This window comes from Apteryx mantelli, chromosome 6 (genome assembly GCF_036417845.1).
Source record: "Apteryx mantelli isolate bAptMan1 chromosome 6, bAptMan1.hap1, whole genome shotgun sequence".
Taxonomy (NCBI): domain Eukaryota; kingdom Metazoa; phylum Chordata; class Aves; order Apterygiformes; family Apterygidae; genus Apteryx; species Apteryx mantelli.
In genome coordinates, this window is record NC_089983.1 from 16,621,068 (window position 1) to 16,866,420 (window position 245,353).

General features: G+C 38.5%; 3 protein-coding genes across 13 annotated transcripts in view; 2 read left to right on the forward strand and 1 right to left on the reverse strand.

The window, feature by feature from the left end:
- GTF3C3 (general transcription factor IIIC subunit 3) overlaps positions 1-16,964 on the forward strand; it is a 23,167-nt gene extending 6,203 nt beyond the window's left edge. Inside the window, exons 6-19 of one of the 6 annotated variants that reach the window (XM_067298912.1) lie at positions 87-252; positions 1,308-1,455; positions 3,250-3,322; positions 4,364-4,450; positions 5,555-5,658; positions 6,357-6,528; positions 6,996-7,198; positions 7,800-7,901; positions 8,827-8,962; positions 9,613-9,850; positions 10,220-10,410; positions 12,181-12,305; positions 15,040-15,192; positions 16,181-16,964. In XM_067298912.1, the coding sequence (XP_067155013.1) occupies positions 87-252; positions 1,308-1,455; positions 3,250-3,322; positions 4,364-4,450; positions 5,555-5,658; positions 6,357-6,528; positions 6,996-7,198; positions 7,800-7,901; positions 8,827-8,962; positions 9,613-9,850; positions 10,220-10,410; positions 12,181-12,305; positions 15,040-15,192; positions 16,181-16,303 (2,021 nt within the window). In that variant the 3' untranslated portion in view covers positions 16,304-16,964. Of the gene's footprint in view, positions 1-86; positions 253-1,307; positions 1,456-3,249; positions 3,323-4,363; positions 4,451-5,554; positions 5,659-6,356; positions 6,529-6,995; positions 7,199-7,799; positions 7,902-8,826; positions 8,963-9,612; positions 9,851-10,219; positions 10,411-12,180; positions 12,306-13,398; positions 14,120-15,002; positions 15,193-16,180 lie in introns of those variants that run through there. The other 5 variants (XM_067298914.1, XM_067298915.1, XM_067298913.1 and 2 more) reach the window with 5 other exon arrangements.
- A 2,651-nt stretch (positions 16,965-19,615) lies between these two features.
- Positions 19,616-43,714, reverse strand: CCDC150 (coiled-coil domain containing 150). Of its 6 annotated transcripts, XR_010884537.1 has the most exons (25): positions 43,608-43,693; positions 43,121-43,338; positions 42,847-43,025; positions 42,161-42,229; positions 41,789-41,905; positions 39,365-39,494; positions 37,680-37,723; positions 36,699-36,791; positions 35,843-35,950; positions 35,084-35,208; positions 34,702-34,879; positions 34,285-34,353; positions 33,656-33,748; positions 32,365-32,448; positions 29,065-29,234; positions 28,620-28,713; positions 27,775-27,944; positions 26,943-27,069; positions 26,208-26,402; positions 25,549-25,617; positions 25,306-25,467; positions 24,862-24,948; positions 23,683-23,802; positions 22,759-23,095; positions 19,616-22,465 (listed from the first exon to the last, which is right to left on the reverse strand). XR_010884537.1 is itself a non-coding variant. In XM_067298918.1 (24 exons), the coding sequence occupies exons 1-24, from the start codon at positions 43,676-43,678 to the stop codon at positions 22,976-22,978; spliced, it is 2,859 nt and encodes a 952-aa protein (XP_067155019.1). In that variant the 5' UTR covers positions 43,679-43,693; the 3' UTR covers positions 22,544-22,975. The 6 variants fall into 6 exon arrangements, 5 of the variants coding, with proteins under 5 accessions (XP_067155019.1, XP_013807611.2, XP_067155021.1 ...); XM_067298918.1 differs by lacking the exon at positions 19,616-22,465 and having other exon boundaries at positions 22,544-23,095; positions 33,656-33,715; XM_013952157.2 differs by lacking the exon at positions 19,616-22,465 and having other exon boundaries at positions 22,544-23,095.
- Positions 43,715-122,271: 78,557 nt separating this feature from the next.
- On the forward strand, positions 122,272-243,242 carry HECW2 (HECT, C2 and WW domain containing E3 ubiquitin protein ligase 2). The gene is made up of 28 exons (XM_013952299.2): positions 122,272-122,566; positions 158,454-158,561; positions 170,041-170,135; positions 174,280-174,355; positions 176,826-176,995; positions 179,488-179,630; positions 183,187-183,287; positions 184,800-186,143; positions 187,918-188,013; positions 192,730-192,880; positions 193,272-193,375; positions 196,882-197,006; positions 198,963-199,148; positions 204,432-204,566; positions 207,433-207,535; positions 209,846-209,942; positions 214,154-214,237; positions 217,399-217,508; positions 221,592-221,712; positions 222,468-222,581; positions 227,005-227,157; positions 229,274-229,372; positions 230,653-230,782; positions 231,340-231,486; positions 232,215-232,329; positions 233,200-233,285; positions 234,679-234,791; positions 240,556-243,242. Exons 1-28 carry the CDS (start codon positions 122,275-122,277, stop codon positions 240,665-240,667), a joined length of 4,710 nt encoding a protein of 1,569 aa, XP_013807753.1. The 5' UTR covers positions 122,272-122,274; the 3' UTR covers positions 240,668-243,242.
- Positions 243,243-245,353: the final 2,111 nt, after the last annotated feature.

The following is a 245,353-nucleotide window of genomic DNA, read 5'->3' on the forward strand; positions in this document are numbered from 1 at the left end:
GTTGGGTAGTCAGGCAGGTGGATACAGAATCCATTGCTGCCTTGTTCTAAACTAACCTGCTAATATGCTTTTCCTTGTTGTTACAGCTCTGAAGTATGATGCAACCAATGTGCGGTATCTGTGGGAGAGATCAAGCTTGTATGAACAGCTGGGGGAGCATAAGATGGCTATGGATGGCTACAGGCGTATCTTGAATCTCCTATCTCCCTCTGATGGAGAGCGCTTCATGCAGTTGGCTAGAGACATGGCAAAGTAAGTTGGACTTAAGAATAGCATGATTCAGTTTTCCAGAGTTTCTCAAAAACTGATGCTAATAAGCTTTGCAGTTGATTCAGGCCAGATATGCAGCTGAAATCAAAGACTGCAGCCTTTTTGCTGGGGGTGACCCACACAGATGCATAGTCATGCGCCCCCAACTATCGCAACTCTTCCAAAACCTTGTGGGAATTATCCAGGATTGATGCATTGTCTTGTATTCTCTTAGAGAATAAAATGTGAATACTGATTACTGAAGAAATACCCATTATGTAAAATTGTATATGACTGTAATACGTTATTTCTGTATAACGTTACTGAAGACCTGGAAACTTTTTGCCAACAGATCTGTTCTTCACTTGTTTGCAGAGCCATCTCTGCTTGCTTTGTAGAAAAGCTAAGTGTTTAACATGCTTGTATAATAGTGCAATTAAGCCACTTAATTTTCTGTTTGGCAGTTTGTATTTCAGATTGTGATTTGTTCATGGAGGAAATACAAATCTACCCCCTCCCCATTTCTTCTGGTAAAAGCAGATCAAGTCATAGAATCTTGCCTCAAACAGAGGAGGCTTATGCTTAAAGCGTGTAACTCTTATCGTAGTTTTTACTATCTCGTGCATAGTTTGTAGAAAGCTGTTTCAAGGCCAGCTGTTAAGTCTACTGATGTTCTTGCTTGTGAGATGCTGCAAAAAATGCAAAGTGTATTTTAACAATAGTGTTATTAGAGGTTTCTCTGAAACCAGGTTAATCCAATACACTGTTGAAACTTGGGGTGGAGAAGATGGTGGATATTGTAATGAAAACTTGGTAATGTGCCCACATGAAGAGGAAAAATAACGGTGGTAATTTGAAATGTATAAAATTATCACAAGTTGTGTTTAGAAAAAAAACCCTCTTTCTTGCTGTCTCTGTAATTTGTTGTCTTGAATAAAAACTTTCTAATAAGCAAAGAAAAATAAAAGCAAAGGAATATGAAAATCCTTTTGCTAGCATTCAAAGTACGAATTATTAGTTATTTCAAATAATAAGTATCTCCTGTCTATATTTTATAGGAGTTATTATGAAGCCAATGATGTTACCTCTGCTATTGAGATTATAGAAGAAGCTTTTACTAAACACCAGAGCCTCGTATCCATGGAGGATGTTAATATAGCAGCTGAACTATATATTTCTTCCAAACAGTATGACAAAGCACTGGCGGTATGAGAACTAACTGCATTTGGGTATAGTGTTCAGCACCTCTTTGCCCATCGAGATGAGCATTTTATATTCCTGTAGTGCTTAAATAGTTGTGTTTCTATAGCAACAGAGCTGATTGGATACAGAATACCTTCTACTAGTTTTGTAGTAATTAGCATTGAAATTAAAAGCTTGATTTAATAGACTGGGGATGTGTGCTGTGCTAGGTGGAAAGTTTTGGGGTCCTTTCTCTCCTCCTCAACCATTGCCATGATCTAAGTAGCCCGAGGAGACCTACAAGTTGGGTCTGTGTGTCTGTTGTACCACCAGCAAAGGGCATTTTCCGAGGTGAATGTTAAAAGAATGAGACTGAACAGTCTAGTGGTTCAAAACTAGATCCTTATGCTTTACCTGGCATACTTTTATTAAGACTAATAATTTAGGCTTTAAACATCAAGCACCCCTTCCAAAAAGACAGTATATCCTGAATCTAAGATATCAGGAATTAGAGAAGATTGCTTGTCTGTTCCCAGTTTCTTCTAGTGGTTAGTTGCCCTCACTTTTGAGGCAAGTTTCCCAGTTGATTTGGTCTAGCTTTGAGAGAAATGTATTCAGCATCTGACCATTATTATAACTTTCCCAGATAGATTAAAGAGACACTAATAGCTGGGACTTTCTCTTTGTGAAGGTTCTTATTTGCTGTTATTAAGGTACTTTTTTTTTTTTTTCCTCCTCTCTTTTTAAGATTTCTTTTAGATCTGGTTCTGTCAGTGTAAAGCAACTTTAGCCTGCAAACAATTCCTATAACTCTTCTCTGCACCTGTTCCTTTTTAAAAACCAAACAGCCAATTCTATGTGCACAGTACTCAGGTACTAGGTTTACCAATGCTGTACTTGGAGGTAAAACTGTCCCCACCATTTCTTCTTGGTGATTCTCCTCAGTTCTGTTCCTGTGATGGGGTTTCTTGCTCCTGGATAGTTGAGTCTCTATTTGAGCTGGTAAACAGAGCTGGTAATTACTTTATTTCAGTCATTTGGTTTATTCTTCTGAGTGTCACTTACTCTGAGTGTTTATTTATCACTCTGCTTTGGCAATAGCAATGATTTAAATACTTACTTTCTAATTCATGGACAAAAATACCAGACAGCGTTGAGTCTTAGACCAACAGTCCTTTACAGTGGTGCATTCTTCCTCCCCCTCCACGGGCAAATGCTTTTTGAGTCGTCTCTTTGATTTTTATTATTTTTTTATTTAATTTTATTTTGTATTAATTGCTCTATTGAATAGTACCGGTTTTAATGAGGTCATGGTGTATGACTAAGGCTGCTATAAAATATCTGACTGTAGACAGACCATACAGCTTCCTTGCAAAACTGTATTTGCCTAAGAAATTTACTGGAGTACTTGGAGCACTTTGGAAAGATCTGTGGAGAACATAACTGTTTACTGGTGCTTTGCTTGCCTTTTCCCCCTACTAAAAGGCATTCTAAGAAGCTAAAAAGGTTAAATACTTTCTCCAATTATGATGAAAATAACTGTTGTATAAGCTAAAGCGATGCTTGTTTGATCATCTAAGTAGTCCCAAAAAGTGGACAAAGACATGAGGTGGTCAGACTCCTGGGTAATGTTGTCAGCTAACCCCATGGGAAACAAACGCAGCTTTTTTTTTTCTAATGTCTTTTCTGAAACCCTGTCCAAAACAACTGCCATATGAGCTGGTTCCCCCATATATCCTTTTAAATCTTCAAAATGATCTAAGTTACTCTTCTGTGTGTGTGTTGTTTTTTTTTTTTCTCTCTCTCTCCCCTTTTAAGGTTATCACAGATTTTGCAGGAATTGTACTTGAAAAGAAAGTATCAGAAAAAGGTCCTACTGACAAGAAAAAAGGTAAATAGTTAACAAGTGGCTAGTAGGACCTTGCTGTTCATATAATATGTAATAGTCCTTCCTTTACTTTTTAGACTCTTGAGTGTTTTGATGCATGTTGACAAGCTTCTCTGTTTTGAAACTCTTCAGTGTTTTAATGAATTACGTGGCATGACATCAGCTTTCTATAAGATATTATCTGATGTCCAATTAGTCCTGGTGACTCATTAGGGACAAGGACTGCTCTCTAGACAACTGGAGGCCTTTTAAAGTTCTAAACATTCCACTGAGTGTTCACATCAGGCCAGTTATTTCTTCCAGCTAAATAGCTTTTGAAAAAAAAAAAATCCTATAAGCTTAGTGGCATCTATAGTCAAGAATATCAACCTTTGACCTGAGACTGATATTCTTCATAAGTTCTACTTCTGTTACTACAAATTTAAATGTTATGTATGCAAGTCTAGGGATATTAGCCTGTGTTTGACTTGCACAAAATAGGCTTTCTTAGAGAAATTTGCTTCATGAAAGTCATTGATCAGGTCTGAAAGTGTTTCTATTTGGGGTATAGAATGATCACAGAATGTCAACTTCTTACAGAGGCAGTCTCTTCTATGATTAAACCAGTCAGTTGTTTCAGCCAGTTTCAAGTCCAAACCCCATGTAGGTATAAGACAATTCTGTTGACTCTTTGCTTTAATGGAGCAGATGAACTATAAATGGACAGTGGACATGGTGTAAAAAGCTGACCTGATAGAGACTTTTAGGAGATTATTTATAAGGAGTAAAACTATTATGAATTTAGGAATTAAAGCACACAGTGTAACAAATTACCTGGGGTATGTCATTTATTAAGACAAGCTTTTTGTAACCCAGAAGCTTATTTTCCCCCTACTCGACACTGCTTTATAATTTTAAGTGCTTCCTGTTCTGCTGTCCTTCAAAAGAATGTCCACTTTTCAGTTTTTTACAACTGCAGGCTGCTAATCAGGTTATGGATTCAAAATCAAATAACTCTTTGCTTAGCTTGTGTTACTGAGAATAACCTGTTTCTGTTTAAAAAAGATACAGAAGCAGTGACTGAAGCTCAGGAAAACCAGGAGGCAGTAGTTGACTGTCAAGATCGTCCAGCTACTGAATCCAATGCTACAGGTAAGCAATCTAATTTTAGAATTTGATAAAAGTCTGTGAATGGACCATATACTCAGGAGGTAGGTTGCAATCACATAAAAATCAAGAACATTCTCTAAGAGCAGAGAAATGGGGATTGATCCAGAAAAGGTTCCTTGTGCGCTGTGTGCCTTACTCGGAACTTACTACTTCTAACCTTGGCCACCACTGAAGTCAAAAGCATCCTCCAAGGACTTAACCACTCTGCAATAAAAATTTTTCATTTTTCTAATGATTTGTAAAAACTTATCAGCAGTTGAATAGTTACTATCTGCTTGGCATTAAGACGTTCAGAGAATGAGAAATTAATTTGCGTATCGTGATCTGCAATAATTGGATGTCAATTTGGAAGGTAATAGTGAAGCTTTATGTTAGAAATCAAAGGATAATTGTTATAACCTGAAAAACCTGTGAATATCTGGGGGAAGAATCAAGGTGGAGCAAAACTTTAACAGGGTACTTATGGAGGTTTGGTGACTGAATATGCAGGAAATATGATGATGAAGTTTTGTTGTGTGACCTTTAATTTGGTAACATTGTCTTGGGTAGCCACTTTGTCTCATGTAGCATGGTTGTGTTAACACCTAGAAGGAATACAGTCAGGTGAGATGTTATATTCTGTAGTTATACGTACTTCACAATGTATAGAGCCAGATCCCTGATATATAGGACTTAGTTTAATGAGGACAAATAGCTTATTACAGGATATTTCCTTGAGAAAGTAAGGAGAAGAGGGTATAGGTGCATGAATTGCTAAAGGAAAGCTTTGTGAAACAAGCACCTCTTATGACGGAGGAGGAGGGCTCTGAGCACATCCTACAGGATCCTGCAGTTGAAAGCAATGCAAACTGACAGTGCTCGATATTTTGGGTGAGATGATTGGGGTCACAGAAAGTAGGAAGTTACTTCTTCCCTGATAGTTGAAGCAACAGAAGGGGAGAGGGAGTGCCTACACCAACATTTGCAGGAGTTGATGAGAATGGGATAACTTCTATGGAGCCAATATAGCCTGGAGAGGATGTGGAGCTCCATGAAGTCCTTGTTAAAGTCTGTGGGTTCAGGAAGAATTTTTTTTTTTCCTCACAGCTGTGGAGAAAGTTAGCTGCTGCATACCTGAGGGGGTTCCAATAGACATTACGGTCAAGCTGATGGTGTGTTTGGTTCACTTGAACATCCTAGAGCCACTCAATGTAAGTAGATACCAACACAGAAATTGAGGGAAGTTCTAATTAACAAGCAAATCGTTTTTCCTATCTTCAGGTGACTGAAGGTCTGACTGAGGTCTTTGAGAGGGCTGGGGAAGTTCTTGCTTCCTCCCCTCTCCCAAACGGAGACATAGTGAACCTCTTTTGTTAGCATACATTTCACAGTCATGATGGAGTGAGATTAGCTGTGGAGTTTCCAGCGGTAGAAATACTAATCCTTATAAATATTAACTAATCAGCTAGATAAATTACTCCTCCAGTGGAAGTATTAGGACAGTAAATCACAGCCTATGTGCTGCGACAGGCCCCGGACCACACTGCATATATCTATTCTTCTTCTTGAACGCTGAAGAACACATTTTCTTTGCTTTTAAGCCCTAAAGTTGCTAACTCTAAAAACTGCTATTTACAAAAATTATTTCTTGCACTCATCACTGATGGGCACTTTCACCCCCTGGATGTGAAAAGGATGCGAAATATGACTAACATAGCTTTTTCAGGAATTTTGAAACTCCAATCTCTATTTTTCACTTTTAAACTAACATTTTAGATAAAGGATGTGTAGTTCAGAATGCAAATAGAATAAAAATTGTAACTTCCAATAATCAGATCTTAAAGAAATGTTAGTTCTGTAACTGTGTGTGCATGGCCTTTTTTTTTTTTTTTTTTTTTTTTTTTTAAAGCCTCTTCTGACCACTCTGGTGGAACAAAATCCAGAAGAGATGGGCGACTTGTATCTGGATGTTGCAGAGGCATTTCTGGATGTTGGAGAATACAACTCAGCGCTGCCTCTCCTGAGTGCCCTTGTCTGTTCTGAACGATACAACTTGGCTGTTGTCTGGCTTCGGCACGCGGGTGAGAAGGAGCAGGACCGCTGAACGCGTGGCCTGAGAGATGATAACACAGTGCTGAGCATTCCCAGCTCCCGTTAGTTAAGATCACTGAAATGTTCAATGCAAATATCACACTCCCAAGTGTAGTCCGACAAATACTAATTCTCATTTGACATGACAACCCTGTCTTGGAGGGTTTTGTTGTCGTTCATGTAGACTGAAACTTACTTCAACTAAAAAATACTTGATTTTCATTTAAGTGAACAGCACTTATTCTGCATTCCATTCTGTGTCAACTGATACTGCTTTGTTTAAGCAACACTATAGCATCAGTGCGTATTTCTGAATACTATGAATTTGTTAATACATGTTTTGGGTGGCTTTTACTAGAAGACCATCTGAAACATTTATGATGCGGACTATTTTGCTAACTTTCTAATCTCCTATTTCTGCTGTTTAAGCATATTGTGCTGTGCATGGTATTTCTAGAGTGCTTGAAGGCTTTGGGACACATGGAGCGTGCTGCAGAGAGCTATGCCAAAGTTGTTGATCTTGCTCCATTGCATTTGGATGCAAGAATCTCACTTTCAACACTTCAGCAGCAGCTGGGTCGGCCTGAAAAAGCTCTGGAGGCTCTAGAACCAATGTATGATCCAGATACGCTGGCTCAGGATGCTAATGCGGCCCAGCAGGTGGGTAAGATGTTCTGCGCTTCAAATTAGGATATATTGTTCCGCTAAACTACGATGGTGGTAAAAGATGCCAACCGTATAGGACCAGAGACTGAGACTATAGCTTGGTGAGCCGTAGGAGCAGAGTGAAGGATTCGTTTCCGAGTGCCAGAGATGGTTCCTCAAGGCTCTTTCTCTCTGACCGTTCTGGCGGTATTTCTGCTTCCCACCTGATTACTTTGTGTGATGTGCAGCCTCTTGGCTACTGGGAACTGGTCTTGACACCAGTCACTTTACATCATGTTGATCAATAATTGCTACATACCAGCTACATGGTTTGGCTTCTACTGATTGATAGCATAGGAGAGGCTCCGTTATCCACTTCCTAGAAGCGCCTTCACTGTAGGTAAGAGCTATGCAGGGGCTCTCTGAAATTCAAGAGTATAAAACAATAACTACTGCAGGGAAGTTTGTGACAATCTCATATGCTGCTGCTAAGATTGTTACAACTTCCAAGAAATTTTTACAGCCTTATTTGTACTGTATTGAGTTAAAATTGTGTTTGTTTTATAAGTTTGCTTTTTGTGCCAGTGGTTAAATAACCATGTTTAATATTGCCTAGGAATTAAAGTTACTGCTCCACCGTTCAACACTGTTGTATTCCCAAGGTAAAATGTATGGTTACGTAGATACTTTACTTACGATGCTGGCAATGCTGTTGAAGGTAAGTTAATCTTTACAGCTACGCTTTAACATACTGGACAGCTATGAGTTGGTTTAAGATAAAAAACAAACTTGTCAAGAAAACTAGTGCTTTCAATATATAAATGTTTTCATAATTTTATTAGATAATAAACCTGCAGTGACCTTATTAATTCTAGGGGCCTGTAATATTGATATATATGCCTGTGGTGTTCAAAACGGAGCATTATTTTTGAGTATAATTTTTAATATAGCCATTTCAACTCCTTTTTTCCTGTTTCTTAATGCAGAATACTAAGCTGCTTCTCTACGTTTTTAGTAGTCAGCGTAGTGCTTTCTTAAAACTTATTTTTCTGTAAATAACGTATTTCAACAAATCTCTTTTAAATTAATTTTATTTAAAGTTGCTAGTTTTACCTTTTCTTGTTATAAGACAAGCAAAGAAGCATTAGCTTCTTCAGACAGTAAATACAGTGGTGCTGGTGGTTTTGTGTTAATTGGTTTGTGCCCTTTTTGTGGGAAGGGGACTATTTAGATCTCCAGTGTATCCATCTGGTTACAGGTGAAGATGGCCTCTGTTACACTGTTTGGGTAGCTGACTATCCACATATTTCTAAAACTAATATGGGCATGAAGGCATCATTCTTGTTATGTGTATATGCACATACTCTTGATTTGACAAGGAAGTTCCAATCCCAGGAAGTCTTTAAGTTTTTTTAGAGAGTTTATATCTTCCTTTAGCATAGCCCAGTTTGCACTGGAGCATGAAGCAATGGAGAGATAATACCCTTGTGGGAATATTGTCTCTCCTGTTTTTGCCTTGGTGTATTTCCAAGTTGCAGACTGTTTTGGAATGCAACATGAGCCAGATGGATTGGCTGTGAAGCTGTCTATGTTCTAGGATGTATTTGTGTAATCTGAAATGCTGCCCTTAAATTTGTTTCTAGGTAGCAATGAGCAGAGCTCAGGTGTGTTTGATATCTAGCTCCAAATCTGGAGAGAGACACCTCTATCTTATTAAGGTGTCAAGGGATAAAATTTCTGACAATGACGACCAAGAGACAGCAAATTGTGATGCCAAAGGTAACAAATGTTTATTAAAAACAAAGCAACAAGTTTAACTCCTTAGTTCTGAAAAACAAAACACAAACATTGCTATTTTGCATACTAAATCTATGCAGTTCATGTTAACGTTGCTTTATTTACAGGGCAAGGAAGGCAGCAAAAATTGAGAAAATATAACCTAAGGGAAATTTCCCCATTCAGGGAAAAACAATTAAAATTACAGAAAAACTTAAGCTGAAAAGGACCTTTGGAGATCATTTGGTCCAATATTCCCCTCAGAGCAAACATTATATATGCAACTCTATGGAATAGTAGAAATACATGTTTTAAGTGTTGTGACTTTGGTCCAAATTTGTTTGGACCAGGTTGCAATTCTTAAGCATCATTTGGTGTAGTAGGAGTATTTGTAGTATGTTTACAACTTGAACTGTGTGCATTTCTTGCCACTTCTTCCCAAGTTCTGATTGTTTTTTTTTTTTTTTTCTGGAATTTTACAAACTGCACTTAAACTGTTCTTTTAAAAACAAACAAAAAAACTTTATCTTACCTGTTAATGCTCATATATTTTTGAAGAGATCAGCTTGACATATGCACCTGTTTTGTTTTTTTTTTCCAAGAGTTTAGCTGCTTTGTTTTTAATTTTCTCAATTTACTGACTTTATTTTCAGCAATTTTTGCTGTTCTCACAAGTGTTCTGACAAAAGATGACTGGTGGAACCTCCTCCTGAAGGCTATATATTCCTTGTGTGACCTCTCCCGGTACAAGGAGGCAGAGCTACTTGTGGATTCCTCACTGGAATATTATTCATTTTATGACGATAGGCAAAAACGCAAGGAGCTGGAATACTTCGGGCTCTCTGCTGCAATTCTGGACAAGAACTTCAGAAAAGCTTACAATTATATCAGGTGGGGAGTTGAGAAAGTAGAACAATTTGTTCTGTAATTACTTCCACTGAGGCTGTAGTTCAGCTGCTGAAAATATTTCTAAAAGAACCAGACTAATGCTTTCCAGGTTTCCCTAAAGCAAATAAACCTATTGAAACTGAAAGGATTTTGTGGTAGCCTTTGATTCCCCAAAAATGTGTAATGCAGTGGGTTGTTTCATTTGGCCAGAACTATTTGTTCTGTCTTTCTCTCTAAACTTTGCCTCAGTCACGAATCTGCCGTTGGCACTTCGAATGTCTCTTCTAAGTTTCTCCAGACTGAAGTTCTATCGCAGATGTAACGTTTACTATGTAGTGTTTACTCATTTCTTGTATGTTTTCCATTCTGTAGAATAATGGTAATGGAAAATGTCAATAAACCGCAGCTCTGGAACATCTTCAATCAAGTCACTATGCAGTCTCAGGATGTCCGTCACCATCGCTTTTGTCTCCGATTAATGCTGAAAAATCCTGATAATCATGCACTCTGTGTCCTAAATGGGCATAATGCCTTTGTATCTGGCAGTTTCAAGCATGCTCTTGGTAATGTCATTAGAGAATGCTAAGTCTGGTAGTGTTTCTGTATTCCTTTCACGTCAACTTTCTCATGTTCTTAATTATCCTTAGTGATTTTTTTTCCCCCCCCTAGAGAAAAAACAGTTTTAATAAAATATCTTTTTTCATATGTCAGAAAATGGTAGGCAGCTTCATAGTGTTAATTTAGTGCTTTAATTACTTAGTACCCAAATCAAAGCACTGCTAGATAGTTTTGCTAATACAAATGAGGCAGACATATTCCAACTTTAACACACCTTTCTTGTAGTTTAAATTTTCTAACCAACTTTTAAAGATAATTGAAGGCTATTGGTAATTAAGTTGATCTGTTTCTTTCCTTTTTGTTCTTTAACAGCAAATACAGTCAGTTGGATACTTTAAGCAGACCTTTGAAATAAACCTCCTGCTTTTTAAAGTCCAGCCCTCCTGCTGCCACAACCGCTATGTGCTGGGGACAGTTGTGCTGCAGGGGATCTGCACTGTTGCCTTCCACGCCATCTGTGAACCATGGGAACTGTAGAAGACAGGCTTAGTTTCACGCACAGTGGTTATCTTGAGTACTGCCATCCTCAGGGGCTGGGCTGGATGGTGTTTAAAGGGGGCCTAATTTTGGAGAGCTGAGTTCTCTTGACCTGGCAGTATTCTGTTACAGGCTCTAAACCTGGACCCCCAAATGGCTTGTCCCTCTTGGAAATCAGGGGTGACTGCTTGGTTCTAAAGTGAGAATTTGTTATTGACTTCAAGGGGAATCCTGTTATCCTCAGTCTGATGGCTGATCATGACTGATCACTTGACATTTTAATGAAAAAGGCTCATTTTGTAATGTCAAGACTGTACAAATGCGTGTGCTGCTAGAACTAATTCTACTAATTTTTTTTAATAAAAAGCCAATAAGATGTTTTCTCTTCAAGCAACCTGGATGTGCTTATTCAGAAGCAGTGATCGTGATTCAAATAATACTCTGTAATTTTGGGAGGTTCAGAGCCCCATGAAGATCATACTGAAGAGCTTAGCTCCTTTTACTGTTTTGTCTCCAAATGAATAATCACTGAAAAGAAGCAATAACTAGCTGATATGCAGTCTGCTTCTTGAGTTAGTGATTAGTTTGGGGAGCTCTTAATTAAAAAACAAAACCAAAAAATGTGTCTACATATGCATGTTCCATAGCAGTCTAGTAGCAGCTACTACTTATTGCTGTACTATATAAAAGCTTTAGTCATGGACCAAGGGTCATATTGTCCTAGATTCTACATAGTGAGGGTATCTTTTGCTATACCACTTCCCTTTTCTTGCTTTTAAGTAATACTGATTTTTTTATCAACAAAGGGTTTATGGTTAAGTACTGCATAATTATTTTAGCTAGGGCAGAGAAAACTAACTGTATGCGGCTGGTGTAAACAGTGATAATTCAATCAAAATAATGAAACTGGACTTTCAAAACAGATATGTTTGTACGCAGCAGTAATTCTCAACAGCTCTAGGATGTAAATCCCAGCAAGGACTTTTTCCCTTCTGTGTCCAATTCTTTTCTGCTTACATTCTTATATCACAGCTTGTACTCTTGCTTCAGAATCCAGGGAGTGCTGAAAATATAAAATCCTTTTTCACTAATGTTTTTCCCCATGTATTTTGATGTAGTTATATTAAACTCTTTCTTTTCTTACTTCACACTTCCAATTTGAGTAATTGGGGTCCCCCCCCAAATTCTCAGGGATTGCTTTTCAAAACAAACATCCTGATTCAACTATTTGCTTTTAGGACAGTATGTGCAAGCCTTCCGTGCAAACCCAGATGAACCCCTGTACAGTCTTTGCATTGGCTTAACTTTCATCCACATGGCTTCTCAGAAGTATGTGTTGAAAAGACATGCTCTTCTAGTACAGGTAAGTTAATGTGGCTATTTTTACCTATAGTGTGTCCTGACTTTTGAGATTCATATCTTGCATAGACAGTTATGGCTACAACATTCTTAAATGGTTTAAATAACTTGTAGTAATTAATATGGCATTTCAAAAGAGGGAACTGAAGGAACATGAATACAAATGAGTGTAATTGTGAACAGTATTTATATGCATCAGGATCTCCTCTCCTTTATACTAAAAGTAGCTTGTTCTGCTGTGTTTGTAGAATGACACATTAGCAGCTACTAGCTGTTTGTGAAAATATTAGTAATTCCAGTCTTGATGGCTGTATCCTGGATTTTCCTCCCCTTCCCCCCCCCCCAAATGCTGTGTTATACTTGCTATTTCCTTTCTAGAAAGTGTTGTAGGGTAGAAACTATGCCACGTGTCCTGAGTGGCCATATCTCTCAAACAGCATAGTTTAAGTAAACTTCAGATTTCAAAGGCATTTTTTTTCTGTCTTCCTGTTCTCTTTCCCCTTTTTTGGGTGCCTCTGTATAGTTCTCACTGTAAAGATTTTGTAAACTCCGGTTCAAGCTACCCTCAGTTTTCAGCTTTCTTATATTCTCTCTCCACCCTCCTTTTTTTTTTTTTTTCCTTGTAAATCCACCAGTTCCAGCAATAAACCACAGGCTTATCATTCCTCAACAGGATTTTTGAAGTCATTTCCTCTACTCTCCATCAGTATTTTTAATTAACTTGAAATTTGTTTTAATTCCGGTGGCCACTGAGCTCCCAGTTGGCAGAATATGGTAGGGATCCTGAGCTCTCATGATTTCTGAAGTTGCTGAAAAATTGGAGCTTTCACTGATTTTTGACAGAAGAGCTGTAGGTCCTCAGCTACTCTAAAACAAGAAGAATTATGTCAGTATACAACTTTAAAGCATTTTGAGGTTGCAAGATTTGGCCTAATTTTAATATTTCTAGCCACTTCTTTCTCTAATAAGTCTGCCTTTCTTATCTGGGCTGCTATGTTCTCCTTTTATAATGTACTTGAAAAATGTCCTATTTATGTCACCCTCTGGTAATATGGTTCCTTGCCTTCTCTCTTCTCATTTCTTGTTCACTACACTAGGTATTTTTGTATCCTCTCCTGCTCCTGTTCTGGTTGCTTGATAGTTCAGCCACAATGACGTACTGGTGACCTAAGTTATGATGATTAGCTGTCTGTGCCTGAACTAATCCCTCATGTTGAAGGGGCTATCATCTTCTCCAATTATCAACATTGCCTCTGGAAGGAAAGGCCTCTATTTACAACAGAATTGGCACATTCCAAACAGATAGCAAAATGAAATGTAAATTACTGCGCAGGAGAGGGGGGAAAAGTGTTCTCAATTTTCCCTTCTGAATTAGTCTCTTCTGCCTTAATCTCTTAAGTTTCTTGCAGGGCTCCTTGAATGTAAAATAAAATGCTGAATTTTAATCTAAAATAACACCGTATGCCCCTTTTTTCGCCCATTGTTCTGTTCAGGAGGTAGCTCTGGTTTAAAGCCATTCACCTTTATGTCATCATGCAAACGCTGAATAATGAATAGTCCATAACGCCCCAAGCTGGTAGGCAGTGGCATCCTGCAGATGAGAAACAAAACGTGTCTTGCTTTACAGCATGTCAATGTGTAAGTGAGACCAGTTTGTTCCACTGGTGCCTGGACCTGTTATTTTTAAGCATTGCCCTGTCTTACACCTGCTGGAATAGAGGCCTGGTCCCTGTGGCCTTCTGCTTGTGTTGTGCACGTTGCAGGGTGCTGCATAGGAGGAGCAGGTACTCCAACTAATATTGGCAAGGAGACTGTATGCTCGGGATTCTGCTAGTCATATATTTTAAATATATGACCATATATTTTAATTTAAAATAAAAGCAAAACAACACTTGCAGGATGCTTCCCTTTAAATTTGTTACAAGTATAGCACTGGAATTGCTGGGTTCGAGCTCTCTTTCAAATTCTACTGAGGACTTAGCAGTGAAACATCTGCTGGCTTAAAGAAGTGAGATAGACTCTTGCCTGTTACTTAGGATTTATGAATTTTTTTGTGCTTTTATTTAATGATTTTATTCTTGGCCACTTTATAAAATGATCTGCTAGTAACATCTCTTGATAACTGGTGTTGGAGTAAATTTTTATATGGAGCACAAGATCAAGGAAGGAACGAACTTACATTCCAGAAATGATATTTCGAAGTATTCTTCATGAAGTTCGGCAAGAAATTGTAGAATTAAACCATTTTTTTGCTGTTATCCAAGGCAAAGAGTGAAGAAAGGGAATGAAGGGGTTTTTGTTGTTTTTTAAGGGGGGAATGATTAAGTTTTTTTTTTTTTTTTTTTTAATAAAATCTTGCTCTAGCTTTTCCGTTGGCTGTATGTTCTTTATTAAAATGGGCAGCTCTTCTGAACACAAGCTAGGCTTATGTGTGTGTGTGTGTGTGTGTGTATACGTGCACGCACATGCACGCACATGTCTGTCTGTCTATCTATTGTCATCAGTGGCATGAGACTGCCAGAGCAGGTTTTTCATGGTCTCAAAAATCAAATGTGGCATGGCAGCTGAATGACTGCTTGTTTTTTCTGCCTTTAACTTGCGTGTGTTTTGTGGGGAAGCAAGGACCAAAAGTTTAAAAAAAAAAAAAAAAAAAAAAAGATTGACACCTTTTTGCCAGTGTATTTTACTGTCATCTTTTCAGAGGGGGAACACTCACAATGTGCATGATGTGTGTACAGGGATTCTCCTTCCTTCACCGGTATTTGGACCTGCGGGGACCATGTCAAGAATCTTTCTATAACCTTGGCCGTGGCCTTCACCAGCTGGGATTACTGCACCTGGCAATCCACTATTACCAGAAAGTACTTGAACTTCCTCCTCTCATCGTAGAGGTACTGTTTCTTTATAAGTTATGTACAGAGAATAAAGTCAGGTCAGTGTTAGTGATTTTTCAACGATAGATAAAATGAGTACATAAAATCTATGTAGTTTAGATTTCCTCTAACTGACACAGAAATTCTCTGTGATTAAAAGCCCGAATCTGATTGTCACCTATCTTCATTTATGCATGTGGGAATTTCAAAGGATTATATATTTTGAAGGATTTAATATATGGTCGAAATAGAAACAAAAAAAGGTTGCTAAACAACTTCACCTGAATAAATATGTGAATTTAATATATAATACTATATATTAATAATAGTAAAATTAATAATATTTAGTATAGACTACATGCCATAAACTATAACTGGCTGTTTTTAAAATGCTATAAAGCTGCATGCTGGAGCATTATGAGCCAATAGTAGATTAAGAACTTGACTAAATGTGTCTGTGCCATGGTTTTTCTCTAAGAAATCTGTATCAGATGATCCTAATTGCTATGTAATACACATAAAAGTCTGGTTTGAGAGCAAATTTTTGCTTATTTTTGGCATGGATTGGTAGAAAAATTACAAAAGTATTTAGAAAATTGGAAGAGTTGGTAAAGTAAGAAAATGGCAGTTAGTCATTAACATGTGATGGGGAGTTCAGCGCAGCAATCTTTTTACCATGTAAAAGATATGCAGTAGTCACATTCTGACTATAGAAACATACATCGCATACAAACACACATTAAGATGTTACTTTCCTGTTTTATGAGTTGGCTACCTAATTTACAGCTACTGTTTTGGGTATGTAATTATATAATTTTTGGTGACTAACAAAAGGTGGAAACTCATTACAGAGGGAGGGCACAAGGAATACTACTTTTTTGTTTCTATGCAACTCAAAGCCTATGTAAACTATAAATAGATTACTTGATTCCAATTAAATCTACTCATGTTTCAGTTTTGTACTATCTTTGCAGAGAGATAACTTTTTTAACCATTATTCTTACAGGGTATAGAAACTGATCAGACAGACTTGCGAAGAGATACTGCCTTTAACTTGTCACTTATTTATCAGAGCAGTGGAAATATAAGAATGGCTCAAAAGATGTTGTATACTTATGCAGTTGTATGATGAGGGTTGTGACTGATGGAAAATGATAGTTTTAGCATTAACTCTCTTGCATTGTGCAGTGCTAGGGAGACTGGTTTTATGTACAGTTTTCTTCTACAAATGGTCAGAGACATGACTTCTGCTGTATGTAGTTGTAGGGACTTTTTTTCCTATTTCTGACATTTGAACTGTATCCCACATGGAACCAGGCTGCTCTGAGAACAGTGCTGACATACTTGAATTGAGTGGGTGCCTATTACTAGATCTGCCTTTCTCCTTTGATGCATTGCTCTGTAAGCTAATACTCAATCTTGTATATAGAATTAAACAGCAAAAACTGAAGCCCAGTGTTTTTAGGAAAGATTTACAGAGTGCAATATTACAACTAGCTACCAGTGATGTTGTTCAAGAAGCCATAAACACTGGTGGTGACTCCCTCCCTCCCCACTCATGTGAAGCATAAAATTGTTACTGTAATACAGAAGAAAGAAGTGGGCTCATGCTGATCTCTGAGAGGAGGGAGCACTCAGTATTTCAAGATCTTTAAAGTATTTATTTTATTCTAAGAGCTTATATTCCTAACAGCTGTTCTGTTTCAGGAAGGTTGATTGAGATATGTATTTTGCCCCTGTTTCAGTGAAATCAGTGTGACCTTGTCCTTCTTAACTGTTTAATAAAAATTCTGAGGTTAACAATGTTTGTTTACTCATTCTTGGCAAACAAGTACCCTACTGAATAGCTTATAGCAAAAATTATTATTAATAATGATACTATCATATAGCTTATTGTTAAACATACATTGGGAATGGTCTGAGTTTTTAACTATTTCTGGCAGTTGAACAGTAACATACAGTGATGGAAGCAGGCTGCTTCCAATGCAGCAGGAAAAGCCGGATGCAATACTTCATCACAGAGAAAAAAATGATTTAGCTATATGGATATATAGAAAAAGCCTTCTGTGCTACATAATATTTTATCAGCAAGATAATATGCTGAATAGAAACCATGCTGTTACTTCCCAAGCCTTGCTTTTACTTACAGTATCACAAATAACTATTGCTAACTTATTAATACCTTTTTTCCTGTGTACTATAATCATTGACTGCAATTGTGTGAAATTATTAAGTAATGAGTTGTGTAGCATGGTCGAGACTACTTTCAAAGTTGAGAATTTTATGTCAAATCAGTTGCTAAATAACAATGTTAAATATACAGCATGTCCACTTCAGTAGCAAAGTGCTAGGCCATAGTGAGAATGCAAAGGTAAGAGCCAAATACCAAGGACATTTCATTAACTCTGAAAAGTACAGCGTGTTTGCTATGAAACAGTATTTGTCAACACTGCCCAAATACAATTCCCATGCCAAGCTTGCAGAACTACAAAGTAAATAGCTGTTTTAGTTGTATTAGCCTGCAGTATTTGTATCTTCAGAAGAAGGGTGAGAATGCCTCCATCACCTTGGTTTCAGTTCTCATATCATCTGCTGCACCTCATAGTCCTTTGACTTGATAGTCAACTGTTTGCTGTGGGAACTGGAGCTGGCTTGTGTCATGCATACCGGTGTATACTGTCGCATCATCTTGGGGTTAAGAAGTCTCCTTTTCAGCCTTTCCTTGTTCATTTTTTGGCCTTTTCACATCTTGTAATCTCTGTGGTTTCCCTTCTTGCAGGATAAGCATCCTGTTCCTCACCATTAAGCCCCCTAAGAATTGTGCTGCTGAGCCTTGTCCAAGCTCTTCAGTAGCTCTGTGCTGCAAAGCATCGTGCATTGTAGTGTGACATTTCTGATACTCACTGCCAACTGAGAACAGGTCAGGAGGAAAGGGTAAGGGAGAGCCTGGCTGGAGCCCCTGGCTGCTTGTGGGTGTTTGTTTGTTTGTCTGTTTTTTAACTGGTTACTGTTACACCAACTAAAGCAAATCAAAGCTATTTCCCTGTAAAAACTGAGGAAGAGAAAGTCAAAGAGCCAGTATACAGCTTCCCTTTGCATTATTCTCTTTCTGGAACTGACTTTTAGAAATAGAGGTGACTTAGAGGAAGGGTCAAGGTTAGAGCTAAGAATTATCTTAAAAATTGGCCAACAGTAAGGCTATAGCATTACCATTAATTACTTCAGAATTCTAGCAGTATTAAGGATCAGAGATGAAGTAGTTTTTTGTTGCTTTCTATTTTTTAAAACTAGGAGGTAGGAGTCTTTAACATTTATGCAAAAAGAGGAGGGAGGGGGAAGCACTTTTTTTGTTTTTAGCTGTGTTCTAAATTGTTTTTTAAACACCAAATATTGGAAACTTGCGTTTAATTAAACCTAAGTATGGACTGGAAAATTCATACCTCTAGCAAATACTGTTCTGAATGCTGAATGATTTTGAGCATCTGGAAATATGGTACTACTCGCCTCAAAGACGTCTCAATGCAAACTGTCTTAAGGTAGCAAATTACCTGACGTTTCCTCAAGTGCTTGTTGGGGGGGGATATAAGCAAAGACAGAACCTATGTTTTCCTTTTAGCTATATCCAACTTGCATTCAAAGTTATAAGATAAGCAGGCTTTTCATTAGATTTCACATTTATGAAATATTACAAGACTTTAGCCCCCCAAAAAAGACACTGTAGGAATGTGATTCCCCCCCCCCCCCAAAAAAAAAATTTTTTTTAAACAGGCACAGCCTATGTGTATGACTTAGGAAAAGCAGAGCACAGGACACAAGATGTACACAGAAAACACCTATGCATATCTACACTTCTTTAAGTGTATACCCACAGCTGTACTGAACTTTACTGCCCAATACAGAATCTGGTAAGTTTTAAACAAACAAAACACCATATTTTACTTGCAATACGACTACAAAACTTATCCATATCTTTAATTTGGAATTCTTTTTCAAACAAGCTATAATAATATAAAACTTTGTGATCATGCAGTGCCCGTTTCATCATTTTACTTCATACAGCAGCTGGAGGATACACAGGACAGCATTCACAATACAAATATTTATTGGGATATGAGCCTCTGTGTGGGATTTATTATAGCATGCTCTATATTCAGAGTTGAGTTTACCTGGCTGTAGCTTGTTTAATGATGCTCATGGGAATGTAACACTGGGGGAGGGTGACCCCAACACTTTTCCCAAGAACAGACAGCAGGGCAGGAAAGACCTGAAATCTAGCTGTTATAATTCTGGCAGAGCTTTCATAAACCACTGAGGGTAAGATGGGAAGAATACTTAAATTGATGTCAGCCTCACCTATCATCTAATCTCTTAGCAATAGGGGAGTAGTTCCCCTGGCCTCACTAACAGAATTAGAAACATTTTCAGTCAGATACTATGTATATATTGTCAAATCACTTGGTTTAATCATAATTTTGTTAGCTATTTATAGCCAAGGAAATATTTTTTACATAAAACACTAACTTAAAGCATATTTAAAAGACTGCTCATAAAAGTATCTAGTGTCTTAAAACCTGAATCATAGATTTTTAATTGTGCTTACCTGATACCAGCATTGACAATTCTAGAAAGCTGGTCTCCACCCACATGCACTGAAGGCTATAGATTGACATTAATAAACCAAAATCATGCTGCATAGAAAATCTGCTTTTTTAATACACCAAATGTTACTATAATAGAATGTGTGACTAACAAACAGAGGTGTTGCAACTACTAAGTAGTTACTGGGGAACCACTAGCAGTGTAGACAGGCCTCAACTGTTGATCCTGCAGATGGCAGCAAAGTGATAAATCACTACAACTTTCTTGAAATTACAATGTTTAAAGAAAAGAATAACATGATCTTGTCTATTGTGTTAGACTTTGGGGGGGGACACACCATATAAAACTCATTCAAAACATCAAAGTTTTTGAAAAGAAATAGCTTGTTTTGTGGCTTTCAAAAGCATATGGGCTACTAATTCATACTGTTCCACAGAAAAGTCCTATTCTTAATCAGTATAATTCCATAATTTGGATAGTTATGGTTGTCTTTGCAATAAGTAACTCAAAGTTTTCTTCTTACTGCCAGGTCAGGGTTGAAGATGACTGCATGGCCCCAGCTCCCACTCCTGTAATTTGTTAGTACCCATAAGTAAGTCTGCCAAGAAAATGCATTTTCTGTAGGAAGCCATGGCCTGCCTTTAGAACTGAACACCACCCAATAGAAACACTAAATCCCAGAGTTTCCAGACTCCTTTGTTATCATGTAGTATAATTTACTGCAACAGGATAGACTATAGGGGAAACACCTACAGTTGTATTTTAGCCAATATCAGGCATGCATTTCTAAAGTCTCCAGACTTCTGCCGCTCACCCTGCTGTGGTTCACATTGCGGAGTAGGCTCTGAGCACACAGGCTGGTTTCCTTTCAGATGAAACCAAACTGGAAGACAGCTTCCAGAAGTGCTGTGGTTGCTAGTGAGCATTCGGTCGGCAAGATCAGAATAGAGTATATCCGAAGAAAAAAAACAATCCAAAACATGTAGCACATCTGGACCAGCTATTTCATGCTACACGTGACTCACTGTGCTGTGTCACTTGCTGATGCAGACATAGCCAACAGCTTAGGGCAGTGCTAAAGCTAAGAGGTACTGCCATGCAGTAATAAGTAACAATAAATTACACTATATCTTAACTTTTTCCACCCTAATCCTTAAACAAATATGTTTAAAAAAAGAAGCAACAGGCTGTATTGCATGTGGAGTAGAATGTCTCTATGTACATATAAAACCAAGGTTAATAACCACAGACATAAAATCAGACTTTGTATTTAAATATACAAAGCAACTGTAGATACATTGCCCTTCTGCCAGCAGGGGTTCCTAGAACAAGGGAGGAGTGAAGACCCATCCCAATATATCCACACACACACACATATACATACATGTATATGGTATGCTGGTAACAGCTCCTGCCAAGGGAAGCCAGAGGGGTGGTTGGTGCTGGCTCCCTGGCAACATGCAGTTCATACAAATGTCGTTGCAGTGTCTTGTCCTCTTGCATAGGCAAACATCACAGCTGCTTGTCCTGCTAGACAATCTACTTAAGCATCAATAAATATTCATTCATGATACTCGGTCATTAAAAAAAAAAAAAAAAAAGTGTTAAATGGCAAGTGCTATTCCAGAAGAGTTTTTCAGCTGTGACTCCTCTACAGTCTGAGTTAATACCACACAAAGCTAATTACGATTTTGACTGCTCTTTGCCTGAGGGCACAATGGAGGTAAAGATGCACAGGTTAAATTAAGCCAGCTAATCAGATTTAAGCAGGTGCTGCACACATGCTGGTTGATCTCTGAAGGAGCTGTCTCCACTGGGACTAACTCACAGTCACATTACATCAGCCTGCTTTTTTTAAGCAGCAACAAAAATTTAATGACGAGCAGGTAAATGAAAGCTGTGTGTTAGCTTTAATAGTCTGCTTAGCAGGCCCTTGTTCCTTAGCATGTCCATTTCCTTCAAGAAGGAGAGGTTCAGGTCTCTAAAAATTAGTCCAGACTACTGTCATATAATTTAGGACCAAATTTTTCTGGAGGAATGGAGTGACTTAATTCCAGTGTGTGTCAAGCTCCAGAGCAATGCAAGACTTCCCTCTGCACTACACAACCATTCTAAATAACGTGTATAGCTCCCACAGCAATAAATGGTACCACTGATCGCAGAGGAGCTGGCAAACAGCACTGTAAAGCAAATCAGAGTGCAACAACACCTGTACTAAAGTGAAGTTGTTTTGGAAGGTCCAGAAGGAAGAGTAAGCCATGAAGCTGAGCTGATCGGTAGTAGAACAAGAATGAAAACTGTGTTATAATCACCCTCAACTTATTATGACATATGTCATCTGCTTCAACGACTCCTTCCTTGGTGTTATATTCCACAGTGGGATAGGTTGAATAAATTCCACTAATTCTTATGAGTCTTATGTAGATAACAGGATGTGTGGTACAATGTCACAAACCTAATGCATTCCTTATATGCTCCTAAAATAGCCCAAGGCCTGTGTTCTCTCATGACCCAGACATCAGCTATCATTAGAACTACAATTAGAAGCAGCCAGTCCTGCCAGGTCCTCCCTGTCCTGGTCACGTCAGCATCCAGCCACAGACGTATGACTCTGTCTTCAGTAATTCACCTGATCCTCTGCAAACCAGTCTGAGATCTGTTTTGATAGCACCTGCCAAGGCTCACTCTAAAGCTGCTAAAAGAAAAGTGATGAACACAAAGACTTAGCAGTCAGCAGCATATAGTCTATAGGAATGATACATAAGAATAATTTCTTTGCTATAAATAGTGGTTTTGTTAATATCAGTCTTATGATACAAAGTATTCTAGTCACAAAAGACAATCATATCTCACATGCACAAAGAGATCCCTGTAATGTTGGACAGGTGAGAGGCATGAATTAATTCAAATCAGAGCATACAATATAAATCAGCATTCCTAGGTCCCCTATGCACAGGTGTCCTGTGAGCCAGCTGGTCAATGCACCTTTTATTTGCAAGGTCTTCTCAGTGATGCACAACTATTGCCGTTGAAGTAAGGTCCCCGATTCATACCCTGTTAAAAAGTCTTCTCCATCAGTGCACAGCTCCCTGTGGCTCAGGATGCTCCCAGTACCTGGACGCCAGCAGGGAGTCTCCAGTGGCAGGTGATGCTCTCCCTGGGCTGTGGCACCCCCAGGTGGCCTTGGGCTGGGAATCGCCTGTCAGGTGAGCTCACTTCCTGCCCAGGTCACCCGGGCCTTCCCGGTAGAGAGCCGGAGGAGCTGGGTCCTTGCCCTACCACCCAGGAAGGGTTGGGTGGGGAGCTCTGCTTGCTTTGTGTCCTGGGAAAAGATACAATGTTTCATGAAGTGGATCCACGGTTTGGAGGATCTTTGTGACTACCAAAGAAGAGATTAAAGTTTTAGCAGCTTAATATATGCATCTCCCTGAAAGGCTAATCAGACAGCTACGTGAGAACTGCCAGTTATGGGAAAGGCTGTGCAATCTACGCAAACAAGGTAAGTGCAGCTTTTAAAAGAACGTCTGTAAAAGTTTGGAGGAGGGGGAGGATAAATGATGAAACAGAGGAGGTGAATGCAGGGAGGAAAACATGCCAGCTATCAGCTTTCATACAAGTATTTGGGTAATGAGTTTCACCAAAACATGAAATGTACACTAGAACTTAGTTAAGTATAGAAACAGTCCTTTGAAGCTGTCTTGTACCCATAATATTCTTTGCTGGTTAAATATGTAGCTTGGCAAAAGATGAGGAAACAAACTAAATTGAAAAAGGAAGAGAGGTCTGCTTTTCCCACTGTGTAAGGAATTGTGAAAGAAGTTTAGCAAGCTGAATTCCTGACTACCAAATGCTTCCCTCAGCTAATTTGCTTTGTTCCCTCTTTGAAGCAGATGTGCTTGCTTCTTTTACCTCCCTTTTGAAGCTGCTCTCTTCAGGGTTCTTTGCCTGGTGTTTTTTCACAAGTTCTGGCTGCAGGCTGTCAAACTTAGATTTGAACCAGCGGTGAGCTTCCTCCAGGTTAACCGTGATCTAGGGAAGGCAGTGGTAATTAGAGCTGCAGAGCGAGTGGTTAACTTGGGCTGAGTTCCAGCTTTTGAGCCCTGCCCTGGAAGGGGGAGAACAGCACAGAGGGGTCTCCTCAAATTCTCCTCCTGTATGTGGGGGCAGGAGCTCCCCGTGATCTCCTCCTGCATTGCTGTGGGGAGGCGGTAACAGCTGGGTGTGCGCTACAGAGCTGTTTCTTACAGAGTAGTGAATCTTATTGGCAGTAGTCAACACAGGTCTCTTTAGACACAGCACAAAATACAGAGGCATTGCAGAGAGAGGGGGAAAAAAAGAAGGCTGAATACCACAAACTCCTTAGAAAGATGTGGGAAGACTAACAACTTTGCCTGAAGACTGACAAATGTTGTAGAGATGCATTTATATTGCTCTTGCTATTAAAGTCTTTTTCTAACAACTGATCAAGTACTTGGACTGATAAGCAGCATGTAAGACCTCAAGCTGGGGCACTTCTGTTACTTATTTCTTTACTTTATGCTTGTTAATACCGTATAAAAATATCTCAAAAATAGATTTTCATCCCAAACTACTATAGTAATGCATGTAAATTATAATAATTCGCATATTACTGTACAATAGTGCAAGGATGAGGTGATGAGGTGATGCCTGGACAAATGTGACCTCTTGGGTGGCAGGGGGAAATGTGTTCTGTATTAATGTCGCATAAAGAGCAACATAATAGCGGTTTGGGGGAAAATTACTTGGCCACAACTAAGTGGTTTTTTGTTTGTTTTTATTTTATTTGTTAAGATAGAAAGTCATTGATCCTGATAAAAACGGTAAGCTGAAGGGAGAAAAGCCTTTCTTACAAACTCCAATGAATTTAAATAAATCATGCAAGAGTGAAATTTAACTGAAAACAAAAAAAAGTATGGTAAATACTAGTTCGTTACTCTTGATTTGAAAAGATCAAGGATACACCTCACTCTTCACCAGAGAATTTAAGATTCAAAGGGTCACACAATGCATACCCTGAAATGGTACCTTGTTCCAGTGATTTATAATTCTCATGTTAAATAGTCTTACCTGTTCTGATTCTATGCTGGCTTCCTTCAGTTTCTGTTCTGTTTCTTCTTTACATTTCTTCAGATGTTTGACTGTTTCTTCCAATCTCTAGGTAGAAAAAGAAATGATATTAATTTCTCAATTATTTTTTCATGGCACAGAGACAAAAACTTGCAGTATTAACAGAATGACTTTCCCATTTTTTACTGTAAAATGCTTAAGAGTTTTATTGAGAAAGACATGGAAAATCATTTTCCAAGTGTCAGATATAGTGTTAATCCATAGTGAATGTAAGATAGGTTTGCTACTTGGGCTTTCTGGAGCAGATACAGTAAGACTTATAGGAGTATCTCTTGATATAAGATTCATGAAGTCTTTCTACCACCTGCTTCTAGAACCCCATAGATGTTGTATAAAATGCTTCCACTGGTTTCTCACCACATTTTCATAGTGTGATCATTTTACCTGACACTGGTTTTCCAGCTGCTGCCCTTGCCTTCGCTCCACTTCCAGCTGGGTCTCCAGCTGCCTGTTCTGTGTTTGCATTTCATGTTGGTTTTTCAATAACTCTTGCATCTCGCTCCGCAAACTTGTTAACTCTGTCACGAATTTTTGGATGTTCTGTGACTGAAGACAACACAAGAATGAAATTTCAACAACTTATTTCATCAGATCAGTCTTTTCAGGAAGATGGTCAAGAGAACATACCTGTTCATAATTCTTCTTCTGATATTGCTCTTTTATTGCTTCCATTTCCCTCAGTTCAGATTCAATCTCCTGGAAATTGTTGAAAGAAAAACCAAACTTCAGGAATTTTTCAGGATCATCTGCAGAAATAGGTCCCATGTAACAGTGTCCACCTACTGTCTCCTTATTTCCTGTCCTGCAGGACTGAAGTTAGGAGAACCAAGGCCCCAGTGGCAAAAGGGGAACAAGCAGGCAGCAGAGTTGCAAAGGACCCTAGATTCTCATTTGGGCTCAGGTACCAGTACTACCATACCTTCCATCAGTATGAAGGATGGAAAGGGAATAACCACCGCACAAAGCAACCTTTGGCCCAATCTCCAGTTAAACACACTGTATCCACAAAATGATAAAGTGGACAAAAGGCTAACCCAAAAGTAGAGTTGGGGGGAGGGGAGCAGGGGAGCTGCGACTCTGGCATCATATTTAATGTAGGAAGAAAAAACAGGAAAGGCCATGTGATAGCAGCTATAACTGCTATTGGTCTTCTGTTAAGCATCTGAGTCCAAAGTTAGTTTTGTTTGTTTTCCAGCCTAGCTCCACTACAAAGGTACAACAGTAGTCCTACTTAGGAAAAGGAGTTCAGGTAGGATGTCTGTCTCCACTGAAGAAGGTGCACAGACCTTTATCCTCTCTGCATTCTGAGCATTGCTAGCTTTAGAGGCCAGGCAATGTCTGACTTGAACTCTCTGGCTTTTTAGCTTTTCCTTGTAGCTAGCCAAAGACTTTTCCAGCTCTGTTACTTTCTGCCGTAGCTCCCTGTTAGCACGTGAAACTTCACCCAGTTTGGAGGATGCTTCTTCAAGGGCCTTCTTGAGCTAGGGGTCAGAGAAAAAGTGAGTTCACATTAACTGTAAAGATCAGTTCATTTCCTACACCATTAAAAAGGAGAATGCCAAAATGATTCTCTATGTCTGGATTATGCTATAGCACCTGGTGATCTGCTGGGGTTTGAGTAATATTAAGGTCAGGCTGAGCTTTATGATCCAGCCCCAAAAGCAAAGACTATTTCTGCCTTTCACACTAGTATTTTATCCCTGGAGGTTTCCATATAATGTCAGATTATCCTTTTGAAGTCACTGGAATGACTGATATCAATGCCTAGGTTTCATGTATGATGGGATAAACAGTGTTGGGGGGGATACAGTGGCACTTCCAAAGGACAGAGGGAACAGACATCACTATGTGCAGCCACCAAAACACCTGTCTAACCCAAGACAAAATTCTGTTTGCAAACAGGTGATGGACAACTCCAAAAGAGAGAACTATTTGTCATGAACTGCTTTTTTCAGTTTGAAAACTGGACACCTTTCTCTGGAAACCACCCACTGTAATCTCTTAATTCTATCCCTTTTCACCTCAGCAGATTCTCGCTGGGCAGCTTTTCTAGAAGCCTCTTGCTCAATGTGAAACTGCTTCTTTAAAGACTCCAAGCGTTCAGTGTACATCTTTTCCTCAGTCTGAGCTTTTTCCATTAGCTGTTTCCTTTTAATGGAAGAAGCAAAATCAGTCATTCACATGTACATTTAATGTGCTTTATTTTTTAAACACTAGAATAGGAAAGAAAATTCCATTATAAATATTTCTCTTGTCTTGGTTATACCCTTAGCAACACTAACACTTCAGGATTTGATTTTGTAAAAAAATACATACACTTCATATCTGCTCTATTTCCAAGGATGTTCCAAATGGCTAAACAAGGTAATCTTTTTGAACTTTAGGACTACCTACTTTACCTCAGAGAAATAGGTGTCTAAGCCTTTTTAAAGGATGAGGCGGTGATTCAGAATGCACCAATACTTACTGTTAACTACTTTTAAAGTTTTACTTACTGTTTTTTAGTTTGGGGCGGGGGGTTTAAACAGCTATCCTGTGGCCTCTTTGCTATACCTATTGTAGGCCACTTCAAAGTGGAAGTGATACCTGCTATCCTTACGGACAAGCTGTTTGCTGAAAAAGTGCCATAATAACCCTAAGTAAGCAGTTCTTCAGTATGGCAGAGGAGGCTGAAGAAGCCATTCCATGAACGGACAAAGCAGCTCATTTATGTAGCTCTGTGTAAGTCTATCTTTACCGTGCTGCTGGTTCAGGATGTGGTCAGTACTGATACTGATAGATGAGAAAAGCCATAAAGCTGTTAGTAAAAAGTTATGTTTCTCCTCAGCTTTAATATCTTGGATCTGTTCTTACCTGCAGGCTATCAGCTGTTGATGCTCAGTTTCTTTGCTTTTCAGGTCATACTGAGTCTGGATCAGCTTGTTCTGTAGGGTATTATTGGCCTGCAGGGCTTCTTCCAAACGAAGAGCAAGTTTCTTGTTCTCTGTTCTAGTAACTTCTAGTGCTTTACAAAGTGGTTCTACCTGGGCAGTAATGAGATCAGATTTAGGTTTACTCAAATGAAAAAGCATAGACGGGAACATTGTTCCCTTCCCAGTCGGTGTCAGCTTACTGGAAGTAAGAGCCTGTTCATCCACTGCCTGATGACAAACATCCTTTTAGGCACAGGCATCTAGATGGGATTCTCTAAAAAGCCAGTCCACAGACTGGCTTAGTCAGAAGGATCAGAATGTCTTTCACATAACCATGACTCTCTTGGAAAAAATGCCCTCTCCAATAGCGAGTGTGTTTGGGTTGTGAGATAATTATTTTTAAACTAAGTATTTTAGAGGAGGGAGGAAGAAAGCAACTCTCTGGCCCTTTTTCCCCCTCCATCCCCTCTTTCTCTCTCTCTTCTTTAAAGCTGCATACATTTCAGAAATCTCTGTCCCTGTCCAGCTGCAGACAGTAGAGCCTTTACCTGTACCAAGGAGTCTTATTTTAGAAAGATTTTTACTTGTTCTTTATCTTGATCTTTACTTGCCTCCTTCAACACTTGGAAAATGATTTTCCTGCTCCACAGCCTAAAGCTGACAGAATATTTTGCCTCCATTCATGTGACTGCATCACACCATGCTGTTTTTGAAAAAATAAAAGGTGACTGGCTCAACCCTGAAGATGCAGTCCTGCCTATTACTATGGCAAAATGCGGTCTCTACCTGGCTGCTGTGCTGGTTTCCCATGGCAAACACTCTGGCTTGGCAACGATCCAATTCTGTTTCTAACCTCTGTATTTTCTGTTGACTCTGGCTCCTGAAAATGGAAATAGGATAAACAAATAATGTATCATCTCTGTGCACCTCCCCTCTGATCTGGAGGCAATCTCATAGTTAGGTTCTGTTTTCACCGTACAATGCTTTGCCTGTTACTGAAGTTAAAATTAAGTTTATTCTTGCCTACTTGCCACAAGATGGATGGGACCTGACCAAGCAGAATATTTACAAGCACATTTCAATGTTGCAGGAAAGGACATAGGAATTTTTCAAACAAACTTGTCCTGAAGAGTTCACTAGCCAGAGCTGTGGGAAAGATGCCACTTCTCAACTATATCTGTCTTTACCACACTGTTAATCATACCACAGGAAGAACATCAGCTTCATTTACCTGTCTTTTCTGAGACTGCTGATTTCAGTGTCCTTGTGTCCCAGCTCTGTTTGTACCACCTCCAGAGCTGCCTGCATCTTGCTATGAGAAGCTAACACGTGCTCCAGCATGGCTGTCACCTTACTGTTATCATTCTTTGCTGCCTCCAGCTGGTGCTGCAAGTTAGCCATCTGAAGTACAAGAAAACAGGCAAAGGAGCAGGAAAATCAGTTATCTATTAGTTTGATCACAGGATTCTTTTGTAAGTAATTAACTTGCATGCTTGCAGCAGTGCCAAGAGTATGCAATGGTTTTTAACACAGAAATTGTTTCTTCCAAATACAGTCTTTGTCTTACCCCTATTTTAAGCCCAAAGTGAGTTTCATTAATAACTTCCAGTGTTTATGAACTCTCGGCACCATGGGAAGCACCACAGATGCATAAAGCTGAGGTTTTAGTCAAAAAAAAGTTGTCAGCACAACTTTTCATCTGTATCTCTTTCATACAAGAAACACTCAAAAGGTTCTGGTCCTCATTAATTTTCAGCTGTTTCTTCATTGTCAGCAACTATTTAATTGAAATGAACCATCTTTCTAACTTGCATTTCATGTTCTTCACTCACCACACTGAAGTCTCCTTTGTTAAGCCCAGCAGACCATACAGTTTTCAATAATCTTGGAGTGAGAATGTCTATTTTATTCTCCAGCCTTTCTTCCATGTTCTTAATAGCGTTTAACAGAATCTTCAGGCTGACCCTAAGACAATCTCCACGTTCAGAAGACTTTCTTGAATGTTCATCTGGTTCAAAATGAACCTGATGTAAAGGAGAGTGGAGAGCACAAGCACGTAAATCAAATTTCACAGTTTCTTCTTTTGAACCTGCAGCTGACCTAGGATTATGATCAGCAGACTTCTGCTGCCAGGGCCTTGCTGGGGATTTTTTTCTTCTTGGTGCCATTTCCACTACAAAACTAGTCCGTCCTTGGAGACAGTGAAGACGTGAGTACAAAAAAGGGAGAAAATAACAAAATACATTCCAAAATATCTATTAACCAGAGCAGAAGTAAAAGTCACAATAGCAGATGCTACATCTTATCCCTAAGTCTGCATTACATTAGGAAGATCTCTTGCCCCAAGTATAACATCTTAAGGCATCCTGTACAATGCATGGTTTTAAGCTCTCTTCCAGGATTTTCTCCACAGCAGTGCAATTTCTCTCTGTATTCCTTAGCAGTGAGACACGACGCTGAGCAGCTTTTCTTTAGAAGCCTGCGCTTCCCTCACTGTGATGTCAGCCAGCATCACAGCTCTGCAGCGCCAGCACGGCCCCCGGGTTCTGTGCATGGCTCTGTCCTGTCTCCGCTGCAAGACCTTCCTTTAGCTGCTCTCTCCATCTGCAGAGCAGCGGTACAGAGTACTGCGCAGTACTTTAACTTTCCCCAAATCTGAAAGCTCTCAGGTCATGAACTCCAATTGTCAATGCAATACCCAGTTTCCTTTGATTATCTAATGGATCAGCCTCTATGATGGAGAATTAAAGTGCAAGAGAAACTTTAAGTTTGCTTCTTAGAAACAGACAGCAGAAATAGGACCTTCTATTTTCCAGGCAAGTGTCCTAAACACAGTTATGTCCTGTATTTAATTTCTACAGCACAACATGCGGATTACTGATATATAATCATCAATTTGATGCTTAAACCTTCCTAGAAATTCTCCAACTCAATACATTACAAATACATTACAAGACTGCTATTCTAAGCTGTAAATTCAAGCAACTGTACCAAGATTTCCATTCACAAGCAAGAATAAACTCTCAACAGCATATGCTCTTCACAAACTTCCATTCCTTCTCAGATACCAAAGCAACCTCATGACAGAGAAGAGTCCATTTTGCCACATAAAACCTACAGGCTTGGTTTCACTGCCCAGGATAACACAATCCTTCCGTGTGCTCCTATCCATTAAGACTGAGTGAACTGATTGAATTAGAATAACTATCTGCCTCCAAGGAAGATAGCTAGTTGAGCTAAAAGTAATATCTGCAACTATTTGTTCTTACTGGAAACTAATAGTAAATCATGAGGACTATCCTTATAATCCCATAAGCTGTGTGCTTTCCGGCCTGAATACATGTGATTAACTTGCATGAAAACAGGTCTGATACCTGTTTTAGTTGAGCTTCCATCCTTCTCATGTTAATTTTGTTGGAATCAAATTCTGTATTCACCTGTAAACTAGGATGCTACAGCTAATATTAAATATGTGCTTTGTTCTTCAAGAAAGTGTGTTAAATCTGATTTCCAATGACTAAACATTAATTACAGTCAGAACTTCTTACCCCTCAGAATTATGTTCAAAGTCCTATTGTATCTGAGTATATTTGGTCTCTAGGGCTGCATTGTGCACTTGTGAAGTTGGCTATTATCTAAACGTGCATCTGTAAGAGACTGCAGCTCTTCCTCCAGCTGCTGCACTTTAGTCTTAAGAAAAGCAAAGATGGATGCAGCAGAAAATGGAAAAATGGAAATGGAACAGCATTAGCTTGACTGGAACACAGAAGCAGAGGTATGTGATGACTTCTCTTTGATCAGAGCAAACATATTTTATTTTTGCAAAGTCCCATAATAGCAGAAGCAGCAAGAGAATCATTTCTAACTTATCCTTGCATAGGAATAATTGTGCATTAGAATTAGTCACCTATCATCAGATATAGGGACATTACATAAACATATAGCTTTCTCACTCTTCTAATAATGACTATGCCCTCTATGCTGCTTTTTGAAAGAACCTCAGGAATCTTTGCATCACTGCCTCAAATTCTATGACGCATGTCACATTGAACGAAGTGAAAGCTTCACTTTCGGCACCTCATCTACTGTCCAGCTAACTTGTATGTAATTTTTCTTAAGCATGCTTTCAATTTATGCTTACCACCACGGCTTGCCTCCCTCCTTATTAATTTCTGTCTTCTATAAACCTTCCTTGTTTCCAATGTTTCAACCAAGTTTCTACCCATGTATTTGTTCTAAACTCCCCTGGTCCTTCTTAGCCATTAAACAACTTATTTATCAGAAATCCTAGAGATGCTATGTCAATAACATCTTGGCCTAATCTGTCACCCAAACATATAAGAAGTATGAGCAGGATCAAACATGATTTTGATATAAAACTATCTTAATGTATGTGCTTAACATTACACAACTAAATAAGAACTTCCCTCCAAATTTAATAGTGAAGAGCTAAGGTTAAACAATCTTATATTAGATGAACATGAAAAAGGAGTTCCCCCTTTAATTTGATGAACAAGATGCTGTGAGGTACCTGGAGTTTTCCTTTGTCATAGGCCAGTTTATTCTTGCTGTTAGTCAGCTCTGCTAGCACCTGTTGCACCTTCTGCTGGGCATGCTGAGGAAACAAGAGCACAAGTCACCATTTCCTAGGAAAAATAAGGCAAAAAGCAATGAAAAAGGGGTTCAGTGCCCTGTTTCTCCCTGATTTTTTTTTTTTTAACTTTCCTCTGCTGAGTTATAGCACCTTCCATAAGCTCTGATTTTTTGCTTCAGGTGGAAATTCTCAATTAAGTGAAACACTAAAAGGGGGAGGGAGGGTCTGAGACCAAAAAAACCAGAAGAGGTATAAATACTTCCAGGCCAACTTAGTCTCTAGGAAGAACCACTCAAATTAGTACAGATGGCCATAGAATGGCCACTGTCATAGAAGCATAGACAGCAGAAATGGAGAGATGAAAGATAAATCTTTGACAAGAGGAGCACAGTAGCAAAAAGAACTAGGAGAAGAATGAGAAAGCATTGACAAAAGCAAAATAAAATAGATAAGGATGACAGTAGTTAAGGAATACCAAAAAATTTAAAACAAGGCAACTCTAAGGTTCTGAATGCTATACTAATTCATATTCTTTAAGCAATGACTGCCAAAGGAGTTCTGAGTTAAAGAGCAAGCAAGATATACTTATGTTACAGACTAATTACTTTAGAAATGTAATCTTGATTAACAAATAATAAATATTCAGAATGTGTTTCAATTAATTCTTCTTTAGCGACCTTTTCTGCAATTAAGTGTTTCTTAAGATCTCCAACTTGTACAATTGGTCATTACATCTAGTACTCTTAAAAAGACAATGGTAAAAGCACTGCAGGCACTGCACTATCAAAATAGTGCTCGCAACTTTTCTGGAACCAGTCAAGTATACTGATGCAGGTGACTGAGTAGTGAAAAATAACTGAATGGGAACAATGTAAAAATGAGAATCTGGTCCCAAAGTGCAAATTGCCCACAGAGTAGAGAATAAAACAGTTATTAACTCCTTGCTGATGTATATAAACACTAGAAAATGGAATGGAGTCATAAGTCTTAAATGGCATATCTAAATCTCCAATACCTGAGGTTCAGTTAGTCTCAAATTCCACACAGTCACTAAATCTGAAAAACAGAGTAACTTTTGAGAAGTTATTTTATCCTTTTGTTTTTATTATTTCTTTCTTGATTCCCTAGTTTGATCTTCCACTTTCCATGCAATCCAGATTATTTCAGACTGCAGTTTGACACCTGGTACAATAACTTATTAGGTTATTTTTATTATAAAGTGGCTTACTTGCTGTTGTTCCAGTGCAGCCAAGCGATCCAATAGCCTCTTGTTTTCTTCTGCTAGTGTCTGCAAAGAGGATTTCATTGAAGCCATTTCTAGCTGTAAACAGAAAAATACAACTCTCATCATACCACTACAAGATTTTCACAGACACCTGACAAACCTGCAGGACTACATGTAGATTAGGTACAGCCTCTACTCTTTCAGAGAGCCTTTCCCCAATGGTGAAAGAAACTCCACAAATCAATCAGTCATGCTGACTTAAATTACCATACTAAGGAGTCTCTCATTTAAACCACAAATGCTACACTTCATTTTCCAGGCTATGTAAGGGAGTTACACAGGTAAAACAGCTGGAAGCAGCTGAAAATTATTTATTGAGTTTGCAATAGTAGCATGACAAACTTATTAATACAAACAGGGCTTCGCATAGGTAAGCAGCAGGGTTCCTGTCCCAAAAGACATACATATATAGACAAGAGATGTAGCAAACAGCAAAGTGAATACTATGACTATGATAATTAGAACACTATTTAGAACTAATTTAACTAAAAGAGAATAAGCAAAATGAAAGAAAAACTTATCGGAAGAGAGAATATTGAGTTTAAAGAACAGTCATATGTATTGCAAGATACCTTATTTTCTGTTTTTTCTACTTCCAGTTTGTTCCTTTCCTGTGTTATTTCATTTGCTGTTGTCTTTATCTGCAACAAGGAATTTGAAATAATTTTTAAGTCACCTGAAAAATTCTAGATTCATAGGAGTTCTACATATCTATAAAACTATTGATCAGAAGGTCACAAGTCAACTCTGAAATTCAGAAATAATATTTGCAGAGCTGTCCTGTCCTCTTTCCCTTTTAATGCTCTAGAACGGAGACATTACAGGTCAAAATACAGAAGCAGTAGGAAACAGGAGCGTGTGTCACTTTTTGCTATGGCAATAGCAATAGATCATCTTTCCTAAAGCAAAACTGGTATGAAAATAAGAATTTCAAAGTGGATCCTAAAGCTGCCCTCAAGAATATACCTTTAAAATCATGTTTTGTGTACCTCCTGTTTAAGATCTTCCTTTTCAACTAGCAGAGATCCCCTCTCTTGCAAAGCTGTCTGCAGTTCACCTCGCAGGCTAGCAATAGCACATTCCAGCAGCTTTCTCTGTGTGGCTGCTGCTTCCTCCTTGAGGCTCGCTTTCTGTCTGCATTTGCCATGCTCTGTGTGCAAGGCCTCCCTAAAGAAAGAAAAAAAAAAAAAAAAATAGCCAGGCTGGAACTCTAGCTTACTACAGGACATGGAGAACAGAAGATGGCCTCCATATTAAATACTAAACCTTCTGTGTTAATAAGTAACAAGTATTAGAGAAGCAGAATGCAAGGTGGCAAGCATGCAAGGGAAGATGGAGAAGACAGAGGTGGCAGATGAGAAAACTCCTCACAGCTCTTTCTGAAGCTGAGCCCTCTCGTGTTGCACACTCTGCAGCTCCCCAAGAATGTCGGCACAGGCAGCATCCAGAAGTGAGTCTTGTTCCTGCAGCTGCCGAGTCATCTTTTCTTGTTCTGACTAAAGGGGAAAAATTACCCAGGCAATTAACACCAACATCAGAACAATAGGGACAAGAGTATTTAACTGACAAAGCTGTTATCATCAGATTCCTGTGTTGTCCCTATAGTTCCACATGCTGCTTCTAAGATAGGTGTCAAAAAGCAGTGTTACCTTACTCAGACAGAGCTTTCTATATATTTTTTAAATCTCATTTAGGTCCTGATGGCTTCCACTTAGCTTCTTCATCTGCAGTCAGCATAATGCCCATTAATTCCTACTTGCCTCTTTCTTAGAGGTTCTTACAGGATATTTTTACAAATCATATATCACATCTAGATTCTTTCCCCTCCTCCTCCATAACACAGGCTTTTATTTGTGGTACTGAAATAATAGTCTTTGAACCACATTAAGTCTTATTTTTCTTTTTAGAAAACTTTTTGGAACTGGTAACTTAGCAAGTTTTAGAACTTATAACTTTAGAATGTTTTAGAACTCAGGCATTTTAGAACTTACACCACTATATGTGATATTTGTGTGTTGCTATATTTGCTATATTGCTATATTCCCATAGGTTATCAGTACTGTCTTGTCAGCTGCCTAATATCTAAATTGCAGACAACTTTCTTGGACTATTTACCAGTAGACTACATACCTTAAGGATGGCCTGATGATCTGAAATGAGTTTAACATTCTCCATGGCAACACTTTGAAGTGTGGTGCTGAGGTCTGAGCATTGCTGGCTTAAGTGGTCATTAAGGACCTGGTTAGATAGAGAAAGGAGGAAGATGACAAACATTTTCAGACTTTTTAGCATAGTAAGGTGTCAGATATCTTTGAAAATCTCTTGCAGATCTTGTTTTGCTCAACCATAGCAAAAGTCCAAAGAAAATGTGTTTAAGTGTGTGGTAAGTTACTGGGGGGGGGAATGCATGAGGGAGGCAAAATTTAACCTATCAGTCAAGAATAATCACTTATTAACTCTGAAGTCCAGAAAAAAGACAAGTCATGTTTCTAAATGAAGACAAAAATGGAAAAAGGATCCCTAATAACTTCATGTTGAGGTCAACCTTTTGTCCCAAAGGCATACGAAACTTTAGCTAACCAGCTGCTTTAGATTTATCTCATTAACAGAAATGCATTGATGTACAATCTAAAGGTGCAAAGGAATATAAAGGCACTACTTTAAGGATACATAGAAGTGGGAGCAGCAGTAGTTCTTCACATCTTGGCTGTCGAATAAAACACTTGTAACAAAGCTGATTTAAATTAACTACTGTGAATAAAACTTTCCAGCCTTAAGGTTAGGAAATCATGAATAGTTACCTGATTGAATTTCCTTCATTGGAAGTTGTTCATTAGCCCATATTACCTGAGGGCACTGAACATTACCTCCTGAGCTGTATTTGAGGCTTCTCAGCAAATGTGTGATCACTTCCCATTACAATCATTTGGTTTGCTATACATTATTTCCATTTTAAAAGCATATGAAGAGGAGCTGTTCTCATTACCTGTACTTTCTCTGCTGTTTCTTGCAGGGCAGTTATTTTAGACTGAAGCTGCAGGTTCTCCTTTTGTTGTCTGTTAAAGGACAGCTGTGCATTCTAAGGGGCAATAAAAAAAAACTTCCACTGATACAAATTTAAAATATTTTGTCATTCAGCCAGGAACTTCACACATGTCAAGTCTTTGTCTCATACTTACCTATTTCCTTTAAGCTACTGACACATGGCTCTGTGCTCTTGCAAGCACCAGACGTGGCTCCTGTAGTACAAGCCTCTTTCCAAAATATGCCTTGAAAGTAATAACCAAAGTACTATTGCTTGTTTTGCAGCTGCTTTAACTTTGCTTTGAAAGTTATGGTCAACTTTTTATCCCTTCTCAGCTCAAACTTATTTGCCTCCATTATAATTAATCTTGACATTTTTGAAGCTAAAAGGTCTCCCTGCCAGAAGTGCTAGAATTCCCAATTCAAGGAATCCTCTCCCAGCCTGCAAGATTGCACATCTAAGCCAAGCTTTTAGTTCATCTTCACTGAAACTTACTCTTTCAAAGACAATTTCTGGCAGCACACACAGTCCCTACAAAGGCTGTAAGCACACCTCTTTGCCCATTTAGTGCCTGGCTGAGTGAGGTCCTGATTTTCTATAGTGTTAATTTACTAATCCATCTATTTGTCTCCTTTCTATGTGATAACTGTGTTACTGCAACTGTGTTTTGAGGTCAGTTCTAGACTTTCCAGAGAAGGCATTCAGATCACTGTTTTGATATTTCAATAGAGTATAAGGGTTAATTTTTCCAAAAACAAGTAGGACAATCACAGGTTGGTAAAATAATTAAAAAAACACATTTACTGGTTAGTACCCTTGGTGGCATTTGTCCACATAAAAATTCTGCCTCTTAAATATGGTACATTTAAAAGATCCCAAATAGGCTGCTGTTTCTGATCTCTGTACAGCCACTTTCCTCACCAATAATTGTTTACAACTTACTTTTGCTTCTTCACCAAGCTGGGAAATGATACAGTTCCTGGAGTCTAAAAATAGAAAAGAATGTCAGAACACGCTTTGTTATCTGTTTGGTAATTTTAAAAGGTGACATTTTGATTTAATGTTTTAGTTTAGCTGAGTTATTGAATATGCCACAAACAGATAAGATTTCTACAAATGTCCTGTTCTTTAAAGCTTTTATTGATGGCTTTAATGTTTTAGAAAAAATTACTGTACAGCTATCATTTACTCTGTAAATGAAGTGTAACTTATTTCTCAATTTTACAGTTAAGCACACAATTATGCCACTCTTACACACACCACTTTTGTGATTGCTTGAGCAATTCAGATAACCCAAAGAGTGCAAGTTTCTTGTTCAGCTGTTTCTCTACTGTGTAAACAACTGATTTGTCCTGACTATACCCATAGCCTACATTTAACTTTAAGGTTTTGTGCACTGACAAATTATAGTAGTCAGATCCCTGCTTAAAACATTCAGATCTAAAAGTAGTATTTTTGCTGTATTCTGAATCAACCTGTCTATAATAGCTACCCTTATTCTGCTCTGTTGGATAAGATGCTGACAAAACGGAAGACGAGACAATTCAGTATAAGCAGGGTGGGGAGGGAAGTCTAGCCAAAATATTACAACATACAATGTATTATCTATGAAGATCAGTCAAAAGCTCTTTCAATTAAGAGAGGCAAAAATCCTTGATCAGTAGGATTATTTGATACGAAGTAAAGAGAATTTGTATGACTTATTTAAATTTGTCACTTGCACATGGATTTGTTTCCAAGAATTTTTCTGTCATCAAAGAATCTCTCACATTCAGCCAACTCTGCCACGGCATGACAAGATTCTCTCCTCTTGCCATTGCTTATTCAGAAATGCTGAATGCATTGGTGAACTGCAGGTTAATTACTGTTGGCATACCAGGGCACTTGTGGTTCATAGAAAAACAAACCCAAAATATGGAAACAGGAACAGTTCTCTAACAGGAGGAACTAAAAATCTGAAATAGGTCGTGAGGGAAGGATCACAGGAAGAACAATTACACTAGGATTTAAGGCAGGGTTACTGTAAACTATCATTTGGGAATAAGGAACAGATGTTAGGTTAGGAATGTTTACCTGCAATTTTTACAAATATTTTACAAATACATTGTAAATGCCATTTAACAACCTTATAAGCAGCTACTTTCACATCAATAGACTGGGAATCTAAATCAGATTATCTAGAAGCTTATCCAAAATGCTTGTTCCTATATATGATGTTTACTACAGCATGGTTGGTTTTTTTTTAATCACTTCAAAAGACTCTATGAGCAATGAGCGTTCTCCTTTCACATCAGTTCAGGAATCACATGTTATAATTGCTTGCTAGATTGTCTCCTCTGAAAACAATCTATGATGATGAAATCTATTAACATTACTGTTGTGTATTTGTTACCCTGATTACTACTGTGGCCAATTTCCTCTAAGTACAAAGAGTCTTCAGAAACTTCACATGCAAACTAAGAGAAGCCTTTAAAATTTCAGCACCTCTCAAGCTGCACTTCATCCCAGTTAACTGGTACACCTACCACAAGTCTGGAGGACCACAGTAATTCCAGTGATGTGCTTGTTTCACTGTGGAAGCAGTGAAAGCAGGGCTACAAAGATATGGTGAGAACTTGCTGTCATACCCAGTTCAGCTTTCAGTTGTGTGCACTGCTGCTCCAGATGCGCAGTTTTTTCCTTCTCTTCTTGCAGCCTCTCTCGGGCTAGCTGGACATCTTTACGCAACTCCTGGCAGTCCTGCTGCAATATCTGCACCTTCAATGATATCACAGATTATTCTTCAAGATGCAGAATTCAGTGAGGCAAACCTTAGGAAATTACAGAGCCTGAAACATTGACTCAACTGGAAAAGAAACAGCCTGATCAGCTTCTCTTCTCTCTCACCTTGCCCCAACTAAACTTTATGCAGAAGACTTTCATGGCAAATAATTAAATTTCCTTATGTTATGCAGTGTACATCTTCTCATAATCACCTTTACAAGACAGAATCAAACAAACAAGTTTGCATTATTCAAGATTACAGAAAAGATCAAGCCATAAAAGATGAAGGTGAATGTAACATGCAAGGCACTCTACAAGTCTGGCTCATGCTCTGTTTTCTGAAGGACTTCTTTTGTTTTGTTTCTACACTAATTATAAATAGATCATTGGGTTAGATATAGCAGTCAGAAAGCGATAGATGGATTAAACTGAGCCTTTGCTTCTCATAAATTCAACAACGCATCCATAATTTTTTCCATTTCTGCTGTAAAAGACCAGGAAAAGGATGAAAGGGATGTAGGAAAGAAAAATCTAGTAATTTCTAATACAACTTCACTGTAAATTTCAAAAATAGACAAAGAGACCTTGATGGTCAAAAAGATGGAAAAATTAATTATTCAAGTTTTGATACTTTGCTATTTGCTTTGTTACTTATCCTTACTATTCCTACTCTTGCTATGAATTCAGAAGTGATAGTGTGGCTTGCGTATGTGCACGCATGCAGAGAGGGGAGGAGTTTTTATATTTATTTGAAGTATGTATTTCTGCCATACTTCTCCTCTCATCCTCAAAAAAGCTACATAATACAAACGCAGCTGAGACAAAAATCTAGCTTTGTCATTACGGCAATTAATGGAGAAAACATTGTTACTCCCAGGACATTTAAGAACTCTGGAGACTACTCTGAGAAATCTTATTTTGTAACAGAGGGTTTTATCAGTACCTTCATAGTAAAGACAATTTAATATTAAACAAACAGATGTAGCATCATTTGCAATTACTCATAAGATAACAAAAGTATTAAGGCAGCAAAAGAATGTTAAACTCTGTATGATTTGTATCTTTTAGATAAGATTTATTTTTTTCTGCTACTAGAAGAGTGAGTCAATCTACAAAAATACAAAGATAAACCAGTCATTATCTTTCATCTTACTTGTAAAACTAATATCCATAAAACCACAGATACATATATAATCTTCCTGTTTTCATATCCCTCTGCAAACTGTTCATATTTCCTCACTCTGTCAGTTATTTTCAGAACTTTAAACCTACTTTATTTATGAAGAGACAGAACACATCCTTGGCACATTTGCAGAGGATACTAGAAGATGCAGAGGATAAGTAGCTGACACACTGAATGGCAGAGCTTTGATTCAGAAAGACCCCGATACACTTGACCAATAGGTCAACAGAAACCTTGTGAAGTTCAGTACGGAGACTTGTAAGTCTCTGCACCAGGGTGGAATGACCCCATGCATCAGTACGGCCTGGGAACGGACAGAGCGAGCAGCAGCCCTGTTGAACAGGACCTGGGGTTACGATGGACACCAGGTTGAACACAAGCCAGCAGGTGCTCTCACTGCAAATAAGGGAAACCACCTAATGGGCTATGTTAGCAGGAGTGTGGCCAACTTTATAGAAGTTATTTTCCCCCTTTGATGCCGGTGAGGAGGCACCTGGAACACTGTACCCAGTTTGTAGGTCCCTCAATTCAAGATGGAGAAAATGGAGAGGGGACAACAGAGGGCTACAAAGATAGCTGGGGTCTAGAAAATGTGACCTGTGAGAAGAGGCTGAGGGAGCTGGGCTTATTTAGTCTGGTGAAGAGGTTAAGGCAGGATCTAATTGCAGTAGGGTAGTTACAAAGATAATGAAATCAAACTCTTCTCAGTACTGTCAGATAATACAACAAGGGGCAAAGGCCCCAAATTTAGGCTTGGGAGGTTCATATTGGGCACTAGGAAAAATCTTTTTAAGTGGAACAATACTGAAGCACTGGAAAAAGTTACCTAAAGAGGCTCTGCTAGACAAATCCACCACTGACTCAATCTATTATTGATGATACTTCCTTCAAGCAGGAAGTTGGACTAGATGATCTTTTCTAACCAGTGTTTGTATGATTCAGTTTAAGGAGTTTGTTTTTGTTTTTTTCATATATACTGTATCACACTTGAGCAGTTGTGAAGTATTTTAACTGTTCTCTAAGCAGGACATACAAGTTCTTGCTTCTCCTCCCAGATGATAAAAGGAAAAAAGATACAAAAGAAGAATGAAAAAGTTTCTCAAACCTGCTTCCGTTCTGCTTCTACTGTTATTTCCATGTCCTGTACATGACGCATCATGCTTGCTTGGGATTCCTCCAAAGATTCCTGCAGACTGATCTCCTGGGACAGCTGTTCCGTTAGCTAAGGGGGGAAAAAAAAAAACAAAAAAAACCCCTCCTAATCCATGTCGAAATAAGTAGATTGAACAAATACTTTGAGATCATATATGAATGATGTTCTGTCTGGAATATTTAGTTATGAGCACAGCTGGCAGCCTCCTTTGGGTTGTGCACATTCCAGACTTGCACCTGGACTATTATTTAATGATATTCTTCAAAACTTTAAATAATACTTAGCAATTCAGCTTTCTGCTAAACTTTTTGCTCTTGTACTTACGTCCTGCAGCCTACAATTCATTTTCTGTTTTGTGTTCCTCAGCTCCTCAGCTGCAATTGGTACATCCATCTAAAGAAGATGAAGGGAACAAACATTTCTATCCTGTCCTATCGTGTTCATGACTCTCTCAAAAGCAATAGGTATTATAAAATGCAACACCCATCCTAAAACCTACCTAGAATTTGATTTCTATCTCCAGTCTGATGTTCTCTGTTCTGAAGCACTGAATAGAAGAGTGCAAGCACTAAGAAGCAACCAATTCTTTAATACAGTTAAGGAGATTAAGTGACATACTCCACGGAAGTTTTCTTTAAGAGAGATAATAGTAGAGGTGTAAGACTGAAATAGAGAAATTTAAGTTCCCAGAAAAACAGAAAAGCTATTGAAAACTCCACATGAAAACTAGGATGAACTTAAATCCTGAAGAAGGGAGAACTACAAATTTCAATATTCTTGATTTGTTGTGTAATTATTTCATTATTAGTGGAACCAGAGAATCTCATTCTCAAAATAAGTTTTCTCTTACAATCACTGATAACAAGCAGCATCATAAATGCTCATTTCCAACAGAGCATATCTTTCATTTATCTATCTCAGAGATCGTAGTACTTAAAGCACTACAGATAAGCCTGTTAATCCTGAAAACACAGTAAGATCACAATCTCTCTATATGCCAACTTTTGTACCTTGGTTGCAGTTCTAATCTCCAGAGCAGCACTTAGTCTTTGAACTTCTTCTTTTGCCTTTTCTTCAGCCTCTTTCATATCACTTAGCTGCTGGTGTAATTTCATTGCCTCTTGCTGTACAACCTTCATTTCCTGCAAATGCTCTTCCTGCACTGCATTCAGCCGCTGCTCCAACTGGGCTGCCAGACAGAAAAGGAAAAAAAAAATGTCATCAACAGAAGCAAACATATGAAGGCACAATAAACAATAAAGAGGTAAAATAATATTTCACTACCTGCATGCTTTGGATTCAGCTCTTTTTCTGTCTGCAGACGGAAGATGTTTAATTTCAGTGTCTGTACAACGCTCTCTAACCGACACATTCGATTCACCAGCGATTCACAGTTTTTCCACAGTGTATTTTCTCCCACAAATGCTACCCTGGCCTGCACAGGACTTATGGCTGGGTAGCTAGCGGGTGTCTCTAAGGTCTTTGAGTGGAAAAGATCAAGGCTGAAAAGGAGAGAAGATTGACCCACTACATATATGCACATATCGCATTACAGATGTGAATAGATTGGAAACCATACTTCATACTGCTGGAAGGTTTCCTGCCACCCCCGGTCACTGCAGCCTGTTCCCGCTGACTCTGTCAGTACCAGCTGTCTCGCAGAGGGAAGACCAAAGCACGGCAAGCAGGTGCAAAGCGGGACAAGATGAGGAGAAGTAAGGAAAGCCGGAGCTCTCCAGGAAGGAAAGGCTTTGCCCCGCTTTCTCCCCACCTCTGCCCGTTGACGCCGAGCGCCTCCAGGTCTCTCGCCAGCGCGCTGGCCTGCTCTTCCGCCACCCTCATCCTCTGGTGCAGCACGGCGAAGGCCTCGGGCGCCGTCGCCTTGACGCTCGTGGGGGAGACGGTTGGCCTGGCCATGGCGGCACCGGCCGCCGCTACCGCCCCGCGGGGCCCGCGCCGGCGCTGCCCGAGGCCCCCCTCGCGCGGCGGCGGCGGCGCCTCCCTGTCCCTGTCCCTGTCGTTGTCGTTGTTGTCCCTGCCCTCACAGCCCCCAGGGGCCGCGGGCGGCCCGGCCCGCCGTCATGCCGCTCCCTCCCCGCTTCAAACCCGCCCGCTCCCCGCGCGGCCGCCACCCCGCGCATGCGCGCCGAGCCGCGGCGAGATGGCCGTGGGCGACAGTCCAGAACCTGGAACAACGCGCCCTGCGGCGCATGCGCAGCAGGCCGGGCCCCGGGGGGGGCGCCAGAGCATGCTGGGGGTTGTAGTCCGCTCCCCCCCCCCCCCCCCGGCCGAGGAACGGCGGTTTCGGCGAAGCGGCGTGAGGTGGTGGTGCCCGCCGCGGGCTGCCCTGCCCGGCCCCGCGGGGCCGGGTGCCGCGTGGGTCGCTGGCGGTGAGCGGGCTCCTGGGAGTCACATGGGAGACTGCTTTTCTTCCTTCCTTCTCGCCTCGCACCTCCCTCCCTCTCCCGAGGAGCGGCGCTGCTTTGGCAGCCTCCTTCGCACCTTCCCCTCACAAAATGGCGGCGAGGCGGCGATGTGGCGTAGCTGGCACATGCTCTTGTCGCGGGCCGCCGGGGACTGCCCCGTACCTTGGCTGTAACTTAAATGCCTGTGAAGCGCTTCAGTGGAGCTGTGTGTGTTACATGTTGCTTTCTTCTGATATGGAATTTAGATAGCGCTCAAAATGAAGCATGTTTCTCTCTCACACACACACACAAATATTGTAACATTTGAAGGGTTTCAGAATCAATTTGCAGGGTATGTAGACCCAAAACTCCATGGAGAGGATGCTCTGCAGGACCACCCTAACCTGTAGGCAAATAGCTCTTTCTACACTTGGTCAATCTACTGCTTATCTAATGAACCATCATTGTTGGCCACATGTTCACTTTGGGCTGTAAGCAAGCACAGTGTTTTAAACTTAATGTGCATGCAATCAGTTACTACAGGTCAGCCATCTTACTGAGCTGTGTGGTCTCCACTAGCATCTGAGGTGCCAGTCTTTGAAAAAATATGCTATTTTTCTCCACTGCCTTTCATTTTTATGCAGAGAGGGAATCTGTCTTTGTAGTCTAATGGCTAAAACACATAGCTGTGGAATGGGTAAGGTGGTGTTTGAAACAGGCATCAAAGAGCAATGGTGCAAACATCAAGTATTAGATATTCTGGGGACTCAAGCAAAGATATTTAAGAGATCCATACTAGAAATTTAATTTTTTCTCCTTTTCATTTTTGGCAGCTCATCTGGCTCCTGAGGGGCATCTTTGTATGACCTAACTCTTCCCATGCATTGAACAGGGAATATGAGCACTTAATTCCCAGCTGAGGATTCTGCATAGGCTGCAAAACACTTAGGATCAGGTGTCACGTTCAGTGTTGCAACACCTAAGTACCTTTTGACAACCTATCGCTTGGGCTCATCTTTTTCTGAAGCTTCTAATATGTTGAGGTAATCTTATCTGTAATGCTTTTTGGGGGTAAAATGATTTGTGGGGCATGTTGAGATTCTATTATGAAATATATAACTGGAAGTGAAAAGTAGCTTTTGTTTTTTTAAATTTGAAGCCTATCTCTAGATGGCAGCAGGAGCAACTGTACTTATTGGAACAGTCTAAACATGGTGACTACACATTTTATAATTTGTGCAGCTGCAGCTGGTGGCTATCCATTGATACTGGAAAGATTGTAAAATAAAAAAAATTACTGGGGTGCCACATATATAGGATGTACATATATGAAGACTTCAATCCACATGTTTAAATGCAAAAAATTATTATTATGAATTTGGAATCTGAATCTTTAAAAGGTTTCTGCAGAATATTTAAGCAGAATTATCACAAGGACAAGTACAACACATGATTTTTGCTATGCTTATCATAATATAAGAGCAAGTATAGAGTTAAGATACCTGTATTTTATATGTCACTATTTCTGGTGCTGTTACTATGATTGCATTCTTTCCTTTCAAAATTCATAGGCTAGAGCACAGAAAATTCCTAGAGATTGATCCACCTGTTTTTGCTGCCAAAATGCTTTTTCATAAGTAAGGTGCTATAAATAAAGACTGACAAGCCTGTTTATTGACTTAGTACTGACACTGAAGTCTTTTGAACAAGAGAATACTACACATGGACATTTTATTCTATATTGATTTCAGAATTTCAGTATGGGACTTGTAGCAGCTATGTGAAGTATGAGCCAAGAAAAAAGAACACGCATACTCTAATAAGAACGTGAAAGAAAACCCAAAGAAGTCATCACTTTCAATAGTTCTTAAGTATACTGGGTTTAGATTAGATTCTCTTCCACTGAAATCAGGAGAGGTTATCCTGGGTAATTTATATCACAGTTCATCCTTACAAGTCTGAGAACAAAAAACAGTTAACTTCTTGCATGATTCTACATCTAGTAGTAGATGTTGAGGAAATGTACCTGGATTGAAATATGTAAGACAGAGTTAGATTTGGTTAAACAGACCTCACAAATGCTTTCTGCTGTGTGAGACCTCTTTATATTGTACTTCTGGTTGGATGCTAGCTTTGCACTCAAACAGCTACTATTTTTTTCAAGATGTCATTTGACTAGTAGGATGCTGAATGGAGACAGATACTAAATACTAACCTTCCACACATTTTTCTGTAAAAGTGGACTATATAGAAAAAAAGCTAGTAATTAACTCAGTTATTGTAATGGACATTTTACTTATATGAGTTGGAAACATGGAATGATTTAATGTAGGCTCTGTAAAATACTCAGCTGGTCAAGGTACACTGTCCTGAAAGTTGACTTAAAAAGAAATTCTGAATGATTTCAGTGGGAACAGAGTCAGATCAGAGCTCAAAGCTTTTGAAAATTCTCACTGTCATGGCTACAATCGAAACTTGGCATATTAGTCCATAAATACAGATGAGATCCAAAGTGGGCCAAAACAACAGTGGGACAAGACAGTCAACTTCACTTTCAGAGGATTGTCTCTCTGTGGTACTCATAAAAAGCACGCACAAACATAATCTAGGCTATAGTTGTACATTAATAACAGTACCTTTTGCTCCTATTTGCCTGGCACCTCCTGCTGAGTTTAAAGAGAGGCAGAAATTTATAACTGTAAACAAGAAGAGCTGATTGTCTATCAAAACTTACTCAAGTTTTGCATTCTGTTGCATTCTGTGGATGAATATAATTGATTTGATTTAAGGATCTTTTGGCATTACTGAGTTACTTTGGGGAAGAGTTGCAGTGCTTCTGAGCAAAAAGAAACAGAAGTGGGACTAGAGTAACACTGAACAGGGACCAACACTGCATTTTGTCAGTAATGTGTATGTAAGAAACAGATTCTCAGGTGTCATTGCTCCATTTGAGAATCTGCTCCAGGAGGCCCTTGCCTATGAGATATTGCCAGGAGGGTTGTGAAGTAATGTGGATGTGAAGGAACCTAAAGATCCTTAGGGGATAAAGGGATTAAAAATGATAAGTCACTCAAGCTCCTCATCTGAGAAAGAGATGCATAAATAATACTGAATATTAATAGTAACACTTTTTATTGTATAGTATCTCAGTAACAACTGGCTTTGTGCTTAGGCTGTTCTTTAGTCAGAAGATAGTGATAAAATGGCAATGCAGGAATGCCTTTAGCTGGGTCTTTATACAGTAGAAGAACATATATAGTAAGTGAGAACATAAAAAGAGCAACTGATATATAGGTCAAATGGAAACTATATTTCAGAGTTGCTTTCTTGAGCGTAGATAGGGTAACAGTATTTGACAGAAAGATACTTAATTCTGAAGGCACTGTATAAATTTTGTAACAAACAGCTAGATCAAACAATTTAGTTTGCACTAAAAGAAAGGATTGATTTGAGCTTATTATTCACATTTTTTATCTTTGTCTCAGAAGTTGCTGTATAGTTCATGAAGAGTAACTTCATATGAAAAATGTAGGAGTGAAAAGTATACATCAAGCTGTCTATTGTTCATGGTAAAATTTTCAAAAGAAAACTGTGATCAAAGACCTGAAAACTGAAATTAAACAACTTAATACACTTTTCTGTCCCAAATATCCTGCCCAACAGAGTTTCATGGTAGTCTTCAAAATGACCTGAAATGGTATTTTCTTTTATTTTTAATATCATTTATATGGCAAGAGGAATGGGACAGCCAAGTGCATTATGATGACAGACTACCTACTTTTTTTCTCCTAATCAGTATCATCTCCTGCACAGTTTGCCACCTACGTATATGTCTGGTGAGCTTGTCATTGCTGAACAAAGTTGCAAGCTAAAATGGGATAGAAGCATGTTTTAATTTGGGCCTAAAACCACAGGTGTACTTTTTGTCTCCAACAGAAATACCTGTGCTTTGTGTGACATACATCGGCTCACATATCTAAGGAAAACTTTTATGTAAATTATACAAAAATATCTCATAATTCATGTAATTATTTGATTGTTACAGCAGTTTTGTGGCTCCAGTCTTATTTTTGTATATGGTCTCCAATTGACTTTTCAATCTGTTTTCAACCTTTTCAAGGAATGGGACTTTCCCTGGGAAGTTTTTCCACATTCCAGTAGATTTCACTGTCTGAAGTGTGTTACGTTTTCTTTTCCTGTAATGATGTTTCCTTTAGTTATAGCCTTTTTATTGTTTTGATAATTCCTTTTGGTTTTACTTAGATTTGGCATATATTTGTAGATAATTAGATACTACACCTGTCATTATTTAATGAAGTTTTATTCCAGCATATGTAAAATACTTTCCCTTTTCATGGTTCTGTTGATCTTTCTGAATTCCTTCTACTGTTTGCAGTGTGAGGGATCCTAGGCCTGGAGTCTTTGTTCAAGGTGGAGTCGTAGCTGCCAGCACTCTCCAGTGCTTGTCTTTAGATTCTTTTATTTTCAGCTCACTCAATTGCTTGCCTGTCGAGAACTTTTTGGTATGAATTCACATCGGAGAGCAAATGCTAGTGCAAAAGCCTCTATTTCAGCTTCCTTGTATGGTATCAGAGAATGCTGCAGCAGTAGATGAACTTGCAGTTTTGAACTGATAAGTGGAACAGATCAAATCTGCTAAATTGGACCAGTTTGTCTGTTCAGGTTAGCATTCTGCAAGGAAGATACTTTGTATGAGTAAGAGCCTCAGCTCTTACAGTGTATTTTATCAGTTCTGCACTGCTTTAAGTCTGCTTTTCTAGACTGTTGCTTTGATTACTTTGTCCCCTTCCCTTAAATTACTATTTTTATTGCATCAGTTACAAGCTGTAGAACATATTAGTTGAAAGTTTCCTTCATGATTTGTCTTCACCCTGTCTAGTTGCTTTATCATTAGTGAGATACTGACTCCGGAGTTTCCTTGGCCTGTGCTGTCAGATTCCATCATGCTTTAATTTAATTCTGAAGCAAGTGTGTGTGTTTTGTTTTCCTATTGTTTCTTGCCCACATAGAAGGCAATCAACATAAATATGCTGAAAACACTGTCCTTTGGTCCCTCCTTACAACTCTCCTGCTCTGTTATGTCTGTAGAAGTTAGAGAGAATTCAGGTTATCAGTATGTTTCTACCACTGTGGTGATTTACTGGTAATACCTCTGTACTTCTTTGTACTGCTCAGTCTGTTTTCATCCATCTGTTCTTGGTAGTAAACTGTCAGATCTTTAGGAAAGGAGGAGACCAGCTTCTTAGCAGAGTACCACAAAAAAGATCATAAGGGTTACTAGCTGCTATAGAGTCTTACAGTATGTTATTAGATGTATTTTATAATATAACATTCTAAGTATTCTACATAAGGTACATTTTTCTTGTCATGCTGCTGGTATAGATTATCCTTACTTTGTATACCAGATAAAGAACAATGTTCTGTTTTTATCTCTCTACACTTACTTGCTTCTGATCTGCTATCCCTTTCCCCTCTTCCTCCAGTGCAGGTAGACAATAACAGAATCCTTAGATATCCAACTCAAGTGTTAAATCAGCACTGCTGACAGAAATTCATCTTCTCTGCAAGAATGGTATAAGAATCTTTGTGCAAACCAGTGAATATAACATTAATATTTCCTTGAAGATGCTATTGTTTTAACATAGTGATCAGCAAAAGACCCTGTTTTTTCCCTATGCTATTTATCTTGTCATTTTTACAGCCAGGCAACATGAATATGTAAGGCTGATGCTCTGATTTATTTCATATAGTGTAGAGCAAAAGGGAGAGTGGATTAGGTTCTCAGGGAGCAACTCAGGTGCCTAATCATAAAAGTGTAGTGCCAGTTTAGATACTGCAGGTTGTTCAAGACATTCTCATAGGGCTAACAGATGTCACACAAAACCTGGAGTCCCATGACCATCTGGAATGGCAAAGGGAAGCCAGCTGGGATACTTAAGGATATCTACAGTGGCACTAGACACCTCTCTGTAAGCGTCCAAATCCTATTCTTGATGTCCAACAGCTAATTTGCATGAGCCGTGAGGAAAATAAAGATGTCAGGTGATTTCCACTATTTCATTTCTCTTCCTTGGTATCTGGATCTTTTTCTTGTTATTAAGATAAATTGTATGAAAAAAGAGTTCAGATTGGTATGGTTAATTTTAATTTCTTCTATTTACTTTCCTGTCTGAAGGTAGTCTGTAATACCGTTAACGTATTTAGAATGACTGATGATGATGTCACAGGGAGGATTGAGTTCATGAGGACATAGGCGCTAGGACTAAATAAACTAAAAATATCAGATTTTGTATGAAGACAAATGTCTTTAATAAGAAACATGCAAGGGAATGAGTCTATATATATGTAGAAAATACATCTGTAATACATCTGTATCTAAATTGCTATTTAACTTAGTCTTCCCACTATTTTGATAGAAGGTTGCACTGAGATACTAGATACTTTTGTTTTCCAACCTCTTGTTTTCTCCTAGAATACTTTTCTTTTTTGTGCTATTGAGCCCAAACTAAAAGCTTTAAATCAAAACACTGTCTTGAACTTTAGATGTGTACAAATACATGAATGCAGAACTGATTCTGGTTCTTGCATGTACTTTTATCTTTACAGTAAACCTTTGCACCCCTTGATGAGAACACTGTCAGAGACATTTGAAATATAAATACAAATTTTGCAGCAGTATTCTATCTTTACTTTGTAGGCACATGAGAAGTTTCTGGTTAGAATGTTGCAAAAATGCGACTTTCATATTTCCCCTGTTTTGGTTTTCCTTTCAATGTCTTTCAATTTCAGTTATTAACAAATGGGCATGCTGGATAGGTCATGTGTAGTGTTCTGGCTATGAGAGTTCATAATATTCTTTAAAAAGCATAGGATGCAAAACTATTTGTCAGCCTTTTCCCCGCTACTTTGTGAACAGAATAAATAGCATTCTTCTCAAACCTCATCTTAATAAATATTCCAGTAGTGAATATTAATATTTCTAATGTGCGAATGTATATATAAGAAGTGTGGAGCTTCTTTTTCTTCTAAAATAATTGACATTTTATCTGTATTCTATTAATTCATTTGAAGAAGAGAGCCAATAAGATGGTAGTTTAAGTGTTATATTGATTTAAAATCAGAGCTCTCGCTTTTGGATATCAGGAAACAGATTATAGTGTACTAGACCATGAGACAGTCAATATCTGGAAAATATGTCAATTTGCTGCCCATCTCCTCTCTGAGAAGTCTGCAAAATACGGGATGACATCTACTGCTTTGGGAATAAGTGAAAACCCCATTATTTTAAATAAAGAATGTTTTCATAACACTCATTTACTTCTGCAAGTAATAATTAAACAGTGTAATATTTTAATATTTTTAACTTCTGTGTACAGTACTAAGAAATTTAGAAGGCCAAGAAATATAACAGCACTTCAATCTCATTCTTGTTTCACTCTGTGATACAGGAAAGCAGAATGAACTTCTGTTTTAATTAGTTCATATCAGCTTATTAACCCCATATCTTCAGGGACTTAACATGTTAAACCTAATGTGCCACTAGAAATTCTTTCCTTTTTACCCTTCAGAGATAAATACCCCTTTTTCAGGCACTGAAGTAAAAGAATACAGAATTTAGGTGAAATCAAAGTGTCATTGTACATGACAAGTTAATGCCCTGGCATATGTAGACATAAATTTGAACAGATTTAAAGATACACAGGTCCGTCTAAAAGACTCAAACATGATAGTTGTGCAATGACAGGAATGTTTGTCATTATTTGAATTGTCAGTCTTTGCCCCTCTTTCACTGAAATTAATTTTAAACAGCTTGTTAGTAGTGCTCTTACAAACAGTGACATTCCATATTTACATCTGCATATTTACATTTACACTCTCGAAAAGGTGTAAAACAATTGCATAACTTCTGTGAAGATGAGAGAAAAGTCTGAACTTTACCGAGTTCTGTCTTTTCTCATGTTTTAGGAGCTGACAGTGGAAAAGTTTGATTTTTTTATCTAAGGAAAATATTATATGAATATAAAAATATGTATAATGTTTTTATCCTTTTTGATATTATTACTTTCTGTATGTTCAGGAAGGAAAGTAGCTTCTGGCCACCTGCCTGAAAATATCCAATCCCAGTATGTTATATCACAAGTTTCAGTTGTTAAATTAATGTTGACACACTTAGTATTTTTTTCTTATTTTAAGTTTAAATTTAAAAGTTGAAAACACATAAATCCTATTTGTAAAATAGCATAAAATTCTGAATAAAGGTTTGCCTCTTGCCTTCATGCCTTATATGAAACATAAGCTTAGCATATCTTTGGTCCATTTGTACAGTGCTTGAGTCTCTAAGGGTAATATACTGACATGATAGAGGAGGTAAATGGCACCTTCGTACTCTTTTCAGTGTAGTACTGGAAGAATGACTCCTTCAGAACAACAAACAGTACAGGAGAACCCCATGAGATAGTACAGAATAAGATAACTAGCCTCAGATTTAAACCTGAGATACACGGACAACAAAGGCATCACACTTTCCATGAGGGATATATTACATTTTGATTATCATTTTATATTTGAGTTCAGGAATTGTTTATGCAGTCCTTTTAGAGAACATTTTCTTCTGGAACATAATTGAAAGCATATGTTTTTGTAAGGGAGTTTGCCTTACATTATAACCCTGCATTGTGCACTCTTTGCTTTTTGAGTGCTTGCTATTTTTGTGTGAATAACCAGAAACTGCTGCATAGCTTTGGAGAGACTGGCCCAAATCCTGGGAGCTGCCGACTGACATACACTTTAAACCAGACTGCATGTGCAAAAGAAGAATATAGCTTGCCTTTTTCACTTCAAACTACTGTGTACAGAATTTGTTCACCAGTGGGAAGAAAAGTGTCATTTATCTGATCTAAAGTTGTGGTTGTACAGTGGGGCCTAAACCACAGGACTGAGGTATTGAACCTGGATTTATGCCAGCAGCAGGAAAAAAAGGAGAGGAACATGATCTTCTACACTGTTAGCATCCCTCTTGCACTGGGATTCTTGTGTGACTAGTGGAGCACACTGCAGTGCAGTGCAGAACAGCCGTTCCACACCAGAGAATCTGGTGCATTATCTCTTAAGACAATTTGCATCAGTAACAGTTGTTAACGCAGCTAACACATTCAGTTATCTGGAGTAGCAGAGTTTAATTTATATTAAAAACCTAATACATTCAGCAAAACATCATGCTGCTTAATGTTTTGAACCTCCTGGGGTTAATTAATCTATTTAAAGATTATTCTAATAATAATTATTTTATTTTTCTATAGTGGCTGTCAATTTTGTTGATGTGTTTATGAAAAGGTGTTGGTCCATTTAAAAAGCTTAACTGCATTTGTGAACAATACAGGGTTTTCTGTATTTCCAATAGTGCCCTAAATACTGCTTCTTAAAATACTATTTCTCCCTTCAAACCTTAAATGCTGACAGATTTTCTTTTCTTAATTCTTTATATCAAACCACAGTTTATATCAAAGGATCATGGTTCTTGCTCAGAAAATGTATCAATGACTAAATACTATTTATTTAAAGACAACATTCAAGTTGTTCTGCTAATGTTCACCTTTGACAGCATGCTCACACCATAAGGAATTTGATGTTTTTCTCCTGATTCTTTGCCAGCACATATAGGCACCTTAGCACTGGAGACTTTAGAAGTGGCTGTTCTTGTGTTTGGTAGCCCAGTCAGCTGGGCAGTGTGTGTCTGTTATTTCTGCAAATATTAATCCTCATCCGTACTCTTTGAGAGCTCTCACAACAGTGTTAAGAATAGCCTCTGCCATCTTTCGGATGTTGATGTTCCTTTTACTTTCCCTTTATGCTTCCATTTTGCAAAGCTTATTTGAAGTACTATTTGTTTGCAGGGAATTCATGAGTTAATGAAGGGAAGCTCTCTGGGAACAGACTCCCAAAAGTGTTACTTCTCTTACATTCTTATTACTAAAATTAGTAGATTTTTGGTGGTTGGATAGGACTAGAAAACATCTTCTGAAGGAATCAGAGCACCGTTTTTATGAATAAAAGCAAGATCCCTATACAGGAGTCGCTTTCCGCATGTGGATTTTGGGGGTACAACTTTGTCCCTGTATCAGCCAAATCTTTTATGTAATTGTTCCAAAAGCTAACTTGTAATTGTGCCAGCTGAATGCTTATGGAAAAATTTGCGGTAGTATGGAACTCTGCACTGGCTTTGTCATACTGGAAGTAGAATATTGCTGTTAAATGAGTTGGTTTCTAGAAATTATAATCTGTGTCTAGAAGGAAGATTTAAATGATCTTATGCCAAAATGGAAGGCAGAAAGAAAGCCTTCCTTGCAGCTACTTTTGTACTCAAAGCTGGGATTGCCTATCTTGAATCAGATTTCCAATACATCATGAAATGGCATAGGAAATTCTAGTTTCTGCAGTGGTACTTTCATTTCCTTTAGTTACTGTTCACTGTAAAAGGTTTCCAGTCAGAGAGAATTATAGCATCATATGGCGTGTATGCTGGCAATCTTGGGGTTAGAGCCTCTTTGTATGTGTGTTGGACATTGTGAAATAGGATTCACATGATTATGGAAAGAATGTACAGTTGCGTTCAACAGACAGCATCACAGAGTTGGAATAGCTTTCAATATGAAAGTGATAGTCTGCAGGATGCGATGAACATAGATTTTTACCTGTTTGGTTGAATTTATGAAGTCTTACAAAATACTGGGTGAAAGAAGTCTTGGCTTTTACTGTGGTCTGTAACATTTACTAGCTGAGTTTGCTAGGACAGATTTTTCATCCCTTATCTTTTGATATAGCAGTTGTGGGACTAAGATAATCTGTAATCAGAATTCCTAAATTTGTACACCAGAAGTGTATAAACTGCTGTAATCTCACTGTGCATTTTCAAGGTAATCACTATTCCTTATAGAACTTGTGACCAAAGAGAGTGCTGTGATCATTTGCTCTGATCTTCTGCATAAAATCTGTCACAAATGATTTAGTCATAATTCATTCTACCTTAAGGGAGAAGGCTGGGGGAGGCCTGTATTACTAAACCCATGGTTCACAGACCCTCGTCATATCCTAAGCAAGAGATGATGACCTCATCATCTGTTAAGGAACTGCAGTTAGAAAAAGCAAAATAAAACCTCATACAAATACATTTTTTTTGTGTGCGAGTTAGCAGCTATGTGTCATTGACTTTGGCAGGGAAAGTCAGGAATTAGGTCACATTATTACCACTTTTCTAATGAATATTTTTAAATAAAATGGCACATATGGTAACATTTTAATGTAGTAGAACTTTTTTTTTTTTGCCTAAATGCTAAATATTTACTACTTGCCTCCCCACAAAAAAGAATACAACATGTTCTGTAGATTTTTTTCCCCAAAATACTATCTTGTCCTTGGATTTTTAAAAATACATAATGCAAATAGACTGTAGAAAGAACATAGCTTGATGCTCTAGAACGAAAACTAGAAATTGGTGGCCAGATGCTCATATAACGTCAAATATTTCATGCCAGTCTTTGCTGTTTGAGAATCTGATCTCAGAATTCTTGGGTTCCAGCTAAGGTGCAGTTTTGTTAATAACTCCAGATAAATCACTTAATATCTCCATTTGTCTTTTGATATACACCTAGCTAAGAATGTTTCTATCAGCCTCCTGCAGTGTCTTATCAGAGTATAGTAAGGCTATGTTTTTGTGGAAGTGATTGGAGAGTGTTTCTTGAACTACGCTATGTATGTAAAATAATAATGATAAAACAGTTAACACCAGGGCAGCAGTCATTTTTTTGTTGAGCTCCTCTGTTTAGATAGTGAATTTTTCATTAGTCTGTCAGATCAGGAAATATCATCTCCCACGATCAAAGGGTTTAATGGAGCACACACACAAAAATCATGGAAGCGGAATAGCCATCCTTTGCAACGCACCAGTATTATTCCATAAACTGCATGAACACCTAAATGCTGTAAATCTAATTTGAGGTGTAGTGCAGCTAGTAAATTTAGGTTAAAGTTGTTTTTAAGTATTATTCATCGTTCCCACATTACGCTTGCTACATTAAAAGATACTTACTGTTCCATGATATTTCACCGAACTGAGGACAGGGAGAAGTAGGATTCCAGAAATGGTTTATGGTTTTATTACAGTAGAACAAGCTATATCGCAACATTTATGAAAATATGGATTGCAGTGATGAGATTAAACCTATGAAAATGAAAAGCAAACAAAAACCTCACAACCCCCCCGATTAAACCCTTGAATTACAGTATTTTTCCAGTAAACAAAATCAGTATAGAATAATCCTTTTCTAGTAATAGTGACAGTGATATCTGTTGCTACATTGAAATGGTGATTGCAAAGGAATTAAGCCTCATGGATTAAAATACTGCAAATTATATTTTCATTTTTTTCAGGGAACTGAATAGATGCACTTAACTACCTTGGTAATAAACAAACAAATGAAAAAAACCCTACCATCTGTCTACAAAATTACAGTTTGACCATAGAATCTTAGTTGGAATTTAAAATTGAGCTTATACAATTTCACATAAAAACTTCATTTTTCATTAAATTCATTGTTGTCAAATTTTGTTTTAGGATTTTCACTGTAAAAAACTTTCTTGTGACATTTCTATCACCTCAAAAAATCTGCGGGGAAAAAAAACCCATGATCCACTTCAATCTAATACTGTACCTGTGTTTGGGTCCAATATCAAATAAATGGAATATATAATCCTACAGTCTTGAATGAAAAAAATACATCCTTTACTATGCAGTGACAAACTTTGTGTTCGAAATCTTGATATCGTCTCCAGTTCCTATGGGATTAATTCTGAAATTCTTATTTCTTATTCCAGTCTTAGCCCTTTTAGACTTGAAGTCATGCATGTGTTTGTTGTTTGTGAATTTAGTGCTGCACTTGGGTGTGATGTGAATGAACTTAGAAAGCATACAGCTAAAAGCAGAAGCAAAGTGTCCAGTGAGTAGAAAACAGTTAATGTTCTAGATTACAGCTGAGTCAAAGTAACAGTGAAGAAGAGATCTCATTCCCTTCTCCCTTGCTCTCCTTTGCTATCGTGCGATCACTTGTCCCCTATATCAGATCTTGTGCCAGTCTGATTGCTTGGTGAATCTATTCAACTTGCTATCGCAGCAATAAAATACTCACTTTTACCAGGTTGGTTTTCTGGTGTTTTACTGAACTGAATAGGTTTACCATGTGATTGGGTGATTGCCAGAGCAGATGCAAAGTAAGTGATGGGACTGCTTCAGGAGCAGTATTGGTACGGATCAGGACTGGACCTTTTTCATGGTGGTGAGAGGTTAATTTGGCTAAGCCTGTAACATGAAACTACCTTTTGTGGCTTTTACATCACTGCTATATTTTCATTCTAAAATCTAGAAATGTATAGCCCAAAAAATTATATATTCAAATCTCCTTATTTGGTTCAAAAATTTGCAAGTGTGTGGTGTGTTGTGTGAGCCCAGAAAATTGTATGTTCAGTTCTAGTCCTAGGTTCAAAGATTTGAGAAAATAGTGAGTCCTGGACACATTCCAATCAGGGACTGATAAATCTTTGCTTAATTGAGCCTCAACCATATGGTGCAGTTCAAAGGTCTAAGCAAAAATGTGCTGCTGCCTCATTTATGAGGCTTACATTAGTGTGCTTACAGTAGGAGAAACAATATTTCTTTTGCTGCTGCTTTCTGTTCTTGTGTCAACCTAGCAGAAACAAATAGACCTAATATTTGCAATAAGTACTAGCTTTGGAAAGTTCCTCCAAATCATGTGCTGTTTTAGGCAAATTAAGAGGTTTCACAAATATATGCTAATGATATTGTCCAAAATATACCAAGTTGTAATTATAATGATTTTTAAGTAGTTATATTACCTGGAATATTTTGTTTTCTCAGAATTTACACCTCCCATTCTATTTAATGTCATATGAGAACCTACCTGCCTTTGTAGAAGTAATTTTATAGCTTAGTATGAAAGTGGTAGCTTGATGCTTAAGTGGCATTCATTATTCATAGGAATATTATGTGGAGATGATGTTTTCTGTGGTAATATGTTGTAGCACTTTACTGAAATTACTCAGACACCTTTGATAATAGGGTAGTAAAATACCATGAATTAGCCATCAAGGCCAAACTAAGTAACATTTATTCTCTTTCTTCCTGCAGCATTCAGCTTTTTCACTAGGAAATTAATTCCACTCATCCTTAATATGATACATTAACTTAGAATAAAGTTTGCTATTCAAATCTGATTTGAACAGACTTTTCAGAATTTAGTTCTTTTTCTATTCACTGATAAAATCCAGCTACAAATATTCACCTTGCAGAATACTCACCTTGCAGTAATTTGGTCACATAAAAACCAGACTGCTTACATAGCCAAAGTCACGTGGTGAAAAGCCTCCACTATGTGTTGTCAAGTAATGACATCTCTGTCCACTGAACTGGAGTCCTTGAAAGTGAGATACATTTTTGCCTGTATAGACTGCACTTTGTCAGTGCAGGTTTATTCTTCATACAATGATGATAACACTGTATGTAGTTTTACTTTAAAAACCTCTAGTGATGAGTTATCCAACATATTCAGTCTTACTTCTTTGCTAGAAAATAGGAGATAGCATTTCATACAAGATACTAGGCAATGGAGAATTAGTCCCACAGGTTCCAAGTGTATGACCCCATCAGTCCCTCAGCAGGCAAAACCTCACTGTGGAAATCTGGGTAGATGTCACAGTAGAGCACCTGGGCTGTGTTGTTATGTCTGTCCTTTTAGTTTGTCATCATGTAAATCCAAGTTTTATAATATACTGTTTGGTACTTTGCTTCAGAGTTAAGAAAGTATGTTTTGATTTCAAATGAACATTGGAGAAATGGAGTGCAAATAAAGTCTCAAAAAGTTGCTTTACGAGACAGCTGTTTTAAAAACACAAAGCTAAGGTTTGAATTCACTGACCCAAAAAAAGAAAAAAAAAAGAGGGATATTGATGTGGCAAGAATGATATGTCCTGTGAATAGTACTGTAAAACAAGGAAGATAAAAGGCATTTTAGTTTTATTGTAAAGCAAAATATGCAAGGCAAAACACAAATGTAGAATACTGTGCTGCCTACCTCAACTCAGTAATGTTACTATAAAAACAAAATAACATTTGTCAGTGAAAAAACACTTGTAATAGGTTTCAGATACACCTGGAATTTTTGCCGTATGGTAACTCTGTATTCCTGCTCTGCAGTCATATACCCGCCAAAAATCTTGCATGGGATTTAAATGGTTCCCTAATACAGTGATGTGAGCTCAGTGGAAGCCTGACAGGTATTCCTGCTCCAAATATGCAAAGATAAGAGTGACTTTGATCTGTTCAAACTGCACTCCAAATATCCTTGCAATGATGTTATCTGTGTTTCAGAATATGTACAGCTGTAAATGTTTGTAGAGATTTATTTTCACCATTATCCTTCCCCCTATGTTGCAGTTTTTAGAGAGTATGTGCAGATTTACAGTGAACTGGAATTATTCTGAATGTTTTTTCTTATCTTTGAGTTTTAAATGTTTGTCTCAAGGATTGTTCTTCATGGCTCTGCTCTTCCAAGGCACCTGCAGGGCCTCAGCAGTAGACTGCAGTATAGGTTCTTATGCAGATTACACAAACATGAGTTACTGCATATTCAGCTGTGTACTTCATCACTCTTCTGCAGATGACACAGGCAGATAATGATTTGGGTTCTTATAAGGCTCAGCAGTTAGGTGTACTGTTGATCACTCTCAAGCTCTTATTTGGGCTTTATTTCCTATGTTCTGTACTGTATTTTTATTTACCTTGTAAACCCAAATATTTTTTGTTCTTTGTTAGCGTGAAGATTTTTAATATTGTTGCTTCACCTAATGTTCTTTGCTGCCATTATTTCTTCCTTGTATGTGATCATTCTGTCCTCCCAAGCAGTTTTTAAATTTTGAATGGCATTGTTTTTCACAGATATATTGCCATGTTTTTGGCTGTTGCTTAACTTGAAGTGTATGTTTAAATTCATCCCTGTTCAGCTAAGCAGTTATGTTTGTGTTTGAATTTAAGTGCATGCTTAATGTACAAGTGCTTTTCTGAATGTTAATATGCCTTACTGTGGCTTTGGTTTGGAGCACTTATTTTTATGTGTTGTTTAGCTGAGGTCCCCATTCTCAGTCATACTACTTTCTACATCACTATATCACCAGATCTAAGTGTTCAAAATCTACAAGCCTCAAAAATCCCCCCTCCTTTTTTTTGTAATACATAAAACAAATGTTGGAAATCTGAGTAAGAATTCTGATTTTTGTTTTCTAAAACATCATTATTATATGGCAGAAGAACATGTTGTGAAAGTTATTTGTAGAATACTTTATGTGAACTTTGTAGGAATGAAATCCACCTACAGGTCTCTATCTACTCTTCTGCTTGTTTTTCAGACATTTGATTTATGAATGGAAATATTGGTTCATGCACTGGAGCAGCATAACGAACTATTGTTCAATTAATATATATTAGGAATAGATAGGTTGCAACATTTTGATATGCTCAGATACCATAGACAATATTTAAAAAGAAAAAATGTTAGGTTTATATTCTCATGGCACATACGCTGCCCTTGTTATGAACTAATGGTTTGCCATTGCTATCTTTCCATGTAATGGCAAGGAAATAATGTTGGATGAAAATTAAAATTGAAATCATGTAACACCTTGCAGTAACAACAAGGTAAAAATATCAAAACACAAGTTCCTCCTTTTGCTTTGAGCCTAAATAGCAAGTGAGATTATACTCATGACTGTTAGGGTTTTGCAACTATATTTGTAACATTGCTGGATATGGTTATGGTGACACTCCCACACAGAAAAATATTTGAACACTGGCTTCTTTAAGGTCACCATCATTTGTATATTATGCAGTCAGTGAAGGAAAGTCTTCTCTCTATAAAGTTGGCATAAGAGTTGGGGAAGGTGAAGCGTTAGTAATTTTTCATCATTCTAAAATAAATTCTTAGCCAAAATAACAGTCTCAGTATTTGTACTTTGGACAACTCTGTGGATTCTTAAATACCAACTTACAATTTTTTATAAATGGTAGAGGATATAATGGGTAAGGAAGCTATTGTGGATGGAAATAATTTGAAGTGCCATTCAAAATGTATTTGAGGAAGGTTTAGCTGGATTAGGCATAGGGAAAATGCTTTTTTGTTGATTCTTCGGGCTTTCAGAACGGCTTTATTTTTCTAGCATTAATGTTTATTTGTTCTGTGCAGGATAAGTGTTTGACAGTTCTCTCTCACAGTTTGTGTTTAATGTTGAGTTTCCATTGCTGATCATGCCTGTTAGTGAAACATATATGCATGTTACCCTGTTTGACAAGAACATTGAAGCACAAGCATCTCCTTAAGAGAAGCTCCCACTTACAATGAGAAATAATATATTTCTGTCTCAGATGCAGGATCATTTTCCAGCTCTGCTAATTCCACGTTCAGTCGCATGTAAGATGCAAAAGGAATTAATGTCACTAGGGTAACCTGCTGCCTGGATGCCAAAGAAATTACTGTTTTCTTCAAATAATTTAAAGAAAGCTCATTGGTAGTGTAGCCTGCCCACTTAATGTCTGCTGTTTCTTTTGTTTCTAAATGCATTGATGTGATAATTTTTGCTGTTATGGGAAGGGGTAAGACTCCTAAAGAGATCGTTTGAGGATTTTACTCAAATTTTTGGCCAAGTGTGTAATTTAAATAATGGTTGTTGTCTAGCGAGGTGTAAACTAATGTAAGGGGCACCAGATAAATACTCTAGGATTTGATTCCTAGTGGTGTTAGTGATGTGGCAGTTCTGTGCAAGATCGTGAAAGTGTGCTTTACAGTGATATTTAAGTATGACTTTTGATGCAGTGTGTATGGATCTAATTCTATATTACTTGCCTAAGGGTACAGTTCTAAAATTAAATTTCTGCAATTACCAACAGAAACTGACAATTGCTTTTATCATTGTACCTTTAACCACAATTCAGTGATCTTTATGCATATTTCAGCATATCTGGAAACATTAGGAACTGTAGCAGATTTAATTTTTGTACACAAGAACTATTTAAATAATTTCATAAAATGTTCTTGGTTGGAGATTGCTTTAATATTTGTAATTAACATATAATTTTTTATTAGCAGTTTAAATATTTCTAAATCACTAAGCATACTTGGTTGTGTGCTTATTTCCTTTATATATTAATATTCCTCTAGGTCCGATCCCAGAAGGCCAGCTCAGGTAAATGCCATGGGAGATAGCCACGGGAGTTTTGCCAGATTAAAGTCTGCAGATTTGAGCTCTAACCAGATTAGCCCAGATGACCTGGTGCACTGGGTTTCTGTTGTGTACATCAGAAGGGTGGGGAGCTGCTGTGAAGCCCCTTCCTGCTTTGGCTGGATACATGCCTGCCCTGGCACCAGATAATACCGGATGGTGACCGCTCCCCAGGGCCGCAGGCAGCTGGAGCAGCAAACTCCAGGCACCTCTGCCCTTGCTGTGGCCTCCCCTCTCTCTGCTCAGATTGCAGGGGCATGTGGCCTTCGACGGCTGGACAATTCCACAGCCACTTAGGGACTGCTTTATACCACAGAAATCCCCAGCTGGGAAACTGCAGATGGTTTCCACTCTCATTATGTTTTTTGTGCAGCACAAAGGAAGCAGGACAGGCCACAGAATATGCCCTGCAGATTTTGGCACCTAGGGTGATTCTTTTAGTTTATACTTTCACCTACTGCACAGTAATCTGTCCAGAAGTCTTGTGAAACATTACGCTTCCATCCCATATGAATGTTCTTCCAATTGATCCCTTTAGCCTTTTTTTGTGTGGCTTTTTAATGGTCATGGCAAGAAAACTCTTGTTTTTGGTATTCAGCCTGGCTCACTGTCTTGCAGATAATTGAATTGCTGGGAAAATGTGAAATCTTTATATAATATAGAATTGCATTTCTTTTCTTTTAGCACTTAAAACTGTTGTATAGGCAAGTTACCATCTCACAGGGCATTGTTCTTCGTGCACCCTACTGCTCATCTCACAATGCTAGATGGTGACCTTCAGTCATGATTCACAGTTCATTCTTTGCGTACTCTGGATGATAACCTAAAGGAAGAGAAAGGAGATGGGAAGTACTGGAATATTGTTTTATTTTATTTATTTAACATTTGCTGGTTGTTTTATTTCACTTTTTCAGTACTTGTTTCTAAAAATAAGTATTTGTGTGGGAATAAACAAATACTGCTGGGTAACAGGCATGTTGCTTGTTAATATTAATGTCTGATGAATTATTTTAATTACATGTCCTCTTCTGATATGTCATCAAGGTTAGAACAGCTGAAAATCCTTTTTCTAGAGCGTGCATTCTTATGCCACTATGTTGTAGGTTTTCATCATATACGGTGCTGTAAGGACCACAATTAGAAATTTTGGATTAGTTTATTTTTATGGTAAAAGATTTTTACAGTTCACAACATTTTGCAATAATTTTTGTTTTCTTACTAAAACATTTTGGGGGATGACTGAAAATTGCTTTTTCTCCAATGAAATTTTTTCCCAAGAATAAGTAACAAAAGCATTCTTTGAAAGTTTTCATATTCTAGTTCTACTGTACCTATTTTTAGATGCTAATCTCAAGGTGAGAGTAGTATAATTTCTGTAACATTCATCCAGTAATATCTTTGCCACAGATACATTGTAACTTTAGTAACTTTAGCTGTAACTTAATGTAAAGATATGCAAAAAGATATTTCTCAGCCCAGAAATGTGCTGGCATGCACTGTGCATTGCGTGTCTCTGTTACAGAATGTTATCAGAGCCCTAACAGAAGATGTTAGGACTACCCACTTGGGCAAAACTGATTTTGTATGAGTGACTATCGGGTTGATTTCTTTCATACTAACTTTCCAGCAAAGGAGAATTGAGATTTATCCAGGTAGGGGAAAAAGAAAAAAAAAGCAATGGAGTGGGAAAGAGGAGAAAGGACAACTGTTTGCTTGAGAAGGGCAGGCCGTTTTTCACCATCTTTGAGTCTGTTGAAAGTTAACTATCCATCTCCTCAGGACCAGGCTCAAAAAAGTTAGCCTACTCCTTACTAGCATGGTGCCCGTAGCTAGTAAAGCACCTTACTCATTGAGCACGAAGATAGGAGAAGCAGCAGCTCCTCCATGAAGCATCTTCATAGGATGGTCCTGCAGCCCAACCCCATTCAGTTACAGCCAGAGTTACACCATCCCAGAGACACGGGAAGTGTTAAAAAAGAACTCATATCATGTGAATATATCAGAAATATAGAATATGGAAACTGGCAGGTATGTAATTACTGAAAAGCAGTAGTGCTGAATTTCTACAATTTTTTTAATGGTACTATTGTTGTGATTGCCACCTTTAATATTTGTGAGAAGTCAAGGGGCCTTTAAAGATTCACATGAACTAAAGTTTACTTCTAGCAAGCTCAGTGGAAATAGGATTTTTCTAAAATGGGCACAATAACATTCTCAAACTCCATTTTGAGGGAGAGAAGCATGAAAATCCAGTGTATGATTTATGTAGTTTTCTTTTTAATTTGACAGACGAAAAGTCTTAACTTAAAGACAGTCTGCACTCATGTCACACAGTCAAAGGGCTTTCCCAGTTTGCAGATCCACTGAGAATAATTCACTAGCTAACAGTTTTCATCTTCTCAGTTTCTGATTTTATGATTATAAACATGTCATGATAACCAAAACCAAAGCACAAATAATTATAAATGTGATGAAACTGTTGGCACTGCACATCTTTTTTTCTCTCTTCATCTTGTTTCAGGAAGTAAAATAGACATTATATTATCAATGCCAAGAGAAGGTACTGCTGAAGAGAGAGATGGATCTAAAAATGCCCAAATCACCACTAACCTAAATCATCCAAATCTGAGCCTTTAATGTAAATCTAAACAGAGTTATTACAGCGATACATCAGAATAGTGTTCTTTTAAGCACGAAGAGTACAAGGAACATTTGTTTAAGACTAATCATTTGTGCACTGAGCATGTTCAGACTGCGTTGGAAGTGCCAGTGCTCATGCAATTCATAGGAAATGTAACTGACCAACTTTTTGAACTGCAGATAGGTGGAAGAATTTTAATGACTTTCAGAGTGTGACCTACTTTGGGATACAGCCACATACGCTCATATTTAGAGCAGTTTGTCTAGTATCATACAGAAGAGCTGAATAACAAATTCCCTGGTTTTATTGAAGCCCATGACAAGACTGCCATGGGCCTCAACAGAGAAAGGATTCAAGCCCAGGGCTTTGAGAATATACTATAAGCTATACAAAATTTACTTTGTATTTTGAAATACATTAATGTAATATAGTTGCCAACTGGTCATTCCAAAGAAAGAGTTTCTAAATAAACCTATTTACTTACTTATACATTGATAGATACATATAATATAGAAAATATGTCCATAATACAGAATAGTTAGGACTGATGTGCTCTTTGCTTGTAGGAATATTTTGACTTCCTAAGACTCAGAAAAACAAAACAAAATGAAACAAAACAAAGTTTGAAGTGTTATTTTGTAATAATACCCAGGACCTCAATCATGTAATAGTGTCTAATGTGTCCATTTTCCTGTCACTGGCATTACTGTGTTTTTTGTAAACAGCTGTTGGGCCGTAGTTCTGCAGTGTGTTTCACGTCACTGGTCCTCTATGTGTATTTGACGTATTAATTTCATCTACATTTTCATAATCGCCTTTTCCTATAAAAACACTCTTGAATACATTGCGATGGACAAAGAACAGGTGAAACTGACTAGGCAGTAGGAAATGGCGGAACTGGGTGTACCAAACTGCTTCCAGATAGACAGGATAATGGAAACGCTAAGGAAATGGTAGCGATTGCCTCTGACTCACAACGACGGCACTGGCGTTAGTGCTAGTAACTGTAGGTGAATTGGAAAGAAATAGAAATCGGCTTTTCAGAGCGGCGCTTTCTCTTAGCTCCCTGTTGAAAGGCCGTGCGCCAGGACCCCCTGCCCGCAGACCTGCGGGGCGCGGTTTAGCACCGCGCTGGCGGGATTTACGTGACCGCGTGCGCGGCGGCAGCGCCGGGCTCGGGGGCCGCGCCGGGCTCGGGGCCGCGCCGCGCCGCCCGCTCCCGGGGCAGCCGGCGGCGCCGGGCCAGTCCAGGCCGGGCCGGGGCGGGGCTGCCCCCCAAGCCCTGCGGCGGCGGCGGCGCGGGAGCATCCCCGGCCGGGCCGACCCTGCCTCCGGCGGCGCCGCGCCGGGCAGCGGGAGGCGCCGCCTTTGTCCGCGGCCGCCGGCAGCCCGCCTCCCGCCTCCCGGCGCCGCCCGGGCCGCGGCCGGCGCGCCCCGCCCCGCCCCGCCCCGCCCCGCCATGCCGGCCCTGTGAGCGGGAGATGCCGGCGCTGCGGAGGAGGCGGGGGCGGAGGACGGCGCGGGGGCGGGGGGCCCAGCGCCGGCGCTGAGGCGGCGCGGGGGCGGGGGGCGGCGCGGCGCCCCCGCGCGGGGAGGCGCTCGCCCCGCCGTGGGCGCCCGGGGGCCGCCGCCGCCGCCGCCGCCGGCGGGAGCCGCCTGCCGCAAGGACGGGGTGACTCCGGCCGCCGCCCGGCTCCGCAGCGGCGCGGAGCCGCAGTGCGCGGCGCGGCGAGGTGAGGTGAGTGGGCGCCGCCGCGGTGCGGTGCGGTGCGGTGCGGCGCGGCGCGGCGCGGCAGGTGGGCGGCGCGGCGCGGCCGGGGCGCGGGGCCGCCGCTGCCGCCGCAGGTGCCCCCGGCTCGGCCCCGCTGGGCCTGGGGCCGGCGGGCGCCCGCGGGCCGGAGCTGCCGGCGCACCTGCGGCGGGGCGCGTCTCCGTCCCCCTCCCCGTGCCCCTCGCCCCGGCGCCTGGCCGCCCGCCGGGCCGGGCCGGGCCGGGCCGGGGCTCGCTCGGCTGCCGGCTGCGTAGCCCCGCGGGGTCTGGGTGGGTTGGGGTTGGTTTTAATCCCTTTTTGGCCGTTTAATTGCAGCTGATTTTCTGTTGATTGTAGCTAATGTTCTGCCCTGAGAATGCGTTCGCGCACTCTGTGTGCTGCATTTATATCCTCCACTTTTTTCCTCGCCATTTGGTATATTTATTTATTTATAAGGGTATTCTCCAGACTTCTTATTGCAGCGTCCGTGATGGGGGCGGAGGGGAAGGGCGATCATTACATGTCGTTTTCGAAACGGTGAATTTTAATGTTCATTTATATTTTTGTGTACAGAAATACAGAACAGTGTGTGGGGGGAGAAGGCTTATATTTGTGTTCTGACTGTTCTGTAGATTGTTTGCTAATATATTGTGGAGATTTTTTTTTTCTTAGCATGCTTGCTTTTCTCTAACCTTTTCTGTATACATATTAATACAAACCATAAGAGCCTTAAAAAAGAAAGAGTTCTTTTTTTAGGCTACATGGTGCCAAAAATATGGGGAGTGTATTTTATGTAGACAGTTACATAATTTAATGTCTCTTAGTTGCAGGATAGATATCAGAAGCATGTCGATTATATTTATAAAGAAAACACAAACATCCTTTTTTCTTTTTTGGGATGCTTTGTGAAGAAGTCTTCACATTACATTGCATTACACTGGAATATTTATAAGAGATTCAGTCCTCAATTCTTCATGTATCTGAAATCCCAGCACTGGACCTTACCTTGCTTCACTTCAACAATGTACAGAGCTGCTCTCTGTATGCTCTGAAACTTCTTTTGTAGTTTTTTTTTTTTTTTTTTAAGCAGCAATTATACTGTAAAAAAGTCAGACCATTAGAAATATTTCAGTAGAAATTATTCACAGAGCTAAGGTACAGAAAGAAATCTATGTCATGGATGGATGAAAAAAAACTTGGTCCTATATGTAGGTGACCATTTTCCCCAGTTCTTTGACTGCTTTGGAAAAATCTCCCGTATGGAGCAATCTGGTGTGTGAGCGCTGCATCTGCCCGTAAGGTATGATGTCATTATTAGCATATGAAAGGAACAAGCCTCATGCTTCCTTTCAATCACTGCTGTTGTTCAGGCTCTAAAGTTCCAAAAATACAGATGCTTTCCTATCAGCTGTAGATACCACAATGGATGTTAGATGCTGTTTTATGTGTGTGCCTGTATCTGTCAGTGTCTTACACTGGAATTTAAATATATCACCTTTAAAATGGACTCTGAGATTGCATGAAATTTCTATGGTTGGCTGGAAACCATTTTTTAAGTTATGCTTAATAATAGTTCAGCTTTTTATAATTGAAAAGCCTTCAGTTCATCTTCCTTTCTAAACAGCATTTTCGTGATGCCAAGGCAAACTTGTGGCATATCTTTCAGGCTTGCTGGCATTATGGAATTTGTTTTGGCTTGGAGCATTTGACTATCTCTTCAAAGACCTTCCTTAAAAACATACTTTGCTGTTTTGCTGTTTATTTTTAAAGTTGATTTATCCAAAGGACATTTTTACTTGTTTTACATTTCCAGTGCTTTTTCAGACCTGTTAAATTCACAAGGTTGTGCCATTAAGAAGCCCTGTGACATTACGGTGGCTGCTAGCCAGAACAATAGACTGTTTTGTCGGATTTTCTGAGAAGAAATGGAATAAATTTTGTTTTGCCCACTTTGTAAAACTAAATAGTGATGTCTAATTGAAAAAAATATACCTGCCTTTTTTTTTTTTCTTCTTCATGTTCCAATATTCTTTACACAGCAGCTAAAGCTCTGCTATGCTGCAAGATAAGAGGGCTTTCTAAGCATGGGACTGAATCCGCAGATTACTTTCTTGAATAATTAAATATTATTCCTTTTCTAATCCAACTCAGCATTTTTTTTTTTAAGAACTTCTGTCGGACAGAAATGGGATGTTTAGCTTACTACATTTACTTCATTGGCTAATATGTGAAATGTACTGACATTACTGATGTAAGGGAGATAAAGTATCAAAATAGCTATCTGTGTAACTTAATCATTGTAAATGAGTGCTTAAGCATGTGCTTAAAATTAAATGACATGTTCAAGCAGCTTGTTCCAAAGTATAGGCAATGCTGCCTTTCGTAGTATGGGATGCTCAGAGTAGCAAAGCCTAATTCTGTCGATGATCCTGGTGTCGTGCAAGGCGTGCTCATAGTCTTTGTCTTCACATTTTCCTTTGCTGATCTTTTGATAATACTATAAAGGGGGAGAGGCTGGAGTGAAGTTATTCGCTTACCAGCAGGAAGAATATTAATTTCATTGCCCAACAGATGGAACTAATAGTAAATAAAACCCATTGAATTGTCATATGATATTTCAGTATCTTAAAAAAAAAAAAGAAAAAAAAAAGAAAAAAGAAGGCCAGTCTACCAGTGAGTTGAATGTTTTATGTAGAAGTCTTCCTTCAACTTAAAAGGAAAGCAAACTCTTGCAAACTTTGGAGACTGTTATTTCATCGCACTTCTCAGGTAATGTCACTACACAAGGTGTTTATCGAATCATACCAGGGCCCTTGCAGGAAAAGAAGAATGTGATTAACTATTACTGTTGTAAGTTATTTTCCTATTCAAGTTTAGTATCTCAAAAATTTGCATTGAAATTGAAGTAAACCGTGTACAGAACATGTATAGTATAGACAGTGATACTGGACTCCTGTGATGTACCATGTACTTTCGTGGCAGCCTGTTTGTGACCTGTTTGACTACTGGTGATGTTGAGGACAAGGTTGAGTCCCTGTGCCTGTTTCTCTGAGTCTGTCAATAGAGTGACAGTGGGGACAAAGCTTTGTGTAGCGTGGACACGTTACAAGGGCACCGCTTCATGGGGTGATATTACTGACCGCTCTCCTTGTAGGTTGTCTGCCACTATCGGGTGAGGATAGCTTTTTGACATCTAGAGCATGCAGTGTAGTTGAATATGATCTAAGCTTGGCGACTGAAAGGTACTTAGACTATTAATTTCCATTTTATAGAAACTGTATTTTAGACAGAGTTAGGCCCTACCTTTTTGTGTTTATGTAAGGCAAGTAGGATCCTATGATCCTAAAATACTGTAGTACTTGTAAGAAAAGTTCAACTAACGTTTTCAAAGTATTTGCCTTAGAAACATGACTGATATTATGTAACAAGAAAAAAAGTAGGCATCAGTGCTTGAGACCTGTATCTTGTCTTAAAAATGACTGCTTACTTGGTGAAAGTAGCCCAGTAGATGCATGCTCTTTTCTGAGCATCTTGACAAAACTTCTGAGTAGTTGTGTTAAAAAGACTGCGGTCACACCGTGAGTTCTCATCAGAAACCCTGGACTGTTAATTCAAGATGTCATCATTCACGTTGTAAGTGTACATGTTTCAGTCATCCGTCCAAGACCTAGGAATCCCGTTATTTGCTTTGCTCATGTTGATGTTAGGCTTCCAAGTTCTGCTGACAGGATGTAGGAGTTTAGATTTCAGGGCAAATAACGAGTTATGACCTTCCTATCTTTGTCTTATTTGTGAAAAGCTGTTGATTCTTCTTATGGCACTCACCCTGTTGTACTGAGGAGAATATTGAAGTGACTAAGTTTAATTGTGAATTAGATTTAGACAGTGTGATGACTGCTATCCTGATTCTTCGTGCTAATATCTTATGTCATGTTACATTTGCACAGCTTTGTGGCACAACTGTACTTTTTATGCTTGGAGAGGAATGGTATGCTAATACAATTTTTGTTTAATGGACAGTGATTCTTGTAATTTGTTTTGTAAATATCTCCCAAAATATGCAGTTTTGAAAAAGTAGAAAGTAATTACTTTTAAAGGATGATTTTGAGAGATTAAAACATAACTTTGAAAGAGATTCTTTTCTTAGAAGTATAGAGGTTTAAACCCTTCTACCTGGCACAACTGCAGCATGTGGGTGTTCTGGAGAAGCAATAATAATAATTGAAATGAATTTGAAATTGAGATGTTAATCCAGCATTATTTATCCAAAAGACCCAATCAGAACAGTTAAGCCGGAGTTGACAGTTGAAACAGTGCACTATTTGTCCCTTAGGTTGCTAAGGGAGTACCAAAAAGCGTTTGGGTAGTCTGAGCTCCTTGCTTTTAGGGGGTAGGGTGGGGGTCACTGTGGCGTAATTAATAGTTTGTTTCTTTGCTCTTTATATTACCATTGGAAATTATCTGAAGAAACTGTTGAAAATAAAGAACAGAGTGTGTTGAAATACAAAAAAGAAAAAAAAAATCAACTATACTGTTAAGCTGGTATTTCGCAGTGCCAGAGTACAAGAAATCATGAGATGAGTAGACAAACTGGGGAGTTACGCCCAGTATATATTTGGTTCAGATTTCTTAAGGTGTATGTGTCTATATAAGTGTATATACAGCTTCTCAGAGGAACAATTGCACTTGTGGCATTTTAGCCATAAAACCTCTAATAACATTGTCAATATGCCTATAGCATTTAAGTTTGGTCACTTGTATTGACCATCAGAGGAAGATATTAGGTAGCAACAATTAGTATTTAGATGGTAAGCCCACCTAAATATTGCATGGAGGGCAGTCGGATGTGTGTTTGTTAAGTGCTGTGGTGGCCAGGATCCATTGGCTAGGATCCACTCGAAAATCAGATTAAAAGTTTTTGTGCTTGACAAATGTAATGTCATTAGTTTAAAAATTCCCTGAAGGCTAGTATTGTAATCAGATGAGCCCAAAGCATGCAACAGTAAAATTCATTTTCCTCCAGGAACAACCAACAGCATCTTAAAAAAAATAAAGAAATGAAAAATCATTGACTGATCCTTGTCCGATGAAGTAACCACGAGAAGAAAGACCAGGTTGCCAGGAATGAGTGTGACAGAGTCACAGCTCCTTACAGTCAGTGGGACGGGTCAGCCGCAGCCTGGTGGGAAGCAGTGAGATCTATGAGCCTCTTGTTAAAAGAACGCTTGGAAGTGATGGTTCATTAGATGCCCCATATGAAGGGCTTCCCTAAATTGGATCTTACAGCTAATGAGTATTGGCAACAGTCGTGAACAATAAAAAATTATAAAACCAGCAGTTCCATTTGGATCCTGATTGGGATGAAAAGGGATATTCCCATCTTCGAATGATTTTTTTTTTAACTTGGTTCTTTCAAGAGAGTGTGAGCTTCACAGTTCTAGGCTACAATGTTCCAACTTCAAAGGCTATGCTTGTTATGGTATATATTTATTTAAGGTGAATTTTAAAACAAACTAATCGGCTAGCTCAACGATGTTGTTATTCTGCTAGGTTACTGATTTGAATCTCTTCCAGGCTGGTAGTTTGAGGAAAAATAGTCATTTATCTCTCAAGAAATGAGAAAGAGTAAGGATTGTAAGATGTAGACTCATCATCTCTTTAAAATGTAACCACAGCTGAACAAAGAACATTAATTTATACCTCTTAATTGATTGCTCTAATAAAAATGTCTGCATGAATGGAACTATTGTTAGGAAGGAAATAATTTCCCAAATATTTGCATTACATTTCTTAATTAGATATAATATTTAAAATAGGAAAATTGCGATTATAATTCTAGTAGGCTCCATGAGACTTGTGAAACTTTCATGGGGTAAGTAAGGCTATGCTGGTACCGGCCGACGGAGCAGGGCCAGGGCCTGGACTTGAACGCTGTCCCAGGGTTGTGGCACCGTTAGTTGTTAGCAGGCTCCCTGGCACGCTTTTGGCCAGTGCCAGCAGGCCAAACCAGGCAATTGTCCAGGCGCAGCTCAGGGAGCACTGGGGACCAGGGACTGTCCCAAGAGGTGGTATGGATGAGACAGCCCTGTCTCGTGAGGAAAGAGCATTTAGCACACGCCCTGCGCTGTGTAGCTTCAGAACCTGTTCCCTGGCCTCCGGTGTGTACCGATACAGATGTAGCCATAAAGATAATGCTGCGTATTTTGGGGTAAGAAAAAGCTCCTAGTGTGCTGTTTAACTAGAGAAAAACAAGAAACTGCTGTCATCTTGATGAGAAAGCAGCATTTAAGAAGGTTCGCTGCATGTTGTTTTTTCACATACATTTATATGAACTAGTTTCATATGTTTTGAATAATGTCATGTTGAGTAATGTCCAGATCATCCCCAAATGCCATTAAGATCTTGTAAGCATGTGTGGCAAAATATCAAAGTGAGAATAAATGTCAAAACTCATATTTGTTTTGTGCTGTGTTTTTTGTCCCAAATGTTCATCTAATAATCTCTGAGTGTATAGATATGACACCGTTTCTCTGTTTCATTTCCTAAAAGGTGCTTTTACTTTCTTAGAATGAAATGTCTTTTTGTACAACGTAACTTAAACCTAGTCCAACATTTAAACACACTCTGTTAACTTGAATAAGTGCGTGTTATGAACTTGTTCTCAACTTGAGTAAGTGTGTGTTGTTTTGGGCTGTTAGGTGTGGCAAGTTCATATTTCTAATTTTAAAACCACTGGTTAATGCAGAGAACCACTGTAAACACAGCAGTGCTATTTCTCAGCAGGTATCAATTGTCATGCTCCTTAGAATTATGATAATTTCTACTTTAGGCCTTCATTTGTGTCACTAGTTTAGTTACATTGAACAGTTAGATGTGTTTTTCTTTCTGGTACCAAAGAAATAGGCTTTTTCTTTCTTCTTTTTTTTTTTTTTGAAAGTTTTTTTTCCCCGTTTTTCTTAAGCATTGTGTGAAACATACTGAATATTGCAAATTATGGAAGGCTGATTTTCTAGAGTTGATTTTATCCAGGCCTTCATATTAAATATGTAAATAAGGTCAAATTGTCAGATTCAGCCTTCTAACAGTTGGACAAATTGTTGATTTAAAAATTTTGCCATATTTTCCTTAATGCTTTTTTTTTAATTTACTGTATTCGGCTAGGTCTTGCATTAATTTCTTCTTGCATTTTTGAAAATACTAATTTCAGATGAGGGCCTGTGTCTTTTAGAGACTGACTTACCATTTTGGAAGAAATTTTTGCTTTTATGTTTGTTTACTCTTATAGTAATACTGACTGTGTGAAAAGGCATAAACTTAAGTACTGTATTTCTGTCTAAGATAAGTTTAATAATGAGGCAAAGGGATTTGACGTGGATATGCATTAATACTTTTTTTTTTTTCTTTTGATTTATCCACAGTCAACTTCTGTCATGTTTGCTTCATCATGACAAGATAAATCACCAGCTAAGACAATTAACTGCCAAGGCTGTATGAACATGAAGTCAGGAAAGCTATATCTGTTTTACAGCTTGTTCGTGCTTATCTCAGTTTACAGTGAGTGTGAGGTACTGTAGATACAACAAGTATGTTCAGCACCTCTTGGCATAAGGTTCCTAAGTCTTTATTCGATTAGCCGTAAGGTGACAGCCATCACTTCATTAAAAACAAACAATAAGTGTATGGGTAAATAAAATCAATAAAATTTATTTAATTTTTTTTGTTTTAATGGGAGAAGTACCATGAATTGGCAAGAAAGAATCCTTCATTTTAATCTTACAGCTTTTTTTCTACCTGTAAATGGATCCTTCCTACACTTCTATTTTTTTTTAACAAGGGATACCATCTATTTTTAATCTGTTCTTAGAAGAAAGTGTAAGCCTCAGGTCTTGTTCTTGTCACTGTATTTCCTTGCCAGGGTTTGTGTTATTGTTAGTAAGTCCTTTTCCTACCAATGCCTTGATAAAAATCCACCCAAACAAAAAGCAAGACTGCTGGGATATTAAGGAGAATAAAATACAGACATTGTCAAATTCTCAAGTACTCAGTGTGGAAAAATAGAAATAGTTTTCCTCAAATCTTTCTGCTGTGTAACTTTAGGTTTTATATGAGGCTCTTATATATGGAAACATTTCTGACAGATGACTGTGATTTTTAAATTGATGACATCCTTTTATTAATGTATGAGACAGTGTTGGGTATGTATATCTGTAGGTTAACGCCTTTGTTAACTAACCACGTGTGATTACCCACACATGAGACATTTTTTTAACAGAACAGATTATTAATTTTTAAGTGTGGATGTTGAGAAGTTCTGTCTCCCAAATGCCTTAGAAATATGAGCAGCCTGGGACAAGTCATATATCTTAACTTCATTTCCAAGGGAAAGAAGCATTGACTTAGTGTGTAGCTGATTGTGTGTGATTTGGAAAGCAAAAAGCAATATTCAAGGAGTAAAGGATTTAGCTTTCCACTGAGTATGCTTCATGACTTGTGATGTAGGCTGTAACTCAGCTGCAGCAAGTCTTATTTGTCAAATAATTGTTTTGATCCGAGTCCGCAACCCTAACATAAATTGATTTATGTTTACTCATGTAAGTAGTCCTACAAAAAAAATCAATATCATAATTCCTTGTTAGGAGAGAAGCTGTTGGGAAGCCGCTCCCAGCCCCGCACGGTCTCGGCAGCAGGCAGACGGGAGGTTTAGACCCTTACCTTTTTGCCGCAGGTTCTGACTGTGTATCTTCTTGCTGTAAGGGGTGGCTTTTTTCATCCACTATCCAAAATACATTCTAAATGTAAAACTCATCCGTTATATGTCTTGGGAAACAGGTTTAGACTGACTTCAGACTTTTAGATTGACAATCTAAGTCCAGTACGGGTTGTTGAAGCCTATAAATTTTTACTTCTAAGGGAAGCTTTGCATCCTGTGTAAAACAAATGAGTCTTCTCAACTGAGTTCTGTACCTGATAATTTGGAACATGGGAAGGTGGTATTGTGTGTAATACTGTTGTTTTTTGAATGTATTTCTGCACCTACTGACTGTGGTTTGCTGAAAAGCAGTAAGCCTGACTGCAGGTAATGTAAATGGGCATAATTCTTAATTGAGCTACTCTGATTTACACTTCCTAAACCAGGCCAAGTACAGTTCAAATTAAGTGGATTAACAGAATGTAATCTGCTTTGATTAGTGTATCTGATCAATTTTTCCTTCAGTCATTTTGTTTCATTTTTAAAGACCCTGCAATGTATTAAGGATCTGCTCTAAAAATTCAGTGAAGTGTGGCTTACTACAGAAAAATGGCAAAAATATTGCATCATACATTCACATTTACTGTATTCAGGGAAAAAGCTTTCTAGTATGAATGCGTAGCTTTTCAGTTTTCTATGAAATACTTTAATCGCTGGGAAGTTGTATTATTACACATACTCTTATCTTTGCAAAATTTTGCATAGTTTAGTCTAACTGGACTCAACTGTAGGCATTTTATCTCATTAAAATGTAAATGTATGTAATCATGCTTTGCGTTTTTGTAGCTCTTCATTTAAAAGTTCAGAAACATGCGTCTGCAGCACATCTGTCTGTGATTCTTGTTGTTATTAGTCATCTGGAATTAAAAATAGTCCAGATGGGATCTCTAGAGCATGAATATTCTGAACTGCAGTTAGCTGCTATAGTTCGCTGGCCAGATTTCATTTACAGGTGATATTTTACTTACCTATGGTTTATGTTAAATAGCAGGCCTAGAAACTTTATTGAAGTGAACAGAATATCACCTAATTTACATTTAGCAGGAGTTGAATGCGTGGGATTATAAAGCGTCTGCAGGTCATTTTGTACAGAAATAGAGTAGGTCTGAGTATTCATCCACTATTCATATGTGGGGAGGACCCAAGGAATAGAGAGTCAGAAGTGTTTATAGCACTTCTCCTTCCAGACCGTGCAGGAAATGTCTTGTATGGGTATTTGCACTGGGAAGAATGAGGAGGACTGTGAACTCTATTGGAGATGCACCTTTCTGGCACGGTGCAGTTGGCAAAGTCCAGGATTTAGGTTGCAAGAACTGGGGATAAAATGTTCTTGGTTGTAAGGATTCAGCTATAGAACAGTCTTCCAAAGCAGATCAGTGAAATGTGAAGTCTTACAAAAGCTTCCAAACTTCCACTAATGAGAGAGACGTTATGACAAGTGATGTCTCGATCTGCAATGCTTCCTTCTGCTGCTCAGGCCTCTCTCAAGAAAAGCGTGTAATAAAAAAAAGGTTCCCTAAACAGTGCTTTTGATCCTTAAGTAGGACAGCCTCCATTAAATCTGCCAGGGACTTCACTGTTACTTTTGATCTACAGATAAGATACTCTAATACTGGTCTTGGCAGTATAAAACCCAAAGACTAGAATATGCTTTACCATCCCAAGTTTCAACAGGAAATGCGAGGAGGATGTAACACATCCCCAAACACTATCAAGCTTCATAGGTATCTTTCCTTCATAGAAATAATGTCCATAAAGAATTATAGCTGGCATTTCCTTCAGCTCTGGGGTGATAGTTCAACCATTATGGAGTTGGCTGTTTTCATTTCAACTTACTTCTTTTAAGAACCCAAGTGATTTTATGTGATATCAGATGGGGAAATTCTTTTAACCTTAATTATCATTAGTGTGCATTTAATGTAGCTGTTTAATTGCAGATCCACAGAACTTTAATCAATTTAACCACAGAATAAGAACGATTTGAGTTTTAAGAATATATATTATGAAATGTAATGTATCCATTATCTTTAAATTATTCCTTTGATTCCTTTCTTTGAAGTTTTCCTATCTTATCATCCCACGTGTCCCAAAGCACTCTCTTCTGGTTTCCTTCCTTCACGGATTCTCTTTCTCTTGCATTTTTAATTTGTTTGTCTTCAGGCATCTCTGCAGTTTTGTCATTATTCTAATTCCTCCCCAAACCTTCAATATTTTTAACAATTTTGGACTTCTGCAGCTCTCTGCACATGCTCTCATTCTCAGTCTTGGTTGTTCTTTCTTTTGTGTGGTTTCGTGAGGATGGGAGCCTCGAGTGCTAAGTGAAGTTTGAATACTCTCAGATAGGGTAATATACAAATCTGTTTTTAAAAAGACATTTTCTAGGTCCTGGGGACAGCTTTGGAAACAGCTACGCTGCCCAACTATAGGCCTGGCAAAATGTGAATTGAATGGGAGGCTGTAGCTAGGAAAGGGAGGACATGGTTAGGGTTCAGCCCCCTCTTCCTTCTGCTTGATCAGGAGCATGTGACCAGGTGACTTAGATCACTTTTTTTTTTTTGAAATCTGTAACTTAACCCTGCTTATGCACTAACTTTTCTGAAAAGTATCGTAGCTGAGAGACGGGAAGTCCTTGTCATCAAATAATCTCCCATGCATCAGGAAAGGGTGGCACATACTAGCTTTTGCTTTTACCATCATCCGCTCCAGTAGGTTAGCAATAGGGAGGAAAATTCTCTTAGCGTTTTTTCTTTCTTCCTTCCTGGAAGAAAGGCATGCTGTCTTCCAAAATATGCAACAAGGCAAATGGAGCAGGGAATGATTGGGATTGATTTTAAAAATCACTCGATAGGTTGCTGCAAGTGTGTGTATTTTTGTCAGCTGGAGGGAATGTTATTGTTTTTTCATAGGACTTAGCCATAAAAGACTAAGGTTAGTACATGAATTTTTTTCTCTCTTCAGAAACAATATTCAGCAACTTAAAAATACAGTGGCATGCTTACACATAATAGTAATTTTAGATTAAGATTTAATTAGCAAAATCATTAATTTATTAGAGCCATTTCTGAGCTGAGAAGAAATCTGTAAAAATTTTTACATTTTCTGCATATAGTTATTTTGATGTATAAGTCTAAAAGTAAGTGATCTGGATGTTTTATTAGTTTTTGAAAAGTAGTTTTATCAGAAGCAAGGGCTGTGTGAGTAATAAGTAAACAAGTAATAAAGCTTATGCTTACCTAAGTGATGCATAAATATTTGCTGCATGTTAGTGGTTCTTCCAAAATTCCTAAGTAATGAAATATGAATAATGAAAACCCTTTTCTGTTTCTATTAGAATAGTGGTACTTTCATTATATGTGCTCTTGGAAGTCTGTGCCACGGGCTATTATATTTGTTTGGGTTGTTTTCTAGTTGTATCATCCCTCTGCCATTTATTGTGTCCAGAAATCTTTTGTACTCTGTTTTATTTTGTAGCTTTGAATATTATGACTAGCATCAACATTTATCAGTTCTACATAGGCTAACTTAACTGTCAGTAACTGAACCTAATGAAATGTGTTTGTGTGTACAACTCTAGATTTTGATCGAAGTCAAAGCCTTCTGGCTTTTGTATCTAATGGTCTTGTTGGGGTCAGTTGCTCACAGAAAATTTAAAAGGCAGCTGTATGAGGATTTCCAGTTCTTAACTTTTATTAGTGTCCTCTGGTCTTTCAGTGAGTCTGAATTCATATGTTGCACTTTGCTGTGTTCGTCTCATTTGAGGCACAGATTTGTACGTTATCCTCATGCAGAATTCCCATTGAACTTAGTGAGAGTTTAACATTGGGTAATGCCTGCTGAGCTGCACTTATGTTTTACCCTGTAAAATAATATATTGAGTATATAGTTCATTTAAAAAAAAATCAGTCAATAAAACTAGAATAGCCTTTCTTTTGGAAATTATGAAAGCTAACAAGGAGTTTCATGGGAGATGGACCAGTTTTGCAAAACCATAATGAAAGGCATATGTCACAGTTTCATTGTAAATATTTGATACAACTCTGATATTTAACCCTGTGATACTCTACGGTTAGACCCAATAGCCAATGAACAGCTTGTTTTCACTGATACTAGCACATTCAGAAGAAAGCTCTGTTCTATAGAAAGAGTAAGAGAAAAAGTGTGCATGTCAAAAATGCAATTAAGTATTTAGTTACAATTGTTTTGTCTGGAGGAGATTCTGGCAGTTACGTTAAGCTCTGTTGGATATGTAGCCATCACTGGTTGTATAAAACAGCAGTATATAACTTGGTCCCACCTACTCTATAACAACGTACTATGGTGGCCAGCAAATTGTATAAATGTATAAATGCAGTGCACTTCAGCATACAATGTGATACACAAAATAAAGGAAGGATTAAATAAAAAAGGAAATACCAGAACACTAGCATAGTTGCAGATACTGGATTAATTTCCTGGTACCGTTATCATGGATTGTTTGTTCCGTTTCTGTTTTGTTTTCCTACTGTCATCAAAATAGGTGCCAAATATCAAATTAACAGTTGTGTTAAACCTGCCTGACTGCTGTTTCTGAGACAGTGACAGATACTATTTTCTCAGAAAGCTTTCTTGCTTGCTTTCTTCTCCACTATAGATCTGTGAGCAAGAAATGGCTCTGGATCATATTTAGTGTTAAAATATGTTCATACGATTGCAAGCAGTCGATTTTAAAGAAATTGGTGATCCACATCTGGAAGTGACTGCCCATTACCTGGGACAGTTGCCCATGTGCATGAGGATGTTTCAAAATAGACTTGTTCTGGTTCAAATAAGTAAAATTACACATTATAAGGTGACTTTTCTCCTTTTCTTCCTTGCTTTGCAGGCAAGTGTCCTGCTGAGAGTGGAGGTCTTGATGGATTACAGATAGGAGATCTCAAAAGTAGCTTTCTTCTAGTCCCTTAGTGGTCATAAAGAATAGGAGCAAGGCATTGAAGAGAAGTCGTGCAGTACAGGGAGCCAGCTGAATGACTCAACTTTGCTTCTACTGCTGGTGGTGGAAGAGAAGGCTGGTGCGATGGGGGTGTGTTTGCGCTAGAGATGCTATATTTGGGGCCTAGAAAACACTAAATAAAATGAATCTGAGGAAGGGAGTTTTTAAAATAAAGTTCTACAAAATGGATTGGATCATGAAAGATTAAAGAATAGCAGATGAAAACATCAAGCTTACTGAAAAGAGGTAGCCATTTAAGCAAGATTGTTGCAGGCCTTGATAATCTCTACATCTTCATTTGGTTTTCATTAAAATCCTGGAGTGCAAGCTAACTCTTCTTTTTATATATATATATATATATAGTATTTTTTTAATTGTTTAAGTTGTTAGGAACTAGAAACTGTCATTATTTTGGTAAGTGGATGGAACATTTGAATGCTTTTGTGGTTCAGGAAGAGCCTTTGAGATAATGCTATCTTGAAATGTTTAACAACTGTACCACCCCTAAATCACACTCTCTTACCCTGTTCTTCCTGTATGTATTAAGCAGGAGGGTAACAAGTTTTATTCTTCCTTTAGCAGCTGAAGAACATCATTATCAGAAAAATAGCTTGTTCTAGTACTGAGAAGGTTTTGCATTTTATGTATAGAGTTTATATATATATATATATATATATTATATTTTTTTTACGGTATGTGAGTGTGTGTGTATATGTGTATATATATGTAATATATTTCTGGTTTTGCATTTTATGTATAGGGTTAACATCGCATTAGTATTTTTTGTAAAACAAGGTACTGTCTAAATCTGTAGGAATATCAGAACAATTGAAGAGGAGTGCAGTAGAACCAAAGATGCTCAGAAATATGGTATTGTTTATATGAATAGAAACTAGACAGAGTGGAACTTTTCATCTAGTAAAAAGGCCAATGAGAAGGCTGTGACATATTTATAAAATCATGAAAGATATGGAGACACTGTATATAATTTTTTTTTTTGTTTCATATAACGTAAAAGCTATGGAGCATCTAGGAAAACCGTGGTGGAACAGGCTTAAAACAAAGCATAATTAGATAGTGGGATTCCTTGTCACAAAATATTGTGGGAGCCAACAAGGTATAAATTCTGTGATCGTAGTACCCAGGAATGGCTCAAAACAGTGTGCAAGTGTAGCAAGATATGTGGGGGGGAAGACCACGGTTTGACTGGATGAACTGATATGACTGGAAGAAAAATAAACACGCTCTTGGACATACGAGTCCTTTTTCAGACTTCAAATAGAAGTACAAATCTTTAAATACACATCGGAACTAACAGCTCTGAGTTTAACTAGTAAGATCAACTTACTACTAGTAAGCCAACCAGGTAAACTATCTGAGAGAGAATATTCTCAGAGACAAGAGAATCCATTAAAGATATTGGTAATTTCCTTTACTTGCTTGCAGATTGAGTTTACCTATATATTTGTTGTTAAAGGGAAAGAGATGAACATAATCCTGCTGGTAGCATATTTTAGTTCCCTCCTTTTGTGTCTTTGGTTGCTTTCCGTTTATTAATATTTTATAAGACTCTGATATTACATCATTCAGAATGGATGTTTTTTGCTGTTGCCTCTTCACAGGCAGATAACAGGACAGACAATTCTTGGTTTTTGCTGATTCCAGTGTATAGGGGGAGCTGCTCAGTTCTGGAGTTGATTGATACTGTTGTCAAAGTGAGAACTTTGCAGGGTGCAGGAAATTCTTATAAAATATTATAATTACTGTATCTTCATTTGCATGACTGTGTTGTTTTCCATGCAATTTCAAGGGGTTTAATTCAGCAGCCTGATGTTTTGAAAGTACCAAGGAAGATGGGTAACAGTTTGTACATACTAGACACCCGTGACTTTTTCTCCCTTTAGATAAGACACAGTGACCCCTATGACTAGGGCTAATGGGCTGTATTAAGCTTTAAACAGTGGGTGTGCTTGAGTCCAATCCTTAATGCAAAAACGTGGGAAAGGACTGGGAGTAAACTGGAGCTGGAAGTTAGTTTGACTATTGGTTCCACAAGGTAGCCCTTAAAGGCAGAACAACAAATCAACTATTACTTATTATGTTTTGCTTTCAATGTGAAGGCTAAATGCTTTGGAAATCCTGTTTTGTGTCAGTGTATCCATGCAGTAGTTCTGCAGAAGGGAAGACTTCCCTGCTAGAGAAGAGATTTGGATAGCTTAATCACATTTCAGCCCACTGACAAGTTGCAGATGGTGCTGTGGCTGCTCTTTCCCTGCTCGTCCAGAAAGCAGTGACTCATCATGACCTACAGCAAGGTTAAGGTATAGGTAGTCCCACACCTCAATAAATTTTAGCTTTGAACTAAATCATACATTTATTTTTTCCACAGTGTGTAATAGACTATTAAATACACTCTCTTGTGATTCAGTTAGTTTTATCTTTTTTTGAAAGAAATGCCAGGCTTGTTGAAATGCCTCTGGATTTGTTAAGAGAAGTCTTTAAAATGCTTCATGTAATTCGCTATGTTTAATTGTTTTAGGAGGTGTTTCAGAATAAGAAAAAAAAATTGTGAGAAAAGCTATGTGGGGTTAACTGTGGCTGAGAGCAGAAAATAGTAGATAGCTAATATACTTGAAAGAAGGTAAGAAGGGATAATTTAGCAGTTTAGCACTTGAATTCATGAAGACTGTTCACTTGTTCACTGTTACAATTTATGCAGAAATGTTGCTGCAGACATGTGGATGAGAATTTTTGTTGTAGTATAAGTTCTCTTGATCAAAAAAATCTTGCTTTTTGTTTTTCCTTTTGTTTTTTGTTTTTAAGTTTTATAAGCAAACAAGGATGGTTTTTTTTGTTTTGTTTAATGGGTTGTGATTTATGTGGATGTATAAATTAGTAGTTTGTAGATGTAGCAGATGTAGATTAGTCGATGTACTCCATAGTAAGATAACATTTAGCCCATACATTTGTGGAGCTCAGGTTAGTCAGTATGGACCAGGACCCTTAAGAATAGGTGAGGACAGTGGAAATTGGGTGTTGCCAACTGGGGACTGAGAAAATAAAGAAAGGAGGCATAAAGGGAGTTTAATGACTGTTAAAATAAGTTATTTGCCATGCCAAACTGCCATTTAGTCTGTAGAAGGGTTCCCGTGTTTCCCATCTGAAAATAATTAAACAGTGCAATTTATTATTACGTGTTCTAGTTTTATGTTTCTTCATTTCAACTGATGATTTTTGGGATGGGCAACATTGCACAGTTACTACTTCTTTCTCTTTTAGAAACAAAAAAATGGGTCCCATTTAAATAGGCACAATCTATTGGTCATATAAGGTATTGTCTTTGAACACTAAGGCAAGAAAAGACAGTGATTTCTCCTACTGTGTGATTCTCAGACTGTCACTGTTGGAGAATATAATATTTCATACTGTCAAAGAATCAGTCATATCAAGGCCATTATCTACCACTTGATTTCTTAAGTCTTTCTGCAGTTCATATCTATGTTACTCTGACAATATTTGTTAGTGTTCACATTTTGAATAAATTGATGTATACGTTTAGCTTTTCTGTATAATGAATTCAGTATGCAGTATTTAAAATTGTATTTTCCAGCTTTGGCTTGTCCACTTAGGCAAAAGCCTATTGTAATAATTCTTTCCTGGTTCTGTAGGTATGTTGTACTTTTTTAACACTAACATAGAAATGTTCAGTCTGTAGTGAAGTTCACATCACTGGCTGTGACTGAAAGAGGAACATTTGGACTTTACTAAATTTCCTGGTTGATCTCAAAGGCATTTAGTTTTACTAGGGATATGGAAAAGAAACATTGGACTTCACTCAGAATGTGGTCATAAAAGGCACATTTTTGTTTTGCTTGTATAGTGTGCACAATATAATTTATGTTCATTTCTGAAAAATTAATTTCTTTTTTAACTTCTCCAGATGAGCTACTGTGGAGCCTACACTAACATAATTATTATTGGCTTAAAGATATGAAGTCTTGCCTCCCACCCCTGCCCCCCAGGAACATATTAAGTATGTAGGAACAAATTGTAATCACACGGAACTGTAGTGCTGGCACCATTCCCCCTTGCTACTATAGACTTGACTGTACTAGACTTGTGTTTAAATTTACATGTGTGAGTAGTAGCTGTTTGGATATTAAGTATGTAGGTATCTTACTCTCTGAGACATGTTTATATTTAATGTCTTTATCCAACTTTTATATTAATAATAGTTTTCCGAACAAAAAATTGCAAGAGGAGATTAAGTAAAATAATACTCCTTTACAAAATGTAAAATAAAATGATTTAATAAACACCGTAGGCATTATGACTCTAACTCTGATGCACTTTCCAGTAAAAATTTGGTTTTAATTCAGGTACTTTGATTTTCAGGGCTGTGTAGTTGAACTTCTGTTTCATAAAAAGAAAGCAGCCTTAAACAGTTGTAAAATATGTTTCTGATACATAAGCGAGGAACTGCAAAACAAAAGTTAGATGTATGATTTTAATAGAAAGGTAGCGGACACTGAGTAGACACTGAGCACTTAATTTTGAACCTTATCAGTCAGACCTTTTCCCTTCGTTATCTCATGGACCTTACAGCTAGAGGCTTAGTGCAGAATTGGGGTTTTACATAATATTTTACAGTCAAAAACGTGTCATGTATTTCACCAGCCTCTGAAATGTCACTTCTATAAAGAAATGTGATGCTAAAAATTGATAGCATTATGGCGAGCTCTGTGCAGGAGGAAAGAAGATACTGTCCTTGTCCTGAAAAAAATTGTCCAAGAGTGGTGCGTTGAGATTAAATACGAAGCAGGAAATTTGTGTTTTATAGTGGGGTGTTAAGAATTGAAGTATTTTGAAGACGAAATTCCAATTCACCTGAGCCTTGAAGCACATTTTTCAGTCCAGTGTGGCAGAATACTGAAGTGCCTGTTTAACTTCCGAAGCTGCTTAATCAGATGCCTGGAAGAGATCTGCAGTTGCAGGTATTGAAATTTTAAGTCAAACCTATTCCTCTTTGGAAAATCGGCTCTGTTTTTATGAAATAGAATCCCTGGATGATCTTTTAAAAGTAGGTTCCTATTGGGATTTTTTTTCTCTAGAGGAGAGATTTTAGATCCAGAAAAGATGGAAACATTTTCCCTCTGGGGACAGAGAAATCAGTCATAGATGGAATAAATATTTCAGCTTTCCCATCTTTGAAATTCTTTTTGAAGGTAAACTCAGACAAGTTTTGTTTGTTATTATTCAGAATATTGTTATTCTATCTGTTACTTTCTCATTGTTTGTTGTAGATCACGTTTTATGCCAATGTTATGTTTATATGCCAATATTTTGTCTGGGTTAAGCTTTATTCATATTACAAATCAAATGAAAATCTCGCATGAATCTTACATGTACATGTCTGAAGAAAAACAGCAGAAGAGATGACATAGTCAAACACAAATGAAGGTTCTTTTTTGTGATTCTGTAGTGTTCCTAGTCTAATGGGATTACTAGAGCGTCTAATCTGATCTCTTGCAATCAATGGCTGTTATGTTCCAGGCAGGTGCTGTACTGACCTCAGTGGCATTAGACTGAACTGCTGTGTGACCTGGAAGCTAGCAGAGAGGGAGTGGTCAGTAATGCTCAGAGCTCTCCCAGTTAAGTGTGGTATGCTCAGATGAACTTTTTTAGCAGAAAAAAGCAAAATAATCCTTTTTTCAGCCCCTGCTCCATAGTCAAAACACACTCACAAAAAAAAAAAAAAGCAAAATAAAGATCTAACAGTCTGACTGGATGAAATAATCTTTTCCCACATCAGATCTGGCAATCAGCTTTACTTCAGTCAAGTGATCCTTGTTTGTTTATAAGTTTATTTAAAGCATTCTCCATGTCATCTAGGAACATTTGTTTAGCGACCATGGTTTGGGTAAGAAAAGGTACCTTGTTCTTCCTGTGGCTTGCAAAGAACTAGCAAAGGGGAGTATCTGTAGATCTGGATATTCAAAGACCAGAAAGTGATGCTTATTGCAACCTTTATGTGATTTCTTCCAGAGGTATATTAAAACCTTCTCATTATAAAGATATCTTGTAATAAAGGTTCGGCTTGATGCATTTTGACTTGCATTTTTGCCCTCTATCTTTCCCAGTAAAGCATTTCAAGGTTCAGCTACAGTCACTGCTAGGAAACTGCAGACTGTTTCAAGGTTAAATTGATCTAGCTTTTATTGTTAGCCACTGGATCCTATTCTGTTATTATCAGCAAGGCTGAAAAGTTCTTGCTACCCTACCTCCTTTTCAGTGAGTAAGTGCTTATGTTTGGTAATCAAATGACCTCTCAGTCTTTTCTTCCTGAAGCTTATAGATGGGGCTCCTTAAGGTTTTAAAAATGGAAAAAGTAGATGGGAGAGTAAAATAAATGGAGAATGGTAAGGATAGCTTAGGATATAAAGTAAATAAGATGACATTTAAAAACATATTAGGAACAAATACGAAAGAAACCTTAGGTCAGATATATCTATTGTTAGATGGTAAAATTGTGAACAGGCAGGCAGAAGAATGCAGAGTTTTATGCCTGCTATTGAGGTAGACCCTCCAGAACCATTACCTCTTTCCACAGTAGGTACCCCAGGTTTCCAACACATCCAACTCACACCTCCTTACACCCACCTCATATGTAGCTTTTCTCTTCTAGGGTCTTCTGCCTATTTTCCACTCCCACTTCAGGGACAGGAAAGCTTTCTGAGAAAATTCGAGTAGACCTTTAGCTCCTTTTCCAGATCCTTGAATTCCCTCATGATATGTGGAATGGTGCCTGGCATGGTCAGTGATGCCAATGCAGATCTCAGCCAAACACTGCACTGCAATTTTTAATGACTTCTTTTAAAAGTAATTCCCATGAAACAGGGAAGGTGTTAGTACAAACTTGGAGTTTGACTAAGATGATGGGCACGATATGTCTATTCTTGGAATTAGTATATAGGATGTTAATATAATTGAAGCCTCGTGTTTCTGTATCATTAAAAAATAGAAGAAATACCACATTCAGTGTATGAAAATGTTTAAATGTTTTTTCCCTTCCAACATTACTGAGTTTCCATTCATGTCTGCATCCAGTGTTGATTTAAGCTCCAGTTCTGGGATCCCTTACACTTGTGCAAATTTCCATTGCATACATTATGCATGTGCAGAGTCTGCTTGCACAGAAAGAGCTGCAAGGCTTACAATCCTGTAAGCTTAAGACCTTGGAAGGTAGCAGGGGAAGGGCTCAGGGTATCCCGAGGAAAATGGTCACTGAGAATTGCTGCTAGCAGAGCCATTCATCCAGCCTGCTCTCTGTGTGCTCCATGGCTGTGCCAGAGAATCTGCTACATGAAGTATCTAGACAGTTGTGGTCTATTCCCTATTTCTTGGCTCTGCATCAAAGCACATCAGGATGCATGTATGTGCATCCGGTCTGGCAAAATACTCTTTTCAAAAGTGTTGAGAGAGTGCATATACCCAGCACTCTGTATGTATAAACTTCAATGCATGGATATGATGGTCATGGGACAGAGAGAAGGTGCAGTATTTGGTCCTCCACTGGCACTGGAAGAATCTCAAGGGTCTTGCCTGGCCAGGAAGACTGGACATACTGTATTCTCCTGCAGAGTACAGGTGCAGTCTTTTCTGGTCTTTTTGGATGATTTAATGCACAGCTTCTGGGGAGGTGAAATGCAGGACTTGATGGGTAAATTCTCCAGCTTGTGTCATATAGGAAGACAGATTTAGGTGGACCTAATCCTGTCCTCAAAAATCTAGTTCTATGGCAAGTGCTCAGTCTTTTAGGATCAGGACCCATATTTGGCCTTTGTACAGTTTAAGTATTGCCATTTGTCTTTCCAACATATTTTTCGAATTCATTTACCAACTCTCTGTATTTTCCCTGCCATTCCTCCTACTGGCTTTCCCTTGGTGTCCTTTTAGCTTTTGCCAGTTATTGTTAGCTCTGATGCTGTTGGTGTAACTTTCTTCTTCATTTGAAAAAATGCAACTTGGCTGATGATACCTGGAAGTAAGCCAGTAACAGCTCAAGAACCACTTGAACCAAAGTGTATCAAAGTCTCCTCATTTTAGATGAAACTGCCCGACTCGGATCTCTTTCTTTAAATCACTGCTGGATTTTGACTGTAGAGTGGTATTGGCAGTGATGTCCACACAACCACAAGCTCTTTGTATCTATTTTTCTTTGGGTTATTTGGTTAATGGTGCTCTAGTTAATGCTGTTACCCTCTAACTAGAGCCCCAGTGTTTGAAGAAATCAACGCTGTCTTCAGTCACGTTAGGTGTCTTATGTTCATGCTGTGTCACCCTAGAGAAATGGCAATAACATAACAGCAAAGTGAAGAAAAAGCCTTTTTGTTTTTTCTGTGTGGCTTTGTTGTGTAAATAGCTTGGCAGTGCAGCACTACTGAAATTTGAGTTCTTTGCCGTTTAGTTAAATACACTCTAAGCTCATCTCAGTTCATGTCACCACGTATGCATATGTTTGGTGTAGAGCTGGTTAATGAGCAGAAAGCGAGAGTGTTAGGATTATAGGCCATGGTTATTGGCAAGCTTTTCCTTGCTCTAAGATGCAGTGTATCAGAGCGGAGGCAGGCTGTTGGATATATTTCCCTCAGAGCTGGTAATGGAGCATCTGAGACAAACATTGTTGATAGTATTATTTAACTTTGTATTTTATCCTGGAACTATATTTGCAGATACTGTGCAAGATAAGATGCTTCATATTTTTAGGGAAACCCAAAGATGTCAAAAAATTAAATGCACATGTAGCTCAAGTAAGCTTTGGCTAGAGGAAAGCAGTGGATGTTTTTGTTGGATGAGAGGCATCCTCCTTGGAGCTGGGGTTTTAGAAGAAGCTGATCCTCATAATTTGTATATTTTGTAATCTGCATCTGGAGGATTAAATTTAAGAAACCAGCCTGAACTTTAGTTCATAAGTCTTGGGAATTTAGTATTTTTTTATCAATTGAACATCGATAGGGGGAATGAGCATCCTTCAGGATACTATACTAGCTAATTCAGTGCAGAGAAAGTCATCTTTGTGTCTTCTTTGTTTTCAGTGAAATACAAATTGGCTTTCAGGTTGAAAGAGAATACCATAACAAAATAATTAGAATAAATGTGATAAAGAATAGGAATTATTAAATAAATATTGTTGTATTATTAAATGTGTATTATTAAATAAAATTAAAATTTGAGGAGGAATTTTGAATCATAGTTCAGAAAAGCACTACAATGAAATTCAGATGAATGTGAGATTTAATTCAGGGTTAACCCTTAGTCAACATGTAATTGGGCTTAAAAATTCATTGATTTTAAAGTTTCAGTGAAATTTGTGTAGTTTTAGCTCTATGAGCTATATAATTAACATATTAAAATTCCCTGTACTTCCTCCTTCTGTCATCATTCCTCTGGTTTGTTTTGTTTCTTGTGTGGAGAGATTCAGGACCCATGTCTGAGGATTAACAGAAGCTTTGGATAATTCGTTGCCCTGATAAAAGGGCATGCTGCAGGAATCAGCAACAACGGTGTCTTTGCTCAGCAACTTTATTTTGATTCTTTTTGAAATTACTGTATTGGAAAATATCAGTGTAATGAATACATATGGTATCAGTGTAAATATAAAATAAAATTGTAATTAGCTTTGAACTTTTGTGAGAGAGAATATATTGAACCCAGCTTGCATGAAAAAAGGGGAGGTGACCAATCTTCTCTTTTAAAACTCCTACTAAAACTGTATTCTACTCCATAGTTGTCCTGTTGGAGGAGTCTGGATCCTGGATTAAAGATTTCCATGATGGTTTACTTGGCTTTACTAAGTACTGGGGTGTTGGATTTGTTCTAGGAGGAGTCTGAAACCTGCAGAAAAGACCTGTGTGTTTCTTCTTATTTTCTTCCAGGTGAAGACTCATGTTTAACTGTGTGCCCCTGATTGTACTCTACAGTAAATTCATGAGAATTTCTGAGTAATGTCACCAGACAGTGAATCGATCAAAGACGTTCATGTGTTGAGTTTGGCTTTTGCTGCTGCCAGTGGTGTGACTTCTTATCCTTCAGAAATAAGATGGGTTCTGCTTCTTTTATCACTAAGATACCAGATAATCGTTTCTGTCAGAATCTCTCTTCATTTCCTCTCTGCTTCTTTGCTTTGCATGAAAATCTATATTATCCATTGTCCCTTACTGCATGTCATGTTAATTTTTATTTGATGTCGATTTTTGATTTTGTAGATGTGTTTGCCTTTCTGTGGCATTGCTCTGATTTCTCAGCTGTTTCAGAATTTGTTGACACTAACGGATAACGGTAGTTTTGCGAGTACAGTTTGAGTCTATCATGTACACTGAGTTAGAGCTTGACCTAAATCAGTACCCTTCATCCTGAGAAGAGCACCTAAATATTCGTTTACAGAGCTGAGAATACTGCGTGCTGTAACTAAATTTGCTGCCTGACCTTAATCTATCATTTTATACCTTTCTTCCAATCCAAATTTCATTTTTAACAGTATTCATTGCTAGTTTGGAACCCACTGCTTGCTGATCTGTCCATCTATCTTCTCTTCCCCCCTCTCCATATGTGGATGCTTCCTGGATCATTTTCCATGAAACTCTTGTTCCCTGTTCCAAGCAGTCAAATTTTTCAAGTCCCATATATTCCCTTCTGGAAGTCTGCACATTCTCTCATCACAGGTAGAAACCCTTCTCTATGCTGCACAGATTGTGCACCTTTGAGAACTGTGGGACACCCTTCTAGTTAGCATCAACCATTCCTTTTTTTTTTAAGGATAAAAGCCATTTGTTTTGTGGAGTGCTGGCTGTATAGTGCTTATAGTAGCATGGGTGCTTATTGGTGAAAGCGTATTTTTTACAGTACAGGTAAGCTTTTAAGAATTAGTAACAAAGGAACTCCAGGATTAAAATTTATGAAAATATACTTCAGTCTCCTTCATGGGAATGAGTTTCACTGTACATAACTAGGCAAGAATTGCCTCCTGAGGTCCCTTTCAATATGAATTACTCTGATTCCATTACACATGCAGGAAAAATAAGCCTTCCCTGCCCCCCCCCCCCAAAAAAAAAAAAAAAAAAAGGCGAGAGAGGCAACTCGCTCACTCTTGGCTTATAAAATATGTATGACTAGCCAGAGCACTTCCATCTCCAGGGTGGCCTTACTTGTGAATCTTCACACATCCTCTTTTATGTAAACAGGCTTGCCAAACTAGCATTTAGCATTGCGTAACTGATGTATTAAACAAGGAGACAGTGTTTTAGGATATCAAATGTAATTTTTTTTTTATAAGGAGAACATACAAGAAAATAAAATGGCAGGTGCTCAATTTAGAGAGGTATAATTAACACCAAATCCTTTGCGTTTGGGTGGGTGGGTAGAAAACAGGAGGTATTCTACAAGTCACAACTTTAAAGGTTTTTACGAAAAATAAACATATATTCTAAGCTTGTAAGATGCTGTTGGCCTTCTGTAAGTGAGGAAAAAGAACGTGAGGAAGCTGCTGGGCAGCTGAAGACTAAAAAAGTGCCATATGGTTGGCCCTCTGAATTTCCATAGCAGTAGCAGACAAGGTTGGACTTTCTTCCGCATTTTTAATTGAACAGGTCCCGCTTTTCAGGCCTGAGGAGCAGTGCAAGGATAGTTTGAGCCATTCTTCTGGCATACGGGTGGTGCTGCGCACTGGCAGACTTTCAGCGCAAAGATGCATGAAGTTCTGCCTTGGGTCAACAAACACGAGTTTGCCCAGATTCCTGGAGAGCCCAGTGTGTGTTCCAAAACACAGGCTCTTGCAAACCTGATGTTGTTTTGAGAGATTGCTCTGCTGCTCCTCTGCTATCTGCCTCACCTTTTGATACTCTTTCTCTCTTTTTAATTCTCTTTTGTTTACATTCTTCCAGACAAGAATTGTTTCTCGCTCTGTCTAGGTAGAGCTAGGTCCCTGCTTGGGGACCTTGCTCGTTATTCCGACGAGTGAAAACTCTCTAAACAGTTGCTTAGCGCGTACCCGGAACTTCACTCTTTATTCCTGAAATGTCAGAATGATTTTTTCAAGTCCATTAAAACTTGATAGGCTGATCTAACTTGGATGTAATCTTCCATGAGGAAATCCAAATAGAAGACTCCTCAAAGTTGATGCTTATGGAGGTTCCAGTCTGTAATCCGGTTGTTTGATAGTTTTTTCCTCGTTTGTCTGGCTTCATACTGAGTGAAGGCTTGTGTGCAACCCCACAGTTCTCTGACTGTGCCATTTTGAGAATGTGTGTGGGCTATCAAATTTTGAGATAGCTTTGCAATCAAAATTTAAACTGAAACATGAATGTCGGATTGTTTCATTTCCCATGTTTTTACCACAGCTGCACAGAATGAAGCTTGAGACAAATGAGGTGCAAATCCCATCATGGACGGACCAGTGTAAATGGCAAGTTTACCTTTAAAAACATGGAAAAATAAACAGGTTATGCTTTAAAAGATAGACTTTTGAAAGTTTGAATTTAACCGGAGCTGAAGGAGTCTAATTCACTTGTGTCATACATGCTCATCTTAAAAAAAAAAAAAATCTGAACAGTTTAGAACGACACAAGTAAAGCTCTCAGATCATTAGTTTTAGAGTGCAGGTATATTGTGGTAAGGACTTGTCAACAGTAGAAGTTGAACTTCTGAGAGCAGAAATATTTTCTCAAAGAGAATCTGACAGTTTCTTCATGACTACTGTTGTTACTTCTGTGAACTTCATGCTGAGCAGCCATAGTCCTGAATTCTGACCCAGAGTAAATTATGGCATATCCACACTCAAGAAAACAGGTAATTCTCACAAAGTTAAAAAGTAAAGTATCAGGTTCTTATCAGGTGTAAACTGGCATAGCTCCATGGAAATGAGTCAAGTAAACCTTGGTTTATGGCAGTCTGCATATTCTTTGAATATGGCGAAGAACTGTTCTTACAAGCCATATATCTAAAATGTATTCTGAAGGTGAATGAGACGTTATTGTATATTATATGTATTTAATCTACTTAGATCGGTTCTTCAGGGTTTTAATTTTTCTCCTTTAAGAGTTCATCAGTAATGCTGAAAGTCACACAAGTAACACCTTTTTTTGTATTTCAGGATATGATACTGGTGCATACTGTGATTTTGGAAATAGAGGGCACCTCAAAATCCTGGTTCAAGATTATTTAAGATTATAAATGTAATTTTAAATTCTGGTTTTATTATGTTGATATATATGATGTTGGTGAGTGTGATAGTTTATTGGTTTGGACTGTTTTACGTATGAAGGAGAACAAGAAGCTGACAATATAAAACTGTATTCATAATTTGTTAAGTCCCTGATGTTTCATGTTGTTAGAGGACTTAAAGTACCAGCAAAAGAAATAGAGAAAAAGAAATGAGGGGGGAGATGAATTTTAGAACATAAAGCATTAAGCAAAATAATATACAGGGGTACGTAAAGGGTGGTTGTTATACAGAAATGGTACTAGTCTGTAGTTAGCAGTTTCTCTTTCTTGTCAACAGAGCTGACGTTCAAAATGTTCAAAAATGTTTTTGAATGAAATCCATTTCATTCAGACATCTTTCCTGCATCTTTTCATAACTTACATGGAAGCAGATTATTTCTGTATTGTATCATATTTTGCTCCTGTACTACATGTTCAAGGGGTGCCTTTAAGGAGCTTCTCTTTCTTCCATAATGGCACTCTATCCATGCTATCCATCTGTCCTCTTGTGGGGTTTGTGTGCATTCCAAATTCTCGTCATAAATACTGATAAATGCAGATATTGCAGTGACTCACTGGTGGTAAATGTCTAAGCTCTAGGTGTCACAAAAATATTATAGTTTTGAAGGCTGCATAAATACATAGATCAGATAGATGTTGCAAAATCTTCTTGTGGAGGTCTCCCACAAAATAATTATTAGTATGTGGTAGAAGTTCAAGTGCATATTGTACAGAAATGAGAAATGGTAAGGAATTTTTTAACATAATTTTGATTATGCCAGTAATATTTTTTTATAAACTAATGTTAGAAGAGTGCAATAGCACCTACCAAAAATATTTTATGCATTAGAATCACTTGCTGAAAATGGTTTCCCATTTAATCCTGAAAAGATACACATCAAATATGATAAACGTATGGGTAGTTTAGGGTGAAGGAATTTCCCTTGTTTTTTTTGTTCCAAGGAACAAATGATTTGTTGTCCATAAATGTATTTATGAACCTCAAAAATAATCCTTGTGTGGGAAGAATGATTTAATAACATTGTAAGAATGATTCTCTCAAACATTATTAAATATTTTTGGAGGCTGAACTCTAACAAATTGCTATTGACGAGTCCTTCATCCATGCATTAGTGACTCTTATTATCTCAAATTATATCTAACAGTCTGTACCCATTTCCCACTGAATTTGAACATTTAATATTAGTTTTGTCTGAGTGAGTGCTGCATAAGGGTGGCATAGTTTAACATCATAAATATATTAGCAAACATGGTTTCTTGTCTTTTTGGTGATAAGCTTAACTGGAGCAAGGGTCTGTGCCTGCAAATCTTTCTGAGGCATCAGAGTCGTGATGAGCCGAGACAATACAATACTCTGATAGTGATGTGGAATCCCTGGAAGGAAGACGTTAAATAAGAAAAGCTAATGTTGAGATGTGTCAACGATGTATACAATTCTGTTACATTTTAACTTCTGAATTAGTTAAAGAATTTAAAAGCTTGTAACTGTCTTGTAATTTTCATTCATGTATTTATATAAGTATATATATGCATGTATACACAAATATTATATATATAGGTGTGTGTGTGTATATATGTGTTTAGGTGTCTACACAATACATGCATCCCTTCTATTTTACTACAAGAAACCTGAAAATCCAGAACTGAAATACTGTAGAATTCAGCTGCTTAGCAACTCAGATTGCCTTGGTTACTGGGGCTAAATTTTTTTGGACTATTCATTAAATATATATTATTTAAATAGAAAAATATAAGAATATTTTCTTCTCAGTTTGGCTCACACACTGTCATGGTATCTTGGAGAACATTGCAACTAATAATTTGTTTCTAATTCACTAATTAAACTTATGAATGATCCACAGCAGGAAAAGGTGCATAATTTAAGAACGATGTTGAGCAAGGATGGCTTTCTGCTCGTTGCAGCAGACACCTGTGCGTAAAACAGCTTTGAGGTAGCACTGATTCTTTTTTCTGCGGGGAGGAAATACTTTTGAGGAGTATGACTATGAATAGCAGTGAGTAGGGGATGTCGGGGGTGAGGCCTTCCACCCTGCATGCGTCTGTGCCGGTGAGCTCGGCAGCCGAGGCTGGTGCTGGCCAGGGCTCGGGTGGCCTCCGTGGCTCCCAGGTGCCGGTACCACAGGAGGGAGGAGGTGGCCGAGCTGACGCAGTCAGACCCAGGCCTTGAAAGGGGCCGGAAAAACATCCTATGAAGGAAGTCCCTTGGAAGGAATTGGAATATATAATTTTTGTGTGTTTAAACACAACTGGCTTTTGCTGTACATGTCATGTCCTGTTTGAAAACTGATGAAATCTGCAGCTTTATGAGAAAAGCTTGAATCTTATTTTTTTTGGTTGGCTTGCTGTTGTTCTGAGTAAATGACTCATTGATGTCCTGGTGCTGCAAATTTGTATTAGTTTTTGAAAAATGCAATCGAGCTTCATTTTATGATTTATTCTAGTAAGCTTTTGCGAAAACAAATTTCATGATTTCATATTATCTCTGTGTCTCAATGTGACCTGAGATACATTCCTATCTGAAAGTCATTCTTATCACAGAGTACCTTCATCCTTGGCTATCTAGCACAATTTTACAGGCCAGTGTGCACATAACTGGCATTTACTCAACTGTAGAAATAGTGTTTTAGTCTAGATTTGACACCCTACTTAGGATATCACTCAGCATTGTGGTCTTAGCTGTATAATGACATAATAAAATTTAGTAATTGAGTTTGTTGTTCGAAAGCAGGTTTTCAGGCAACTATACCCAGAAGCATTACAAGTGCCATGTTGGTATAAGTGCAATGGATGCAGAGAATGTAGTATGCAATAAATACCGTAGTGTAATCTTCACTTTTAAAAAAGTTTTAAAATAACTAGTGAAGGTATTACCATACTAGTCAGCTCTTGATATGAAATGAAGAAGCACTGAGATTCATTATTGTAGTGTCTTGAAACAACATTACAATGAAAACCTGAAGCTTTTTAACTCTTGCTCGTGTCCTTAGGATCACTCTAGTGTTGCAATAGTTTCACTAAATGAAGTGACTAACATTTGTTAGGCAGAAGTGTTGGAAAAGGGATGTCTGATGGGATCTTTACTAACAAGCTGTGAAAAGCCAAGCTTGTGGACTCCACCATATGTATCAGCTTCTGATTAACTAGTTGTCCTGTGATTTTGAAGAACATTTATATTGGGGTCTGTACCCTGTGTTTGATTCCCAGGTATTATTAGCTTACAGTCTTCAATATTCCAATGCTGCTGAAGAGAGGGATGTTTCTGGTAATGCATTTTTACACAATTTTCTGTTACTAGGCCCTGGGTCTCCTATTGCAGATAACTTCACCCAGGAGCCCCTGTGTGGTTCTGACTGTTTTTTTTTTTTTTTCTGGTGGCTTTCACTGCTCTCAGGAGTTTTGAGATTTAAAACAGTGGAAAAAGGGTTACAGTAACTTATAAAAATTATTTAAAGATGTTTCTGAAGGATAATTACACATGTACAATGAGTTCCATAGTTACCCCTTCACTCCCCTTCTAAACCTATATTTGTTTCAATAATATTTAGCATGAGACTTCTAACTAAATACTGCAGGCTTCTGCCAACAAACCAAAGTGGTACTTCTGTTGCTGTGGTACTTCAGGCTGTTCTGCTTCTCCGTTCTGTGCTTTTCCTAGCATCAGCTTCAACTAAATTATGAAGTGCTATGTGACTGATGTTTAATAGCATGCCAGAATAAAGATCCCAAAATATTATTTCCTCAAAAAAATGCTTCTATTTAAACTTTTCTCTATTCTGAAATTTTTGGCTTAAAAAAAAAGTGGAGTTCTCTTAATTTTGCCTTCTTTAAAATTCCTGAATATATTTTTTTCTTTTTTTCTGTCACTTTACTGAGCTTACTTTTGATTTTGGAACAAGTTTTCACTCAGAATCTTTTAGGAGGCTTCTTTACCTCATGTGCGATTTTCAGAAGTCTGTTGTATTGATGTGCTTTCAGCAGGTAGTTTGGTGCACGGTATCTCAGGTACTTGAACTTCATAAAGGTGAGATTGCAGCAGATCTATGAAGACTGCATGTCTGTAAAGTTTTAAAGCCCAGGTGGGAGATTAATGTAGTTCAGACATCTTTGGTTAGGTATTAGCAGAGATGGAGGAAGGGGGCGGGAGGTCCATCTGGAAGGCGGCAGGATCATGTTTTCTAACGTGTGTACTTGAGCTCCTTCAGTTAGGTCTAACTTTTATTATATCGAACAGCAGACTCTCAGCTCTGCACTGTGTGTGGGTTGGGTCCTGGATAGCTGACCAGCAAAACAGAGGAAAATGTCCCCTGAGACTTCTAATAAGCTTCTGCCAGACTTCAAATAGAGCAGGACTGAAATGGTCTTTCTGATGGTGGCTTTACAGAATATGATTTCCTTCTCTTTGAGGCAGATAGCCTCACAAAATGGTTTTATAGCAGTCCTTTTAAGAAATAATAAGACTAAGGAGCACAACATTATAATACAAGGTTCTTCCTTGCATTAACTGGAAAGCTGATTTCCTCAGAATTTTTCCTGTGGTAGCTGTTACAGATTGGTACTTCCGGTTGTGAAGCTGTGTGAAAGCTGATTTTGTTTCCCCCCACAGCCAAAACAGAACAGTTGTTCTGAAGAGAAGAAGAAATAGGTGGCATTTGGACTGGGCTTGGTCCGAGTATTCGGAATGGAGTTTGAAGAAAAGCTTTTTAGTTTTTGATAACTTGGTTTCTTTTGTGCATTAAACGGTAGATTCTCCTGGTGATGAGTGTACTACATAGATAAGATTTTCTTGTTTCTTCATTTAGAAATAATTGTTTTCCTTAAGTGCAACTCCCACATGGAATACTGTAGCAGAAAGAAAACTATCTGGAATGCTGGCATCTTTCTAAAATTTGATTTATATTTTTGTAGCCCAGTGTCTTTGAGAAGTTGCTCGTTATCTTTCATGGTGCAGTCAGAAGAAACTTTCAGGTTTTCAGTATCCAAATGTTAAATATAAATATCTTTGAATAGATACGCTTGTTTCTATGTTTACAGCTTTAAACGGAACGTGAGGTAGAGAGGCTTCAGTTTAATCCTTTATAAGCTAAAGGATTTGTTCTTCATAAAGCTTGTGTAGGTAGGAATGGGCTATTCTAGTACCTCAATCAAAGGAATTTGCATTCACTTAACTGTGAAACTGGCCTTTAAATTTCAGTTACAAAAAGAGTGTAACAAGAGTGCTGTGTTCTTAATGTAACAGTTATGGTAGATAAAGCATAACCCCAACCCCATTAAAGCTGCTTGCAAAATCCACGTTGACTTCAGTGTGATAAGTTTACGCTTAGTCTGTTAAACAGAGAATGTGAAGAAGCTCAGGTGTATGTTCAAATTCACTCAGGAGTTTTCAGTTCTAATCGCCAGTTTGGTGCATGTGCTTTTAAGAGAAAAGGTGCTGCTGTTCCCCTAGGCTGGAAGCTCTTGCTCTCTCTTTTTGTCGATATGTCCTTTGCCACTTTGCCATGAATTGAGGGAATGCTAATTATGAATTATCAGTGGAGATTTTGGGAGGGGGGAAAGTCTCATGTGTAAGTGTTGTGGTTTTAATTCTGAAAGGAAGGTGATTGCTGGGAAATTGTTTTACCACTAATAAAAAACAGCAGCAGTAAAAATCTTTGGAGCTGACTGTATGCATTTAACCACAGTCTTTCTTTGCAATCTTTGTCTCAGCATGGAAGAAAACAGCAAAGTTTTTATCTTTGCCGTGATGGCGATGAGATGTGGTGATGTGCATTATGTGTGGTTAAAATTCATGCTCTAGATTCTGTTCCTTCATATTACTCTAAAATTACACTGAAAGAGTATAATTTGGCTTTAAGCTTTTTCATAAACATAAAACCTCAGAAATTCAGAGCTCTATGCATTAATCAGTAGTACTCCAAGGTATTATGTTTATTTTGAGCCCTGGCTTGTTTTGTACAGTATTTTAACAACTGTATTTTGAGGTGCTGGTTTTGCTTTGCTTATTTTTAGTACTAGTAGGCCAAATAGTGTAGTGTTAGCAAGACAAATTGGAAGAACCATAGAAATGTGTTTCATTTGTTCTGAGTTAAAGCAGTGGATGAAGTTGTCAGAGATTGGATGTAATATAAAGAAAAGTTGCAAACATTAAAAGAAAATAAGTTTAGATCATAAGGATGTTGAAGCTTCATTAAAAACAGTTCTGTTTAAAGCTGTTATACCTAGACAGCAAAATGTAGTTTTAATCTGCCATTTGGCACTTACAGTCAAACCAAGATGGTAGCAATTCGAAGCCCCCTGCAATTTAGGTGTGGAAGAGAAGAGCCGTTCTCTCGCGGCTGCCGCTGGCCGCTGCAGTGGAGGCCGCGCGAGTCCCAGTCCAGAGGCGGCAGCACTGATGTCCCGTGCAGGGCTTCGGGCCCGCTTCTTCGAAAAGTGACGGTCGGGTGACTCTGGCTGCACCTGGTGGAGGGGTGAAGAAAGAGCAGAAAGACGTCCTAGCCCTCCTCTCCAGAAAAGCGCAGTGCTGGCTGTAAGCAGGTGCCACAGTGCCGAGAAAGCAGTGCCAAGAAAGATGCTCTGTACAGTGTCCATGTTGACTGATTTTAAAAAAGTGTGTTTATTATTGGGGAAAATTGTTAAATGTTTTGAGAGAAAATACAGAATATCAGCCATTTATTGTGGAGAGTTTGACAGTCTTACCAAGTTAGGCGATTTGGATTGTATTTATATTATTTTTGGCTTACTTTGCTGGCACTGAACAGGTTCATCAGAAACATCAGGAATGATTTTATCAAAATGAGTGCTTTGGAAGAAATAAGTTTGATGTACTTCACTTTTTTGTGTGTGGAAAGACCATATGAGTATGTGACTGACCAAAAAATATCAAATCCTCCTTTTGTTTGCTTCACTGCTGTGAGATATAGTATCTTTGACTGGTGCTGGAAGGGTTAAACTTGCATGGTCTCTTTTTATGGCATCAAAGGCCCTCGCATTTGACCACTGCAATAACTTTTGGTGATCATAGGCATGGAAAAATAACACTTCTATAGAGAGTGTGAAAATAGTTGAGATTCTTTTCTTTAGAAAGAAGCAAATAAAGATAATGCCAAGAGAATACCAAATTGTGAGTGTATTTCATGACTGTGGTTATATAATTGAAAGTCATAAATAAGATGTGAGAATAAGAGTTTGGCAAAAATATTGATGGTTTCAGGCTAGAACCTCCTCCTTGTCAAAGGCTGGAACATCAACACCTTATTTTAGTTCAAGCTTTTCTCAGTTCCGGGCTTTTTTAGGTTGGAGAAAAAAGTTGTTGATGAGAAACGGTTCTAAAAAGAGTGGGTTTTCCTTAGTAAATAAACCAGGTTTTATCAGAAGAGCCAAAATACTGGCACACAGTGAAGTTTAAATATTTAATTTAAAGAGAAATTTGACTTTGTTGTAACCCTTGAGAGTCATTGGTGAAATAAACTCCGCACTCTATTCAAATGCTTAATTTCAAACTATTGTACTTTCACATCCTGCAAGGCACAGATTAAATTTTCCTTTATGTGAGGTAAAAGAAAATGTTGAAAATAAGTGTGGACTCACAGATTTGTTCTTCTTTCAAATGTATGTCTTGGCAATCATAACATGGGCATTTTCTTCTGTTACTGTTTCTGGTTTGCAGACATGGTATCGGTTTGGATGGACCCTGCAAAGATTTACAAAAATAAAATTTTCTCAAAAACATAAAATGTGGTAGCAAGGAGCTTTATGAAACAGTTTTAACAGAGAGATCTCTCCAGTTATCCCATGCAACAGAGCTTCCCCCTCTTGGTTTTTAGGGCATGACTTACCTTCTGACACAGGTGCTTTTAACTGAATGTTGGCCACGTTTTCCTGGTTGGCATGTTCACTTCTGGTAGTTAATTTTGTCCCCATGGAAAACACATCATCCTGTTGTGTTTAATAACTAAATTAAATTGCTTGTGCCTGTAGCTTTAAAATGTCATACTTGGAGTCTGCAGAGCTTTTGTTCCCTGGCATGCTTCCTCTGTTAGACAATGAGTCACAAGCTGTCTAATCCTATTAATAACTTGTTAACTCTTATTTTTTTTAAGTTCAAAGTCTACCTTTGTAAATGTACTGTATTTAGTGAATCATTAGGAATACTCTGCTTCTCTAAATATCTAATCATGAGTTTCAAGGTAGATTGAGCAGGTTAATTCATTGACTGAATACAAAATATAAAAATTAACCAGCAGCTTACTAGTAATTCTCTGTTTATGGGAGGGTGACAGTTTTTCTCTTAAATAAAACATGGCTCTGGATATCAGTATTTCTGGCACAGTGGCTTGTGCATAATTTTTTGTCATTGAATTTTAAAAATCTGATATTCTAGTGATATGTATTAAGAATGACAGTCATTGGTAACAAGATCAAGAATATGAACTCTGTCAATACTCTTAAGTATTTTTTCATATTTGTTTTGAAAGTAATTTTAAACAGTCACATAGTTACAGGCAATAAAATGCTAACGCCTGTCAGGTACCAATTTGAAACTGCAGTGATGGATGCTATGGGGGAGAAGTTAGGAGAGGCTTATTTATAGCAATTCTCAGTTAAATGTGTTGAGAGGGAAGAGTTCTAGATTCTTTTCTTAGTGTATCATACTTAGAAAGATTTTTTCAGGGATAGTTAAGATTTTGTGGGCACACTGATATGGAGTCTTGAAGTAAATAGAGGAAGAATATGTACTCAAAATCAGAAAGTCATGAAACATCTGTTTTGAAAGGAACAGTCACTTCTGTCATTTTTGTATTTATTTAACACAATAATACTCAGTCCAGAGATGTATCCCTGGGATTCTCATTACTTCAGAAATGTTATGTGCATATAAATTTCCTCTGGCCAGTGCCTGCCTCTTTACCACTCCATTTTGCTCCTCTTCCTCCTCCCTAGCATAGATCATAAAATCTGCCTCATAAGAATGATAGATGTCTTTCTCTACGAGAATTTAAATTCTTATGTGGGATTGATCTTAGATATAAAATTAATTTGTATTTCCAGTATATTTCCTGTTTCTGTTTTTATTTTGAACAAAAATAATTGTCTATTAGGAAATGTAGGGTGTCTACGCCATTGTGTTGACTACTTGGAAATGGTAATGCTTAAAAAAAAAGAAAAAGAAAAGAAATGCAGAGAACGTGTTGAATGCCCGTGAGATCGTTGTTTGTGTGAAGCTGAATATTCCATTGTATATCTATTAATAATAGAGGAGTTTAGTCATACCTGAAACATGCCTGTGGATTAATAATAGGATCATTAGGAGTTACAGGTAAGGAGAAGTGTCTGCCTGAGCTGTGCGTGTTATCCTTGTTATGAGGATATGCTTACTGTTGTTTATAGGATATGATATGTTCAAAATAAAAATCAGAGAGGTACTTAAAGAGAGTATATAGTATTTGCTAAACAAAATGCATTTTTGGGCTTGTTTTGATCTATGATTAAGAAAATGAGATCTGTATTTTGTTAGATCTTTTTGTCATGAGAATGCTGCTTCATATTTGAAAGCCCTAAGACACATTGTGGTCTAGGCTTTACCCGTAGTGCCAAATCACCCTTTCCATGTGGTCCTGATCCCAAGCCCTCTGATATGACGTAGAGGCTCCCATTAATTTCAGCAGCATTTGAGCTAGCCTCTATGTAGTCAGCATATATTTATTTGTGTACTTGAGCTCACCCATTTGATGTTGGGGGCAGATATCCTTTGGGTCCAGTTGAGACTGCAGCAACACTCTTTCCTCATCCACGCTGTTACTGGGTAATGCTAAACCGTCTATTACTGTGTGACCCACCAAATACGGCTGGAAGACTTGTTCATCCCTTAACACAGAAAAGGGTCTGCAGTCTGCATGTGGGTTGTAAGACGGCTATAAAAGCTCATGTTATATTTGGATCTGTTTGGTTGATTATTGACCTTTAAACGTAGACTGCATCCACAGATACACAATTCTTTAATTCTAGAAAGTATATTTTTCAGGAATCTTTTCCATTCTCATGTGATTAAAGTACTTTGTCTGGCCTGTAGACACCTTCTGACAGCATCTGTGGCATTCTGTGGTCTCCAGGAATTTCACTGCCTGTTATATTGTGCATTTCTTAATTATACCATTCCAGTAGTCCATGGGTAGCTGAATGTACTACCTAAGGGCTTAAAAGAATTTCCAGTAGTTTTGCCTGATTTAAAAAAAAAAAAGAAGAAAAGAAAAAAAAACACAACTGTATATGTTTCTTAGTGTGTTTGTAGCTGAATGCTGGTTAAAATGTGTGATCATCGGTGCACGTAACATCTTAGTTGGGCCGTGTAGTCCCGGAGTGTTTGTAAGCTTTCCTGAGTGCAGTGTTACTGCGAGAGGCCCAGGTGCCCTTCTGCCCCAGGGGCCAGGAGACCCTCTGCGCTCTCTGATGTTTGCAAGAGAGCAAGTGGAACTATTTGGAAAGTGAAATAAAAGAATTGCAGGCTCTGGTTAGCTCCGCAAGGCTGATAATGTGAAGTATAATGAGAACGGCTTAATTTTCTGACCCCCTAGAAAGTTCTGCAATGGATCTGTGACAGTAGCTTCCGATCCCTTAATTACCGTGCCTTTCCGTCTGCAAAACGCCCTGTCCAGCTACTAAGTGCGCTATTAACACGTTCTACCAGTCTGTCGATTTGTTTTTGTGTAACCTGGGCTCCCTGCGCACCTGCTGGTCGGAGCTGAGCTCGAGCAGGCGGGCAGGCGTTGCGCGGCGCGGGGTCCACAGCGCGGCGAGCCGAGCCGTAGGGGCAACTCCCGATGGAGTGCGGCTCATCTGTGTCGCGTGTGCACACAGGCTGCCTCTGGCTGCCGCTCGATGTGGTTCAGGACCAGAGGGATTAGCTACATCCCAGAAATACCACTGCAATTCATAGCAAAGATGGTGAATTTTAACACTTCATGTTTTGTGGTCATGTGATACTTGGGTTTTGAAATTCCATGTCTGTGTTTGCGCAAACCCCTTGTCCTTATTTATTACAGAATAAGTATTTGCCAGTTTTCTTTGAAGGCTGGCATGTTATTTTAGGGTTCTCTCCCTTGCAGCAGGAGAATCGGCTGCATATCTTAACACCCAAATACTGCAAGTGTGCTGTCGCACCCTGAGGGTGCCTGTGCTAGGTCTTTTATTATCAGCTGCTTCTGCAAGTGTAACTCTAGGATGAGATATTAAAAATATTAAGGTGCAATTACAGTGATGAGCCAAAAAACTCACATGGCCAGTCCATTGCAGTACAGGTTGATTTTACTAACCCGACACTTTTGGTGCTGCTTCTCTAGCAAATGACAAGAAGCTAAGTAATACTTTACAGAAAGTTATTTTTGTGAATGTAAGTTAGCATGTATGTATATCATGTATATATGAGCTCAGAGTTGATCATGACTTTTTTATCACTTCTGGTCAACTGCAGAAAGTAACTGTCTTTAGCTCAGTGCTGTGCTGGATGTATTTATAGAGCTATTGCTTCCTGCATATATAAACCTTTTTTTTTTCCTGACAGAAAGAAATATTAGAAAATATTTAAGTGTGTTTGCGAATAGCATGTTTTATAATTGAAGTTCCATTTTTGTTCTATACAAGATACAGCCTCTGATGGATGTCAGCTAAGATGGTATCTATGTTCCTATGTGCTCAGGGAGGAGCAGGATTTAAAATAAATGTTTGTGTTGGTAACTTCATGAAATATTTTCCTTTCTGTTTCCTACAATCAGGACTAGTGGAAACCTCTATTTCCAGGGAATTCCTACTACTGATTACAAAGTAGTGACCCAGTGTTGCGACACTTGAATTCAAAATATGCTTGTCATGTCCAATAGGCATATTTATTTGAAGTTAACTAATACAATCTATGTTATGTCAGTATTGGAGGTTAGCTGAACCATTTTTAGCAGTCTTTTTAAAATCTAGAGACCAGTTGGCATCACGGATGTGCATCGGTGTCTTGCAGACTGTTAAAGAAAGGCTTTGTAAGCGAAGCATTCTGAATGAAGGAACGATCCGATTCCTCAGCGTGCGCCATGATGCTGTACTTCAGCAGCAGGCCTGTGCTGTTTCTGCACATGGTTGTGATGGGCAGAGTAAGAATAGCTAATCGCTACTTTGGTTAGTGTTTGTAACTTTTTGAAAGCCTTCCTGGTTAGTACAGGTGTGTGTTAAATATACCATGAAAAAAGGAAGAATCTCGCTCAGGTTAATGTGTAATTACAGGACTATATTAAACCACTTAAAAATGTTGAACTGAGCAGAACTGGCTTTTGTAACACATGTGCAGCTTCTAGGTTCTAGAGTGATTATTTTAGAACATGTGAATTCCTTAATATTACTGCTTTGTCTAGTAACGGGTGTTCTTTTGCAGTTCCAGCCTCCTTCCTGTGTGTTTGATGTTGGCAGCTGTAGGATTTGTTTGTATTTCAATTTGAGGTTTGTGTATATGTTACGGTGTGGGCAGGATTGTTAGCGAAGTATGACAACATCCTCCACTTGACTGGGCTGTTCCTATTTAGGAAGCACAGCTTAAACTTAGCGCTGTGGAACCCGATGGAAGGATGTTTGCCTAAATCTGCCATTCCTTGTTGTTAAATTACTGTAATTGCATCATAGGGACAGAATAATTTATTAGTAACAATTTAGTAATTTAACTGTAATGATATGGTCACCTTGATTATTAGATTATTACCTGTTAATACCGATGTCATGGATGCTTCTGTCTTATGTGAAATGTTTGTGCGACTGGGCAGCCCCGTGTTTAAAGCAGGAGCGAATATAACTGTATGCAGCTACTTTTTCTGTTTTGTAGCAGTTGGACGCATTTAAGAGGCATTTGGGTCATGGGCAGGTATATTCCAACCAGGTACTTCCTCTGCCAGGCTGAGTACTGGACTCTGCCCCTAGTTTTTGTGCTCTGTAAAAGGGAAGTAGGCATATATTACTTTTCTTAGTAAAGCAATTGCATATATTTTAATGAAAAATAATGTACTTGCAAGCTAGTAGCATTTTGAAGTGTACCCAACCATGAGTTTTTGAATAGTTAGAGCATTTCTGTTCTGACTAGATTACTTGCTCACATTAATTTCATCTTCCCTGAAAACTTATTGGAAAGTTGGATACTTCCTTGGAGTAGCAAAAAGGAGATTGTGCTAAATTCAAGAAATAATGTGTAATGTAGCTGTAACAATTTGGGGAGGCTTGATGTAAAATTAGTACTGTATTGTTAACACTTGATGAATAATACTCAGATGGTGCATAGAGACAAAAGGATGGCTACTGTAGGACAAACTGGGTGTTGGAGTCTGAACTTTGGCAGAGGAATAGCTTGACAGTGAAGCGTGCTGCTCCCTAGGCTCCCTTCGAGAAGGGAACCCCAAGGGCTTACAGGTGGTAGGAGGGCTACGAAAGAATCTCTCTTTGCGGTTGTAGAGATATCAGGAAGTCTGAGAGTCGCCATATTCTGGATGAGGGCAAAAAGGAGAACAGTGGATGGGCCTAATGTAGCAGATGAAGGTGCCTAAACTATGCAAATAATAACCCTCCTCCTCCTCCTCCTCCTCCTCCTCTTCCTCCTCCTCCCCCCCCCCCCCCAAAAAAAAAACCCTGGATGCTCAGAAGAAAGATGCTTGTTGAAACCCAAAATGCACCTGTGGATATTAAGAAAACAAAAATAAGGAAGAGGTGTTTGGGTTTTGTTTTTTTTGTGGTTTTCTCCTCCCTGGTTCTGTGTATTTCTAGTGCTGAAGTAAAAGACTGATTGTTTTTGAAACATCCGGGAAAAAAAATCTGTGTGTCTGATCATTCCAACTATACATGCCATCAGAAAACAAACATAAATGTTGAGTTTTACTTGAATGAAACTCTAGGGGAAAAATGTGCTCTCCCCTTAATATTCAGAGCTTCTAGTAAGTGATGTGAACTATACTCTGAGTTAGCAGTGTTAAGTAGTTGTATCTCCATGAAAAACTCAAATTCAAAATCATTTTCACACAGAGTAAGCCAAGGACATTCCAGTGAGAATCAGTGTCATGTTAGCACAGTGTTTTGTACTGCATGCCTCAAAAAAGATGTAAATATAAGTACATTGTGTGTTCTGATAAACTGTGATTTAAAATTGCATGAAAAGCTAGAAGTTAACTCTGCTATAAGTTTTTTTTTTCCTGTTATTAGCAATATATCTGCTGTGGATTTAATTACATTTTTGCTATCACATATAATAGAGGAAATTCAAAATGAAATAAAAATTATTCTTTAAAATATAGAATTCAGAATATTTTAAAATGCTATTAGGATGTAGCGTGCTGTGATTTCTTTGTTTTTGTTTCCTTTTGTCACACAGCATTAGCAACTGCCTGTTGAAGAGGGGTGTTTCGATCTAAAAACAGCAAGGTCATTTTTAAAACATTAGGATATAAAACAAACTGTCTTTTTTTTAAAAAAAACCCCAACATAAAAAAGTAGTAAATTTAGGTCTCTAGTTGATTGTCTTAATTTCTGTTTATGTTTTTGGTGGTATGTGCGCTAGGACTGTATTTATAAACACTGATTTCAATCATCTTCCGTTTCCTGGTACTGTAGCACCTACGCCCTGGGGTGGATTTATAGCGAATGATGCTGCATTCCCGAAGGTCCTCATGCTGAGCCAAAATTAGCACTCTGTTTAGTAAAATCTTTTGTTCATTTATATCTGTAGCATGACTTGATGTTATAAATGGATACTAAAAAACAAACAGCGTATTTGGATTTGTTAGATTTGGTTTACTTTTTCTGGTTTACTTCTTTCCTTGGTGGGATGATGAAGGAATGTAGAGATCGTGTGCAATTTTTTAATGAAGTACTAAGGTAACAAGTAAAGATTTAAGTAGTTATTGAAGTTTAATTTAAATTGAGTGTTTAAATCTTCTGCTGTTTGTTATCTAATATAGGAATTGTCTTCCAAAAAAGATTAAGGTCTTTCTAAAGATATAAATGGGGAATGGGGACTCGGCTCCTGAGAGACGTGTGTGCCCGTCAGTAAGATGGTTGAGCGAATTGTGAAGACGGGCACAATTTGCTGCAGATTCCTTCGAAGCCTGTGTCTGAGAATGGAGGTATTCCGCATTCTTTATGCCCAGGTCCCACAGGATTTTGTGCAACGATGAGTTAGAGCCAATGACGACAACGTAAAAATGCACAGTGAGGGTCCTTTAAGCTGTGGCCTGTTTGTTTGCATGAGGAAGATGAATGAAAATTGTACAGCATGGAGAAATCCAGTGATGCGTGTCTCTATTTTTAGCTCTACTTATTGGTAACTCATGCATATTTAATAGCCAAAAGCACTAATTCATAATGGACTTCATCTTTATATAGCCCACTTTGTATCATTGTCTTTTTGTTCGTTAATTGTTCATTTAGATTCTGAAGGATTTCCATTTCATTTAGTGCAGAAACTGGGCAAAGCAGCAGATGCGGCAGTAATCCTGCAAAAAAAAGTTACAGTATGTAATCACTGAATCAAATAATATATTGTAATGTGTATTCACAAGGGGAGGAAGCATGGCCATTGATAACTTTATTTCTGACTTTCTAGTGCTCTGCATTCGAGCTCAAGAAGGCAGAGCAGACATACACAGAACATGCTGGGTTATACTCGCATGTGATGGTGGTGTAGGTGGCTTACTGCAGGAATATAATTTTTCTCATGTTGGAGTCCCTAAGGGCTCTTAACTATTTCTTCTGTAGGGTGTGATTATGGACTGTAAACTGTGCATAAGTAAATTTTTAAATAGAGAAAGCTTTTTCTGTCCCTATCTCTCTTTCCCTTAGAGTTGCTTCTCATTTCCTTGAAAGTTGCAAGACCGTGCGTGTGCACGTGTGTGCGTGCGTAGGCTTTTGCCTACCTGGCCTTCGAGCCTGCTCCCTAAAGGAGCTCTGCACAGCTCTAGGTTTCCCTACAGCTGTGTCCGCACCTCTGACAGCGTCGGTGATTGCACTACAGCTGTTTAGTAGCGGGCAGATAGACCTTACGTTGCATAAATTGTGGCTATCTACATGTCCTACCGGTGTTCATGCTACATCATAATAAATGTAGGCATCTTTAATGACCTTTCTGTTACAAATTCAGTCAGCTGACTCATGCAATTGTGGAAGAGCATTTGTCCAATGGAGACTAACTAGACTTATCTAATTTCTTTTTGCTAAAATTATGAGGTACTCTGTTTCTTGAGTTACCCAGCTAAAATGTTTGCTTAACATCATTTAACTAGTGTTTTCAATAAAATAATAAAGCAGTTGGTGCATAAGACTCCTGCCACAATGGTGAAGGAACCATGAAATTCTGAGCTAAAATTTATTTCTGAGGAAAATCTGAAGTAGTGTGTAAAATTGCTGCAGTTTGGTATTTCTTTAAACAGAATTGTTAGACTTGGAAATGTTTCTATGTTGTTATTATTATCTGATTTGTAAAATACAACCTGAAAATATCTCTCTCTCTTTTTTTTTTTTTTTAATTTATTAATAGGCCAGCTATGTTGTAGAGCTGAAGTGTGTTTTAGGTATCAAAGTGGTATGCATCCTGTAAGTACAGAGGGGAAGATCATCAACACCTCGGTATAACCCTACTGACTTTCTACTTTGATTTCTTGAGGCTGAAGATCAGCATCAGTGGATAATACAGACAAACAGTACAGACAGAATGTAGGCAGATAGCCGTTTCTTGGAATATAAGTTTGGAGTTTTAATGAGATTGATGGGTTGATGTTTAATTTGTTTTTATAATTTCTCGAGTTAGTCGCTTGCATGTATTTTGGTGTGGAGGGATAATTGAGCTAATTAGGTCTATATGTTGTCTTGGAAAAACAGATGCTTGTCTTTTGTGTCTTTCAACAAGAGGAAAATGCAAACTAAACATAGAGTAAAATGTGAACAGCACAAAAAGTTTGACCTCATTCTTCCTTATTCCAAGCTCTCTTTGGCAGGCTATGAAGAAACAGTAGTTTTTAAGAGTGTAGAGCTGGTATGTTTTATAGAAGAATTTGAGGAGAAAGTCTGTAGGACTTTCCATCTCTAAGTTTCTGCAAAGGTTACATTCATAGCTGTTTCGGTGGCTGATTTGCTGCACCGTTTGTAACTTAATATACTGAATATTCAGCATTGTATTTTAGCATTGTGTTAGAGAAGAATATACAGCATTACTACAGTAACTAAAGAGTGTATGTGTATATGTGGTTTAATTTTTACATTTCAGCTACAAGTTCTGATGTGTTTTGAAGTATTATGAGGAGAGGGAATCAAAGAAAAGCTAATTAAAAGAAAATCCTAGTGAATTTAGGAATACTGCTATGCAAGATATAATAGTATTGAAATGTTTTTGGTAATGGAAACTCCCCCTTAAGGACATAGCGCTGCACAGTCAGCAAGCAAAAGACATCGTCTTTGAACTGAGTTGATTAACAATTCTACTACTTCTGCTAGTTTCATGGGTATCTTTGGTAGCTGATTACTTACTATATTTTCAGGCAAAAAGTTTCATTAAACTGTAGGCAAGCAGAAGTGCTCTGACGCTTCCTTTCAGCCAAAGAATCTCCTTAAATCTTTAAAGAAATGTGGGGTTTTGGGGGGAGAGTAAAACTGGGGAAAAGTTCCTAATTGAAATACCATAAGGGTAAAAGGGACAGGAGAAGAAAAATTTGAATGTATGCTGATGGACAGTTTAATTTCACTCTGGCATCATTTGTCAAATTATTTTAAAAATTTTGTTTCCTGTTTTTCTATCAACTGCAGTCTGATCTACTGATTGTAACTATAGTGTGTGTGTAAGACGTAGTTACAAAAAGGTTTAGATTGTTTTTCATTTTACTGTGTTATTGAAGGGGACCAACTGACCTTTGAAAAGGAGAGCGCATTCCTGTGTTTCCTGATAACGTGGGAATCTCCCATCATCAGAAATCTGCCTGTTCTGTCATTGTTTGGTATCATTTCAGTGAGTGAAATTAATTTTACATTGTAGAAAACTGAGCTGATACAGGCTTCATAATGGGAATGATTGTACTGGATTTGGATGGGAGAACAAATACGGTTTATTCATATTTGTGTATTTCAGGGATTCTTGTCAATATAGAATGGATTTCCAGTTACATAAATGTATGTAATTGCTTTTGGTGTAGTAGATATACTACCTTTTAATAACTGCCAAATAAATACTTAACTCAGGCTTTCTTAAATATCACTAAAATACAGCTGTCACTCATGGATGTGACACTCATGGAGTAGTACCTACACTGGTACAGATTGTAGAGACTTGGAAATGAAACTCCACAGCTATTGTGATGACTAGTATTAAATAATTATACTACTACTTGTTCAGTCAAATGCATTTTTTAAACAACTTTTTGAATTTTGTCTTTTTTGGCTTAGCAGTTTTCCTTTCTTTTTCAAAAACAACACTCTTTGCTGTTTACTAGGCTTTTTGCCATTATACTCTTTCTTCTTGTCATGCATTTATTTTCTTTCCTCGACAAAGACAAATGCTGAATTGCTCTTTTCTTTAAAAGTTCTGTATTTTGGTCTTTACCATCCCCTGTTGTGGAGAAAGCCTTGGGAGAAGAAAGTTGTTTGGAGAACTCTGAGCTGGTACAGCAGAGGTCCTAAAGACAGGAGGGGATTAGAAGTGGCATACCCTTTGTAGTAGGTTCTTGCAAGCTTTCCCATACCTTAGTGTGAGCATTTTACATTTTATTCACAGAATAACTAGATTCCTAGTTTTCCATATAGTGGCAGAATAGTTTCTCACAGGGATTATATTCTGTTTTTCCTTTCCTCCATAGCCTTTTGAAAGGGGCTATATTTGAGATGGATTGTGTAATCTGGCATGAAAAGGCTGACCTGAGAGCAGCTGCCTCAGTCCTGCATGGGAAATTCTTCAGGACAACCAACCAACAGCAACTAGAAAGGGGTATATCAGTGTCATGAACACTGAAAATGAAATTTCTGGCAGTGGGGATTCTGATTTTAAAGTTTATATGGAGTAAATATTGCAGAGTGAATTAACCAAGGCTGTAGTTTCTTGATATGCAGGGTTTAATAGCTACATGTCTGCACCTCCAGTCACTGCCTCGTTTCTGAGCTCCAGCTCTTTGAGGGGTTGTGCTACAGATGTGATCACTGACATAAATGAACTAGGTTCCACCCCCACCCCTTTTTGCAAGGGAAAGGAATTTATTAAACTGACTTCACCTATAGATTATGAGGTCCTTTAGTACAAAGGTGATCAGCGGTCAGTGCACTAGGGATGAATCAGAAACTTGATGGTCAACGCAACAGAGACTAAATGCACGATGGACAATGCTGAGCCAAAGCCAGCTGAGAACTGTGATGTTTGCTGTCTGTCAGGGGGAAGATGAGGGGCTGTGCAATACCTATGGGGTATAGCCTCTGGGTGATGTTACTATACTAAAATTTCCAGTCTTGTCTTTTTTTATGGAAATAGTCTAGGTGATAAAGTGTACCTGATACATGTTTCAGTTAGGTTTGTTCTGTGTGGCTTTTTTTGCTGCTACTCCCTGTGAAAGAGACAGGGATGAGCTTTAGACCAGTGACATCCTCTTATATACCTAGCTGTGCAAGCCTAGGGTAAAGCTGCAGACCAGCCGGATGTCACAGCTCTGCAGCTACAGTAGAAAGGATTGTGTGAACTCTCCATAATCTCTTCAGTGCGAACTTGGACAGGTTGTCCCAGCTCTCTGTGTTGATCCTGTTAGCCAGGCTCTGTTGGCTTGAAAGGAGTTAGTTACTCTGTCTTAGCAGTGCAGGGACATGGGAGTTACAAACATCTTCAATCATGGTAGCTGCTTTCCAAGAAAACGTTTGTCTATGCTGACATACCAGTATCCATATCAGTAAGCGCACCCTAATACCGATATAGGCATGTCAAGTTAGCTAAGGGTACAGCTTTTTACTCAGATAAAGCCTTTATTTGAAAAAACGTTGGGGGGAAAAAAGTACTCCTTTTTGAAAATGAGTATGTTAGAGCTGTGGCATCACTGTCATGACTAGCATGGTAGTAGTCCTCTGATAATAAAATTCAAATCTTGCCTTGGATCTCTTCTATAATGCACTGCATTTGCTTGAATAAGGGCCAGGCTTGAGTACTGGTCACAGCTCTAAATTTAGCCCTCAAATATAGGGTGTTACAAAAGTGCTCACTCAGCTGTAGCAATTTTGAATGCTAGACTCTGGATATGTATTTATGACATTTTCCTGATGTACCTTTGTTAGCTCTGCCTGTGCTTACATCTTCTGCGTACTGGCCCCCTCCATTCTGAAGTTTTTGTGTGAGAACTGATGCAGTAAGTTGTTCTGAAAGCCCAGCAGTGCCTGATGGGCTACTTGGCAAGGAGCGTAGACCTGTCAGAAATGTTCAGAACCCACCAAACTGCTGCTTCGGTATAACATGCTTGAATAACAACTCATTCCTGAGGTAAGGAAGTCACAGCTGGTGGGATGGAAGAGGTAACCCTTAGCCAAGCAGCAAAGGTAATAGGGGGGTGACATTTGTTTCCGTCTAGATGCAGAAGTGTATAGGACAAATGAACATATATATTACAAATGAACTGTACGAAAATGTACTGAAAAGGTCTAAAATGATGTTCTATTACACTCTGAATTAATTGAACTATTCTCTGACCAAATAATGTTCCGCATAGACATCTTAAAAGTATATATATTTATGCTGAACTATATGCTTTTGCCCTTAGGGGAGTTTTTCAGGCAGTCTAAATTATATGGTCGTTTTGTAATCTGAGCTGATGTTTAACATCTGAGCTGAGTCACCAAATTTGAGTCCAAAGGAGACAAGAGTGTGCATGCACAATTTGTCTTTTCTTTCTTTCCCCCCCCCCCCCCTCCTTCTCTCTCCTGTATGGAAACTTGACTGTGGAATTTCAGCATGGTAATTTTTAGCTTTATCTTAGAATATCTGAATAGTTTCCAGAAGTAAATTCCTGTGCTATTCATAGTTTACCAGCAGTAAGCTTAGAGGATGAGTTAGCAGACTGAAGGCAGGGTATTCTCAGCACGGTTTGCTTTTTTTTGTTGTTAATGGAGAAGTTGAAAAATTTTGTTTAGAAGATTTAAAAAATGCTGTCTCTTAAGATGCTTCCGTTTATTGGAAATATTTGTGATTAAAAAGGGAATCTGGTTAAAAGATTCTGCTCATACAGTTTCTTTTCTGGAAGCTAATAGGTTTATTAAGTTCTTTCATCATCATTGCCTTGTGTAGGCTGCTTTTAAAAACCACTTCAGTAATTGCCTTGTCCTATCATGAAGGTCTATGGGCTTTGTTAGAGAAGAAACAAAGCAGATCAGTAGAAAATTAAGATGTGTCTGAATTTAACTCATCTCTTTGCTTTTTTGAATAGAAAAAATTATATTTCAAGACAGTTATTATCCAATTACCAATTACCTTGAAATTTACTTCATTTAAAAAAAAAAAAGTCACTCAAATACTTAAATTGTATTTGAGTTCTATGTCAGTTTTTATGGTTTAAGGTGATAGTTTCCTACCATTTTGAAGAGCTTTCTTTTATTCTGTTCTTTTATGAAAGAACACCACAACTGAAAGAAACATCCAGAACTGGCTATTCAAGGAAAACAGCGAATACAAATTTACAGTCAAATGTGCAAATTAGAACTGAGGAGAAGAGAGCAATGTCTTTTAATCTCTCTGAGATGTCTTCAGTGTCCTTGTAATTAAAAGGATAAATGGTGTCATAACTGCAATGATGTGATTTTCAAGTTCAACATCTCTCTTCTGCTTTTAATTTAATCCCAAATTCTCTAGGTTTAACCTGATTTTTTTTTTTTTTTCCTTCCAAGAAATCCATCTCTAGACTTGTTCCTATCACTTAGCTGGATAACTTATTGTTTAAAACATGCAGCTTGTTATTGGGAATCTATATAGTATTGGGAGTATGTGTGTCAGTAGCTCAGTCAGTGATCTTTTGACGTTTCAGAATTGTTGGCCACCTGTAGATTTAAACTGTGTAACAGCTTCAAATACGTGAAACACCTTTTATTTCAAATGCAAATCTAATGAGCATTCAGGCATTATCAGTAGCAATATTGAACAGTTAGCTGAAGAGTCTCATCACTCTTCTGCCTGATGTCAATGCCCAGAACTTTACAATTACACAATATAAAAGTTGCTACATTTTTGAAATACTGAATTTTATGATCTACTGGAAAAATATTAAATAAATTCATGCTACATGATACAGGTTGATCAATTCATATGCTAAGTCATTCTAAAGATGTAAGTTATACCCGTGGTGATGGAAATAAAGAGGCATTATTATTCTGTGCTTGGTAAATAGTATGTGGGGAAATAGGGAAATGGAGAGCACAAATAGCCTATCTTTCTTGGTACTTCAATACTGTGAATGTCTTTTACATTCACCTTTGTTTTTTATTCAGGCAGCTGAATAGGAAGCATCCAGACATTTATTTGCTTAACTTGAATGTGATAAAATGCTAGCTAACAGGGAAAAATCTTAATAATCAGATAGTGAAAGAACTTCTCAGAGGAAATAGTGTAAGTTCAAGATCACAGGAAACTTGATGAGTAGGAAATATTCCATAGGGTATGAGGGAATGATACTGTACTGCAAGAAGAGAGCTTCTGGGCAAAAAGATGTGATCCTCTTTTCTTGCTTCTATCTATATAGAAAAGGATGCTTCATGTCAACTTTTTTTCTTTCCAGACCAAATCTGTGTCTCTAAATAGTCATAGAAATACTAGAAAATAGTTGTGGAAGGAACTTGAAAGAGCTATCAAGTCCCTCTCTTTGCTTCAGGCAAGATCAGATACTGATGGTTTTGCTGAGTAAGTAGCTGGTGGATTTTCTGGGGAAGGGTGCCTCTGTCCTGCTGTCGAAGGTATGATGCCAGCTCTAAAGGAGCTTTAAAGCACTGGAGTATTGAGAGCTGGCTAAGTGCAGACTGGTGAACCACATGAGTTAACCATATGGTTAACTGTAAGTTGTCTTTGTAGGCAGGTTTTGCAGCTTATAGTGAATTCTAACTATTCTGCTTTTGGCAGAGCCTTTAGCTAGCTTGAAGACAGCACACAGATAGGTGCAAATGGACTCTAGTCATATATATCCGGTGTTGGTAGGCCTAGACATTGAAATACCTCATGAAAGTTATATGCTGGTCTTGAGACTTACGTGATGTGTGAGTTACCAACTGGGAAGATCTTGTTTAGAAAATATGTGCAAGGGCACTTAAAACTTTACACCGTATTCTATTACTGCAAATAGAATCACTCCAGCAGTGGTGACAGCAGAAGTGTGGGAACACAGGTTTAACAAAATGCCTTAAAAAAGGAAAGAAGAGAAAGGGGGAATATCTGCCATGTTAAAAATCACTAAAAAAGTCTTTTCTGGGATGTGTTTATTGTAATATCGGAATATAAAGGGAAACTAAGTGCACTGAGTAAGCGACAGGTTAGCGCTAGGGAGCAGCAGCTCAGCAGTTGCAGCTCATCTGCTAATCAGAAGAAAGAAGGGCTCTGGGCCTTGGTTTGAAGATGGGTTTGCAAACATAGGGTTCCTTTTATTATCGGACACATCACTAGTTGCTAAGTAAAAGATGTTTAATTTAAAAAATACATATTTTATACATTAGCACCTAATATATTTTAAAAGCTTTTGTGCAAAAAATTTTACATGGGCCTTTCTCTGACATGAGGCTTTTTGCAAAATCTGAAATAGAATATTTTAATTTTTTGGAAGAGACTTCAAGTGTTCTATGCAGGATTTTTTCTTTTAATCAACACCAGTATCATAATGAAGGTTTTCCATAAATGTTTTGGGAATCTTTAAGTAGTATTTCAAATGCAGATGCCAGCTGGAGGAAAGAGCTACAGAAGAACAAAAAAAGGGCTATTTTTTGAGCTCTTTGAGGGGGGGAACCCCCAAATTCTGAATTTACTCAACAAACCATGTTTTGGGTTTTTTTCAGCCACTTACAGCTTAAAGCTGGTTTGGGCCTTTTAATTTTTATTGTTGCATTTATAAATCTTTTTGTACTGAACAAAACAATGTCATATAGCATATGATTGGGAAACCAACAGATGTTTTTTCTTCTTCATATTCTTAATGTGTTCTTCTGCTTGTCTTTGTAATTATGTAGATCTCTTGTCACCCCCTCATGTGAGTGACATTTGAGAGACACTAAGTTTGGCTGTGGGCAAAAAAAAAAAAAAAAAAAAATCAAAATACATTTGGATGAGGGCAAAATTGTGGGCCGGTTGGGTGGGCCGGGTGTCCCTGCCCACCTGGTGTACAGCTGCAGAGAGCTCGTATGTAGAGCAGGTCTTGAGCGCTTTGCCTGCTCTCCTAGCTCGGACTGCCGAGTCGCCCGCCCCCCTCCCCTCTTCCAGGGGACGTATGGGACATCGTAGTGCTGTGACTCAAAGTCGTTCCCAAAATGAGACGTGCTAGTCACTGCTTCCCCAGCGGCAGCCTTGGTCACCAGCTTAGGGCGCCTGTTGCCCCGTCATTTGCAGGCCAAACCCTCGTACAGCAGTGGAGAGATGCCAGTCGCGCAGGGTCAGCCCGAAACAGGCTGTTCGCTGTAAATGCTGTGGGAGGAGGCTGCTAGCGAGACCCGTAAGCCACCTAACAGACTCCTGCGTAAACAAGAAATGATTCCCTGTTATGGGTAAGATATAAACAGAGCAGCGTGTGAACTCTATTTTTGTTTTACATGTTTGTTTTTCTTTTCTGGTGTAATTCCTGTGCTGGTGTTTCCTTTTCAATCATACCTTCATTTATAATTCCCAGCCTTTCATTCATGTATTTTTTTTTTAAACTACTGAATATTTGACTGTATGTCAGAAATGCTTTGAAGTCTCCTGTAGCTAAGAAGGCTGGACAAAGGAATTTTTTGAATGTCTTGTGTATCCAATGGAGCTTTCTAAATTCCTTATTTTTCCCAGATCTCTTCCCTTTGTGTTAGTAATTAAGAGCTATATTTAGGTATAAGTAATCCTGAATTTGTGCCACTTAGAGATTATGAGGAAATCAATCCTACTTTTCTCTAAGCTTCTTGTGAAGTGTTGAAGAAAACACTGTGATACAGATAAGCAGCTTTGATGCAAGGTTTCACCTTTCTACTGAAACACTTGGCTGAAGTAAATTTCTCAAGTGTCCGTATTTTCCTATGCTTTTGATTCGATTTCCACATTTTAGCTTGCCTTCACTAAACAATGTTCCTTGCCCATTGACACTTAGTGAAACTCCTGCTGTGGACACACTCAGCCCTGCTTACCTAAGCCTGATACCAAGGCAAGGGCCTGTAGACAATTATGGATGTTGCCTTTACAGGCTAGTCTGGGTGCAAATGCCATGTGAGTGGCACCTAGCCTGAAGCGGAGGTGGCAGGATAATTCCTATCTTCAGTGCCTGGTAGGATGTATCTGTTAGTGTACTATTAGTTATGTTATTGGTAACATGGATCTGGGACTGTTAATCAAATGGCAGATAAACAATTCATTTTGTAGGAAGAAAATCACTGTGTACGGTTTCCATCCCATCTTCAGAATGAATTTTCAGACTTCAGCTATCTAGTGACTCTCTTTTCCCTTCCATCACTCCTTATAGTTTGGGGTTTAGGGCAATCATCTTTTCCCTTTTACAATAGGTCGTTGTATTTATCTCAAAGCAAATCTCCTTAATCCACTTCGCAGCCTGTTGTGAGACTCTAAGTTGTGGAGTTCTGACACTAGGCACTGTCTCCTCTTTACAACCTCTTTCCCCAAAGTTTAAAAAATGCTCTAAAAGTGCGAGTCTACTGAGTTTTTGGAGTTTTTTTTTTTTTTTTCATTATAGGAGCTCATTTACCTGTGAGTTTAATTTGTTCCTTGCTCGTTGATTTTGATTGCTTTGGGTTGCAGTATTTGCTGGAATTGTCATTTAAGTCATAACTTGAAGACACCTGAATTGTTGAATAGTATCAGAGAAACTGAGCAGTGTGTGTTTGTGGTTTCCTTTCAAAAATTGTAATTATGTACATGATTCACCAAAATGATAACAGTTGGCACTTAAGAAGACTGAATGTTGTAAAGGAGCTAAAAAAGTGAAGTTTGTTAATAATTTCCTCGTGATCTTGTGTTTTTGAGACATCCTGCAAGTATGTAAAGTACTATTTCTGTTGTGACTAAGAGAAGAAAAACAGAATGTTATTTTTAACAATCTTAAGACCTTTGGGAAAAAAAAAAAAAAAAGCTGAGCACTCTGTTTTTTTGTTTTTTTTTCCTTTCAATAATTAAATGTCTTCTGACCTTTAGAGGTAGTGGTTTCTGCTTAATAAACCAGCTGTCAGACATTTGATTGATAGAAGTAGCAAACTGTAGATCTAATTACAATTCTAATACTATGGAAGTGGCCAACCAATCATAATTCTTTTCTAGTGGGTTCTACCTAATTTTAAATTGGAAGCTTACTTGCTTGAAACAAGGAACATTACAGCAGCTGACATTCAGCACTGTCTGACAATGCTTGGGTTATTTTAAGAGTGCAAATATGTCCGTGTATGATAGCTGAAGGGTATGACACCAAGAAGAAAGCCTGAGAATACTACACAGGTATCCTTTATTTTCTTTTTTGTATGTGTACGTACACATTTATTTCTATATATGGTTATTTATATATATGGTTTTATTTATTTTTTATATATAAATTAAGGAGATTCGTCCTTCAGTATACATCCTTTACAGAAGACACTATAGCGGTATAATTGCCATTGTCACTGGTTGCAGTCTGGTCAGAAATGTTGAAATAGTATTTTCAAATTGTATGAGAAGTGCAAGAAACGCACGAAGCAATTCCTGCCTGGTGAATTCTGTAGTTACTGGGCAAGAGGACTGTTTTGGCTTGGTCTGGTTTTTGGAGGAAATACACTGTTCATATTGCAGGTGATCACAGTATGGAAGATCACCTTCACAAATTTGACTGAAAAACAGATTAACAGAATATTCAGTTTCTCCTAAAAGCAAACAGTTCTGCCAACGGAAGGCTTTTATTTCCTCTGTAAAATGAAGAAATGATGGGTTGATGTAAACTTTAACTTCTGAAAAGAGGCAAACACATAATGTTAGGTCAAAGTCGCATAATTTGGTTAAGGAAATTTTCATATTTCCCTCCACGTAAAGAGACTCCCTGTCTCTGAGTTAATCCTGCTGCAAGATCTTCCCTTTGTTTTGATAGTTCTGCTCCTGTCTTTCATTTCTGATTATTTAGCTCTAGTTGTGGCTAATGTGAGGCTTATTTTCAGATAGTGGTATTTCTAGTAGCTGCAGATTATAAAATGTGAATTATGCATGTGAAAGTATGGTATGATGATAATGATGTGAGCAGACCAGTGAAGACCTTCTAGTATCCCCTCAGGGTTAGAGGAAAGCTGTTGAGTTTAAGGCCTGTGTTCTGTGATGTATGGAAAAGAACAAAACCAAACTTAACCTGATGTGGGCCAGTTGAACCTACGTCCATATTCTAAAGTACTTCATTCATTGATCTGACTTGTTTTTGTATGATTCAGAGAATCACAGATCCTATATTTTGTATTGTAAAAAGTAAAATTCTTAAAAAATTATTTTATAGTGGTGCAGTTTTGTGATACCTTATTTCTACTGAAATGGTATGCCCAGCGTTATTAACATCCTTAACATGTCTCTGATTCTGAATATATAACACGTAAAGAACATTATTTGAAACTAATATATCAAAGTGAAGGTATATGATATACTGTTGTGATTTCTTAGGTGGAAGTGGACTTCACTATATCTTTGCTCTTTAGGCCACTGCCAGACTTAATTCACTTAGTTACTGTAGCTACTAATGCTTGGTAGGTCTCAAATATTTTGCTTTTTGTTGCTTTCTAGCTTTATAAACATCATTTCATAGTTAACTCTGAATTTTGTTGCAAGTGATTCATGCATTTTGTTCTGCTATTTGGAATATTAAGGTGGCTGCAGTGGTATATTAAGGAATTAGAAAATTTACTCAGTCTGTTTTAGGCTATTATAGGGACAATCCTAAATTAAAACATTTTTGGACCAAGGTCTTTCCATTTAATGTTTGATGGAGTAACCTGCTGTTTCACTTTACCACTTCCTTTCTTTTCTTCTTCACGACAGATCATTAAACAACAACTTTTTCACGTAAATTGACAAAAGCGAAGAAGAGATGGCCAGTTCAGCTCGAGAGCATCTGCTTTTTGTGCGACGTCGCAATCCACAATTACGGTATACTCTGAGCCCAGAGAATCTGCAGAGTTTGGCATCTCAGGGCACCATGGCTGAGAACATGAACTTGCAGCGTGCCAACAGTGATACTGATTTAGTGACCTCAGATAGCAGGTCTAGTCTGACAGCAAGTATGTATGAGTACACCTTGGGGCAATCTCAGAACCTCATCATCTTCTGGGATATTAAAGAGGAAGTGGACCCAACTGACTGGATAGGACTTTATCATATAGGTAAGTCAGAACCGTGTGGTAATTTTTCAGGGTGTTTGTTGCTCTTTTGCCATTTCATCTTTCCTTTTCTTATATGCATTTTGACACACCACATCACTAATCTAAAGATAATATTGAGATTCTGTAGAGAATTACCCTGGATTTCTCTTTGCTTTTCTTAGTGCAGTGAACTATGTGATGAAAACATGATTCTAATTAATATAGATCTGGTTCCATTGTGACCTGCTAGAGACTGAAATGCATTCTTCTTAAAGAACCTAGGTTGCAAATGTGCACATGGTTTCCTGTTTCCATCTTTACTGGTGACTGGCTTGCAGACTGGAAAATTCAGAGTACTGTATTCATCATGTAACTTGACATGCTTACTGTCTAATGTTTATAACATTTTTTGGACAAGAAAACTTTTAACATTAATTAAAAGGTATTTTGTATAATTCTTTGATTTTTTTTATAGAGCTGAAATTGTATCAGTTCCAAATGAATAAGAATTGCTATTTATGAAGTATTCTTGCAGAAGGAAATCCTCAAAAAGATTCTTTTTTTTCCTCCTTCTCTGTGCTTTTACAGTTATTTCATTGGAGGGAGCTGGAAAGAATTCTAGATTGTGGCTTGCAGGGTTCTGTGGGCTGTGTGCGCATTAGCAAGTAATGTGGCATAAAAGGAGTAGATGAATAAATCAAAGCAGTGGTGCTGAGACCCTGACATAACACTATATGTGATTTGGGATTTTACATTTGTATTAGATTTAATCGCATTCCTGGGTCCAAACATCTCTTCCCTGTATGTGGTTGGAATTTGTCCAAAGATGAATTTATAAAATTTATGTCCCTATTAGGAATTGGAGCATATTTGGTGGGTAGCTGTGGTGGCATGTGGGGTTTCGTTTCCTTCTAAAGGAATCCAGTTTGCATGCACTAAAACTGCTCTCTGAATTGAACCAGTGATTGGTAAGCAGGGCTGATCAAGGGGGTTGTTTCAAAATTGCACTGCTTCTCTGCATTGAATTGCTAATTTGGAAAAAAGCAGTCTATTTAACCTGCCAAAAGCACATATAATAGAAACTGGTGGAAATAAGTTGGACCACTAGAACTTTGTCCATGCTAGGACTAAGCTTAATGCAATAAAATCAGTCTCAATAGAATTTGGGGGCGAGATTTGCTGTGCCAGCATTTCCCAAGGCATTTTGTCCTTCATCACTTAATGTTGCATGCTGTGAAGATGCTGTTTCCAGATCTCATTCCTTTCCCTCTGCCACCTTCTTCCAACATTACTGCAGCTCCACAAGCTGAAAAATATTGACCTGTGCTGTTTCAGTGTTTACTTGGTTATAAAAGCTCATCTGGAGCTGCCTGAACTGCAGAGTCTCTCCTGGAACAAACTGCAGATAGGTGCAAACACCTAAGAGACTTAAATGAAGGTCCTCCCTAATAAACAGAGCTAAATCTTTCCAACAGCATAAGCAACTCAGTATGTTCTGTGCTGTAAAATGCACAGACTCCTAAATGAAGCTTAAATATTCTGTTTTAAATACAATGAGAGGTTCATCTGAATAAAGGCTTGACCTTTCCTTTTTTTTTTCCTCGTTAATATGTTTCATAGCATTCAGGATTAATATTCAAGACTCTAAAGTACAGCATATTTCTATAAAATCTCCTGTTGGCTCTTGTTGTAGATTATGTGTTTTTTTTTTTTTTATCCTACTTCCATGATGAAAAACATTTCTACTTTCAATCCCTCGAATCCCTTGAAGTGCAAAACAGTGTTATTGAATTACTACAGGATAAGGATCCCATAAGAAATAACCAAATTTAGGCCTCCTTGGGCCTAAAATGCCCACCATGCTACTGTGTAATACCAGAGCATACAAGATTCATATTAGTTTTCCTGTTTTCTTGTTAAGTGATATAAGGTCCAGTGATATAAGGTCCAGTCACTCATTTACATCTAGTTTTCTTTTCCTATAACACTTGCAATTCTTGAGCACCGGTGAGAGTTTTGTCACTGATTTAAAATGAAAGCAAGAGCTGAGCAGAATCTTCAAGACTTGTGGTTTTGTCATTTTGAATGACGGACTCTCAGCTGTTGCACAACAGAGGGGAAAGGGTATATTTAGCCTGACAGGGGTGTCTGTGTGATTTGGGTTTTTGATAAACCCTTTCAACATTATAGCATCATTACATATTTTAAAAAAAGTTTTCATTAGATTATGATCTAAAAAGCTTTAATCTGCATAATTTTTGTAGGCTTAAGTAAGATACAGTGCAAGGGACTATTTTTCATAAGTCAGTGTGCATATCTTAGGAATTGCTAAGACTTTGGCTCTGAGAGCCACAGGATTTGCAGTGCTTTTGCATTGATTTCAGTGAGAACTGAATTGGGTCAAAATCACTTTGAGGACATTTTGTTGTAGATGTTATGTCACTTTGTTGTCATATTTGTTAATACAGAATTGTTCTTTTAAAAACCTTTGGTAGAAGGGACCTAAGAAGCTGAGCCACCAAGAGTCAATGAAAGTAGCACATCTATTAACCACCTTAAAATAGCATGTAGAGTTTTGTAACAATGAAAGCTGGTAATTCTAAATCAAAGCTATAATGGGTTATTTGAAAATTTATTAACCGGGCCTTCAAAGACAGCTGTAAGAATGACCTTTCATCACTCCTCACCGTGGGCTGTACTGTCTGAGTTGGATCAGGGCAAGACAAAGAGATGGGATATTGGCATAATCCCAGAATCTTCAGACCTTCATAGTACTGTCACATTCGTAATGTTAGCTGCAGTTCCCATTTACTACTTTGGAAGTTAAGGACACTTGCTGCTTATCTTTCCAGAAGCAGCATGTTTGTGGGTGAATGTTTTGAAAAATTAAAGCTCTATTCTCAAACACATTGTTAAGATTTAAAATACTTAATTGGGGTTATCCATCCTGTTCTCCTTAAATGTAAACCATTTGATTTACAAAGTCATTCTCCTCTGGCACTGCCTTCTGCAGGTGATATAGATGATGTGTTGTCACTAACACGAGACATCTTTCAGTCTGTGCCAGCATAATGCAGTACCTCTGATGTCGCTCCACATCTTCTAGGAAAGGGCTATTTTTCAAGGAGCTAGGAATAGACAAAGGTGCAAATATTTTGCTCTTATTTAAAAAAACACATTGTATAACCCAAAAGCACAGTTTTGTTTTTTTTCTTTCCTTTTACATTGGTTGTACAGTTAACTGTCATAATCAAAGCTGGATCAGTGCTTTGGAGGAAAAAAAGTGGTTGTTAATTCTGTAAATGAACAGAAGAAGAAATGAACATCGCTCTGGGCACAGGCTTTAGTACAGCGAGATCTGTCAAAGAGCTGTAACAATCCAGGTGAATTTTCACTTCATATTAGCTTCACAGAATGCATCCGTTGTAACAGGACTTTAAAATGGCATACAGAGAAACGGTCTTCTCTCTTCATCATGAATTTATTCAGTTACTCAGTTTATTCAATTAACTCTCGTATTAGCTTTCTGTCACAAGAAAGCAGTTATTTCTGTGCTTGTAGGTGTGGTTTTACAGCATGATTAAAATTGCAATGGCTCACTAGGAATCCCACCAAACTTATTATATCCCTTTATTTTTAAAAGACTGACTTTAAATCACCATACAAATTCACCCTTTCAGATGCATCAGTCAGTACAATTGATCATCTGACTCTACTACTACAGGGCATGTAGAGGTGTATGGATAATTGACTTAAGGGAATAGTAGATGGAGCTTTTTCAAAGTACGGTACAACTTCAGCAAAATATTTTTTCCTGTTAATTGTTTGAGAGTAAGTGTTTCTGTTTAAAAAGAGAAAAGCCTATGGGGAAAAAAGACAGAATAATATTATTCCAAAGGACTGATTTTTTTCGGTGCATGTAGATTTTTTTCATATTTCTATTAAGAGCTCATAGATGGATCAAATATTTTTACAAAAAAGATTGTGTATTTTATTAGGCTTTAATTCAGTATAATGTCCTCAGGATACTCCTCTGCTATAACTTTTGATCCTCAGGTTTTAAATGCAAGAAGTTGAACTTAACTATGAAAAATGTTGCATAGCTGAATGTTACATAGCTAAATGCACATGTTCAGTTTTTCTTAAATCTTGTGTTTTAAGGAATGTTTTTGGATACATATGCCAGTTGGCTGGTTTCTGTTTAGTGCCATATGCATATCCTCCTTTATTTCATCTTCATCTTGGACAGCTTAGATGTGACCTGTTTCCTTGCTGAGAGACTGTTTTGTACTGAGAATATTTTTCTTTCACAGTGTATTCCTAAGGATCACTAGAAGAAAAGTGTATGTAAGGGACACTGTGTATTCTGTGAGGGAAAGCATTCTTTTTTTCCCTGAGTATTTCTGTTTTGTACTGTCTGAATTCTTTAAAAGAAGTCATACAGTGTCAGTAGCACTTCTTATCTATGAACAGTCTTGTCCCTGAAGTTTTGTTACAGCAGCTTTCTAGCTTCACAGGCAAGATCTGTGGGGAATATAGATAATGATACATCTGTAAAAGAACAAAAAGATTTCCCAGTGAAATGATGTGAAATGGAGAAATGTAATTTCAGGTGCTTTTTAGGCAAACCAAGTGATGTTGCATGAAAGCTTGAAATAATTTTTGAATCTGAAATGCAGGTTGTGTCACTTTTGAATTCAGCTTTAAGTTTTGCCTAGAATGGGCTTCTTATTCCTTCTTCAGGGCTGAATTTAAGGATTGTCACCTCAAAGTGAGAAGGCTTGATGAAATTCAGAGAAGGGAGCTTTTTAGTAGCGGTCCTACTCCTGTGCTTCATCTGAAGAGTAAAGGTGAATTTCCAGTTTTTCTGTTCTAGGGAGAAGGATGGATGAAGTCGATTCTGTTTTTAAGGAACCAGCTGGCTTTAGAATGAATATGCTTTTCATCTCCTGAACTAGTAGAAGACTGTACTATATAACAGTCACATTTTGCAAAGATCTTAGACCTGTGGCACGTTTCCCTTAGCCAGCACTGACCCAGCTTTTACTTGGTACGTGTGTTTGTTGAAAATCAACCTTTGTTCAAAAACATATTTAACCTGAAGGTATGCAGACATTTTTTCACTAATTAAGGGGACTCTGAATCCTTCTATGGCAAGAGTGGTCAACCTGTGGCTCTGGAGCCATAAGCAGCTCCAGTGCAGCTCCTGGGCTGCTTTCATTTCTGCCATCTGAGGCGTGAAGTTGGATGTGTTGGGCAATGTTTTGCTGTATCTGGCATTCCTACTCACATGGTTGGGATCTAGCAAGAGATTACGCTAACCCTCTCTTTTGCTTGCTCTGCTGATATGTGGGTTTACAAGTTTTCTGAGGAAGAGAGAGACACTAGAATATGAAAAAAGATACTGGAGTGGATTATGATCCAGAGTAAGACACTGTGCCGTTCTCTTGTGAAATATCAGCCTTCTAGTGAGGAAGGTTGTGCAAAGTACTGGTCTCAGATGGAAGCAAAAAAAGCAGAGTGTTATTCAGTTCAAATGGATTATGAGCCATGGCAGTTTTCTGCTGTTGTATGCTCCTGCAGCAGAACTCGCTTGGGAGGCAAGAACTGGTAACGAAGGGCAGCTGCAGTGGAAGTTGCCTGGATCTGCATCCCAGACAGGTCGTGGCAGACTGTCCACTGCTCGCAGCACGCTGAGTGAGGCCAGTCCAGGATCTTGAGTTTTGTGGGTTGCCGTGAAGTCTGGTGCTTAAAGAAAATAGAAAGTACTGAATAAGGAAGGAAAAGTCAAGAGATAGAAACAAACCCTGCTTGTGGTTTAAATAGATTAACTCCCGTGGCCAAATTGCCCAGGTTGGCCTATTTTTGTCCTAATTTATGAAGTCCCAGTTATGAGATGCATGACCTTATTCTAGAGGTCTTTAGCACATTTAAAATGCTGACTGTCAAGGGTCATTAAATTTATTTTCATCAGCTGCTTTTTTTCCCCCCTCTAAATAAATACAGCATGAATCCACAATAGTGTTGTTAAAACAAAAACAAAAAACCAAACTGATGCAGCACTATGTAGGGCAATTTAGATAGCATCTAGGTTTGTACAAAGCCTCCCACGGTAGTGGAGTTTGGAGCTCTTCTGTTTCAGGTCAGACAAGATTAAAAAGAAAAAAGCTTTCATGTGAACTGCCTTTAATACACTTAAAATTAGTGGCTTAGATTGGACTGAGAGATTATAAAATTTTATGATACCGTATCCTATCCTCAAAAGATTTCTCTGGTTTTGATTATCAAAGCCATATAAAGTAATAACTTTATTATCTTTGAGAAAAGCCAGATTATTCGCTTAAATTTTCCTTCCTGTTTTTAATAGTATGATGCTTCTCTATACTTTAAAATCTGAGCAGTACTATTAATTTCTGTTGGCTTGTTATTAGGAATAGCAGTATTACTTTGTGATTACTCCCTGTTCTGGCTGCTGCTAAATTCTCTGAAATGTGGCCTTGACTTTCTGTATAAAAGAATCAGTCCTTCCCCAGCTTGCTCCTTGGAAGTCAGTAGAGCCTTTGATTTAGGCTTGAGAGGAGACGGGCGTTGGGCCTTTGGTCGCTAAACCAGCGGGTATTTCTGGGTTTTTGTGTTGTATCATTTGAACATCTAAGCACTGTGCTGCTTTTGTTCTCTTAGAAACAAAAAGCAGAAAAAAATTCCAGTGGAGATGTATGCTTAAATGCTACATATAACAAAGCAGAATTATGTAGTCAACACTAAGTAGGAATACAGGAGAGAACTTGCAGTAAATGGTTTTTGTCTGCTTGATGTTGATATTTGTGATGAGCAAAAGTGCATGAAAATAGCTGCCGTGAAGTGCATCATTTGCTGGGGACTTAGCAGTATTTCCGGCAGAGTATGGTGCCCTGCAAAAAGTGAAGGCAGCCCAACACAGGAATTGGTTCCTAAAATCATATGCAGTGAGACCTACGGTGAAAATAAAAATCTGTAACAAACCTAGGACAAATCTTCACAAGTTCACTTTCTCTCCAGTTACTGGATTTTAATCTTACTCTTTTATTTTCTCATGGAGCCTGACCAACATGTAAAGCTTCTTTTTCTTCAACACAGAATTTAGGGCTTTCTTTTCCTCAGTTGTGAGCTAGTAAATCTTCTTCAAAGAACAATTTAGGGACAGTGGAAAAGGTAGAAAAAAGTGAATAGAAGGTGCTTTTTCCTATGTATTTTTATTGCATGCAGCAGATATCTTAGTAAGATACACAATATATTTATATTAAAAAAAAAAAAAAGAATTCCCTGATTAATAAAGAACATAGAATCTTGTAGGATGATATTTATGCCTGGAAGAAGTGCAAGCTGTGACACAGAAAGTGTTGCCAGAACATCCAAACTTTTCAATTAATTGTGTTTTTAAGTTTTTGAGATATCCCTGACCTCAAAACTAGACGAATGTAGCTTCAGGGGGACACTTTCAGCTGTGTTGTCAGTAGCTTTCCACTGCAAAAGGTTTTGGCATGACAACATTTATAATCCTTTGGATAGAAAGCAGTGTTCTTCCCACCCTGCTTTTGTGATGCAAGTGGCTGTTCCAGCAGATGGGGAGGTGGCAAAAATAAACATTTGATAATATAAAACAAAGCAATGTACACTTCTGAATTTATAAGAGTCCCTTTTAACATAGCATTCCCTTAAGTCGGCTTTTTTTTTTTTTGAGGAGATTGGCTTTCATTTTAACTTTTAAATAGACATTTGCTGTGCTGTTTTCTTCTGCTTTCTATCACCAAATCAACATGCCATGCAGTATTTTTAAAATAATTTGGAAAAAATAATTTATTCAAAACCACCGACAATTGGTTTGAAAAAGTAGTTGCATTAATTCATCTATTGATTTGTTTCATGTAAGTAATAGATTATGGATTGCTTTTGCATTATGCACAGTGTTAGAATTCCTCCTGTAAATTTTTTATGAAGTTCTTGGCTCCTTCATCTGCACATCAGTCTATCAGTGACTAAGAGTCTGAATTAACGGGAAAGTGTTATCAGCTGAGTATTGAACATAGTTCATTAAGGACATGAATGGTGTAATTAAAACAGTGTCATTTAAACATGAGAAACATGCCTACTAGGACACTGAAACTAACACATTTAGTGCTGCATATGGTCAATATAACCTCTTGATGTATGTTGGTATCGATATGGAAGATCTTAAATTATAGATGAAGGCAGTTCCTGAAGGTGCCAGTGTTGATCTTGATAGGCCTCTTTTGCTAGCAAAACTCATCAAGACTGTCTTGCTTAGGTTTTTTTCTTTTTCCTGTGGAACACAGAAGATCCCAAAATGGCCAGACCTGACTGTCTGAGAATTTTTCTGGTAGGGAGAAGTTCTCAGCTGGGCGAGAGCTGTACCCAACCCCTGTACCATTTGCCAGCTTGACATAAGAGAAGTATAGGTGTGGCGCAAAGATGCTGTGAGAATGCAGTTAACTGTGACTGTGCTTAGCTGGCATTTAATCTTTTGGGGGAACAAAGCTTGCAAATGTCTTCATTGGCAGCATTTCTTGTCTCTTTGCCCAGCGGTGTCCAGGACTCCATCACTCTCACTCCGGTGGGCAGCCAGTTCTCAGACTAGCAAATCCCATGCTTCAGAGCTTTGTTTCAGGGTCTGCTCAAACTCTCTTTGCAAGATCTGCCTCCTTTGTCTAGCAGTCATTCAAAGTTAATGTCCAATTGTTTAGTCTTCTGTGGTGTTTTGAAGATGACACCAGTAATGTGTCAGCAGTCCTTCATAGTTTATAAAAACTAGTAGGTTCACTGCTTTTATAATTCCTGCCCTGTTCTTGGAAGGAAATTAATCCCAGTGTGCAAAAATACCAAACAACAACAACAACAAAACAAAACAAAAAAACAAAACCCCCCCAGTCGTTTAGTCATTTTGATACAGTCCAAGGGCTAGAGGAAACAATATAGCAGAAATTCACTATTTTGCCTGGAAGAAGCGAGATCAGTATTATAAATGGTAAAGTGAATGTAAAAGAGCTTATTTTGAAAGTAGAGTGTATTCAGAATAACTATATAAAGTGTTGACAGAGGTACATAAGTAGTATTGGGCATATGTAGTTAGATTTAAAGGGAGAAGGTTATTTATTCTTAAAGGACATATTTAGAAATTTAGGACTTTCTCTTATATGGCCAGATGGGAATATGAGCCTGATCTGATGCTGCATGTCACTGTTAGCATCAAGTCCTCTTTAACCATACACCAGTTTAAACCTTCTCACAGAAAGTGTGATTTGAAATTTAATTTATATTTTTCCTGACCGTAGTTCTGTGATGATTGCTGTTCAGTTGCTGTTAGAAGTTTTCATTATGAGATATGATATGAACTGTTAGGATTCTACATGTCCTTCCTTCTTTGAGAACTTAAACTTTATATGATGGTCATATAGACAGCTCGTATGAGTGAAGTCACACATCAGGATAGTCTTAGATAACTTGAACTGAATGCTTGGACCTACCAGGTGTCACCTATCAAAAGGACTGAGAACTGCAGGCATTCAGCGCCTTGCAAGACCAGGACCTTAATGAGTGTTTTATCTTTGTCTTCAAATGTGGAAATGTTTTCTTGCATACGAAGCCAGGTAGGACCAAGTGGATTTGGCTTTACAAGATGAAATAATCATGATAGCATGATCTAGCACAGTAGCAGGCACATACTGTTGTCAGTGAGATAAATATGCAATAACGACCCCATCAAAAAAAAAGAAGGGACATTTTTCTGTGTTTATTGTGGTTTAATTTGTACATAGAGTTTCATGCATGACATAGTTTGGCAGATGGTAGCCTGCAGGGAGAGGGAAAATTCAGTTGACAAATTTTTCAACATAGGTGTGTCTGTCTGAATTTTAGTAGACTTACAGACAGTCAGTTCTTTTTCAAGCTACTGAATAGAGATGCAAGCATCTCTCAAATTCAGTAATGGATAAGACTTTATGAGCTATTAATTATTGATGGGTTGGTATTTAACGTAAAGCCAACAGCAGTGTTTCACTGACGTACTCTTTAACATGTAAATTATTTGAGCAGTAAGGCTACAAGTACGTTTTCCAGTTTCCTTAGTGTTCCATGTTTTCTGCAAGTAAAATGCACGCGACCCTCCTGACATCAGTGGTGTTTCACCAAGTTATGCAAATGGCTTACGACTCTTGTTATCTCATCTCCTAGATGTTCCGAATCATTAGTGCATAAGAGTTCACATTTTAAAAAGCAATCTTAATTACAGCACACTTAATTGAGTACACTCCTGCTCAAGTAGTTAAATAAAATTACCACTTTTCAGGTTAGTGTAAATTATTGCCTTCTGTGCTATTTACTGCCCGTTGTCTGAGGGGAGGTAAGAGTGTGCATTGCAATACAAAGTAGAGGCTATAGGGGGGAAAAAAGAAAAACATACAGATTTACATAAAAGTAGCATAAATGGTTTACAGGAACCCATTTTACTGTTCATGAAGCAATAGGGGAGTATACGCATCATCAGCAAAGATGACTGGGAATGTGGTTTCACCACGTGGCGGTCTTGCGCTCTGCTTTTCCCTTCTCTTGAAGCCTCGTCCTTCTGCTGCCTTCCTTGGGCAGGTGCTGAGCTAACCCTCGGTGGTGCTGGAAGCTGGACTGGCAGAGGATCCACCCTCCAGGGAGGGCACCAGCTCTGCGCTGGTCCAGCCTCTCGGATGGGACACGGAAGGGCCGGCAGAGCACCCAAGGCGGCCCAGGGAACCTGCCGGACTGTGCCGCTAGGGGAACAGCGCTGTCTCTTTGGACAGTAATTTGCCGTTAGAGCTGCTTGACTGCAATGTAAAACAGTGACTGCAGCAGAGAGGGTGGGATGGGGTGTGCTTTGGAGGCCGTTATAATAGGAATGCAAATCTGATTGTGCTTTTTGTAGTTACTTATTTATGCCCTTGGTTAGCCTGTATTTGTGGGAGTAGCTGAATTAGCAGGCCTTTGTTTCTAGTTGCATGTTTTATTCTGGTTCTGTTGTTTGCTTGCAGAGTCCCATGGGAAATTACTATTTTTTAAAAATAATCAGTTAGGAATTTAAAAAAAATCACAGAAATGTTGTTATCTCTAGGTGCTTTCAAGCTATTTACACAAATTAATAAAGCCTCTTTGCTGTCATTAGCTTACACAGTTCTGGGGTCATTTTTTGCTATTACATATTAACATTGTGAGGGAGGAAGCTTTTTACTTCTGTGATTTCATACTAGCAACTTAAATAAAAAAAGACTTTTTTTTCTCTCTGCTAGTGATGATTTTAATATAATGGGCTTTGATTTTTGACGTGCAATAATGCAGCTTCTAAAGAATTGCAACGTGACCTCGCTCTTTTCTTTAGCTTTGGTCTCATCCAGATTAATATGTACATCCATTTAGTGCTCATCGTAAGTAGAGTTTCGCTCCAGCTGCTCTCGTCTTCATGATATGAGCTTACAGATTTGAGACTAGTAAGAGCTATATTGGCCTCCTTTTTGCTCAAGAGGTAAATCTTAACCCTAGAGAAGTAGTCCATCCTGTTACAAATCTACTAAACATGATAGGTTTGAAGAAAAAGATCTTGGGCATGTAAGAAAACAGATGTCATTCCTGTTACTCTGAAAATGGCGTGATGGTGCTGAAGACATGGTAGGAATTTTTCTGATTGTTATTGTTGGAAGACTGTATACAGTGTATTGTCAGTTTATTACTGTAGACGTAATTTACCCTGGAAATTCTAAATTCTCTTGAGCTAAAGCAGATTGAAAAGATCCTGGGCAATCTTCCAAGCCGCTTTTTCAATCTTCTGCATCTGCTGCACAAGAGACAACGAAGGATAGATTATTAAAATGCTGTTGCTTTGGTCATGTCTTTTACTTAGGACTGCTGTGCAGTTAGACGTAGTTAATCCAGACCCCATCATAAAACACCATTTTAATTTCCAGTAGAAAACAATCTGCTGTTTAGCCAGGGAATGAACTAACAAGTGCATTGCTGTAGGGTTTTTTGTTACGCAAGGCAAGTTACTAATGTCATGGTAATCTCGTAGATATGTACTCACAAGAAAACTCCAGATACTGCGAACAAGTTAAAGATATATTTGGGTAAGAGGATATGAAATGTATGAATCTAAAAAGTATATTTGGCTAAAAATAGAGTGTGGTGTGATTCTTCAAAAATCCAAGAGCCTGTTAAAGTGGCAGATCTTCTTTGTTTGCTTTCAAAATAGTGGAGTGCAAATTCACTGCATGGAGGTTCCACTCCCTCACTGTTCAAAGTTCTGAGTTACCACTTAGAATTACTCCAGTTCACTTTTTGCTCAAAAGACAAAGGCTGAGAAATTTCATTCTGAAAATGAACTTTCCATGGGGAGAAAAAAAACACTGGATTTTTGAGCGTTGCTGGTGCTTGAAAGAGGTCTGGAATCTCCCCTATCCAAACGCAGAGATTTTGGGGGAGGTGAGTGAAGAAGAATCCTATTTATTTATTTATTTAAAGGATACATTGGCTTGCATTAAGTTTGATTTGCTTCTCCAAATCCCACTCCCGCTGCTTCCACACAGTTTCTTTTCCTGGAAAGTTCCGCGGACTTCTGGCAAATTTTAGATTTATGACATCACGAGTACTTAAAAAAAATAATAAATTGAAGTAGGAAATGATTTTGTTTATTGCAGTTCTACACTTTTTTTTTCTGCTTTGGTTCTTTTGGGGAGTCCATATATACACCCTCTCATCCCATCTTTATTTCTGCCTTTGTATTTCTCCTTCTTGTATTTTTATATCATATTTCGTGTGTTAAGGTGAGGGGGGAGTGATGTTAAATGCCATTTGAATAGGGAAAATCATGAAGGCTCTCAACAGCTTGCGTTGGCCTTGCTCTAGAGAAAACTACCATCTCCTCCCTTCAAAAAAAACATTGTTTCATAGTGTAGTTTTATGTTGCATCTAATTTAGTTACAGTTTTCCTTTGGACACTTGCTGCTCTGACTTACTGTGCAGCTAAGTGACTGCTTTGTCTAACAGAGGATGGCAGGAGGCCTAGTAAGACTGCTCATATAGAGGCAGCCTGCAGATACGTTAGCTGCAATTATTAGCTGTAAGGTGAAACTATGTCATTACGCAAATGGTTTTATATCAGTTTGCCAGTGTGAGATAAAAAGTTTGAAGTGGTGGAAGATTTCCAGATGTTGGGACTGGTGTTTTAAGAGCTTATATGGTGAAGGAGTTGGTGGATTACAAAGGGGCATGCGAAGGTTTGGAGACCTTTTTGTTTGCCAGACCAGACAAAACAGAGCAAAACTGCTTAGGGGGGATCAAGGGAGATTTAGATACAGAGAAATCATTAGAGAGAAAAATGAAGTTCAAGACAATCTTGGAAGGACTGAACAGACACTGATCCAAGGTGTAAAGAAAGTCAAAAGTAATGGCGAAAATGAGACGGAGAGACAGATATTTTATTGTCTTGAATCTGTCGGAGGAGTAACTTTTATGTTCTCCAAAGTGCCGTTTGCCTCCATCATGATAGCCCCAATTAATCATTTGCCCCAAAGTGGGGCTGTGGCACTGAGATTGCCTCTTGGACTTGGCTGCTGTCCTGCGGCTTTGTGGCCATTGCACTGGGTGGCTAGTGTATTGTGGGAGATTCGGGATCACATCTGGGCCCCACTGCGTTTCCAAGGGCGGTACGTGCATGCAGAGTGAGCCCACCCAGTGAAGGAAGTACTTGGCCCCCTTCCTGGTCAAGCACCTGGGTCCACTTTGTCACGTCATAAACGTCTAGCCACATGTATCTGTTCAGGGTTGTCATGCTGCTAAATTCATATCTAGCAAACAATGGCACAAAAAATTGTAATTAAAAATTGTTTTTTTCAGGTGGTGAGTGAGAATACTCAGAACCCTTAGCTAATATTCCTGTACCTCACTTCCAGGTGAACTAGAGAGCTCAAATTCAGTATCAACAAATTCTAGTACTTCATAGACTGATCATGTAAACATCCTCCCTCTTCCCCCTTCCCTCCTGCCCCTTCCCTGTTCCCTGCCACAACATCAACGAAAGAGACCATTAGAAATATTTCAAGTCTTTTTCATAAAATAGTAAAATAGTAAAATGAACATAATAAAATTCTTCTTCTGCCTGCTTCTTTTGAAAACTTCTGTCTCTGCTGCTGCCATGAGCGTAAAGAATTTACAGAAGAGTTGACGGCATTAAACTGGATTGAGCATCTCCCGTCTGTTTGTATGACATCATGGAAATGGGGTCTCTAAACCTGGTCTGCATACGCTATTAATAGCGTACAGGGGGACTGAAGTCTGCTTTGACGTGACACTTGAGTCACACTCTTCGTACTTCGCAAGTATATGAGAATCCAGGAAAGGGCAAAGGCAATTTGTAATGACTACTGTTTCGTGAAATGTTTGTTGTTTGGGAAATAGATTTTAAATCTGTTCCTGTTAAGATATCAGATATTCAAATACACGAAACCCTGGGGATAATTTTGGTTCCTGGAAAGGCTGTAAAAAACATTTCTAGTTCTTTGTTTTCAAAGAACTGGACATTTCCAAGACAATATACTTAGTTACATTGCTGGAGAGCCTTCAAGGTAGGGACAGTTCATTTCCTTGCGCCTCTGGGCACTGACCGCCGACTAGCCAGCGTCCCCGTGCTCCCAGTGACGAGGCAGCTCTGTGGTGCATTGCGCATCCCACTGAAGAGGTTTCACCTTGGGAAACGTAGTTTGGCCGTGGTCCCTATAGCAGAGAGGGTAAGCATCAAGGATGTAAAAGCTCTCACGAGACAGGATAGCAGTGTTTTCATTTAAATGTTGAGGGGGGTTGCCTGAACTATTTCAGCTTTTTTCATCTTGTACATTTTTCTCCCCCCAAACACTTTATCTCCCATCAGAGCAACTCTCTTTATGCCCACTTTAAAAGCCATATGCTATGGCTACTCAGGAAGGTAAACAGTGCTGTTTTGCACAAATTGTTTACAGTTCCTTTTGGAGTTTCCTCCTGCTCACTGCTTCACAAGTTTAAGACTGACTTATCTTATTGTGTGTGTATTGGATGAATTTCTTCCAGGATGTGTTGGCTCATTTCCTTGAGTACTTCTAAATTTTCTGAATTTTTTTCAGTCATAACAGATAGCTGAAAAAGCTTTAAGGAAATGAGTCAACCTCCTGAAATAAATTGCTTGCTCAGTAGAGGATACTGTGTTCAAAATCATATATGCCCTTGAAGGTTCTGTGGATATGAATTTGTAGATATTCTCTGAAAATACATTCTATATGTTCCATGTTCCAAAAGGATTTGGGAAAAAAATATCCTAGAAGAGCACCTGAGCTCTCCTGTTAGAAATGCCGTGCATGTTTTCAGACTCCCAGACAAGGGTGCGTGAAAGATGCAGGTTGGGAAGTGACAGGAACAATCTCTAATGCAGAATCAAGGGCATCACTGAACTTCAGTCTGATTTCAGAGGTGTGATGTAAAGATGCTGAGTTGAGTAACACCAACCTTTCTTAAAATAGTTCCCTGCATTCTGCATGCTGCACAAGCAGTGGGTGTCTACAGCCGCTTCACCGCTCGTTAGCAGCTTACGCTGTGGCCCGTGGGAGCCCTGGCTGACGACGAGCTTGGTGCCTGCTGCGGCGTGGGGCCGCTGGGCGCGTTGTGCGAGAGGCAGCCCCCAGCTTGCTCGGCCTCCCGGCTGCGGCGCCGCAGTCCCAGCGGGGGATTTCTCAGTTCTCTGCATGTTGCTGTGCTGAGTCACTGTGCTGGCAACTCACTAGAATCCTAAATAGTTAGTTTAAAAATAAATAAGAAGACACCGTTCTAGTAATGTGCGTATCTTATACAGCAGGTAGACGAGGCCGTGGGAGTTTTTCTTTGCTTCCCAAGAATTGTTGAGCAATTTAGCAACAGAAATGAGGAAGCTAGCATCTTATTTGGGATTATCTCTCTAACGACCCAAATGGTAGAATTAAATCCAGATGAATCTGAACTTTTAAGACGTTTGACATCTGGATCTGACTCTGAACTTTGAACTTGGATCCACCACTAATTAGCCAGCTTGCTCTGCTTTAGCGTATTGCACAGCCTCTGAGGCAAGCGATGAATAGCACATCTCCAAACAGACGGCACACTGTCAGCTTGTAGGTGCTCTGGAAAAACCTGAATTCATCCAGAGCACAATAAAGAGAAGAAGGTGCAGAGTAACTGCATGGGATCCTCCCCAGAGGTCATATTTGGTTTCAAATGTTGTTTTCAGTGCAGTGAAAGCTTTATCTTTTTTTGCTGCAGAGTGGTGGAGCAGTAGGAGAGGATTGCCAGGCAGCCACCGTTTCTCTTGACAGCGGATTTGGAACAAGGGAAGGAGGAAAGGTTATTCGCATAACCTTTGCTGCAGCTACATATTTGCATAATGTGGTGGCTAACAGTGTTACATGAGTGAAGTGAGCAGTAAATCACATATGCCTAGCAGTATGTGATTTATTTCTTTACAAACAAATCAAAAAGGAGGAGATAGTAAGTTAATAACTGTATGTTCATGTTTAGATTTTTCTACCGTGGTCATACAGGAGAACAGGAAAGGGCTTTTATGCATTGCTTAACCATACAAAGTAGATCAAACTGTTTTTATGTGTTATTTTCTGTGATGATAGGCATGTTTTGCATGTTTCAGGCACTGTACAGTGAGAGAGTGGAAGGGAATTTTCCTTGAAAGGGAATTAGTTGGCAGATAATGCACACTGCTGCCTTGGTTTTCTGGTTGTCATCAGTGTTTGTCTGTGACTTGTAGTCGTGAGCAACAGATACAATCCCATGACAGGACTGTAGTGAAAGTGTCAGCCAATGTAGTTTGAAACTTTGCTCTATAAACTTTTTAATATGACCTTTAAGAGTGAAATAGCAGTCTGTATTAGGAATTGCAGCTGTAAATTCCATAGCAGTTTTGTCCTGGTGTTTAAGGCAGTTCAGATATTTCTGATGGAGGTGCTCAGGTATTTATTAATTATTCTGAGGAAGGTGAAATTAAAAAAAAGCCAAGGTCATGTACCATTGTAAAGCAGTCCCAGGTCTCAATATTAAGGATTAGGATAGTGATAGCTTTTTACCTTCTATTTTTGGACGATTTGAAAAATGTATCATGTGATATATGTATGTAGTTTCTCTCTAAGTCCTTTTAAAGATTTGGAGCCCTCTATGCTTTTGTGGTGTAAGACAGGACTACTTTATTTTGTAGTTAATTTTGTAGTTTCCTCAACTGTGCTGGTAAGTTCTACTATGTCAGCTTGTGAACACCAGTACCAAGAACGGGGCGAATCAAATGGGCTAGTCTGAGTTCATGCTGCCTGTTGCTGCTACGTGCCTCTAGGTTTTCTGCATCCTGACTTATCAGCCATTTGGATAACAGTATGTATGTATATGTGTGCATATATATATGTGTATGTATTTATTTAAACAGCAACTATATATATATTTAAAAAATAGCAGGACATTACTGTTTACTTAAGGTAGAGGTTATTAGCTTTGTAAAAAGGTGAGGAGAAATTACTTATGCTGAGGTGTCCATGATAGCATATTTAGTGGGTTCATGCTTTAATAAAGGCAATGGAGGGAAGCATGTGGTGCCTGTTTCTAACGTATGTGTTCTGGGGTTGTTTCCTCCTTTTGTTAGTGGGTTTTACATTTACTTTTTTTTAAATTACTGAAAAGTTGAAATATGACAAAAGCAAATTATTTAAATATATTTTTCTGTATTCCAAACAAAAAGCTGTTTTGGCTTTCTAGTAAATTCCCTGAGACACCTGTTACTTTCAGAAGACAAATTACTGAGAACTGGCAATGAAAAACCAATTTAAGAAATGGTTATTAGACATGGGAATGGCCTCGAACACTATGAATGAAATGCCAGCTGATACTGTGACTGTCAGAAAGCTGAAGCAGATCAATAAGTGTATTGATAGGAGAACACAGGAAACAGCAGGCACTGATCGAGTGCAATCAGAAGCAAAGCTGAGGAAGCAGGAGGTGGTGGTCTTCCTTTGCTTTCAGCGATGAACCACTTGTCTCTGCAACTGTCAGCCATTTGAAAGAGCAGAAACCAACCTGAGTCTTGGATCCATAAGTGTCAGTAGGTGAAAGTGGGACAGCTCCTTTCTTTTTCTGTGCATTTTATCTGTTGTGTGGGCACACCTCGTCTAGGGCTTTTTGTTTTAGCCCTTTTTCCTAGCAATAAATAAAAATTTCACAGAAGAGTAACAACAAGGCTAAATAAACACCACGTAAAACAAAGGCTGAAAATGCAGCAGTGATTGGGAGGTTAAATTAACCGCAGCTGGGCCCTTGGGAAGCGTATCTGGCACTGTCTTTCCTTCTTGCTGTTCACTGCAAAAAAGAAAATTGAGTATTGGGAAACCCAGGTGGGAGTTATTATCAAAAACAAAATAAAAATCTCCCAATCCAGCTTGCTCCATAAAAGCTGCTAATGGATCTCAAGTGCAAAGCCTGGGTCAGCTCTTTGGGTGATGCTGGTGCTGTAGCTCAATGTTTTGTGCTCTCCTTTTTACACTCTTGCTAATGAAGAACTCATCTTAAAAAAAAAAAAAAAAAAAAAAAAAAAGTCATTGGAGAATTTTAGTGATTCTGGTTGAAACTTCCTCCTGCAGAAAAGCCACTTGGCATAACTTGGGGGAGGGTATGCCCATGTAGGCAGTGGAAAGCAGCTGAATCTTCTTCATGGTTACGCTTGTTCTCCTCTTTGGCCATCAGCAGAACACACCACCTGGCGAGGGAGCAGTCTCTTTCCCATTACACACCTGAGAGCTCCTGCAAGCCAGATTTCACCTCGTAAGGATACTTTGTGCCCTTGTGGGGATGCAAAAAGAAACATGTACCTCTTATCTCTTGTACTTTCTTCTTACGTGTTATTTGCTCAGTTCTAGCAAAGAAATATATTTATTGAACATAGACTTTTTGTTTGTTTGCAGTTTGTATTTATACAGTTAAAGATTTTTCCAGAATTTATTCATAATTATTTATTATATGAATTTACTGAATCTATTTGGGCCTGCGGCTCTTTCATTGAAAGTTGTGACATGAATTGAGGATTAGAAGTGCAAACTCTTGCCGAATGGCTTGCCTTGGACATGGCTCTTGTGCTGTTGGGTTCCTTTATTTTGGTGAGTGAGGATCCGGAAGTTACATTTCGGGTGTAGCTGCTGCTGCTGGTTGGTGTTTGTGTGCAGCTCAGGAGCGCCTGGAAGGCCCTGTTGCACACACAGTATGTGACACTTCCTGACCTGAAGTGTTCGAGTTGATCCTTCGCTCTGTATGAATAGTCCCTAACGCTTGCTTGAAAAAACAGAAAACGTAAATGTTTCTGCCGGCAATAGGTCTATTAAAATAATTATGGAAAGCGAGCACATCAGTAGCTAATGCAGCAGTGAATTCAGGTCAGGTTTTGTAGAAGATAGTTGCAGAAGTTTTTGAGGAACTTGTAACTCTTAGAATGGGACTTTTCAAATTATTGTCAGTTATTGTTGTCAGTAACTAGTTCTTGCTTTCTAGCAATTTGAGGGTCTTCAGGCAAGTGTGTTTTTTCACTTGATAAATTTATTAACCTAAAAACTTTATTAATAAAATAGTTTTTTACATTAAATCATAATCTCAGTTTTAGAAGCAGAGGATGAAAAAAGGCAATAAGCACCGTACTTGTTTAAAAATTCACCTGAATTTTGCAGATGTTTTTTGAAGTGTTCTCATGTCATTATGAAGTTGTAGGGCATGGGAACTGGGATGACTCCTGTTAATTAGGGCAGGCAATTTTGCAGTTTGTTAGCTTGTTGTACAGGTAGTGACAGACTTCATGCTTGCCTTTCTTATGGCACCCATCTTATTACTGACAGGGTTTCCGGTAATAATGTACCAGCACTCTTGTAAACCCCATATAAAGTGGGGTGGTTGCTTTTATGGTATGAGCAGCTAGAGAAGAAAGGGGGTGGAAGTGGACGGATGGATCAAAAGGAAAGGAGGAGACTAGAAAATGTTCTGTGCAAACCTACGGCTCAATAATAGCAAATATGCTGGTAATACCTTATCCTACCTTGCAGGTAGGCAGCAAGAGGCATACTGCAAAAGGTAATCCCAAAGAAACCTTAGTGCTCAAACCGAATACTTTAGTAAGTTTTGAGGGAGAATTGCCAAATAATTCTGTTTGCTGGTATCTGATTTTAAAATGTCATAAATATAACAATAAAAGGAGTTCCAACAGTATCAAAATATAGATTCAAAAGAACACCCTGTAGTTAAAGATCTCTTCCAGCCTGTTGTGCTTTTCACATGTGTGTTTCAGTAATGTGTATGGCTTTTAAAGGGCAGGTGCAAGTATCACAATGATTCAAAATGATGTTTTATTTTTAGGGGTTTGCAAACAAAAAATATATAAAAATAGCACACAGTCATCTTGACTTTATTTTAAGGTCTCTCAGTCATGGCAGTCGTCTTTGCTGACTGTTCCACAAGAAAAACCTCTCTGAAGGGAAAGTTTGTTACAGGAGAGTTGCATGTGCAGTAGAGTGTACTTAAGGTTAATTTATGAGCTAATAGTGGCTCTCAAATGAGTACTGATTTTACTGAAATTAAACCCTCAGATCATTACCTCACCAGTCTGATTTCATATGTATCGCAGGCCATTCAGTGCTGCTCAAATTTGACCTAACCTGAATATTCCAGTCCTCACAAAATTAAAGTATAAACCACTGTCAGAGAAGAACAACAACCTGGGTAGTAGTATTAACACTTGAGATTAGTCTGACGGCTGGGATTTGCTTAGATGGCCTGGATTACACCCAAAGATGTTGCTTGCTCAGTTTTGTAGAGAAAGATAGAAGACTCCCAAGGGTGCTCCTAATCTGATCCAAAAAGAAATCCTTTCCTAGCGCAAGGTCTGGTGGCCAGCTTGATTCTGGGCATAATGGCAAGACGGACCATGGAGAAATGTCACAGGTTTTGTGCATCCACTCAGAGCACTGATCACCCCACTGAGGACCCTGTGATGAGCTGTAGCTAAGGTCTGATTCTTCACACAAGACAGCTCAGACCCCTGGAAACCGCGTCATGCACACGGGGGAGGTGAGAGGGGGCACAGGAGCGGATTTCTTTCGGGGTCCCTACCAGTAACTGCCTGAGGGGTGGAAGCAGGAGACTGCATTATGATAATTATCTCGCTGCAGAGCAGCAGTTGTGCTGAGGGCACCGAGGGCTGTGAAGGAGGGGAAAAAGGGAGGAGGGGTTGCTGACCCCCATGTTGCAAGACCTGAAAGGGCTGCTGCAGCTGTCTGGCCTTTCCCAAAAGCGTTTCCACTGTTTCCACCTCAGAAGTGTATGACTGAGAAAAAGCAAACCCAAACAGAAGCCAGTTTCTCTGGTACCCTTCTGCACTGAGTGTCCATACGCAGGAGCGGACACTGCTGGTGCATAAAAACCAACGTGGGGCCCTGAAGTAAAGGAGCGCTGGCTGTTTGCCCTGCGTGAGGGAACCTGCGAGCTGGCCCGCGAGAGCCCGCCAAGTGCAGCTGCGCTAGGAACATGGCGCTTTTGTTGGTAATGTTTATCTACCAACAGAGTTTATCTGGGGGCAGCGCAGGCTATGTTGACGAAAGCACAGCTTTGCTGGTATAATGTCTTCCGCACTAGGAATGCTTTGTTGAATCTGCCAGTATTTCTGGCAAGGGCTTGTGATGAGAGCACGCTCCCAGGTAAACCTGTGTGCCCTACGTCCTTGAGAAGCTGCAGTCCTCTCCTGCGTGTGGCTCAGGCAAGCTCAGCGGCTCCCGCGCCGTTGCAAACAAGCGCTTATCTAGCGCCATATAAGGTTGCAGTCAAGAGGGAAAATGATGAAAAACATTCCACAATAAACTTAGCCTGGCAGATTAAATATGGCACAGAAAAGCTTAGATACAGTTTAGATACAGCTATATCTTAGATACAGACCTCTTGCAGTTAATTAGGAAAAAGGGCCTCTGTTTCTAGATACGCACATCCCAGGATGCAGGTCTTTAGGATATTGGCACCCACAGTAGGTTTTTTTTTTCTTAACCTTTACTTTGCATGTTCTGTCCAAATTCATTTTGTCTCAGCATGAGACAATTTGAATAGTAAAACAAGAACAACAGTTTTTACTAAGGACTTGAGTTTTTACATCTAGGACTAGGAAGAAGAGCTTGCCTATAGAAGGTACTTCAAGTAATTAATGTGCGCTTAATGTATATATTTTTATACATATAAAACAATCGTGTTGTTTCTTGTCAGGCTACAAGGTCATGTGAATGTTGGGATGTGTTTGGGGATATGGTGGGAAACTGTGGGAATTGCACAGAGGAGCATATTGGGAAGGAGTTATGGTTATTGTGAAGATGGATTTGCTGAGGATATAAGACCCAAATCTGCCAGAGAGCAGGATTCATTACTTCTGTTGCTCGTGGAATGATATATTTCTGGTTTCTTTCTTAAAAAAAAAAAAAAAAAAAAAAAATTTTTTTTTTTTACACTTGTATTCGTTCTTGCTTCTGCCCTCCTGCTCGGCCTTCTTTCTTGCATCTCCTCTTTCTAGGTGCAGCTCTGTCATTTTAATGCTTGCACAGAACAACCTCTTGCCAAGCAAGTTGATGTACATTAATAGCTAGGAGTGAGGAGGTTTAGAGAAGAGCAGAGAATTTCCTTCATCTGCGTGGAGGAGGAGGAGGAGGGAGCTGTAGGCGGGTATAGGGAAATGGCGAAGCTGTGCCTGTGGCAGGAGGTGGCGAGGGAGCGCTCAGGGGGAAGCCAAGCGGGGGGCCGAGGACACCCCCCCCCCCCCCGCCAGGGGGAAAGCGAGGACAAGGAGGAGGGAAGAGGACTGGGAACCCTGGAAAGAGAGCTCACTTAAATAAGAGCGTAAAGCTGTGGAGAAAATAAGAAAGCTATATATAAAAGAATATGTATGTGGGGTTTCTGTTTTTCTTTTTTTGTTTTCTTTTTTTTTTCTTTTACTGGCTTTCTGGAAAATGGATAATAGATAGTCCTGGCTGGATAGCTGCAAAGTAATTGGATGTTTCTGCCAGCAAATGTGCATTTTTTCCTACACCCAAAGAATACTCTTTTTTTTACTGTGGCTTTTTTATTTTAAGGGTCAAATTTTGATCTTTCCAGGAAGTTTACCAGAGTAAGAATACAAATAAAAATTCAATCAGGGCCACTGGATTTATCCCATTTCACTCCCTAGCTGGCAAAATTAAAACAAAGAAACAAACAGAGCAGTGGATAGCAGACAGCTGCTTTTAAATGTCATTTACATTGCTAGTGTGTGCTGGAAATTTGGATCCCTGTAATCGGCAGTGCTGCCTGTTCCTCCTTCCTCTGCTGGCTGTTGCCCCGAGCCAGAGGGGCGAAGGGCCGGCGCTCTCTTGGGTTGTTCCATTCCAGCTGTGTGAACCCACCTTCGCAGTTTCACAAGTGGAAAATAGGCATTGCATTTTACAGGGAGTGTATAGGAGTGGTAACAAGGTGTGAAACACAGTAAAGCGTTTAAAACATTTAAAATAGGTTTCTGAAAGTGATCAAGGGTGGTCCTACAGGCTCCCCTTTTCTTCAGTGTATTACTTGCATCTGTTTTTTTCTCTCGTATTTCCTATTAATAATGTGATAGTCTGCTGGATTAGTCTAATGTGTTAGACCATCAGAGCAGTCCAACTTCAGTAGCCATTGGTGGCCTAAATCTGAATTTCTGACCTCTTGCCTGCCTGGTGGCCCCTGCTGTTGGCTTTCCCTCCGAGAGGAACAGGCTGGCCCTGTCTCCTGCACGTGGCACTGCCCCCCACCAGCAGCAGCAGCAGCAGAGGCAACGGAGAGTAGTTGTGAGAGGTGGTGCAGCTCTTACTTCAGCTGTGAGATGTTTCCTTCAGGAGAGGATGGAAGCATTCCCCAAGCCATACTTACAGCTGCATACAGCCAGCTGCACCTCAGTGAGCTAAAGGGTAGGTGATATATTAACATTTTTGCAGAATTGTAGGGATTTTGCCTGAGTAAGATCAAATATCTAATGGGGTTTATAGCTGAGGGTATGTTGCACCATAGGTCAAAACTTATTCAGTGTTGTTCTCTAGCTTAATTTTTTAAAATAAAAATCCTTTTTTTTTTTTTTTTTTAACTAACATCATGCCTCCCTTTTAGAATCCGGTCTTTTGTGTTTTTGTTGAATTCTAGAAACATCCAAACATTGTGCAAGTGTGTTGTGGAGGTTCTGGCTTCCAGGTGAGTCTGGTCAGCTGGCTGTTAACCCGCACTGTACAGCGTACTTGTGGCGTGGTGCTTGAGCATGTGTAAAAATGGCACACGAGGTGTAGATGAGTATGAAATGCACATCACTCCATGGAGGGGGATTAATAAGATCTTCAGGAAAAAGGTTAATCTTGAGGTCATTTCCTTCCTATTATTACACTCTTGAATTTTTGCCAAAGAGATGGGTGAAAGGATTTATTTTTGTCTTTGAATTCTTTGAATTTAAATGATGTCTTCAACTACTTTGAATACTGAGAAGTAGAAATCCACTTTATTCCTGCCATTGTTATTCTGTGACATGTCTGGAAAAATTGCTTATGTTTTTGCAATGTCTTAAGTCCTGCATTCCAGTTAACTAATCCTTTGAGCTGCTGCTATGCCTCCAAACATCACATTGAAGGGGAGTGCATGGAGGCGCTCCGATCCCCGAGTTGAAGAGTTAGTGTACACGCAGAAGAAAACAAAACATAGTTTAATTGGGCAGAGGAGGGGGGAGAGATATTCTGACACAGGCCATAAGATAAAATAAAGGCTGTGTATGAAAACGAGAGCAAACTTCCTTGCTTACTTCTCTATTAATTTAAACCTTAATAACAAAATATCTTTTAAGTTTAGCATTTTGACGGGGTTTATAGTGAGGCTTCTCCTTCTGCTCAACTTCTGCAGCTAAAGCAGGAATGAAGCGTTAGAGAAATACAGCTTGTTCCTGAACATCCTATCAACCATAGGTAGAAAAGCAAATAAATGTTCTTGCTGTGTAAATTAATACAGTGCAATAAACGTCAGCAACATGATATATTTGGTGTATAGGAGGTTGTGGTGGACACAAGAAAATACAAGTGGAATCTTTCTTCTTTTTGCTCACCCAGAAAAGGCACTAAGTGGTTGTGTGTGCGTCTACCTTTTGGTTGTACAGAAGCACAAACTGCTACTGTACAGTGAGGAAAATATTTAGCTCCCAGCATTTTTGATCCTGGGTAATAATGTTAGCTCTCTGAATATAGATGTAGACAACATATCTTTCGCTGCTCATATGGAAGGACTGCGTTACCAGAGTGTTCATGTTTGCATATATGCTGGAGTTCAGAATGTCACCCTACAGGTTTCTGGCAGTACTTTCTTTTAAACGTCTTTCTTCTCATGGGCTGAGGCCGGATCTGGCAGCACGCTCCAGTCGGTTCCTGTGGAAGTACCTTCTTTTGGAAGCAAGAGCCCAAACAGCTGTAAGATTCAAGGGAATCTGTTTTATCTTTCACTGCCTCTCACTTTTCTCAATGGAAGATTTATGTCCTATATTTTCCTTACTGTCCAAGTTTGCAAAGTTTTACAGGTAGTAAAGACATCTGTAATGGCTTGCAGTAGGATCTAGGAGCTGTTTAGGCAGCCTTTTAAGACTGTCCAAGAATTTTGTTCCTTAAACTTTTTGGGGAGTTGCTTTGTTGGCCCTCCAGGGAGGGCAGTTTCCAGCCATATAGTCTGCAGCAGTGTTTTAAATTTCTCTTGTGGTAGCCTTCTTCTGGTATTCCTTCTCCTCCTGTTCTTTGAACATACAGTTCCTACAGGTGCTCATGGCAACATAAAATAATACAGTAACTTCCAGTTCTTTGTTAGCAAAAGATCCATGTTAATTTCTTTGACTGGAAGTGTTTTTGGGAAGTCCTCAAGCTGAGTATGAATAAATATTCCCACAAGAGTTATTTTCCTTGCTGCTTTTTGTTGTTGTTGTCTAATTTTTACTGGGAAAAAAAATTTACTTTGGTAGCTCCAACATAGTGCTCCACAAACATACGATTTGACGAAATGTCATGTGCCACGAAAGACTCGTTCTGCAGACTGTGGACCAGATTTGAGGCTCTGGGGCAATGCTTGAACCGCACTATGTAAGAAGAGGGGCAGGTGACAAAACTGCCTATAAGTACCCTTTTTGTTCTTCTGATACTCAGGCCACTTGGGTATGATTTAGGTCCATGCCACAAATTGAGGGAATCTTAAGTCAAGTGCCAGCACCCCCCCGGAAGCATCTGAGCAGTCAGAACATGTGGCAAAAAGGCACCTTAGGCTCAGAGCTGAGGGGACATGCCACCCCAAAAGAGGAGAAGCAGGAGCAGCAGCTCTCTGCTGCCTGCTTATCCTCCTGTTCAGAAGAGCCCAGTGGATAATTAGCCCAGCTTAAGGGCAACTTCGTCCCAGCTAAACGACACAAAGCAGTCTGTTCTTCTCCCAGCTACATGGAGGTGCAGGGAAGTCATGCAGGAGGCTGAAAGACTGAGTCAACAAAAGGCAGCGCTTGCAGGGCGCTACTGCTGTGTTCCTTGCTGGGGCTGCCTTGCTGTCATTTCTGAGAATTAAAAATCCTCCTGTTTACTCCAGCCTGCTTCACGTTACAGGGCTGGAGCTTGTTCTGTGGAATTCTCCCATGGAAAAGTCAAGGAAGGAAGTGGAGGGAGGATGGGGCTATTGCATCCTGTACCCTTTGGAGGGGAGTGGCCGCAGTAGCTTAGTTCGAAGGACGTAATACTTTATAAATTTTAACATACGGTGTTTGAACCTAGATAAACCCTTGATTAAAGGAGCAGAGGCAGGCAATTGTGTGTAGCTGATAGAAACTGCCTAAGAGTTTGAGAATATCCTTCGAAAATCCTTCCCTTAAAATGACAAGAGGAAGAGACAGCACAGAAGCTTCTCTTGAAGCGGTGATTATGCAACCGTGTTAACGCAGGGCTAGAGCCCGAAAACTGGAGCTGCACGGCCAGGTTCCAGAGGGCAACTTCTGTAGGAAATACTCTGTGACTGGGAACAGGGGTGCTATTTTCAGGATCTCTCCTGTAAAACAACTAATTTTTCTTGTTCTCCAGTTGGTTAATTGGGCTGAAATGGAGGAATGCAGTTTAGGATCCACAGATACCCCTTGGAATAGCCAGGTAAGGCTAGACCGCGCAGCAGTGTTGATCTGTAATTTCAGCGTCGAATTGCATAGTACTAGTGCTATGTTCTGTGAAAAAGGTTTCGGTTCCATTAAAAGGCCTGTGAGCTGTTCACAGACTACTGATACGGGGAGTTATTTGAGTATCACAGAATATAACCCATAGTTATTATTTGGTGCTAGGATGAAGTTGAAAGAAGAGACTACCTGATATGTAGTGTATTTTAAATGGGCTGCTTTAAAGTGATTTAATCTAATAATTGCTTGCCGTGGGCACTCTGCCTTGCAAGTGGTAATTTACTTACTAGCTTTCTAGCAAAGAAGTGAGGCCTTAGGTGGTAAGATTTGTTTTCTCTTTTAAATGTGTCTTGATATAGTTCTTTAATTGCTTTTAAGCATATTTTGGATATAAGGCAGAAATTGAGTTAGTTTATTAGTTCAGTAAACATTGTGCTGCTTCCTTAATGATTGCTCGCAGATTTTTTTTTAGTATTCGTAGAATTAAAATGATTGCAGGTTAGCAAAGTGAAAATATTGTGCAAAATTTAGTGTTATAAACTTGTGTGCAGTCAGTTGAACAAAATCCACCATTAGTACCCTTTGTCATGTTCTTATTAATTTTACATTTTGGTGACAGTCTGTTTTACTTCTTGGAATCCTTTGCTCACAGTAAAAAGTGGAGTGCACTTACTGGCAGCAGGACTGAGGTTTGGAAGTGATGCAGTAAAATTAATGTAAATTGGGTATCTGTGTTACATTGAAAATGCCATCTTGGAGATCTCCTTATGGTTGTTCAGAAATATCTTCCAGTGCAGATTAACTACAATTGTGCTACTTTTGAAGACAGAGTAAAAATATTTAACATAGAATGAAACAGAGGATGATCATTCTCAGTAGTACGCTTATGAGAGAAACTTGTGTCCAATCGATGAACCTCACTCTGAGACAAAACTGTACTTATTAAACAAAAATAATCTTGCTGCCTACCAGCCTTCCAGCTCTCTGACACATACTGTAAGAGAACACCCGACAAGAGAAATAACATGTTTAGAAGGAGGCTTTGTAAGCTTCCCCAGGCAGAGCATAAACACCCCTCTTGGTAATTAGATGTGTCACGCATCACCTTCAGCACCCAAGAATTTATTAAAATTAACCTAAAATGCTAAAGGAGTCAATGTTTTGATAAATTGAACTTAATTTAATTTTTTTTTAAATTAAGAATAAAGAATACAAACACTTAAAAAGATTTTGCCTAAAACACCTTCAGAGTTTAGCAGGTAAATACCAAATGAGGGTAACAGAATTATGCAGGGATGCAGTGTTGCTAGCAATACTGTTGATCTTTTCTGAGCTAAGTTACATGGATTTTTGAAGAGCTGTTAATTAGAAAATCCATATATGGTAGTGAAAGATGAAGATAACTTTTTCTGCAATTAAAACCATTCAGTGACTGAATCTGTTTAGCATCACCTTCCTTCCGAGCTCTACATACAAGCTTCTTTATAAATGCATTGCAGAAAAGAGATCAACATAGAAAAGTTTGAAGCTATTAGATTGCTGTAGTGAACTTATCTTTTTCCTATGCAATAAATGAACCCTGAAGTTTCCATACTAAGAATTCATGGGTTTTATAATTTTTTTTATTTGAAGAAGGTATTTTTCTTTTTAAGCAAAACTAGTCCATGCTATGAGTTGTAATATGTTAGGTCTGTAGTTCTTTTCTCTGTGTTTCATTATCTGTAAAGTTAGGCACTAGGATCTGGCAAGAGTGCTGTCTTTATAAATGATATCCAAGCAACAATGCAGATATTATGTCCCTTATACTGATTCAGATACCAGTATATCACATGCCCTTAATGGTTCAAATTGCAGTAAACAAACCTTGTTGCCTAAAAACCCACACCTTACCTTATGCATAAAAAGTGAGCTAGGTAATGGGTATTTCAAGAAAAATGCTTTTTCGATGATGACGAATGTTGCCTGGGAAGAGTTAAGGATTTGCTGGGTATTCAGTTCTTGGAGTAAACGTAAGACCAAACAAATCTCTCCCATGGAGCGCACACTGGATTTGAGATGAGGAGCCCGACTTCCTCGCTTATCGTGTGATGACCTGGGGCATCCTCAGGCTAGGCCAGTAGAGGCTCCGCATGGGACAAATGTGCTTCCACTGCATCTGCTCCGAAGCAATAGCGAGAAGGCTGCATCTGTGTGGAGCAAGTAAGTTTGCTGTTTAAACAGTTAATCTCTGAGACTCCGCAATGTGTTGAGAAGATTTTTTTTACCAATAAGGACTATATGGGATTCCCATATGAGCATACCAGTGTGCTCTTTTGCATTTCAGACTAAATTTTGCTTGAACAATGCAAATCCCTTCTCCATTCAAACTTAGGGTAGCTTAGAGCCTATATTTTAGGGGCTGCTGAATCTGGTAGCCCAATAGAGGCGAGGCTGCTGCAGCTCCCTGTTCCCAGGTCCAGCCAATAGCGAGGCTGAGCATGTATTCCCAGTAGGCACTCAGAAGTGTGTATTATATGTGTACACACAGCTGGCCACACAGATCAACGGAGACAGGAACACTCAGCACTCATGCAAACCCAAACGTCACCAGTGGCCTCATCCTCTTCCCCTCTCTGGTTGATCTGGATGCAGGTCTGTTAGTGGGAAGTATTTACACGTATATACAAAATATGGATCTCTCCAGTAGCTGGCCTTAGACGCTCGGTCTATACAGCAGTTACTCCCTGAATCTTCGCTCTCCGCAGTTGCTGGTGTCTGGGCATAGGAGCCCCTGAGGCCCGCAGCCCCACTCCCGCTGCTGGTACGCAGACCTCCTTGCACACACCAACACATGCACCCACATGCATCGTAGATCCCTCCAATAACTGCCCGTAGACATTCAGTCTGCCCTGACCCCAGGGCCTCGGACTCTCTTGTCTCCAGTTGCCTCCCGCACAGACACACGCACCAACAGGTCTCTCAGTCGACCCCAGACCTTACGGTTTCTCCGGCAATTGGCCCGGACCTCATGGTCCAGTAGCCAACTCCTCTGGTTGTCTCACACACATATTCCTGGCTCCCAAGCCACTTATCCTACCTGCCGTACAGTCCAGCTTGATATTCGCTTGTGATCACACACTCGCGTGTGTACCCGCACTCGCTACAGTCACTGCTTCTACCCACAAACAGGCCGCTGTGATGGCCCGTTGTCCCCTCTCCAGTTTCTGGCACTTAGACCCCCATACACACACACATGCACACAGAATAGGGAGTCCCCTCAACCCAGGAAAATAGTTAGAAATGGAGCTTAATAAGAAGCCAGGACAGATGGCAGCGATCAGGCACAGGGCATGGCCAGACAAGTGTGCTGACCTGCAACCTGTTTACATGTAACTGGCCCCTTTTTATCCCCCAATCCCTCTCTTCCCATGCTTTTTTCCCTCCCAGACCTCCTTGATCCCTCTTTTCCCACCTTTGGTTCCTCCTTTAGACATCCCATAAGTTTTGTACAATCCCCAAATGCCAACATTCCCAGCGTCCCATAATAAGCCCCATACCCCCCATAAGTGGTAACTCTCCTCCATCTGAAAGGTGCTCAGGAGAGCCTGTTTCCCCACTTGCCATGATGGGTGTCACCTCAGCCCACAGGGCTGATGGCTCCCCTCTGACAGGGAAATGCAGAGTCCTGTGCCCAGGGAGGAGTAACCCCACATGCCAGTATAGGGGGTCGGCTGAGGGCCGACTGTCTGGAAAGCTGCTTTGCAGAAAAAGACCTGGTGGGGGGTCCTGGTGGATGAGAAGTTGAATGTGAACCAGTAATGTGCCCTTCTAGCAAAGGCGGCCACCAGCATCCTGAGCTGCATTAGGAAGAGCATTGGCAGCAGGGCGAGGGAGGTGATTCTTCCCCTCTGTTCAGCCCTAATGAGATCTCATCTGGAGTGCTGTGTCCAGTTATGGGCTCCCCAGCACAGGCAAGGCACAGACATACTGGAGCAAGTCCAGTGAAGGGCCATGAAGATGGTTAAGAGATTAGATCTGTTACACAAGAACCATCTGGTTTGAAGTTCTCTCTAAATCTAGCCTTAGGAATTTCTGCCCAAAGAGGATTATAGATTCACTGTGTTCTTGCAAACACAAAGGGTTGGTGCAAGCTTGGCGATGGCTGTGCTGCTGCAGGCGGGACAGGCACGTGAGGCAGACGGAAATTCTGCATGGGCTCTCTGGCAGCTGGTCCACAGCAATGTGCAGAATCAGAAAGTCTGCCATCATGGTTTCAACTTGTTTATTTTTTTATTTAGGTTAAGAGTGCTTTACATGTTCTCTCCAAACCTTTTTGATAGGACCATTTTCCTCCTTCTTTCAGAGCCCTTCAGTGTAGATCTGCAATGCTACTTAATCAGCCAGAGAGACCACAGTAGAGCATTAGTCTTGCTTCTAGCAGTCCTTTTAGCAAGAGAGTGCACAACGGATTACAGTTAATTCTGGGGATTTACTCAGGTAACGGCTTAGCATTTTTCTAGCGTTAAAATAGAGTCATTTTGACTAACATAAAGAAGTATTTCTGTGGCTGCTGCTTGTGGGATCAGATTAAAGATAGGCATTTGAAATAACCTATTAATGTTATTCAAACAAGCTTCTTATGGCTCTTAGGCTTGTATGAGTATAATTTTATTGTATAAACTAATTTTGTAAAAAGGATACCTTCTTCTTTCATTGAACTGTTTATACGCGTATCCAGTACTTTTGTATTGCATTTTGCTTAAGATAGCCTTATAGATTTGACATATGTCAGAGGGAGCTGCATTGCGCTCATAGCTGCATCAGGGCAAAACTGTGGACACTGGTGGAGAACTGCATTGGAGGAACTGACACAGAGGGCACGAGTTGTGGGTATTAGATTACACAGATGCCTTTGGTATCTAACTTATCTTAAAGGAATTGGTAATGATGCTGAAGCCTGAAAGTACAAAAAAATTGAGTTCAGTTCTTAGTACCAGGTTCAGAGATTATTTAGCAGTTAAATAACAAAAACAGTATTACTCAGAACATATTTGCTTTACAGTGGTTTCAAGGAGCACTAATCAGTGCGAAGCTCCACATGGTAATATTTATTACTACCATTCTTCAGTGCAGAACAGCATAAATTTCTGCATTCATTGATTGGCACAGGAGTTGCAGCACTGTAAGATGTAAGTTATTTTCTCTAACATTTTTTGCCTAACGGAATTAGTGAAGATAGAAATCTGACACTGTGGATCTTGCATTGTGTTATTTCCTTCAGAAGCGTAGCTTGAGTTGATGAGACACTAATGCATTATGGCAGTATTTTGTTGCATATTTCATGTTCTGGGAACCGGTATTTATATATCTTCTTTGGCCCAGATTCTGGAACAGCAGCCAGTTTCACAAACAGCAATAGTTATTGATGAAAAAAGTGCTAGAACTTAGAACTGAAGTTTCCTAGGGAATATATATGTTTTTTTGGAGAGGAGACAGTGGTGATCCTGACTCACTGCTCTTTGTGCTCTCAAACACTTTTTACACAGATTGTTATTGCTGAGACTATCCCAGCTTAACTTATCACAACTTTTATTGCAGTGTTGATAGGTGAATTTCTGTAATACTGTGTACTTTAATGTTTTTGTGCCGTTTGATTTCTTTTTTAAAACCATTAACTCAACTTTGAAGTCATTTTTCCATATGCATTAATTTTTTTTTTCCTATGTGGATAACTACAAATTCAGCTGTTTCAGAAGAAAATCAAAGCTGTCCAAAAAAAATTCTGTAATTTGAGTAGCTGGTTGCCAGGCAGTGGTCTGTCAGCATCCTTCATCCCTCTGTCTTCACCACCTTTTGTTGCAATGGCAATGTGCCTGGGACCAGAGTGTTAATGATTTGGTGGTCTTCACTGGAAAGCGGACTCTTCCTTGATGAGGAGGATGAAAATCTAGGCACTTCCTTAAATGTTGAGTTTTATTAATTAAGGTGTAAGAAAATATGCTTCTTTCTTGTAACTGCCAGCTCAGAATTTCAGACTTATCTTGTATCTTGTTCATGTAGGGACACTTTCTGAAGCTCACTGATATTTCTGTAAAGGTTCCTGTTGACTTTACTTGGTCATTGATTTAGAAAACAACAAATGCTTGTACCTTCCTTGTTGGAAATATCACTATTAAAGGCATATTTCATTGTTTAAAAGTTTCTTGATTTGTTGAGTTAGATAATATTCAAAATTTTCTTGTTTATGGTTATAATATATCAAATATCTGTCCTTCTGTTTGGAATTATGAACAGACTTTTCACTAGCTGATTAAATACAGAAATTCAGAAAAGGTAGAGCTAGTTAGAGAAGCTGGATTTGTCACAGGCTGCATCCTTACTTACCTAGACATAGTGAGAACACTGAATAATTTAAAACTATTAGTGTTTCAGATAACTGGGATTTTGCAAAGGTCTGCTTTCTTTTGGTAGCTATGGTTTGCATAGCCAGGTTTGTATTATGGACCAAAATATGCATCAACACAGATATGTTAGAAGTTAAACTATATCTTGCCATTTCCCAAAGTTCTGTCCATGGAAAATAACCTAATAGTGAGGACTTTGATTAGGAGTGGGGGAGCATATTTGAAAGTTCATCAACATGATGTGGCTCTGCTTTGAGTCTCATTGCAAGCTGCATACAGAGATTTTTGAGGCCTTTGGGATGCTCTAGGGGCTGTACTTTAAGAACTCCTCTTTATACAGTTTTGAAGAAAAGTAGTACATGGATGTGATACAGCTTTGCTGACTCTGGAAATTTTTTTTATTTTAATGAAGAAAAATAAGTGTGCATGGTTTAAACTTTTACCATCTGTGTGCCTGACTTTATGATGTAAGTGGTTTATGTACTATTGTGCTGAGTCCACATGGAAAATTAAGTCTGAGGGTGTTCTGTATATCCTCCAGGATCACAGACTTTAGGAGATGGTTAGGAAACTATTCTGGAGTCATCGTAATGTTGAGTTATTCAAACTACAGCTTACTACAAATTCTTCAAGTTACCCATGCCTTGAGGCACAAAAATCTCAATAAAGATTTCCTTGGCCTCTTTTTGTCTCTCCAAAGATCCCCCAGGTTGTGGATGGGATGCATAATTACATAATAACAATCAAGGAAGGAGTCCAGTGTGTGTCCTGTAATGCTTTGCATATCAGTTTAGTGGGATGTAAATGTATAGACTGCACTAATCACAATTCAGTAGAATATTGTGCATATGCTGAGATAACAGTGAAGCAGAGGAAGAAAAGTTTCTGTATATGTATATATATTTTAAGGTAAAAGTAATAAAGTTGCATTGCTTATTATTCTTTCATAAATAGTCATTCATAAATGGATTTCTAAAATGTAGGTGAAAATTTTGCAGTTTTATTTATGCAGGATTTCCTGCCAAAGTACAAAGAAAGCCTTCTTGGATAGTTAAGAGCTTCATGCACAAAGCCACAGTAGACTAAGTTTTTGGTGGAGTCTTTTTAAGATTGTAGAATGTATTCAAGTATATGTAATAAAAGAGATTTTTTGTTTATTTTTTTTTTTTTAAGAGTAAGTGATATCAAGCATCACTGTGAAGAATTTGGTATTTGGTGGTATTTGAGGTAGCAGTTATATATGTCTACTTAAGAGTCAGCTGCCTAAATGCACATATAAAATATTATTGTGCATACTTCCAAAGAACTTTTTGTATAAAATAAGGTAACCTGGATTCTCGGGAGTCGTCGTAACTAATCTTTGTTTCCCTTCGAACAGCTTCTCACTCTGGTTCTTTTTTGTTCAAAAGTGTTTTGGGTGCCTGAATGTAGGCTGGTAAATAAAGAAAAAACAAGCAAACAAACCTCAAGGCCTGTTTTTGTTACTATTAAGAGTAAAGAGTTAATTATGAGGGGAAAACATTGATATTCAGATACTGTTTGCTTCTCCGTTCTGCTCTCTTGAATGTATTTCACTGAATCGCTCTGTTTTGTCTCTGCCTCATTAATGACAATTCTGCCCTTTGGTGAACCTGTAACCCAGGTTTGCTGATGGGAGGCAATACTGTGCAGGTCAGGAAACGGAGTGTCAGATTTCTTGGTGTGGGCATAAAAATATTCTCTCTAGTTTCTAAAAGGTAGGAATGTCTTAAAACCTAAAGGAAGTCCTGATACCTCCAGTAGCATTTCCATAGTTCACACCTAGGGAATGAATGCTATATTTCCTTGTCACAGAGCAGGACAGCTATAAATAAATGGTGTGGCAACCTTCTGATGAAAAACTGTTGCGATGTTTTAAGTTGCAATCACTATACATTCCCAATAGCCCCTCTATTGAGTTAGTCAAGTTTTGAAATTTGATATTTCACCTTGGTAGGTCACCTCTTACAGGAAACCATATGTTTACTTTGGCTGCATGCATGTCTGCTCACTCTGTATAAATTGATCTAGCTATAACTATAAAGGAAAAGCCATTTATCATTTGCCAGTTAGTCTGCTTTTTTTGGTTTTGTTTTGTTTTTTTTAATAGACGTCCTTTTTTGTGTCCAGGCCTCTTGAACTGAACAACCCCCCCAAAAGCTTACTATCATAATGCTACTTTACAAAGAAAGATTTTTTTTCTTTTCTCTTTCAGATGAGAACTCTCCAGCTAACTTCTGGGATTCCAAGAATCGGGGAGTGACTGGCACGCAGAAAGGACAAATTGTATGGCGAATTGAACCTGGCCCGTATTTTATGGAATGTGAGTACATATTTATGCAATGGAAGGCAGGCATGTGATTGTATGAAGGCATGCCAACAGGGTGACAATTAATATCCATTTTGTCAAACTCTGAAAAACCAAAGGAATCGATATTCTCTAAGGGACAGTATTTTTTTAATGTCCTTGCCAGACATCATGAAAAAAGGAGTTGAACTTAGATGTACATCTGTAATCTAGGGATGTTCTTAAACAGTGTACTTCAGCTTAAGGGAGGAAGAAATTGCCTTATGCAATGTCATATAGTATACAAGCATTGAAAGATGGACTCCCTTCCCAAGAAGCTCAAAATTTCAACTGGACAAAATGTTAATGATAAATGCACGCAAAGGAAAAGATAATAAGCCAGCAGTGCTAGTGTTTGTTAGTATTAAGGTTAGATTTGTCTTTAGGAAGTGTCAGCTGCCTGTCCAACCACTTCAGGATTTCTCAGCTAAAGTTTTGTTACACTGGAAATTCCACCAGGCAGCTTTGAAACATTGAGAGACTCAGTCTGACTGGAAGGAACAGGCTTCAGATGAACTCCATGAGAAGTATTGGTAGTGAAGCTTCAAATCAGAGTAGCATACCACTCCTTTCATTTATAGAAAGCTAAGCCACTCTGCTGTGTGTGAGCTTGTTGAAAACTCTGATAGGCCTAGCATCAAAGTGGCAATCTGTCCCAAATGAGCTGTGAGCTGCTCTACCACCTGGTTAGCTTCACAGTCATGAATCTTGCTTCATGAATTAGAAACATATATATACTCTGACTCTATTATTACTTCACTGCACTCTGCAACGCTGCTAACTGTAGGTCTTGGCACAAATTCTTCTTCTAATTAACTGATATAACAGCAATATGTGTATTTCAGGAGGTGTTGTGTACCCTTTACTAGAAATAATTATTGAAACTTCATATTTCTAGAACTCATCATTGCATCTTGCCAAGTTATCCTATGCATTACACAGCACATTTTTTTACAAATGCAGTACAGCAATATAGGAGTGAAAAAAAGCTTTAATAGGATAAAATCAATTTCAGGAGTTTATTACAAGAAAAAATGGCTGAACTGAAGATGAAGATCAAGAAAATAATGAAGGTCAAGAAGATAATTAAGTTTCCTGGTGCCAAAGATAGTGATATGTTAAAGCAGATTAAGGTGTATGTTAGAAGAGTTCCTTGCTGCTTCCTTCTTGCAGATACAGAGGATATCCACGTTGTTGCCAGTGCTGGCAGTTTGCCAGCACCGGCAGGTTGGCCTCCAGCATGTTTGCTTATATCCTTCAGCTGGTTATATGTTGCTCCATAATCTATTGACATGAGGCTCTTCGACAATTTATTTAGTTCATGTGAGAAACCTACGTTAATACTTCAAGAATTAGCAGTTTTAACTTAAAATCAGCGGCAACTGACTTTGCACTTTGTAGCCAACTGCCCTTTGCAACTAGCCCTTATAAAGAGTGCAGCATAGGTGTTCCTCAGTCATGGGCAGCGTTACCAGTTACCAGCTCTGCTGCCATATTAGGAACAAGAGTCAAGCAATTATGCAGCAGCTGAGAACTGTAAAAAGGGATGCTTATGAGCATATGTTGCTGTAGCGCATAGTGTGGCAGATAAATATGTCACCAGTGACATTTGTGTTTCTAGTGAGAGGCCAAAAATCGCACTGAAGCGCTTAACTGAAGTTCTGACCCCCCTTTGTAAAGTGGAAGCCTGCGCAGATCCGTGGCAACGTCTGCTCAGCAAGGCTTCTATTTTTAGCTTACAGGGGGAGGTGTAACGGTGCCGTGACTGCGGGCGCCTGCGCTCCCCCACCCCCTCCTCGCATCACTAAATCCCAGCTTATGCGGTGGGTGGCTGAGCAGTTCAGATACGACTGCTGTGGGGTGGCCTGGGCCGTGCGGCACCAGGCTGGGTGTGGGGAGCGCTGTGCTCTGCGTCTCCCAGCTCATCTTCTGCCTGCCTTTTGCAGACAGGGACGCTGCCCCGGCCTACACCAGCCGCAGTGAAAAACAGAGCCCCCCATTAGCCTCTTTCTCCTGCCATGGCACTGGTACAGTTTGTGCTCTCAGTGCAGCACTGCATGTGGTGCTGCTGTCCTGGCAAGGGAGAGAGGCAAATGGAGAGGCTGATGTCTCCAGGAAGCATGGGCTGGTTGTTACAGTTAAGGTCTCTCTGATGCATTCATCTGCTGTTGTTTTCCAAACATTGGAACAAGCTCTGCAAGTGTAGATTTCTTGTGTTTGGAAATATCATTATCAAGAGTCAGAAGATATCACATGCAGGTCATGGTATTAGGGGATTGTCCTATTTACTCCTCACAGTAGTGACATGCAGGCTCCCTCCTCTACCTATACATGAGGAGAGGAGGGGATGTTAGTCACAGCCTGGAGAAACCTTGAGCCAGCTCTGGCAATGAGAACTGATACATGCCTGTTAACAGTTACGTTAAATAACTATGACAATTGTTTAGGAATTACAGTCAAAAGAAAAATGAAACTGGCCTGAAGTTGTCTGTTGCTTTGGCAAGAAAAGCAGCTGGCCTGAAGAATTTAGTAATGTTGAATAATGAGTTGAGCTCAGTCAACATGCAGATTACCCCAAAGCGTTTGGTTGTATTTTTTTCCCTACCATTGTCAAAGCTTCAGGACATTGCATATCTTTTCACCAGTAAGGCTATAACAAGGGCAAAGTGTGGAGGACAACAGCATTGCTAACAAACCACATGCAAATGAATCTCATGCAGAAGGAATATTTCTATTTTAATTGCATTGATGTTAGTTCAGTAGGAGTCTGCGGGATTAGGGCATCAGACTCTTGCAATCCTCAATCTGTATCTTTTAAGAAAAGTCTCTTATGCCTTTATTCAGGAACTTATGCTGTTACTCCATGAGCATAATTGTAAACATATTAATAGTTAATTGAGGTCTATGGAATTTATGCTTAACATTAGACCTTGGTTAAATATTTTTCTGAATTTGGCATTACTATGTATCTGCAGTCTTGTAATGCAATTTTCCAGGCATTCAGTCTGTTCTTCCTAAAACCTCTCCTTGTAGATTTAACATCTCCTATTTCCCAAGCAAGTAACATGTATAAAGGCATAGTTTGCCATCTCCTGCGTTCAGATCAGGCAATCCACAGAAAGAAGGGGAGGGAGGTGCTCATCATATTTGTACTAAAGAGACATCACTTCCCCGCAAAGCACCAAAAACTAGCAAGACAAAGATGATCAAAGAAAACTCTCACTAGCTTTCAACAAAAATCAACACAAAAAATTTCCATAGACTCTACCCTGAGAAGGGAGAATCAAAAGAATCAGCAATGAAGTAACGAGAAATAAACTTAATGTGTTCCAGAAATAGAAGCAACCTCAGAGAGGAGTGGCTGAGGGAAGAGAAAAAGAGTATGCAGAGGGGAAATGAAGTACTTGCACAGTACCAACGCCAGCTCACCATCGCAAGCAGCTGGTGCCCTGAAGCTGTCACCGCTAGACGAAGTGGCTGGCTTTGTGCTGCAGAGGCAGCCACTACGGAGGCAGGTGCTCCTCTTTTCTTTCCCTGGGGAAAGACCAAAAGAGCGATGTAAGCATGAAAAGGAGCTCTGTCATTTTAGAGATTCAACAAAGTGAATACGAGCATCAATATCTCTGAGATGGTGTTTCATTACTTACATAATAGAGGTGGTTTAAAAACTTTCTGCTTTGAGGCTTGCTGAAATGTGTGGGAAGGAAAACAATGACTCACTAGACAGCTCTGTTAAGTTGTTGGCTGTATGAACTTCAGAAGGATTGTTTAAAAGTGACCACAGCTCCCCAAAGAGTTTTCCTACTTCTGTAAAATAAAGGGACAACTTGGAGGAGGAATGTTCTGAGCAACAGTGTGACAGTGCAGCACAGCTTAATGCTTTCATGGATTGTGTTTGGTGTGGTTATCTAGCAATTGGCCTGACATCAGCCTCTTCCTTGAGTACAGCAGGTCCTTCAGCCCCTGACGCGAGAGAGGCTGCAATTGCCCTAGAAGTGATTTAACATGGCAGAGAGTTTCTCTGGGTGTGCCAGCCTGCACTTGGGATGGCGATGGCTCCCTTTGCAGTGTCGTGCTGGAATAGACATGACAATATTCCTTACAGAGGATAGAGGTAGCAGAAAGATGCATTGAAATGATTGGCGGAAAGGGCGGCAGAAGAATATGAAAGGAACCTTGAGTTTTGTGAAGGCTGGTTCATGAAAACAGCAGCCCGTTTAGAAACTGCAGCTTCTAAATCTGCATGGTGACACTTAAGTGGTATGGATGGTCATGGGCCTGTACCTGAGGCCATGCCATGGCCCTGTTTACTTTATTAGTGTAGGCATAGAGGCCAAGGGCCTCCTTTGAGATGGATTTCATGGTCTGGAACATAAAATCATATTGATTTGTATTTATCAGCTATATTCTTGGTCCTATGAATACTACTTTCAGTATCGACAAGAAAGACCTTCCCCTACTTTACTTGTAGTGTGATATTTTTGCTAGTATTTATAATATTCTATGTCATAGTCATTACTGTAAGCAGAATATAAATATGTTTATTTGCATATATTTTCTTTACTGGTGCTGTGGGTTTACATCTTGAACTGTAATCCATAGTGGCAGCTGTTGGGATTCCTCCAGAGAGTGCCAGTCTTGTCATATCAACCGTTTCCAAGTCACCCTCGGGATGTTTGTGGTTAAATTACTTCCAGTACCACAGTGCAATACTCAGATATAGTAGCTGCACAGACTGTGTCTGTTTTGTACTTAAAATCTCAGTTTTGTGACTTGAATAAACTATGAGATATATTCAGAAAATGTAATAATACATGTTTTTGCATTGTACTAGTATAATGTTACAATTAAAGTTTTATACAGAGTTCTTTATCTTCACTCTGTATTTCCATAAAGTTGTAACTTTGCAAAAACAGTCTACAGTATCGAGACTGAAACTTGCCATACTTTGTACTCAGTGGGCAGATTCCTAGCCCAGCTTTTGTTTCATTTTGTTTAAAAATAACATGAATTTAAAAAAATCAGCTTCATAACTGAATTTGATGTTTTTAGCTTTTAAGGGCTGATCTAGTGAAGAGTTGTTTTATCTGTTAGAGATACAAGCACAGTTCAGTATTTTTAGTGGTTTTGACCAAAATGGTCAATGTTAATGAATATTCTCCCAACATGATTCATTGCTCGTATCTGGTCTTTATATGCTTTAAATGAACCTAAAATTTAAGGAAGACTCAAGTGAAATTCTAAAGGTCATATCTTACTTACGTTGAATTTTTCTATACCTTCTGAGCCTATGTAACACTGTGTAACTTGTGCCCTTATTCTAACTGGGAACTATCTTGCGATTATTGTCCCTAAGCTATTTATGAATACATTCACTGAGTTAGAAATATTTTTGTTATACTTCTGCTATTTATATCTGTTGTCTCTCAACAGCTATTTTTGAGTATCAGAAGTAACTGAGACAGAATCACATCTCTTCTCATTTTTACAATTTGTGGCAAGCCTTGCTGACTTTCTTAAGCACATAATATCCCCGGTATTTTGTCTTAAAAGTTAGATTATAATTAAATGCTTTGCCAAACCGGAATATAATAAGCAATGCTTATGACTGTGAGTAAAATTAAGACTATCTCGTAGTGATAGCAAGGTGAGTATTGGTGGCGGAGACAGGTGGACTCTTAATTTTATGAACAACTGTTTGAGTAATTTCCTTTGAAGCAGGTTAGGTGAAGAGAGACTGCTGGGACTTAAGTTGTCTGTTATTGATACTAGTTCATCCAAGAAGCTCTCTGTAAGTCTCCTTAAGCCACTTTTGAGTTTTTATTATGCCTCCTGTAAAATAAATCCTGTGATACACCTGCTGAGGGAGATGACAAGTACCTGGAGGCAACCTACTCTGGCACTTGCATTCTGCTGTTTTGTTGTTTGCTGTGCTGTTACAAGGAGGATGTAATCACAAAGATAATTGGTTAAAATGATGTAAAGAAATATCTGAATATCTAGCTTGTGTTCCTTAAACTGTCCTGATAAGGCAAACATTCAATTGAAATGATGTGCAAGCACTTCTAAAGCACTACAGTTGTCTAGTAAGTGGTTGTGTTCAGCTGAGATAAATGAGGGTTTAACCTGGGGCCTTTTCCCTGGATCACATCTCCCTTTTTAGGTTTATAAAGCCTGAGCAAAACTAACTTAATTTGTTCTAGTGCCAAAGCTTTCTTAAGGTTTGCGAAACATGCTCTCCTATTATTTTTTAGATGGGTCACTCCGTTATCAACTTTTGCTCACTGAATGTTTGAGGGTATATGTTTATATCTGCAGAGAACCATGGATTCAGCCCAAGTAACTTTTTGTGTCCATCTGAAGTGTCCGAGGATATTGGCTGCTGTGCAGCTTCCGTACAGTTCATAGGGAGTGCTGTTCATCTCCCCGAGACTGTTGTAACCCGGCCAGGATCCGACTTGTCTTCTGGAGGTATCTCTGCCCATTGCTTGTAAATGGAGTGTAGGGGGACTCCACCTCTTAATTTAAATGCTTCGTTAACTAGGATGCATCTGGAGCAAACTGTTCTTAAAGGGAAAAAATTTGTTGAACTGAATTATCTGTCTCCTGGAAAAGAATGCGTTCTTCTATAAATACGTTGGTGGTTATGTATTTCAAGTATATTTCTATGCAAAAACAGTTTTTTGTTGGACAAAGATAAAATATGAAAAGCAGGAAACAGATGAAGTGGGGGACTTGGGGGAATTATTCATGTTTTAAAAGCAAGCTATTATTTGGAATAAGCTGATGAGACAAGAGTGCACAGTCCATAGAGAGAAATACAACACTATAATCTCATGCAGAAGTTCTTTTGAAATTCAGATGTCAGTGTTTGAGTCCCAGAAACCCTTTGTTAATTCCAACATTTTTATATAATGGATCTGAGCTGTAAGTCTATGGCTATAAAATGGTAACAGCCATTGGCTTTAGAAAGATGGGATTATGGTGTTATGGAGTGTTAAGATTGATTAGTTAACATAGCCTTTTTTATATGGCTCTGTGTGATAAGTTTTAAAGAATCATAGATACCCAAATTTCATTTTGTCCTATTTTTAAATGAAGAGAAAATGTCTGCTGGCTATAAAATTTTCTTACAGACTATGTGATGTCTGGAGGAATGTCCCTGAGAATGGAATGGATGTGGGGCTCTCTATGGGGCCTTATAGGTAGTAACTGAGATGTGTTTTTATCAGGACAGCCACAGCTATCAATTGTCAATGCATCTGGAGCACAGGAATCCATCAGATATCAATCACAAATATTCTAATCACAGTTTCTCTGATAACAGAAGGCAAGAAATGCCAAAGAGCCAGATCCGCAGTACTGTGAGTTGACAGGGGGCTCCACTGAGATTGCTTTCATTGTTAAGTATTAATTGTAGTTTCTACCATTATTAGTTATGGAAAAAATTTACACTAGCTGTTTTTGGTCCCATGAAGGAATTGTATTCTTGCTATATGCAAGGTCCAATCTTGTAAACCCATATTCACTTTGGTGATGTCTGTATGCATGTGCCCTATTGCCCACTTTTCAACTTCATGCCACATTTCAAGCCCTGCTTCTTTTGTGTCAATCCCATCAACTCATTGCAAACGACAGTTCTGCAGTTCATGTGTGTAGGGCTGTGCAAGGCCCAAGCCGAATCAACACTACTTCTATCGGGAAGTGGGGGAAAAGGTCTCCATATGTCATATTTCTAAGTGCTCGGCTGGCTTTTTCTAACCACTTCAAGCAATTAGTCCTGAAGAGTTCTGGGTGTTTTTGTGTTTTTGTGTGTGTGTGGGGGGGTTGTTTGTTTTGTTTGTTTTTTTTTACTCGGTTAATATGAAATGCCTCTTTCAATCTATTTCTTGCATTGAACATTGTGTTCTTCCATCACTAGCCACACACAGTTATTAGAGAGTGCTATGTGCTTGTAGAAGTCATTATGAGAGAGACATCTGAGGATCAAAAGCTCCTAGCTTTGCATTTCAGCCTTTAGGGGAGCATACATGCCACTGTAATGAGAATGGGTAAAAAAATTGCTGTCCGTAATCAAAGACATTATGGTAGTGCATAGATGGACTTTCCATTGCTAGGGTCTTTTCTGAAGAGATACATTTTGAGAAATTAGTCATTGTCGGCAGACTGAAAAACAGCAGCTCCAGAAACCCTCTGAAATCAAAGAGTGGGTCTTTAATTTGTAAAGCTGACCAACACAGTTGGAAAGAAGAAGGCTTGGTGAAATAGTTTGTCATCTTACTATCCTCTCACATAGTTGTAATATGTTCACAATATGCAATTAAGACTCAAGACTTAATCCTTGTTACTTGATATATTCATTTTACGCAATATGAAGAGCCAGGCACTTGTGAAAGTTGGCAGGACTTACCCCAAGCTCTGGAACTCCAATTTTATGTGAGCTGGAAATACTTATGTGCCCATTCAGCTGTAGACATTGTTGATCAGTCAACAGAATTCCTCAGTTTAGGAAGAACTTGCAGGTTCTGACTCAAAATTGTTACACATATCTAATAAACTTTTGTAGGTGATTAGAAATCCTGTTTGTATTTTGAATTTTACTTTAAAGCTTGTGGTAAATAGAGCAGGTTAGATAAGTCATATTTTGACTGTGCGTATAAACTCAGCTGTAAGTCAGAAGAAGTGAGATCAGCAGCTGTCTACTGGGTAAGTCCCTGGTGGCACTGTAAGCCAGATGCTTTCCTTTGAAGGACTGTTCTGAGATGCTTTCTCTTTGTTCTCGGGGGAAGATAGTAAATGAATGTTGAACTATAACTGCAGCACATTAAAAGAATTATTTTTGGCTGAGCAGGCTTGCAGAATGGATTTTTGATCCTCTCTGAATAGGGATAAGTGGACATTTCATCTTACAGCAATGAAGTACCTCAGCCTTCAAGGAATCATGTTGCCTGTCTCAAAACGTCGTTTGGTACATTGCAGTTTTGTATTTGAGGACTACTGACATACTGTTGAACCAGGTCGGAGGGACTGCACTGCACAGACCTTCATGCACATCTTCTGGTCTGTCTGAACCGGATGCTATAATTTGTGCCTGTCTCTGGCTGTTTCTGTACCCAGAGGTAAACCGTCACCAAACTCTCACAGAAGAGTTATCCCAGCAGAGAAGGAAAACAGAGAGATTGTTCTAGATAGGGCGAATACCACAGAATCAAAGTCAGCCGTAATTATAGCTGTTTAGCCCAGTTGGGAGAACACAGAGAAACAACAGCGGAGGTCAGGATTTATTTAAGCATAATACTCTTTTGTTTGCAGTAAATGCAAGCAGCAAACTAAGCTCTATTCAGTGGGACCAGAAGCAAGGTGAAATGTTCCCCTTTCCCATGTTCCAACATTAAGTGCTTCAAGCTTCCTTCACATATGTATCATGCAACTTCTTCCAAAGTGTGACAGGGATCCTTGTAGCAAATATCTTGGTAAGGCTTTTTCATAACCAATTATAATGAAACAGTAGCAGAAATATTAGCTGGAAAATTAGGTAAGTTACTTTTTCTTAAGCAATAGAAGGTCTCAACACAGGAAGAGGAGGTAACCAGCTGCTTTATGCTTAATTTACTGTTAAGTGTTTCTGGAAACAGATCACTGAATGATGGATCCTACTCATATAGAATGACCTTTCCAAAGTACACTGAACAGCCTATTTACAGCTTTCCACCATGATCGATCATGCTTGGATCTCCACTCCTATCTGAACATCAGAATATCTATAGGGCTAATGTGGAACCCCAACTTTGAGAACTTGAGTTTTGTAATATTTTATCTCATCCTCAAGATATGTCTATTACGACCATCAAGAATATTTTTGGACTGGCATACTAAACACTAGTAGAAGGTTTGACAGGTCACACAAAAGGGGAGATCTTAAAAGTGGGGCTCTGCAGGAGATGGTTGATACAAGATGCAGTGCTTTTAAACATTTTCATCAGTGATCTGGAAATAAATCTAAGATACCTACTGATTTCATCTGTGGGTAGTATGAAATTTAGGGAAATGGAGAAAAACAATGAAAGATCCATGTAGAATGATCTAACAAGATAGGCACAGCCAAATGAAATTAATTTTGATTTGGCTGACTTCAGGATGATAAGGCAGGAAGGCCGTGGCTGCAGAGTGGGTGAGTGTATCCTGCATCTGAACATCAACTTGCTGTGTAACCTGTGGCTGAGACCTCCAGTGAGTAAAGTGGAGAAGGGGCAACAAAGAGCACAGTACTGATCAGAATAGATGGTCTAATGATTTCTTTTCTCCTCAATCTCCTAAGAATTAAGTCAGAGGAAGAAGCACAATTGTCTTGCAGTAAATATGGGTGTATTATAATCCACATAAACATACCCTGAATCTCTGTCCTTATTCCCTGCAAACCTGTGTTTAACTGTGCGTGGAAGGATACTTGGAGCCATTCTATTCTCTGTGCCCTTTTCTAAGGTTAGGGAAGAAGTGCAAGGCAGGTAGCCTCAGCCACCACCGCGACTCAAGAGCTCGCTGCACTTGGCACATATTCACCAATGCGGGTCTCCCTTCTATCCTGTCTTGGCGAATCACAGTTACTATAGGGGAAAGTAATTTATTTGAGAATTATTACTTTGATATGAAAGAAGCCTGTTTAGATTGCATAAACAGGATGCCTCTCTTTAAGTCATCATGTCAGCATAATGTATGTTAATGCATTCATCTAAACAAGCTACACAGCACTTTCCATTTGAGAAGCAAAGTAATCAGTTGCTTTAACTATTTCATAGAGTATCAAGATGTAGCCTATCTTTAATTCCACCTGTGTTTATAAAGCTGTAGAGAGAGGCCTCAGTTTCCATCTGATTAAATAACTTAAGAATAAAACAAATACATATCGAATTTTTTGATTTCTAACTTCCAAGTCTGTTGAAAAAATAATAATTCACATTCACCCTCTTATGTTGAAATGGACTTGTCTTCGCAGCTCAATATTAATCTCATTTCCTTCCCCTCTGGATCCGTTCAAAACAAAAAAATGGGTTAATAAAAACCATGGTTTGTAAATACTTAGACCTTTCTTACTCATTAGTGACACTGGACATCTTAACTGCAAGAACTGGAAAAAATGCACTGCTGGTTTTTTACTGACTCTGAGTAGAAATCTAGTTAAAATAAAAAAAGTGCAGAGGTTACTTGCATTTTAGCTAAAAACTTTATTCACTTTTTTTTGAGAGATAGGCTTCTACAGGTTGAGAGAAAATATATTTCAGTTACAGTTGTGTGCTTTTATAGTGAAGATGTTTCAGTAAACTGTGCTGGTGAAACAGCCCACACATTTGAACAGAAGCAAACTATGACTCGCCATTTGCATGTATTCCCTTCGCTTCTCCCTCTTGCCCAATGTCAGTCACCAAGGATTTCATGCGATTAATGTTTTGTTTTCCAGCTGAAATAAAGATCTGTTTTAAATACTACCATGGTGTTAGTGGGGCCCTCCGAGCTACTACTCCATGTATCACTGTGAAAAACCCTGCTGTGATGGTAAGTTTAGCCTATTTATTTGTTCATTTTATCTATGTAAGAAGATAATATTAAATATCAGCTAAACGTATCGATATAAATCTCCTAGTTTTACAATCAACTGCAATTTTTGCAAAAAATGAGATAGCTTAAAAAAATCATCAAAATCAGGAAATACTTTTCTAAGTTTTGTAGTTTTAATGATTAAAAAAAAATCTTTTTGCTAAGAATTTGACTTTGCTTGCTTTCAATTTTGAGGCTGCAGTTATGCTGTAATTTAACACCCTAGGTAAACATTTTCCAATGGTTATCTAATTAAAACTGAATCCTTATCAAAGTCTCCATTTCTTATTACTGTTTGTTAATATTTAAAGTTAAGCTCTTGATGAGATAGCAATTATTAATATAAAAAATAAGACTGACTTGACAACACTCCTCTTGCAGAAATAAGTGGATTCTTTGAGTGTTCATGTACCATTGAAATTTAGATAATTCTCTATTGAGAGTTATTGTTTCCTTATTACAATTTCATTATGACATTTCTTCTTCTGAAATAGAGGATGTTTTAAAGGAATTTTTAAATTGTTTAAAATAAATGTAAAACTTTTAACTGACTACATACTGTTTTTCTAAGAAGAGTCTTCCAAACTTGCATCCAGGTGCTTTTGATTATCAATTAGGCTAGATATTCAGCTTACCTAATGTTCCACAGTGCATTTGATTCATTGATGTTGGCTGCCAAATACATAATGCCCCATCTGTCAGGATAGTGTCTTGACAACTACAGTGTTGAAGATACTGCAGAGCACAAGTTATTCAAGCTAATCTGCTTTTACTCTGATCTTTCACTTCTACTTTTTCAGCATTGTATACTACATACAAGTGAATGTTATGGCTATGTGATATTGTATATGTTATACTAGATTTTATATCTCAGTCTACCAAATGTTTTGTTCTTTCTGTTAGAACTACTGTTCTAATACTGTCATTTAATTGCCAGATCTTTGTCACTGACTATAAATGATATGGGTCCGTAGCAGGCATATGAGCTTTGATATTTTACATTAGAAATTGTGCTACAATTATTGAGCTCAACAACCCCTGTTTTTAGTATCACTTTTTAAATTGCAGACTATAAGGTAGCCATATTTTGGATGGCTCAAAATTATCCTTACAGTGGGTTACTGCTTGCTGCTCTATATCGTTACTGAGAAGCAGAATGAGTATACTGGAATGGAGAAACCATTAAAACTCTTACGTTTTCTTGACCTTGTCATACTAGTCACCATTATTTTGGAAGTTCACTGCACAAAAGGACATCTGAACTTTTCTCTTTCAATATGCATTTATATCTTTGGGAGTTACCTGCAGCCTGTTTGTCAGTCATTGGTCAATATTGTGTAGTTAACCATGTATCACTATTAAAATTTTTGCTTCCTTTGAAAGGCGGCACAGAGTCCTGAGTATCCTGGAGACTGGTCGTAACCCTGATACTCTTGATAGAAGATGTAATTCTATGTAAACATGTTTGTGCTAACAGTATGGAGCTCTAACGAACAAGTGTGCTGTTAGTTTCCCTGATAAGAATGTCATATGAGAGCTCAGATGAGACTTCCTAAAAGTGTTATCTTGGATTAGTTGTACATAAGTATACCTATTATTAAATGTTAATACTGCACACCATTTTCATATTTTCAGAGTTAAACTTTAAGCACTGTCTAATGGAGGACATCATATTCTCTTGGTACTGGTGACATCTCTTACTACAGAAATGTTGGTTGTGGTAAAAGAGTCAAGGCACGCATCCATGCTTTTTTTTAATCTGTAATAAGTTACCTGCTTACTTGGATCTTTCTGAATTTCTGAATTTTGGTATTACGTGGTTAGACATTTGGTGAGAGCCAAATCACACCAAGTATTTCAGTCTGTCCTATGTTTTGGATAAGCAATTAACATTCTGTTGTTGTGTTCGTTTGAACACTGTTCTAGTGTAAAAACAGGGTCTGATCTAGCATTCAGGAACACTACAATTTCCCAGGTGAGCTAGCTTTTGGAGTTCAAAATTCTAAGTATTTATGGTGGGATCAAATTTGGAAATTTGAACAGAAAAGTTGAAATTGCTGTTCAGATCGTAATGGAACTGGAAAACAGTGTATAGTGAATGGTGACACTGATATGTCTGAAGCAATGTCAGCTTTGTGGGGGACTCCACTGCTGTAAAACTGCTAGAGAATAGAGTTATAAATCGTTGTATTATAACTGAATCGTGGGCAGTCATATTTTCTATAAAACATAAAAAGTGATGATTAGCTATGTAAGCAATATTATTCATACAGTAACCTAATATAAACTGAGTCAGTGACTTGGCAGAAAAACGTGTATAGAAGGAGGAAGGCCTTTTTGTTGCTGTATGATGTTTTTAACAAGAAATCAGTGCCTGTTAGAAGAAGCCAAAGAAAGAGAGTGCGCTGAAATATGCCTAGTTGCTATGGTCCTGCCCGTCCAGCGTCAGCTCCGCAGGCATTAGCTCCTTGCTGCTTCCCCGGAGGAAGCTGAGCCGCAAGCCACCGCGGTGTCTTCGAGGCCCTCCTGATCTTCCTGCCAGCTGTTGCTGCTCAGGGCTCCGTACAAAGTCATTGCAATAATGATTTCGTGCTCGGTGGGAAAGTAGTAGAGTTTGGAGCATTGTGGTGAGAAATGTTTTACCTTGAAAATGATGGTGAATCATGAATCGAGCGATGCGAAAAGGAAATGGGCTGGAATGTGAACAGTGTCAGTTCCCGTCACAGCGCGTTCCCTCACCGTGTGCCCAGCCCTGGCGGGACGTCAGGCATCCACGTCATTGCTCTTCCTTTAGCGCTTGATTTGTTTGCCTGCGTGTTACGCTAAATGTGAGAATTTCACAAAGAAAGAAATTCTGCAGTATCAATTGTTGATTTTGCTCCAGTATTTACACTGATTTTGGTTTTGTTCTTTCAGTGTGCTTGCTAATCGTGGGAAGTATTTGAAAGTTAATGATATTAAATTGCTTATGAAAAAGTATGGTTGCATTTTCAGTTAGTACAAAGCTGTTTTCTTAACAGTTTCCATATTCTAGCCTGGCTATCAAGTCTCCCCAAATAATTTATCAATCCCATAAATTCTAGTTCATCTTCTAAACTACTGTCCAGCTGCTAAATATTGCTTTACGTACTTTATCGACACACATAGGTGTACAAATTTTTATTCAACTTAATTTTATTGCTGAATAGATCAGATGAATTTCTGTTTTATTCCTAGTATATATATCGCCAGTGTAGTGTCTGGATGAAGCTTTGTCAGTAGGCTGTGTAATCTCTTCTGTCTGGGAGTGAGTGCAGTGCCTACCTGCAGAACCATTTCACTTTTAATGTAATTCCATCAATGTTTTTATCTGAAATTTCTTAACTGGATGCACATCTTCTTCCTGAAAAGCAAATTCTTCTGTTAATCATAAGAACTCTACTTGTGTATATAGTAATAGGACATATTAATACATGAGAAACTTTTTTTTTTTTTTAAAGTAATACAGAAATCCCTTGTTAGGAAAAGTAGAAACCAAACCCGAAAATCTCTGAAATATGAGCATAGCTTTTAGATCACATTCATAGTTAGATAACTGACATGCTTTTCTTTAAAAAAAAAAAATATATATATATATAAAAATATATATATTTTTTTGTTCATAGATCTGAAGACTTTTGTTAGTCTATCCGTGATCTCTTTGCCGAATCTTTTTTGTTGCAAAGTAAACTTTCTGTTTGTGAAAATCAACAAAAGTTACACGTACTATCACTGGCTAGCTCATACTTTGGTATATATTACCAATTCATACTGTTGATCAGTTTTAGAAAACCAAAACCCATAAGAAAATACTTTTTTTTTTTCTGATTAATCATCTCTTCCCATATAATAGCCTATATATGCTCTGTTCTGATGGTTCCAAGGATTGGTATGTTAACACCACATGGTATAAATAGTAGATGTTTTCCTAGAAACAGATGGTATAACTTTTCCTGTGGGTAGTAGTCAGGAGTTGGTCAGATTCTTCCCCTGCCTACTACTCTACAATTGCCTAATCGTTGTCAAACATGTATAAAAACAGATGAAAACTTCTGGGATACACTTTATTTTTTCTCCTCTTCAGATGGGAGTAGAAGGCATGGATGAAGGTGCTTCTGGAGCCCAGCACTCTCGGAAGTTGGTCAGCTTTACCCTGTCAGGTAAAAAGCAATCTAGTTTTTGCAAATTATTTTTACAAAAAGAGAAAAAATTGTGTTAAAATATTCAAACGCAGAATGCATTTCTTTCTTAGCCTCTCTAGGAGTTCACTCTAGTGGCTTGAAAGATGTTATTTTGGGGGAGAAACTTCTGTTTGTTGAAAACTAGCTAGAATTGCAAATCTCTAGGAATTAAAGAAATGGATTTGGTGGATCTCAGCATGAGAAATGTGCAGAAATTTTCAGTTTGCCCAAGGGACAATTCCTCTCAGATTGAAGAGTGAAAAACTTAGCCTCGAAATAAATTGCAAGTTTGTCCCATCCCTTTGAAGAAAGCAGTAAAAAAGCAATGGCTGCAATTGGTGGTTTAAAAATTATATTTACTTGTAACAGAGAGAGCTAAGCTGTCACTACTGAAAAATAGCTGAGGGGTACAGTTTACCAGCCTCACTTGTTTTAATTAGCACTAGACCACGAATATTCAAAAACCAAGGGTAGAACTAATGACTTTCAAAACGTTTCTTCAGAGAAGGCATGTAAGAGGAGATAGGGAAGCACTGGTGCAGTCAGGCGGAAGGTATACAGAAGAAGATATATGGAGAGCTTTGCAGAACATAGGCAGGATTTGATAGTTTTCTAGCACCAAACAGATAAATTGGCTTCTGGACCCAAGGAGCTATGGTGACAGTGTCTTCATTCACCTGTTGCTATAGTTGTAGGCACTTACGCATTTCCTTTAAATTTCTCATTCCTTGTGCTTCTGTCCTGTAACTGCAGACTAGAATCTGGAAGGGAAAAAAACAAGGCAAGTGAAATAATTTCTCTGGTTTTCCTTCCTTTGGTACAATTTGAAGAAGGTTATTTGAAATGTGTGTCCCTCCAAGTCTTTGTTAAGACCACTTTAAGAAAATACGTTTGGTTGAACACACATCAAATTGTTGAGGATCAAATGATGGCAAAGGATGGATGTTTCATAGCAGTCTCTAAAATGAATGAGGAAAACTTAAGTGAGCCGGTTGGCTGAATCTTCCTGACTAGGTGCCATTTATAAATCATGACAGTGTATTTCATACATCATTAGTAACATTGTATAGTATATTACCATATTAGCAAATCAGTGTGAAATAAGTTTGTTAATGGAATTGAAAAATCATCTGCTTCATGCCTGGAGATCTTACAGGTTCGTAATCTGTGCTTGTGTAGACTGATATAAAATTAAATCATGTAGATATTTTTTTAAATGGGGGAAAACAGTGTGTCTTTTCATTGCTAGGGAGCCTTAGTCTCTTCGTGGTTGTCTCGCCTTTCACAGCTGGTGGACTGCCATGCACCACTGGACACAGCAGGCTGCCTTTGTCAGAAGCATCTCTGTGCTCTCTCCTGGCAAAGCAGTTTCTGAATGGCTTTAGTTCAGAGATCATGATAGAGAGCTCTGTGCATGTTTGCTGTTGTTGTGCATACAGAGTTGATGTTTTTAAAGGGAGCTACTTGCTATTTCATTGTATTTCTACTATGCAGTTTAATTCTGAACATTAGGTAGGATTTTTTTTTTTTAACTGAATCCATAGGTGTGGCATTTCATTTTAGTGCACTGAATTTTGCCTTCATGTATAAATGGCTCATCTAAGTGTGTATGTTCCAATTGCAGTAGGGTCATGAAGACTGCTTGCTACATGCTAGAGTACCTAATGGAGAAAGGCAAAAAAATCTTTTGCTACAGCAAGCCTAAACAGAGAAATGTTTTACAGTTAAGTTTAAAATCTAATATTTTATTAAAAATGCCCTCTTTCTTTTTGCTCTTATTGAAGCTCATGCACTCATTAATGTCCTTAGGCATGAGAATATGCATCCAACAAAGCCATTCCTTATTATGGCAAGTTGCAAGAAGTTACAGTACAAAGTTTTCCATAGATGGAAAGAAGCGTTTTCAGAAGACCTTGCCTCCTTTGGTGTGGGATAGTTTGTCTTCCTCCAAGCTGGGAGAGTGTGCATCATAGTCCAGAGCAATCTTGTTAATGAATATTTGAAACTGTGTTTCTCAAAGTCTCAACTCTGAGAAAGCATGAGTTCACTGTGTTACCTCCTATACAGTTTTTTATCTTAGTCGCTTTCCCTCATCCAGAAACAGAGCAAGTACTGTGGGTTTTTTAAGAGTGGAAATACCTTAAGTACTGAGAAAAACATTTGTGTGTAAGTTAAAAGTTCATGCTATATTTTGTGTTACAAATGACTGGAGGCCAGAATGTAAATGAGGATATTGATACCTTTCCTCTCTATAGTCTCTTGGGAAAACACTTGACTTCCTGCTTTAACTATCTTCCGTGCACCAGTTACTGTATGACTAATGTTAAGTTGCTTTATTTAGTGGTTTAGGGTAAACTGATTTCCTGGGTAATATTTTAGGAATATGCCACTTCATGAACTAGTTTTAATTACTGCATTCTTTTTTTCTTCCTTCTTTTCTTGCTTAAAGATATTAGAGCAGTTGGACTTAAAAAAGGCATGTTCTTCAACCCTGATCCTTATCTAAAGATGTCCATTCAGCCAGGCAAGAAAAGTACATTTCCTACATTTGCTCATCATGGTCAGGAAAGAAGGTCGACTATCATCAGTAACACAACTAATCCTATTTGGCACAGAGAGGTAATGTATGCCTTTTAAGAGCTGTCTGCCAGCTGATGCAGTGTACAAGGCTTATATTTTCCTCTTTATGCATTGGTCCTGACTGTCTGAAGGCTGCGAGCCTATTTTGTAGCTAGTGATTTAAAATGACACACAAATTAGAGTAATTCAGGAAACCCTGTTGTTGGACACAAACAGCTATCATCTGCATGTTTAAGCTGTGTGTTTAAGCTGCACTGCTGTGAGGTTTTCCTTCCCTTCTCTGCTAACAAGAGTTGGAATCATTCAGCAACCCTGTAGATTCCTTGAAATTGCAAGAATAAATTAATTAAAATGGATTATATGTTGTGAGAAGACTCTTTAAGAAAAGGTGCAATAAGCAAGCATTCATACTCTGTGACTGCAGCCACTGTTCATTCAGAAACGATGCTCTCGTTGCACATAGCAGTTGGCAAGGTTTCTGTTTTGTCAGGCAGGCGGGATGCTCTTTGGTGTACTGTATGTGCTGCTGTAGAAAGGAAAGCCCAGGAAGGAATTACAGCACCACCTAGCAAGGAGAAAAAAAGGCAGCTTGGCAGAAGCCACTTTTCCAGGTTTGTTTGTACTGGGTAAGCCGTGCAGGTCTCAGGGAGGGAGCGGGAGCAATGCGGTCCCACAGCTGGCTTCAGCGCACAAGCAAAGCTGTGCCTTTGAAGAGAAATGGTTATGTGGGAAATGGTGTTGAAATAAACCCCTCCATAATGGCAGAAGTCCGTAGTCTTTGAGGACCAGTGAGTGGGCTTGGAGAATATTTCCACAACTTGTAAGCAAATCGAACAAGCACTAAAGCAGGACAGGGCAGGGCCAGCATTAGCACTGCTTCTTGAGTGCTTGGTTGAGAGAAAGACTGTAGATTTGTGAAAGACTTCAGAGTTTGAGAGTTTTAATCTCTAAATCGATTCATATTCTTTTTGTCTGCCTCTCCGTCTGTCCATCTAGTAGACTGTAGGAAAATCTACTCATGTTTTTCCCCATCCTTCTCCTTCAGTCCCCTGTTTTTGCAGCTTATTGCAAAAGTGATAATGTTCACTGGAGCATACATTACATCATCTTGCTTTAACTGCTGGATCTTCCCCGTAGCAATGCTCTGACAATACCAACTCATGATCCCATCACATATGCTGGACTAGTGGTGCAGAACTGATCCTTTTTTACCTCTACTCCTTTCTGAAAAATGATATGCAATTTTATAGCAAACTGAGAGTGACAAATTTTAAGTTCTGTTTATCACAGGATCCCAACTCTGCCATTTATGCTGCATAAGAAAGTGATTTTATTCCTGACCCAATTTAATTGCTGTTTTTGAATATATTTAGTTGATGTCTATAGTGGAGCTGAAGGGTTTTTGCTTGTTTTGTACTCTGTTCGATACATCTTTAGCTATCCAGCTAGACGTACATTAGCCATTGTACTGAAGTCGTGATTTGCTCCGAGATCCTAAAAATGGAGGATAACATAGGCTTTTCTGAGTAGATTTGACCCATACTTTTTTGTTTGTTTGAAACATCTTATAATCTAGAGGAAAAAAAATCTTTGGTTTCTAAACCTGTGTTCCTAAGGGAGTTTGTCAGCATGCTGTGCATGCATGCGTGTGTGTGTGTGTGTGTGTGTGCGCGCACGCACGCTCATATATCTGCCCCTGTACCGGTTTTGAATCTCTCGGCCATCTTCAGTCAAGTTTGACAGAGCAACGCAGATCTTGGAGATGAAGTATTCATAAATTTTGTGAAAATGAATGCTAGGCTGAAGGTGTGACTGTGATAGTGTTCCCTCTGAAGGAAAGGTGGGAGAATGACTTTATTAGACATCAGGAAATCATTTGTAAATTAGCACCATGTGATATAAATGCCCCAAGTGCAGGAAAAGCTTCGGTTGAAGCTTAACACCTTTCACTGTTCATTGAGAACATTTGTGAACTTTGGATCAAAAATCTACATGAAATTCTGCTCCTTTAGTTCCAGTGTTCACAAAAATACTGTGTGTTTCTGACTTTGTCACGTACACAGAAAATTAACTCAGCAACACTGTGGTGACAGAAGGGAAGTTCTTGAAGCACAGCCTGGAAAGAGACTCTTTCCTCCTTCCCCTTGCACTGACGCTGCTACTCTTCTATTCCCTGGCATAGTACAGTAAGGATTCCTTCTCCTTTTACTTTCTACTGTCTAAACTGAAGCAAGCATTAGGATACACTGGTTCCTCCTTTCTGGCATGGACCAAAGTGCTTTCCTGCAGTGTGGTTTTCTCCTGAGCACTTATTTTTGAGGAACGGTAAAGGCATGGGCTTTCTGAGAGGCTGATTATATGTGCGGAAATACAGTTCTTACTAAATGTTGTTGACATTGTTCTGCAGTATGGAAACTGCTGCACTCATCAGTTATTGCTTTTGGAGTTCACTGCAAACTGGTAGTAATTATGTTCATACTTTCTGAATAAAGGTATATTGATGTGGTGTCAAATATGTTCTTTCCTTCCAGAAATATTCTTTTGTTGCACTTCTAACAGATGTCCTGGAAATTGAGGTTAAAGACAAATTTGCCAAGAGTCGTCCAATCATCAAGCGCTTTCTTGGGAAGTTAACCATACCAGTTCAGAGACTATTGGAGAGACATGCAATTGGGTAAAATTTTTAATGCTAACTTTCACTGATCAGTGAGACTCAGCATCTGGGATACTGGCCCAGAGCAGCCTTATCCAGCTAATTCTTTACAGACCTATTGAATCTGTATTAGGAAATTTAATAAATATCTTTACTAAGAATATGTAGCCGTATTGCCTGATTGGAAAACATCTGTTTCTTAGCCTGTTCTGAATGTACCCATGTTTGTGTATACGTGTGTGTAATTTGTTTCTAACTTAGTTTCTTTACACAAACAATTTTTACCTGTGGCTAACTAACCCAGAAGCAAGTTACTGTTTAGCACAGTTCTATACGATTGTGTGCAAATTCTTTAGAACAAGCAGATTTTATTTTCTCACTACTTTTACACTTAAAGCATTTTTAATTGTCAGTTTAATAATCAGAGTTTTAATATCCCTTCAGCTAAGTGAGCAGAACTGCAAGGCTGTGGCTGGTTGCTTTTCAGAATGTAGGTGATATTACACCACTAAAATTGCCTTAGCAACTGTGAACAGAGCACTGATGAGACTCAAAATTAAAAATCTATTGTGCTGTTTAAAAAAAAAATCTGTTTTTTTTTTTGTTGGCTATCTGTAGTATTTTAAAGAAACACGTTTTTGAGATTTTGAGTTTTTTTTTTTTTTTAAGCTTCAGACTGGTCACTGGAAGGGATCAGAATACAGTCAAATGTATGATCAAACTGGGCTACAATATGCACTGAGAAGAGTCTAAGACAACAACTTCACAGTTGGGCACTGTGATATGTTGGTGTGAAGCAAATGACTGGAGGTGCAGCAGTGTGTGCAGAAATATAATTTTACATTTAAGAAAAAACAGTATTGTACAGTATGTTATTTTGCCAGAATCTTTTGACCTTTATATGCTATATTTAACAAATCAGGTAGAAAAAATAATTCCTCAAAAGACAATGGGAGGAACTGAATTGTTCAAATATGTTTTGTATCGGGCCTAACTCAAAGTCCACCAAAGTTAATGTGTCTCCATTAAGTTTAAGTGGGGATGAGGCCCACAAGGAAGAATGGAAGAATGTTTTCTTCCTTGAGAGCTTAAGAGCATGGCAGTATCATCACGCTTTTGTACAAAAAGCGGGATATAAACTACTGCCTCCTTTTTCACAGATATTCCCATCAAAATAACAAGTTGCATAAATGGAGAAAAGCAAATTCAATTTGAAAACAGTTTTCAGCTTTAAATTTCCAAAGTGGTGGTTACACTGGTAAGTAAAATAAGAATAAAAGTGTAAGGGTAGCTTAAAATTCTGATGGTGTCTTCTGATACAGAATTTGTTTAAAAGAAAATGAAAGAAAGAAAGAAAGAAAGGCCTGCCCATATGCTTTGTAATGGTATCCAAGTGCAGTTCAGGTGTACATGCAATCTAACTTTACTAAGAAATGTTTCATCTCTGAGTTTCAACAAATTGTTATAAGTTGGAGCAAGGAGCTTTTTCTAATAAATTTGCACACTGCTAGATACTCGGGAACAGCATGGTGACATAGATTTGTTTCAAAATCTGGTTCAGGGTGTTCATTTCCATGCTAAATCCCCAAATGTTTTTCTGTCCTGCGATTTCTCATGGTGTGAAGTCTGGGAACTACCTACTTTGTTTGCTGTGTTCATCCATATGTGCTCAATTCTTTTCTACTACCTCCCCCTCCCCCCCCAAACCAAAAATTCTGGAAGAGATTTTCAGCTTTCTTCTCCATACTTCAGTTATGTATATTTGATAAATCAGATTTTTTTAGGAAAGAAAGGGGTGTATAATAAATATGTAGGAAGAACCTGGGTAAGTATTCAGTTTGCTTTTGCCATGCTGCTGTTAGAATAGACTTTAAGTAAGTCTTGCAGATATTCTTGCTTCTATCTGTAATTTATGCCTATTTGTGTTTTTTGTGTGCCAAGCAGTTATCAGGGTTCTGTTTTCCTAGGTATCCTAAAGACAGACAGTCCTTTAGCCAGAAACTTTGTAAAGGAAAGGAGTGGGTAATACAGACATGAAGCAGAAATGAAGCACATATGCAATCAGTTGCCATTATTCTTTTATTTTATTTTTTGTCAAGCAAGTAAAACATTTTTGCTTTCTTCCTCTTCATTGTGGGTGACATTAAGGACAACTGAAACCCTCTGCTGGGACAGGTTAAAGTGTAAACTTGAAAAGATTACATGAATGAAGTCTGAAAATTTGTATGCCATGCACTTAATTTGCCCCTCCTCGTATTAATGATTAGTGTTAATGAAAGGGTGAATTCTGGAACCAGCCGTTCTTCAGACAGATGGTGCTAGAATTCAGGCCTAAAATTAGCTGTCAGTCGAGCTCCCAAGTTTGCACAGTGAAATGGGCAAGTGGCTTTGAATTTCATAGAAAATATCATATGTAAGCATGAGAATGAACTAGTATTGATTCACTGAATCCAGAGCAGGCGTTATTCATTTCATGGCCTGCTCTGATCTTGATCGGCCTAGAGTAGTGTGAACCTCACACAGACCTGTGGAAATCTCAAATGACAATCTTCTGAGGATGCCCCAAGTCTAGCTGCATAATTGCAACTGGAGTACGGAGCGATGAATCTGCGACACAGATGCTGCAGTAATTTGGTGCACTGTGGCCCCTAGAGCATCCTGAGGAGTCTGCTTTGCCTTAGGTTGTCCACTCTGGACTTTTTTCGCTAAAAGCTAATGTTTGGATGCAAACTGCTGCAGCTTATTTGTATAATTACCTTGCAGAACTTTGCTTAGAAGAATTCATTTTAGTTTGTCACTCATGTTGCAATAAGAATGCTCCCAGTAGAGGAGAAATGTTTATACCAGTGTAAATTTATTTGCATAAATAGTGCTAATTTCCCAGGGAGATTTTCAAGAGGACCCTCCCTTCCCCTCAGCTGCCTCAGCTGAGCTGGAGGAAACCGTGGGCTCTGGATTATGGCTGTGCCTAATAAGAATGTGTAGCCTAGGATCTTATCCTAAGTCCCAAGCTGATACAAGTACTTGATCAAGTCTGAGTCCCATTGAATTCAACAAGTTGTAAGCACATATTTGAAGTTAAATCCAAGCATTAAAAGCTTTTCTAAATAGGAACATGCTTTATCGAAAATGAAAAAATTAGCTGGGAATTTTGTGTACAGTAAAAGCCACAAGGGGGCAGAATGTTTTCAAAAATGACAAGGTTTTGTTAATTACAAAATATAAATGTTTTAATTTGGGGGAGGGAGGAGGTAGAGGAAAAGGGTTCCTTTACAGTTTGGTTTCTTTTGGAATTAAGAGCAAGTTTAGGGATGTATGAGAATTTCTGGGGCACAATCTATATTTGGAAATGATAAAAAGTAGTGTGTCAGGTTATTTTATCTGTTAACTAATGGTGTTTTAGGGCATTGCTGGTGTTTGTCCTTCTCCATACAAGCCACAATTTGAGACTAATTTTAAGAGTGCAGTAGAGTCAGTGCATGCTGACTCTATCTGATAAGAATGTCTGATATAAAATACTGGAAAAGTAAAAATAAAGCAGTTAAAATTATAAAGACCAATATCTTTGTTTTTGCAGAGACCAGATTCTCAGCTATAATCTTGGCAGAAGGCTCCCAGCTGATCATGTAAGTGGATATCTGCAGTTCAAAGTGGAAATCACATCTTCTGTTCATGAAGGTGAGAATTTGTCAGTGATCTGGATCTTTAGATAGTTGTATAGAGAGAATTTCTATGGTATTTCTCTTTCTAGGATTTTCTATGATAAGTAATTCTCAATTGTGTACAGTGCCTATGTTACAGATTTTTCTAGCGGGAGTCAAATTTTAGGTATTTCAAGTCCTTCTTTGGAGATGCTATTGTTAAAATATCAATACTTATCCTATTGTTCTTCTGTTTTATTATAGTTATATTTTAAATGGATGTATTCTCATTTTATGAGGCAGATAAGTTAATCTGATTCATTGTTTCTGATCACACTGTGGCACATACGATGGCTACCTTCAGCTGAAATAAACAGTTGCAAGTGAGGTTCCACTCGTGCTCTCCTCCTCTGCTAGCGTACATGCAGATCACCCTGTCATTTCCCCTTTTACAGGACTCTGTCCTGCTCAGAACTGAGAATATCTGTTACAGTTAGAAGAATACATGCTTCCATTAAGCCATTCTTTTATTTCCCTTTTTTTCCTGTCCTGAAGGCAAGTAGCAGAACATTGCTAGTACAGTTGCATGTGTATGACATAATGTATGTCTATTTAGGCCTATATGTGCTTAAATTCTACTTCATTAGACTTGGTAAAATCTTTCTGGTAGTGAAATATTGCCCTATCTTTTAACTTTATAAAACCATCCCTGCCTTGTTTGTAGCTATGTGGGTCCTGTATCTCATTAATTTTTGCTCTGTCACCATTAAAAACACTCTTGTATTAAGATCTGTTTGTTGCCAGCCATTCCAGTTTAGTGATTTCATTTTTAAATTTCTTGCACAAATGTACAGGCACTTATAGCTGGATTATTCAACTCTGTGCTGTTTAATTCCCATGTGGGGAATTATCATCTCATCTCTCAAATGAGATGGCTCGCTTTCATTTTCCCTTTTATATTTATTGCTGTAACATACTTAATACAGAATAATGTTTTTTTAGGTAGATTCCCGTTCTTTACAGTGAAAAAGTCCTATAAACTAACTTAAAACAAATGTGGGTAGAGTTTGATATCTGTATACAATTTGTGATTCCTCATGTCATCTCAGATGTTGGTTTGCATGTTGCTGAGGACATAATGACAAATGGCATTAGTGTCTGCCTTTGTGTAAATCCTGCTTTTGAAAACAAGAGATGTGCTGTAAAAAACTGGTTCCTTGATTGTGGAGTTGACTTTACAGACAGTTTTGCAAGATGCTGGACAATGCTGTGCCATTTGAAAGCAGGATGGGAATCCTTTACAGTGATAATTCGCAACTTCCTTTATCCTACAAGATAGTATAGACTTATATAGAGAAAGTTCTGTCATTGTTGTAGATGCCTGCATTGATATAATTGTATTTTCTTCGCTTAGCTGTCTGATTGAAGTAAGCAGACATCTTGAAAGATGTGTATTTTTATATCACTCCTGTGATTCAAAGAAAATGGAATTAATTGTCTGTAACTACATCATGTGTTTCATGTTTGGTCTTTGTATGTTTCTCTGCAGATGCTTCACCAGAAACAGTGGGCACTTTGCTGGGAGTGAACTCTGTCAATGGAGACTTGGGGAGCCCCTCTGATGATGAGGACATGCCAGCAGGACATCACGATACATCTACAGTGTGTTCCAATGGGCCAGTCCTTGAGGAATCTTCTGGAGAAGCAATTCCCAAACACCCTTTAAGGACTAGTACAATTCTGGAAACAGACCAGGATGAGTTAACCTCCACTGCTTCAAGATCATCACCTACCAGAGGTCGTCAGGACTCTCTGAATGACTATCTGGATGCAATAGAACACAATAATCATCCCAGACCTGGGACATCTGCCTGTGGTGAGCGTCCCCTTGGGGCCTCCCCAAAACTGAGGAGTAGCTTCCCTACTGACACAAGACTTAATGCTATGCTTCACATTGACTCGGATGAAGAAGAGCATGAGCTACATCAAGACCTGGGTTTTCCATCCTCCTTGGAAGATGATGGTGGTTTAGTGATGCTTAATGGTGCTACAAGAAGTGTTGAAAGAAATGGTTCAAGTTACTTGTCAGATCAGGTAATGCAAGGGCCTGCAGAGAATGAAAATGCTTCAGCCTCTGAAGCTCCTTTGCAATCAACTGATGACCAGCAAGAGACTCTCCAAGAGCTTCCACCATCACAGGTGACAGGAGGTGAAAGCCCACAAGGCTCTCAAAGTGAAACACCAGCAGAACAGGCTGGCAGTGAGTTATGTGCTGCTCAGGAGGCAGAGCAGCCTCCTAGCAGTGTGGACTCAGGAGCTGCTGCTGCTGCTGCTGCTGGGAGCAGAAGAGGTGCTAGTGAAACAGAATCCATTGATCAAGGGTCTGAACCTTCCCAGGTGTCATCAGAAACTGAGCAGAGTGATCCTGCTCGCACAGAAAGTGTCAGTGAGGCTAGTACCAGGCCAGAAGGGGAGAGTGATGTGGAAGGGGCAGACAGCTCTTGCAATGAAAGTGCAACCATGCGACGTTCCTCAGTTGAAATGCGGTGTTCTTCTTTTGAAAGTGCCAGGTCTCCGGAGACTCCAGCCTTTTCTTCTCAGGAAGAGGAAGAGGCAGCTTGTGCCACTGATGTGGCTAGAATTGAGCCTGTTGCTGAAACACAGGACTCTACAAGTACTTCTGGCTCTTTACCTGCAGTACAGGTCCCTCAGGAGGAGGTACAGGAGGCTGAAGCAGGTGAATTGCAAGACCAAGAGGAAGCAGAAGAAATTTGGCAAAGAAGAAGTAGCCTGCAGGCGGCAGCTGCCAATAGCCAGTCTCAAGATGAAGAAACTGAAGGAGCCCAAGCAGCTTGTGAGGGTGCCACAGCAGAGGTTGAAGGAGCTACTGGAGGTAATATCTGCAGGAGGCACGGTCTGAAGTTGCCTGTCCTTTCTGCAGCCATTGAAAATTATTTAAAAAATGAACAACTGAAAATAAAAATCTTAATCTCTCAATTCTCATTATCTTTCAAGATTTTTTTGTTCCCTTGAGGTTTATTTCTTTATTCAAGAGGCTCTGAGGGATTTTAAAATGAAGAAAAAGTTCTTTTTTCAAAACCAAAATATCCAGGATATGTTTATTTTGAAATTGGAAAAATTTAATTTTTGAGAGAGTAGTGATAAGGGTGAAGAATTCTGCAGTATTACCCTGTTGGTTAATCAAAAAGGTAACAAGGGAAAAACAAAGTGTGGAAACTATGAAATACAAATGAATTTATATTTTCTTTGGACTGTTTATGAGGTGAAAAAAATACACGTATATTTTAGCAAACAACCACAAGGATAATTAAAAAAAATCAGTTTTTGGTTGCACTTCAGGCTGATTAGCCTATATTTTCCAGTTCCTCATCTGTATAGACACATCCTAGTGCAGTTGGAACCATGAGGGGAGAGGAATGCATTACTCATGTTAACTATATTAAAATGTTCACCAGTTGTAAAATTATTTTATCACTTGAGAATTTTGTGTGTCATTAAGTTCATTGAAAATAGAAATGTGTCCACAATAGATCATTCCCAAGTGCGTTTCACAATGGATTCATTCACTCCCTTTCTTTGAGTGGAGGGATTGAGGTGGATGTCATCAAGTGGGTGCAATCAAGTAGGATTGTTAGATGCATCTTGTTGATAATGTTTCTGAAGTTTGGGATCTTTTCCCTGTCTTTTGAAGTTCATTCTGTTCTGGATATGTTTATAGTAAATAATCTCTACCATAAAGGTTTATTGAAATTAAATAAATATTCCTGAAGAGCAAATTATTTTTTCAGTTTTGAGAGTACTAAATTGCACCAGAAATCTCAGGGAACAATAGTACATACTCTGTTAAAAAAAAAAAAAAAAAAAAAAGTACAAAATAAAATTCTACACCTGCTTATATCATGGAAATATTGGGCAGATCTTATTGCCTATTATTATATCCAGAGGGGCTGTGGGTGCAACATATCTATACTATCAGCCTACTTGGTGTGTGTTTTATGAAGCAAAGTGTAAATTTTTCTAGTGAAATTACTTATTAACTTAGTTTGAGAAACACTGTTTAGTTCTCTACTGGTTATAAGCTTTTATTGGGCGGGGGGAATTTACGTCTTTTTATTTCTTTCCTTCATAACAGGTCTTTGATTTAGAAAGAATAATTTTGGTATACCTTATTAAAATACTGTCAATATATTCCTTTACATGATCTTGTAGACATTAAGGGGCCTTTTTCGTAGGTGTCAGATTGCATCATGTTTTGCAGATCAGCGTAGCTGCAGCAAGGAAGGTCCGTGGATTTTCACCTTTGAGTCTTGCAGCAGGTTTCTGCGGTGACCAGCCAGAGCTTTATCACTTGCTGGGCCATGGCTCAGGCACACACTGCTGTTCTGTGCCCCAGTTTCCCTTGGTCATTGGGGGTTGCAGCATGCCCCAAGAGGTGACAGTTTCAGGACTACGGTTGCAGAGCATGCTGGAGAAAACATTTGCCCTAAACTGTAGACATAACTTATTTTGCCTGAAAAGCCAGATGAGTATTAGGAGTATCCTAAAATGTGATACAGAAGCTTTAACACCTCTTATTCACTTTAGAGAGAACTCTGGGGGCTTTCTCGTATTGACTGAAAAATAATTCATGGGCATTTTGATTCTAGGTGCTCAAGCCAATGGCCATCAGCCCTTGAGGTCGCTGCCTTCGGTACGTCAGGATGTTAGCCGGTACCAGAGAGTGGATGAGGCTCTACCACCAAGTGAGGTTCTTCATACTTTAATTGGGGGATAGGCTGCTTAGATCTCATTACTGAGTTCTCATTACTTTTTTTTTTTTTAATGTGAGAACTGAAAATGAGAAACTGAGTAGCTCTAAGTGAGGAATGATGATTAAGTCTAGGGTTGTTTTGCAGAAGGCATTGTGCTCTGTCTGCAAACTCTCAGGATGTGTTATGATAATTACACCTGATGTATACAGACTTGCTAAGCGAAACTTGCTGAGAAGTAGGAAAGAATGATGCTGCCTTTTCAGCATGCAGTACACATGGGTAAGGAGGTGAGGTGATACGCTGTATGAGGCACTCTGAAAGCTATCAATGCTTCATATATGATGATGATCTACAAAGAAATGTGTAATGTCTTTCAGTCTCCTTTCCACAGATTAGATGAAAGGTGTCTGTGTTACTTGCCCTTTTTTTCTGAGACAGAGTCAAGACTTTTTGAGTATAAAATAAACCTGGGTATTAAGCAATTGTTGCATGCTCCTAATTTGGCTGAGAAATTGTCATTTCCCATTTCTCTAGTACATATGGAAAATATATCATTCCCAACTGTTGGACAGATGCCCTAGGCTAAATCTGGAGCAATGATACTCTAATCAGTATAAGATATTTAACGAAAGGACCAAAAAAACCCCCAAAAACTGCACAGTCAGTAGAGAAATATTATGTTTAAAAAATTCCTAAGTGGACCCATTATCAGTTTCCGTTAGTCTAGCCTATACCATTCCTAATTTAATGTACATTATTGCATTAGGAACAAATAATGGTTTTGAAGGCTGTGATCATTAGCAGAAGGAAACGCAATGAGTGAAATTCAGACACATTGAAGTCAGTGGCAAAGCTGTATTATTTTAAAGGAGTCAGAAATTCAGATATTTAATGTAAAATGAATATATTCCAGTTTTGCTGTGTGGAATGGGATTGTGTTTAATTTGTAATTAGAGAAGGTAATTGTAAGGAGCTTGATATCAGAACACAGATATAACTATGTATTGAAATGCCAGGGTGATGAGAAGATTTAACTTCCTGCTCTTTTCATAATAATCAGTGTACATAACAACTTAGACCTGTCCACAGATGCCAAAGTTAATTAACTACCACCTCAGTAAACTAGTATTGCTTTTTACAATATTGTGCCTGGGAGAAATATACTTCATTTGTATTTTTATCACTTTTCATACTGAAAAAGGCAGAATATTTTGGGAAATGCTCAGAGATCAGGTGTAATAAACTAGAAATGCATACAGATAGCTTTTATAGGGCAGTGCTTTATGCATGGATTGCCTTTTTGATTTCAAAAGCAAACTATGCACTATAATAACTACTTGGAAGAAGTCTTGGAATGTTAATCAAAAAGATTTGGCTGTGTGGTGTGCTAACATTTCTGTCATTTACTGGGATCTTGCACAGTCACACATGGGCATGTATATACGCATACACCCCTATAAAATCAAAGCCAAATGCCATGTTTATGTAGACCGTTCATATGCTAATGTGAATAAAATCTTAAATACTAATTGTTGCCTAGATTTGGTTTTTCTCTCTTTAACTCTGCTTTGGATATGTAACAATTTCAGTAGTGTAACTCAAAATCATATTCTGAATGTTTTCTCTATAGACAGTAATTTCTTCATAATCTAGATTGCATTGTATTTGTTGTTTCATCAGAATCTGAAACAGAGAAAGAAAGGTAGGCTTATTTCTTTCAGTTGCGCGTAGGTTAAGTTAAAGAACATGAGGAAGAACTGAAATATTCATCTAGTATGTCCACCTACAACATGCGACTTCACAGCATGCAACTTTATGCTGTAATTGCTACATTCCTAGGAAAAGATCAGCAGATCATAGCGGCTTGACTGAACAACCTTGATTAATTACAGTTTTGCAATTCATCACTTTCAAGTTTTTGAAAATGAGGTTCTTTGTAATACATTTGACTAACGATGATTTGACTAACGGAAGATAATCCTTGTCCATCACAGCACTGATGTGGGTGCTCAACTTGAGAAATCATTGCTCAAGTGTTTAAACTTGTGTGTTTAACGTTGAATGAACACAAAAATGCTTTTCTGGGTCAAGATCACATCACAGAAATGGTGACTGTATATCAGAATTTGAAGTATAATCACCACAAGGGAAATCTCAACAAATATACAATGTCTTAGGGTTTCACATCAACAAAATAATGAATTCACAAATTTAAACTTTTTCTATTTTTTCTATTTACAAAAGACTTTTTTTTTTTTTTTTTTTTTTTTTTTTACAATGGACAATTCTATACTTGGCCAGAATACTGCTGGTTTATTACAAGTGCTGGTTAAATGTTTTGAGTGAGTATTTTTACTTCACCAGAAGATGCCACTCTCTTCATTTCAGCAGAAGATGCTGCTTTTTGGAAATGGGAGCTTTGCACAGGAACACCTATTTCAATCTTTATTTTCTTTGAGAAAAAAATTGGAAACAGTTTTCAGAGAATGTTGAAACATTGAAAATTTTGCTTTTATTGAGATAAAAATGAAATGTTTTTGTTTGGAATAACTTTGAAATGTGTTATATTTTGAATAGCAAATGGAGTGATCAAACCATAACCTTGACATCGATATAATTTTGTTTATTTTGAATTTTTATTTTTAATTGACAGTAGATTTCAAAATTTTGGACTTTTGTCCAGATTTGGAGAAAGAAGACATCAAAATATCTTTTTTCCCCAAGGGCACTGAAATTTGTTCCTTTAAAGAGTTCTCTTTGTTGCTATTTTGAGCTGTGCTTTTTATTTTTTTCCTCTGGGTTTACTTTCCTGCATAGCTCTTGTATGCACTAATAAAGCTCTAGACACTAGTAAACTGTTTTAATTGTACATCATAAAGATAGAAGAGTAATTTGCATTATGGCCAGCTAAAATATGCAGCTGTCCTGCAGGGATGACACATTCAGTTTATTTCAAAACTTGCCTTTCTGCCCTCTTGGTGACTCAGCTCAGGCCCCACGGTGCAATGCAGTGAGCCACTTAGCTGCCTCCAAGAGTTGACAGAAGTCAGAATACGCACACAATAACGAAGCCTGAGGTTTTAAGGCTGTCAGTATTAAATGCTTCGCAGTAGAATTATTTAGTTCTGCTTCTCTCCTGTCGAGATATTTTTATACCCTGTTTCCTTGAGGAACAGCAGTCATTTAGAGTTGGTTGCTAGCCAGTGGTCTTTTAAATTGTTGTGACTGATGTTTTCACCTAGACATGAATATAGAAAGTCTCTTCTAGAAAACTTTTGAGTTCTTAAAGGTAGTTTTTCAGCTGACATCCTAAAGGATTTGCATGTTTTCTGCAGTTGCTCATGTTCAAGAATCAGATCCTGTCTGATCAGGTTGTTTTATAGAAAATACTCTTTTTAGCCCCCAGCCATGATCGGTGCCCTGGTATCTTGCTCATTATATAGCTAACTAGGACGACAGTGCTTGTGGCCCAGATTGCTTACAAACTAATGCTTAGGTGCTGCGTGCACCTGGTTTCCACCGAGCACTGAAAAGCCAGAGAGGTGGTTGGGACGTGGTGCCAGTGCCTTGGTTTCTGCTCGATGGTTGCTCCTGCCATGGCGCCAGTGCCTACTGTCTCCATGGGACCATCTCGTTGCTCAGGAGGCTGTCGTGCAACCCAGTCTGCAAAGATACCAAATGGTGGCTACGAAAAAGCGGGTGCAGGCGGTGTGTCATGGTCAGCTTTACTGACTTCTGCAGCAATTCGCTAATGCTAAGGAACTCCTGGCCAGGGCAGAAGGGCAATTTTTACTCTGCTCTGTGAGAAAGGGCCAGAGAACCTGTGTGATATGGACAGAGAAAGATTATTTGACTCAGGCGATCTCATGCTGCTGTCTTTTCCTTCTGCCTGGCTGTACGTAGGGTGCTATTAATAAACACAGTGGTATTTCTCAGCAGTTATGGTACCAAGATGTCATGTTCTGGTCTTTCTTAAGACGCTGTAGTTGCAGGAGATCAAAGAATGTAATGGTTAATGCTAGACTTCTAATATTATCTGTACTTTGTTTTTCAAAACTGGTGGACACCATTATAGCTACCACTTGCAATTTGAATTTGAAAAGGTCGAATTTGCTATGTTTGCAGAAGCTGCAATTCTAGAATGTGCATTTAGTATATGAAAGTGTATGATCATTAAAATTTTCTATCTTCTTTGACAGATCTGCTTACCTTTAAAGTAGGTACATGCAGCATCTAAGAGAAGCACTGGAATCTGTTTTATTATTGTTACTGTTAGCTGAGAAAAACAATGGCAAGTGTAAAGCTTTGCAAGTTTTTTGGTATTTAGCCATTGGCCTTCTGCACTGGGATAAGCCTCAGAGATTGTCTTGGCATAATTTAGGCCAAGAGAATAAAACCAAGTATCCTGAATTGTTTTTTCTAGGACAATCACTGCTTGGTGGGGGATCATTTCTATTTATTTCTATATTCTATTAGATGTGTATTCCATAGAAACTACCTGTGATGGGGGATTTGATTTATGGGATAAAATCAGGGAAAAGCAGTGTTTCTTAACTCTTCAGTGAGAAAGTTCTGTGCTGAAATCATCCTCTAGAAGAGAAATAGAAACCTGGAACCGTAGATTCAGTTACAAAAGCAACAAAGCTAAAAACGTAAATATATAAGCCCCAACCCCTCTGTGGTTCACAGTATTTTATTGCTATTCAGACTGGGAGGCTCGAATTGACAGCCATGGACGGATTTTTTATGTGGACCACGTGAACAGGACAACAACGTGGCAGCGACCCACAGCCCCCCCAGCCCCGCAGATTCTCCAGAGGTCAAATTCCATCCAGCAAATGGAACAGCTGAATCGCCGGTAAGATTTACTGTTGTTGCTTGTGAATTGTGTGGTTACAAAACTATGTTCCCCATTGTACAATTGAGTATGCAGACTGGGTCCCAGTTGCTACTGCAGCTGGCCATATGTATTTTTGAGTCTGTCCTTTTTAGTTTGCATGTTGGCTTCTAAAGTGTTCTTATTCCACCTGTGTTCAACAGCTATGTGGCTAACAAAAACTGATAATGGTTGTCAGAAATTCAGACCACAAAAGGCTATTAATGCAGAAATTAGGGAGATTAATGTATATTAACCTATATGGGAGAAAAGAGTTAGGCAAGCCTAACTTCATTATTAGAGTCCCCTGGAGCCAGAATTGGATCATAGGTACCATACACTATATATATAAAGTCCAGTCTTCCAACCCTAGGTACCAGAGCATCCGAAGAACAATGACTAATGACAGGCCTGAAGAGCACACAAATGCCATGGATGGAGCTGGAGAGGAAACAGACTTTCACCATTCTAATGCAGGTAAAAAAAAAATTTTTCCCACTCTGAAGGGAGCACTCAACTTGTGGATGGTTTAGTGAGAATGATGTAAGGCAGAACCTACTTTCAGCTCCTGAAAATCTGTGTCACTGTTTGCTTTCATTGCTGTCTAACTTTTGAAGATTATGGCTCAGCCTGTTTGAGATGCTGAAGGGATGAACGTGAGATTTGGAGCTTTTTTCTGTCAGTATCTGACTGGGTGAAAATATAGGCAGGACAGTTGCAGAGGAGGAGTATAAAAATTGTGCGGTCTGGGCTACAGATGTTTTGAATCTGCTATTGCATTTCGGAGTTGTAGAATATAGGACTAGAAAAGACTTTGGGCAGTCATCTGTTTTATCTCCTTGCTGTACGTATGGTTTAGGTATAGCTCATCCTATTGGGAAATGTTGTCTAACCTGTCCTTAAATTGAAATCTCCTTTTCCTTCTTTGTGCATCCAAATAATTCACATTCTTTAACCCCATTAGTCAATCTACTATCCTTTCTCTTAAAAGGTATTCTTAAATCTATTCCTTCCTGTTTTTTCCTCATGTGTTATGTCTTCAGATCTCTGATTATTTTGTTGGTCTACCCAGGACAGTCTTCAGTTGGTCCACAGCTCCTGAAGGATATTTCAGAAAATTAAATAAAGCTACAGCTGTATTGCACTGAGGAGACTGTAAATTTTACTTCATGTGTCTTATGTACAACACTCTTTCTTACACATTCCTATATAATTATTACTTTTTTTTCTGATAGTTTGACACTAATTATAAGTGTTCAGTCTTTGATCCACTAAAATCAGGCTCAGACCCTTTTGTACAGTTCTTCACCTTAGATGTCTGTTTTTCATCTTGTGTTTGTGCAGTTGATTATCCGTACCTGCATGCAGGTCTTTGCACTTTTCTAGTTTGTCACTATGGTTTTGAATATTAATCCTACCCTCCAAGTGCTTCAGCTTCTTCTACTTGGTATCATCTGCACATTTTGTCGTCTTTATCCATTTGTTAATGAGAATGCAGAAATTGGAGCAGACCTAGGTAGGTCTCAGTGGAACAGCATTTGGTGTACCCTTTCTATTTGGCAGGAATAACTCATAACTACTATTCAGTGCAGTTTCACAAACTGCTGCATACCTCTATCCCGGTAGTTTCATCTATTTAGATAATTTTCTCCCCCAGCATGATTATGAGAATATCAGGTAAAACAGCATTAAAGGCCTTATTAATACCAAAATGTATGGCCTTCTGACCACTTCCCACAGTAGAAGAGAATTATATTAGTTTGCTATGATTTATTCTTCAGAAAACCTGATTTTTTTTTTTTTGTTTTTCTACCTTTCTGTCTTCTGAGTGCATTAAATAGTTTGATAATTTGTTTGTGTCTGTGTGGGAACAGAATATATGCTGACTTGTCTTTAGTTTCCTTCATCTTTCTTTTACCTATTCTTAAAGATAGATGTAATATTTATCCTTTTCAGATCTCAGAAATAACCATTGATCTCTCTGAGATGGTTTCGCCTAGTTTCATAAGTATTCTAGAGTATACTTTGTCAGGCCCAAAGGGTTTGAAAATCTCTGATTTACACAACAGTCTTTAACTTGCTCTTTACCTATTCTAGCCTGAGTTCTCTTTCTTCTCTTGCTGTTTAGTTGTTGTGGTTGTCTGATCAGTGTTAACCTTTTGAATGAAGATATAAGGGGAAAAAATTTTTTTTCTTTTTTTATTAAATGAGTTCAGCCTCATTACTACTTTTTTCTCTTGCTAAGCAGTTCTTTCTGTGGTCACCTTCTTACCACTAACTTACTAATATATGTATAAAGGTAATTTGTTACCCATCCAGTCCTTTGTGTAGTCAAGTCTTGTTCTGTGATTTGACTTTGTCTCCAGGTTCTCTTGATATTCTCTTATAACCCTCCTTCCTAAGTTAACCTCATACCCATGCAATGCTACTCTTTCTTGAGTTTCGAGTCACTGAAGGACTTGTGATCAGACTAAACCCTTATCAGCACGTTCAGCTGAATAAGGCTCTCATAAATCAAATTCAGAAGCCTCTAAACTGCTGGACAAACCTATCTGAAGACATAGTCTGGTTTCCAGGTTACCCAGACTATGATAGTGGAGCTATCTGCAGCATGCCACAGCTTCTTTCCAAAGCAGGGTGTGAGAAGTGATTGGTATATAGAGCTGGAATGCAACTGCAACACATGCCTGCTCCCAGGAGCTGCAAGACACTCCCAGCCCGAGAATTCAGGCAGAGCTTCAGGGCTCTGTATGCTCTATCACTGTCACTCCGTAGACATGCTGCATATGGGAGGTTTGGGGGCTGTATCATAGGAGAAGTGGCTCTAAAAATCCTCTTTTTCATTTACTTTTCTTCATTATTCTTCCATTTTCTGATTTTGTTTAATGCTTAGAATGTCATTCATCTCAAATAGCATACTTACTTCCCCCATCCCACTTTTTTCTATCATCTTTACCAATCCATGTTTAACATTTCACTCTTCTTTCTCTGTTTTCTTTTTTTTTTCTTTTTCATTCTCTTTTTTCCATCAGGTTAGAGACTAATTCACAGTCTCTCTTTTCCTTTCTCTTTCTCTGCCTGTGGATTATTGTTTTGTTATATCCATGGTAGCTGTGTTCTACATAATTAATGCTCATTTGGCATTAATTAATAGTGAGACTGAAGCTGATGGAGAAACATACAAATACTGTGATATGTAAAATGCAGAACCTACGAAATGTAGAAGGTGGCATGCACTTTGGAGTAAAATCCCTGAACAGCTAGTCTGAATGTACAAATTTTTATTTACTTTAACAGATGCATCCAAATATCCTGTAGATTTTCATAGTTTGGTGGGATAGTTTTAACACTGTAGTGAATTTCACGCTTTTAATATAGTTTCAGTTCCTGATACTGTTGAAAAGTCAGTGCCCTTCAACAGTTGCTACGAGAGGACCCAAATATTTATTGAAAGTTGAAACAGAGGTACTCCTTGGCAACCCTTTTCTTACTTGTGTAAGCTGATTAAATACTGTATCAGGATCAGGGCTGTGTTGCTAGCAGTGATTTGCCTTTCTTAAAAGGAGGAAGGAAATACTTTTAAATGTGCAATGACTTTTATATGCATTGGTCAGCATTTAAAAATACTATTGTCTGTGTACAGCTACAATGCAGCAAGTACAGAGTTGCCACAGGTACCTTCTCACATTCTATGCACAGATGTGTTTGGTATCCCAAGTAATTAGGAATTAATTTATTTTTAATATTTGAAGACCAAAAGCAACGAATGAATGTTATTAAACTCATGAATCCTGTATTTTCAGGAACTTCAGTGCTATGTTAGAAGAATTTCCAATACACTTGTGGAGTATACTTAATAAGTCTGATATAAATGTATACCCAGTGATTTTCTTGCTTGTCTGATTGAAATCAGTATAGTTGTTTGCAATGATGTTTTGTTAACGATTATTACTGGAAGTCTTTGTCATTCACTTTGCTGTTAGATTTTCGAAGAGAGAATGTGCTGCCTCACTCTACCTCCAGGTCCAGACTTAGTTTATTGCTCCAGTCTCCCCCTGTGAAATTCCTGATCAGCCCCGAGTTCTTTACAGTGCTGCATTCAAACCCTGTGAGTACAGCATGCACAGACGAAAGCCTCTCTTATATATATGTGTGTGTGTGTGTGTGTGTGTGTTTATAAATATGGATGTCTTATATACAAAGATATTTCTGTGTTTGATACTAAGATATTTGGTGGTATATAGAGAGGCTGGCTGAATTAAAATGCTCATCAGCATTCCTTGCAGTTGATGGACTATCAGAGGTGTCCCAGCTGGTGTTACAGCTTCTACAGCTTTTATTTTTGACTCAGCTCTTCATCTTTCTTGTGATACTAAACTCTTCTGTTTCTTGAAGGAATGGCTTTCTTAACTGTCTGCTGCAGAGAGTCAGGGACAATTCTGAGAATGAAGGTGATAACTATTTTTTAAGGTCACTTTGCTGCTCATGAGATGTTTTGTACCCTCAAATTTGCCTGTTTTGTATCTAAATACATTAGAGATCATTGAATAAAAAGATATCTTAATATTTATTTTTTCCGTTTTTCCCTGTTCTTCAGTCTTCCTTCCTACATAGTTATTTGTTTCAACATCCATTTTCCTCTGCCATAGCAGGGTTTACAGTGTAAAAAGTTGTAGTGAAATGAGTAATATGTTATCTGCAAGCACACTTGTTAATAATTCAGTGTTTTTTAAACTACCGATCACTGGTAGTTTAGTTTTGATATGTATGTATGCTTGTGTGTTTCTGAATAATTCTACTTGGCCTGTACAGCTTTATATTTAATACGTAAAGTAGTGCAGAAGTAGCTAAGACCTCTGGCCAGGGGGAAGAGGGGAGGGCACAGAGAGAGTAGCGGCACAGCGCAGTAGGAGGGCCTGAGTCTTCGTCCCTGTCAGGACTCCACTGCTCATCCTGAGACACAGACCTGGTTTTGGGTTGGCTGTGGGTTTGGGGGTTGTTTTGGGTTGTGTTTTTTTTTTTTTTTTTTTTTTTGAGGAGGTTACTTTCCCTTTCTATTTAAAGTTTTCCCTATTCCTCTGTGCTCTCCTTTTAATCTCTTATTTTAATTTTATTAGATAAGCTACAAGTGGACATGCAATTATAATTTTTTTTTGATAAATCAATGGGTGGAAACAATATTTATGCAGATTTTTTGATGAGTTTGATAGGCACATACATGTGCCAGCAAAAAAACTTAGCATCTTTGTTGCTGTGTTCCGTGGCTGTGTTTGCCTACTTATTCCAGAATTTAGAGAATAGCTGTGAAATCTCTACTTTTTAAGCAATTTTAATGGTATAGAATGCCTCACAGTCCCAGTGACAAGAGTGTGGTAAGTGGAATCTGAAACGATGTTTCAAACTTTGTTGAAGTGATTCAGTAATGGAAGTTCATATATCTCAAGCAAGGAAAAAAAAAGGAAAGAAAAAAAAAAAAGAAAAATACTGCACTCATCTCAAAACCTCAGAACGAGGACAGATTTTTTCATACTGCTGTGGTTTAGTCAAAAGGATTTTTAAGGTTTTATAGATAATTAGGTTATTTTTTTACATTGGAAAGATTGCCTTTCATTAGTAACAAGAACAGATGATTCTTTTTAATGCAAAACAGGTCTGAAAGCATAAAGTATAATGGGAGGAATTTACTCAGAAAGTGCTTATTTTCTCTTTTTTCACATGACTGTCTACTTACCTACTTATCAGTGCCCCAGATCAGGATATCAGTAAAATGTATGCATCATTTTAAACATGTGGGCAGCCCCATTGACTTCAGTGCAACTACTTCTGGCTAAAATTCAACACCTTCCAAATTCAGTGGGTCTCTTTTTATTGCTGTGGTCATATTGATCACTCCCAGTTTCCTGAAAGCAATGTACCTGCTTTACTGCTTTCCTTGAATGGAACTTAAATTATTATCTATTTATCAGAATGTGTCCCATCACACAGATAGAACTGCTGGGCTGATGGCTTTTTTATGTCATATTTTATCTTGTAAAATTATTGACTTTTATTATGGATTTTTCAGAGTGCCTACCGCATGTTTACAAATAACACGTGTTTGAAGCACATGATCACCAAAGTCCGGCGGGACACCCACCACTTTGAACGCTACCAGCATAATCGTGATTTGGTGGGCTTCCTCAACATGTTTGCTAACAAGCAGCTGGAGCTACCGAGAGGCTGGGAAATGAAACATGACCATCAGGGCAAGGTAACTGGACTAGATGTGCAGCTCTTTGTTCAGTGTTTGATCTTGAATATTGCAATGTCAGAGCTGAGCTGGTTGCTCTTAACAAGAGCATAAGTGCATGTAGTTCTCCACCTGCGCAAGGTACACATCCTGTTCCCCTTCCTTTGCCCAACAAAGAACGGAATTTCTCATCTGTGCCAACAGAGTGTTATTTGAAAAGGGAAGGAGACTGATAAGTGAATATTAAACATTACAAGGAAGATTGCTAGAAAATCTTTAGTCTTTTTACTGTGAAATAAGTTGCTTTGATTCCCCTGGATGTTTAAAACTTCTTTTGAAAAGAAGAATTCTCTCTTCTGTAAATATAGGCAGTTCTGTGAAGTTCTTTGGAGTTTTGCCTGTGTACTTGGAAGAGAATTTAGATGTAAAGTTATTAAAGTATTTTCTATAGAATTTTGTTTGGATATTGCTGAGCAATTTGCTTCCTGTTTAATTGTTGATAATTGTCGAGCTTTTCCTTAGAGCTTTTTTTTTTCCCTTCTTCAGCCTCTTGAGTGGAATTTATTAGCATGCAATGTTTCCTTTTTTTTTTCTTCTTTAATAGCTACCAGTTTTCCCAGGTTAGTCCTCCATCCAAATGCTAAGTAGATCCACTGTCTTTCAGCTTCTGAGATGAGATGGATGAACTAAGACCGCGATAGCTCTAGGGATGGCCACTTTGCTTATGTGTTGGCTCACAGGAAAGAAACTGTGTGTAGCAAGTTTCATTAAATAGTAGAGATCTTGAATAGTTGCAAGCTGTGCTGGTTTTCAAAACAGATAATTATAGATCAGTGTAGAAGTTGTAAGAAAATATTTTAAAATAAAAAGACATTAACTGACAAATTAAGTTTTACATTGGGAATGTAATTTTAATGCAGCTTTAAACTAATGTAACTTTGCTATCTAGAATATGATTTTCTTTGCAGAAAATAGGAAGGTTAAAAATAGACCATGATTAGTATGTGAGGAAGAGATAAGGCTATCAGTTGTGTGAGAAGTCCTAATTAAGACTTTAGGCACATTAAGTCTGTCAGTTCTTATATTTATCAGTCTTGGTAGGCTTAGATGTGAATGTTCATATAAATAATGATCTTGATGCCTGAGAAGATTACGGACAAATTCTAAACTGAAGGGCTAGAAAATGTGCTTGAGGGTTGTTTTCTTGAATTTATTAACTTTGGAAAGCACTGTGTTTTTTCATTGTAAACAAGATTAGAGGTATGCAATTATAGTAACCTTGTTATTTGCCTCTCTCACTCTTTTCTGTTCTAAATCATCCTTTTCTGTTCGGTTCCTCGAGGCCCAGTTTTCTCCTGAAGAATACATTAATTTCAATTGACTTTAATAGGTGCTCCATAGAGAGAACTAAACCTCTAGATTTCTGGTGTGGTATTTGGTAACAGTTATGTTACAATAACATTGATAACCAAGAGGAATCACTGAATAAATCCCCTTGGGATTTCTTCACTTTGAATTATGCTCAGTATTGTTCATTCTCATTATGTTGAATTGTCTTTCTCAGAAGTAGCACTTGTGGCCAGTAGGAAAGCTTATTCAGCACACGAGAGAGATGATGGCCAGTAAATGATGAAGCCAGCATTTGATGAGACCAAACCAAAAGTGAACCTGCCTTTATCGAAGTGTAGGCTAAAAAGAGGCAAGTAGAAATTAGCCCTGCCACAATATATGATTATATCTCCTCTCCCTGGCTACTGAGGCTGCTGAGACAAGGTTTTCAGTTACTTTTCTGAGTTTATTGTAGTAGGATGTCCTTGCTCTTGCTCACAAGGAACGGTAATTGTCCTGACCCTTATGCAGCACTGAGAAGTAGTCAAGTCTCTAAGTTTTCATCTGCCTTTATCTTTAAATATAAGCTACAGTGACTATTAAAAGCAATGCATCTCCTCTCCACATGATTTATGATAAACTATACTTCAATTATTGAATTTTTTTAGTATAACTCGCTCTGAAATTTCTGGCTCTGAATCAAGGATGAGGAATTTTTTGCTAGGGATACATACTTTTATGCGTCTTCCTTATCAAACTGCTAAATGTACATCTTATCAAAAGGTATATAATCAAAATATGTATGACCTAATTGTGTGTCAGTCGCTTCTTGTCATGTGATGTTTTGATCACTCGGTAGTGTGAGTTTTTCTCTGAAGCCACTGAGTGCTTTAAGTATGTGGTTCCTGGACGTGATCCTCCCCACTGTCCATACAGTTCTGGTAGCTTGTCCTCTTTGCAGGCTGTCTTCCCTGGTCAGCCGGGGACTGCCCACCACTGAATGCCCTTCAAAGCTGCATAGCAAAGCCCAGTTGCCCACTGTTCTCTGGCTCCTCCGTGTATTGCCCCTTCAGAGGATTAAAATGTTTGGCACGCAGTTCTCCCTCAAGATCTAGATATCTAGAATGGATTTTCTGGTTGGCATTACAGACGAACCTTTGCCCGTCACTGACCACAAGGAGGCTGAGAGCTTTTGGGAAAGGTGATGGCAGGAAGCGTCACACAGGCTAGATATGTCCCTGATCTTAATTAGACCTCTGCAAGATGTGCAAGCAAATAATAACTTATCATAGGGCTTTTTTTTCCTTCTTTTTTCTTTAACCATAAAGTTGTAATAGTTTATTAACGTATTGAATAGGAAGAAAAGATATTTTGACAAGCTTCACAGACTGTAATTGGAAAGATAGCTTAGGCAACTATCATGTTTAATGGTCTAACTGTAGTTTTGACCCTGCCCATATTTTGTCCGTCTCTTCAAGCATCATGGATTTACGAATTGTAGCTAGATAGGAATTATGAGAAGATTTTTTTTGAAAGCAGAGTGTGAGCTACAGTGTATTCCCAGCTGTGTGTCAATGTCCAGATTAGCCCAAAGCCTTGAAGCTGCAATGATTATCTTCAGTGAAGCTTCAAAATAGTAATCTATGCTTTATTTTAAAGTAGACTGCTACTAGCTGGCCTTCAAGCGTTCATGTTTAATAAGACATGATTGTCTTTAACTTAGTGTTTCAGCTTAGCTGTTTGTTTAACTGTAAAGCCAAAGAGCACTACATGCAGTATTAAATTGGTGCATTGACTCAAAGAACTGTGTAATGCAACTCTAAGTATTCCTTTTTCTTTATTGAATCATTGTTTTTATTTATTGATAATTTTTTCCTGAATAATTTTGCTGTATAATGTTGACTTAATGAAGTCAACCTTTGTTTTGATGAAATTTTTTCACTTCTTGTAAATATAGGTAGACTGGACTAGATAAAATAGTAGATACAGGAACTTACAAAGCATACTGACTACTTGCTCACAAATGAAATAAACCTATTAAACAGGAGCAAAAATTTCAACAAGCCTGGATCCATTCTAGCAGCTTCTTCCAGCCATTTGCAAAGCCCCAAATTGAAATTTCAAATAGACTTTCATTCTGCTTTCACATTTTCTAACATGTATACTTGTGTTGCAGGTGACATCATTATTTGTGAAGGTGATTGCATCCTGGATCAGGCTCAAATATTACAATTAAAATTGCAATTATTGAATGCACTTTTTGGTTTATGAACTGTGAAACATTACCCTTCACTTAAATATCTGTAGTATTTCAGCAGAAGATAACACAGAGTTCTTCCTTTTCGGGTCAGGTAGTGTGGGCCTCAACTGTATGCACAGGTTATGGTGGGCAGCTCTTAATGCTGTAGGAGGCTTACTGGCCTCTCCTCACATTTTCCTAAGCTTTTGCAGCTTTGGTATCCCTTCTGCCTCCCAGCCAGGCACCTGCCACAGTTTGCAGCTCCATATGGTTCTCCTTTGGGAAATGGAAACATTAACGTTTTCTCCCACCACAACAGATAATGATGTTTAGCTGCTTTGTAGGATGGCGCACTGGTCTGTCTCCCTACCTTCACAGCAGTCAGAAGAGTTCCACTGTCTCTGGTCGCCTGATCCGGCTCTAGCAAGCGGTCTGAAACAGTGGTTTCCTGCGTGCTATAAGCTGGCACTGCTGCGAAGAGAGCCAGTCCTGCTCTCCTCTTGTCCCTGGCGGGCGGCCTGAGGTCAGAGGAACAAATAGGGAAACGACAAAAAGAGAGTGATTTCAGCCTGGACCTGTTCCCCGACTGGGTTCCCTGCATGGCTACACAAACACTTGTGCCAGCAGAAGACAGGAAGGGGGCACAAGGGATGAAACAAGTGGTCAGGCTGGGGGAGATGGGATTGTTTCTTTTGCTGACACTGCAGGACTAAATTGTTTATGAAACTGTGGTCCAAGCACCTCAGTAGTATCAAAACTTAGAAATGGCTCCAGCAGTCCCCAGCAACCTCTCTGCTGGTCCAGCTTCTTCAATTCCTCAAACCAGATGTCACTTTCCTGTAACCGTCCTACTCAAAACCTGGGTCTTTCTTGCCACTTCCACGTTTCCAGCATTGTGACTGAAAAAACAAAAGTGTGTTAAAATAGAAAGGAACTGGTTTCCACGTGCAACACTAACACTGAAGCAAGTTTAAATCTCAGGGCTTAGAATGTTTTTTTGGTTAAAATTGGACTGAAATGTATGAGGTTTTCAATTTTCAGGATGTATGCTCCCGTGACCTTGCGTTCAGCAAATGGCTGACCAGCCAGCATGTGGTAGTTCTCACTGAAGAGCCCAATTGTCTGCTTTAAATGTTTTTGTTGCCATCTTCTTTGTGTCCTAAATGGGCTATTTTTTAGGTTAATGAACTTAGAAGAGTTGTATCAGGAGGATGATAAAAATGCCTTTAAGCCTGTAGTTGCAGTGTGTCACAGAATGCAATCATATACTTGACATACACACCCGGTGGTGTTTGTAATTATACAATAAGAGGTTTACAAAGGGGAATGTTTCTGCCACTAAGGGAGATCTTCTTAGATATTTATAAGGAAATGAACAGGAGAAAACACCAGGATGACTTTTATTAACTGTTAAAGTCTTCTCTTCTTGACAGTCATAATAAAACTTCCTACTTCTGCTGCTTGTCATCTGAGAATTTCAAAGTGCTTTGTAGGCGTGAATGAAGTGAGGTATTAAAGACTTTGTCCCTCTAGTGAGATGGAAAAATGCTATCCCTATTCTGCCGAAAGGAAATGTGAGCCACAGTAATGTGAAAAGATTTCCCAAAGTCTCATATCAGTGACTGAAACCTGGATTCTGAATATAGGTACACCTCGGACGCATGCTCTAGGGTGGTTCAGTACTTTTGTGTCGTGAAGTATTGACTATAAATTCTCTCTTCATTCTGTTTCTCTAGGCCTTCTTTGTTGATCACAATTCCCGAACCACCACATTCATTGACCCCCGGCTTCCCTTGCAGAGCAGCAGGCCCACTAGTGCATTAGTCCATCGGCAGCACTTAACTAGACAACGCAGCCACAGTGCTGGGGAGGTAAGTTTGATCTGCCCCTTTGCTGCTGGAACCACGTGCTTTTTAGAATTATCCTGTTTCACATTATTCCATTTCATTATTCCAATTTTGTTATGTTGTGAGGAGTATGATTGTGTTCTGCAGGTGTATGGTACTCACCCATAAATATTCATTCTTTATTATTTGCTAGCCAGGAACCTCATTGCTTTTTTTGAAAGATACAATTTGAGAAGAAAGATATTGGACAGGGATTTCTCTTACTGTTAATTTGCAGTAAGCCTATTTAACCACAGGAGAGCATCTGATTACAGATTACAAATACCCGTATCCTGTTGTTCACTGTCAGAATACTTACTGACTAGCATGATGTCTACCAAATATGGTGATACAATTCTGCAAACAGAAGTGCGTACATATATACATCTAGATGTGTAACTTTCTGAATAAATATAAAAAAACCCCGTGTTACCACATGCAACAGATAATCACACTGTTGTGTGTATGTACATACGTATGTATGCATTACATCTGTACTTTCTAAATGGAAACACATGGAAAACACTATTTCTTTGATATATCACTGTGACCTCTAATGATATAGCCTACAACTGTGGACCATTTTTACCAGCAATTTTCACATTGTTGTAACTTCTTTTTACTCCTGGGCAAGCGTATGTACAGTGACTCAAATTTCAGTAGTACTTCATTTAACCTCCACGCTGTTGGCTGTAAGTTATCTTTTCAGTCTTTCAGAGGAGGGCTATCCCATGATAGAAGTTACACTTAACATAGGTGAGAATGGCTAGAAAGATGCTCTGATTTATGCTATCTATAGCTCAATGTCATGGCAGATGAATTTCTGCCAGAGGCCTGTTTCAGAGCAAGCATGAATCTTCCTTGCCACTTGTCTAACAGGACTTCTGCTGAGCTGCAGCAACTGTCATACCACCAGTTGCACATCTTGTCATATCCTGTATGACTATAGCTTAGTTGCCCTGGTTACTTCCCCTCCCCCCAGGTATTTTTTACAAAGGATTTTAAATAGCATTTCCTAGCAGTCTGGTTTTGTGGTGAAGGCATTGATATCCTGCAACAAGCGGGACAGCTAAAAGTGTCTTTATATAGCTATTTAGCTCTTCGGTAAAACAAGTATTTCTGTTGTGGTTGATTCATAAGAGAGCGGGAATAAATTGTTTTTCTTAACTTTACCAAATACATGCTCAGATTATCTTTCTGTAAATAGTGTGCAAAAGCTCACACCTCACAACAGAGATATTCATGTGAACTGTGCTGCTGAAGTTGTCAATACTGCAACATAAGTACAGTTTATCCTACAGGAAGGTGTTACATGTATTGCATATACACAGTGCTGATTATCTGTCTAAATTTCCCACTCCATCTAGGTATATGGAATTCTTTAAACAATGTTTTTGCATGGTAATTTAAAAATACTTTGCTATTATTACAATTGTAAAATGATTTTGAATAAAAGTGTAATTCCAGATAGGAATCTCGAACCTAGCAATTCAATACAGTATTCCCATTCTGGGATTAATGATGTAAATGCCATTTATATGCATATGTATGAATCTGAGCATCGCTTTTTCGTCTACCCTTATGACTTAAACATTGCATATTTACAGCTATTTTTTCTATTTTTAAACTATTGCATCAAGGCGCTGTATGTTATTGTAGAAAGGTGAATATGTAATGAAGACAAATTCTCAGAATACTTTATTTGGATTTGTGTAGCCACAAACTTTGATGTTTTGAAACCAGTGACCCAGTCTTTACAGGGGGATGCTCTAAAGCAAACATTAACCATTGTAAGGAATGCCTTTTAGCTAAAGCTGAACTGCAGCTTGAAGCTGGAGCTAATAACGATGGCATTCCTTTTCCAGCACAGTGCTTACAGGAAATAGTTTTTCATTTTTCTAAGAGAATATTATCAGAGAGCACAAAGATCTTGCAAGGTATCTCAGGACTTTTGCTTCTTTGTGGTTTCAGAGACTAGATTTAACAAAACCTTTATATTATTTCATCTTTTGGAGTTAGGTTTTGGAAATGTAGTTCAAATGCTAACCATTATATGTGGCCACAGGTATTGAGAAATAAACCTAAGGGTCCAACAAGGTGAAAAAGAGGTTGAACAAATGCTCTATATAGTTAAAATACAAAATACCCACACTGTAGAAAGGACTGAAGCGTCAACATACAGAAAATTGTGGCAGTTGCCCTGACATCACAAGTACTACTGGGAATGATTTTACATTGTGGTTTTACTGTAAAAAATGTTCATGTATAACATTTTTTTACTCCCAAAAGGTAAACACAAAAAAAATCATATCTGTTCTCCTGAGTGATGGTAAGAAACGCATTTTTTCCAGCTTTGGACTGAATGTGAACTGACTACTTTATCCTTCTGCTTCAGCCACAGAATTGTTTCCATTTTAAAATTAGGGAAATTCCATTCATGCACAGAGGTAATAAAAGTTATGGTGCTAATAAAGGAAGCAGAATTTGTTCTTCAGAACCTTTGATATGGATAAAGATGTACACAAAGCATAAAAATACCCTCTGAATCCCAGTTTGAACTTTTAGAGAATGAGTTACTTTTCAGAATGGGACTATTATTCAAAAATAGCAACAAACTTGGAATGAGCCTGTTTTGCTTCTTTATATTAATAGGCACAATATACTAGATAATGTTTCAGTGATAACTCTCACACAATACAGATGATCCCTGCAGCTATGGTTACTTGGAATAGTTATTCAGCAAAACATTCATGAGCATGCTTAAGTTTAAGCTATATGAGTTCTTACTTATTTGTACTTAAGTGATTTGCTGACATGGAGACATTCATTGTGGTTATGTGTACCTTTTCAGGTTGGAGAGGACTCCCGTCATTCAGGACCACCAGTTTTACCAAGACCATCTAGCACATTTAATACAGTCAGCAGAGCTCAGTACCAGGACATGGTTCCAGTGGGTACGTCAGCATTTGGGCTCTTTTCAGAGAAGTACTCGGTGACTGAATTTGTCATGTCAGTGGTTGGGTTTTTCTGTTGCTTGAGGTGGGTGGAAGTTATCATTTGTTATAACTAATTCTGTCCGTCAGCATTTCCCTATTGTACAGTTGCAACCCACAGGAAAAATACTGAAAAGCTTCTATGCAGAATCGAATAACCGAGGTAAAAATTATCCCTGTACTGAACTCCCTAATTTACCTACTGTAAGAGGTGACAAAGAGTTGAAGCCATTGACTCAAGTTCTGTCCTAATCGGACTCTGTATTCCCAGTGATTCTGTGCAACTTCTGAGCATCTATTTTGGCAGGATCACAGAAAGTGTTAATCAGCTTGTAATTAGTCATTAGCTTAAATTCTGTTCTCAGTTATGTGCACAAAAACTTACTGACTTCTGTGCCACCAAGAAGAGAATTCAGCTTACTGATTCTAACAGCTGTCACATTGTGCAAAATCAAGATAACTAATCTGACTGACTATAACTGCTTCTCTGTTCTGTGGTGTGTTTACTTGAAAATCTCTGCTGATTTAAATCTTTCCCCTTGCCATGGGCATGGTGTGCGTGCACTGCAGGCTCAGTAATTGGTGAGAATTTGAACAGGGGTGTTTCCGGTGATTGCTTGATGGTTGACAGTGGACTGGACACAAATGCTGAGTGAGTCCTGGAATCACTTTAGAGAAATGAATATACAGATAAAATGTATTTGAAAAAGTGACAATAAGTAAAAACTAGGACACTTCTTGCCTATTATATTTTAATAGTTTTTTTTACTAATTCTGACTGTAGCATTAATCAGAGATTTTTTTGAAGCTTCGTGAATGGCTTCAACCTACTTCCTTATGGTACCTGCTCGCTGTTCATACCTCAGAAACTTTTCAAAATATCAATTGGCTGTCTGTCAACAGTGGAAATGCTTATATCGTGAGAGATATGTTCAGCTGTCTGAATGGTGTTTGTTAAATAAATGCCTAAGATGAGGAGAGTCATATGTTGTGTTTTGAAGTGACATTAAAATTCTGAGAAAGAGAGTATAGATGTAATTGAACAGGGAAACTATATTACATTGTAGTACCAGGAATATGTTTTCTCCTTATGTAATATAATTTGACAGTGAATTTTAACAGCAAACCATGAGTTCTTTAATCATTTCATTCCCATTTTTGCAAAGTTACAAAGGGGAAAAGGAGTAACATTAATTAAGTTTTGAATATTTCTTAAACCCACAAATAAAGTGAACTTTACCACTAACATGACGTAACTGGCCTGAATATACATCCTGTCAAAGTCTCAGAAAGCCACATCCCCCCTAGCAGCTGAATTTACGGTAAGCAGGCAAGCCTGTATGGTTTAAGGGTGGAGCCTGGATGTACAGCCATGCATTTGAATGCACTGCCTCTTTGAAGCTTAATAAGAATAAAACCAAAAGTTCGTCACTTCTCAGAGGAGATTAAAAACATTCACATGTTTACCCTATGTAGAGCACATAACTTTATAATGTCTAAGTGTATAGTCATCTTGTAGCCTTGTCTAGCTCTGTAAGTCTAAAATAACACACAAATGATGAGATGAATGACACTTAAATCATCAATCTCTAAATTAGGTGCCTAATCTGATCTCCCACTAGTGCAGTCAGACAGACACCTCCAGAGGGCAGTTCATCGATTTAAAACTAGTCACTCATGTGGGATGATTCTTCCCTCTGGTAGGGTTTATGGAGATTACAGGGAGACCAAAGAGGCTGGAAGGGGATGCTAAAGGTAGGTGAGAAAGAACCTTGTTGAACACATCACTATAAAGCAAGATATTGGACTCTCCATTGCTCTAATTGGTGGTGTGATTTAGGAGAATACAGAGTAAACGATGTTTCACATCCTTTGTATCACCAACCTTTTGCGTTGGTGTTATATGACTGAACGTGGTGCAGTGCAGTGGAAACAAAAGGTCCTCAGAGTTTTATTCTAGGAATTAATACTCTAGTTTGACTTTAGCTGAGAGAGTATGAGTGATAAAATATTATCTAAATTCCTAACAAAACTGGCACTGTTAACAGTGAGAAAGGTGTGTCATAATCAGATTTGGTTCCTAATCACAAAGCAGGACCCCCAAATGATAGTAGTATCAGTATCCTTAGATGAAAAATGTATTAACACAGTATTGATAAACTAATAAATGTGAAGATGAAGTTTGCTGTCATTATTGCTCAAAATTCAGAAGAAATGCAATCTTGTCCTGTACATCCTTGTTTCAGAAGATATTTTTGTTGATATTTTCAGCTTACAATGACAAGATTGTCGCATTTTTGCGGCAGCCCAATATCTTTGAAATTCTACAAGAGCGTCAACCAGACCTTACCAGGAATCACTCACTCAGGTAATAAAATTAGTGGAGTCTCTTATTCCCACCTCAGTACAAAATGCTGATTAGAAGTAGTTTCTTCTGTTAAAGTTAGGAGTAGAACATAACAGATAGCTATGTAGAATTTTGGTCAGTGAGAAACAAATTTATTCATAAGTTGTGGGAAATAGTTCTTCATTGTATTTCTGTACAACTCCCTGAAATAAGATTTAGGAGAACAGAAGTAATGTCATACTACAAAATGAAGGTACCTACAAGAAAAAGTTTGCAACAACTGGTGTAAGAGATTTGCTGATGTCTTCAAAATGTGCCAAGACAGCTGAATGGCAAAGCAAATGTGCCCAAATGTGAGTATGTGTTCAGCTGGGAGTGTGAGGCAGTCAGAGGCAGAATGGTATTTGGTTTTGTAATTTTCCTCTAAATGCGTATTTACAGAAGGCCTATCTTGACCTAATGACCTCGGAGGTAAGCTTAATTAGCACTGTCTATCAGCATTTTTAATGTTCCCCAAAATTTTAAAAACAGTTATGTACAGTTTTTGCACAGTCCCATGACATCTGATGGTGAGATCTGATGAAGGATGATCTCTGCTTGTTATATGATGGTTATAATTCCCCAGCATGGGTAGACTAGAAATGAGAAAAAGTGAAATTCAGAAAGTGGCAAGGACTCTCTTAAAATGTATCTCACAAAAGGACACCTCATTTCATGCACTTGGGAGTAAGATGGAATAACCATCAACTCAGATATTAGAGACCAGCAGTCAAATGAACATACCCATACCTTCCTTGGACGCTAAAGTTGAAAAATGTTGGTTTGCTGATTGCATAATCATACTAATTATGTAGATTTTGGTGTGTCCTGTGCATAGAGTTGCCAATGCAGTCCTCTGTGTTCAAATGCATAGCCATACCGGCTGGTTATGAACTCTGTTCATAGCACTACATATTGATCCCTTTCCCTCTGCATCCTGCAGATTCCCAAAACTCAGCAAGCTACCCACCTCTGCAGTTTTCCAAAGTGTCATTTTCTAACAAGTTGTGTTCGAGATTTGATTTATCCTCTAAATAAATTCTGTTTGACAGCCCTGAAATGAAGTAGCAAAATTCATGCTCTCTAGAAAATAGAGAAAAGGAGGAAAATAAAAATCTTGCAGTTCTCAACCTGCCAAAGCAGTTCCTATGTTGTACCCATATCAGTACAAGCAAGTTCATCCTACTGGACTTGATTTGAAATGTGAGCAAACTAATCTGTTGGGAAATAGTATACTGAATTTCTGATTAATAGTAGTTTTATTATTCTTTTCTCCTTTCCCCAGAGTACTTGGCTTCCTTTACTCTGATGGCAATCGGAATGTTATTTTCTTCATGTGTTTTGTGTTGGTTCTGTCAATTTAGAGTTCAGACTGTTCAAAAGACTTGTTGGTATTATCAGATTCTGCTTCTTGTAGAACCTTGCTTCCTGATTACAGAATTATAACTCGCTACAAGCCGAGCCCTTTTCAAGAGAAGGCGGTTTGCAAATTTAAAATGGAGATCCAAAGTAAAAAGATACTGGTTTCTGTAACTCTTCAGTTATGGGAGACAATGTATCTTTCTGTATGTTTATTTTGTAAATAGATCAAAGACATATGAAGACATAACCTACCTGCTTTAGCAGAATGATTGAAGATTTTAATGAACACAATTTTACTTTACATTAAGTAGGATTGGTCAAAGAAGCCATTCTGTTAAGCCAGATGGCTCCATTCTAGTCTTAGTCTTTGTAATTAGTGTATTTAATTAAGGAAAAGTATTTTCCATTGTACCTCTCCCATATTCTTCTAAAACTGATGCTTCTGTAATATCACTTGTAGTTTTATAAAGATCCCAATTTCTTTTTTCCTACCTAGTCTTTTAAGTCCATTATTTACCAAGATGTTGGAATCCATGTCCATGTGATGCATTGTGAGACAAATTCCAGTTACATTGTTTAAATACTTAATGAATTAAGACCTAAGTGAAATCACATATTGTAAATTCTTTGTGTCTTTTTCTGGTTTAGTGATCAGTACAACTGGTCATAATCTATTCCTTTGAGGACCTCAGTGCCTCTGAAGTGGAATGATGATATTAAGTGTGTGTGTGTGTGCATATATATTTTATATATATATATATAAAACTAATGCATAGGTGTGGAGGAAAATCAATATTTGTCAAATGGAAGAGGACAGAGATTATTTGAAAAGATCTCTTACATTTTCTGTCTAAAATAATTTATTATTTCTAAAAAGAATGAAGAGACATGATAAGAAGTTGGGGGTCTATTAAAAACATACGATGAAAGGATGTTGCAGGTGGGAAATCTGTTGTATAGAGATTTGTATGATAGAGTGAGAAAGTTGTACCTCACATACTATTATTCATGTAGCCAAGATTGAATCTCCTTGCAGACCACTGTAGATAAACCTGAGAGGCTGTTAAATAACATAAAAGGCCTCAGGCAGAGGCAGCTATTATACATTAAACATATTTTGTATCTTAGTAGAAGGTAAAGGCATATATTAAAAACTGTCATTGAAATCAGGACTCTCAGTGGTAACCTGGAGAAGTCATGTTGTTGACCCAGAAAATGTGCTTCTGGTTCCCAGTATTGCTGGGAAATAAATGCTAAGACATATTTTGAAATCCACCTTTGTATCTCCTCAAACCTGGCTGTTTGGGCTCCAGTGTAAATTTGAGCAGGCTCTGGAACTGCCCGGAGCTCCCGGCCCTGGGCACCCTAGGGCCATGCTAGTGGGAGGTCAATGCATGCTGGGTTTGGTTCAGTGTATGGCGTGCTAACAAAACAACAGGGCTTCCAGACTGAATTTGGGTCTTGTCCTGGTGGGACCAGAGGGTTCACAAAGTGGACGCTTGACTTTCAGTACCCATCTTCATAGAGAAACACTGAACTACACATCCTGCTACAGTCACTACCGCCACTCCAGCAAGCAGAGTCTGAGGGGCTCTAGGGACAGCCCGCGCGCACCCCTTTTCTCCCTCAAACATGCCGTATATGCCATGCAAGTCCCCAGGGAATTTACATTAGGCCCATTGCTTGAGAAGGGCCTTATGTGCAGTGTTTGTCTGTTCTGCTTTTAGTGAGAGATGGCAAGAAATTTGTTTTGATCCTTTTGATGAAACTGTTGTTCCTGAAATGATGTATTTGAGGAGCTCATATTGCAACTTAGATGATGCGCTAGTGGCAGTGGTCTTGCCTTCTCCCTGGTTAAAATGCTGATTGCTTGGATTGTTTTCTCCTTGTCACGGTTGCTTGTGGGACAGTAGGATAGATGGACCTCTGAGCTGAGCCAGTGCTGTTGTTCTTATGTAGGGTTCTTTACTTTTCTAGTTGTTTAGGAGGAGCTTCCTTTAGAATTGTGACACTTTTTACTACACAGGTTTCTTTTATTTATTTTTATCTCTCCTTAAGATTAAGGCTAAATTAGAATTTATGTTTAGCATATCATTATGTAACTTGTACTGAGAAAATAAGAGGAGTGTACTTTCATTTCAAAACAGGGAAGATCTCTGCAGTGAAAAAGGACAAGGATGATCTAAAGGAGCTACACTCAGATCCTAAAAATCCACAGCAGCTTACAAGCACAGTGTTTAGGTTGCATAGATTCCCCAATAGCGGCTGTGTGGGCTTGGGAGGAGAGCTGTGTGCGTTGCGTGTGCGGACGAGTGTGAGAGAAGCAGAAACAGTACGAGGGTTTCTGGAATATCTGCTAAGTGCAGTGTGTTGTGAAAATCCTGCTTTTAAAACACACATGAGCATTGTAATATATGGCTTGAATTTGTCCAAAGGTTCAAAAGAGCCATTACTTCTTTAAACAGTTCACTTTCAGAATAGTAATGTCCTCCCGCAGGGTTCAGCCTCCTGCTTTGAATTCAGAGCCACTGCTAGCATTAACCTGAAGGATTGATTTTTACTGGTTGGACGGCTGTGCTACCTGGAGCAGCCTGAGCCTCAGAGAGATAAGGGCAACAGGAGAGTCACTCTTCAGAACAAATTAGGTTTTTTGGTTGTAATATTTTGTTGCACACATCAGCATGGTGTGGTAGGAGAAAAATGGTTTCTGAAACACAGAAGCGTAGCCCAGAGGTTTATGTGATATACCCTCTGCTTTTTCTTGTTGCAGTGGTGTACATTGGTGCATTATTTGCAAAAGATATTTTGGAACTCTTTTTTTGCTTCCACAGGGAGAAGATCCAGTTCATCCGGACAGAGGGAACACCTGGGCTGGTGCGTTTATCCAGCGATGCAGACCTTGTCATGTTGCTCAGGTAGGCACTGCTGCTTCCCGTGACTGCATGGAACTGCTGGGGCAGCTGCTGAGCAGCCTTTCAGTGAATGGTCTGCAGGGATTTAGTGAGCTAATCCTCTCCCCTTCAGTACTTGGGCTTGCAGCTGGGGGAGCTACAGCTGAAGGTTCAGATTTTTGATTTTCATAATGTTGAGTTTCTAGATGGCAGTTGCTAGCATGGAGGTCACATTTTTACATAGCAGTGATGGAAGGTTTCCACTTTGTCTGTGGCAGGCAGAGGGTAAGAACACTGTGCTTGCGATTCATATGGATTTGCCCCAACCACCTTTTATTGTCCTGTTGCATCCAGCTCTGACGTTTAGATAGATAGTACGGTTTAGACTTCTTCGCAAGAAAGTGCACTTTCACTGCTTCAGGAATGCATCTGCTTAGTTCTGTGATTTGGGAAGTTTGTATCTGTGAACATTCCTGCCTGAGATACGTTTTTATTACTTACTCTTGCTGCCTCTTCACTGTGCTGTTGAGTGCTATCCTCTTTAATAGAGGTAATATTTGTTACAGAGTTTAAGAAATGGGAAGCTGCCTCTTTAACAGATTTCATTTAAGCAACTAACTCAAAAAATCAGGCAGATTTTTTTCCAGATTTAAACCTTTGTATCTTCATGTTGTGTTCTCATTAATTGTAAAAGTACATCTGGAAATTCATAACTATAATACTAAATCTAGTGTAATAGGATTGGCATTAGTAGTATTTAGAGGTCAGGTTGCATAATCGCAGTCCTTTCTGGCCCTTAAATCTCTGAATTAAAGATATAGCGTTGCATTTTGAAGCTGTGCTGAAACTATTTTTAAGTGAGAATATAGGTTTTAAAAAACCTGTAAAGATTTTGGTTTTCTTAACACATGAAGATGGCGCAGGTTTTACACGGAGCCATCTGGCTTCAGCTGTTTGTTTTTAAATGAAGATTGCATGAATGATTTTGTCATTGCTGTTTAACTGGGTTCTAGTCTGTTTACTGTTCTGACAACAGCAGAGGCTGCAAAAAAATTTTGTAGTGAAAGTACAACAAATTCAAAATCTTAATTACAATCTTTCTTTTGTAGAAAAGCCATAATCAGGATAACTAATTTTTGAAAGAGAAAAGCAGGGTACCCAGTACCTCCCCAAAATAACTTCACTGTATTTTTCAGATTTTATTTCTCTTAATCTACTGATTTTTTTTTAATCCAAAAATATCTAATGGAAAAATTTTTTCTTTTCCTAGGATTTTCTCCTCTTTTTTAGTAACAACCTCAGTTGTTACTAAAACCTAAGTACAACTGAAGTACCATTGTCCCCAAGGATATATTATTGATGATATGTTACTATGCATCTGTTAGTTTCTTAAATTGTTAGATATTGCACCTCAGAACAGGACTTAGTTATTGTGAGTTTACTATTGTGAATTTGTTGTAAGAGAGAGTAAATACTTGTGTAAAAGCAAAGTTGGGCTATGTTAAAATAGCAGTGTACTGAGATATGCTGGAATTTCTCTCCTTACCATTGTTTAGCTTTCATGGTTTTTTTTGTGGGGGATTTGTTGGTTGGTTGGTTGGCTTTTATCATTATCTTCCAGCAGAGTGACATCATGGCCCTGCTCTAAGAAACCCTGACAAAACTGCACTCTAATCACAGTGAATCAGTCTTACTGGGGCTCAGGACACCGGGTTTTATCTGAAGCTTAGCTGCTCGGATGATCTTGGGCAAGACAGTACCCCTTTCCAGGCCTCTACTTCTTCATTTGGAGGGGAAAAATGAGCAGAGGGATATAATTATCCTGTAAAACACTCTGAGATCTAGTAAATCACTGGGTGGAATCACAATTTTTGATACTTTTACTGCTTGGGAACCCCATACATTTTTTCACGTGCTTCAGTAAATATCAAGTTGCAGCTAACTAAAAAACCCTATGTTTTTAAGGACTGAAGGAGGTACAGAGCATCACGTATTTCTTGAAATACTCCAAGAATGGCATTATGTTATGTTTGGGTGTTCTGAAAAAAGAATATTATTCAGTTTGCTCTTCTAAATATGCTATTTGGTATACAACACAAATGGTCTTCTTAAATTTTGATTTAATCCAAGACTGAAGTAGTCATTTACATTTTACCACATTTTCAGCATCAAAACGTAGCTTTGTGAGGCAAACAGCACGTGGTAATGAATATAAGAAGTACTGACAGAAAATATCCATTCAAAAAAAATCTCATGCAAAAAATTGTTCTAAGTACTTGTTCAGTGAACAAACTTAGTAAGAAACTTTTTTATTTGAACATTGCTTTCATTGGTTAAGCTCTATAATAAAAGATTGGCTTGTGATTCTTTCTGTAGCTCAACTTTTGAAAATAAATTTTATATGTGATCTGAAGAGTTTATTATTATCTGTGATGTGTTTAATATCTAATTATGCTTTGATATCAGATCCATTGTGATATTATATATTTTGTCTCCTTTTGGCTTTGTTTGTATCAGTTCTGGAAGAAGACTGAAATTTCAATGTATACAGATTCTCTGTACACAGATGCAATAAATAGGCTGCAAAAAGGTTTACTATTTTTCTCTTAAAAGTTGTATAGCTCAGAGGGCAATAATATATGAGGCATGAAATAACCTGAGCAGACTATATGCAATACCAGTCTCAGTAACAGTGTTAGCAGTAAAGATAAATAAGGAAATAATTTGTTATGCCAACAAGCTTGCTATTCAATATACTCAACAAGTTCAAATGTGATTCTTCCTCCTAGAGGCTTAGAATATTTGTTACAGTTCCTGATCTTTGTGCAGTGTTACAGATCTTTTTACAGGAAAGTGTGACTAAGGTTATTGACCCCTTTGTAATGAGAATGCAAATTAAAAAAAAAAAAAAGTAATTTTAAAAAGCCAATTAACTATATTTTAATCTTGAACACATACACTGCACTATGTAAAGTGATGTCACACAAAAGTAGTAATAGTGGCTTTCTAGTAACTTTCAAGATCTGGCTGAGGGAGAGGTGATAAAATATTTTCTAGAACTCTAGGTGTATACGGTGGAAATAGGTGAGTGACTGCCAAAGAAACCAGGTTAGTTTTGAGGCTCTAACCTGAGATCTATTTCATTCATTCAAATAAACATGTTATTTCTTCTCTTACTTCACCAGCTTGTTTGAAGAGGAGATAATGTCATACGTGCCGCCACATGCCTTACTTCATCCTAGTTATTGCCAGTCCCCGAGAGGCTCGCCGGTGTCTTCGCCTCAGAACTCTCCAGGTAGGTTGCTTAAGCACATCTTCAGCAGAGGCCACAAGAAACCATTTCTCATACTCAGTAAGGGCCAGTTCCGAAGTCAGTGAAGTCACTAACTCACTCCTACTGCCATCCCAGACATCAGAGAACAAAAACAGTAGAAGAAGAATTTGACTGTAACTTTTTGTTTGCTTTCTGAATTGAAATTTATGGCAGCCTGAAGCTGAGATCCTGTCATCATGGAAGTGATAACCTGTTTTCCTTTGCAGTTCCCAACTTCTGGATGGCTAAAGATGAGCTGAACCACCTCCTGAGTGGTCAGTGAGCTAGTAATTGCTGTCATTCTCCACTGCACTACTTTCATTATGATAATATCTCTAAAATATTGCAGTAGTGCAAGTCCCATAATTTAGTTTACATTATGCTGCATGAAATTATTTCCCATCTTTCTGAAGATCCAAGTTTGGTTACTGCAACAACAACAAAGATCTGATTCTGTTTTTGAGCAAAGCCAACCAGTGTGTTTGAATTTGACTGTCAGACTTGAACCTTTGCCTTGGGCTGACAAGGTGTTTTGCCAGTAGAAAGATAAGTGTATTCCAACATCAGAGTTTGTGATTTTGTTCTGACTTGTAAAACATGCAAACTGTTTTTTCACTGATGTGAAACAATTGAGTGCTCTTGCCAGTATCCTGATGCCTAGAGAATTAAAAATATGAGATCTAATAACTGTACATTAAAATGCCACTGTTAGTGTGGTTGTGGGACAATGAGTCATAACAATTTTATGTAGAGCCGGATTGTTGTCCCTTAACATAAGTTCAAAAGATGATATATTGCAGCTGTCTGGCTGCACATGTCAGAATGGAATGAAGTTGTTGTGCAAAACATTGTACAACACATTCAAATATTAACTAACTACATTGCTGATCAAAACTAAATTATTTCAAATTTGACAAGTTCCATTTGACCTCTGAAGGCAAAGTACAGCAATTTGAAGTTTATAGATGTCACTATTCTTAGTTTATTCAAGAAGATAATAATAGGTATGTAAAACAAAATCACTACAGTAAATCAGAAGTGGCTTAAGGTGATCTCCACAAATCAGAGAACAAAAATATAGGTAAGTAAAGAACCTTTGGGATGTAACCAGTTCTAGAAATTTCCAGAAAATAAGATTTTATCGGAGGTATTGTGATTTTTATGGGCTGTTTCTCAGTCCAAAGATATCAAGACAAAAAGCCATGCATTTTCAAGAAGAGCCAGATTAAAAATATACATAACATGTCCTAAATGGTATTTTGTCCTCCTACTGGACTTAGGACTTCTACAGGACCTATTCAGAGAATCCATCCTAAGATCTTAATGATCTTATGGCATCCTGAAAAGCAGCAAAATAAATTCACATGTTACATTGATATTTTGGATACATTTATGGTCTGTATATAATTGTTTTCCTTCATTAAAAAGAAAGGAAGGATGAACATCTGCATGTGTGCATCTTATTTCCAACTGCAAACCTGGCAGTCTTTTATGAGTAAAAACAATTTTGTCTTTCAGAGCTGTCATTTCTTTATTAGTGCATGCACCCTGGTTGGCAGGGCTTCAGTCCAACAAAATAATTTAAAAATGTGTTTAATCTTTAGCATGTGATAGTCTCATCTGTTCCTCCAAGTAGCAGCACATAGTAAAGGATGAACTGTGATGGCTTTAGTCCTGTTTTCCTTAAATTTGTAGTCTGTATTCTATCGCATAGAAAAAGATAAAGAGACCATTCAGTTGGCCTGTTTGTGAGTCCGTATGTTTGTATTGGTATACAAACGAAGTCTTATGACTTTTTGATCAGAAATTATAAACTGCCCAGGGTATCTGTGGAGGCTCTGTGTGTTTTCCTCTGCTAAACTGCTAACTTGGCTGTGCTGCGCCGCAAGAGGTTGCGTATTAAGGATCCATCGTTTAGATGAGTCACAGTCGGTTGTACTTTCTCTTTTGGAAAAGACGAATTGTCATGAAGCTACTCTTTGTATCTGTTTTAGAGTATAATCTGCTTGAAAATCAAATATGGTTATCACATCACTTTTTAGCCCTTCCACTAACATCTTTTGTTTCCAAGGCAGAAATAATCACTATAATTGCCCAGGAATTTCTTGGCAGATGTATCTGATTTGCAATGAGAACTTGTCATGTGCTGACAGAGTATTGTACTGGTGATTTCTGAACCGTGAAGTAATGTGTTACCAGACTGATTTTCTGTGGTATCTCTTAGCAAAAACTTCCTTCAGGGGTCGAGATGAAAGTATGCTTTTGTTGCATTCTTTGGTGACTACGTTTCTGTACCTCCTTTGACCCAAAGCAGAATAAACAAAGTGGGGAGAAAAGACCAATAATTAAAAGGCTGTTTACAGTTTCAAATTGCTGTGCTTTCTAGAGCATTCAGCAGAGAGTGTGCGATCGGAAGCCCTTGGTGCTGTCAGTAAAATATGATAACCACAATGGGTTAATCAATGTCTGTGATTTATTCTTCCAGAAGGGTTCTGCACATTCCTGTTGGAGCTATGAGGATTTCCTGATACTTTGTATTCCTCCCACACACCAATCTGTAGACCTAAACAAGTGGCAACTCTTTTCTGGTCAGACAGGTCTTTTAAGAGACCTGCAAATGGTATTCGGTGTTAATTCTGATCTCATTCTTCCTCTCTCTCCAGTCTCTGCAACTTCTTCCAACAGCCGCTCGCTGCAGGAAGTACTCATACTGTCAGACCCGTATACTTTGTGGTTAAGCAAGTGCTTTCTCTTCCCCTGTTCTTTCTCCGCAGGCTGTATGGGTACACTCGCCATCTCTTCTATAACCCGAAGTGCTACATTCTCTTGCCTTCACCCCTAGTAGCAACAAATGTTTCTGTATTGGCTTATACAGGGAGCCAAAAGAAAACTGATGCAAGGAACTGATTGTCATTTAAAAAAGAGGTCTATATATACATGTTTCTAAACTGTTTATTTGTATTTCCTGTGCATTATGGGCCTGTTAGATGACCCCTATTTGCAGATGAGTATTTAGCAACCTATGTATATTGCATGGCGTGAGAAATGTTAACATCCTCTGGGTTTTTATGGGAAATCTGCACACCAATGCAAAGGAAGAATTATTTCATGTTATAAAAAGTAGGGGTGAGAAGATGAAAGTAGAAGGACTAGGGTAAACTGCCTCTTTGGCACGCTTTCTTGCAATTGAATCAATTGAAGTAATTTCTCTATGGAGGCAATGGAAATTCTAGTGTTTGTGCTATTCGGAATAGATCAGACTGAAACACCTGATGTGCATATACTAGACTTGTACACACAGAAGTAGGGCTGTATGTGTTTTCTGACATACAAATCTGTCCCTGATTTTAGGAAACTGGCCCTCAAAAATAATTTCTCAAAAATATATTCCCTTTGATCATCGTGTATGTTCCTGCAGCCACATGTGAAAAGTTCCACAAACTTAAATTCAGTCCTTTTTCCATCCTTCTAATATTATTCTTGCTTGTACTTCCCCATAAAAATTCCCATTAGGGAACTTTAGGTACAAATGTTTTCCTTCTTCTAGCTTTCTTTTTTCTTTCTTTTCACCTTCAAAACTGAAGAGTTTTCATTCCTCAGCTTGACATACTCAGTAGGGACATATTACAGAGCAGAGGACAGTCTATTTGTATTTCATGCCTGAGCTCTTACTTTTTCTTATAATATTTTTAATATCAGAACAGAACAGAGCATTTATTTAATGAGCACGAGCTATCTTAAAGTTTAGACGTACAGTACACTCAACAAACATTACGTTTTTCCAGTTGACCCCACTGTTACTTTTTAATCAATCTTTTGCATCCATTTGGATTTGCTCTTTTAAGACTTCTTTAGAAACATGATACCGTTTAAAATCAGCAACCAAAAAGTCTTGCATGCAGAGCAGGTTCGAAGGTGTGCAACTTTTACTAGTTTGTAAAGGTGACTTCCAGTGAAACTAAACATATCCCATGCTGTTTGCTGTTAAAGAGTCTTTTCGGTAGAAGATGGGACGTTATCAGTTCATGTCACTATAGCTCATTCTTTGCCTATTGCTTCCTGCAGGTACTCAGCGTGCCAATGCCCGGGCTCCAGCTCCTTACAAAAGAGATTTTGAAGCCAAGTTGAGGAACTTTTATAGGAAGCTGGAGACTAAAGGATACGGACAAGGCCCGGGGAAATTGAAGTATGTTGACAAATCTTATGAAACTGGATTTGTTTCTCCAGCAGCCTGTCTTGCCTTGCACATCTACAAGCTTGTTCCCATTAGAAGGAACACAAATGTCATGGTTACTCTTGCACTTTTGAAATTAAGTGTTAACTCTGTCATAAAAGATTTAGCACCAGCATGCAATTCATAGCAGAGGATACAACAAGTTTTGTGCACTGCTTTTCCATAGTACTTCCAAATATCTATATTTTTGTACAAACAGTATTGCTAATGCAGTGACAAAAAGAGCTTTGGGAAAAGGCATGCTTGCAGAACCTCTTATTTGCAGAACAGGAGGCAGTTGAACTCTTCCAGTACAGGAATCACTATGAGATAAATACTTACATTTTCTTTTGTCTTCTCCATTCAAAAAATTAGATATGCTTATTTTTTGTGCATGTTTGCCTGTGTTAAGATTGTAGTTCTCCTCAGTAAAGAGGACTCATAAAATTAAATTCCAAGGAATGCCTTAAAAACTGCTAATATTTTTTTTAAGTTCAGCAGTTCGAATGCTTCTTTGTATGGGAGACATTTTACTGAAGTCTGAAATAGATCTGTGAAGGACAGAAGCAGAACAGAACAGAAGCTACCTGGTCTGGATCAAATTATCCAGCAAAAATATGTATCAGTGCTCTAGTAACAGTTACCCTGTTACCTTGCAATGTAAACAGATGTTTCCAACTGTGGTTTGTGTTCATTAATTGCTGTTTCAAAATTATTTGAATCTTCAGATTAATCATCAGAAGAGACCACTTGCTGGAAGATGCCTTTAACCAGATTATGGGTTACTCAAGAAAAGACCTGCAGAGAAATAAACTCTATGTCACATTTGTTGGGGAAGAAGGGTGAGTAGAACAGGGAAGTAGATGTGAACTTAAAACTCAGTGTGTCTTGCAGCTGTGCTGTTTCACCGAATTTTTTGTGGTCTGGGGTGAAAAGAGGAAGGATTGCGGTCAGGAAATGCCACATATGTAAGCCTAGAACATACAGCTGTTCAAGATGATTTTTTTAGGCCTTGTGAAATGTAATGCATCCTGCCTTTGCGGAAGCTATATATGTGTTTATGTGAATTCTCACAATAGTCGCTGTGTGTTTCAGAATGTTGCTGGGAAAGCAAAGAAAAAGCAAACAGAACTTTCTCATGTTATTTGTGTTTCTTTTCTGTCAGTGCTGACATTATATCTCTAGTGCTTGTTATAAGACAGCTGCCACTTGGTGGAGGGGGGTGCTTCGAGAATGAGCTAAAGCCTCAATCCTTCATTCAACTCCTATCTAAGGCAATAGGAGCTGAAAGCTGCTGCTACAGGAGATGCTCATTGTCTCTCCAAGCCAGGGCCTGTGGCACAAACAAAAGCAGCTAAGCTGTTGCTAGTAGTCAAATAAACGTAAATATTCCTGACATTTCAGAGTCATTTCAGAGAATGCTCGGCCTGTGCTTGATGCAAGTCTACCGTGATATAGACTGTGTGATTTGTGTTACAAGGCAAGATGTGGTTAGATTTTCTTTGTGAGTGAAACTGGAACAAGTACTGTCTGCCTCTTTCAGCTCTTCTGTTTTGTGTCCCCTTTACCAGATCTTAAAGCCTATTGCATTAGGCACGAAGTTTTTTATGGATATACGTGCATATATTTGTAAATACATTTGAAATTTTATCCTTTGGTGTTTAAGGAAACTACAGGACACAGCTCTTGCAATGCTGTAGTGTGTGTTAGTACCATGTGATGTGTGAGACTTTAAAATAGCTAAGTTGTAATAGAAACATCTCATACAAGATTAGATAAGTATAAGATTAATCTGTCTCTGAAAAAAACCTAAATACTCTTATTTGTTTAAAGTTCAGCCTGAAATCCTTAGTATTAACAAGAACTCACTGAAGGTTTGAAATAAAAAAATGTTGACAGCTGAGAGCCAAGTGTGGACTTGTTCATATAAGCAGTATCACCACACTGTCTGAGGAGAAACTCCGAACTGGAATGACAAGGCTGGTGCAGTGTGAGACTACGCCGTATTGACAGAGCAGGGTGGGGATGCAGCAGCAAGGCCCATCCCACACAGGGGCCTTTACTTTCATAGCTACAAGATCCATTCAGCTTTAAAAATGAAAGAGAAAATTTGAAAATCGTACGTGAGAGAGAGAGAGAGAGATCTAGATAGAGAGTCTCCTTTTGTTAGACTTTAGGCTTTTGCATTTCATCACTCAAAACAGCAAGATGAAGTGACCTGGAAATGGGGGTGACACATACTGTTCCCATTGTAGCCAGCTTTACACAAGACTTTTTTCTTAATGGGAAAGAATGAGTTAATTATGAGTAAAGTCAAACTAAAATGACATTAACTGTCTATTTACAAATTATGTTTTGAATGAAAAAGGATATGTGCAAACAATACTGTTTCATCAGAAATGAATATATCTAAGGATATATATCATGCCAAACTTCATTTGGCTAGGTGTAGGAAGACAGGTCAGGGTGAAGGAGAGGAGGAGGAGAAATACTGAGAGTGAATTATTCCCTATTTGCTCCTCCTTTTCCTTTTTGAAGACAGCTGATCAGGAGTTTGCTGTTAAATTTCTTTTCCTCTTGGTAAAGAGGTACAAGTCTTAAAGTAATGGGTAATGAAATCCTCTCAGATTAAAACATTTTGAGTGACTTTAAATTTATTAATATATATTAGTAATTAGGGTAACTTAGACATAGTTATTGCCCTTCATGTAATTTTTATCATAAATCTCATAATGTTCGGTCTCTTTCCGGAAGCTTCAATTTCTATGGTCATGTGACTGTGATACTATTTTAATGTTTTTTTTACATTCGTACTACATGTGGAGAAACAGAAGAAAATTTTGATACAAAGAATATGATTCCATAAATTATACTCCCTAAGTTGGATTAATTTCAAGCACAGGTTTAAAAAACTGGTCTGTAAGGGTTTTTTTCTTAACTACTGGAGATGGTTAGAAAGGATATTTTCTGGATTGGATTTGCTTTGAATGGTAAAACCAATCTGTCTGCTTTTCCTGTTTTTAAATGTTTGTGTTATGTGTGTAGTATATAATTCTCTTAATTTTTGATTGTCTGCATGTGAAAACTCTTGTTTCCTAGCCTACTAGACCTACTCAGATGCCATAATCTCTAATGTATGAATGTTTCATGACATCCAAAAGGCTGGATGAATTTTTCACCTCTGTTATAGTAACCACCTCGTAAAAGGGCTGGAGATGTGTTAAGGAGCCCTAAAATCCAGGAAGATTTCCCCCAGTGTAGGCAATCTTGAAGATCCTTTTACAAGTCCATACGTACAGGAGCTGCTAGGGACATATATGCAGCCTCATACACTACGAATGTTCAAGAGAAAAGTGTAGTCTACATGTCAGTCCTGGGAGCCAGTCTTAATTTTGGTTCCAGTGGCCTCTCCAATCATTACACCAGCCCAGGAGGGCATAAAAATGGCTTAAATAATTTTGGGGCTTCTTGTTTCCCTGACAGGTGTAGTTCAAAATATCACCAGTATTTTAAATCTTAGATATATATTTCATAAAGAAATAAGTGATTTCTTACATAGGACTGTCTCACACTTTAATATGAATGCCCTATTTCCTCTTAAGGTGGCTTGGAAAAATAACAAACTTCACCAAAAGAGTCTTCTGCAATCTGCTTTTCATGGCAGAAGATGCCTCCCATTTAAGAGTGGCAAATCTGAAGTATTAATGGTGATTCCCAGGAGACATGAATCATGTTGCCAACAACATATTGCTCTACCCCTGAATACCCAGATGCCCCACAGTTGCAGCTGTTGTGTGGTTGCATACCTCTTGTATGAAGTTTTCTCACCCTTGTGCCAAGCCTTTAATTGTGGGATAAATCTGACTGACAGTGCAGGACTCCCATGATTGATTTATTTAACGTGACTCACAGTAATGCCATGTACAAAGGGAGCTGTATGAACTGGCTGGTAGTCAAGCACACAGTTTCTATTCTATCTTAAGATTTCATAGTGATTCTGACTATTCCAGGAGTTTGCAAGAATCTTCTGGATGACCCTTTTTTTGATCCGGTATTTGTGCCAAATTAAGATCTAACAGTTGCCCATGATATCAGACTATTATTTCTTTCTGCAATTTGAGGATGGAATCTGCCCTTCTTGCCAGGTTGAGAATCTGTTTCAGGACTTCGCTTCTGAAGCTTAACAGAAGCCAAGTGCTTCCAAGTGACTGAAGGGAAAATGTTTTTCGCTCAGCAGAAGAGAGAGACTCTGTCCTCAACTTGATTAGGGTACCTAACCCTTACTTTCCTGACAACTTCATCCTCACAAACCCCTTTCATCTGCAGCTAATAAGCTTTTACAGAAGACAGACAAAACATTAGTAATAGAAGTCCTATGTGGAAGCCGACTTTCTGTGCAATACTTTCATCTGTGTGCATTGCCTTAGTATTAAAGCAAGACCTTAAAAGTCAAGTATGAATTCTTCAAGCTTCAGAAGATGCTTTATATCTGTTATGATTATAATAATTTCTGTACAGGAAGATCTCTAGTTTTCTGTTTTCCACCTCTACCAAAGTGTTAACCTCGTACTTAATTCATTTTACTGGTGACCCACAGCATAATGTCAAAACTCAGTCTCAGTGCTTTGTCAGCAGTGAGTTTGTTTATGATTCAGGAAGAAGGGGTTATTTAGATTCCTTGTCCATTAGTACTGAAATCTAGAAATAGCAAAAACCAAAGGAAATGCACTCTCCAGAAGACATTTAATTGCACTGACGTTTGGAAGACAGACGAGTGAATTTAGACCAAGGAAGATTAATCACTGAAGTAATTTCAGATGATATTGTTAGGGAAAACAGAAATATTACCCCCTCAAGCTGTCCTATTGTCGCAAGTCTGCAAGGACAGACTATGACTGTTGTTCACTTTCATCCTTAATTTGTCAGATGCAGATAGGTCTAATATTGGCTCTTTTCATGTTTCCTTTGCTTTACCAGAATTATTTGATTAGATTCCCATGGCAAAAGGACCATTATAGATGGAGCCAAAGTCTTTGAGGAGGCCATCTGTGTAACGTTTCTTTCCAGTCCTCCAAGCCACTCCATTTCAGAAGAGCTCCACAAGGACTTCGCATCCCTTGGCATTAAGCAGTCTGCAGGACTGGGGTTCTGGTTAAAATCTTAAGAAAGTTTAATGTAAAATGTAATGTAAGGAATGTAGATTCATAAAAGTGTTTATCTGTATGCAATAAACACTTTATAGTAATGTTACATTTTTCTTTAAAGGTTGGACTACAGTGGACCTTCAAGAGAGTTTTTTTTCTTGGTGTCTAGAGAGCTCTTCAATCCGTACTATGGTTTGTTTGAATATTCAGCCAACGATACCTACACAGTACAAATAAGTCCCATGTCTGCTTTTGTAGACAATCACCATGAGTGGTAAGAATTATTTTTCTTTCTTTGTTTTTCAGATGTCTTTTCTGATGTTCCCACTTGTGGAGAACAGCTCATATTTGCTCAGACATGTAACACATAATTTGATCTTTTTAACCAGCAGCAAAATAATTGCATTTCTTTAGACTTTCCTCATTTTGTTTTCTCTTGTGGTGGTTTTAGATTATCTTATTTCTCACAAGGTCAGCAAAACTGTGATTTGGAATGTGTATCATGGGATTATCTCACAACACAACTTTCTGCATTTCTTGTACATTAGCAGTCATTTTGTGAAAGCAATATTAACCCCTTGGGCATATTAAAAAAGAAAAAGTGCATGAAACATTGGCTTTTGGTCAACTTAGGAGATGAGGGGAGATTTTAAAGAAGTGTTACTGTGTATCATTTGTTTGAGACTTCCTAAAGGGTGCAGAGGTCTGTGTGGGGGAAAAAGCCCACATCTACTGGATGGGAATCTATGGAGCTATCTTAATTGTGGGTGGAAAAAAAGACTGCTGATAGTGCATAGCTCTTAACCAAAACTATACATATACACATACTTTTAGAATAGTTGGCAAGGTTTCACAATGAAAACAGAAAAACAGTTAATTTTTTAAGTGCTTTTAATATTTTTTATGTAATCTCATTTTCACAATTATGATCCAGTTTAAATCATTCTCAGGTGATTTAAACTATGGCATCTTCATAAGTCTGTAAAGCTGTGCTGTGAATATTAGCAGAGAATTCTGTTTTGTAGGCCTTTAGATTACAGTAACAGTGGAACGGCAACTGCTCATCTGTGTAGGGCAGATATGGGCTGGTTTCTCAGTGGAAGCCAGTTGTGAAGAATGAGTATCTGAGAGGAATCTCATTACTAGCTTTAAAAATACATGGCAAATTTAATGCCTGTTGCATCCAGTGCAGTTAGTTGAAGCAACTTACCTGTTCAGCTCCAGTACTGCAACAATATATGGCACATACCATATTGGAAAAGCAGGACAGTCTGGCAAAAAGGGGAGAAAAACAACTTAGGTGCTGCACAGCTTCTGCCAACAGTGCACTCATCCTGGAGTTCAGCAATGCAGGACCAGAGACGTTGTCTGTGGGCAAGGGAGGCATGACCCCTCTCTTTTGGGAGAGCCGGTACCAGTAACCGCTTCAGGGAGAATTGAGAGAATGCAGCTGTGACCAGTAGCTTTGCATGGAAGGAGATGGCTGTGTGTGTCACATTCTCATCTTTCAAACCCTGCGTACAGGCAAGCGTAATAAAGCCCTGATCTTCCCAAGTAAAGCATTGCTGAGGATGCATCTGAACAGAAAGTTTAAAAAACATTGTTTTCTTTGAAAAAGAACACTAGACTTAAATCTAGTTCCAGAGATGTGGAGGATTTTTCACCATGGATCTTTATTGTCATGGGAATACTTGCAAAGACCCTCCTATTACAAGATTACCATCTGACCCATCTGATCTCAGACCTGTCAAACTCTACCCCAGTCCTCCTTGTACATCCAGCAAAATGAAGATAATAGGGGAAGAAAGAGAGAGGGGAGAGGAGGAGATCATTTAGATCATATTGATATGGGGCTGGAGAGGAGCGAGATATGTAAGAAAGCTTCCAGCCACTGTTCATGAAATTATATATGGAACTCCATAATCACCAGTCAGAAGAGAGAGCAAGAAGCCCCCTAAGCAGAAGAGAAACCCAGCAACACCTGTCAGGCTGGGAAAGAGTAGAAAGACCTTCAGCCTCTTGGTGACATGAAAGCAAGTTAGTCCTATGCAGGAAGTGTACAGAAAACAGGCAGACATTGGCTATCACTTTGGAAGCTATGCGTTTATAAAGAGCCTAGTCTGGCAGGGGTAGAATGGGTTAATATGGATTCGACATTTCTGAAAAGTAGCAACTCAGATAACTGAGGGATCTTCCACACCCTGCAGATTTGCATTTTTTCTGTGCCTTACTAAGAATGTAAAAGAAACACAAGAAGAAACAAAATACCACAATTTGACATAGCTATCTGATTTTAAAATGCTGTTTGGAAATATATGTAAGTTTTGATGACAGAGCAGTGTACAAACCACAAAGTTTCAGTACAGTGATTGTAACTCTTTCTCTTCTAGGTTCAGGTTTAGTGGTCGAATCCTTGGTCTTGCTCTGATACATCAGTATTTACTTGATGCCTTCTTTACACGGCCCTTTTATAAAGCTCTCCTCCGAATGTGAGTAGAAGTCTTCTGTCTCCTTCCCCCCACCCCTTATGGAAGATGCCATTTTGAGTAGGGATAAATTATGAAGTTCTCCTTCCCAAGAAGACAGGCCATTACAAATAATTCTATCATTTCATTTTAAACCAGGACTTTTTTACAAGCCTACTTGTTTCTGCTTCTGGTATTAGCCAGGTACCTAATAACGCAGAATATGTTGTTCCTGATCAGTATCAAAACCTCATGATTTGTTTTAGCCATGGTATCATCTTTCTTCTATAAAATCTTATATTTGAAGTTGTACAATGACATGCTGTGGTTTTCTTCAGATATTAATAGAGTTCTTATTCATATGTCTTCTAATGACTCATAGGATAGGATATGAATCACTTAACTTAGGCAGCAAGACCCATGTTCTCAGAGGTAGACTGATTTTTGGCAATCTCCATTTTGAGATGCTTTACTCTGAGATACTTTAGACCTGATTTTCAGAACCACTACTACTGTTCCGGTTGAGACAATGAGAACCGCACTTACGCAGCATGTCTGGGTGTACAACGTAATGAATTGAGAGTGCTTCACTTTGTGTCACTGTACTAGTTCACATAACAAGATGTTACACAGAGTTAACAAGAATAGCCGAGATTGCCACTGCAGTATTAAATATTACTCACAGCTCACATGTTTAAAGCTTGGAGTAGTAAGTGTTAAAGATGGTGAAGGCCAGTTGGCTCACAAGATGGATTTGTAAAAGGACCAGTTAAGGGAAATATTGCAAAAGGTAAAAAGGTATTTCCATGATAAGCAGGCCATCTGAACTGACTTTGCACAACAAAGAGACAAGAGAGGTGGCAGTGCAGGAACATAAGCAGTAAGGATAGCAGTTGCTTGTTATTAAAACTTAACGTTTCGTTTATGATTTGAAATTTTTCTTTCTTAAATAAGTATTATGTATTTTCATAATTTCTGTTCAAATGAAGAAATAGTGTTTATATAAAATATGGGACAGACTCAGAATAAGAAACAGCATAAGCTTGAAAAGCAGTGTATCTTTAAATTAGCAAATTTTGGAGTTTTGTACAGTAGCAAAACAACAGTTTGAGTTATGCAAGTAACTGCTATTTTTAGTAGGCAAACACACAGAGGTTTGGAATAGTGTCTTTGTTCTATTGCTGTTTCTCTTAGCTGTCTTTATTCTCAGTCTGTTTTGCCGGACTGTACTGTCAGAGCTCTGTTATTGAGTGCACACTGCTGCTGTCATTTATATTTGTGTGTTTTCATCTTGTTTATGTTAGACTCTGTGACCTGAGTGACCTGGAATACCTTGATGAGGAGTTTCACCAGAGTTTGCAATGGATGAAAGACAACGATATACATGATATCCTAGATCTCACATTTACTGTGAATGAAGAAGTTTTTGGGCAGGTGTGCAAGATTCCTGCTTTCATTTCCATTCCTCTTTATATTCTACTGCTAGATAACCATTTCTTTTGACAGAAAAATGATTGTCATTCCCTGATGATTTTAACTTGTTTTTATAAAATTCTCATTGATGAAAACAATGTTGAAACCTTGGGAGGAATTATTTGTAACCGGTCAAACGTGTCTTTCTGGTTATGATGATTTTCTGGAGAGTATTCAAAATACAAAAATTTTGGATTGCTTTGCTGATGGTAGTTCACCTAAATTTAATTACAATGGAGTTAGCATTCAGACATATCATTACAACACTTAGGTTAAGATATTATTTGGGAGATTTCACTACTTTAATCTCTATAAAGATTGTTTCTTCTTTCCAGCTCATTCTTCATATTTTGTGCTAAATATGATCTTGTGGGGAAAAAAAATTGTTCTCTCATTTCATGAATTCCAACTTGTTAAAGTCAGCCTTGGTTAATACTATTGAGGAATTCAACTTAAAAGTTTTAATAATTATAATTATTCCTTTTGTCTTTAATACTTTGTTGTCATTTTCTTCTAAGATCACAGAACGGGAGTTAAAGCCAGGAGGTGCCAACATCCCAGTCACTGAGAAGAACAAGAAAGAATATATAGAAAGAATGGTGAAATGGAGAATTGAGAGAGGGGTTGTACAACAGACAGAAAGCCTAGTTCGTGGTTTCTATGAGGTAAAAAACAAAAAAAGCTGGAACTTACTATACTTCTGTATCTCTTCAAAATGTCTTTCTCTTCATATATGTTTCCCAAATATACTGTCCCCCTTCAAAATGTCTTCCTCTTCATATATGTTTCCCAAATATACTGTCCCCAAAAGCAGATACATATGCAGGCAGAAGTGCCCCTATAGGTATCTGTGTGTATGTAAATATCATTGTTAATCACTGACTTAAATACTGTGGTTATATTTTTAAAAACCTGGAAAATACTACTGCTGATAATTTGTATGAGTAGCAGTGAACACTTGCAGAAGTGAGCAGTCTGTTTCTTCTTTGGGCCTTTGAGATGATCGCATCTGAGTACATGCCATACTGAGCGTAACACAGTAGACTGTATTTCAGGGTATTTCTCTCTTACGTGTTTTGCTTTGGACAATGAAATTGAATGTACTGAACTCAATTTGCCCTAGAATAATTGGGTATTATTTGCTAATAAACTTCTCCCAAAAGCTGTGAATGAAACTGAATGAAACCTCTAATGAAACTGAATGGACCTGCACCTTAATACATAGTTGGAAAATTGTCCATTTATTTGCCTTAAAAAAAAAAAAATTAATTCTTATTCATGAGACAAACCACTACATTACCTGATAAATGTGTTTGTAACAGACGAGCCTGTTTACAGGAGTCAAAAATCAATAAATGAGAAATGTTAACGCACGTTTTATTTCATTTTACAGGTGGTTGATGCCAGGCTTGTGTCTGTATTTGATGCAAGAGAACTGGAACTGGTTATAGCTGGAACAGCAGAAATAGACTTGAGTGATTGGAGAAATAACACAGAGTATAGAGGAGGTAACATTAATTTTTAATTGTTCACTCACAGTGTAGGGGAATCTGGAATTACCCAGATGCTAAGACACTAATATATTATTCTATGAGATACATCTTTAGTAATTGATTCTGAAGTCCTCTGGTGACATCTGCATTAGAAGCAGATGTTTTAGATCATTTTAGTCTGCTTCATTGCTTTCCCCTTACATTTTTTTGTCTGGACAACATAGGAAATGAAAGTGTCATCTTCACAGAGGGTACTGTACTCATAGTGCCCTAGTAGTGTACCACTCAGACACTGGAGTCAAATGGAAATAGTAACCGTGCTTTATAGGATCTACCTCTTTTCCTCTTTCAAGAGAAATTAGAAGTAATCCCAGGGGACTGCAGGCTGGCAGCTGAGAACTGTTGAGAAAAATGGGAGGTGGAAACTGTTTTGAGAGAGATGGTTGCAGCATCATTTGCAGCTTTAAATATTTCAAATTTTAAATAAAATTTTTAAATAAATAATATATATAAAATATTAAAATAAATAAAAAATATATAAATATAAATATGTGTGTGTGTATGTATATATATAAATATATATATAAATATAAATATATATATAAAATCCCCCCCCCAAGAACTGGCATTCCTGTTAGTGATTGATTAATGGAAGAAATGCTTGCAAAAGAAATTTCACTTCTTTTTGTCACAGTAAATTAATTTCCTGCATTTGATTTGTTATTTTTTCATAGTAGTTTTCTCTCACTTCTTGTCTTTTGCTCCAACTGGATAAGAAATATGGCATTAATACTGTAACCAGGGCTGAGCTAGGAGAACTTACTAGTGTTCTCTCAACCATTTTTGTTGCACTTAGAGGTATAAAGCCTGTTGTTGTTTTAACAGGTTATCATGACAATCACATTGTAATTCGGTGGTTCTGGGCTGCTGTGGAAAGATTCAACAATGAACAACGACTAAGACTTTTACAGGTAAGAAATCAGCTGATCTCTGTAGAAATATTCTGTATCATTAAAGTTAAATACTAAACTAGTTCTGTCTAGGTTTATAACATCCAAAAATAATGTCGATACTGGCTAATGGGAATAGCTTGATAACCTTCAGAGGCTTACTGTAGTAATTTAAGTGACTAAAACTCACAGCATATATTTCTATTACCTTATAACTTAAAAAATACACTTAAGAAAAAGTACTTGATTGATTAAAAATACATTAAGGCTTATAATGAGCTAGAAAAGGAAAACTGTTATAGTTTTTGCTATTGAATAAAAATTGTAATAATATTTATATAACCTAGAAAGGAGAAAGCTTAGATGGAAGCTGGATAAGGTATCCAAAATTAGAAAATGATGGTGAAAACCAGAAAATCAATCCAATTCCATTTTCACAAAGTCAGCCTGCAGAATTCCTTTTGCTGAACATCAACAACCTCAACAAAACATCCAAAGGAATTTTATGCATGTGGGTTTACTATCGAGTTACATTTTATCAAATTCAGGTACCTCTGTTATATCTATAAAGAAACAAACAACCCTGAACTCCTAAACCTTACTACATTCTAGTTATATTATCAAATTACTTTTTCTAACAATTCAGAATTCGCATCACATTGAGTTAGCTGTATGAATATGATAAAACATTTTATTTTTTATCTGAGTAATTAAACAAAAATCTGTGAGAAGCGTTGCAGGACATCTCATTTGATGGAGAGCCAGAGATGTTCCTTCATACTTTCCTATGACATCTGTGTCAAAAGTTTTTATCATATTGCAGATCATTAAAAATTAAGTAGCCTTTGATTTGTCAAAAACCATTTGTGATTTGTTCATGGCAGGTTCAAAACTAAATCTGCTCAACAGACAGCATTTTGGCTAATGTCAGCAGGCATTCTGCCCACCCTTCAGAATTTGGTCCTTTGCTTATAGTATTTAATACAGTTTATGAAAATATTGAAATTCACATGTCCAAAGGCTTAACATAAAGCCCACTATCATACATGATTGCTTTTTCTATTAATTCCTCTTAATACAGAATAAACACAGGAGGGAAAAACTCACTTAGACCTAAGCTTAAGTAACTTGACATTAGTAATGTTTTGCTCCACAATATTCATGCAGCATAATTGCTCTTATACTGGTTTTCAAAGAGAAGCCTTTAGAGAAAGTTAATCTAGGAAGTTGTCTCTCCTAGAGTCCTATCAGGAAATAGGGCCTGTTTTCCCTTATCCTGCATTTAAAGCAGCATTTATTACTTATGGCTCACAAATTACCTTATTTGCAAATGCTGTTACATAAGCAATTGCACTGCAGTGGGTATGCTGATATAAATAAATTTGTATCCGTGATGTTTTGTTTGTGTCGGCAGTTTGTTACAGGCACATCCAGCATACCTTATGAAGGATTTGCCTCTTTAAGGGGGAGCAATGGTCCAAGAAGGTTCTGCGTAGAGAAGTGGGGGAAGATCACTGCTCTTCCAAGGTATGACTGTGTGTGTGAATTGTATTAGTGATGTTAATGCTAGGGATCCCTTAGAATATTAGCTATTGGGGTAATGGATAAGCTCTTTGAAAAGCATAAACAAGTTGTAATTGAATATGTGAATATACTATGCCTTACAAGATGATTTATTTCCCTGTTGTTGCAGTGTGTGATATATCCATGTTTCTTGGAACTCAATTTTTTTCTCATAAGATGGACAAGGCACTGTAGTTGTGGCTGACATATATATTTTAATGTTGTTATGTAAATTATATTAGAATTATAACCACTTCTAACATTGATTTTTTTTTCCAAAGATACCCTGATTATATGTTCAAGTATTTAATTCCTAAATGTGCAGTTCATCATCTAGGAGCAAAGATTAATACAAGTTAAAATCAAACACTGCCTGTGACTTTCTCTAAGTGAAAGCTAGTGTCAGACTTTTTGGATTAGCAACCTAAAGCTGTTACAGTGTAGTTTAGTCATGTAATTTTCATGCTTTGTCTGACATCAAGAGTGCATAGAAATCTGGAAGAGACAAATTATGAACTGCAGAAAATTTGTATTTTGAGGAGAGAACCATTTGACTTAAAAGGCAGCACAGTGACAAGAGAAGATGGAAGATTTTGAGGAGAACAAGTAGGGTCAATGGAAATAAGTGAAAAGGGTAGAGGAAGAAAATAAGAGTCCAAGGTGAAAGCAGGAGTTGAGTTGTGCAAGGCCTTGAAGACAAGAGGAGGCATTTAAACTGAGTAGTGACATGTTTAGAGGAATAGGATGAAAAGGATAAAAAGAAAAGTTGCTTTTCTATTTTTTCTGTTTTGTAAAGACAGGAAAAAGAGTTGTGGTAAAAGATCAGTGATAACAATTTCAGGACTATATTAATGACATATGAGTGATATAAGAAACATCTAGCATGACACTTCGTTGACAAAATTTACAGGGTTCTAACCTTTCCTATATTGTGAGGAGGCTGGTACCTTTCTGGACAGTTTCCTTTCATCCAGGTCTGTAATTCTCTTGCCTCTAGAACAGGTTATGTTGTTTAGAAATACGGATTAGTGTGCAGAGTGTAGGTGAATCAGCTCCACAAAACCAGATCTCAGCTTTAGAATGCTTCTCATAGGTTGTGGTGGTAGCTTTGTGCTGGGCTGATCCGTGCATAGGATGAAATTCACCCCGAATCTCCGCACATGCCTCAGGAAGCACTTGTGTTCAGAGTCTCTTTTTAGACATGAGGCTGCTGTCCAACACACACAGAGGTTCTCTGACCAACAACCCTTAGCTGTTTCTTTCAGCTTAAGAGTGGCAACTAGGCAGAAGCATCTCGTGGGTTGGCTTTTGCCTGCAGGCTGCGATTTGGACCACACTGAGAAAGCCAAAGAAACAGAAACAGTGCTGTGTAGCTGAAAGCCCCAGACACAGCAGGTAGCCTTTGAACAAAGCCATCTGGCCAAATCACCGTACGAGTGGGAGCCAGGCAACTGAGGATCAAAGATAAGTTAAGTGAATTCTGGACATGAGTATTTCAAAACAAATGCACTAGTATCTTCGGGGGGGCTAATAATGTCTTGTGCTTCAGCCAGGTAAGTCTACCTTATAGTTTGATTATGACTGACATATGGGCTACCTTTGATTTGGTTTAAAAAGAAAAAGCTTTTTTTAAAATTATTTACAACATCAAAATTTTAGTTCTTATTTATCATAAGTGTAAGTAACAAGAGATTGTGGGAGTCTTTCCCTATATTCTCTAATACTGAACTTTCTGGTGCTAGCAGGTACAGCTTGCAATATAGAAAAGGTCAGTTCATGCCCCAAAACGATGCTCAGAATTTCCTCTGGAAAGGTTATGCAGAGCTTTGGCTAGAAGATAAAACTGCTTCCTGTGGAGCACAGTGGAGAAGTGTGTTGAGAATCTTTACAACTGTAGGGTGCTCAGCAGGTGCTGGGAAAATGCCAGCTCTTCACCTTTATGCCTAGGAGAATGTATCATGCCTTTAAAGTTTAATTTATGATTCCCTTGTTTCGCAAACATTAGCTTTTGTTTCTGTAGATTTTGTTTTGATATTTTTATAAATATGAGAATTAAAATAAACAAGCAATACAATTGTTTATTAAAATAAACAACCATCTATGACAACCATGGGGTTGTCACGAGTTGGCAATTCCTGGCATTCATACATGGAGCCTTGATCTCATAGAAAATAAATGATTTGCTTTGTTCACGCTTAAATGGAAGCCCTAAGCAGAAAGCAGTATTTGCACTTTTAATACCTCGCTCCTGTGTGCAGTCCAGCTGCAGCCTGCGTCTTGCCAGCTTCAAAGACTTGACCGCGCAAACAGCAGGTAGTACTGGCTTGAAGCTAAGACACTGTTACCGAAGGCCCTGCGTAGTAAACTTCCAGGAGGTTTCCAGGCAAGCCCTGCATTGTAAAAGCATCGTTGGATCCACTGCAAGTGCTGCTCTAGGACGCTCTGACTCTTACTGATTCTCAGATAACTAAAGCATTTGTGTTAAGGCACCCTCACTCACTTGTATGAGTGTTATGCTTTGCAAATTGCCCTTTGGATTCTTTGTGAAATCTGATAATATTTGATGCGAGGGTGGCAAAAGCTAGGACTCAAATAACAAGTCAGTGAATTTTGTTGTTTTTTCCCCTCTGTTTCTAAAATAACTACTGCACAGCTGAAAACATAAAAAATACCCTTCCCCATCTCTTCTTCCTGATTTTGAGATGCTGAAGGCAGCTAATATAGTTACTTAGCTATGTGACTGTGGTCTCACCAGCTGTGACTATAAACACAGAAATATTCATTAGAGGTTTACATAAATTCCAAATTCTGACTACTGTACAATCTGTTCCACTGTATCAGAATACTGAGATTTCTGTCAAATGCATGTCAAGTTGCTTAACTTTTATCAGTCTTTTACAGTAGTAAGTCAGTAACATGTAAAAGGCACTAAAATGATTCATTATTATGAGTTTAGCTTAACTACTGCTGTCCCTGATGCCACTTTTACTCCTTTTTTTTCTCATCGTTTTGTGCATTACACTAAATCAATAAGCAGACTGTAACTCGTTCAGTTCATTTACATGCTGAGAAGTTAGTTGTGTTCCAGGTAGCTTCCATTGCTGTATATTATATAGGGACTAGTTTAAACACACATGATCATTCACATGCAAATAATATTTTTGTCTTACTGCTGGGCTTTAGCCTGAAGTCACTCTATTTCACTACTGTAATGCTGTTCAGATTATAATGAAGTGGAGGTTAATTGGAATTCTAGATTTTAGCAACCAGGATATTTTGTCATGTTGTCATAAAATGTGAGTACAGAAGGATGAATAGCTAGTGTCCACGTGATTTGAAATGTTGGAATGGGAAAATACTTTTTCAAAGAAAAATCTTTCTTATTGAAGATTGACACAGCTGCTGGCTAGGGTGAGAAAAGCATATATTTCCTCAGTAGACCAAGATCTTAACTTTTTTGTCTTTGTAATGATTTGGTTTTCCAAAGTAGGTGATTGCATTTTCAAATTTACCCTCAAAATTAAGATAAAACTCAATTCTCATTTCCATAATAAAGGTAAACAAGGTACCATATTAGTATTAAACCAGTTTGTAATGAATCCCTTGCTAATTATATACTATGTCTTTTAAAAATTGTGGTTTTGCAGCCCACACAGCATGACCCATAGTTCTAATGAGTGGTTGTCAGTCCCCAGCAGCAGAAGCATGTGGTTAGACTGTTCATTGCCTAAGACTCCTCCACAGTCTGCACTGAACTCAAGGGATCGCTGAGGTCTTCCAGCCACCTTGACAGCCTTGCTCCAATTGCCCATTTGCTGCCAGTTTTAAAATTGACCTCTTCCTTCTAAAGGGGAATTTCTAGAAAAGAAGCACTCTGCAGGAAATGCAATGATGATTTAATCCATATCACAGGCACCACTTTGTAAGGTTTTTGGAAAGGGAAAAAAGGAGTACGGAGAAAGCTGGCTCTCCCTGTTTCTCCAAGAGCCTTGGAGGGATGGTGGGGTGGAAAAATTGTATCAGGCCCCTGGGATACAAGGTGAGGAAACACTCTCTGCTATAGAGAGCAGTATTCTGTTAAATCTACTGTGTTTGGAGAGGGGGGAGGAATACAGTACTTTTTTTTGTTGTTGTTTTTTTAGGGGATTGCATTCTTGATGTTGAGACTGTGTTTCTAATGATAGTGTGACCTTCTTCTGTGTATGCATTTCTCAAGCCTAATATTTTTATGACACCATAAGGCTGTTACCTAAGTGAATGTTTCACCCTCACTGAGGATTTGTAATGAACTCTTTTGTGTTTTTAACAAATGAGGTTAACCTACTTCACTTCATGTTCCATCCCAGTAGTTAGGATCTGAGAGGCACTTAAAACAGAAAGCAATAAATTTGCTCCCATGGAAGGCGGCACATTCTGCCTTTGAGAAAGCTCGTTACAGGTCTGCTGCAGACGCTCGCATTGCTGGGAGTGGTTAGTGCAAATGAAGAGTTGTGTTTGCTGTTAGGCAGGAACTTGTTCAGTCCTTCCATTGACATTATACATTTATACTTAATATGGCTCATGATATGAAGGGCAGGTCACTGCGGGAAATGTTTCTGTTTATCTACTGAAATGTGTTTAAATAACTGTGGTCTGTTTTATTGCAAAAGAGTAAGGTATTTTTAAACAGAGACCTACCAAAATACAAAAAGATTTTCATCCTCTACAATCAAAGTCTAAAATGAGACTTCGGTAAAGAACTTCAAAGGGGAAAAGCTACCTCTAGCTTTTCCTCCCAGAATTTCTTCCTCAAGAACCTACCACATTAACAGTTTTGCAATCTATTTCACTAGAGCAGGCTCATCCACGCTAGTGTTTTAGGAATAATTATCCTTAGCCTGCACTGAGGTCAGGCAGTGGTGTCCATTATTCTATTAAGAGCAGAAACATTTATAATCCCCCTTTGCATTTGCTGGAAGAGGTTTCAAGAGTCAGTTCAAAGTGTATCAAAAGACTGAGGTAGGCAGACTTTGGAAACAGAAATAAAACACATATTTTATATCTTAAGAGCACATGAAGGTATGTTAGAGGTACACGCGTAGTTTCGTGTAGTGACAGAAGGCGTTATTCTAAAGGTCATCGACTTACTGGGCCACATCTGTAGAAGTGTAAATCAGCACAAGAAGTAACTTCCCGGGAACACAATCTACACACTAGCTGAGGAAATGTACAATGAAAAGGATCTGGTTTGTCTGTCCTGTATTAATGTAGGATTGTTTTCTGCACATTACATGTATTTTTTTAATACTTCGTCAAATCCAATAACATCGTACTGAAATGGCCTGTTTATGATTACCAATATAGTAATCAAGTATCATCAGTGCAGAGAAAAATGTTACTTCTCCTAAGATACATTTAAAACCAAGGTTTCAGAACATCCTGTTCAAACTGTACCATGTTATATCATTCTTTTCTAATGCACATTTAATGGATAAAATTTACGCTACCCCTTTTGAGCTATTACTGTGGTTCTAAAGACCTTGACAAATACTTCTTACTGAATTATTTTAATTAGAAAAAGTAGATTACACCTCACTATTTGTTTGGCTAAAAAATGTCATTTGACAGTACGTCTTCTGAAAGAAGGCTATCTGCCCGTCTCTGCACAAGCACATATCAGTTTGTGTATTTTGTTTTGAACTTTTTGAATAGTGTACTGATTGGCCTCTTCTTTCCCCCCCACCCCCAGGGCTCACACTTGTTTCAATCGTCTGGACCTTCCCCCTTATCCGTCATTCTCTATGTTATATGAAAAACTGTTGACAGCAGTTGAAGAGACGAGTACTTTTGGACTTGAATGATACACTAACCACAGTGCCCAGCTCGTTGGACTTTGTGGATCTGTCTTCTCAAAGAATGAACGAACATTTGTATTGGATTTCCTAGAGGAGAATTGTTTCATGATGCAATTCAGATAATGAGATTCCATGAATGAGCTTATGAAGTGATTGAACACATTGTGGCAGTGGCAGAATCCTCTACAGTGACACTAGAGTGTGCCTGATGTGCAGGGAAAGCCAAGTCTTGCAATCCACCGTTTTTCAGGACTGCCAAACTTTTTCTGTTTGTGTTCCGAAAAAACAAGAAATGCGATCCTGTGTTGTGATCAACATGGCTACAGCAAGACTGACGTACCTGAAAACTGGATTTCACCAAAGGCGTTGAATATAAAATGCAAGTCAAAATGTGAAATCATTCAGCCCCCCCCCCGCCACTAAATTAGCGAAAAATCACACAATAGACTTTTTTTGAAAGATTCGTAAAGGTACATTATTATATGCCATATGTTATAATAGAATATCCAGTACTTGCTATACCTAAGACTACGAGTGCCTGCATGGTGTGCACCATAGATTTCAGCTTCCTGGGGCAGAAGTGAATTGGAAGGACCACCTGCAGCAAAGGATGTCACGACAACGGCTTGCTAAAAGGAGGTTTGTGGAATTGTATATGCAAGTGGTGTGTATGGCAAAAAATGAGCTGTTATAAAATGAACTTAACAACATAATAAGACAGATTTTATGCTTTATACTGCATGGAAACTATTTTAAGAAGAAACTAGCAATTTATCACAGCATATCAGGAAAAATCCTTACACAGTGACTTCTGTTTATTTTTATAGGTTCATTATATTATGTTTCTTAGAGTGTAAACAGGAAACAAGCAAACTAAAATGCTATTTCTGTTTTTGTCACTTTCCATGCTTAAACAGGCATTGTGCTAGTGTTTATTCTTTAAGCACTCTCAAGGGAAAAAAATGCCTTTTATTTTTATAAGGGTAAAAAAACTCCCAAAATATTTTGCACTGAATGTACCAAAGTTGAAGGGACATTATGATCTGACTGACAGCAAACTGCATCACTCTCAAGTATCTATAAAAATGCTTAGGAACCAGGCTTTCTTCACGGTGCCATGTCTATAGATATCAGGACTGTGCACATAAGTAATAATTTTATAATATTTACTATATGTGATATTGTAATATGCATTTATTTTAAATGCATCTGGGTCATTTTTCATGCATTGGATAACTTAATGTAATGGAGTTTAATACAGATATTTCATACATTCCCCGCAACTTTTTATTTGTACAGCACCATAAAACACTAGCTCATTTGGAAATCCATGAGCAACCTACTTTAAGGTGAACCACTGATCATAATGCCACTGTCCCATATCAGTGAACACCTACAAGATGTAAACTGTTCATAGTCTTTTTAAGCTTGCATTTTCACTGATAAGTAGTTTTCTTATCAAGTGTTATTTGAATGAGTTCTTTTTTTATCAAATGCATATCAAATGCTGCATGGACACCAATTTATTTATGCTTACTTTTGCCGAAATACACAAGGCTTGCTTGTATCCATTTTTGGTACTTTCCTCCAGATGGTCATGTGGAACATGTACACAGCTGCGCGCGGCTTCTTGTACAGTTGCTGAGATTCAGTACATCCAGCATATTTAAAAAATTCAGAAAGTTGCACTTGGATACTGGATGACAAGAACATGAAGCTAGCTTTATGCTGGTCCTCCTGATAGCCCTGAAGCACAGCAAGCGCTGTTTCATGGGAGAAGTAGGTTTTGAAGTAAACTTAACATGCTCATTTTGGAGACTCTGGAAGGGGCACCTCGAGGAAGTATCCTACTCCTTTCTGTGGGAGTGTTTTCCTATGGAGGTGAACATCACTGAAGATGTTGTCAGCAGAGGCTGCCGTTCTACCCTCCAAGTCAGAAGGCAGGTGCAATTGTGGTGGTGGTGGCAGCAAAGACTGAGGAAACCCATCAGGCTTACTGAGTAAATGCTACCTCTGCAAAGGAAAACCCACTTGCAAAATCAGAAAGCAAGCATCCTTTGATTTCAGGAAAAACTCAGCTTCTGCATGACATCTGGGACTCACTCAAGTAACACAAGTTTTCTTACGCTACTTCTGGCTGGTGTGAAGTAGCAAAGGAAAATCCAAACATGTCATCCTACTTTCACACATATACTTATCAGTCTTCGCTAAGATTGCATGTCACAGGTGTTAGTGCACATCTTGAGCAGTAGGCAAATTCACTTTTCATCACGTCACTCCAGCATGGCTTGTTTCATACGGTCAATTCATTGAGTAGCTGAAACTTTGGCACTCAGAGCAGAATGCAACTTTTGCTTGGTTGAGGGACAGCAGAATTTTGATTTTACAATACTGTTATCTGTGGTCTAAGAAGGTGATTTCCCAGGTGGAAACTGTATCTACGAGCTTTGAACCAGAAACTCTTTGGAATGAAAAGTTTAAATATTTGGCACAAAAGAAGTTTATACTAGTCTGTCTTTAAGTTATGCTTTTGTACAAATCAGAAATAATAAATGCATCTGTCAATTTTTATTTAAATCTACCACACACATTTGTTCTGTATTTATGCATATACAAATAATTGAAGTTAGTTGTCATAATCCAGGATTTTGTAAAGATTTGACAAGATCACCAGTGCGGCAGGTGAAAGTTTTAAAAAAAAAAAAAAAAAAGTCTGGAATTCATGTAGCATTAGAACTGAGAAAGACTAAGGAAAAGCTGCTGCTTCCTCCCTTGCTGCCAACATCATGTGTGGGATGCCGGAAAAATGCTTTCTGAAAGTGCTGAGAAGTTGGCTGCCCAGAAATGGCTCCCAAGGTTGCCTCGAGCGCTTGGCTGGCGCCCTCTGATACTGTGAGCAACGCTGGCGCTCTAAAGAGATGAGTAGTGGGAAAGCATAGGAAATGAAGCCTGAGCTTTTCCACATACCCGCATCTTCGGCTCCTGACTGGAAGAGTCTCCCTTCCGTGTGAGAAGCCATTCCCATTAAACGTTTCTCCGAGTGAAAAACAACTTTCGTGTCCTGCAGACGAGTGCAGCGAGCAACCATGGGGCTTTAGCTTATGACGTGCAGTGGCAGGCACAAGGGTCCCGAATAGAGAGAGACCGAGAAGCCTTCCCAAAACACTCTGTCTCCTCAGACCTTTTCCAGCTGGCGCCAAGGAGCTTCGCGTTTAGGGAGGAAGCAAACCGGGCTGCATGGAACAGGCAACAGCTTCCCTTCAGCTACAGCGCGGTGACGGCTGGCGCTCGTGTAACCCGCAGCATCTCCGTCAGTCTGGCTGGGGAGTGCCCACCGGAATTCAGGTGAGGTGCCTGTGTTTCCCACTCTGCCAGAAATGGCACTGCTAGCCTGAAAGCGCCCATGAGCCCGGGCAGCCTGCGTGGCCGGGCTGTCTGCACGGTGCCGGCCGGCACCTCCGTCCCTGGCGCCCGGGCACTCAGCCCACCTTGGTCTTGGGTGTGCGCCCCGCGCAGGCACAGCGTCCCCAGGCGAGCAGAGGTGCATTTACACATTTGGTGCTACCAGTGATCGATTTAACTGTAACACTGCTAAATACACTGGAAAAGCTGGTGATCAGTGAACTTGGGCGATGCGTCACCTCCTAGAGCAAGCAGTCACCCATTCAAAGTCTGCAAGGCAGAAGGAGTCACCTTAGCAGTGTTTGCACCCAGCGCAGGTAGGAGATGGCCATCGGTTACGTGTGCAACACCGTCAGTTGCAGGTTGCAGATTAACCTGTGAAAGGATTCTCATAATCCGGAATAAATTCCGATGTAATACATAATATAATTCTGCTGACTGGAAACCCCTCCACACACACAAACCATCAGGTGTTCCTTGGTATTCTTCAAACAATTCCCTTTTTGTTTTCAAAAAAATTTTCTTTATCAATGCTGCAAACCTGCCATAAAAAGAGAGAATAGAATAGGGGTTAGAGAATATCTAGGGTGAAATCCATCTGAGTACACAGGCCTGCTGGGCACTACATAAACTCCACATTAAAGCTGTTAACCTCAGGTCATACAGTATATGGTAAATGCATGTAATCTTCAAGGAAACTGCAAATCTAGGGAGCAGCATGCTGGCAGGACATCAGACAAACTTTCTGGCATGAGGTAAACTGGCAGAGCACTGGACTGGTAGTTTGCTCATTTTTAATTATAGGAAAGAAAACAGTTTTGTCATTTCCTCTGTATTTTTAATCCTCTTAAAGTCCCCCAAAAGCTTGCTTCTGAAGCATTAGGAACAGTATCATCTGCTTGCTCTATGTAATCTCAGTATTAATTGCAGGGGTTTACTGAGTGGCTCCAGTGTTAACCGCCGATGGTCCTGGAGATTTTTACAAGCACCTTGTCTGGGACGGAGGGGATTCTTACTCACAAAACAGAGATCTGTGCTAGCTGTGTTGGAGTAGCCTATATAAGTTCATTTCCCATAATATAAAGCTAGTTAATCCTTTTCAGCTATTGGAACTTATTTGTATTAAATCATACTAGTAACTATGTTTATGTTGCCACTGATTTTATGTGGAAGGGTAATTTATTCCTATTAACACTAATGGGAATTAAGCAATAAGTATTGTCTCCAGTCATAAGATTACAGACTTTTGCCTTAACGTGAACCTTACAATATTAATCCTCAGCCGCCACT

Bases quoted from the DNA above. Each gene is read 5' to 3' on its own strand.
- CCDC150 (XM_013952157.2), bottom strand. From the start codon at position 43,678: ATGAGGGTGGCGGAAGAGCAGGCCAGCGCGCTGGCGAGAGACCTGGAG. The intron at 37,724-39,364 runs GTATGACAGCAA...TTCTATTTTTAG, and splicing joins ACAACTGAAAGCTGAACTGG to ACTCCAGGAACTGTATCATT. The intron at 26,403-26,942 runs GTGAAAAGGGAT...TCTGACCCCTAG, and splicing joins CCCAGCGAGAATCTGCTGAG to CTCAAGAAGGCCCTTGAAGA.
- HECW2 (XM_013952299.2), top strand. From the start codon at position 122,275: ATGGCCAGTTCAGCTCGAGAGCATCTGCTTTTTGTGCGACGTCGCAAT. The intron at 199,149-204,431 runs GTAACTGGACTA...CTGTTTCTCTAG, and splicing joins AACATGACCATCAGGGCAAG to GCCTTCTTTGTTGATCACAA. The intron at 209,943-214,153 runs GTAATAAAATTA...TTGCTTCCACAG, and splicing joins ACCAGGAATCACTCACTCAG to GGAGAAGATCCAGTTCATCC.